At 45.3% G+C, this 287,047-nt stretch overlaps 9 protein-coding genes and 4 long non-coding RNA genes across 26 annotated transcripts; 8 read left to right on the top strand and 5 right to left on the bottom strand.

Moving 5' to 3' along the window:
* Positions 1-39,432: 39,432 nt before the first annotated feature.
* Positions 39,433-55,075, bottom strand: LOC111833809 (uncharacterized). 7 transcript variants are annotated; one of them, XR_011983367.1, is made up of 24 exons: positions 55,048-55,075; positions 54,431-54,604; positions 54,290-54,342; positions 54,057-54,149; positions 53,845-53,972; positions 53,522-53,671; positions 53,227-53,265; positions 52,095-52,271; positions 51,889-51,979; positions 51,426-51,640; positions 51,206-51,344; positions 50,897-51,099; positions 50,574-50,691; positions 50,147-50,349; positions 49,017-49,134; positions 48,536-48,705; positions 48,118-48,203; positions 47,791-47,915; positions 47,532-47,718; positions 46,758-46,905; positions 46,542-46,635; positions 45,870-46,254; positions 40,061-40,264; positions 39,433-39,820 (listed from the first exon to the last, which is right to left on the bottom strand). XR_011983367.1 is itself a non-coding variant. In XM_023792421.2 (23 exons), the coding sequence occupies exons 2-23, from the start codon at positions 54,496-54,498 to the stop codon at positions 45,760-45,762; spliced, it is 2,811 nt and encodes a 936-aa protein (XP_023648189.1). In that variant the 5' UTR covers positions 54,499-54,604; positions 55,048-55,074; the 3' UTR covers positions 45,744-45,759. The 7 variants fall into 7 exon arrangements, 5 of the variants coding, with proteins under 5 accessions (XP_023648189.1, XP_072557767.1, XP_023648190.1 ...); XM_023792421.2 differs by lacking the exons at positions 39,433-39,820; positions 40,061-40,264 and adding an exon at positions 45,744-45,869 and having other exon boundaries at positions 46,159-46,254; positions 55,048-55,074; XM_072701666.1 differs by lacking the exons at positions 39,433-39,820; positions 40,061-40,264 and adding an exon at positions 45,744-45,869 and having other exon boundaries at positions 46,159-46,254; positions 54,290-54,365; positions 54,479-54,604; positions 55,048-55,072.
* LOC140579273 (testis-expressed protein 12) lies at positions 48,609-58,658 on the top strand. Its single transcript, XM_072701667.1, has 5 exons — positions 48,609-48,746; positions 55,448-55,529; positions 55,642-55,753; positions 57,783-57,834; positions 58,184-58,658. Exons 1-5 carry the CDS (start codon positions 48,712-48,714, stop codon positions 58,326-58,328), a joined length of 426 nt encoding a protein of 141 aa, XP_072557768.1. The 5' UTR covers positions 48,609-48,711; the 3' UTR covers positions 58,329-58,658.
* A 6,099-nt stretch (positions 58,659-64,757) lies between these two features.
* On the top strand, positions 64,758-66,821 carry LOC111833906 (uncharacterized). Its single transcript, XR_011983237.1, has 3 exons — positions 64,758-65,215; positions 66,429-66,521; positions 66,810-66,821. It is a non-coding gene; the product is annotated as an uncharacterized lncRNA (long non-coding RNA).
* Positions 66,822-70,665: 3,844 nt separating this feature from the next.
* On the bottom strand, positions 70,666-73,743 carry sdhdb (succinate dehydrogenase complex, subunit D, integral membrane protein b). The gene is made up of 4 exons (XM_023792624.2): positions 73,608-73,743; positions 72,666-72,776; positions 71,850-72,000; positions 70,666-71,647 (listed from the first exon to the last, which is right to left on the bottom strand). The coding sequence occupies exons 1-4, from the start codon at positions 73,726-73,728 to the stop codon at positions 71,482-71,484; spliced, it is 549 nt and encodes a 182-aa protein (XP_023648392.1). The 5' UTR covers positions 73,729-73,743; the 3' UTR covers positions 70,666-71,481.
* A 35-nt stretch (positions 73,744-73,778) lies between these two features.
* Positions 73,779-75,135, top strand: timm8b (translocase of inner mitochondrial membrane 8 homolog B (yeast)). The gene is made up of 2 exons (XM_023792625.2): positions 73,779-74,285; positions 74,710-75,135. The coding sequence occupies exons 1-2, from the start codon at positions 74,175-74,177 to the stop codon at positions 74,875-74,877; spliced, it is 279 nt and encodes a 92-aa protein (XP_023648393.1). The 5' UTR covers positions 73,779-74,174; the 3' UTR covers positions 74,878-75,135.
* Positions 75,136-77,457: 2,322 nt separating this feature from the next.
* il4i1 (interleukin 4 induced 1) lies at positions 77,458-81,558 on the bottom strand. Its single transcript, XM_023792648.1, has 8 exons — positions 81,429-81,558; positions 81,123-81,290; positions 80,473-80,687; positions 80,171-80,283; positions 79,501-79,702; positions 79,127-79,198; positions 78,417-78,553; positions 77,458-78,267 (listed from the first exon to the last, which is right to left on the bottom strand). The coding sequence occupies exons 2-8, from the start codon at positions 81,247-81,249 to the stop codon at positions 77,508-77,510; spliced, it is 1,626 nt and encodes a 541-aa protein (XP_023648416.1). The 5' UTR covers positions 81,250-81,290; positions 81,429-81,558; the 3' UTR covers positions 77,458-77,507.
* A 10,255-nt stretch (positions 81,559-91,813) lies between these two features.
* On the top strand, positions 91,814-118,095 carry snx19b (sorting nexin 19b). Of its 3 annotated transcripts, none has more exons than XM_023792471.2 (12): positions 91,814-92,121; positions 92,255-93,902; positions 94,299-94,437; positions 94,582-94,682; positions 94,904-95,023; positions 95,376-95,497; positions 96,461-96,554; positions 96,691-96,847; positions 97,536-97,662; positions 112,539-112,723; positions 114,168-114,255; positions 115,701-118,095. In XM_023792471.2, exons 2-12 carry the CDS (start codon positions 92,271-92,273, stop codon positions 115,801-115,803), a joined length of 2,868 nt encoding a protein of 955 aa, XP_023648239.1. In that variant the 5' UTR covers positions 91,814-92,121; positions 92,255-92,270; the 3' UTR covers positions 115,804-118,095. The 3 variants fall into 3 exon arrangements, with proteins under 3 accessions (XP_023648239.1, XP_023648238.1, XP_072557160.1); XM_023792470.2 differs by having other exon boundaries at positions 97,533-97,662; XM_072701059.1 differs by having other exon boundaries at positions 91,815-92,121; positions 92,255-92,867; positions 97,533-97,662.
* A 789-nt stretch (positions 118,096-118,884) lies between these two features.
* Positions 118,885-142,759, top strand: LOC140579099 (uncharacterized). Its single transcript, XR_011983305.1, has 4 exons — positions 118,885-120,841; positions 121,132-121,206; positions 140,491-140,618; positions 142,639-142,759. It is a non-coding gene; the product is annotated as an uncharacterized lncRNA (long non-coding RNA).
* Positions 142,760-143,358: 599 nt separating this feature from the next.
* On the top strand, positions 143,359-206,820 carry LOC111833943 (A disintegrin and metalloproteinase with thrombospondin motifs 8-like). 3 transcript variants are annotated; one of them, XM_023792694.2, is made up of 10 exons: positions 143,359-143,525; positions 148,776-148,909; positions 197,992-198,231; positions 198,982-199,114; positions 199,352-199,519; positions 200,737-201,029; positions 202,058-202,244; positions 202,346-202,518; positions 202,670-202,845; positions 204,166-206,820. In XM_023792694.2, the coding sequence occupies exons 2-10, from the start codon at positions 148,850-148,852 to the stop codon at positions 204,923-204,925; spliced, it is 2,190 nt and encodes a 729-aa protein (XP_023648462.1). In that variant the 5' UTR covers positions 143,359-143,525; positions 148,776-148,849; the 3' UTR covers positions 204,926-206,820. The 3 variants fall into 3 exon arrangements, with proteins under 3 accessions (XP_023648462.1, XP_072557770.1, XP_072557769.1); XM_072701669.1 differs by lacking the exon at positions 143,359-143,525 and adding an exon at positions 145,135-145,329; XM_072701668.1 differs by lacking the exons at positions 143,359-143,525; positions 148,776-148,909 and adding an exon at positions 194,321-195,723.
* Positions 179,718-190,906, bottom strand: LOC111833941 (A disintegrin and metalloproteinase with thrombospondin motifs 15-like). Of its 2 annotated transcripts, XM_023792691.2 has the most exons (9): positions 189,652-190,903; positions 185,183-185,315; positions 184,909-185,076; positions 184,726-184,773; positions 182,435-182,718; positions 182,154-182,331; positions 181,897-182,072; positions 181,400-181,575; positions 179,718-181,314 (listed from the first exon to the last, which is right to left on the bottom strand). In XM_023792691.2, the coding sequence occupies exons 1-9, from the start codon at positions 190,609-190,611 to the stop codon at positions 180,561-180,563; spliced, it is 2,877 nt and encodes a 958-aa protein (XP_023648459.2). In that variant the 5' UTR covers positions 190,612-190,903; the 3' UTR covers positions 179,718-180,560. The 2 variants fall into 2 exon arrangements, with proteins under 2 accessions (XP_023648459.2, XP_023648460.2); XM_023792692.2 differs by lacking the exon at positions 184,726-184,773 and having other exon boundaries at positions 189,652-190,906.
* Positions 206,821-210,705: 3,885 nt separating the features above from the next.
* On the top strand, positions 210,706-225,775 carry LOC140579104 (uncharacterized). 2 transcript variants are annotated; one of them, XR_011983308.1, is made up of 4 exons: positions 210,706-210,939; positions 213,100-213,166; positions 213,558-213,672; positions 213,800-217,386. It is a non-coding gene; the product is annotated as an uncharacterized lncRNA (long non-coding RNA). The 2 variants fall into 2 exon arrangements; XR_011983307.1 differs by lacking the exons at positions 213,558-213,672; positions 213,800-217,386 and adding an exon at positions 225,135-225,775.
* A 45,766-nt stretch (positions 225,776-271,541) lies between these two features.
* Positions 271,542-281,260, bottom strand: LOC111833817 (uncharacterized). Its single transcript, XR_011983203.1, has 2 exons — positions 280,963-281,260; positions 271,542-279,665 (listed from the first exon to the last, which is right to left on the bottom strand). It is a non-coding gene; the product is annotated as an uncharacterized lncRNA (long non-coding RNA).
* Positions 279,327-284,659, top strand: linc.pou2af1 (lnc RNA pou2af1). 2 transcript variants are annotated; one of them, XM_023792432.2, is made up of 5 exons: positions 279,327-279,598; positions 281,762-281,859; positions 282,600-282,648; positions 283,400-283,635; positions 284,009-284,659. In XM_023792432.2, exons 1-5 carry the CDS (start codon positions 279,592-279,594, stop codon positions 284,324-284,326), a joined length of 708 nt encoding a protein of 235 aa, XP_023648200.1. In that variant the 5' UTR covers positions 279,327-279,591; the 3' UTR covers positions 284,327-284,659. The 2 variants fall into 2 exon arrangements, with proteins under 2 accessions (XP_023648200.1, XP_072557169.1); XM_072701068.1 differs by lacking the exon at positions 279,327-279,598 and adding an exon at positions 281,409-281,659.
* Positions 284,660-287,047: the final 2,388 nt, after the last annotated feature.

Below are 287,047 nucleotides of genomic sequence, written 5' to 3'. Positions count from 1 at the left end.
TTGTAATAAAGCAGAAGTTCAGAGCATGTCCACCATGCGGCCTGTGGGAGGGCGGCCGCCTAGGCTGGGGAAGAAGAAGCACGGGAGAGAGCACGGGGGAGAGCACGGGAGAGAGCACGGGGGAGAGCACGGGAGAGAGCACGGGAGAGAGCACGGGGGAGAGCACGGGAGAGAGCACGGGGGAGAGCACGGGAGAGAGCACGGGGGAGAGCACGGGAGAGAGCACGGGAGAGAGCACGGGGGAGAGCACGGGAGAGAGCACGGGGGAGAGCACGGGAGAGAGCACGGGGGAGAGCACGGGAGAGAGCACGGGGGAGAGCACGGGAGAGAGCACGGGAGAGAGCACGGGGGAGAGCACGGGGGAGAGCACGGGAGAGAGCACGGGGGAGAGCACGGGGGAGAGCACGGGAGAGAGCACGGGAGAGAGCACGGGGGAGAGCACGGGAGAGAGCACGGGGGAGAGCACGGGGGAGAGCACGGGAGAGAGCACGGGAGAGAGCACGGGGGAGAGCACGGGGGAGAGCACGGGAGAGAGCACGGGGGAGAGCACGGGAGAGAGCACGGGAGAGAGCACGGGGGAGAGCACGGGAGAGAGCACGGGAGAGAGCACGGGGGAGAGCACCGGGGAGAGCACGGGAGAGAGTGGTTTATCGCATTACTATCTGAAAGATCTTAGGAACACAGTTGTCGTAGTTTGTTTTGTGTTTCTTCAGAACTCATTCATCATTATGCATTCTATATTTCCTTCCTGTACCTAAGAGGTATGAATATCTCCTTAAAATCCTAGCAAACAAAACTGAGCATCAAACTGGATTTAAATACAGTCGTTTCAGGTGTTACGGATGCCGAAAAATATTAACTGTATCAAAACGTGTATGTGCAATGGCACAAAGAGGCAAGGATTTTATTGTGTCTGTCTGCAATGTATGTGTGTGTGTGTGTGTGTGTGTGTGTGTGTGTGTGTGTGTGTGTAGATATTATGAGAAAGAGTGTCTTTGGCACTGGACTTGCTTTCAATGCCGGACCAAGAAGATGGGTTGAAAGTCATTTTAGCAACCAAAGCAGCCACTGAGGCTGAACGGTCTGACAAGAGCTACCAGTGGTGCCACACTCCTTTAGACCAGCAGCTGAGCCAGAGCCCACTGCCGGTATGCTGGGATTTACATATTTTCAGGAGCTGCTTAAGTACTTGATATCTCCAGCCTTCGAAGATTTGTGTGTATGGTTCAAGCTTTCCTGATTCACTACTAGCAGTCCTGTCCCTTGTTATGGTTGTGTGTGGAAATCTTTACCATTGGTGAATTCTATTGAATTATTTAACTAATAATATTTCTTTAGAATAATTCACAATAATTTGGATTTTGTCATTCTAATATTCCATGTTGATTATACCTTAATTATACATTGATTATACGCTATTATTAAAAAACAAACCATTGTCATTTGAAACGTTAGCTTTCTAATATTAATCTTTTTAATATTTTATCAATGAGCTGTTTTAAACAGGTGATGAATACCAAAAATAAGGAAAAGGGAAAATTATCAAAAAAGTTTTTGTGAATAGTTCAATAACTGTTTTGTTATATGTAGTATTTTATCTTGATGTTTACATGACAGCCAGACGTGATTAAGGTTTTCTGTTACTGCTTAGCACACAAGGGGGAAATGCAGTGATTTAATCTGACAAGCACTTCCCAGCAGAATATGTGACTGAGGTCACATAGCAAATAGCCTAATCGGCATGCCGGTTCCTCTCTGTTCCTTTTGTTTTTCCCACAGCATTTGAAATGCTTGAAATATGCTCAAATATTGATTGATTACTGCTTAATATTGCCAGTATGCTGAACTGATGTACTATATTATTGCTTGTTATTGCTATTTTATTCTAACTGAAATATTGTGATTGTTTAAATACTATAATTTGAGCAAAACCTGTCCCTATATTAAATATAAATAAAAAAGGTCAAATTCCACCCATCCATCTATTTTCCATACTCCTTTGTCCTATCCTAAGACATTAAAAGATAAAAAATAATCATAATATATTTTCAAGGATTTGCTGATACTAACCTTCAAATGTATGTTCTACTGCTTTTCAGTAAATCACTCGAAGCAGTCGCTGTCAACTGGAAATTCTTCATAGAAATTATATGAATATAATCATTAAGACTTTATTACCAAATATCATTTATTAAATGCACATAACATTTCACGCTTGTGTCATTTTAAATAGTTTGAATGGAGAAGCAGCTCAACAGGGGCATTCACAGACGTGACTGTCAGTGCTGTATTGACAAAGGAGATTTTGCCAAATATTTCTCAGTAAAAGCTTGAGACAAACTTCATGGAGAAATAAGCTAAACACTTAAGGGAGTGTGTCAGTTAATATATTAAGTGTGTACTGAACCCAACAGAACTGAAAACTGAAGGTAAATCAGTGCTGAAATTATGACTAATGTTCACTGTGTGCTAGAATGCAATGCAACAAGCTTGTTTTTTTAAATCTGATTTCCTTATTGTTCATTTACTCGTTCTCTCTAAGTAGTAGTTGTATTTTATGTATTAGACGCCACAATAAAAAAAAAGAAAAAAAGGAGTTTTTATGTATTGTCACTGTCAACCATTTCAATTTCATCATTCTATAATAAAAGAAATCATACAAGCGAAACGGAACTGAACTATTTTCACCAAATACCTCAACAGTACAGTATTTCTAATACAATAACCATCATTTACTTTCATTTTCAGTCTCATTACCCAGCATAATATTCCTTCACTTGGTTGCTATAGTTATTAAATGACTACTGAATTGGCAGTTAGTTAAATGATTTTTATTTAACAATTTCCAAATGTAATACACATGGACTAGCAAGGAACCAAAGCTTATATTAAGCATGTTTTATTTCACAAAATATTTATACCTTTTGCCTGCCTAATCATTTTAATTATGCAAAATGAGAAAAATACGCTACATTTTTTTGCTTATTTTTATTATCTCTGGTTAGGATTTACTGGATTTAGCTAGAATTTATTAATATAACAAGCAATTGCTTTGCCATTACTGTAGAAAAAAAAGTGTATAATTGGAAATTACTCTAATTCATATTTATAAAAACATGACCGTACTACCAAAAATAAGCAATTCCATTGAATATTTTAGACTTTTCCAGATGTGCTTAGCTCAGGCTAAGGAGACTGACACATCTCCAGGTCTTTTTCGTTTTGTGCTGACCTCAATGCAGCAGCATAAAACTGGTTCCACCTCTAATGTACCTCATTTTTTATTGCAGCAATAAAAATTACGTCGCTACATAAATGCATCAAGAATTACGAATATTTATAGAGAATCATCAGAATTTTTGAATAGTACAAAATTATTTTTGAAACTAATGCATCACAGCCCATTATCCAAAATCTAATTAATGTGTTGCAGGACAGGATTGAACAGAGCTGGCAGAAAACATTACGGTTCATGCCATGTCACTGAGAAAGCATTCTGCAGGCGAAGCGGTTCTCCCCTCCGTGTCCTGCGTCTGCCTGCCCTCTCCACGCTGCTGTCCTCGTATGGCTTTTGGTCTACTTACGGCGGCAGAGCAGCCCTCCCTCTGCCCCCACCTCTGGCTGTGTGTGTCCTACGTGCCACACCTTTTGTCTCCATACACATATCCATGCTGTAGTACCATATTTAATCATGGACACTAACACACACACACACACACATGTATGCTCATGCACACATTAACACCTACACACATAAACCATCTTTCAGAGGGTTTTTGGTAGCAGAGCCACGAGCTCTGTTGTTCACAAGAATGTGGTTTGGAACTATTACTTTTGAAATAAGATATAAAATTGAGCTAAAAATGCATAAATATAATTACTGAAGACTGGAAGGAACTGAGAGGATGCCTGAAGCCTTTTAGGGTAAAGCAAACTCGGTGACCCTAAGGAAGTGAATGGAACACATGTAATGTCCTAATGAGCCCTGGGTGTAAAGGGTGAGAACAAGGGGTTCCACAAAACAGTTCCAGCTGTTTTTCGCTCCCTCTTGGCTGGGAGAAGTACTATGAAGGGACAGAACGGCCTTGGCTTTCAGACCCTCCTTTTTTCTGTGATAAGGGCTTTGTCCAACTACAAAAAAAAAAAAACTAATAGAAGTTTGTTTCCCTTTTGGCTGATTCTCTGACATTATTGCACGTGTGGTTTCTGAAGGATGTTCCGTGAGTTTGCAGAGCAGTGTATGTTTGTGGGGGAATGCAGCCCCTGCGTTATATTCCCCTGAATTCTCAAAACACATGGCGATCCATTTCAAATTTAAAAGGTTACTTCCTGCTCTGTAATCATTTCCACCTTGGATATATTTGGAGCACCCCATCCCACACAAAGGCAGAGTCCTTCAAGGCAACAGGAAAGACAATTTTGAGAAAAATTGTGAAATGCTGTGCCGAGAACAAACATTAGGAATATTCTGTTGGTTGAAGAGGATCCCCCCCCCCCCCCAGTATAAGCATTAGGTGATGGTGGGGGTCTCTTGAGGAGGCTGTAACCCGCCCACTCTTCCAGCCCACTGCTTAATGTTCTTTACCAAATAACGAAGTTTAATGAAGTGTACAGGAATCCTGTGGTCACATTTCTGATTGGATCTTAAAATGGAGGTTGGCAACTGCAAGAATATCCTTCTGGGAACTTGCTATAATGTTCAAACATTCAATGGTGTGGATTATGCAGATACCACCTGTGACGGAAAGCGGGGAACTAAAACTAAAACAAGTCAGGTATTTGATTAAGGGCAATGAGTGTAATTGTGTTAAATGCAAGATGTAAACAGGTTTTCAGCATATTTTATGAAAAATATAATTCAGCCTTTTCAACAGGGCATGCAGATGGAGTAAGAATTGTACATCTCAATACTAGGTCCTGATTTTGGATGCTTTTTAATGCTACTGATGGATCATGAATGAAACCAGGTCAGCAAAATGGATTCTCCTTTGTATACCTGATTTTCTAGGCTGAACTGGCTTAGTTTCCTACTGCACATCACAGAAATAAACTGTTGTTTGTCATTAAATGTCTGATAGCAACTGATACTGATTAACCTCCTTTGATAGAAATGGACATTTGGATAATTCTGCCTTTATGGTGAATAATGCAATGCCTACTACATTCCTGGTATGAGGACTTAGCAAAATTCAGGTTGTTCAAAGACAAGTCAGGCCCACAGTTCAGGTGTAAAACAGCAAGGAGCACTGCTTCGAATGACCTTGAGTGAGGCACTTCAATAAATAATAAAACAAATCACAGACATTTATTTTCACAGAAACATCTAATAAAACAAAGGATGAGCATGGCTTAGAAAGGGCTGTAGCCTGTTTGACTCTCTTGACTCTATGCTTCTTTGTTCAGCATGGGCTGACATCTGTCAGTCATCACACACTCATTGACTCTCTGCTTCTTTGTTCAACATGCGCTGACACCTGTCAGTCTTCACACACTTATTGACTCTCTTGATTCTCTGCTTCTTTGTTCAACATGCGCTCTCAGCTGTCAGTCATCACATACTCATTGACTCTGTTTATTGTTCAGCATGCGCTCACAGCTGTCAATCATCACACACTCACTATCTGTTTCTTTGTTCAGCATGTGCTCACAGCTCAGTCATCACACACTCACTGACTCTCTGCTTCTTTGTTCAGCATGTGCTCACAGCTCAGTCATCACACACTTACTGACTCTCTGCTTCTTTGTTCAACATGCGCTCACAGCTGTCAGTCTTCACACACTTATTGGCTCTCTTGATTCTCTGTTTCTTTGTTCAGCATGCGCTCTCAGCTGTCAGTCATCACACACTCATTGACTCTGTTTATTGTTCAGCATGCGCTCACAGCTGTCAATCATCACACACTCACTATCTGCTTCTTTGTTCAGCATGCGCTCACAGCTCAGTCATCACACACTCACTGACTCTCTGCTTCTTTGTTCCGCATGCGCTCACAGCTCAGTCATCACACACTCACTGACTCTCTGCTTCTTTGTTCAGCATGCGCTCACAGCTCAGTCATCACAAACTCATTGACTCTCTCCTTCTTTGTTCAGCATGCGCTCACAGCTCAGTCGTCACACACTCACTGACTCTCTGCTTCTTTGTTCAGCATGCGCTCACAGCTCAGTCATCACACACTCACTGACTCTCTGCTTCTTTGTTCAGCATGCGCTCACAGCTCAGTCATCACTCACTCACTGACTCTCTGCTTCTTTGTTCAGCATGCGCTCACAGCTCAGTCATCACACACTCACTGACTCTCTGCTTATTTGTTCCGCATGCGCTCACAGCTCAGTCATCACACACTCACTGACTCTCTGCTTCTTTGTTCAGCATGCGCTCACAGCTCACTCATCATGCACTCATTGACTTTGTTCAGCATGCGCTGACATCTGTCAGTCATCACACACTCATTGACTCTGCTTCTTTTTTCAGCATGTGCTCACAGCTCAGTCATCACACACTCACTGACTCTCTGCTTCTTTGTTCAGCATGCGCTCAGAGCTGTCAGTCATCACACACTCATTGACTCTCTTGACTCTCTGCTTCTTTGTTCAGCATGTGCTCACAGCTGTCAGTCATCACACACTCATTGACTCTCTGCTTCTTTGTTCAGCATGTGCTCACAGCTGTCAGTCATCACACACTCATTGACTCTCTTGACTCTCTGCTTCTTTGTTCAGCATGCACTGACACCTGTCAGTCATCACATACTCATTGCACCCCTGAGGATCTGCCTCCTTATGAGTTATATTATTTATAATGCAAATGTGCAGAGATGGGAAGAACCTGCCGTTTCCCCACATCTGTGCCTACTCTATGGCTTAAGAAATGCTCTCTCGATGGATTGTGACACTATTCCCAGTTTCTTTGAGCCATGATCCTTGTTTGCGATTGAACAAAAAATGAAAATCGCAATAAGTAAAAGCGGTTCAGGGCCATTATCACATGTCTTCATGTCCTGACTCCATACTGGAAGAATGACCCTACCCTTCTGCCTCTTTCTCTCTCCTTTTCTTTCTTTTTTGCAGGTCCTTTCATTATGAATGACAATGCACCATAATGGCCCCCCAGTTACCATAGAAACCAGACAGGAGCTCTCTGTGCGTTGCTGCAGAGAAATGACAGTGCAGTGGAGTGTGAGGTGAAACGTGGCCGTTTGCTTCTGCACTCTCTCCCCTGACAGCCCCCACCCCTTCTCCCCCTCAGGCTTAATCTCAGGAAAATCTCAGGGAAAATTTAATTCTCTGGAGGGAGCACATTGAAATAGTTGACAGTGGAGAACTTTGACAGTGAAGCGTTTTTCTTTGCATACAAAGAAATAGTATATTGTATTCAAAAGAAAAGGGGTAATCAGCTTACAATTGGACAGATTTGTATGATTTATATTATATGTGGCTATAGCATCTATATATCTTATCACATTACTCTCCAATTGTTCTTAATATGAATGTTATGCATGGGGTAGGTGTGTTAGATGTGCTTTCACAAATTATAAAATTCATTGTACTTGCAGTTCGTCTACGTTTGTTTTTTTTCCGCGCCGATCAGCATATGTAACCTCTGCGGTTTTTATTCTTCTTTTTTCTTCTTCGGTCAGAACTTATTCGTGTGGAAATATTTCAATTTCTTAATTAGCCATGACAATGTGTATGCGTTTTTGCCGTGCGCGCGCACCCGCAGCCAGTTCTCCATAATGTGAACGTCGTGTCTGAGCTACAGCTCGAGGCGCGTATGCACAGGTGTGCGCGCGTATTGTATGTAGCCTAGCTTGAACTGGCCAGGGCACGTCTGCAAACCATTATAACCTTCGGACATGTTAAAATCGTTGAGGGATGAACTCAGTCATCTAGGCTGGCATCACAATTTTGCTTTCCAGCGCTATCCTGGTGTGTATAAATACGGTGCGTTTAAGACGCACTCACAAAAATAAAACAGCTTACAGTGCTTATGTTTTCAATACACAAATGTATTATTACGTTGCCAGTTCACTAAACGAACAATTCAGAGAATGCTTATTATCAGCCGTGTATGTATATATATAAACACAAACACACATACTTTTCCATTACGAGGTGGAGCTCATCGTAAAGTATGAGACGACACTTTGGCATCAGCCAGCCCTTTTTATTGTCGTCCGGCACTTCTGACGCTGACCCTCCGCGACGAGACCTGAGCGGAGTTAGGAACCCAGTGGAATACCCCCGTGTACTGCTACCTTGAAAAGTTTCCGGGGAATTTCAGATGGGTTTTCCTCCCCTTTCAGTACTTAATGCATCATCAAAGGCGGGATTAAAATTTCGCCTTCGACTGCTCTGAGCTTTAAGCTTATTAGCTTTAAAATCAGGATGGGAGTTGGGAATGATGTATGGCATACTTCAAAGATGGTTTAATCTGTGGGCACACATACCCGAGCCGACTGTTTACACTGGCACGCCTTGTTTCATCTCCGCGGCGCTTCCCGTCCTGGGTTGTCTGGGTCAGGGTGTCTGCCTGACCCATTTAGCTACTTCCCACCTGCTCTTAGTCACCGAACCGCCGCTCTACCTCTGTTACCTCTCTATAAATGCGCTCGTTCATGGCAGCGTTTCCTAAACCTGTTCCGCGCGGTCTTGGGGCCAATTGAGCGTGTAATTAATCATACTTCATTGGGCTGCTGGTTGAATAAAACGTTTATTTTTTTGTTTTAATTAACATTACCCAAAACAGAATGTTGAAGACAATATTTTATAATTTTTTTATGCCGAATCATAGATAGGAAAATTATGAAGATGAAAAATTACTTAATGTTTCTAAATATCTTTCATTTTAATAATATGGTATTCATTAATAATTAGTATTCAGTTAATTAAGATTTACTCATTTGTGTCTAAAGAACTAAAGAAGTGATACATTTAAATAAAATTCGAATTATTTTGTATTGCCATTGTAGAAACTGATCAGCTTGGAATTGAAGTTATTGTAATTCTTATCAGAAACACGTGGTTAAAATTTAATAAAATATCAAATTCAGTGTCATATTCCGTAATGTGATTTGAATTGTGCCAGATATTTGATTAATATGTCAATCAACCATAATTAAAACCTTAGCTAACAAACACAATGCAAACAAGGAACAGGGGTATTAAATATAGATTTCTGTAATAGGCTGAACTGACAATAAGCATACATTCTAAATTCATTCTCGTCAATTTTGAATTTATTATTATTATTATTATTAATTGTTGTTGTCGTTGTTCTCTCGAAAATGATCTTGAAAATTTATACAGCTAATTCAGTTTCTGATAGAGACCTGCTCTGCTTTCATCATCATCATCATCATCATCATTATTATTCTTGTTATTGCTATTATAATACTTCTATTATTTTTTTTACTTTTGTAGTTCCGAATTTGATATTTGTCTTCCTGACACATTTGTCTTCATTTTTATTATTTGTTTAAAAAAATCTAAAATTTGGCTTGTACTTATTACAGTTTGGCTGAAGCTCAAATGCAAAAACAGTCTCAATTTCAAAAGGAAGTTGTGAATTTCACTACACAAAGTAGTGTACCTCAGCTGTAATTCTGAATAGAGCCTTCATTGGGGTGAATATGAGTCGAAATTATGACGAGTGGACAAATTTCTACATATTCAAATTAGAATTCATATTATGTTTGACTTTGTATACAGTTGACAGATGTCCATTTGGCTTATAAATGTAACATAGTACACTACTAGGGCCTCTGTGTAAGCCTACAGATTAAGATATCCAGCTCATTAGATTGTGTTACATTTCCTAACACCATTTCCTTGTATCAGTTTGTGATGTCATGAGAGGTATAGTGCGTGTGATTATCCAGAAAAAGCAGCACGCGGAATTGTCTGTTTATTATTCATCAGGTAAAAGGTGACAGCTGTCACACTGATTTAGATCACAGCAGGTACACTCTCATTAATTTAACCACCCTAGAATTGCATCCATATAGCAAAGTAACAATGGGAGATGGCTCTTATTTAATTTGAGTGTTTTTAAGCTCAGAATAGCTTTCAGCCTCACTAAAAGTTTATTTACAAAATTATGACAGTATTTTAATGCACATACTATAGGTATTAGTTATATGTGCTCAGATATGGCATCACATCCATGGTGTTACCCCAACCTTGTGCTCGGTCACCAGACCCCCCCACAACCCTGGCTAGAATAAGCAGTCTGATTATTGATCGATGGATAGATGGGTTATACTTTTATACTTTAGTTTTACTCAAATAGTGTCAGTTATTATAATAATGCATTAGTAATCTATCACAAAGGCTATAATATAATATAAATCAAATGTTTATCGAGCATAGTATATGTAACAAGTATGATAGTTTATACAGTAAAATAAAAAATAGAATTGATCAGATAATCAGTTTTATGTCATAAGTATAACTTACTTTTAGAAATTAGTTGAAATTAATATCTTTAGTACACTTTTTAAAATACTGTTTCCAGTTGATGTGCAGATACCTGAACAGTTAGTCTTATTCTGGCAGTTTCCTAGATCTTAACTCCTACAGATGGCAGGGCAGCCAGAGAAACTGTGGCACCCACATTACTACGATGCCTTTGAAGCTCTATGATTGGCTGATTGGTTAATCTTTGTAACCTGGTGACTTGGCTATTTATTTTCCTTCACTTTAAGTGTCATGTGATTTTTTTTTTTTGAAGCATGTGCGTATCCTGTACTATTTCTAATTGCACATAGCAGACATGCTTGTAGTCAGTAAGAGGCCCCTTATAAACTCACAACCTAGCAGTACTTCACATAGAGCAAGAAAAAAAACGTGCATTTAAAAACACTGATCCTACGTCTTAAGTCATCACACAAGTATGAAAAGCATAAAAATGTTACTTATGAATTTTATTTTCAGGGTGTGTTTTATATGACCGAACATCTTGACTAGGACACTGAGGATCTCAATACTGAAAGGCAGAGGTGAGGCAGAACTGGGTGGAGTGAGGTTATCGCACGGCTTTCTGGTGTGCAGAGAACCGGGTGGCCTTAGGGCATCGCGCGGCTTTCTGGTGTGCAGAGAACCAGGTGGCCTTAGGGCATCGTGCGGCTTTCTGGTGTGCAGAGAACCAGGTGGCCTTAGGGCATCGTGCGGCTTTCTGGTGTGCAGAGAACCAGGTGGCCTTAGGGCATCGTGCGGCTTTCTGGTGTGCAGAGAACCAGGTGGCCTTAGGGCATCGTGCGGCTTTCTGGTGTGCAGAGAACCAGGTGGCCTTAGGGCATCGTGCGGCTTTCTGGTGTGCAGAGAACCAGGTGGCCTTAGGGCATCGTGCGGCTTTCTGGTGTGCAGAGAACCAGGTGGCCTTAGGGCATCGTGCGGCTTTCTGGTGTGCAGAGAACCAGGTGGCCTTAGGGCATCGTGCGGCTTTCTGGTGTGCAGAGAACCAGGTGGCCTTAGGGCATCGTGCGGCTTTCTGGTGTGCAGAGAACCAGGTGGCCTTAGGGCATCGTGCGGCTTTCTGGTGTGCAGAGAACCAGGTGGCCTTAGGGCATCGTGCGGTTTTCTGATGTGCAGAGAACCAGGTGGCCTTAGGGCATCGTGCGGCTTTCTGGTGTGCACAGAACCAGGTGGCCTTAGGGCATCGTGCGGCTTTCTGGTGTGCAGAGAACCAGGTGGCCTTAGGGCATCGTGCGGTTTTCTGATGTGCAGAGAACCAGGTGGCCTTAGGGCATCGTGCGGCTTTCTGGTGTGCAGAGAACCAGGTGGCCTTAGGGCATCGTGCGGCTTTCTGGTGTGCAGAGAACCAGGTGGCCTTAGGGCATCGTGCGGCTTTCTGGTGTGCAGAGAACCAGGTGGCCTTAGGGCATCGTGCGGTTTTCTGATGTGCAGAGAACCAGGTGGCCTTAGGGCATCGTGCGACTTCCTGATGTGCAGAGAACCAGGTGGACTTAGGGCATCGTGCGGCTTTCTGGTATGCAGAGAACCAGGTCTCCTTAGGGCATTGTGCGGCTTTCTGGTGAGCAGAGAACTGGTTGGCCTGAAGGCGTGGGGCAGCTTTCTGGTGTGTAGAGAACCGGGTGGAGTGAGGGTGTTGCGTGGTTTTCATGTGTGCAGAGAACCGGGTGGAGTGAGGGTGTTGCGTGGTTTTCATGTGTGCAGAGAACCGGATGGAGTGAGGGTGTTGCGTGGTTTTCATGTGTGCAGAGAACCGGGTGGAGTGAGGGTGTTGCGTGGTTTTCATGTGTGCAGAGAACCGGGTGGAGTGAGGGTGTTGCGTGGTTTTCATGTGTGCAGAGAACCGGGTGGAGTGAGGGTGTTGCGTGGTTTTCATGTGTGCAGAGAACCGGGTGGAGTGAGGGTGTTGCGTGGTTTTCATGTGTGCAGAGAACCGGGTGGAGTGAGGGTGTTGCGTGGTTTTCATGTGTGCAGAGAACCGGGTGGAGTGAGGGTGTTGCGTGGTTTTCATGTGTGCAGAGAACCGGGTGGAGTGAGGGTGTTGCGTGGTTTTCATGTGTGCAGAGAACCGGGTGGAGTGAGGGTGTTGCGTGGTTTTCATGTGTGCAGAGAACCGGGTGGAGTGAGGGTGTTGCGTGGTTTTCATGTGTGCAGAGAACCGGGTGGAGTGAGGGTGTTGCACGGTTTTCTGGTGTGTAGGGAACCGGGTGTTCTAAGGGCATCACACGACTTTCTGGTGAGCAGAGAACCGGGTGGAATGACGGTGTTGCATGGTTTTCGGGTGTGTAGAGAACTGGGTGGAGTGAGGGTGTTGCATGGCTTTCTGGTGTGTAAAGAACCGGGTGGAGTGAGGGTGTTGCATGGCTTTCTGGTGTGTAGAGAACCAGGTGGAGTGAGGGTGTTGCACAGCTTTCTGGTGAGCAGAGAACTGGGTGGAATGAGGGCATCGTGCCTTTGTAAAAATAGACCTGACGGGGCATTACATTGGCACAGGAGTGATTGATGCGCTCCTTGAAAGAGGGGGACAGACTGTGCTGTCAGGACTTACATTAGCCTTCACACCATCAGCAATTACACTCATGCTTTCCTTTTCTCCCCCTCTCTTTTGCTTCTCTCACTTTCTTTCTCTTACCCTTATCTTTTCTTTTGATGTGTCACATGCATGAAATATCCAGTCTGAGAATCTGTACGGCATATTTGTGCTCTGAACACTGACTGGGTTCATATACATTGCTGGATGGTCCAATAGCAGTGTCTTTGTGGGGATTTTTCTTATCGCTGTTAAGGATTTAGGCTTGTAAATGTATAAAATACAATCTGTAGTTTGGGAGCTAGTGTCACTGTAAGAAATTGTAGAATGTCCTACGAATCATCCTGGGAGTTGGCTCAGAGCTTTATTGATTAATTTATTCTTTAATTTATGAAGCCATTTTTTATCCATCTTTGGTTCATGTGATATTAAGTACATTTTGGGAATGCAGTGTCAGTGGGACCCAGGGCATTGTGGGAACTGAATGATTATTATGGAAACACAGGGTGTATGTATGCAGTGCATTGAGGGATTGCAGTGAAAGAGGTCCTCAGTGCATTGTGGGAATGCACTGTGAGAGGTCCTTAGTGCATTGTGGGAATGCAGTGCGAGTGGTCCTCAGTGCAGTGTGAGAATGCAGTGTGAGTGGTCCACAGTGCATTGTGGGAATCCAGTGTGAGTAGTACCCTTTCTGAGCTATGATCAGGCCAGAGCCCTTGTCCTTTTTCAAAGGGAGGCTCCAAGCCCCAGTATGTGTGTGCAGAAGGAAGGGGACCTATTGAAGTGTTAAGCGGGTGTAACTTCCTTTGTCTCGCTTTCCCTGCACTCTCTCATTACAAGCATCTTATTATGTCCAAGGAGAGAGGCGAGGTGGGCAGCGGGGTGGTGGGGGGTGGTGAGGGGATTCTTGTTTATTAATACAGTTAGAAAGTTCCCACACACAAGACAATGCTTCACCCAAGTGAACCAGCATTGTCTGAATGGTGTTCTCAGCCAGAAACCTGACACTTTAGACCTCAGTAGAAGTCAGTGTGTGGCGAGGAAAAGTCCTGTGTGCATATGTGTACCATAAGATTGTACATATGTTTGTCTTTGTGTATGTGTTTCACGGGACACTTAGGTGCTTATATTTATTCTGTTATGTGAGGATCATAAAAAAGCAGAAATAAGGAAATTAGATGGGATGAAAGCACCTAAAACCGGAAGATAAAGCTCATGCAGCAGGAGAGAACCACAGCTGAGTCTCCAATCAAAGTGTGCGGTATAGCGGCAGGACAATGAGCCAAGTCTCTAATCAAAGTGTGCGGTATTGCGGCAGGACAATGAGCCGAGTCTCTAATCAAAGTGTGCGGTATAGCGGTAGGACAATGAGCCGAGTCTCTAATCAAAGTGTACGGTATAGCGGCTCGACAATGAGCCGAGTCTCTAATCAAAGTGTGCGGTATAGCGGTATGACAATGAGCCGAGTCTCTAATGAAAGTGTGCGGTATAGCGGCTGGACAATGAGCCGAGTCTCTAATCAAAGTGTGCGGTATAGCGGCTCGACAATGAGCCGAGTCTCTAATGAAAGTGTGCGGTATAGCGGCTCGACAATGAGCCGAGTCTCTAATCAAAGTGTGTGGTATAGCGGTATGACAATGAGCCGAGTCTCTAATCAAAGTGTGCGGTATAGCGGTATGACAATGAGCCCAGTCTCTAATCAAAGTGTGCGGTATAGCGGTAGGACAATGAGCCGAGTCTCTAATCAAAGTGTGCGGTATAGCGGCTCGACAATGAGCCGAGTCTCTAATGAAAGTGTGTGGTATAGCGGTATGACAATGAGCCGAGTCTCTAATCAAAGTGTGCGGTATAGCGGTATGACAATGAGCCGAGTCTCTAATCAAAGTGTGCGGTATAGCGGTATGACAATGAGCCGAGTCTCTAATCAAAGTGTGCGGTATAGCGGCTGGACAATGAGCCGAGTCTCTAATCAAAGTGTGCGGTATAGCGGCTGGACAATGAGCCGAGTCTCTAATCAAAGTGTGCGGTATAGCGGTAGGACAATGAGCCGAGTCTCTAATCAAAGTGTGCGGTATAGCGGCTGGACAATGAGCCGAGTCTCCAATGAAAGTGTGCGGTATAGCGGCTGGACAATGAGCCGAGTCTCCAATCAAAGTCTGCGGTATAGCGGCTGGACAATGAGCCGAGTCTCCAATCAAAGTGTGCGGTATAGCGGCTGGACAATGAGCCGAGTCTCCAATCAAAGTGTGCGGTATAGCGGCTGGACAATGAGCCGAGTCTCCAATCAAAGTGTGCGGTATAGCGGCTGGACAATGAGCCGAGTCTCTAATCAAAGTGTGCGGTATAGCGGTATGACAATGAGCCGAGTCTCTAATCAAAGTGTGCGGTATAGCGGCTCGACAATGAGGCGAGTCTCTAATCAAAGTGTGCGGTATAGCGGCTGGACAATGAGCCGAGTCTCTAATGAAAGTGTGCGGTATAGCGGCTAGACAATGAGCCGAGTCTCCAATCAAAGTCTGCGGTATAGCGGCTGGACAATGAGCCGAGTCTCTAATCAAAGTGTGCGGTATAGCGGCTGGACAATGAGCCGAGTCTCCAATCAAAGTGTGCGGTATAGCGGCTGGACAATGAGCTGAGTCTCCAATCAAAGTGTGCGGTATAGCGGTATGACAATGAGCTGAGTCTCTAATCAAAGTGTGCGGTATAGCGGTAGGACAATGAGCCGAGTCTCTAATCAAAGTGTGCGGTATAGCGGCTGGACAATGAGCCGAGTCTCCAATGAAAGTGTGCGGTATAGCGGCTGGACAATGAGCCGAGTCTCCAATCAAAGTCTGCGGTATAGCGGCTGGACAATGAGCCGAGTCTCCAATCAAAGTGTGCGGTATAGCGGCTGGACAATGAGCCGAGTCTCCAATCAAAGTGTGCGGTATAGCGGCTGGACAATGAGCCGAGTCTCCAATCAAAGTGTGCGGTATAGCGGCTGGACAATGAGCCGAGTCTCTAATCAAAGTGTGCGGTATAGCGGTATGACAATGAGCCGAGTCTCTAATCAAAGTGTGCGGTATAGCGGCTCGACAATGAGGCGAGTCTCTAATCAAAGTGTGCGGTATAGCGGCTGGACAATGAGCCGAGTCTCTAATGAAAGTGTGCGGTATAGCGGCTAGACAATGAGCCGAGTCTCCAATCAAAGTCTGCGGTATAGCGGCTGGACAATGAGCCGAGTCTCTAATCAAAGTGTGCGGTATAGCGGCTGGACAATGAGCCGAGTCTCCAATCAAAGTGTGCGGTATAGCGGCTGGACAATGAGCTGAGTCTCCAATCAAAGTGTGCGGTATAGCGGTATGACAATGAGCTGAGTCTCTAATCAAAGTGTGCGGTATAGCGGCTGGACAATGAGCCGAGTCTCTAATCAAAGTGTGCGGTATAGCGGTATGACAATGAGCCGAGTCTCTAATCAAAGTGTGCGGTATAGCGGCTCGACAATGAGCCGAGTCTCTAATCAAAGTGTGCGGTATAGCGGCTGGACAATGAGCCGAGTCTCTAATGAAAGTGTGCGGTATAGCGGCTAGACAATGAGCCGAGTCTCCAATCAAAGTCTGCGGTATAGCGGCTGGACAATGAGCCGAGTCTCTAATCAAAGTGTGCGGTATAGCGGCTGGACAATGAGCCGAGTCTCCAATCAAAGTGTGCGGTATAGCGGCTGGACAATGAGCTGAGTCTCCAATCAAAGTGTGCGGTATAGCGGTATGACAATGAGCTGAGTCTCTAATCAAAGTGTGCGGTATAGCGGCTGGACAATGAGCCGAGTCTCTAATCAAAGTGTGCGGTATAGCGGCTGGACAATGAGCCGAGTCTCTAATCAAAGTGTGCGGTATAGCGGTATGACAATGAGCCGAGTCTCTAATCAAAGTGTGCGGTATAGCGGTATGACAATGAGCCGAGTCTCTAATGAAAGTGTGCGGTATAGCGGCTGGACAATGAGCTGAGTCTCCATTCAAAGTGTGCGGTATAGCGGCTGGACAATGAGCCGAGTCTCTAATCAAAGTGTGCGGTATAGCGGCTGGACAATGAGCCGAGTCTCTAATCAAAGTGTGCGGTATAGCGGTAGGACAATGAACCTGCTGCTGCTCACTGAAGACTGCAGGTGAAGGCCTGTTGTAGCACAGTCACACTGACTGGCCAGTCCTTCCCCATAATTGCACAAAAGCCTAGGCGGGAACATAGCAGCAGCTGCCCTGTGACATGTCCTTACTGCGGATTCCTGAAGTTAAAGGAAAGCACAGATGGAATTTGCCAAGTTCAAGAGTAGGTTTCTTTTTTCTTTGTTTGGTTTTTTTTGTCCTCCCTTCCTGTGATTCTTCTCTCCCGGCCCACTGCACAAACGGCTGTGGGCGAGGATGTGGCTCTCCATTCAGTGGTCTCTGCAGGGGGTCTCACTTCAAACTCACACCTCTCTTAGGGGGCACAGGGCCCCGTGAGCAGGGCCGACAAGCGTGTCAGGGCTGGGGGGGCTTTCAAAGGGCCACTGTGCCATCACCCTTTGGCCTTGCTTGAGCCCTGCCCTCAGTGCAACCCACGCTTCACTGGGTGGTACCACAGTATTGCTGTCATTTATTACGCCTTTTGTCCAAAGCCAGTTTACTCTCCTTCTCTCTCTCTCTGGGTTCATTGCTCCAGGGTGAGAGGAAGCTTCCTCACCTGGGATTTGAATTGGCGACCTCTTGGTCACACCTCTGTGTTCTTAAACGCTAGCTCATCTGCCTCCTAGCTCATCTGCATGTGTGTGTGAAGCAGTGTAAGACTGCATGTGTGAAGTGTGAAGTGTGAAGTTCTGGGTGTATGTATATGTTCATCTTGCCTGTGAAACTTTGTTACATTGTGTGCATCTGTGAGATGCTGTTTTTGATTTGATTGCCAACAGGTGATCGCCTGCAAGCTGGGAGACCAAAGAGAAGCCCCCTCCCATTTAGACAGCACATAAAAGGCCATTATATCCATTTGGGGTGGCCTAATTGAATATTCTGTACCATGCAGGTTACAATGAAACAGCACAAAATAGAAAAATACTGAAGGGAGAAGTTCTGAATGAAAGCGATACTGCTCCCTATCTCTGATTGCTGGGCGAGATCATTCTAGGAATCATGTTCCTATTTTCATTTCAAGGCAAATATGCAACACAGGCAACTGCATTTAAGTGATTAGAGTACAACTAACCTTTTGGCATTTCTGACTCTTAAAACGCTAATAATAATAATAAAAAAAGAAACAGATACTTGAGGCAACGGAAGTGCTGTTTTTTCTCACATCTGCAGGAAGATGCTGGGAGAGAGAGCAGGACAACCCGTGCAATGAGGGCAGCATCTGTAGTTGTGACTTATGTTCTCTTCATTGCTGCGCCTTGATAACATCATATTGTGTATATGGGCCAAACTATTCCTGGCTGCTACCCACAGGGTTGTATCATAGGTTATTTGGATCAAATTAGATAGAACTACATAAAGGATTCTGCTCATGTGTGCATGTGTGTGTTTGGGGTGAGGCAGCTAGCAGCTCAAAGACAAAGCTCCTTAACAACTTTTCCCACTAGAGATAAGCATGGTAGCTGTAATTGTGTGAGCCAGGTTTGTGCCATTGTACCACAGACATGCAAACAGTGTGACCGCAAGCGGCTTGTGTAAACACAGTTCTGTATGTGCTGCACATTCGCCAAACACATGCTTTGACTGCAAGCTAAGCTGGGAAAAGCAGGGCCATACAAAACACGGTGCTGTAAGAAACATCGATGATAAGCTGAGGCTCTACGTAGGGGCAGAATGCTCTTTGGTACTCCATCAGTCAGTAAGGGATGTATTGTACATTTACAGTTTAGTCTAGGTAATTTATATGCAGTGCAGACACATTCCTCTCATTGCTGAACAGGAAACATGGTGGCAGGGCAAGTGAGCTGCCTTATTTGATGGAACAAATTCCATCTGACACCAGTCCCAGGCACAAGCTTGATGGGCCAAAGCAGCCGATTAAGGGGAGTTTTCTGCAAGAGGTTAGGTGCCTCATTCCAGCCAAAACTTCAAGTCATTATTTTTTAACAAGAACTCTTGGAGAATGTACTTCATGGGTATAGATATATGTCATGGGTGTAGATGTACTTTATGGGTGTAGATATATGTCACGGGTGTAGATGTACTTTATGGGTGTAGATATATGTCACGGGTGTAGATGTACTTTACGGGTGTAGATATACATTTTGGGTGTAGATGTATGTCACGGGTGTAGATTTAGAGGCAGTGAGGGCCGCATTTTCCCCTCTGTTTTCTGAGAAAGGTATATTTCATGTATGTGTATGTATACAGGATGGAGTTTAAACAGGTATTTTCCTGCCTCCCAATATCCACAGAGAAGCTTTTATCTTGTATTAGGTATTTACAAGATGTGTCCCTATATGTCTATGTGATCTCATATACACCAGAATGAGCTTTTTGGTCTTTTGTACTGTGCAACTAGTGCAACATAAATTTTGCCTTGTCTCATCAGATGTACCCCAAGGGCCAGGTGGACATGTAGTACACTGTAAGTTAGGTCTGTGATTTATGGGGCTTAATCTGATTGTGTGTTTTTTGATTAGATCATTTTTGCCTGCGGGGGGAACCCCGCCTCATACACTCCTGGTATAAGCTCCCCATTACTGTAGCATGACTAGCAAAAATTGGCAAGTTGGAAAATTTGTCATTTCTTAAATGTGTTCCTGCCTAATCAGAATCTTGATTTTGCTCTTTATGGACCTGTGTGATTTTACTATATACCATAGTTTTATATTGCCTACTAATAGCTTGCTTGTGTGTGTGTGTATGTGTGTGTGTGCAGAAAATGCTGTGTTTGGTATAAGCACTGCCTCCAGCCCTAAGGACTGCTGTCTGCTTTTCCAACCTTCAGTCTTCTGCATCGCCATGTCTTCAGCCTCCTTCTCATCTCCTCTCCCCTGTTTTTCGCCCCTTGCCTTTCTTCTCCATGGCATTTCTTACGCACTCCTCCCACTTTCACCCGGTTTAACTCCAGGCCCCTCTTTGCCCAGCAGCTCTAACCCCTCCCAGTCCCTTACCTCCTCCTGTCCCTCCCCTGCCCTCCTTGTTCCTTCCTCTCCCCATAATTTGTTAGGCGAAGGGGAGATGTCTTTACTCCGAGGCACACTAATATTTTTGTAGTTGAAATTGCTTTACATTCTTCAGATTAGTCAGTGCACAGTGAGTATCTGCTTCCCAATTTGCTGTGGAATTTGAACTCCTTCCTGAGCCAAAATGCCCAGAGTGTGGAGGCTGCAGAGAGGCTGCCATTTGCCAGGTGTAAGCCCCACCCCGCCCCACAAACACTGTACTCACCACATACCGCACAGGGCCTGTCCTTCACCCCGCCCCACAAACACTGTACTCGCCACTTACCGCACAGGGCCTGTCCTTCACCCCGCCCCACAAACACTGTACTCGCCACTTACCGCACAGGGCCTGTCCTTCACCCGCCCCACAAACACTGTACTCGCCACATACCGCACAGGGCCTGTCCTTCACCCGCCCCACAAACACTGTACTCGCCACATACCGCACAGGGCCTGTCCTTCACCCGCCCCACAAACACTGTACTCGCCACATACCGCACAGGGCCTGTCCTTCACCCCGCCCCACAAACACCGTACTCGCCACTTACCGCACAGGGCCTGTCCTTCAGCCCGCCCCACAAACACCGTACTCACAACATACCGCACAGGGCCTGTGCTTCACCCCGCCCCACAAACACCGTACTCACCACATACCGCACAGGGCCTGTCCTTCACCCCGCCCCACAAACACCGTACTCGCCACATACCGCACAGGGCCTGTCCTTCACCCCGCCCCACAAACACCGTACTCGCCACATACCGCACAGGGCCTGTCCTTCACCCCGCCCCACAAACACCGTACTCGCCACATACCGCACAGGGCCTGTCCTTCACCCCGCCCCACAAACACCGTACTCGCCACATACCGCACAGGGCCTGTCCTTCACCCCGCCCCACAAACACCGTACTCGCCACATACCGCACAGGGCCTGTCCTTCACCCCGCCCCACAAACACCGTACTCGCCACATACCGCACAGGGCCTGTCCTTCACCCCGCCCCACAAACACTGTACTCGCCACATACCGCACAGGGCCTGTCCTTCACCCCGCCCCACAAACACTGTACTCACCACTTACCGCACAGGGCCTGTCCTTCAGCCCGCCCCACAAACACTGTACTCACAACATACCGCACAGGGCCTGTTCTTCACCCCGCCCCACAAACACTGTACTCACCACATACCGCACAGGGCCTGTCCTTCACCCCGCCCCACAAACACTGTACTCACCACTTACCGCACAGGGCCTGTCCTTCACCTCGCCCCACAAACACTGTACTCGCTACATACCGCACAGGGCCTGTCCTTCACCCCGCCCCACAAACACTGTACTCGCTACATACCGCACAGGGCCTGTCCTTCACCCCGCCCCACAAACACTGTACTCGCCACTTGCCGCACAGGGCCTGTCCTTCACCCCGGCCCACAAACACTGTACTCTCCACATACCGCACAGGGCCTGTCCTTCACCCCGCCCCACAAACACTGTACTCGCCACATACCGCACAGGGCCTGTCCTTCACCCCGCCCCACAAACACTGTACTCACCACATACACTCTAAAAACTGCTGGGTTAAAAACAACCCAATTTGGGTTATTTTGGTAACCCAGCGCTGGGTAAAAAAGGGACTAACCCAACGCTGGGTTATTTTGACCCAACAAGTTGGGTTACACGTTTAACCCAGCATGCTGGGTTGTGATTTTTAACCCAACTATTAGTTAAAAATGACTACACTGCTGGGTTGAATGTAACCCAAAATGGGTCAGAAATTTAATCTAGAAACTTTAGTGATTAAAATTACTAAAATAAAAACAATTCTACAGCAATACATACTTCAGTAATGGAATTTTATTTATGACAAAACATGTAAAAAATGTGTCCATATGAATTTAAGACATTTTTCCCATCTCCACCTCAGCATCAAGACAATTTCTATTAAAATGTATCAAACTGTATCACAGAAACATTGTGACTGAAGTCAGTAACAATGCATCAGACTGAAGTCAGACAAATTAACTTTAGAAAAACACAATTTGAAATATGAAAACCTTTCATAACATTTACATCATGCATAAACATTAATATATCCTGAGATATACAGGAATCATCAGTAAGAATCAATTGCAATGTAATTGCAGAGTAGAGGAAAAATAAAAGTATGTAGAAGTAATAATGAAAAAGCATCTAACTGACTGAAGTCAGAAAGATTAACTTTAAAATACAAATTTGTGCATAAACATTAACATATCCTGATATACACTCACCTAAAGGATTATTAGGAACACCTGTTCAATTTCTCATTAATGCAATTATCTAATCAACCAATCACATGGCAGTTGCTTCAATGCATTTAGGGGTGTGGTCCTGGTCAAGACAATCTCCTGAACTCCAAACTGAATGTCAGAATGGGAAAGAAAGGTGATTTAAGCAATTTTGAGCGTGGCATGGTTGTTGGTGCCAGACGGGCCGGTCTGAGTATTTCACAATCTGCTCAGTTACTGGGATTTTCACACACAACCATTTCTAGGGTTTACAAAGAATGGTGTGCAAAGGGAAAAACATCCAGTATGCGGCAGTCCTGTGGGCGAAAATGCCTTGTTGATGCTAGAGGTCAGAGGAGAATGGGCCGACTGATTCAAGCTGATAGAAGAGCAACTTTGACTGAAATAACCACTCGTTACAACCGAGGTATGCAACAAAGCATTTGTGAAGCCACAACACGAACAACCTTGAGGTGGATGGGCTACAACAGCAGAAGACCCCACCGGGTACCACTCATCTCCACTACAAATAGGAAAAAGAGGCTACAATTTGCACGAGCTCACCAAAATTGGACAGTTGAAGACTGGAAAAATGTTGCCTGGTCTGATGAGTCTCAATTTCTGTTGAGACATTCAAATGGAATTTGGCGTAAACCGAATGAGAACATGGATCCATCATGCCTTGTTACCACTGTGCAGGCTGGTGGTGGTGGTGTAATGGTGTGGGGGATGTTTTCGTGGCACACTTTAGGCCCCTTAGTGCCAATTGGGCATCGTTTAAATGCCACAGCCTACCTGAGCATTGTTTCTGACCATGTCCATCCCTTTATGACCACCATGTACCCATCCTCTGATGGCTACTTCCAGCAGGATAATGCACCATGTCACAAAGCTCGAATCATTTCAAATTGGTTTCTTGAACATGGCAATGAGTTCACTGTACTAAAATGGCCCCCACAGTCACCAGATCTCAACCCAATAGAGCATCTTTGGGATGTGGTGGAACGGGAGCTTCATGCCCTGGATGTGCATCCCACAAATCTCCATAAACTGCAAAATGCTATCCTATCAATATGGGCCAACATTTCTAAAGAATGCTTTCAGCACCTTGTTGAATCAATGCCATGTAGAATTAAGTTCTGAAGGCGAAAGGGGGTCAAACACCGTATTAGTATGGTGTTCCTAATAATCCTTTAGGTGAGTGTATATAAATCATCAACTGAAAAAATATGTAGAAGTAATAATGAAACGGCATCAAACTGACTGAAAAAAACAAACGAAAAAAAAACTTAAGAAAATACAAATTTAAGATTAAGAAAAAATAGGAAAACATTTTATAACTTTCCCATTAACAATTATGTGCAAACATCAATATATCCTGAGATATAAAGTGACTGAAGTCAAATTTACTTCCAAGAAAATATGTATTTAAAATATGAAAACATTTCAAACGTCCACTGCAGCAAGTAATGTACTTTGCTCAAATGCTGTGCCATTTATTATAGCAAAGGGTTGAAAGCAGTGGTTGTCTCCAAGCATGAGAACATAAGAAAATTCAATGGACTCTTCTGAACGAAGGTACTCAGCCATATTGGTCCCAATCTGAAAAAAGGAAAAATAAATAAAAAAGAAATGGTATAGATTCATTAAGAACTCAAAAATGTGTAAAAGTTAAATATCCTTAGAGCTACCTTCAGAACACCTAAAAAACCTTTAGGAGCATTAAAGACCATAACACACCAAGCTATCAGCATTAGTTAACCACTGACCATGGCCTTAGCATTATGCTTAGAAAATGTCCGTCGAACATGCTTAGTTTCAAGCCTCCTTTAGCCTGAGCTGAGCTCAGACATTCCCGCCTGCATCAAACCATTTACAGGATTAAAGAAATTACATGTTCGTAGTAAATTAACATCGTTTGCTGTCGAATGTACAACTAAGTCAAACGAATTGAACGAAATGTACCTTACAAGCAGAGCGGGAAATTTATGTGGATGTGCTGACAAAATCAAATTAGTTAAGTAAACTCCGCTATATCAAAACCGTATCTAACACAGTAAATCATTAATAATAAACAAAGTAGATTTAACATATACAAAAGTAATATTTAAAAATTTTACGTTATCCTTTCCAAGCTCCTTCCGATGACGATGTCACGTGCGCTTTCCCGTCCACTGAGCAAGAGATCGGCCATCGCTTAGTCGTTAGGTAATCTCAGTTCAACTGACCGAAAGCCTAAAATTTGCGTGTATATATATTATACAGTAAAGCAAATGTTTTATTTATTATGAACATTGTTAAATACACACTGAATAACTTACGTTTCAGACAGAATTTCACTGGCTTCCCTCTAAAGACGGCGCAAAACTCCGTCAACTCTCGCTGATGTCCCTGGATGTTGACGTGACGTGCGTGCTCTCTTTCACGTCTGCGTTCCCAACCCAGCACTGCTGGGTTATAGATCAAGACCGATTTTCAACCCAAATTGGGTTAAATCAACCCAACTTTGTTACCCAGCAATCTCAACCCAGCATTTGGGTTGAAAAAACAACCCAGCGTTTTTTAGAGTGTACCGCACAGGGCCTGTCCTTCACCCCGCCCCACAAACACTGTACTCGCCACTTACCGCACAGGGCCTGTCCTTCACCCCGCCCCACAAACACTGTACTCGCCACATACCGCACAGGGCCTGTCCTTCACCCCGCCCCACAAACACTGTACTCGCCACATACCGCACAGGGCCTGTCCTTCACCCCGCCCCACAAACACTGTACTCGCCACATACCGCACAGGGCCTGTCCTTCACCCCGCCCCACAAACACTGTACTCGCCACATACCGCACAGGGCCTGTCCTTCACCCCGCCCCACAAACACTGTACTCGCCACATACCGCACAGGGCCTGTCCTTCACTCCGCCCCACAAACACTGTACTCGCCACATACCGCACAGGGCCTGTCCTTCACCCCGCCCCACAAACACTGTACTCGCCACATACCGCATAGGGCCTGTCCTTCACCCCGCCCCACAAACACTGTACTCGCCACACACCGCATAGAGCCTGTCCTTCACCCCGCCCCACAATCACTGTACTCACCACATACCGCACAGGGCCTGTCCTTCACCCCGCCCCACAGACACGGTACTCATACTGCACAGTACTTGATCTTTTGCTTGATTTTGGAGGGTAAGTGGGAAAAACTCTTGCAATACTCAGGAAAGATTGAATACCAAGGATCATATCACATGATTTTTTCACTCTGTGCAGGTAGCTTCTAATGAAACTGACAAAATAATTGCCTGTTGTTTATGGGAATAGGGCGTACAAGAAGATTTGTAACAAAGTGAAACGTGTATGAGGCTGAACTAAGAGTCTGTGGACAGCACCGTAAAACAGCCTTAATGTGAGCGATCTCCCAGTTCAGATGAAAAGAAGTGGGAGAGGAAGGCATGGACTGGGGTGGGCCATCGCCCAGCAGCCCTCCACTGGAGAGCAGAGAAGGAATCCCAAGGGCAATCAGCCGACACAAACCTACTGTCGCTTTGGAAGGTGTGACCGGGCTTGTTGGTTGTCATGGGAACCTTCAGAAAAGCAGTGGCCTCCTTGCAATCAAATTTTTTTGGAGGGGTGGCATGAATTACCTTTCCTCATTCTGTTTTGCGGAGCTTTTTATGCAGCCATGCGTATTAGACCTCCTGCCATCTCTGATGAATGCCACAGGAACAGTGCACTTCGAGGGCTTGAAATGCAAGTTATTTGGCGACATGATTTCCAACATTGTCCAAGAAATGTAACCAGGCTCTTTTGAATTCAATTTTAAATTAAAAGTATTGAAAAGTATGTTTTGAAAATACATTTTGAAAAACAGTTTTTATTATTGGAAATAAAAGTATTTAAAGTGTGTGTTGTGTCCCCCAGATGGGCTGTCCTTCGCTGTGGATTGTGACATTGTGTTATTGTGAAGGGAGAGATGCTGAAACACAGACAGCAGACAGTAAGATTCTGTGCATTTCACCCAAGCCTCAGATTCTAACAGGTTTGGATGCTGTTCAACCGAATAGTTACTAAAGCATTAGTTCAAATACAAGAACTCGTGACCATAGGTGGAAATTAGCAGGAGAACATTTCAAACTGGATTTAAGGAAGCACTTCTTTACACAGCGTGTAGTCAGAGTATGGAATAGTCTTCCTGATAACATGCAAGCTGAATCTTTGGGTTCCTTTAAATCAGAGCTAGATAAGATTTTAATAACTCTGAGCTATTAGTTAAGTTCTCCCCAAGCGAGCTTGATGGGCCGAATGGCCTCCTCTCGTTTGTATAGTTCTTATGTTCTTATGGTGTTGCTGTGCCAACACTGACTGGCGGCAGTCAGCTGGATACTGGAATATGTGCTTTTTGCCCAGAAGGACGTCTGGGTTAGCAGCACAGCAGCGGACGCACAGCCCAGCTCCACTTTCCTGCCGCTGCTCATTGCTCTGGTCTTTACCTGTACATTCACACACAGATCTCATTCATCTTCATTCCCAGATGGTTAATTGTTTGTGCCTTTATGCAGAAAGCTGGGTCAGAATTAAGTTTTCCCTGAAAGGAGTTTTTCTTGCTGTTAAGTTTGGTGTTAAGCTTTTTCTTATTTTTATTTTTATTGGAACATGTTTTTGAAATAATTTTGACATATATCTAAAAATCTAATTTGTTGGTTCTGACATAATACTGCATTTGCCTTGGATACAGTATGTGCATCAACCCTTGAACAATGAAGATGTCATTTTAATTTTTACCTTCTAATTAAATTCAGTTTAAAAATAAAAATAATATCAGATAAATGTTTAGTATATGTACATGGGACTTTAAATTATTCTGTAATCACACTGATAAACTGCACATGCTGTGGATAAGCTTGCAGGAACACCGATCAGCCATAACATTAAATCCGCTGAGCAGTGAAGTGAATAACATTGATTATCTTGTTACAGTGGCACCTGTCAAGGGCGCCATAACATATCAGGCAAGTCAACAGTCAGTTCTTGAAGTTGATGTGTTGGAAGCAGGAAAATGGGCAAGAATATGGATCTGAATGACTTTGACAAGGGCCAGACTGTGATGGATAGACAACTGGGTCAGAGCATCTCCAAAATGGCTAGTCTTGTGGGTTGTTCCCAGTATGCACTGGTGAGTAACTACTAAAAGAGGTCCAAGGAAGGCCAACTGGTGAACCAGTGGCAGGGTCTTGGGTGCCCAAGGCTGATTGAGGCGTGTGGTGAGTGAAGGCCAGCCCGTCTGGTCCGATCCCACAGGAGAGCTACTGTAGCACAAATTGCTGAAAAAGTTAATGCTAAGTTTGATAGAAAGGTGTCAGAAAACACAGTGCATTGCAGCTTGCAGTGTAAGGGGCTGCGTAGCTGCAGACCGGTCAGAGTGTCCATGCGGACCCCTGTGCACCGAAGAAAGCACCTACAATGGTCACGTGAGCAACAGAACTGGACCATGGAGCAATGGAAGGAGGTGGCCTGGTCTGATGAGTCACATTTTCTGTTGCATCATGTGTATGGACAGGTGCGTGTACATTGTTTACCTCGGGAAGAAATGGCACCAGGATGCATTATGGGAAGAGCACAAGCTGGCAGAGACAGTATGATCCTCTGGGCAATGATCTGCTGGGAAACCTTGGGTCCTGCCATTCATGTGGGTCTTTGACATGTACCACCTCCTTCAACATTGGTACAGACCAAGTACATCCCTTTATGGCAACGGTATTCCCCAATGGCAGTGGGCTCTTTGTGACAGATACCATAGGACACTTTCAGAGGTCTTGTGGAGTCCAGGTCTTGATGGGATAGAGTTGTTTTGTCTGCATGAGAGGGACCTACACAATATTAGGCAGGAACACATATTTTGTAAATGTAGAAAAATTAGCCAAGAATTCAAATTTTACACCATTGAGAACAAACACATTTGTCTGCTTGAAGTTCATTTGCTTTCATCCCAACTCAGTTGTCTGAAGTCCTGAACCCATTTTCTTTGAATAGCTGAAGAACTGTGCCAGTACAACAAAGGTCTCCTGAAAGGGGCAGCATTAACTCCTGCATTATAAACAGTATTTAGACAAATGACTCATCACTTCAGGGTTGCCAGAAAACTCACCCCCAGTCTAGCTGTCTTTTAAGACCACTCTCTGAGAAATCGACTCGTGTAGACGAGCTACTCTTTAATTTAGCTTTAGCTGAAAGAGACACGGGTTAATCTAGGAAATAAAGACAGTAATGGTATCACTAGTGCTCCAGTTGGATTATTAACACATTTCAATATGAATGACTGAAGATAGTAAACGTTTTAATAGGAATTGTCTCCACTTCTGCTGAATGTTTTGTTTTAAATAAACTTTAATTGTGCATTACACATTGGTATTCTGCAGATATTGTTGTAATGGTGATGGCTGCATGTTTAGTGGTTTGTTTATCTCATCATAAATAAGTCATTGGTAGCATGCATTTCAATGATTTCCTTCATGCTTTTAAATAACTATAATGATAATATGACATATTACCTAAAGCTGGATTACCAGTGACAGGTGATGCCTTTTTGATGTGCCTGTGTTTTGGGGCACGTTGCATGTGGCTAGTTGGACATGAGTTTTGGACTCCATATCCCCTGTTAGGCGCCTGAGTTCTGCAGCCGGTGCACAATGCGCCGCTGTTTGTCCACTGCCGGTGCATTTCGTCCAGCTGACCGCTCGCTGTGTTTACGTCCCAGGAGAGGCTTTTCCCAGGTCCCTCTTGGCCAGCGACCGAAGCCTTTTGGCTGGGCTCCACACGACACAAAGAAGCCTGGCATTCCAGCTGTCTGTGTCTAATCCCCTGGTGTCAGCTCGCGTTAACGTCGCTGCGCCAAATCTGAGGGTCCAGGGTGGCGCGGAATATTAACAACCCCCGTCAGGATTCTTCTCGAGGGGCGGGACCGACCCAACCAGGAGGACAGGGGGTGGGGGGGGTCATCAGTGGACACTGAGCCGGGTAGACAAAGTAGGAGGGGGTTTGGGGGAGGGGTGTTATGGCGGGAGGAGAAAAGGAAAAGGAAATCAATGGCCAGCATCAGTGAGGATTCTCTCCCAGACAGGAAAAGAAAAAAATGGAGATTGACTGACGCGAGACTAAATCAGCATTTCCGTTTTTTCCCATGGTTCTTTGGGCTGGCGGAGCAGACAATAGAGAGAGGACACGGTTGTGTGGCCAGTTAATTATTTCACTTCTCTGATCCCTTTACACCCTTTTTGTCCCCCACCCCAATCTTTCCATTATTCTCAGAAACACATCGTCTAGAATGTTAGTGTCATGTGACATTCATCTCTGGCTGGCTTCGGATGCCCCCCGCAGCCACGGAGCTCTGTAAAGCACTGCCTGCTGCTCCGTGTGTGTTCCTGCGCCTCTTCAGTCTTTGTTCTTCCTTGTGTCTGCTTCCTCGATCCCTGTCGTGGTCCAGCCACCCACGATGCATCTGCCAGTGCAAGTCCAGCCCTTTCATGTGAACCAGAGGCCGCGTCTGTCTGCACACGTCTGTCGGAGGTGGCCGCTTCGCTCGGGCTTTTGATTGAAAAGTGCGGTGCGGCTTGGTAGCTGCTTCAGAAACATGCGAAGGCTGACTTCTTGTGCTGCGGTTTGTCGAGGCCCGGCTGGGGTGTCAGGCTGCGAGCCAGGCCTGACGGGCATGTGGGGGACACCTTATAAGGGCGAGCCGTCCGATGGCAAAAGGCAGGCTGTATGTCAGTGTCCTCATTAGCACTGCACTGTCATCTTTCTCTGTTTTCCTGCAGAAGGCTGCTCATACCCCCGTGCGATGAAAAAGCCCCCACCCTCAATGCTCACACGAGCCCGTGAGACAGACAAGCCGGCTGCTCTGCTCTCTGGCTGTGCAGCATTTCTGTTTCCATGTGTTTCTTTATTTGCTGTTGTATATTGGTTACTGTATGTATTTCTGAGATCTTGTGCTTTATTTGTAAGATGAAAATACAAGCCACACACATCACTCACGGTACAGAATAAACCTAATCTGCTGTAAGACTGAGATTCTAGAAGGTGCCAACCCTTAAATGCTCCTACCTGTTGGATGATGAGATCTCCATAGCCATGTGATATGGAGCAAAGCTTATAGATTCACCCTTTCAGAAACTGAAGCAATTCAGGTGGAGTATCTTAGTCAAAGGCAAGACAGTTACACAAAGCTGCAGATTGCTGCTTGTCCCGTCCTTGAACCACTGGAACACCTGGCTGCCTGAGACAACGGGCAGGCTGTGCGGGAGATGGAGAGAGCGCAGTGATCCTCCTTCCGCCTGCCTGTGTTCCAATCAGGCCTTGGTGGGGGGGGGGGGGGTCCAGTGATCTTGAAGCGACGGACTGTGCTGCTACCAGTCAGCTATGTGTTACAGCTCAGCTGCGGCCTCAGCACGACTTTACTTCTGCCTGTGCTGGTGGGGCACAGTGAATGCAGACAGACTGGGGGCTGTGTGTCAGGGGTGGGACAGAACACAGGGGCTGTTGTGTGTGTGGGGGGGTGCCTCCTCTGTAAACTTATCTCCCCCTTACTTCCTGGTTCTAAATGGCGCTTTTGTCCCGGCATGTCACAGCGGACACCCTAGATCCCCCCCCGGTCTGCCGTAGCCCCAGAGAGCCATCCGAGAGCCTGGCTGAGGCAGGGCCACTTAACCAGGCCCCACAGAATCCACCATTCTGGGTTTTTCAGCTTGATGCCTCATTGAGCACAGAAAAATCCTGCCCTCACAGCTGCACACAAGCTCTTCCTTCTGCTGATGCCTTGTACTTGTGTGCTGTGAAATGTATATCTGCTCAAACCAGTCCTTCCCTTTTTGCTGTAACACTTTCAGCACCATGGGCCAGTTTGGCGGTTTTGGCTGACATAAAAAAAAATTGGTCCCAATCTACTTGGTTTTATACTGCTCAGCTTCTCTTCTTTAGTGACGTCACGGCACTGGCGCGCTAAACAGGCGGCTCTGTCTCTGCCTGGCCCATTGTTACTGAGTGCAGTGACTGGCAACTGTAAGCTGTTAACGAACAATACAGTAGGTAAGGAATGAGTGCTGAGGTGCCTGTACAAGTGGAAAATGATTCTCTCTCACGAATGGTGGCCTTTCAGCCACAAACTGGACCACCCTCCTTGAGGGCCAGAAGACAGAACATTAGACATCGTTGCCCTTGTAAGATGTAGATGCTTACATTTTCTCTTATGTGCTTTCATGCAAATGGAAAATGTAATTCTCCCACTTTTGAGGATAGGCAGTCTTCCATTATAATGAACATCCCTTATTGTACTGCGTAATGTATCTCACATTGTTACAGAAATGCTAGACTTTTGTCCATGAGAAGGAGGGGACGCTGCGTGACAGTATGACGATGTATGACTCAGTAAAGCATGCTACATCCCTGCTGTCACTCACAGTTCGTTACCTAGGATACTTGCACCAGGAAGCCTATATACATCGCTGGCAGGTTGCCAGATTAATGATGCTGCGTAACAGTATGACGATGTATGACTCAGTAAAGCATGCTATGTTCCTGCTGTCACTCACAGTTCGTTACCTAGGTTACTTGCACCAGGAAGCCTATATTTGGCGCTGGCAGGTTGCCAGATTAATGTCTCATAAATAATGTTGTCAGGTGTTATCAGGATCACACAGTCACATGTGGGCCAGGGTATGTTTCCTGTGTAGACATGCGCTGCTGCTGCATTATGCCTCATTGTTAACCTGCTGCAATTTCCTTTCTGGGGCTAAGAAGAAGCCAGCGTGGCCCCCTGTCCCAGCACAGAGGCCCCTCTCATTTCCCCAACATGATACTCTCCTCTCATGTTCTCCTACCCACCGCTACCAGGTAACAACCATCAACATCCTATCATGTTTTTTATATGCCGGTTAACATCCCTTTAACACCCAAGGTTACACTCCCTGAATGCATTTTCCTTCATTTGATAGCATCAACTTTCAAACGACAGGTAAGGGCAAAGCAGCCCACAGACTGAGGCTGTTCGATGCTTAAAGCAGACACACACTGGGCATTGCTCAGCTGTTGTTAGTGCTGCATCTCTGCATGGAAATCTGCCCTTGAATGAGTCATCAATGCAAGAAATTGTCAGGTGAACATCGGTCAGGCTGTTCCCTTGTTGTGCCCCCTCTGGCAGGTTCGTGCCTCTGCTTCACAGTGGCTTTCAGTATTCAGTGACCAGTTAAATTTTTTTTTTCTGCATAACGTCTCTCTCCCTTCGAAAACCAAGTGGCTGTTTGAAGTTGCTGCTTTGCCATGTCATTGTGGGGGAGTGGGGGGCCACAGTGTCACCATTTATATGCCAACCGTAATCGGCAACAGAAGGTTTGTGTCACCATCCTGAAGTGACTGCATATGTCAGCTATCTCTATTCAAATGTTGTTGCTTACCCACCCCTCCCCACCCCTCCCCTCCCCAGCCCTCCCCTCGCCCATTAACAGAGCACAGAGGGGTATTTTCTGTAATCATGACATCGGAAGCTGGCCCTGGGTCATGTGGCACGAAATGCCCTCAAAATGCCCACTGTCTTGTCTCCCCTGAGGGTATTTTGTAACCACTGCAGTGTGTGAATGAGAACAGAGAGCACTGGGGGGAACTGCGTGCTTTTACTAACCTAGGAAGCTGGCGTGGCAGATTCCAGTGAGGGATTGAAGCAATACAGGCAAGAGGGAAGGGAGGAGGACAGAGATAATGACGGTACAGAGGACTGTCTGGGGAAAAGATACAGAATCATCAATAGAGCGCACACCCCTAGTCAAAAGAGAACTGAATTATTCTACTTAATATACTTCTAGTGTGTCAATTCCTGTCCAGTGTGGGTGTTTTAGAGTTTAAGGCCTAGTATCACTTTTTATGTCATGTATATTAGGATAATTTCCTTACTTTACAGTCTTTTTCTGGTTAAGTTACTGCTCAGCAGATTTCACCATCATGGTGATTTCTGACAGACATTTTGATCAAAATGCATTTTTCACCACAGACATGGCATTTAAAACATAGCCTACACAGTGTTTTCCTCAATCCAGACATTTTGTCATAGACACAGATGAGTGTTACCATGGACACGTTTGTTCGTTTATGGAGCGGTTGCCATGGACACGTTTGTCTGTGTATGGAGCGGTTGGTGATACCAGCATACCCATCCAGGATCAGTCTGTAGCGATATGACCTGATGTGATCTTATGTTACCTTAAAACTCTGAGCTATCTACTGGTTTCCTCCGTGTTCCTCCGGTTGCTCTTACAGCCTGAAGACAGTTTGCATGGATTGGTGATCATAAATTGTTTGTAGCTGATTGTGTCCCCTGCGGTGGCTTGGCTTCCTGTTCAGTGTGTATGCCCTGTGCTTCTCAGGATGAGCTCCTTTGTCACTGAGACCATCCGGGATGGAGTATGAGTGCATCTTTTTCAAGGCTTTTCAGGAGATGAGGTCCATGCTCCCAATTTACTGTGTATTAACCGGGTGTTTTTGAACTCTAATGTCATCTGTAGATAATATAGATCATAAAAGTGTGATGTCCTTATCAGAGATCTATAGCAGAGCAGGCATTGGCCAAAGCTGCACACCGGAATCTAACCATCCATCCATCCTCCACCTGTGTATCCAGATCTGGCTTGGAGAGGAGCCTTGATCTCAGGCAGCATGGGGTACAAGGCACCAGCATTCACACTCAGTGGCCCCTTTATGGAGCACACCTAACTAGTGTTGGGGTGGACACACTTTTGACTATAGAAGCACCTCAATAGTAGACAAGTCATGCATTCAGAGGAGCCATAATTACACCACTGCTGTAATGAGCTGCTATTTTTACACTTGTGGCCTTCCTGTTAGCTTTAATGAGTGTGGCCATTCTCTGACCTCACTCATTAGAAAGATGTTTTGGCTACAGAAATGCCATTGACTAGCTGTTTTTTGTTCATCACACCAGTCTCGTTAAGCCCTTGACACTGGAATGTATGACAATCCCCAGTAGGGCGGCTGTCTCTGAGACGCTATGGGCACCACGTGTGGCCCTAACAGACTCACCACATTCAGAGTCACTTAGATCTGGCATCTTGGCCATATTGATGTTTAGCTGGCCAGTAAGGAAACCTGAGACCCCGTCTGTGTGCTGCATGCATGTAATTCAAGTTTGCAAGAACAGACTATTTGTATCAGTAGGCAGGTATACCCAAGAAACTGGGCACTGAGCGTACGGTGCAAATGCAGCCTGCAGGAATGGTGGGTGACACAGAAAGAGATGTACTGAATATACACTGAATTCAAAGAGGCACTGGTACTGAGAGAAATTGTTAAGGAACATGTGGTCTGATGTGTTCATTTCATTTTTAATACAAAACTGCACTGGAAGGCATAAGTCATAATCAGAAATATCCCACTAAACATGTCCTGATCATCCTAACTGGACTAGATCTGGCTTTTATTGATTGGGGAGAGAGGAAGTGACCTGGCTCTTATTGGTCTGGGAGAGAAGTGACCTGGCTCTTATTGGTCAGGGAGAGAGGAAGGCGGGGCTTACGTCTCCCTGAAACATGACACCAATTAATTTGTCTTCTGCACATAGACCCCATTGTTGAGAATTGCAACACGTCGGCAACTGTCGTCGTTGTCTTTTTTGTGGGCCACAATAGCCATTCCTTTGTCAGCCTGCACTGATGGAATCTGAAAACAAGCAGATTTGCAGCGGATATTTATGGCTGGTGTTGAACAATGAGAGGCCATGCTACAAGGGCTAAAACAAATGCTTCTTTTACTCTGCGAGGCTGCTGGGGAATGGATGGGGGTTTTGATCACGGAGACGGTGACAATGTCAGTACTGTGCCCCCCCGCCGCACCCCCACACCCTGCAGCACCCCCATACTCACGGCCCCCCCCCCACACCCTGCACCCGATCCGCAGTCACCCAGAGCCAGGCGCCACTGGGCTCCACTTCCTTGGTGCTGAGAGCTATGGCTGCCACAGCCCCGCCTGCCCTGCCCTCTCTGACTCAGGCATATTCTGTACCTTTCAGGTGAGTGACGGGGCTGTCAAATGCTGCATCCAGCAAATCACTCTGACACGCTTCCATTCGACAGGCAAGGCCTAAACAGGAAGTCATTTTTATCGTAATCAAATCTATGTGCCGAGGTGGTTCTTCTTCAGCTCTGGTCTATGCAAGTGAGTCCGGTCCCTTCTTCCAGGGGAGACATAACTGCACCGGCACCCCCAGTATCACCCCCCAGAAATCCAGTGTGCAGTGCCAGGTTGTCATGTATAATGCTTTTGTCACGCAGATGTATCCCAGAGACCTTAAGAAGCATGACTTCATTAAGGCTAGAGGGTAAGGGCATTGCATTCCCACACACGCTCCGCCCCAAGGACGGAGCACATTCTCAACATGCTGTACTGTAGGTGAGCTGAAGGGAGGTGCTGACGTATAACATCTGTGTCAAGTGTTTGGGAGATGGTATGACACATCCCTGAACCCTGAGCCCAAGGCCGTCAAAGACATGCAAAACACACCACAAAACACCAGCCGTCCTTGATAAATGTTTACACATAATAAAAATCACCATTAATGTCTGCAAACATGGTCAGGAAAAGGGCCCAGCACATTCAGAGAGAGAGCAGAAAGAAAGAGTATTCTGCTTTTCTGGCTAGTGAATGGTTCGGTTCAGCACAGCACAGCAAATCGGGCTTCCTCTGCCACTGCCTGAGTGAGATGTTGGTGAAGAGTCTTAAGGGCTTGGTTGGTGGACAGATTTGAAGTGGAGGTGGAACTAGTCTCCAGATCAGATTTTGAGGATCTAGTCTCTGTGATGACAGCAGTGCTGTGGTTAAAAATGCTTATAGCTCCGCTAGTTGCTGATTCAAGTCCCGGGTAGTACTTAACTTTGTCATTCGGAAACAAAGCTGGATATGTGGGTGAAATTATCAAGTTACTTTCAATGTTTTACTAAAAGTAAATAAATCCACAGTGGAAACTGGCTCTTTAAATGTATACTTAAATGAAATGTATATAACTAAAATTAAAAAAAAAGACTTACTGTACCACTCATCCATGAAAGCTGAAGTCTAGGTGATCTGAGCAGCCAGCTGACATTTTGTTACAGAAATAATCACTGTACAGTCAGATAACTGGATTAGTAGCACAACAGAAAATATTGTTGACTAAACATCAAACTATTTGGTTAGTTGCTAGCTACAGATGTACTAAATCTCTAAATATGAATCCTCTATCCCTACTCTTAGAGGGTCATAACCAACAGTGTGGTTGTGACAGGACAAATGACCATTTTCGCCAATATACCTTGTTATCATGAAGCCGTAGCCTGCAGTGAGGGTCTCACATGAGCGGTCTTCCTCACACAGTGCAGACTGTCATTTTGGGAGGTGCACATGCTGACTGTTGGTGGGTCAGGAAGGGGGAAACGCACTTCAGCTGCACAGACAGAGAGGGCAGCTTCTGTCTCGGAGACTAACTGACACACTCTCTAAACATAGCCATCTGACCGCTCATCCTATTAATAGGAGGGGGGGCTGTGCTTACCGGGGCCCCCCAAAGCCCCAGCCACAGTGAGGACAACACACACCCTACTGGTGCATGGATGGGGTGGGCAAGATGGCAAACTGCTCAAATGCATGTCCATTCAGGCGAATCGGACTCCATAAAGCCCAATATGAGGAGCTAAGATTCAGGAGCTGAATATAGGGATCTTACCATGTGTTATTATTCGCAAACTCACTTGGCAGAAGAACATGTGAAGATCCTTCTAAGAAGACATTAAAACAGTTAATGACAGTCTCTTTAACATCCTAAAATAAGAGCGCCCTGCAAAGATGCACTTTCAAAATGGAGAGGCAGTCAAGAATGAAAACCAGAAAAAGAAAAGAAAAGAAAAAAAACTCATTCATTCCCTGCCCCCCGCTACAGAGCTGTTAAGTTGCCATTATTCATGATGTAATATTCAGGGTGTCAGTTTTCCAGCAGTACTGTGCAGCAAGGGAGTCTTGTTGCTAGGAGAGGAACATTGCAGGTCTCTCTCATTGGCTACAAGGACCTTGTTGATCCTCCAATAAGATTGTACAAAGTACTAGGCCAGAGTAGGGTATCCAGACACAATTAACATGTTAGCTGTGTTTGGGGTTGCAGAAGCTTGAAAGGTAAATTTATTGGAGAGGTGTATATGGCTTGTATGGAGGTGTCAATGCAGACATATAATGAGGAGTGTAGTAGACAGAGGAATTTTATTACGTATATCATTGGCTTCAAGCCCTTTTTATTCTTCATTCATCCTCTTGCAGATATTAGTCTCCATGGATTTCCAGCTCCTGTCTGCATGCTGCCTGTGCTCTCTGTGTCTAAATGACAGCTTCAGTCCAGCACCAAGTGTAGGAACCAAATAGAAATATCTTTCCAGAAAACTTTTTTTAAAAAATGTAAAGGAATATATCAACTGTAGTCCAGCATAAATGCCTCTACCAGTGCCCCTTACAACACGAACAACGAACCCTGAGGTTGGTCTCTTCATTACCACAACCTGCCCTTGACCTCATGATTCCACCAGTCTGCTGCCCTTTTGCGGGGTCAATGGCCCCTTGACCCACTGAGTGAAGTGAGGGGGCGGGGAGACAGACCGGACCACACAGCCGCACGCACCGCCACCCCCACGCACCGCCACCCCTGCACCTCACTGAAGACTGCTGCTTCCATAATGTTTGGGCCATAATGCAGGCACATGTCCAGTGTTTGATGACCTGGTCAGCCGCTGTGGCTGTGGAGTGGCTGAATCACCTGCTTATGCCATGGTTCAGTTTTTTATCAGCCAATCCAGGAAATAAAAATCACTGAGGCAGATATATGTGAAATTATGATATTATAAAAAGTCAGAAGACAACAAACATTCTGGCACTTTCCAGGGAAGGCTGAAGACGCAGGATTTATACTGAGATTGTTTTCAAGAATCTTATAACTAGAAGAAACGGCTGCAGACTGTAGCTCTGCCACATATCTGTGTCCAGCAGACCTTCCGGGATCTTTTACAAACAAATGTTACATATTTAGGTCAAACTGGCAGAACCATAGTGCATTACAGCTGTACAGCTGCAAGGAATCAGAAAACAGCCTTCAGGATACAGAAAACGCGTATTCACTGTTTGATAACCTTTATCATCTGGATGAAATGACAGGATAATGTGAAGGCTATTTATATATATATATATATATATATATATATATATATATATATTTATTGTGTGTGTGTGTATACTGCCATGATAATGTGTGTGTGTATACTGCCATGATAATGTGTGTGTGTGTGTGTGTGTGTGTGTGTGTGTGTGTATATATATATATATATATATATATATATATATATATATATATATATATATATATATATATATATATAGATATATATATATATAGATAGAGTTAATTTTGGAAAAAGATCGCATTGAGAGAAAAAAAAAAAAGGTTATAAAAAATTCTTCAATTACATATGAAGAAAGTGCTGCCCTCTACTGGAAAATTAGGGACAACATATAAGAAAAGCTCCGTTTCTGTCCAGTCATCCTCAAGGGGATTGCAGGGGTACAGTATGAGTTAGAAGCTTTAGCTGAGTGCGGACACTCTTAATCGTCATGGTAGCACAAGCAAAAGCTGCTGCTCAATATTCATATATTTATTTCAAGAACTGAATCTCTTCTCACAGATTTTTGCTTATTTTCCAACACGCCTACCTCAGTCACCATGGCCAACCTCTCTACCTCAGTACAGGATGTTATGATGTGTTGTTACTACTACTTTACTTTCTGTAATGCAATCAAAGATTGAACAAATGAGTCCTACTGTGAGATGGACAGTGCCATGATGGGCTGAGGGATGGAGCTCGGGGGGGGGGGGGGGGGCACTGACACCTCCTGTGGTTCAGCATTAGTTCAGTGGGCTTCAGGCAGACATAGAGCTGGGCATGGTTGAGCTTTTCAGATAAACCTGAATTTGCTCCTGAAGAGAAGTTGCCGCTAGGTAGGACTACAAAATTTTGTTGCTGGTATTGTAGTTTGCTTGAGCAGTAAAACATTGTTAAAAATCTTGCACTGCCTTAATAGAAAAACATACTGAAGACATTTCCTTGTAATGGTCCAACACAGCATGTTTTACGCATGTGGTGTTACTTGTACCTTGCAGTTACTGATTGGCTGATTCTAATGGCACTTTCATAAAAGTGTGTCTCTGCCTTCTTGCTGCAAACCATCCTTTTGCGCTGCCCCTCATGCTGCGGGGGAACTAAAGGCCCCCGATGCTTTTGCACCAACGATAAGGCCCCACGTGCATCCCTGACACACTGACCGATCACCCTGGCAACAGCAGCCGCTGTCTATTAGGCATGGAAACATGCACAAGAAAAATAGTATTTGTCAAGAATGCATAGCCACACCTGTAAAACCTCAAAGCAGTTGTCACTCTCATCTTTCATGTTTATTTGTAGGTAAGTCTGGTAGTATGTCACAGGTTTATGCTCCAGTTTGAGATAAATAAGCTAGACCAGCAAGCCTTTTCATTTTAAAACACTGCATCTGTAAGCTGTAGACCAAGTATTATACATAGTATGATTTACCTTGTATGGGTAGCTCCTCTGGTGGTGTGCGTAGTGCTATCAGGTGACCGTGGTCACGTTATCTTTCGTTCCCTTTTACGCTCCACCCCTTGGTGTAACTGAGCCAGCACAGGAGGCTTAGAGGAGGAAGTGACGATCTCTCACAGAGTTCTGGGGACAGCATTACATCCCCTGGCTTCACTCAGGCCACGTCCTGCCACCAGTCTGTGACAGGATATGCTTCATTAACATTATGCCAGAAAATGTTCACCTGAGATTGCATTATAGTACGAGGAGATTCAAGCACATCTACAGAATATGCTTCTCAGAATTATGTGCATATTGGACACGTTCAAGGGCTGCCAGCCAAATCCTGACACAAAGAACTAAGATGAGTTCTTTTGCACAACAGGGACCTCTTGTGGCTGTACATGAGATTCACTAATGTATTGTATTATATGGTGAAAAGGCAAGCAATCAAACAGCTTCGGAATGTTTATTTCAGTGTAAGTGGCTCTTAAAACACTTAAACAGCACCACTTTGGAAGCCACAACTCTCATAACAGTACAATAATTTATGCTCTACATATTTTACTACATTGTTATACTTGCAGCATCACAATTAACTTTGATTTACAGAAAACTAATTGTAAAAGGGTAGTAATCAGGTGTAATGTTTAGTCTTTCATGCAGCAGCGGACCATTTTTGCAGAATAGTTATTCACACATATATACACATGGAGCTCATAGTCACTTGACCCACAAACCTTTCCTTTCTGCCATCTGTCATGGCAAAATTGTGTTTGAAAAATGCTGCCTTAGGTGATGTTTTTATACAAAGTGACTTGCAATCCAATACTGTTGGATTTTTCACCAGAGGCATTCCGATTGCGTACTGTACTGTGATCAGATGTGTTCCGATTGCGTACTGTATTATGTTCAGAGGCATTCCGATTATGTACTATAATGTGCTCAGATGTGTTCCGATTACATGAAGTACTGTGCCACTCAGAGGGGTTCCGATTACATATTGTACTGTTCTCAGAGGCATGTATCATGTAGAAACAGCTGTCAGGGTGACTGTGGGTGTGGTGTCCTTCTGCTGCCATGGTGACTGTGTGGCTGTGGTGTCCTTTTGCTGCCATGGTGACTGTGTGGCTGTGGTGTCCTTTTGCTGCCATGGTGACTGTGTGGCTGTGGTGTCCTTTTGCTGCCATGGTGACTGTGTGGCTGTGGTGTCCTTCTGCTGCCATGGTGACTGTGTGGCTGTGGTGTCCTTCTGCTGCCAAGGTGACTGTGTGGCTGTGGTGTCCTTTTGCTGCCATGGTGACTGTGTGGCTGTGGTGTCCTTCTGCTGCCATGGTGACTGTGTGGCTGTGGTGTCCTTTTGCTGCCATGGTGACTGTGTGGCTGTGGTGTCCTTTTGCTGCCATGGTGACTGTGTGGCTGTGGTGTCCTTTTGCTGCCATGGTGACTGTGTGGGTGTGGTGTCCTTCTGCTGCCAAGGTGACTGTGTGGCTGTGGTGTCCTTCTGCTGCCATGGTGACTGTGTGGCTGTGGTGTCCTTCTGCTGCCATGGTGACTGTGTGGGTGTGGTGTCCTTCTGCTGCCGCCATGGTGACTGTGTGGCTGTGGTGTCCTTCTGCTGCCATGGTGACTGTGTGGCTGTGGTGTCCTTTTGCTGCCGCCATGGTGACTGTGTGGGTGTGGTGTCCTTTTGCTGCCGCCATGGTGACTGTGTGGCTGTGGTGTCCTTTTGCTGCTGCCATGGTGACTGTGTGGGTGTGGTGTCCTTTTGCTGCTGCCATGGTGACTGTGTGGGTGTGGTGTCCTTTTGCTGCCATGGTGACTGTGTGGCTGTGGTGTCCTTTTGCTGCCGCCATGGTGACTGTGTGGTTGTGGTGTCCTTTTGCTGCTGCCATGGTGACTGTGTGGGTGTGGTGTCCTTTTGCTGCTGCCATGGTGACTGTGTGGGTGTGGTGTCCTTTTGCTGCCATGGTGACTGTGTGGCTGTGGTGTCCTTTTGCTGCCGCCATGGTGACTGTGTGGGTGTGGTGTCCTTTTGCTGCCGCCATGGTGACTGTGTGGCTGTGGTGTCCTTTTGCTGCCGCCATGGTGACTGTGTGGCTGTGGTGTCCTTCTGCTGCCATGGTGACTGTGTGGCTGTGGTGTCCTTTTGCTGCCATGGTGACTGTGTGGCTGTGGTGTCCTTCTGCTGCCAAGGTGACTGTGTGGCTGTGGTGTCCTTTTGCTGCCATGGTGACTGTGTGGCTGTGGTGTCCTTCTGCTGCCATGGTGACTGTGTGGCTGTGGTGTCCTTCTGCTGCCATGGTGACTGTGTGGCTGTGGTGTCCTTTTGCTGCCGCCATGGTGACTGTGTGGCTGTGGTGTCCTTTTGCTGCCGCCATGGTGACTGTGTGGCTGTGGTGTCCTTTTGCTGCCATGGTGACTGTGTGGCTGTGGTGTCCTTTTGCTGCCATGGTGACTGTGTGGCTGTGGTGTCCTTCTGCTGCCAAGGTGACTGTGTGGCTGTGGTGTCCTTTTGCTGCCATGGTGACTGTGTGGCTGTGGTGTCCTTCTGCTGCCAAGGTGACTGTGTGGCTGTGGTGTCCTTTTGCTGCCATGGTGACTGTGTGGCTGTGGTGTCCTTCTGCTGCCATGGTGACTGTGTGGCTGTGGTGTCCTTCTGCTGCCATGGTGACTGTGTGGCTGTGGTGTCCTTCTGCTGCCAAGGTGACTGTGTGGCTGTGGTGTCCTTCTGCTGCCAAGGTGACTGTGTGGCTGTGGTGTCCTTTTGCTGCCATGGTGACTGTGTGGCTGTGGTGTCCTTTTGCTGCCATGGTGACTGTGTGGCTGTGGTGTCCTTCTGCTGCCATGGTGACTGTGTGGCTGTGGTGTCCTTTTGCTGCCATGGTGACTGTGTGGCTGTGGTGTCCTTTTGCTGCCATGGTGACTGTGTGGCTGTGGTGTCCTTCTGCTGCCATGGTGACTGTGTGGCTGTGGTGTCCTTCTGCTGCCAAGGTGACTGTGTGGCTGTGGTGTCCTTTTGCTGCCATGGTGACTGTGTGGCTGTGGTGTCCTTCTGCTGCCATGGTGACTGTGTGGCTGTGGTGTCCTTTTGCTGCCATGGTGACTGTGTGGCTGTGGTGTCCTTTTGCTGCCATGGTGACTGTGTGGGTGTGGTGTCCTTCTGCTGCCAAGGTGACTGTGTGGCTGTGGTGTCCTTTTGCTGCCATGGTGACTGTGTGGCTGTGGTGTCCTTCTGCTGCCAAGGTGACTGTGTGGCTGTGGTGTCCTTCTGCTGCCAAGGTGACTGTGTGGCTGTGGTGTCCTTTTGCTGCCATGGTGACTGTGTGGCTGTGGTGTCCTTCTGCTGCCATGGTGACTGTGTGGCTGTGGTGTCCTTCTGCTGCCATGGTGACTGTGTGGGTGTGGTGTCCTTCTGCTGCCATGGTGACTGTGTGGCTGTGGTGTCCTTTTGCTGCCGCCATGGTGACTGTGTGGCTGTGGTGTCCTTTTGCTGCCGCCATGGTGACTGTGTGGGTGTGGTGTCCTTTTGCTGCCGCCATGGTGACTGTGTGGCTGTGGTGTCCTTCTGCTGCCATGGTGACTGTGTGGCTGTGGTGTCCTTCTGCTGCCATGGTGACTGTGTGGCTGTGGTGTCCTTTTGCTGCCATGGTGACTGTGTGGCTGTGGTGTCCTTTTGCTGCCATGGTGACTGTGTGGCTGTGGTGTCCTTCTGCTGCCATGGTGACTGTGTGGCTGTGGTGTCCTTCTGCTGCCATGGTGACTGTGTGGCTGTGGTGTCCTTTTGCTGCCATGGTGACTGTGTGGCTGTGGTGTCCTTTTGCTGCCATGGTGACTGTGTGGCTGTGGTGTCCTTTTGCTGCCATGGTGACTGTGTGGGTGTGGTGTCCTTTTACTACCATGGTGACTGTGTGGTTGTGGTGTCCTTTTGCTGCCATGGTGACTGTGTGGCTGTGGTGTCCTTTTGCTGCCATGGTGACTGTGTGGGTGTGGTGTCCTTTTGCTGCCATGGTGACTGTGTGGGTGTGGTGTCCTTTTGCTGCCATGGTGACTGTGTGGGTGTGGTGTCCTTTTGCTGCCATGGTGACTGTGTGGGTGTGGTGTCCTTTTGCTGCCATGGTGACTGTGTGGGTGTGGTGTCCTTTTGCTGCCATGGTGACTGTGTGGTTGTGGTGTCCTTTTGCTGCCATGGTTACTGTGTGGTTGTGGTGTCCTTTTGCTACCATGGTGACTGTGTGGGTGTGGTGTCCTTTTGCTACCATGGTGACTGTGTGGGTGTGGTGTCCTTTTACTACCATGATGACTGTGTGGTTGTGGTGTCCTTTTGCTGCTATGGTGACTGTGTGGGTGTGGTGTCCTTTTGCTGCCGCCATGGTGACTGTGTGGGTGTGGTGTCCTTTTGCTGCCATGGTGACTGTGTGGTTGTGGTGTCCTTTTGCTAGGCTTCATGCTCTCACTATCACAATCATGTTGTCATGGCTCCAGGCTTAATAGTGTGAGCCCTGCTGTAGTCTGAAGCCACGTCCTAAAGGTGCATAGCATAAGGCTGTTTGCTCCACACAATCAGGCACAAGTGCTGTGAGACAGAAGGGGGATCCGCAGCCTGCCCACACATGACTACAAGCAGAAATACTCCATAGTTATGAAAACTTTAAAGGGTTATAGCATAAAGGCAGGCTGATGGGGCATTTAGTCCCCCTGACTGCACCCCCACAGGAGTAAAGAGAGTTTCTCTATACCAAAGCATGCAGAGCAAACAAACAGCTGAGGGACGATTGCAGATGGTGCGGATATAACAGGGCCTAGGCGCATCATCCACTGCTCTGCACTGCCTTCGTCTGTATACTACAGCCATTGTGCGCTAATAATCTGCAATAAATCTACAACATATAATGCGTATTTAAAGACTAGAGGAATAATGATATCCTTTGCACTCGGTCACAGTGGGGCTGCCGTTTACGTCACACCCACATGCTCAGGTCTGCCCGATGGCCTGCTTTGTTCATGCACCTCCCTTCCATGGATGTGAAATACATACTAGCTTTAACCACAGCAAGTAAGTGTGTAATTATGAAGCACTTGTTCCTATTTAGTAATTCTAACAATCCTGCAGTCAGGCCTATTCTTAATTCACGTTTCCTTCCTGAGGATGTTTTTCTTTTGGTTTCCTCTCGAATCTCTGGCTGAGGACACTGGGCCGCTACCAGGCCTCCGTAAGCCCTCCACTGTCAGTCAGACTTGGTCATTAGTGTTATGTATCTACTGATGAGCCAAAGCATTATAACCACCCCAAGTAAACTGAATAATGGTGACTAACTCTGGGATACATTAGACAGTAACCTAACGTTTGGCACTCATAGCTGACGTGCTGAATGCAGAGCAAAGACTAAACACACATTCAGGACTTTATGAAATAGGTAATCTTTCAAAAGCCTAAGTGCTTTGATACGGCCGTAGCTGGCTCCATCTCAAATACAGAAGCCTCTTAGCTTATGCATTTTTGTGTGGATTTAGCACAAAGTAATGTTTTAAGCTACTTTATTAGTGTAGTTATGCCATTATGTAACTTGTTTTTCAAAGGCAATATTAAATTAGCTGATACCATCAGAAACACTGTAAATATCAGAGTAGACATGCTGTGCAACCTTTGTCAGACAGACCCAAGTATGCAAGAGTGCTCAGAACAAGTGCTTTTATTTGCACTTACGGGTCCCGCCTCTACAAGTTACAAAGATGGACAGGAAGACAAGGGAAGACAGGATGGACATTACAGACAGTAGCATCAGTACGAGTGCCTTCTCACCTGTGGAAAGAGGTTCATGTTGAACAGTCATCAGGTATATGAAGTATCTAGACAGTCCCTTAGATTATCCAGGAACCAACTGATGGCACTCCATGCGATTCACGCTCCTTCCACTCTTCAGCACCCATTTTATCCTTGGATATCTGACATCACTTTGTTTGAGGGTTTTTGAAATTAATACTTTTTGGCCTTTATTTTATTTTATTCTGCCCCCTCCCCAGTATTATACTGGCTAACCATAAGCCACTAAAAGTTGCCTGAGAACCATAGGATTTGCTGAGGTCTTTACCCAGTAGTGCAGTGGAAGCTGGGACTTCAGAAAGCAGCTGGATGGAGCCTGATGTTAACAGGAACTCTGATGGGCCCCTGGATCGGAAGCTTCGCCCTGAAATTCAAGGAATCGATGACATACACTCAGTCAAATCAGGCTTACCACACTACTTGGTTCTTAGCTTTTCCCGTTTCTGAACTCTTCCAAATTCTAGATGATTCCAGGGTGGTGGGGGGGAAGGATGAAGAGAGACTAATATAATTTAGAGCTCAGACAACTAGCCTTTAGCAGATTCAGCAAATACTGTTGTACTGGAATTTTATTTTGCAGTCAAGCTTTCTGTGTAGGATGCAAAAGTAAGAGCGGCCAACATCAAGCTAAGCACTTATTCATCTCCTAACCTCCTCTTTGCTGGTCACGCACACAACGAGCTTTGCAGCCCTTCTTATTGGCAGTCTCCAGCTCACAGATGATGACAGTGCAGTGCAGATATATCTAAGGTAAAAATGGAAGCAAGACCAGCACACACGGATCAATGAAACATATCCACTCCTCAGCATGTGACAGCCTGGCAACGTCCAGCACAAAATCCTCCAACTCCCAGTGGCCATACTCACAGGGTGTCGCAGCAACTCTTGTGAATGGGGGTTGATGAAAGCAAAAGTCTTCATTTCAAAGCGTTTGTAGTGCTGGGGAAAGCGTATCCTTTTACTGAGCCGCACTTTGTGGAAGACCGTTCGGTACTCATCTTCTTTCACATCGCAGCTGAAGAACATGAAGCCTCCATTATAGCCAGTGTATGACAACGGCAGCAGTCCTGCTAGCCTCCATACTTAGAGCAAAAAGCTTTGCAAGACTGATGTAGCAGGTTCATGCAGCCAGGGTTAAGGTGATGAGACCAGGAAAAGGCTGCAAGTGTTGAAAGCAAGTATATACAGGCAACTAATGAAACCTTACTTAGTACAAATCATCGTTTAAACTCAAGTTTAATACTCATGTACAAAGCAATTTGTAAACATAGCTGCAAGCAGTAATGAGGGGGGAAGCAGACTATCAGAGCATATTTACTATGGAAACTTCCTGTCATTTTGTCATGGGTATGGCTATATGCACTCACAGCAGATTTCATGCTGGTTCACTTCATGTTTGGTTGCTTTGCCATCCAATTTTGTTGGATGACAGTGGCCATATTGTTTACCCTGACTTTTGGTCAAAACCCTCTGTAGATGACACATATCAAATTTGGTGGTAATAGGATCAACGAACTAGGACTAATTTGCAAAAGTAGGTTTTTAAAAAAATTCTAAGTAGAGGAAAATCCAATATGGTGGACTTTAACACCAATACTGCACACATTTTTAACATGTATCATTTTTCAGTTAAGTAGGTACCCATCTTTGATGAGGAACCAGGTGTTGCGGTGTTTAGGCTCAGGGGTTGGTGTCGCCCAGCAGTCCTGCAGGTGGAGCTCCACTTGGGGGTCCACACTCTGCATGCCCACCTCCACTCGTACTGGCTGCTGTAACCACTGCAGCACTGGGTACTCGCCAGTCTGGTACGCCACTGAAAAAGCCTCATCTGTGCATGAAGGACAGGCTGGCATCACAGATCAGGGCGAGCGGGTGGTGTAGCTACAGCCAGGAGACTCACCTTTCATGATGTTCATGTGGAACTGGAAGTTCCCCTGGGCTTGGGCTAGGGGAACGCCAAGTCTATGACGTTTACTACTTTTTGACGACAACACAGGGATCCTGTAGTAGCACACTAGGGTGGACCTACACCGGTAAGATCAAGTAAAACCTTAGTCAATATTGTTTTTGGCCAGAATACCACATTCAGCTATTGTTCTTTTCACAAGGTAAAAACAAAAAACGAAAAGGTCCGAACTGAACCATGGATTTAGAGAATCGTTATACCCCATATATAGAGAAACATAAATTTTCACATGAACACTAGTTTGTGGATAGTTTTACTCACTCAAATTTGAGGTATTCTGGTGTATCTTTTGCCAGTGACTTCTCATTATGGACTTTATTTTCATACACTGCGACATCGCCCTGAACCTGTAGTGGAGATGGCTGATAAATCAAATGTCACATTGAGTAGTGGCCAGTGGGCCTGAATACGGAGTCTGGACAGCCTCTTCACTTAGTACAAGCTGGATGGGCAAAGGCTGAATGCCTGTGCTTCCAACAGGACACCATGCATTCTCTTCAAGGGACATTTACTTCAGCCATGTACAGACCCTTGGGCTCATTGCAAAGCAAATATAATGATCTACTTCAACTCACCCGTATTATGTAGTAGGTAACCTTGCTCAAAAGAAATGGAGAGGAAATAGGATATCAGCAATGTTCAGAAGCAGTATGAGCATTAAGAGACATGGCAGACTAACCCGCTTGACTGTCCCACAGGTGTCGACAGTGAAGACGAATGAGACCTTTCCATAGGAGATCTCAGATGGCTGACAAGTGGGGTCCAGCAGCGTGAGGAGCTCCAGTCTTGCCGTCGGGGAAGAAGAAACCCTCACACCTTCTACCTTCACCACACCTTCCACTGAGCATGCTGTGAATGAGGAGGAGAACAAAAAGAATGAAACTGGACAGGTAGGACCAAGTCAGACAGGCCTGGGTGGGGAGATTTGGATGCTTTTGGAGGAGAAAACATTCCACAGCAATGTGCAGCAGAATGACGACAATTAAACAAATCCCCACACACGATCTTCAATTCGAAGAATAAACACCTTAAAAGTACACGACCCACTTACAGTGTACTGCAAATAGTGAAGTAGGAGGGAACATAAGTTTGGAGAATCGTTGTTTGTTAATGGAAGAACTGAAGCGCCAATGCTTTATGGTCAAGCCGGTGTCACATACTCAGTTCATGGGCAGGTGGGAAGGAGCAGGCCTGATGCGACCACACCTTCACCTCCCCAGTGCTCCGGTCCCGGAAGGCCACAGCCAACAGTAGAATCTGCTCTTGTTCACCCACACTCTGAAAACACAGTTTTGATAGGCTGATCATGCACACATATACACTATATGGACAAAAGTATTGGAACACCTGGCCATTACATTCCATTTCAATCCAGAGTCATCAATATGGAGCTGGTCCCAGCTTTGTAGTTATAAAAGCTGCCACTCTTCTGGGAAGGCTTTCCACAAGATTTTGGAGTGTGTCTGCGTGAAATTTTGCCCATTCATCCAGAAGAGCATTTGTGAGGTCAGGCACCGATGTTGGATGTGAAGGCCAGACTCTCAATCTCGGATCAAATTCATCCTAAAGGTGTTTGATAGGGTTGAGGTCAGGGCTCTGTGTGGGCCACCCAACTTCTTCCACCCCAAACTCACCCAACCGTGTCTTTATGGACCTTGCTTTGTGCACTGAGGCACAGTCAAGATGGAAAAGGAAAGGACCTTCACTAAAAAGTTCACAAAGTTGGAAACATAGAATTAGAAAAATGTCTAGAAATGCTCACAAACAACTTGGGATGAACTAGAACAGAGTAGTTATTCTGTGGAAAACAAAAGATCAAAATGTTGGCCAGATTTAATAAGAATCAAATGTGTTGCAGGTTGTACGAGTAAAATATAAAGAAAAGGCTGTGTTGCATTTTTAATCGTGATCAATCCACCCCCCAATAACTAACATCCTCCATTGTTTTTGTATGCCGGTGTAGCTTTGTACGGAATTGTGTGAAGTTTAACCTGCAAAATGTTTAAGTCAGCCATGCTTATTTAGTATAAGGTCCCAATTCCTGGTGTGTGGTGTGAAAGCAACACACAAAACTGGCCAGGAGTCCCCAATCAAGACAACCCAGGGACCATGTTCCAGAACTTCTGTGCGAAAGAGTCTACTCTTGTGAAGCCAACTTTGGCTTTCAAAAAACTAATTTGAAAGTCACAGGTTACACTGCAAGCTATGATGGCACTTGCATTATTACTTTGTTCGTGACATTTAGGTAGATTCTTCAGACCAAAAGACAGTAATGCAGGGAATGGCCCACCTTGTGCAAAAGGTCAGGTGAGTCTTGGTTGACACAGAATTGATAGTGCCTTGCTAGACTTTGTGAGGACTGAAGATCATTACTCCTGTTGAGTGTGAAGGGGGAGTCCCAGACGTAGAAAAGCCACAAATGGTCTGCAGTACCACTGGTGACGTTGAAGCACACTGCCTGGCTGTAACAGTAACCCTCCAACCTCGGCAAAACTGACAAGCCATTAACAACGAGGCAAAAATCAGGACCACAGGCAAGTTATCACAAGAGAAACCAAAAACACTCAATGAATAGTCATTCTTGCATGTCCTTTTTGGCGTTGTTAACCAAAAAGCAAAAAGGTTTCCTTGAGAACAGAGTATACACACTGAAAGGAATGAAAGTAATCTGTGGGGGGGGGGGGGGAGCAATGACCGCCACAAAAGTAAAGACTGACCAATATCTTCATGGATATATATGTACTCCTCCCCCTCCACAATGAGCTCCTCATCATCTGGGTTCAGGAACACCAGGGTGGGTTTAATTGAGTACTGGGAGGTGAGGCCACCGAGATACTGGGAAGAAGGGAACACACATGGTCAAGGATAAATGTGCTTCAGTCAGGTATGAATCAGTTACATGTTCGATATCTTATTCTAGGTCCCCCACAATAGAAACGAAATATCAGCTTCTTAGATCTTGGCATTTTAAAAATCTAACATCAGACAGATCTTCCACGTAACAGACGTTTTAGTAGAACTGGGCCTTAAAAGTGCTCACCTTCTGTGGAATCCACTGGCTTGCAAAGTGGGTGAGAAGTGACACGTAATAGAAATTATCCTCCAAGAGCAGGTATGGCTCGAGGCCATCCTGGGCTTCATCGGGACTCTGGAAAAACACTCCATCCACTGATACAGCAAGCAGACTGTAGGTGAGTGGCACTGGGCCGTATGTGACCTTGAATGCCTTCTCCGTCACTGATACTGCAAAGAAAGTTTACGCTGGTTATAAATGCCCTACAGCACACTCTGGGTCCAAGAAGGAAGTGCAGACAGTAATGGAATGGATCAAATTGTAATACATGCTTGCCTGTGAAGGTTGGGTCCCGTTGTTGCAAACGACAGGAATGGGAAGGGATATGGATGATGGCTCGGCCAAGCTGCCCGTCCGTTTGGGTCGTCCACGTGAGGTCTAGGGCCAGGTGATGCCGATTCACACTGATGTTGGCCTTCCACACAAGGACATGAACATAAAACACACTGCATTGTCTCAAGTCATTTTCTGGCATCACAGACCCTTCTTCACTTACCATGTCTGTCAGTGGGTTAGCCACCAAAGCATAGGAAAGCTGTACATCCTGCTTCTTAAGTGAGGGGGTAAATCCCTGGGTAACCATTTCCTCCTGGGAGAGGGTCACCCCATCGAGCTGCAATCTCAGAGCCTGAAGCTGCACTTCTTTCCTGAGGGCTTGAAGGGGGAGGCTGGCCGTCGACACAACACGTCCATCCTGACACATCACCAGGACTGTAAGCACAACAGACTTCTTGTGTGGTTTATAGATGTCAAAGCCTCTTTCTGCAAAAGCTGATCTTCGAGGTAAAGTTGGTTGTTCAAACTGACAATCAGTTGTTGTTAGTCTTCTTGTAACTAAGGTAAACACTTGACCCTAGTCAGGCATTGAACATCACTAACAGACAGACTCCTGAAGTGCTTGGATCTTAAGAATCAAATCAGCACACTTGATGAGAAAGTAAATATGTAGGTAAGCTCACCAACAGGGCACTGAGCACTCATGTTATACTGAAAGGCGTCCTTTTGCTTGACCACTAGGTGGTACTCTACTGTTCGGTAGCCACGGTGACCCTGCAGAGACCACAATAACAGTCCCAATGCTTCACTTTCTCCACTGTAACATTTGGACGGATGCATGAAAACACACCATTCAAAAGTCCTACTTCCCCACAGTCTGTGAACCCACCTCTTTTTCCCTGGAGATGATCCGGCTGCTAAGTGGAACCCGTACAGTGATGCGGCTCGCTGGCTGGTCAACACGCAGCCAAATACCATGAGCTGACATCCATGCCAGATTGCGGGTCACAGTTTTACCACCTGGCACCCGAATGTCAAAGCGTTGTTGACTCTCATTGCCAAGTTCCTGCATTGCAATACATCCAGATGATGAAATTTTTAATTTTTTTTAGACCAGTTATGCAACGTTGTTAATGCCTGGATAAGTATGAATTACTTGGTAAACCCTGAAGTACAGTTTCACCACACACATTTGTTTCTGGCAAATCCACATTTTATTATTACTAGTATGCATTTACCAGAAGCAAAATTATACCCATTTATACTGCTGGTTAGAGCTGGGTGATAGATAAAATATCACCACATGATTATGACAGAAAGTCAGAGGGCGATGAAGTAACCATCCTACTTACATAATTTGTACACACACACACACCTTCATTTTAAAAAGGTCAGTTAATTGTTCCAAGGGAATTTTAAACAAAAAAGGAGCATTGATAAAGAAATTACTTGAACTATATCATGATAATTATTGATTGGTTTAAATACAGCACACACACACACAATCCCAACCCTCCATTTGTTACCCATCACAAATTATTTTGCCATATTGCTCAGCCTGTCCTTACTCACTGAAGGCACAGCGGGGAGACAAGCGCAGGAGTCCAGGAATATAGGAAACTCAGGGTTTATTAAAGGGACGACAATCAGGAGCACAGGAAACATTAGTGACGTTAAGACGTTAATGACCAGACTGGGGAAACATACTCTAACACTGACTTAAATACAAGACTAATTAGATACAGCTGGTAACACAGGGATTGCACATGAGGTAGCAAGGGGGGCATGGCACACAGGAGGACCGGCACGAGCAGGGCATGACACAGCCCTACTGCTGCAGGTTAAAAACAGTGTGTAGGCCCCATCCGGAACTTAACCAGCAGTGGTCATGATTCTGACATTTTGTTCCTGCAATTTCCTACTTGATTATAAACACAAGCAGTCATGTAAAAGCATAATATAAGGGCCTGACCCTTTCACTGGCTGAAAGCATAATGAAATGTGATGGTGAAGGTCTTTACCTTGGATTTGTCAGATGATCCTTGCAATGGCTGGGAAACCTATGGAAAGTTAATCATATCAAAATGTTTTTAAACAGCAGAAAATTACAGTCCAATGACCATGACAGTTTTAGGCCATGCAATGCATTGGTAGTAAATTTCAAGAAAAAAAAAACACTTCAGTTACTAAAAGGTAGGCTATAAACTGCTTCCTTTACCCTCATAAGACAAATATTTGTTATTTCCTTGCTAATAACTTTTTAAGAGGAGAAATATGAAATGAATGTCAAAGTTAGAACAGTGTAAAGTGACTGACCTCAATATAAGCTTCTTCACACACCACTCTGTGCTCACTGCTAGGCTTGTATGGGCAAGAGAAGTGCATGTGCTCAGTGGCTGCGGGCCAAGAAAGGTCACTGGGCACATACAGCACACTGACAGAGATTCGCAGGAGTTTGCTTGGTTTCTGCGGCAATAAACAAACATGCCACTGGTCACTTACCCACAAGTCAATTTTAGTCGGTTACCAAAAATTCAATACACTAACTCCAAGTAACAAGGCCTAGCATTGTTCAACTTTTACACAAAAAGCTTTAAATAAATAACATTATAAACCACCCTTTTTTAAAGGTATCATACCTGTAGATACATGTGACAGGCCGTAAGGGAGACCCAAAAGTCCAGACCTCCGTTATAATTAACTAGCAATTTATAGCCGCATCTAGCATTCATATGCGCAGAAAGGGCATGTGCAGTGTATTTACGATCTGCGTTTTGAAAAAAGAAAAAACAAAGTCAATGACGTAATTCAACTTGTTTACATGCCTCGCACTGTAATTAGAAAAACCCACCTCGTACAAACAACGTTACGTTGTTGACATCAGTGAAGGGCTTGAATATTTCTATTTTAAGACTTTCGGTGAGACAATACTCTCGCATGTTATCTGTAAAGACAATCCATATAAAACGTTAAATTCAATCAAAAGCATCGAGGCCAGGCCAGGGGCGGTAAAAGAAGCACACTGGCATAAACTTCACAGTTTCCCGTATGACATTTACGGAAACACATTGGCAAAAAGCCCACCTGACAGCTGCAGTACTTCTTTGGCAAAGATGCAGCTCGCCAAAAGGATGATACTAGAAGAATAAATGAAAGACCTGAGTGGGGAAAAAAGAGTGATGTGTTTAACTTTTGGATAGCAGTAAAACAGCCGCTGCAGGGTACCTGTGGAGGATCGATTCCATTTCAAAATGCTCAGAGAAAAACTTAACTTTGTAATGCAAAAAATACATTTCCTCGTCGCACGTGGCCCGAATCGCCACCTGTGTTCAACTGAGATTAATGGGCTTGCGCTATATTGGATCGAATGGCCTCTTCAATTAGTTCATAACTGTGTGTCTGTGTGTAAAAGGAAAAAATCCGTTTCGTTAAGGTAATTATTTTACATATATACAAATAATTCTTTACATGTATGATTTTATTAACGCGATGACAATTCGGACAGGACTTGTATTACTGAAAGACCCCGTGTTCGCTGAAATACCGAAGATAATTTGCTCTTGGATCTTTAATCTGTTGCTTGTAAAAAAATCCAACGCCGCCTTAAATCGGAATTCCGACTCGTGAAGTCGGAGGAACCTTTGCAGCCCCTCCCTCAGAATGCACGATGGCTGCGCCCTTTACCAACAGAAGTTAAAGCAGTAGTTTTATACTGTTTATTGTGACTTTCATCTTATTTGTGTCTCATTAAATCGGTCATACAGTATTGCCCAACTACGTATTGCTACTGTGTTTTATGCGCAAAATACTAACATAATGAGTCATCAACTGATATTACTAACAATGGCAAAAAAATTAACGTGGGTAGAACTACGGGCTGTTTCAGAAAGCAGACTTTCTTGTTTTGCCGGATCTACACTACAAAAACTATGCAGCATGGCACGTCACGTGACTGGGCACGCGAGTGTCCGTTACGCGTAATTCCGTGTGAGTACGAAAGTGGAAAACGATCCGAAGTAGCCTACCTAAATTGCCTACTTCAAAAAATAAATTATAGAAATGTAAAGTGGTGTTGTATTATTGATGAAACTGTATCAATTACAAATATGTAAATGTGGATACGTATTTTCTCTCTCTTCCGGTGTTATTTTGAAGCAGTGTCCATGCAAATTAATGCAAATTAAATGGTCGAATCAAGATTAGAAATGGTAAATAATGAATTATTTCTTTTTTCGTCTACAGGTGCCTTTTGCCTCAAATGGCAGGAAAGAGAACGACGTTCAGAGAGCAAACGATGGATACTATAAGAACCAGAATAAAAGAGGTCTGGGACTGAAACGAAATTTCTGGAAAAATCTTAGAAAGTAAAGTTGTACGCGAATGTGATGTGATGCCGGGTAAAGTGGTTTAATCTGACCGTTTGAAACAATTTACAGACTATGGAATCATCCATACATTCTGAAAATCCTCCATCAAAGAAGAATAAAGTCACATCTGATGTAGCGCCTACTTTGAACATATTTGATGGTTTTGAAGCTCTCATTCCAGGTAAGCAGTATACACATTCAACCGCACGTCAATAAGGTCCTTCCAACAGGGGCGTACTTACAGATGAAAGGATAGGGGAGCTGGGGGGTCGGGGCATGGCGAACTTATGTAAAAAGTTATTCATGATTTCAGCTAATACATACATATTTAATTGGGGGACTAAAAAAGCGCCCCCCTAAAATATACCTAACAACACCCTTACCGTCCATTATTTATGCATGTTCTTAAAACGTTCTGAGGGTTAATGACTGTCCTATGCAAATTAGGCTTCATCTGCCAAGTATCTTGGATAATTTTTCTTAATTCATATGCTCTGAATAATTTCCTGTAATTACACTTCTTATCCATGTGCTGTGGCAATATGAACTAGGCCTGCAATGTGTGACATTAATATCAACATTAGCAACGCAAAGACCACAATAATCAGCTGGATTGGGACGAGGTTTGGGTTTTTATTTTTTCATACCATCATAACTTCCAGAGATTACATCTGGGAGTTGTTGAATTGAATAATTAATTGCCAGAAGTGCTGTTTTTAATTCAGCAGTTATAATTTAGGGGTGGAGTGTAGGGCTGCCGTGATTAGTTGATGTAGGCGATGACGTGATGCTGAAAATCCGTCAACATCAATATTTTTAATCGATGCATTGTTTAAAAAATTATTTTAATTACATTACCTTTATGATTTCTAAAATGCTTCAGTTCATTATAACAAATGTTTTTCTTCAATATCACTACATAATTGTGAGAGCAGTTCTAATTATCGCAAAAAAAACCCTCAATATTTAGGCATACTACTAATCTGCTTAATTAATTATGGGCGAAAATAATGTCCGTATAGTGCAGAAAATCCGTCGTTCATTACCTAAAGTGCTGCAATGACATACAGTTTGTTGTCAAAATAAAATAACTTAAACTGTCAATTTAAATTTCTGGAGGAAAATTAATCATTTAGATTAATCGACCATTCTGTAAAATAGTCGATCGATTAATTAATAGAAAAATAGTCGTTAGTAGCAGCCCTAGTGGAGTGTGGTTCAGTAAGCTAAGCCTCTATGTCTGTGATTAGAAGGTTTCCGGTTCCAGCTAGTCTTTGGCAGAATAGTCACATATCTGAGGGCCTTTGAGCAAGGCATTTAACCCCTAGCTCCCTAGGCACCAGAAGGTGGCTGGTGGCTGGCCTTTGCTGTGACCTCGAAGTTTGCTCTGCATATGGAGATCAAAGTGGGGTGAAGTGAAAAGAAAGTTTCCCCATGGGGATTACTAAAGTATCAATATTCTGATTCATCATTTCATTTATTGGAGCACACAACTTGCATACTTTAAATACACATTATTACAACTGTTATAGAGTCATTTAACAAAACTGAAGTGAATTTAAATGGAAACTAAACAGACAGTAAAAGCACAACAAACTATGGTATGTTATATATTTACATTCCACTAGCGTTTGATGCTAACGTAAAAGTGATTCTTACAGACGTGCCAGTGAAAATTAGCACGTGCTAAATCATAATGTACACCGTGTAAAACCAAAGAGACATTTATCGTTCATATCACTGTCACTCAACAATGCCTTTACTGTGTTGTCCTGTCCTGTAAATTGCACTCGTGTAGTCCTGTGTTATTTCTGCTCTTTTTTGTGCACTATGGCTCTGAAGGAACAATGTTTTGTTTCACTATATACTGTGTATGTGGGTGAAATGACAAACAAACCTACTTGAATTGACTTGTTGGCACTGCTTAGCATCTGTTGGCAGCAGCAGTTTATTTGACCAACTCCACTGGTAGATAATGACAACTTCAGTTTGGCTCTAGGGTATTTTGGGTGAATTTTCAATTACTTTTTATGTTTATTGCAAAAAAATAAAATCACAATGTGAATTTTTGCTATACCATTCAGCCTTCATGGAAATTTTGCTCTCTTGTTTGAACCATTTCCCCCCAAAACTCTGAAGCCTAGTAAATTCCATTTATCTTTAAATTTTGTAGGATTGCGGTTCTGAAAGATCTTTTTCATGTATAACAGGTGCAAATAAGGAAGTTGGCATGTTGCTGTCAGACTTTGCAAAAGTCATGAGGTAAGTGATACATTTCTTTAATAAATTTGCCAAATGAAGTGTATGTGCTAAATCTTCATATTTCCAAATACGAAATGCACTGCCATCTTTTCAACTTGAAATTTTTCAATTCTGTCCACATACCGTAGGAACATGTTTTTAATTAGTAACGCCAACATGGTGTTATGCGACATAAGTCCACTACACAAGTGAACTATGCATACACCATGACAACACATGTTGCAAAGTCATAATTATCGATGACCAGTTATGTACAGTATACTATCATCTTCTTTTTCATTCTGTGAATTGTCAGATGAATGTGATGGTCAACACATAACATTACAGCACAGGCTTGTTTGTCCTATAGAGAAAGGTCTGAATTGGGTGCCTCTCAGGTAAGGGAATTGGAAGACATTGTAAAAGAGGCCCGAGGCATAGAATCCCATCTGAGGGAGAAGAAGGAGCAGCTGAGGCGTTCTCTGGCTGTTATCTCAGACAAGCTGCAGGGGTAGCCTCTGCTGTACTTGTCTGCATTTTTGTATTTTTTACAAAGACATTATACTGAAATATTCTGATTTTCAAGAAATGTGATATAAGGATATGTTTGTATATAATATAGCCAGGACATGTTTTTGTTCATTTCAGTCTTGTACATATGTCCCAGAAATTGTTATATTTTCATTTATCCTAAATGGGACATATTACCATGTTAACATAGATAATTTGTCTTGTAATTGATCTGGTATTGTTTTGAAATGGTGACTGAATGTCAAATGTGGAGTTTGCTTTTATAGAAAGGTGTGTATAGGTGTAATTAAAGGACATTCATGCATTGGTTATAATACATGTATTATTTTGGCTTGCATGTATCCTGTTCATAAAAAGGTTAATATAAAAAAAACGCACCATGGCTCACAGTTAAGCTGGGGGCATACTTCAAATTCATTTTAATAAAGGAGACGGCTCTTTTAAAATGGAAGTCGCTCTCTTTAGTGGCCACTATTGGTTTAATACTAGTAGCAGACCAGACAGGGAAGCAAACAATTTACTACATTCATGGTTAAGACATTTATACACAAATATAAGTAGTAATTTACCCTGTTTAAAGTGCAGTGCAGTGCAAAGCTTTAAGGGTAAATCATTGAGGTAGTTAAGAAACTCTTCAGGGGTGGATGAGATTTTCCATGAATTCTTGAAGGCTTTGGATATTGTTGGGCTGTATCGATTGACATGCATCTTCAACAGGGATGGTGTCTTTGGATTGGCAGACTGAGGTGGTGGTCCCAATCTTTAACAAAATGGACCGGAGGATGTGTTCCAACATCAGGATGATCACACTCCTCAGCCTCCCTGGGAAGGGCTATGCTGGGGTACTGGAGAGGAAGGTCCATCCGTTGGTCAATCCTTAGACTCTGGGAGCAATGTGGATTCTATCCTGGTCGTGGGATACTGGACCAGCTCTTTACCCTCACAAGCATACTGGAGGGTTGTTGCCTGACCAGTCTATATGTGTTGTGGATTTGAATATGGTATATGACCATTTCCCTCAGGGGGTCCTGTGGGGTTTTTTCAGGAGCATGGGGTGTAGGACTTACTGCTATGACCGAATAGGTCTCTGTATAACCAGAGTGAGAGTTTGCTTCGCATTGCTGACCCTTTCTCACCCATTCTGGTAATAACTTTTATGGACAGAATTTCTAGGTTCTGCTGAGAGGTGGAGGGGTTCAGTTTGGTGACTTTAGGATCACATCTTTGGTTTATGTAGATGATGTGGTCCCGTTCGTTTAATCTAGATGTAACTTCCAGTGTGCATTGGGGCAGTATGAAGCGACTGGGATGAGGACAGCACCTCCAAGTCTGAGATCACGGTTCTCAATCAGAAGAGGGTGGATTATCTCCTCTGGGTTAGGGATGACTTACTGCCTGAAGTGGATAAGTTTCAGTATCTCAGGTTCTAGTTCATGAATGAGGGAAGAATGGAGTGAGAGATCGACAGCCAGTTTGGTGCAGCATCAGCAGTTATGCGGACATTGTTCTGGTCTGTTGTGGTGAAGAGAGGGCTGAGCTGGAAGGGGAACCTATTAATTCACTGGTTGATGTGCATTCTTACCTGCATCTATAGTGACAAACTTTGGATAATGATCGAGAGAATGTGATAGTGGATAGAAGCAGCAGAAATGAGCTTCCTTCAGAGGGTATCTTGTCTTAGCCTTAGAGACAGGGTGAGGAACTTGGACTTTTGGGAGGAGCTCAAAGAAGAGCTGCTGCTCCTCCATATCAAAAGGAGCCAGCTGAGGTGGTTCGGGCATCTATTTAGGATGCTTCCTGGACGCCTCCCTGGGGAGGTGCTTCAGGTATGGCCAACCCAGAGAAGAGCCCAGGGCAGACCCAAATGCGGGAGTGATTATATCTCTTAGCTCTCCTAGGAACGGCTTGATATCCCCTTGGAGGGGCTGGAGGAGGTGGCTGGGGAGAGGGAGGTCTGGTTTTCTCTGCTCGCACTGCTCCCTCTGCAACCCAAACCTGTATGAGTGGCAGAAAATGGATAAATGGATGGACAGAATAAGCCAGTTAGTATGATTGTGCGATGCCTACGTGTTTGCAGGCAGCAACAGTACAAAAACAAAATGGACAGTACTGCAACTTAATGACTAGATCTTGAACCAAAAACTTAATTTATCTTTCTAATCAGTTATCTAACTTGGTAAAAAAAAAAATATATATGCCATTGAACTGCTAAAAATATTGCACTCATTTCATGTGGTAAATAACACATAGTCCATAGACAGATTGGCTATGCTGTCAAATAAACAATGTGCAGCAGTGCTTATGAGGAAGAACCGGTTCCTAAAAAAGGTTTTTCTAAGATTCTGTGGAAATGGTTTGATTTCGCAAAATCAAACATGTACCAAATCACTGCAGTTTGCAAACTTTGCAAAGATACTGTTTGTAAAACAGGTGGCAACACAACCACTTTCATTTATCTACTATTATTTGTTGTAAAGTGACTTCAGAAATGCCCTGTTACTGACCCAAGTGATACATGTTCATTTATACTCAGCTTTGAAACTGTATTACTAAAAAACATTAAAGCATTTTTGCTGTAATGATTAATTATTAATGAAGTTTATTATTATTATGGAACATGCACTGTTTCTGCATCAAAGTGGTTAATTGGTTAATTAACATATGTGCATTCATACACTGCAGTCTATATCGTGGGTTATGATTTTAACCAAAATTATTGTGACATGACATTTTGCCCATACCTTCCGTATTTCAAATTACTTTACACAAGAATCTTTGTAACTTTGTAAGAATAATTTTGGTCTGTGTATTAACGCTGAAGCAGCAGGGAAAGTTAGTAGCTTACCAGTTTTCCCTAATGTGTACTGTATCTACCTGTTATAATATTTACAAATGATAACAAGGAAGTTCTTGGTTTGAGACATGAGAGTTCAAACAAGCAGGCTCTTATGGAGTTTCTTTTGCTTCTGTTATTATTATTATTATCATTATTATTATTATTATTATTGTTATTGACATATTTTTTTATTATTATTTAGCACCTTTCCTACAGGAAATGTAGCTCAAAATGATTTACATAAAGGAAAAATGTAAAAAATCATCATACAGAATAAGCAACAATGTTACTGTAGATATCAAACTCATTTGACTCAATCTATTGTTGTGAATAAAAACCATATTAAGATTGTCTAGTCAAGGTCACAATTGCAATAATTGATTTTGGAGTTAAGGCTTGACAAGGTCTCAAACCAGTACAAAACCCAATCCAGGATCCAGTCCAGATCGTTGACAAAACCAGTCACCCTGCCCCAATATCCTCATTGATTTATTAATTCCAACTGTGTTCCATTTCCTGTTTGATCGGTTAAATAATAATTCTTACCAGAAATGAGGTCTAAATTGAGTTTCCTGTGTATTCAGCATTTCTCCCCGTGATTCAGCATTTCTCTCCCTGATTCAGTTCTTCACATGATTTCAGTTGTTAGTCGCCTTCTGCAGTTATTTGACTTTGTGATTTGAATTTTAATTCTGCTATTGTTCTGCAGCATTCTGTGTTTTTGATTGATTGCCCATTTATGACATGTGAGTTTTGAAACCTGTTTTAGCCTTGGTTAATAAGTGACCATGCAAATTGTCTGTGTCTGGATTTTCACCTACTTCAAGACAAGGCTTTGCTTTAACTGGAATGCATGTTTCAGAAAGACCATAGCAGATTCGATGTTAAAGAAATTTAAAATTGTTTATAATTATAGGAGACAGACTCAGAGACACATATAATCAGGAACACATCTTTCCTCCACACTGACAGTCAGTACTGACCTACCTCAGAACTGTCTGCTGAGTCACATCCTCTGCTTCCTTTCCTCATATGAGTGTATAAACCTCTGCTGCTCCAACTCAATATTAACAGTGAGACAAGCCTACAGGGAGGAAGCACAGAACCTGGCAAGCTGGTGTACAAATGACAGACTTACTCTTAATATACAAGCAAAACAAAGTAACTAACCATTGCCTTCGGATGGGGCAATATTATACATACCTCTGCATATAAATGGAGACCCAGGTTTCAGATTCCTGGGAGTCTCCATTTCAGATGACTTCATGTGCACACAGTGCTTTAGAAGCAACTGCAGTACCTTTACTTGCTGAGATCCCTCAACAAAACCAGTGTGAACACACAGCTATTGATGAGCTTTTATTGCAGCACCACTGAACATGTCATAACGCTCTGCATCACTCCCTGGAGAGCATCTACTCCAGCCATTGCCTTCTCGGAGCAGCCAGCATCGTTAGAGATCACACATACCCCATAAGCATCAGCAGATGGTACAGAACTATCCAGAATTACTTAGTTTACAAGCCGCATCGTCCACTCAGATCACAGAATGCTGGTTTCCTTGTTCCACACATATATAAAGTGAGAGTGGGTGGTAAAGCATTCTATTACAGGGCCCCTATATTTTTGAACAGTTTGCCAGCCCATGTTCAGGATGCCGATTCGACCTCAGTCTTTAAATCTTGACTGAAGCACTGTTACTTCAATTTAGCTTACCTGCAACCTAACACACCATAACCATGGATGTTGGTGCTGCGGTACATGCCATATTTTACCTACTATGCTTGTCCATTTATGTGTAAACGCATGTTCTGACCATCCATGCTCTCTGCCTTCCCACATGTCTGGGTGGTGCCTGGGGTGGGCACCATCTGAGCTGGAGTCCTGGTTCAGTCCCATGGAGGGGTGACATTGTGAATGGGACCTACGAACTGTATCATCGTGGGTGCAGCCTTCATGGCCACCTTACACAGGCCAGCGTGGAGAACAGACTCATCGATGGACTTTGTCTCGATCCTGAATCACAGCTTGCGCCTTTTAGCAAGCAAGTCCACTCTTTTCTGTTTTCAGTAATGTTAGTATGCCCGGGGCGGGGTTAGTTGGGCAGCCTGTTGACCCCTAGAGGTTTTTGTTCTCCTTACTTTGGAGTTTTTGGTTCCTCTCCTCCATTGTTGTATGGCTTTAATTTCTTTCCTTCCTTTTTCCCGTTCCGTATTACTCTCTCTAATGACGTAATGCAGGGGTGCACAATACGTCGATCGCGATCTACTGGTCGATCGCAAAGGTAGTGTGGGTAGATCGTATGGCATAAAATGGAGGGTGGATGACGCGTTCAACCGCGCCAGCTGCTGCAAATCTCTAGCAAGCTATACCGAGTCGCCTAGTTAGCCTCCAATTTATTTCTACTCAACTTAAGAAATGGCATAAAAATGAATGGGGAGCTGGACCAAGTAAGAAGCCAGAAATTTACCAGTTCCATACGGAATGGGAGGAGGGCTTTTTTCACAATGTCATATTCGAAGTGCGTTTGCCTCATCTGTCAGTCTATTGCTATTCCGAAGAAGGGAAATGTGGAGCGGCATTTTCGGACTGTTAATAAAAACTATGACATTAACTTCCCTCCGAAAAGCGAGCTGAGAAAGAGAAAGGTGAAGGAACTAAAATGCCATTTCAATTAAAAAATACTTTATTTATCCCAAACGGAAAATAATAATAATAATTAATAAAGAATACTCAATATAGCCTGTTTATAAATAAATATATGTTTTGCATTTTTATAGTAGGTAGATCATTTTGACTTGGTCATTTAAAAGTAACTCGCAAGCTGAAAAGGTGTGGGCACCCCTGATGTAATGTATCACATATTACATCTATGTAAACCGCCTTGGGACGATTCTGTTGTGAAAAGCGCCATATATGAAGATAAACTGAATTTAATATACAGCCACGTCTTTTTTGTGCCACTGTCTTCTGCACTGCTGTCACGTTCGCTCACCTGTTGCTACTGCCGACTTATTGTCGTATAACCTCATGGTCGTGCTCCCTTGCATATTTGCTTCTGTTTTTTATCCTTACTGTAAATTTCTTAATGCATATATATTTATATATATATTACATATACTTTAGATTTTTAATTATTTTTTTCTCCTGCATTGCCACTGATCGATGTGACATGCCAAATTTCGTTGTACACTATATGGTGATAATAAAAGTATTCTGTTCTATGATGATTATGGTACTGGCACTTATTAAAAAATTAGAACAAATTTTTTTTCAGCAAATGTTTTTTTCTAAAATTAAGTCTTCTGCAATTTTGGGAATTAAGAGCATTCAGATCCATTCAAGAATGTGCTAGATCATTTATATGTTTGGGGCTCCAGATTCCACCCCTGGCGCTGTATGTGGGTGGTGTTGTGGTATTTCACCAGGTATTCACACATCCTAGTCCAAAAATCATTCTATTTGCATTGGATTCTGGACAAGAAGTCGGTCTATCACAGGGCACATACAGGCAGGTGCACGGGAAGTGGTAATTACTGTGGTGTCGGGAGCTGCTAATTATTATTGGACTGAAGGAAACGTCAACCCCTGTCCCGGGGAGTACGAAGCCACTCACTGAACCGAAACACTTCCGCACTGCTAAAATGAACTAAATCATTTAGAAGTTGACGGCTGATAGGGGGTGTTTCCTGTGCTCGTGTTTACAGAGCGATCGGGTCTTCGTGATACAATATGATGTAGCCTTATGCTTTGAATGACATTTGTGTCAAATACGAAGCCAAGTCGGTTTCTTTATACTAGCAATTCAGATCAAAGTGCTTTAAAATAATCATTAGTCGTAGTGAACTACTTGCGAACTGTTCACGATTGTGAATAGGCTTGTTGATCATTAAGGAGGGAGAAACACGCAGCGTTTGCTGTGCCAGTGACGCATCATTAAGGAAGTCCGAGGACACAGAATCACGGATGCCGTGTCGTAAGTGCAAGCGAGCCGAGCTGCTGTAAGATTTGATGCCGTAACAAAACTACATTCAGGTAAAGTTTTATTGCGTTATTCTAGTTTTTACTGACTTAAGGTTTTCCGAAACCTCATCATTTTACGCTTCTTCTGTAATCTGTAGGGCTGTTGCAGGCAGTACCGTATATCGGTTTATTTCCGTTTATATCAAAATGAAGTGAACGATAGAATAAGGCTATTTTGGGCTTCCGTACGTCAATATTGATAACTTAATGTCCAGGCTGTGATGATTTTCAAAGACGTGTTTTAATACGCTATGAACATATACAGACGTAATTTAGCGCAAAATGTTGAAATTTTAAATTTTACACAAATTTGTGTAAAATCGACTCTTCCCTTGTGAGGACAGAAATGTAAAAAATAAAAAAGCTAAACATGACAGGTTTTCATCACATTAGGCGCTTCCACACTGCAGAAACTTTTTTTCAAGATCCAGAACCTTTTTCCGGACGCAGGAACTTTTGTCATATTCGCAATTCGGAATTCGGCCCGATTGTAGTTCCTTGGAGGCAGTTCCAGAACCCTTTTTTAGTATCTACACCCTTACTCGAAACACGAAATACTGGGGAGGCGCTTACAGCGATAAAATTGCTCAGATGGAAGTCATGCGGAAGACTCCGATAAATTTAAAGGCAGTTAGCTATTCGGGATTCCGTTGAATTTCTCTCTGCAGTGCAGTAAGGTGTACATAAGTAAACAGTGGCATTTTGTTATTCGTGATTGGTGAACTCAGATTACGTCATCCCCACGCCGATATTATACATCGCCTTTTTATTTTCAAACGCGAATAATAAAAAAACTTGACCCTATGAACAGGTCCAACCAGGCTCATAGCGACCAGACTGATCGTCTGGCGGTGACTGATGTGCGTGAGGCAGAAAGTGTTAAAAACATTTTCGACATTGGAACCCTATTTCCAAAACTCACTCTGTCACATTAAAATGCATTTGTGTTAGGCAAACTTTGATTTGTGAAAAAGTCACAAACATACATCTCAGCACATTAATTTGTTTATTTGTGCGTATTCCACTTCATTGAACTCTATGCCAAACTGGAATTGCAGGAGGTCAAATACCAAAACACCCAAAAAGTGACCCAGAAGCAGTAAACCAGGGTCATATTAATCAGTCTCATTTGTGAATTTTTCACAAAAAACTTGTGAAGGAAACATGAGCTCAGCCATGGAGGACTGGGGTGTGCTTTCTCTGACCTGATGCCTTTTATATTCAGAAATAGGAACTGCTGGCAGTATGACTAACAGCTGTGTGGACTCCGACTGTGTAGACTTTGCTACCATTATAAAAAATGAAATCTTCTTTGAAAGTAAGTCAACACAGAACATATTTAATGTCACTCGTCAGTTAAAGCTGTTATGAATGTCTATGCAGAATCCCCTTGGTGTACTAGATTTACCTAGATGACTACTTTTTTTTGGTACACGGCAGCTACCCCAATGCCCTGCCATGCAGTGGGAGTTTTGTACCAACAATTTGACACTAACAGACACTAAGTCAGCAGATTATGCGATTTATAGGCGTTATTTCTCACAATTAAGCTGTGTGCTTAACTGTTCCTCTTTTCATTCCATATTCCTGTGGATTCACTTGGAAGTAAAAGATCCAGGTAATATATGAACTTACCTCATTTTACTGCTAAATTTTATGCAGCCAGTAAAAGTTTCCAAATTCAAAGTATGAATTCCTCTGCACTCTTTATCTTCTGTCTACATATGTGTGCCATTTTCACATGGCTTTCCTATATGTTGATTTTTACATTAGAATTGCTAGGATCTCCATCGCTGTACAAATATTCACTTTTTTATTCGCAGCATATGAGGAAGATGCCTTTGCTGGGAGCAATAAACTCCTCACTAGTAGGATCCAGAACAAGAACGAACAATTTCTGGTGCTGGGGATAGATGGAGGTGAACGGCTTTTGGAATTTCGTCCCCTAACTGTGGAGGAGCTTAAAAGTGGTAAGACAAGGAGTTTAAAGCTCAGACTTTTTGTCCAGCTGTCTAAGGGGCTGGAAAGTGATGTTCCACATAAATTAAGCAACCTAACAATCAAACATTTCTGTGGCATTTACTTTTTATTTGCATACTTTCTTAATTTGAACATCTATGCTGATATTTTTTTCCCCTGTTCCTCAGCAAGCTGTAGATTCCTGATCCGACCCTTCAGGAACACAAACCCCTCTTCTGAGTTCCCTATTACACTGCAAATACTTTCTGAAGGAAAGACCTGGACTCTCTGGTGCCTTGATGAAGGTGGATCCAAGGTTGTTTATCCGAACCTTCAGGTCTGTTAGTCCTCATTTCCTTATTCACAAACATTTACGTTTACTTTAAAATTGCCATGGACATTAACAAGTCCTTTTCCTGGTGTCCAGGACCCTCCAGACAAGATTGAGTCCACTAAACACGAAGCACTGTTCTTTCTGATGAAAATCAAAGGGCATCGAGATTGGTACAGAGTGGCATCCTCCATGTGGCCAAGTTTCTTCTTGAGCTTTGAGTGCAAGCCACAAAAACTTGTAAAACTTGTTCTTAAGGAGAAAAAAAATGATGACGAGTCACTAAACCTTAAGGTTAGAGATATTCAGCGATGTTCTCAGTAAGCAGTGTGGTTCTGGGAACCAGTCCAGTTTTGTTTATGGAGTACGCATTAGTGGTATGGTATCTGCTGTCATCCCCTTAACATTGTGTTCTATGGTACTGTACTATATTGTACATGAACATTTAGGGGTGTGCTTGAACTTTATTTTGGGGGGGGGTGGTTCTTTTTAAGCAAGAACAAATTTAATTTGACCCAAATTAAGAACAACGGATTGATAAGATGCATGAGTGGGTGATGTGTCATTTTCAGCAGTCTGACAGTCTAATCTTACAAATGAAAATGATGTATGAAGAATTACAAGATGGCCGCTAACCAACAGAAAACTTTACCTAATTGAAGTTGGGTTAATCTGTGAAATATGTTTTGTATTTAAAGCCTGTAAGTCAATTTTATTTTCTGTAATTTTTACCCACCGTTTGCCGTTACTTTATATACAGCCCCCAGAAAAATTGAGACCACCGCTCAATTTTTGGTTTCACTCATTTCTCAGTTTATGGGTGTGTGCCTGTGAATGATTTTTGCAAACTGCAGCTTGGATCATCCCTGTTTCTCATTAATGAAGGTGTCGGGTAGGGTAGCACCGCTACACTGACGTGGGAGTTTACTGCTGGTAGAGGCGGTCAATATGGACAAGATTCCAGGCAAAGAATCAGGCTCCAGAGGGGATGACTTTAAAGGCAGAATTTATTAAATGGAACTTGTGAAGCAGGATGTCAGGGTCAGCCCATGTTGTCCCATTCTGTGTCCCTTCTCCGTTTGGCCAGCAGGCGTCGTTGGTCATCTCGTCCCGCATGTTGTCAGTCTTTCCTGTCTTCCCGTTGTCAGGTTGTAGTGTTTCCTGTTCCCTGTCAGCCACATGGCTCAACTTGTTGAGTGTATGGTTATCTGTACCCCTCTGTCGCGTGTTCAGATACAGCTTCCTCTGTTTTTGTATTTTGTTCCCTAGTGTTTCATTGTATGAGTTTTTATTGTTCCTGTGTCTTCTGATTTGTATTTGTTTTTGGTTAAATTCTTTGTGCCCGTGCTTGTGTTTCTATCTGTCTATTATTCCCCAGTGTTAGTTTCTGTTTCCCCGTTTCCTTGGTTAGTTCTTAGTTTCCCAGTTCAGTTCCCTGAGTTAATTAGTTTCACCTGTTACCCGTTCTTGTGCCTGCCCTTGTGTGTTTCCTGATTGCTCGTTGTCCTGCATCTTCCCCTATTGGTTAAATGTCTGCCTGCACTATGCCTCGTCCCCACTCCAAATCTGCCCGGATTCATGACACAGGATGTACAATGGATTATAGAAGTGAATACTAGTAATAAACCTGGTATGTAGATGGAGTGTGGTCTGTGGAAATAAAACCAATACATTCAATCACATAGGTGATGTGTAGTTATAAAGTGGCTTATACGTTACAAGCATAGCAGGAATAAAGCGCAAATAGAAATCAACCTTACTGCATTAACAAACTGATCGGTTTAAATGTTTACTGAAATAACTGGTAATTAATAATCAAAACATAAAAAAATAGATTCCCAGCTCCATAATCCCTGTAGTTAGAAATCCAAGCAACCCTAAAGTAAGCCGTTATGAGTGGGCACACATACATTACAGGCGATCATTGCGTTACCATATCAACATAGCGAACGCGCTACCATACAGCCCAAAAAGGTAAATGAACGTAGCACTGTAAATGAAAATATAAGGCAGTTGCGGTCTTACAAACAACATAAATAGAATCGCGAAGTAGCAACAGAAATTAGAATTACAGTACTTACATTACAGTATATTCACTGACGCACAACATCAAGTAAGTGAACTAGGTGCAGGCGCATTAAACATTTCGCTACCGTTGCGCCAATCCACATTGACCGGGTGGGTAAATTAAATAACTACGTTCCCACGGCAGCCTTTTTTGATGATTCATTGCTTTACGGGACTTCAGTCCTGCTTCTAGAAGCCTGATATAAACTTTCCTAGCAGTGCACTTCACACCTGCACTTAATGTTTCCCATTCCTTTTGAAGGTCACCCAGTGTTATCCTACGATTTATAAGAAACTGTCGGGTAAGTTAACGGTCACTTCTGGCATTACCTGGCTGGTTTCTGGTCGTTCACAGTGTCTCCTGCTTCACGTTGTTCTTGTGTGCTGCTGTCTTAGAAAGTTTGAACCTGGAAGCAACCTGGCGGTCTGCTAGCGGTAGCCTTTTGCCAGCAGAACCGCCGTTAAACCAGGACTTAAAAAAGCAGATTTGTTTTAAAATGTAGAGTAGTCTCTCATTTTTTTCTGTGGTTGTAGGTATTTTGTCTCAAATGAAACGCCTTTATCTGAGAGTATCATTCTAAATCCTAATCATCCTAACTGAACTGAACCATCTGCTGTCATGGTAACGGTTCAGATATATGTATGATTCTCTTGTTCTTATGATTGTAATAGTTTGGTCTGTTCTCCAAACATGCTGAAATGATTTCTGTTACGTATCAGTCATATATTATCATTAACTGACACCGATTCATTTGTATTTGTTGATGAATATCGATGGATTGCAAATAGTGCATATGGCATCATACCAATGAAGTGGACCAGTCAAAATTTTAGTGCAGATCATTTAGTGTGATGGTGTATTGTTTTATTTCTGCCCATACAGAGTTACAAAAGCAAGTTTTACTGCAATTTTTGTTCCTTAACCACAGATCCATTAGCTCCACGGTGTGCAGGATAGGTGCAGGACCATCAAATTTCTACAGCCTTTTCTCCATTTTATTTTTTTTCTTAAATTTAATTTTCAGATAAATTTTATCAATGAATCCACAGTATTTTAAGGGCATGGTTGAGTTATTGGTCCATTGGAAACAAAAACTTGAAAACATTTCGATAGTTAACATTTATTTAGCAGAATGACAGCTAATCATCATTGTGGCCTCATGCTGTTTGCACAATATGCAGCTGCAATGAATCACCGTCATTATTCCTTTAGCTCTGAAGTAGATTATAGTAACTGGGACCGTGAGAAATCCAATCTTCTTAAGTTAACCAAACATTATCCTGGGCGCAGATGAGGAGGCAGCAGAATTTCTTAAGGGATTAACAATCAGATTGTAGAAGAGATTGACAAAGATCATGGTAGCTTTGCGTAATGCACAAATGGAGAAAGCTTTCCGGAAGGGTTCACATAGCGGAGGGTTGGAGTATGTGTTCATCTAGGGTTTCCCTATAATTTTTCTTGAAAACATAAAATTGTTTTTGAACATTGAAGAGCAGTGGTAGCATTACAAAAGATATTTTTTTTAATACTGAGAGGATCACTGGATGAATCGCTGGATTCAGGCCCAGCAAACAGCCATCAGTAAAACACAAAGGAAACCCTATCATGACTCAAATGTTAATGTTCCTCAGTCACGTCCACAATGGCAGCTTTGAATTAATTTCTCAAAGGCTTTGATAGTGAGGACAAGTCAGGGTTTGGCGGAAAGAATCCCCTTCACTGTACATCACACATTAACAGGAACAGACACCAGCAACATGCAGGACTCCTGACAAAAACCTACAAATTCTGAATGAATAATCATTAAGTAAATCAAATAATTGCTTTTGTCACAAAAAGCATGTATTTATACAATTTACATACAATCCCTCAGATGTTTATAGATGTCCCAATTCACAGACATTAGTCCCCCTCCTGCATTTACATGCTCCACAGCATGGCCACAGCCTTGCAGATGCCCACGTCGTGGTAATTGAAGTAGCAGAGGCCGGCAAAGGTGACAGCTGACAAAGCCAGAAGGCCTCCGCTGGCCACCTTGACCTTGAAGTCTCCATGAACATAGTCGGTCACCACTTGTCCCAGGCCCCTGTTGAACCAGACAGCACATGGCATTTCTCATTGACTGATATCAAGTCAGACACACTGACTTGCCCTCCCCCCATATCTCGGCCCAGACTGGCACATCGCACCGATGCCCATATCTTGATTTTTTACGAATACTGGCAGTTACCAATATTAACCAATTTATCATCCTGCAAAGCTTCGGGACGTGTCTGCATGTGTCTTACCAGTGGCCATGCAAGGTGAGGGCGGCCGCCAGCGAATAATCCATAATGGGTCCAGGGAACATGTAGGCAGTTGGCAACATACCAAGCAGCATTACGCTTAAGAGTCGCTCCCCTGTCCAGTGCCTGGATGCCGCCTTAGAGCCAGCAACCGCTGTCCAGCAGAGAGACCAAGAGGTTAGCTTGTCAAGCGCTTATAAATGACGGTATCTCCAGAGCCATGGCCTAAAAAAATCAAGACAGCCCTCTAGTGGATGCAGCAGAAACACGCAAGGATGACAAATTCCAACCGCACCAATTCACAAAGGTGCGTTTGTGAGCCGGCCCTATAGAAAGGTGTGCCCGTGACCGGTACGCAAAAATCTTCAAAAGTCGTACGTGCGCAAATCGATTGTTGTGACAGCGCAGATGTCTGCTTATTTTATGTGCATTTGCTCTGATATGAGAAGAAATTATCGTGCATTTTAACCTTTATATGCCAATTCGTACTTCATTTGTGGTATAAAGGTTAAAATACACGGTTATTTCTTGTCATAGCAGCGCAAATGCACATAAGTAGGCATCGCTTTTTGAAAGGTGCAGGGTTATATGATTACCAGTTACCTGTATACCCCCTATAGATTGAGTCTTTAAAATGTTCAGCACACGTAGGAATCAACTAACAAGCAGTGATTACTTTCGAAACGGTAATGCTTTACATTTCTGGTATAAAGGTAGATTATTTGAATTTTAAGTCGAGCAAATTGTCGAAAGGTTAAGAATGAAAAAAAAATAATTTAGGAAAACCAGCTTGACTTAATTACTGTACTTTGGACTCACCATAGTGGGAAGGAGACGCGTGAATATCCGCTGTCAAAAGCGGAACATGATCCTGGACCTTCTTTTGAGCAACAACAGGTCGCAGCAACAGAGAACTTCGAAGAAAGAGAGCTAACGGGGGGTTGGGAGAAAAAACAAGCAATGCGTCTTCTAACCTCAGTTATTTTCATTACGATACAATTCCAGGTTTCATAAATGCTACCATTCTGTCTTTAATGATGTAAAGCACAACATATAATTTGGCAGACCTGATAACATTCACAAAGCTATTTTACATTAATACGGGTAGTACTAGTTCAATGCAACTTACCTATAAATAAACCTCTCAACTGAGAACAAACTCATTCGTAGTGAACCATAAGGCGTTAGGCAGGTAGAAACTATTTTTAACAAAACAAATCCCCACAATTTCCAAGCCCTCAAACACAGAAACCATGAGGAATATTTCGGGGTTTCTATATAACTGAATTTCCTAGACAACTCTGAAAAAGTCTAATCCTGTTTATGAAACAACAGTCCACTACACACCAATTACCTATAATGTATAAAACGCTTCAATTCAATAAGACCACACTGTGTATTGAAGGTGCAAGTCTGACTACGGCTGTTTTAATACCTCTGTCAAGTAAGTGTCCTACAGACAACCTTACACAATCATTTCCTCAATAAAACTAGCTACAATGAATCGGTGCTTCCATTCCCCATGTCCCCATGTAACATGCCAAGTTGAAACTAGAAACAGAATGAGAAACAACTAGACAAAATAATGTATCAAATGAGGGGAGTTGAGACGTGCCATTTTCAAAATTAAATGAGAGTTGTTGTCTAGGTTGGTCTAGGCTCTTCCAACTGTATAGCTAACAATATACAATAGGAATGACATTTTCAAGACGTGGCAGAACAAGTCAATTACTGTATATTATTACGAATGAAAATACATACGTTTGACGCCTTTGTGACAGATGGAACTTATTCTAACGAGAGTCGCCATGATGCACCTCACAACAACCAAGGTTACTAGGTTGACCCGGAAGCACTTTAACGCGCAGGCGCATTCAGACATATTGACGTAGAGATATCCTGCAACTTAAGCATCACTGATTTCTCCTAATACTGAGCTTCAGCCAAAGTGTGTTTTACATTAAAACTAAAGCATCACTGATTTCTCCTAATACTGAGCTTCAGCCAAAGTGTGTTTTACATTAAAACTATAGACGACGCAGCTGAAAAGTTAATGTAGCTGAATATTTATATAGTCCGTTTTTCTAATTTAATTTCCGTAGTCAATATTTTGGCTTCAGCATAAATGACAGAATTAACTGCAGCGAAAATTGCTGGGAAGTAGACTATCTATAGTGCCGTACCGTGTCGTCAAGCAACTTCCGGTGGACCCACGTGAGCCACGCAGACTAGCGTAAAACACAGAGACAAGGTCGTTAGTTTTGTTGTGAAATATAATTTATTCTGTGATTTATAAGGAAATAAAAATACAATACAAAATATACACAGATGTCCGATTTTAACTCCAGCTACAATATGCCTGCCTCAGAAACGGCAGAAACAGCTGAACTACAGAGGATGATTGCCATCGAGCAACAGAAAGCCCAATTTCAGGCGCAGGTACTTTACCCAGTTTGTTTCCTTAAATTGTGAGATTTTTGGAAATTTTTTATTATAACTTTTGATTTTTTTTTTCAGCATTATCAGTGACCACATATATTTCATAACTGGCTAGTTAGGCACATACATAAAGTCAGCCGTATAATTCCTGAATGAGGAGTCTGCTGTTTTAGTGTAAAACTTGTTTAGACCTTTAAATGTTATTTAAATTATATTTGTGGATTATCTACAGCATATCGCACGGACAGAATGCCAATGGAAATCTGTTTTGTTTAGTTTCTAATGAGCCATATCGTTAAAAATGTCTTAATAGACATTAATCGGATGTTGCCATGTTTAATATGATCGGCAGAAACTGAAAACACAAAATAAGCGCATGTCGGATTAAGTGGTGTATGATTAAAATACGACGATTGTACTGCAGGTACACAACTTCACAGATGTGTGCTGGGACAAATGTGTGGAAAAGCCAGGCTCCAAGCTGGATGCTCGGACCGAGACGTGTCTTGTGAACTGCGTGGAGCGCTTCATCGACACGACCCTCATCATCACCAACCGCTTCACTCAGATGGTGCAGAAGGGCGTCCATTGATGAGAGCCCCTACCGCTTCTCACGCTGATAAAACCCATGTGCACGGACTCCCTAAATAGCAGTTTTCATCACGTCATGTGATGTGAGGGGCGAACACTGATTTCGATTAATTTATTCGTCTAGTCCCTCGGTCCGTCTGATTGTGCTGGAATTTATTGAATGTTTTGTTCTATATTCCAGTTTCTCTTTTAAATGGATTTAAAAATTGTAACTTGGTATTTCGGTAGAAATAAAACAAACTTGTTGGGTCGAAAATAAGTTTTCTTACTCTTCATGATATTGTTACTTGTAAATATTTTATGTGTAAGGCAGTTTAATTCCTGACCTGTTGTGTGCACTTTCAGCTTGATCTAAATAATACTTAAATCAGGGGATTCATAACCACCTCTGGGTAGGCACTGTAACCTGCACTGTAACCTGCAGCTAAGGGAACTGACTGTTCACACTGGACATTCTGGTCCTCAGCTCCAGGATATGACCATGCAGATTGCCATGCTTAGTGGTTACAGACATCAGGCTCTGTTTCAGTACTGCTGTTCTGTTTCAGTGATGGCTTCAGTTCACCACCTCAGAACCCGCTTCTCTTGCCTCTTGCATGGGAATTGAGGCTCATTGTCATTCTCACTGGTTTGCTGCTGCTGTGGGTGATTTTCAGAAACCCTCTCACTTGCCTGTCATGCCCTGTGGTTTCCTGCCTCCTACTGTCAGCCCTCAAATGAAATAAAAAAAAAAAAACTTTATTTTCCCCGAGGGGCAATTTGAGGCATGTAGAGCAGTGTCGCACAGACACAGAACCAGACATTAAAGAAATAGAACAAATAAAAAAATAATAAAACATCAGAATAAAAGTAATAATAATAAAGAAATAGAGTAATAAAATAGTTCTCAATATATACATAAGGTGCAAAATTGCATTTGAAAGTAAGTAAATTAACAGACTAACATAAGATGCAAAAATGGGGAGGTCAGTAGGTAGTGGGGAATGAGAATGTGGTTATACCTTTATGGGAATGTGAGAATGTGTTTATACCTTTATGGGGTTTGGTGCATAAAGGCAGAGGGTAATAGTGGCTTCAAGTTCAAATGTTGAACAGCCCTTGGAACAAAAATTGCTCTTCTCCTTTGAGTCCTGCAATCCGGGCAGCGAATTCGGCGCCCAGAATGAAGCCACTCAAATGCTGGGAACAGCACATGTGAAGAGTCCTGTAGGATTCTGTGTGCTGTTCTCAGGGTTTGCAGCTCGCAGAAGGAGGACAGTTCTGACTGGGGATCCAATTATTTCAGAGCACACCTTGACTGTCCTCTGCAGGCGGGTTCTGTCATGCAGAGTGGTGGCATGGAACCAGCAGGTTATTGAGGATGTTATGACACTCAATGAAGGAGTAGTAGAACGTCCTCAAGATGTTCTTGTTGACTCCAAAGTTTCCTCAGGAGATACTGCCGCTGCTGGCATCTCCTTAGAATCTCCTCAGTGTTGGAGGCAAACCTGAGCATACTATCAAAGATAGTGCCCAGGTATCTGTACTCCTCCACAAGCTCTGCAGTCTTCCCATGGATTGTATAAGTGTCAGCCCTGTCTTGTGTACCCTCTCCTTCTGCTGCCTGTTATGTGTGCTGTAGTGTCTGATGTTGTGTTTGTACTTTAAACCCTCACTCTTCTCACTCTGGTGCAGCTAATTCTACTGCGGTCCTGCTGTCCACTCAAGCATTTAAAAAATCCCTATGAAATTGCATTTGAAATGTCGTCATAGATTTGTATGTGTCTAGATCTTTTTTCTTCTGTTTTTCTCCTGTAGTCCAGGCTAATTAGCGTTTCTAAATAGCCTAAAATGCTTGGTTTATGTGTGAATGCATGTGTTCATGTGCCCCGGGATGGGCTGGCATGCTGTCCGCGGCCTTCGCCCACCCTGTGCCCCGTGCTGCCTGTGTATGCATCCTGCAGAGTATGACTCGGGCATCGCCATCTTTTAGGCACAGGAGTTCACCGTGAGCATGCAACTGCAGCACTGCGAATTGTTTGGCCAAACAGCCGGAGTTCATGCCTAATGTGAGGATACCAGAAAAACCAGAGCCCATCTAGACATACCGGAAATGCTTCCTATTGAGCCATCAAGCCCTATGTGCTGATGCTATTTGTGATTGATATTGTACACTGCCATACGTGTTCAAATGTTTGTTTCATTTCAAATATGAGAACTAAAAATGCAGGCATCATACCTAACCCCCTCAGAGGAACTCCAAATATTTGGTTGCTACACATTTATTCAATGGATCTTTTCTCAACATCAAATAATCATAAAAACCACACACAACAAACACAAATAGCAGTTTCAGGTACAAAGGTGCTTTGAGTTTGAAACTACACAGCTTTGGAACTTGTCCTTTGCTGCAGAATTTGACTGCACAGCCCTGTGCCGACCTTGGAGAGCGCAGATGTATTGTGTGATGCGCTGCTCGCGCGGCTGATGGCTATCTGCGCAGACAGTCACGCACCATAGCTTTGGCGTGGATGAGCTGGTCGGAAGTGCGAGTGCAGAAGCGGCCAGCTCACCCCCCCCCCCCCCCCCAAGGGCGCCCCCAACTCCAGCAGCAGAATGACGTCCCTCGGGCCGCTGCAGCCGCCTGTCCGCTTACTTCCTTTTGTCATTGATGTTCTTGGCAGCCCTCAAGGCTGATTTCATGGAGGTCTCTATCCAGCCATGGGGCATTGCTGTGTGTTCTCCGGCAAAGTGGACCCTGCCTTCGTTCTGGAACAGCGCCTTTGAGTACATACTGTACTGGTAGGGTGTGAATATGGCGAAGGCACCATGGCTGAACGGGTCCTGGTTCCATTTCTTGACCACACCCCCAGTGCATAGGTGACGGATCTCCTCGCCGTGGATCTCCACCAAGTATTCCAGCATCATTTCTACGAGCTCACTCTCCTCTATTCCTTCAAATAGGTTGGAGTCGTCCGAATAGGTGTAGGAGGCCAGGAGAGCCCCACCCACACCTGTGAAATTATGGCTGGGGTAGTAGATGAAGCGAGGGGGCAGGTCGGTGATGGTCCTGCCACCTTTAATGCCCTCCTTCTCCCAAAACCTCTCCTTGAAACTCAGAATGACTTTGGTGGAGGCAGAGTAATGCACAGATCTCTGGGCCTCCATTTTCCTTGGTGACAAGGAAGGCTGGAATTTCATGAGCAGGGTGGCCCTGGCCGTGGTTGTCACCAGGACGTAGTCAGCCGTGATGTTCTCTAGGGCAGATTTGTCCGCACTCTCAAAGTAAACAGTCACGTTCCTCTTTGTGTGACTGATGGCTTTCACTTTGGAGTTCATGAACATGCTGCATTTGAGGGTGTCTTTGAGGGCTTCTATCAGCTTTTCAAAGCCACCAGTGACCTCGACATACCTAGAGACACAGGGGAGCATCACATGCTTTGTTTCATTGTTTTTCTTCAGTGTCTAACACTTCGAAAAATGTATGCGTGTATTTCCTGACCCCTAAAAATGGGTGTGCATGGGATTAATTGTGTGGAGCAATTTGTTGGTTAGACTCACGTATTGTTATCACTGATATCAGACTGGATGTACAGCGTCTCAGTCATGGAGGTGTAGAAAAAGCCGTTCTCGTCCAGGATGTCCCCAATCATGCGCAGGGCGCCGCGGCTCAGATTGCCCTTCTGCACCAAGTAGTCCTGCAACAAGCAGCAGATACCGGCCTGTTAACAAAGGTTCGCCATTGGAGGAAATCGCTTGACGTCACCTGGGTACTGTGTGAGAGACCCAGGCAGGTATTATAGCTGTACCTTTGAAATGAGTCTTATGCTTCAATCAGACAACAAAGAGTAGCTTAATTTACATAAAATCTGCAGTAAAAATGTAAGCTATTTTTCTATAGTTGAATATACATGCATACCTACGGCAGAGGATTAGGACCACCCATGAAAATATTATTAGAATTCTGAGATTAATGTCAGAATTCTGACTTTTTTTCTCAGAATTCTGACTTTGATCGCAGAATTCTGAGTTTAGAAAAAAAGTCAGAATTCTGAGAAAAAAGTCAGAATTCTGAGAAAAAAGTCAGAATTCTGACATTAATCTCAGAATTCTAATAATATTTTCATGGTGGCCCTAATCCTCTCCCGTACATACCTATATTATGCTTGTTATCAGTATTTATCTATCTGATACAGATGGAACAGCTTCAAAGCTTCAAGGGGAAAAGGTAAAAATTTCATCCACTGAAAGAACAATTCCAGGGATTATACCTGTACAGTGTAGGAATCATATTTCTTCAAAACTTGTTTGCATTTATATCCACTTTTCAAGTCATCTCTGATCTGTAAAAAATGGAGACAGTTGGCTTTGACTTAAGCTGTTACTTAAAAGATATCGTGTATCTTTTATATTATTGATTTCTACAGTCATTTTTCATTTTTCTGTGTATCGCAAAAAGGTATTTAAGAGTAATTCAGGATAACATAAGCAAGGTAAAACACACACGGTCACAAATAATGTGCGCTGTGTTTTTGAAGATGTTGGGATACTTTCGGGCAAATCGGTCTTTGACGGTTGACGTCACACTCGCAATCGCCGCACTGTATTGCGGGTGGAATCGCGCTGCCGCCCCGCCCGCACTCACCGGCTGCAGAGCGGAGCTGAAGAGCTGCGCCGCCGACTTGCCGAGCTCGTGAGGCGCCACGGGATACCTCAGTACGTCCGGGTTGTCCTTCACCACGCGCGCGAGGATCTTCTTTTGGTTTATAAAATAGTAGGTATTGGGGTTCTCCTCGATGAAAGGGTTAAATTTAACGTTGAGCTTCTTCGCTAATTCCAACAAAATCCTGGAGAAGCAAATACATTCCAGTTCAAAGGGCATCGAGGCACTGACCGATAAGAAGTAATAACTTTAAACTAACAATACACATAATATATACTTTTAAAATTAATAATAAAATACGCATATTCGATGTTGATAAATATTCACATATTCTTAAATAAAAACAATAGACCATATGCACTTGTGTGTCTTGATTCATAGTTAGATTATATTTTATATTGTATTGTTGAAAGCAAATGTAAATACAGTAAGGTAACGAGATTATGTAAATCAGCGCGTGGATGTGTAGAGTAACGGGTAGGCCAAATAAATAACCTGTCTAGAAGGAAAAGCTGTTACCGCAGGCACCGTACTGTACGTATAACAGTCTAACGGTCCGGCTATTTGCCTTAGCTACTTGCTCTGTACTCCTGAACAGGATAGGCGGGCGGATGGATGGATAGATGGATGGACGGACTTGCTCTGTACTCACTTGTGAAATTTGGGGATCCTCATTGCGCCAAATTCCGCATACCATTTTTCATCCTTATTCCTGTAAGTTCTTACCCTTCCACCAATATAGTAGTTCGCTTCTATAATTGTAACCTGGAGATCCAATATAGTTTTGAATTACCATAATTACCATTGCTTTTATTGTGTAAAGTGATTACAGTATATGGGTATTTGTCAATGTTACTATCAGACCGTGCGTGCTTTTCTAACTAAGCTACAAGTGTAGATGATTTTTTACAGTTTGGACATTAAGGAGTGGCAGACAAAGAGCATTGTACCTACCTTATGTCCCGCATCTTCCAGATATTTGGCTGCCGTGAGCCCTGCTACGCCCCCGCCGACTATGACGATATGTCGCGGTGTCTTAGCATGGGGCAGGCCGTCTCTTACAATGTCAAGAAGTTTGCCGTAGTCAGGGTCTTCCAGACATTTCAGTAAGGGGTCAACTTCATCGCCATAAGCATTGTTGGCTCCAACCATGATTGCAGCGATAAACCCTGAAAGAGTCCAGAATTAGATAATTTTGAAAATGTAGTTATGTAATAACCATAAATAGGCGAACGGTACTGTGCTGAAACGAATCAGAAACTAAAGGAAACGAAACCAGTTGCTCAATGAACTGGAATCAGCACCGGTACGTTAATTCATTGTAGACCGTATAACTAATTCGGACTGAAATGTTTTCATTTAATTTGCTTTGGTACTGTTTCGAATCCATTAAGATTTAAACTATTTAGCTATTGTACAGAAAATACGGCATGTAGCCTACAGGAAAAAAATGCATCCCTAAATTACAGCATTAGGTTTTATTTTAACATGGCCATCAGACCCTTAAATTAGTAAATTTAAAATTAGAGTACATATAAGAAGACGATTCATTTCGTAAACTTCAGTAATATTACGGCATCATGAAGTATCAATGTATCACTTACAGAGGCTCATCTGACCCATTGTCTTGGTGTCACGACGCGAGAGTCTGAAAGGCTCATTAGTCTCTGCCCGGTTATATAGACTCATAGGATCACACAATCGAAAGTAAATGTAGGTCGAAACCGACATAATACTTTCTGAAGTTCCGAGTACGCGCTCCGCTGGTCACGCTGAATGGAACAGAGAGATTTGGGCTAGTGTTAAATTTTCCCCTTTCCCCTCCGGGAATTACGCAAGAATTACGCAAAACACATTCAGGTGCTTTACATTTTACATTTACAGTAGCCATGTATAACACACCGTGTTACCTGTGCAGAGCGTCTTCTTTTTAAAGGAAGAAATTATATCATTCTAAATAAACTCCTTGCTGGAACAAATCATCAACTTTCTTTTGTTTCGTTCTTGTGACAGTGAATCATTTCAACTTCCACAAACGCTTACAATTATCTTATTACTTGGAAAATACAGGCAGTGAGCGATTAACTGTTATTAACGATATTTTCCGGTTACCATTGTGTAATTTTATCTCCATGTCAGATTTCCCATTATTTTCAGTCTGGCTTTTTAGGAAGCAAGTATTTCACACATGATGTAAAGATTCATGTACATCTAAACATCGGCATCTGGTATAAAAAGGGTCTGATTTTACAGCATCTGAGAAATGGTGCCATGATGTGTGTGATTGTACCTAATAACAGACACCTTATTTCTTATTAATAATGCGGGAACTATTCATTCATTATAAAACAAATATTTGTATCTTATTCTTTAAAGTTACTTGTATTTCTGTTTCTGTTTTAAGTAAAAGTACAGCTAACAATTTCCTAATTAACAGTATAATAATACATCAAAGTGAAACATGAAATCCAGCCTTTGATTTCGTAAATCACTCAAATCAATGCCAAAGACTGAGGAATAACCAAAGCAAAGCGCTATAAAGAGAAGTTCCGCAACAGTTCCGTGTCAAATAAAAATTCCAGTATAAATGAATCATCAACTGAATAGAAAACATTATATAACTAAAACCAGCACAATGTGAACCGATGTAAATCTAAAATCTAAACTTATGGGCTTATTGTTAATGTTGAAATCATATATAAAAGGGAACGAAAAGAGAAAAAGCATAAAAATGAAAATTAGTGATCTTTGCAAGGCTGCCACATTTCCAAGCAAAATATCCACTTCACGTAGACTCTGCTCTCAAAGACCCTAGACAAGACATTGTTTAGGGGGATGGTATCACAAGATCTCACTTATTCTTTGGAGGTGAGTTGGCTGGTTTCTCCATGGAAATTTCTGTGAACCCCATGAAGTCACACAGACCATGGTGCTCCAGGCATTTTCTGAGCTCAGCCTGCAGGGCTGGCAGGCCAGCAGTAGGAAGCAGGAGCACGAGGCCTGTCCATCCATCCATGTTCTGAATGAGGCCATGGTGGTCTGGACCCCCCTGCCCACAGGCAGCATAAGGCACTTGGCAGGACCACCCACTGGACAGGAGGTCAGTCCATCACTGGACACATACAGTGCTCAGCATAAATGACATTTAAACTTTGAACCATTTCTCAATGATTATGAGGACAATTAGCTGTATTTTTACAAACCAGTTTCATTAAACATTTATTTGTATCAACATAAGAGTATTATCACCTTCTTTACTTCATTAGGATACGAAAAATAATATTTTATTCAAATAAGGTGATGCAAAAATGATTACACCCCAATGTCATTGGAGAAAAATCTGATAAAATTGTAACTAACAGGAATTCACAAACAGATGAATCATAGCAATCATCACACGGGTGGCCACATGATAGTTGGCCACGTGATAGTTCACGGGGGGCAGTGGGCTAAGCTGGGCTGCCTGTAATCAGAAGGTCGCCTGTTCAAACTCAGCCTCAGCACGTCTGCAGGTCCTGGAGCAAGACCCTTAACCCCCAGCTCCCTGGGCGCCCCAAAAGGTGGCTGCCCTTCGCGGACAACTTACTCTACAAAGAGCAAGTTGAGGGAGGCGTAAAGACAATTTCCCCATGGGGATCAATAAAGTATCAATTATTATTATTATTAAAAGTGGTATTTAAGAGAGAAAATCAAGTTCCGCTCAATGCTGACAAAATGGCACCGCATGGAAAAGAAATGTCACAAGACCTAAGAAAATAATTTCTTTGCACGAAAAAGGTCAAGGTTATAAGAAAATTAGTTAGGCGTTGCTGATAAGTTTGAATACTGTCCCAAAAGTCATCTAAAAATCCCAAAAGGATGGACCTGTGGGAAGCTGGCAGAGACGTCGAGGACGTGGAAATAAACACCTCGTCAAGAGCAATTTGTGATGAGGGAAGTTGAAGGAATTTGTAGAAATGATACCGACAGTAAAGCGTGGGGGCGGCAGTGTCCCCGCGTGGGGCCGCGCGGTACCCACAGTAAAGCGTGGGGGCGGCTGTGTCCCCGCGTGGGGCCGCGCGGTACCCACAGTAAAGCGTGGGGGCGGCTGCGTCCCCGCGTGGGGCCGCGCGGTACCCACAGTAAAGCGTGGTGGCGGCAGTGATCTTGTGTGGGGCCGCGCGGTACCGACAGTAAAGCGTGGGGGCGGCTGTGTCCCCGCGTGGGGCCGCGCGGTACCCACAGTAAAGCGTGGGGGCGGCTGTGTCCCCGCGTGGGGCCGCGCGGTACCCACAGTAAAGCGTGGTGGCGGCAGTGATCTTGTGTGGGGCCGCGCGGTACCGACAGTAAAGCGTGGGGGCGGCAGTGATCTTGTGTGGGGCCGCGCGGTACCGACAGTAAAGCGTGGTGGCGGCAGTGATCTTGTGTGGGGCCGCGCGGTACCGACAGTAAAGCGTGGGGGCGGCAGTGATCTTGTGTGGGGCCGCGTGGTACCGACAGTAAAGCGTGGGGGCGGCAGTGATCTTGTGTGGGGTTGTATGAGCGCTGCAGGTGTCAGGGAGCTGCATTTCATAGATGGTATCATGCATTCACAGATGCACTGTGACATACTGAAAAAGAAAATGCGACCATCAGTCCATGCCCTTGGTCACAGAGCACTCTTTCAACACGACAATTACTGAAAACATACATCTTAGGTCACTGATTCATTTCAGTTCTGAAAAGAGAAGTTGCGTGTCATTCTTCATCCAGCACACATGATCTGAAAGAGCTCATCCTTCAAGAATGTGGACATATTGACCTGGCTGTATGTCATAAACTAGTTCATTCAATGTCTAGAAGAGTTGCTGCTGTTCTTATAAGTCAAGGAGGCCATACAAAATATTGGATTTAGTAGAATTTGTCTTAGGGTGTAATCATTTTTGCATCACCTTATTTGAATAAAATGTATTATTTTTCATATCCCAAAGAAGTAAAGAAGGTGATCATACTCTTATGTTAATACAAATAAATGTTTAATGAAACTGGTTTGTAAAAATACAGCTAATTCTCCTCATAATCGTAAAAGTTCTAATTTCCAAGGGGCTGCTGTGCTCATTTCTGCTGAGTACTGTACACACAATGCAGGCATATGGGAGGAATCCCAGGGAGGATGTGCAAACTGCACACAAACGCAGTGCAGGCATATGGGAGGAAACCCAGGGGGGACGTGCAAACTGCACACACACGCAGTGCAGGCATATGGGAGGAAACCCAGGGGGGACGTGCAAACTGCACACACACGCAGTGCAGGCATATGGGAGGAAACCCAGGGGGGACGTGCAAACTGCACACACACGCAGTGCAGGCATATGGGAGGAAACCCAGGGGGGACGTGCAAACTGCACACACACGCAGTGCAGGCATATGGGAGGAAACCCAGGGGGGACGTGCAAACTGCACACACACGCAGTGCAGGCATATGGGAGGAAACCCAGGGGGGACGTGCAAACTGCACACACACGCAGTGCAGGCATATGGGAGGAAACCCAGGGGGGACGTGCAAACTGCACACACACGCAGTGCAGGCATATGGGAGGAAACCCAGGGGGGACGTGCAAACTGCACACACACGCAGTGCAGGCATATGGGAGGAAACCCAGGGGGGACGTGCAAACTGCACACACACGCAGTGCAGGCATATGGGAGGAATCCCAGGGAGGACGTGCAAACTGCACACACACGCAGTGCAGGCATATGGGAGGAAACCCAGGGAGGACGTGCAAACTGCACACACACGCAATGCAGGCAGTGGAACTCCTGACCCTTGTAGAGTATCCGGTTACTCACGGAGTCATCTGACTGATTCTCATTTTTGGGGGCATTTCCAGGGATACAGCAATGCTTCCCTTTACATCGATTACTTAAGGCAATGGTTCGATTTTTTTTATACCTCAGAAATTTCCACGTTATCATATTTTATTGGGAACTGTAAACAAAATCTAGTGCAGTCAAGTCAAAATAAAAAACACATTGCATACAGATACATGTAGAATGAGGAAGATTAACATGACTGATTTCTGCGGTGAAACAAGTATGTCAGTATAATGTTCTTTGAGAGGTTTTTTTTTTAAAGGAAAATTAAATGGTCAACGTTTTCAGGAGATGTTTGCTCTGAGCGGCGTCCTATGTCACCTGCCGTACTAAACACACGCTCTGAAGGTACGCTAACTTTCCAGCTACTTATAAATGTCCAAGTCAGAATGATCTACCTACTATCAAAACGCAAAACATATATTTATGTATAAAAATATTGAGTATTCTTTAATATTATTTTTATTACTATTATTAGCCCTGCGATGGGCTGGCCCCCTGTCCAGGGTTGTTCCCTGCCTCGTGCCCATTGCTTCTGGGATAGGCTCCGGATCCCCTGCGACCCAGTAGGATAAGCGGGTTGGATAATGGATGGATGGATTATTATTATTATTATTATTATTAATAATAATAATTTCCCTTTGGGATAAATAAAGTATTTTTGAATTGAACTGGGATTTTAGTTCCTTCACCTTTCTCTTTCTCAGCTTGCTTTTCGGAGGGAAGTTAATGTCATAGTTTTTATTAACGGTCCGAAAACTTCGGACTATTAATAAAATAGCGGCGGTGGGGCGGCATGGTGATGCAGTGGTTAGCACTGGTGCCTCCCACCTCTGGGGCCAGGGTTCGAGTCTCTGCCTGGGTTACATGTGTGTGGAGTTTGCATGTTCTCCCCGTGTCGTCGTGGGGTTTCCTCCGGGTACTCCGGTTTCCCCCCACAAGACATGCTGAGGCTTATTGGGGTTCCTAAATTGCCCATAGGTGTGAGTGTGTCCTGCGATGGGCTGGTCCCCCGTCTGGGGTTGTTCTTGTGCTCATTGCTTCCGGGATAGGCTTTGGCCCCCCGTGCATTTGGAAAATGTATGGATGGATGGAATAGCAATGGTAGACTGACAGATGAGGCAAATGCACTTCGAATTTGACATGGTGAAAAAAAACAGCCCTCCTCCCATTCCGCATGGAACTGGTAAATTTCTGGCTTCTTACTTGGTCCAGCTCCCCATTCATTTTTATGCCATTTCTTAGGTTTAGTAGAAATAAATTGGAGGCTTACTAGGCGACTCGGTAGCTTGTTAGAGATTTGCAGTAGCTGCCATACGATCAACCCACAGTACCCACAGTAGCTGTCGCCAGGGGAGTAGCTAGACAGTTTGGGCCCCCTGACAACATGTCACCTTGGGGCCCCCCGCCCCTTACATTATATAATTTCATCATTTTATGCATTCGAGGGCCCCTGTAAAGTGCAGGGCATAGCTGCCACAATCCAGGCGATCATCCTTCCCTTTCCAAATAGGGATAACAAGTCCCGTTTTCCAGTCAGTTGGGATGACACCTCTCTCCCAAATGGAAGCAGAGATTGCCTGCAATGCCAGGGCACAGCCTTGCTACCAGAAGGTCACGCCGGACACCACAGATCCCTGCAGCCTTCCCCACCCTCAGCTGGTGCAGTTTAATGTCATACCCAAGAGGATTTAAAATTAAAAGTTTGGTTTTAATTTGATCCCTTTCTATTACAGTATGTGTGTCATCCACTCTCAGAGCTGCAAAGGAAGTTGTTGCCATTGTGTTCAGATTTGGGTTCTGGCTGCATTTCATCCTTCTCTTCCTTGTTCACAGCACAGCAGTGAGTGGCCCCCACCACTCCGACCCCACAATAGCTTTTGCCGAGCATGGGTGTGGGTGGGGATCCCCTGGTAAATTTTGCTGGCCCACATGCCCAGTATGGCAGATGGCCAGTCTGGTGTTGTGGTGGGTGTCCAATGTCCAAAGAGCACAATGACTGTCATAAAAGTTGTAAAGTTATTGCAAAGGCAATGCAGTGTAGTTGTTTGTCTTTGGGAGGGACGATTTATTTTTTTACTGGGTGTGGTTGGGGATTTTGTCATCTTTCAGATGAGGACACACTTCTTCAAGGATCAGCAAGAAAGCACTTTTTAAGGCGTGTTCGTTGTGTAGAGGTTTCTCTCCTTGTGTGCCAGGCTATCCATCATCATCCTGTACTGAGGTCTGGGGACACTGGACTCTATCCCAGAGAGCAGCGAGCACAAGGCCAGGTACGACCATGGCAGGGCATAGAGGGCAGGGGTGGACAATTCAGGTTCAGAAAATACAATCCAGACCAAGATTTTGTTTCAACCAACCAGGTCAGTATGAACAGTCACAGTCACAGAGTACTCAACTAGTTGGTTGAAATAAAATCTTGGTCTGGATTGTATTTTCTGAACCTGAATTGTCCACCCCTGCCCTCTATGCCCTGCCGGTCTGCCCTGGTGTGGCCGGCCGCCGGCGGGGCCTGCGTGCTCGTCGCCACGGCCCCCTGGGGCTCCTGTGATGTGGCTGCCGGATGGCCCCCCTCCGGAGCGCTCCTCTGCCCTTTTCTCGGTGGGGGCTGCAATTGTCCCTGCGTTGGTCCTCCTGGGGTTCCCGTGCCCTGGGGGGCCTCTGGATATCTGGGGCCCGGGTCTCCCCCGTGTCGACTTCATGTCCTGGGTGGGCGGGGCTGTGGCTCCCCACACACACTACTAGACAATTACTTGGAGAAACCTTAGGAACACCAGCGCGCTGACACACAGGTGTGCACACAGGTGCTCACGGACACGTGCTCACGGACACACACTGTCTTGATCGGCTGTTGTTTCTGGGCATGGGTTGTAAGGCTGGTTGTGTGTGCTGTTCAACAACATTTAACGTTTGATGGTCGTTGTGATTAGTACAGATGTTGTATGTTGTCTTTCTCTTTTCAACAGACATGGAAGCAGATTATCTGTTTTGTTTTTTTCTTGGTTTTTTTGTTTTTTTTTGTTTTTCTTTTGTTTTTTTGTTTTTTTTCTGTTTTCTTTCCATTCCTCTCTCTCCCTCTCTCTCTCTTCCCTCCTTCTCCTTTGTCCCCCCCCCCCTCCTTCTTTTGAGGAAGTAAATAAAAATATAAAATAAAATAAAAAATAAATAAATAGAAGGACTGCGTAGCAAAACATGCAGCCAAAAAATGCAGATTTTAGTTGGGGAAATTGACAAATGACTACTTGCTTAAATTAAAGGCAGTTTGACTCGACTGGGATCCGTCCAACTTCCCAGAGGACCTGTGGATCATGGACGTTGATGTACGGCCAGCAGTCAGGTTTCCAGACAATATATTTTGTATAAAGTTTCAAAATTATCTAGTTAACTGTCTGCACTTGCTTTGTGGAGAAACCCAAGACATTCCATTTCAATCTGGCTTTTACTTGAGTTTTATTGATTATGTCATGTTTGAGTCCATTATGGTAGTCCACTTTATTACATGGTATGTCCTCTTTTATTTTATTTTATTTTATTTTATGCAGTGTCATTTTAGGGTGGAGTGGTGGCTCTGAGCCTAGGAATCTGAATACCCAGTGTGATTCTAATCTGTTGGCCCCTTAATAAGGCCCTTAACCTGCCATTGCTCCATCCTGGGTATGACATTAACCTACATCCAGCCCTATAAGGAGGTCCTCCAGCTTACAGGGAATAACTTGGGGGTTGATGGCAGGACTGGCACTCCAGACACGAGAGAAAACTCACACTGGTCCATTCAGGCTAGTTTGGTGCTGAGGTATCACTCGCCACATGGCTGCACTCAGGTTCTCATCCCTGAGGTGGTTTGTCATGTGGTGGGTGTAGCAACACACTGTAATCAGTACATGCTCCTTACACACTGTAATCAGTACATGCTCCTTACACACTGTAATCAGTACATGCTCCTTACACACTGTAATCAGGGCATGCTCCTTACACACTGTAATCAGTACATGCTCCTTACACACTGTAATCAGTACATGCTCCTTACACACTGTAATCAGGGCATGCTCCTTACACACTGTAATCAGTACATGCTCCTTACACACTGTAATCAGGGCATGCTCCTTACACACTGTAATCAGTGCACACTAATTACCTACCTTTGTGATTTTCCTTTTAATACCTGACTTTTTATTTTAATCATTCCAAAATTTTTCCTCTCCTTTCCCACTAAACATTGGACGTCGGATAGGCGTGCAAATCATGTCTATATTAGGTCCGTCAGTCCATGACCAATTCTGGACATCTATACAACGTCCAAACTAGGTCCACAATTTGAACGTCCATCCATGACCCAACTTGCACGTCAATATGACATTCAACATTTGAACGTAATTTTTTTGACGTTATTTGGACGACTACGACAGGTGCAGGAAATATAGTTTTATTTACAAATATCAACATTGTTGTTATCAACATAATAAATGGAATACAGATGATTATTTCGAAACAAACATGATTTATTATGTTAATGCGTACGTATTTTATGTGCATTTGCGCTGATATGACAATAAATTATATCGTGCATTGTTTTTTATGTTCGTTCTGAAAACCATGTGAAAACTGAGTAGTGCAGAGCAGCTGTAACAGTTTTATCCACGTCCCTCGCGGACACTTTTGTGCACGTGCAGAACGCGGGATTTCAAAATCTGGCAGCAGCTTGATGCCCGGTCGAACAAATTAACATCCAGCTTGCTAAACCAGGTTAATGCTAAATTATGTTTTTTACTTTAGCTCTGTACTGCTGTGTTGCATACACTGTAGCACCGGCGGGGCTCATGTCCCAGCATGCCCCGCGTGCAGTTGTAAATAGCCATTGTTGTGTTGTTGCTGTTATTGTTAATTAATAGGTAATTCCTTATTGTTGCGCATGTGTTTACATGTGTCTTGTGTGTACCCGGTCTGATCCTCGTGTGTAATTAGCTTACATAAATGTCCCACCGTGGATGCGTCTTACAGTTCGTCGTCTGACTACTTTGTGTTTCTTACATATAATTATCTTTGGTGCTTTTTGGGTGCTTGATGTAATCCTTGTACGGATTATTAATTGAGTGGATGTTCCCCGACAGAGTAATCTCCGTGTTTCTCTGCTCGCGATACCTCCATCTGCCCGTCGCAGCAATACGTTATTTAAATTTAAGTTTTAATTGAAAGCATGGTGAAATTGTTCATTTATATATGAATTTAGTCGAGACACGACATACACAATGTCTAAAATTAGTCTGCTTTTGGTATTATAAGACGTCCACAACGACCACATTTGGACTATAAATAGCCCATACATGGAGGTCACACGGCCGTCAATACTAGACGTTCATTAGACGTCAAAAAAAGACGTCGCCTGGCGTTACAAAACAACCCCTTCAGTGGACCAAAATTGGACGTCCAAAAACGACATATTAAAGATGTCATTCCGACGTCACTATGCGCAGTGGGTTTATTCTGTTATTATTTATTATTTAACTTTGAGTCGATGGTGCTCCATGGAACTACCAGCAGGCCCTGGGATTTACCATCCTGTGTCTAGCCCAGCCATATGCTGATGTTACAGTACGCGGTTCGTTATTTCCCCTGGGAGTTTCCTGCATGCTAACAAATCCGGCCCCTCTGATCTCTCTTTGAAGTGGCAGTCAATAGGTCTGAAACAGGAACGTCATGAGGTCCAGTTCTCTAGAGCTGTGGGCTAGATGTCTCTCTGGAGCACGTTCTCACATGACTCTCATTGAAAATGAATCATTTTAATGAAAAGCAATTATTTCCTTTTCTGACTGATCTGTGAAGCTCAATATACTTGATATGAGAAATTACGCAATCAAGTGAAGAGCCGTACATGTTGTGATCTTTCCATTTCTAAACTGCTATTCAGTAATCCTGATTTAGACTTCCAGTACTCATGACTCCCTGAAAAAAAGTCCCGTTCCCCATTACACAGACCATTCTCATAAAATCTGATCCAGACCAGATCATTCTCACGAGTCCGTCTATTAAGGAAACTAGGTATGTCCACTATTATGTCAAATAGTATAACTGAATAAAGATTAGAAATTACAACGCAGGAAATAGTATAGTGCTGAGTATTATTAGGCCTATAACAATCCGACTCTTAATGAACTGAGTGGGAACTGATTGATTACTGGCCATTAGATAAGGCAAATATGCAATATAAAAGTGTCTTACTCGACGATCGGAGAGATTGAAGCGATATGGAGATGTCTGGAAGAAGTTAGGGTAAGAGAATAGAATATTATGGTGAGGTCGAAGAAAATGGTTTTTGTCTGCACCTGCGGAATGGATCAGTATTTCGGACAGGGAAGGAAAGTACATGTGGAAGCAGTCATCGTACTTTCCACTGACAATCCTATCGAAAAACCCATCTAAGCGTTTAGACATTCGTAAACATCCACACCAATAGGGGGCGCGGTTGAGTGCAAAGCGTCGTCAGACGGGAAGTAAACACACTGGTGCCATTGAAGATGGACTAAGATGTGGCGATCTGTCTGTGATCGCTCTGGTTTCGACGCTTTTCACTTCCCGAACCGGGGGTTTCCCCATGCTCGTGGTTTTACGTCTGAGGAAGTTAAGGGGAAAGAACCCAAGTCTCCAGACTTTCGTGGTATTTTCTGAGGGTGAAATGACGGTTCTTCTTCCCGGATGCCAGATGCGAAATCGCGTCTCCCGAATGCCGACGAACGCAGATACCAGGCAGCTAGAGGACAACATCAGGTTGTAGAGGTAATTATCGTCCCGAATTCTCACGGCCATTAAAATGTTAAATGACAGCGATTTGATTAAAAATATCTTAATCTGTCTAGTTCAACGATAGATACGCTGTAAATATGAATATTATTTTATCTGTCCCGTTCAGTTCCATGTGAGCAGCCATGTTCCGCCCCGAGGCTCTACGCCCGGACCCATGGTTCTTCTCCCAGTTCCCTGCACAGCGGTGGCTGCTGGGCTTCGGGGCTATCCTTGCCTGGATGCTTCTCTTCCACTTGCTAGTGAACGTGTGGCTCTTGTGTGTGTTCACCAGCATGCTGCTGGTGCTGGGTGGCTGGCTGGGCTCGCAGGCGGCGCTGGACTCGGGCAGTTTCATTCACCTGGAGCGATTCATGGCTCTGGAAAGGCTCCAGAGCTCCCCAGAGGGTGAGCAGCAGCTGGACCGCGAGATCCGGAGCATGGTGCACAAGATCGTCCGGGACTTTGTGTCCTCCTGGTACAGGACGGTGTCCTCGGAGCCCCTGTTTGAGGAGGAGGTGGAGCGGGCCATGCTTGCTATTGCGACAGAGCTAAAACAACGGGCCAGGATGGTGGACCGCAGGGCCCTGACGACGAGACTACTAGAGCTGTGTGGAGTGCATTTGCGCAGCTACCTGGCTGCCAGGGAAATGGCAGCAAAAGAAGAAGGAGCCAGTGGTCTGTGGGAGCTGTACTGCCGCAGCTGCATTCCTCACCCGGCGCTGCGGAGTGACGCTGAGCAGGTGAACTACAGCCGCGCCGTGGTGGACCTGCTTCTGCATGTGCTGGTCCCGCCTCCTCACCTGGAGACCCGGACAGGCCGCTTTGTTGTCGGGGAGCTTGTTGCATGCAATGTTCTTTTGCCCCTTCTGGCCAAACTGTCTGATCCAGACTGGCTGAACCAGCTGGTTGTCAGCGTCTTCGCTGAGGCGGGCCAATGGGCCTCAAAGGGGGCGGTGTCGGCCGCAGATCCGCCCGACGCCGGTCCCACAGCGCCACAGCCGGGGGTGTGGAAGCTGCAGGACATTGAGGTGCCCTCCAGTTTGACCCTGAGGGTCCCTCCAGAACCACCCATTGTGACAGAGCCCCCTACACCAGAAATGCTGGCTTATGATGTCATCGATGCCACCGAGCTCTTCTCTCAGAACCCAGAGGAGGAGGAAAGTGGGCCGGAAGTAGGAACCAGGCTGTTTGGGGTGGGGAGAGCAGAGGTCAGTCCAATGGATTACCTGCGGCCTGGGAAATTCAACCCATTCTATCGAGAACCGGACTCTGACCTGGATTCTCCCCTGTCTGACTTCAGACAAAACTCAGTGGAGTCGTTGGTCCTGATTGGTGAGGACACACTGTCAGACCGTTTTGCGGAATATTCCACTCCATTAGATAGCTGTGGTGCTGTGGACCCACTGGATGAATTGCAGAGCAGCGTGGGTCTGGGAGAGAGCTCCTGTCCGAGGGTGCTTGTATCAGAGGGATCAGACCGACCTGGTACACCCGCAGGCTTGGCAGATGTGAGGCTGGTCCCTGAACCGGAGCAGGCCGACGAAGGAGACACAGTACCCCCTGGTGGGGTGCAGGCCTCCCGATGTAACCCCAACGAGCTGTCAGTGGCACTGCCCCCCCCGCAGGCCTGCTCGCCCCTGTCGCCGTTCAGCTTCGAGCCTCCAAGCAGCCCCGAAGGCCCCATCATCATCCAAAACTTGCGCATTTCTGGGACCATCACAGCCAAGGAGCACAGAGGCACCGGCTCGCACCCCTACACCCTGTACACCATCAAGGTGGGCCTGGTCCGGCTGAGGGCTGCATGTCAGCGGTACCCTGATGGCTGATGTTGATCCAGTTAGCCTGTCTGGGTGGCTTGGTGTCTGGTTGCGTGTGTCTGTGTGTCTGGTTATGTTGTCTTTTCTGCCTGTATCCATATTTGTATCTGGGTGTGTGTTTGGATGTCAGTCTGTGTTTGTGTCATCATCTTTTGAGCATGTTTGAGTGTCAAAGCCTTGGTTTGGGAGCCTGGGTCTTTGTGTGTTTGGGTTTGTGGGCATGTTTGGGTGACTCAGTTTGTTGGCATGTTTGTCTGGGTGTCTGGGTGAGTTGTATAATTTTTCTGCCTGTATGTGTCAGTTTCCACATCTCCCTGCCTGCTCACCGGTTCCAACCATGTCTTACTGCTACAGTACGAGACTGCAGTGGATGCTGAGAATGTGGACCCCGCCCCGCCCGTGGCCTACCACACTGTGAACCGGCGCTACAGCGAGTTCCTCAACTTGCAGAGCCGCCTGGAGGAGAAACCAGAGCTGCGCAAGATCCTGAAGAGTGAGCCTGCCGAGCAGCCGATCCTCGGGCCGGGCACGGCTGCGCCCCTGAGGGGACAGCTGGCGGGTGGCCGCTCCTCGGGCCGGGCACGGCTGCACCCCTGAGAGGACAGCTGTTGATATGCTCTTCTTTTGTGTCTTTTAGATGTGAAAGGACCCAAGAAAATCTTCCCAGACCTCCCCTTTGGAAACATGGACACAGACAGAGTGGAGGCCCGGAAAGGCCTCCTGGAGACCTTCTTGAAGGTGCCGCTGCAATCAGCTCTGACGGGAGGAGGCGGGTGTCCAGGGTCCTGTGTGTCTGTACTGAATAAAACACTATTTCACTGCAAAATGTTAATACTAGTGTAATTTTTCAGGGTTTGAGTGTCTTTGCTTATTATCATTATTAAGCAAACCACAGCCCACACCATATTGTAACAGGGTTTGTACTGCAGTACTCAACTTTCTTGTTAATTTTATTTCAGCAACTTTGTGCTATCCCTGAAACGGCCAACAGTGAAGAGATGCAGGAATTTTTGGCCCTCAACACAGATGCAAGGATCGCCTTCGTGAAGAAGTCTTTTATCGTTTCACGGATAGACAAGGTAGCTGAACACCGTCACCTAGACCACAATCCTTAGTGTGGCATCCTGCCTTCAGTGGTCTATAAAAATGGGTTCGTAAAGTGCTGAATTTATTACCAAAGTACATACTGCCACCTGCAGTCCAGGTATGGTACTGTAAGATTCAAGTCTGACTTGCGTGTTCTAGTCAGCAGGTGCTATCAGTTAGTCTGAAATGTAGCTAATAATGTTAGCACGATTATGGTTTGGTCTGAATAGCTGATTAGGGTCTGGGTGACAGCACCATAAATCGCTTGATCAAAATCTTCAGTCAGGATCCCATCTTTCACGTGCATTTGGGAGTTTGTTGACCGTGTCAGATGTGGGTTTGCAGATTGTGGTAAACGCCATCGTGGATACCCTGAAGACTGCCTTCCCTCGGTCTGAACCGCAAAGTCCCACCGAGGATGGAGATGCTGAGCCTGACGGGAAAACACAGCTGGACAAGAAAAACAAGTATGCAATATTAAAGAAAATGAAAACTATGAAAATGATTTCATTAATTAGTACTATTAGGTGTTTGTTGTCATTAAGGTGGCTGTATATTTCAGGCTAAATTTTAGCAATATGACATATGAGCCGTTTCGTGGCACCACTTGTGCAGGGTCCCTGAGGCAAATTTCTTGTTTGGTTCTGCCCCGACCCACTGCCCTCGACTGGCTGACGTAAGAGTGACGCCGTAGGGTTGTGCAGCAGGACTAATTACACAGCTTTGCAGCACACCACACTGTAAATAGTTAATTACTATGTGAAGCATTCGTGTATTTCTGTTCATAGACATTACATACAACATTTTGTAACTGTGTAATATATGTTGTGGAATGCGTGTGTTTCATCAGCATGTAATAGTGTCGTGTAAATCGTCAGCTTCCCTGTCTGTGCTGATACTGGTATTAAACCAACAGCGGCTGTTAAAGACGGCGACATTTTAAAAGAGGCGTCTCCTTTATTAGAGTGTCACACTCTCGCTGCAAAAGGTTTATTTGCTCTCTTTACATGGGTCTGCTGCATCGAAAGCATTTTGCGCACCTTAGGGTTGTGGTGTGACATAGAATGCGGTGATGCCGTTTTAAGCATGCAACAGATTGCTCTCGTCGATATTTTCGATTTAGTTTTGTCTGGATGGCATTTTAAGTATTCGGCCACATATAGTGTTTTACACATATTACAGAGCAGAGCTCCCCCTAGTGGCTCCAACAGGTCAGCAGTTTTCCACCGAAACTGGAAGGTGACATTTTAACAGCACAGGTGGAATATAAAATGTTATTCTTTTAATGTAATGAGCAAATGAAAAATAGATGGAAAAAGGCAGAACGTCAGCTGGCTGGGCAAACAAGATTCCTGCACAACCACTGAGTTTTACTGGGCTAGAGCAGAACTTTAGCAAAGACCCTGATTGTGCCTGGTTTTCCCTGTTAGATCTCGCCTGAAGTTCTCCAGTAAGGCGACGCCTGTACTCAATGTGGCCAGCGTTCAGCCCCGGGTGCTTTACTGCTTTGAGGAGGGAGGCACCGTAAGTGTGTCGTCACTGCCCCCTAGTGGCCATTTTCTGTTATATTTGCGATACCATCTTCAGAACCTATTCCAGCATGTCTGAGCACTGATACACTCAGTGGTGACTGTCACCTCTCCCAACCCTGCCGATGCAGGTATTCGGCGGCCTCTCTCTGGACGGTCTGGAGGTCTTTGTTGCAGAGCAGGAGCGGATGGTAGGCCGTGTGTCAGCGCCGGAGGCTGTGGGGGAGCGGGCCGTCAGGCTTGGGGGCCTAGTGGGGCAGCTACAGGTTTCAGCCAGTAAGGCCACAGGTGAGGGACAGGGTCCTGCATGTATGCAGGAAGGATAAGGGTGGCGGTCCTAGGGCTTCATGGGTCATTTTTGTGCCATTATTTGAATTTTCTGTCCTGTATATTCCTCCGAATAATATCTGTCACAGGGTTTAGCGAAGAAAGAATGAACTTTAGTTTTTGCTCCCCTGGGTAAATGGGCTTATTGACCTGCATCAGAGCTGCCGCATAAAGCCGCTGTTTGTCATTGCCCAGGACCACTTCTTCCTTTATTAGGATATAATGGGCCTCACACTGAGTTCTTCATAAGGTTGTTCTGTTTCTGACTATATATTTTTATTTGCTTTGCTGCAAATATTGTGCAATGTAAGTATTTATAAATGTTCAGAATTTAGCATATGTTTCTTTTCCAGCTGTCAGACATATAAAGGAACAGACAGGAGCAAATTTTAGTAGCCGACTGGCTCCTTTTTGTTTGCAGTACTGCAATGTTGTCACTAGAGGACAGTATTGGTAAATATTTGTAGGCATGCTAACAGTTTCTTAATATCGATTTGTAGAAAACAGCCATAACCTCGAGCTGAAATAAAAGCAGTTTTTCTTATTTATTTGACATTGTATGTCATTGATATGTGTTGTGTGACTGTGTTCTCACTTGTTTGGAATTGCACAGCAGTCTATTCAGTCACTGTGTGTCTCGTCACAGCAGCCGAGACTGGCCTGGCAGACGTGGCCCAAGATGTTCTCGGGCTGCTCATGAAGGACCAGTGGGGGTGGCTTTGCACTGAGAACATGCAGAAGACCATTAGGCTGCTCTTTGGGACGCTCATTGACAGGTACACGTCTGCTATACCCTCTGCTGTCCGCTGTGGCATATCCCTTTGAAGGTCTTACGTTTTAACTTATCTTACATTTAGAGCTTTTATTCCTCTGCTTTATAAATTGAGGTGGTGTCAACAGGGCTCAATCGATGGGATCCCTATCAGAAGATAATCCAGCTTGATCCTGTTCTGAGACTATATTGAAATCACTGATAGTGTATGGCTTGTGTCGAAATATAAGAGCTCTTTCTGGAAAAATGCTCGTCTAGTAGATTTCGGTCTTGATTCGTGTCAGACTAAGAAAAGGAAGTTGTCACTTCCTGTACCAGGCACTACTCTGTAAAACTCTCGGGATCCCCTGGACACCAGAGATCAGTTAAGGTATCAGCAGTCGTGTCCAAGAAGTAACAAGGGGAAGTGTTTACAGTATATCTTGAAGCCAATCAAGGTTGAACTCCCTAGTGGTGGATTAACCCCCGCCTCACGGAACACCCTGTGCAAATTCTCAAAATCTGGATTCGGGAGCAGACGTCGGGTCTGTGAACCACGCCAAGACTGGACGAGACCGAAACGTGCCCTGAAATATGTGCCCTTTTTTCCTTCTATTTTTATGTGAAAGGTTAGAGATTTAGTGCCTAAGGATTGTGCTCCACATGATTGCAGTAAGACATTCTAATTGACTGTAAAATATAGGATTTCTGAGTTCTGTACGTGGGTTTAATTAGCCATAAACGGCACGGGGTGGTCTGTTAATTACCTGAAAAAGCCAAGAACAATATTTATTTCCATCTCTAACTGTTTTTCCACTCCTCTGATTTATAATTGTCCCACAGAAAGTTTGTTAAACCAATGGGTTACGGATGAGAAATTTGGACATTGGATATTCTGCTATGGGCTGTATTATTTGTGGAGTATAAAGGGAGGGGACTTAAAATAATTATTTACATTTTGAAATTTGAACATTTGACTGTAAACTACAACCCCAAATCATAAAAAGTTGGGACAGTGTGGAAAATGTGAATAAAAAAATAAAGCAGTAATTTACAAATTTCCCTTAACTTTTATTTCATTGCAGACAGTATGAACACAAGATAATTCATGTTTTTTTTTGTCAACATCATTTGATTTGTAAATAAATATCCATTTTTGCCATTCAGGCTTGCAACACATTCCAAAGAAAGTTGGGATGGGGGCAATTCAGGGGTAGTAATGAGGTATAATAACTAAATAATGATGTGATTTGAAACTGGTGATGTTCACAGGTGATTGCAATCGTCGTGGCCTCCTAGAGGTGATACAAATTTGCTGCAAGTGCTTGTCAGGGACAGGTAGAAAGATCATCCCTCAGTCAATTTAGTTACTATTGCATATCATAGTTATGTTTTTTTCCTTTTTATTGCTGGATAGTGGTTGTCTGACCAGAATATTATGCTGCTATGCCCTGTGGCTGTTGTATTTTTCCTCTATTTATGTAGATTTTCCTGGAAATGTATGTCAAGGCTGCTGTGAAATGGAGATGAACAATGCGGTTCTGTTGTCTTCAACAAAGATGGGGTTGTTAACTGGCACTCGCACCTTGGGTCTCATAAGCAGGGTTGTTAAAGATGGCTGGCACTCATATCTGGGTTCCCATATGCGGGATCATTAAAGATGACTGATAGTCACACCTGGGCTCTTATAAGCGGGATCTTTAGAGATGGCTGACTCTTACATCTGGGCTCCTTTAGTAGGGTCGTTAAAGACGACTGACGCTCAAACCCGGGCTTCTATAAGCAGGGCTGTTAAAGACGACTGACTCTCAAACCTGGGCTTCCATAAGCAGGGTTGTTAAAGGCGACTGACGCTCAAACCTGGGCTTCCATAAGCGAGGTCATTAAAGATGACTGACGCACAAACCTGGGCTCCTTTAAGCGGGGTCATTACAGATGACTAACGCTCACACACAGGCTCCTGTGATCAGGGTTTTTAAAGGTGACTGACACTCACACCTGGGCTTCCATAAGCGAGGTTGTTAAAGACGACTGACATGCAAAACTGGGTTCCTGTAAGCGGGGTCGTTAAAGACGACTGAGGCTCACACCTGGGCAGCACTAAGTGGCGTCGTTAATCACTTGCACCTCCCGTCTTACTGCACAGTAGTTATGTTTTGAAGCAGTGCAGCTTTTACGAGCCCATGACCTACTTTTAAGAGTGAGTAGAGAGCGGGTCGTTTGCTGTGGGTCTCCAGATCGAATCCTGTCTAACGAGCCTGGCGCCTTGACTAGTCCCCACGCGTGAGCGCCTTTTATGAGTTTTTCCAAGAGCAGAGCTGGAGTAGAGTGTCTGTCTCCTCGCGTCAGGATGGGACACACTCCAGCAAGCCTCAAATCTGTTTTCAAGTGCCATCCTGGGGAGGGGGATGTTTGTCTAGTTCAGATCAATGCTGATTCTCATAAGCCTATGGAGTTCCTGGCTCATATGCTAAATTTACTCTGTGAAGTAGGATCTTTGTGTCTTTGATGTTGTTTTCCAGTAAGCTTGGAGTTTCTAGGAAGCAGAAAAAGTTGTTTTAGCTGTAGGACTGTAACTAAAAGACAGGGTTTGGGTTCCCAGGAACATCTCAAATTGAGTCAAATGACAGAATGTGAATTGATGGGTGTTCTGTGACCGCAGCCACCTGTCAGCCAGTCAGCATGAGGAAATGCCTCCTATTTGCCCATTCCTACTGCCGTTGGCCTATCAGGTCAACCCTCTGTTTCCGAAACCCTACTGTTAGGGTCTTCTAACACTACCTCTGAGGTCTTCTGTAGGAGGAGAGTCGTACAACTGATGCTTTACCAGCAATTGTGAAAAGTCCTTCTTAAATGATGGATAAAAATTCACCCTACCCTCTTTATTTAGGTCATTGTGTTTGGATATGATCACCATGAGGACAGATGCATTTCTGGTTTTCATTGAAAGAAATCAGTAACAAAAGGGGTTTGTTTGTTAATTAGGAAGTCTGACATGGCCCTGCTTACGAACAGGACCGAAAGTTGCGTCACCACCATATGATTGGTCGAAATGCCTGGATATGTGAAAGAACCGGTAATCTGCGTTGATATGCATGAATTACCTAAAGGGAAAAACGATGCGTTCTATATACTATTCATTGTAATATTGCACATCGCTATTTATTGATGCATTCCTTACAACTCTGAAGTTAGCTTTTGAATCTTACATAACACTAAGATTTTCACAGACGTTCTAGAAAATTAGCACATAGTAAATCATGATGTATAGCTGTGTGAATCGCAAATAAGTGAGTCTTCGGTTTTGCATCACTCTTGTTCTCCAAACTTGGCGAGGCCTTTAATGAGCCGATGCTGCTATCGATTCCTGTACGCCCGTGGAAAAGAGGCATTACATTTTTCTCGTTCTGGCCCATCAGTGGAGCTTGTGTATGTGTGCTGGGCTTGGTGGTCAGGTCTGAACGCCTTTGCCTCAGTTCAGCGTGTGACCTGCTGTCTTCCATGCTGGCAGCTTATTCTGAGGAAAGTTCAAACTCCGCTTTTGTTTCCCGAGTTGATGTGGCCTTGCGGAAATTACTTTTTGCTGATTTTGCCGTTATTGAGATTTCCGAATCTCTCTTTGACATCAACGTATGGAATTTGCAGACAAGTCTGTTGTGTTATGGCAGTATTCCCCAGGAGGGGCTGCTGTGCTGCTTCTATCTCCCATGTTGATGACTTGGTGACCCCAAGCTGTGGCTCAGCAGTCTGGATTTTTGACAGTCGTGTTCAATGCATGTTCAGTCACATGTTTGTATTTGCCTGCTGGAGGACACCAAAGTCTGGGTAAACAGGTCACAAACATGGTCACTTTCAGAAAAGGTAATGTGATCTCCCGAGTGGCTTTGCATCTGTATTTATGTCAGTAACATTCGCAGGATGTTCATTGTTAAAAACACACTGCACGCCTGCCTTTTTTTACTGTGGCGAATATGCTCAGTGCCGGATAGTGGGATTAAAAGATTATTCTGCGTTACCTTGACCTCTGCCTTCCAGAAGCATACTGGGTAATTTTAGTTTAGGTTGCTGGGTTGATGGTTGACTTGGGAGGTTTGACTTAATATGGCAGCGCTCAGCTGAGACCTTCTCGGCTCAACAGGGTGTAACGGCTCCTTGGTGTGAGGAGCCGGCTGCCCAGTACCGCCCCGGCCAGCTCTGGTACCCGGGTTTATTTGCTCGTCATGGAATTTAATGTGCTTCACATCTGGGTCTGCTGGGTTTTTCCGTGTTTTATGCGTGTGCCGTGTGGCAGCTCAGTGGGAAAAGGCGTGCAGTTGCGTAACGTTAAATCTGACTCATGTTTTATGGCAGCAGGCGCCTTCGAGCAGGAGTGGAATCGATACTGAGAGGAGGAACTGGAGCCTCATTAGAAGGTGTGATGGTCTGAATTGCAGGCGTCTAGAGTGTGTGCTTCTCCACGTGCCCATCTTTGGTGCAGGGCTCCATGTTTGCTCACCGCAGATTTCAGGACAGACTGCAATGCCCCCCCACGTGGATTTCCAGCAAACCTCTGGTCCGGCTTTCCATATCGTCACCTAGCATGCCATCAGCTTGTCCCCATGTCTTTGTGAGTTCCGCCCCTTGCTTCATTACCGAGAAGTTGTGCCCCAAGAGTGGCGCTGGATTAAGTGCCCATCTCCCCCCTCCCCTCCCCGGGGGTGGCGTGCTTTTTGTGGGCTGTGTGGATTCCTGCTCCGGGAAGCTGCCAATGCCACCTGCCATGCTGTCATTTTTAACATTGTCCTGGGGGGCTATTCATGGCCCCCCTGGGCCCACCATGACGTTCGGCCTCAGTGAACAATGCGATCCAGGCTCAGGCCGTAGCCCCCAGCGCTCTGAGTCATTCTTCTCAATGCTTAATTTGCAAGTCTTTAATGAAGGTGTTGGGGTTCGTTTAACGAGCGTGTCGAACACCTGTGGAAAGCTGCTGTCTGTTCTGTTTGTGGGTTTAGCCCTGGGGGGGTTTTTGCCTGCTTTTTGTGCTGCGTAGAATTGCAGATCCTTACTGCTCGGCCTTCTCTTTTCCACAAGGGGGCAGCACTTGCTTCAGGATGTGCACATTTGGGAATTCAAATATTTAAAAATTGTACTTAAAATGGAAAATTATGCTGAAATAGGCAGTAATTCTGGTCATTCTGCATCTGCTTCTGTTTTTAAGGAATGATGGGGCATTTTTAGACAGTGGTGCAGAACATTGTACGGCAGAATGGGTTTCTGGGCCAGTTTCCGTTCGGGGTGGATCTTCTTGCACACGGACCCCGGCGCCTTTGCGTGTCCTGAGACACGTACTCAGACGGCTGCACACACACTGACCCCCAATCCCATCTTCCACGCTTTTGCTCTGCAGCGTGAGTGTGGGGTAGGGGGGCCTCGTAACCTTGTCCGGCCCACCCCCCGCCCCCGCCAGGCTAAAGCCTGCTCTCACAAAGGTTGGCCGAGCCCCCGCCGATTCGTCTCATTGTACACTGCTCTGCACCAACCCCAACCCCCCCCCCCCACGTGGGATGCCAGCTTCTGCTGGGCTTTTAATTACCTCAGGCATGGCCTGGGGGTACTGGGGGGTTCTGGCGAGTGAGAAATCGACTCCTGCTTTTTTCACACAGCCGCTGACGAGAGGGTTGGCCCATTGTGGCCTTGGATCAGACCAGGCCCCCCAGGCTTCGGGCCCCCCAGGCATGTTTGGGAATGCTTAGCGATGCTGGTGTGTGCATGGTCAGCATGCAGCAGCGTGCAGTTTTGTCAGGCCGTACATTCAGCCTGGGGGTGGGGGGGGGGGGCTTTTCCCGGAGAACATCTCCTGGTGCATTGTGGGATTGGCTGCCTTTTGGCTGTCACCCACTTCAGCATTCCAGAGTTTATGAAAGTTTAATATCCTTCCCAGTGATCCGGATTATCAGGCAGTTGTTAAAGCTCTCTGCCGTTTGACCTCTGCTTCTGAGGACGCTGCAACTTAAATGGATCAGTGCGGACCAGTGTGTCTGGGCTGGTGACCCTTCACTTCCCTCTCTCCTCTCTGCAGCCTGAACGAGGGACTCCTGTTGTTTAGGGCCTGTCGCCTGTGTCCGTGCTGCTCAGTCTGTTTCTGCTAAGCGACTCCTGGCAGGAATACCTCTGAGCTCCAGGCTCTAACGTTCCCCTTCACTTGTTGACTGTCCTTCCATTGGCTGCTGATGCCTCACATTCTCACTGCCAGTCAAACCACTGCAAAATCACGCTGCACACCAAAATGAGCTGAAGGGTCTCCCATGTCCTCACTGCCTGTTTTTTTGAGGTTTTTGGTGGCCAGAGCAAAGTCAGATCCCTGCATTTTTTATGAGTATTAATTCTGATTCTGCTGAGGGCAGCTCATGTACATTTTTTTTTTTATTTTTATTTTTTTAGAACGTTTGCCCAGGTGCGAGTGGCCTTTCTTTTTTAGCCCACACTGCAGACTCCGAGCATGTAATGGACAGATCCACGGAGCCTGGCGCTGGAACGCAGGACAGTAACTTTGTTGATGGTGGGGCAGAAATGCCAACCCAAGCAGGTTTGCTCAGGGTGGTGGCAGGAGGTGGGGCTGGAACTCAGGAAGGAGGAACAGGTGGGAAACTGGTGCACAGCCAAGCCCCTCCCCCATAGGTCCCATTGGCTGGTTTACCTTGATAGACCATGAAGGCAGAGAGGGCCAGGAGAGGGACTGGTGTCATAGATCCATAGGGTGGTCAGGTGGCTCTGGGTACAGGCATCAGCAGGGCACAGGTTTGAATCCCTCCACTTTGTAACATGCACCTCACTTTTTCATGGTGAACTTTAGCTGTACCTTGGCGCTGTGTCCCAGTCGACCGTGAGCGAGTTCCTTTGAGTGCCAGCAGACACGAAGGCCTGTGTATGACCTGGAAGGGTCACTTTAAAGCCTGTTTAGGAGACTGCCCTCGACCCCATGAGAATTCCACTCCCTTCTCTTGTGTCAGATACTGTCAGGTGGGCCGAGATCTCACACTGTCGGCTTCCAGCTGGGACTGGATGCCATTAAAGCAGTGTGTAATCTTCTGCCCCACTTTTTCTTGCGTAGAAGTAAAACAGTATTTTTATGTCTTTAATGGAACTTAGCTGGGTTTTGTTTAGGGCTGAGATGCCCCCATCCTGGGAGCAACCCCCCCCCCCCCATGCCTGGGACATAAACACCACCAGCCAGCCGGTGGCCTGATTGTTGCTAGGCAGCGCTTGTTGCCAGGCAGTACCCGTGCGTGTGCATTCGGCACTGCGTCACAGGCGCGGCCCAGACGAGCTTCAGCCCAGCAAATGCAGTGCAGACTGCAGAAGCTTCTCCTCCCTCAGATTTAACGGTGACCAAAATAAACGGCCGGGACCCAAAGTGTCAAGGCCCAGGTTGTTCTTAACTTACCGAAATGAGAGCGGATCCCTGGTTAAATAAAGGGGCCTAATGTTCATCCTTCTGTGATGCTGTTCAAACTGTGTGTGTGTGTGTGTGTGTGTGTGTGTGTGTTATAATTATCTAATAAGCCAAACACATGCCAGCATAAAATCCCGCAGATACAGGTCAGGAGCTTCAGTTAATGTTGACATCAAAATGGGGAAGAAAGGTGATGGGGATGGTAGTAATGGGAACTCTGTACCGGTCTGTCATGGCAAGGTGATGAGGATGGCAGTAATGGGAACTCTGTACTGGTCTGTCATGGCAAGGTGATGGGGATGGCAGTAATGCGAACTCTGTACTGGTCTGTCATGGCAAGGTGATGAGGATGGCAGTAATGGGAACTCTGTACTGGTCTGTCATGGCAAGGTGATGGGGATGGCAGTAATGTGAACTCTGTACTGGTCTGTCATGGCAAGGTGATGAGGATGGCAGTAATGCGAACTCTATACCGGTCTGTCATGGCAAGGTGATGGGGATGGCAGTAATGGGAACTCTGTACTGGTCTGTCATGGCAAGGTGATGGGGATGGCAGTAATGCGAACTCTATACCGGTCTGTCATGGCAAGGTGATGGGGATGGCAGTAATGGGAACTCTATACCGGTCTGTCATGGCAAGGTGATGGGGATGGCAGTAATGGGAACTCTGTACTGGTCTGTCATGGCAAGGTGATGGGGATGGCAGTAATGCGAACTCTGTACCGGTCTGTCATGGCAAGGTGATGGGGATGGTAGTAATGGGAACTCTATACCGGTCTGTCATGGCAAGGTGATGGGGATGGCAGTAATGGGAACTCTATACCGGTCTGTCATGGCAAGGTGATGGGGATGGCAGTAATGGGAACTCTGTACTGGTCTGTCATGGCAAGGTGATGGGGATGGCAGTAATGGGAACTCTGTACCGGTCTGTCATGGCAAGGTGATGGGGATGGCAGTAATGCGAACTCTATACCGGTCTGTCATGGCAAGGTGATGGGGATGGCAGTAATGGGAACTCTGTACTGGTCTGTCATGGCAAGGTGATGGGGATGGCAATAATGGGAACTCTGTACTGGTCTGTCATGGCAAGGTGATGGGGATGGCAGTAATGCGAACTCTATACCGGTCTGTCATGGCAAGGTGATGGGGATGGCAGTAATGGGAACTCTGTACTGGTCTGTCATGGCAAGGTGATGGGGATGGCAGTAATGCGAACTCTATACCGGTCTGTCATGGCAAGGTGATGGGGATGGCAGTAATGGGAACTCTGTACTGGTCTGTCATGGCAAGGTGATGGGGATGGCAATAATGGGAACTCTGTACTGGTCTGTCATGGCAAGGTGATGGGGATGGCAGTAATGCGAACTCTATACCGGTCTGTCATGGCAAGGTGATGGGGATGGCAGTAATGGGAACTCTGTACCGGTCTGTCATGGCAAGGTGATGGGGATGGCAGTAATGGGAACTCTGTACTGGTCTGTCATGGCAAGGTGATGGGGATGGCAGTAATGGGAACTCTATACCGGTCTGTCATGGCAAGGTGATGGGGATGGCAGTAATGGGAACTCTGTACCGGTCTGTCATGGCAAGGTGATGGGGATGGCAGTAATGGGAACTCTGTACCGGTCTGTCATGGCAAGGTGATGGGGATGGCAGTAATGGGAACTCTGTACTGGTCTGTCATGGCAAGGTGATGGGGATGGCAGTAATGCGAACTCTGTACCGGTCTGTCATGGCAAGGTGATGGGGATGGTAGTAATGGGAACTCTGTACCGGTCTGTCATGGCAAGGTGATGGGGATGGCAGTAATGGGAACTCTATACCGGTCTGTCATGGCAAGGTGATGGGGATGGCAGTAATGCGAACTCTATACCGGTCTGTCATGGCAAGGTGATGGGGATGGCAGTAATGGGAACTCTGTACTGGTCTGTCATGGCAAGGTGATGGGGATGGCAGTAATGCGAACTCTATACCGGTCTGTCATGGCAAGGTGATGGGGATGGCAGTAATGGGAACTCTGTACTGGTCTGTCATGGCAAGGTGATGGGGATGGCAGTAATGCGAACTCTATACCGGTCTGTCATGGCAAGGTGATGGGGATGGCAGTAATGGGAACTCTGTACCGGTCTGTCATGGCAAGGTGATGGGGATGGCAGTAATGGGAACTCTATACCGGTCTGTCATGGCAAGGTGATGGGGATGGCAGTAATGCGAACTCTGTACCGGTCTGTCATGGTAAGGTGATGGGGATGGCAGTAATGGGAACTCTATACCGGTCTGTCATGGCAAGGTGATGGGGATGGCAGTAATGGGAACTCTGTACCGGTCTGTCATGGCAAGGTGATGGGGATGGCAGTAATGGGAACTCTGTACCGGTCTGTCATGGCAAGGTGATGGGGATGGCAGTAATGGGAACTCTGTACTGGTCTGTCATGGCAAGGTGATGGGGATGGCAGTAATGCGAACTCTGTACCGGTCTGTCATGGCAAGGTGATGGGGATGGCAGTAATGGGAACTCTGTACCGGTCTGTCATGGCAAGGTGATGGGGATGGCAGTAATGGGAACTCTGTACCGGTCTGTCATGGCAAGGTGATGGGGATGGCAGTAATGCGAACTCTATACCGGTCTGTTATGGCAAGGTGATGGGGATGGCAGTAATGGGAACTCTGTACCGGTCTGTCATGGCAAGGTGATGGGGATGGCAGTAATGGGAACTCTATACCGGTCTGTCATGGCAAGGTGATGGGGATGGCAGTAATGCGAACTCTGTACCGGTCTGTCATGGTAAGGTGATGGGGATGGCAGTAATGGGAACTCTGTACTGGTCTGTCATGGCAAGGTGATGGGGATGGCAGTAATGCGAACTCTGTACCGGTCTGTCATGGCAAGGTGATGGGGATGGCAGTAATGGGAACTCTGTACCGGTCTGTCATGGCAAGGTGATGGGGATGGCAGTAATGGGAACTCTGTACCGGTCTGTCATGGCAAGGTGATGGGGATGGCAGTAATGCGAACTCTGTACCGGTCTGTCATGGCAAGGTGATGGGGATGGCAGTATTGCGAACTCTGTACCGGTCTGTCATGGCAAGGTGGTGGGGATGGCAGTAATGGGAACTCTGTACCGGTCTGTCATGGCAAGGTGATGGGGATGGCAGTAATGGGAACTCTGTACCGGTCTGTCATGGCAAGGTGATGGGGATGGCAGTAATGGGAACTCTGTACCGGTCTGTCATGGCAAGGTGATGGGGATGGCAGTAATGCGAACTCTGTACTGGTCTGTCATGGCAAGGTGATGGGGATGGCAGTATTGCGAACTCTGTACTGGTCTGTCATGGCAAGGTGATGGGGATGGCAGTAATGGGAACTCTGTACCGGTCTGTCATGGCAAGGTGATGGGGATGGCAGTAATGGGAACTCTGTACTGGTCTGTCATGGCAAGGTGATGGGGATGGCAGTAATGGGAACTCTATACCGGTCTGTCATGGCAAGGTGATGGGGATGGCAGTAATGCGAACTCTGTACCGTTCTGTCGTGGTAAACAGGGAGCTGAGCCGGAAGGCGAAGCTTTCGATTTACCGGTCGATCTACGTTCCTACCCTCACCTGTGGTCAGCGGCTTCCTGACTGAAAGAATGAGACTGTGGATGCAAGCGGCCGAAATGAGCTTCCTCTGCAGGGTGTCTGGGCTCAGCCTTTGAGGAGCTCGGACGTTCGGGAGGAGCTCAAAGTAGAGCCGCTGCTGCTCCGAGTCAAAAGGAGCCAGCTGAGGTGGTTTGGGCTTCTATCTAGGATCCCTCCTGGGCTGCTCCCTTGGAGGAGGACCGGGAGGAGGCCCTGGGGCAGACCCAGGACACGCTGGAGAGATTATATCTCTTTGGCCTGGGAACACCTCAGTGGAGCTGGAGGAGGTGGCTGGGGAGAGGGAGGTGTGGGCCTCCCTGCTTAGACTCCTGCCCCCGCGACCTGACTCTGGGTAAGCAGCAGAAGATGGATGGATGGATGGGAGATTCGCATCATGAAGTGTCAGCTGACAAATCTACTGCAACTGTGTGATGCTATCGCGTCAACAAGGACCAAAGGCTTTAAGCACCTTGTTAGATTTACGCCATGAAGGATTAAAGCAGTTCTGAAGCAGAAGGTCCAATCCGATACTAGCAAGGTGTTTCTAATAAAGTAGCAAGTTAGTGTGTTGGTTTGTTAGTATTAGTTGTGTTGTTCAGTGTTGGCTCTTTGAAATGCCAGATAACTTGCTTAGGAACTTAGATCTGTTTTCATAAACGTTGGGCTAGATGGAGAATTTTTTTTCTGGGAGACCCAAAACTGCCCTTCTAGGTTGAGATTTAGTCTGCTGGTGTAGCTGTTGTCAGAGATGTAACCTCGCCATTATGTAATGATTTGGGTTGTGTATCTCCAGAGGATCATGGGAAACTGCTGAAATCTCTCTCTCTCTCTCTCTCTCTCTCACACACACACACACACACACACACACACACACACACACACACACACACACACACACACACACACACACACACAATCACCCATTCGCACACACCATTCTCCTGCAGTTATGTCCAAGGTTTGACTAATAAAGGGCATGAAATCAAACCCAACTTGAATCACGCACTGCAGTTTTCACACATGCATCATATTAAATTGCATAGATTGGTTTGAATGCCTTGCATAACTTCACACTGGGTAGATCCTTTAAATTAAGATGCATTGGCTTAGACGGCATACATATTGTAAGCTGGTGTGGTCATTAGAGATATTTATGTGTGTAGAGTGTGGATATCAGTGGGACTGGGAGTATTTTGCAAGAACATCTGTAAGATATTATTTTAGCTCTTTTGTGTAATATTCCCTGATTCAATTGCGCTGCTGCCAAACTCTCCATGTTGTGCTTGTAAAATCTCACATTGAGCTGTTTGCGTAAGCAGGCAGAAAGCTCTAGAATGTGTCTCCCCAGTTTCTGGATTTATGGGGCTGGACTCTGCACTGGATATCTGTCTGCACAGGTCCTTGTATGTGGAGTGACAGGCTTTGACTGGGAGCAGAGGCCCGGGGAGGCCAGGGCTGCTGCTGGGCGGCTTGATTTGGCCAGTCACCTCCTTTAGCCCATGGCTGACGGGACACCAGGCTGGATTCTAACTTGTTGCCCCCTATTCAAGATTCAAGAAGTTTGTCATTCCACACGTTTGCACATTCTGTGGAGCGAAATTAAGTACTCAGGTCACGGATAAGTCACACTCATTTTTAAATATAAAGTTGAAAATTAAATATAAAGGTATAGAAGTATAAAGTATGGATTATAAATGAGCAGTATGTACAGTGTCCGATGCGCAGAAACAGACATGGATGCAACAAACAGATCCAGGTAATTTACTATATAATAGTAATAACTTAGTTACTGTGTTATAATGAGCATTGCACATATGGCCTTATTGCACATGTTAATTATCACTACGGTTGGTGGTGATAATTTAATTTAAATACTATGTAATACTATTCAGTCCTCTTTGACCCAAACACATGCAGACAAAGACTTTCGCAGTCTGAATGGCACTGGGACCAGGAGATGCGGTGGACTGGTAGGACTGGGTAACAAACACTGCCATCAGCAGCACTAAGGTGGCTGGCTCCTGGTGCTCTGTACGCAGATACCCATGTTAGCATCGCTCGTCCCTGTGTTGTGGCATTACTGCTTATCCTTCCCAGGCCTTTTCCTTCTGCAATTTTACACCATACTCTCTCACTCTCGTTGCTGGGAGTCAGCGTGTGAAGGACAGGCCTGCTGGCATTTTACACCCTGCTCGCTCACTCTTTGCTGGGTGTCAGCGTGTGAAGGACAGACCTGGTGGCATGTTACACCCCGCTCGTTCGCTTTCTTTGCTGGGTGTCAGCGTGTGAAGGACAGGCCTGCTGACATTGTACACCCTGCTCGCTCACTCTTTGCTGGGTGTCAGCGTGTGAAGGACAGACCTGGTGGCATTTTACACCTCATTCGCTCACTGTATTTGCTGGGTGTCAGCGTGTGAAGGATGGGCCTGCTGGCATTTTACACCTCACCCGCTCGCTCTCTTTGCTGGGTGTCAGCGTGTGAAGGATGGGCCTGCTGGCATTTTACACCTCACTCGCTCGCTCTCTTTGCTGGGTGTCAGCATGTGAAAGACAGGCCTGCTGGCATTTTACACCCCGCTCATTCGCTCTCTTTGCTGGGTGTCAGCATGTGAAAGACAGGCCTGCTGGCATTTTACACCCCGCTCATTCGCTCTCTTTGCTGGGTGTCAGCATGTGAAGGACAGACCTGGTGGCATTTTACACCTTATTCGCTCACTGTATTTGCTGGGTGTCAGCGTGTGAAGGACAGGCCTGCTGACATTGTACACCCTGCTCGCTCACTCTTTGCTGGGTGTCAGCGTGTGAAGGACAGACCTGGTGGCATTTTACACCTTATTCGCTCACTGTATTTGCTGGGTGTCAGCGTGTGAAGGATGGGCCTGCTGGCATTTTACACCTCACCCGCTCGCTCTCTTTGCTGGGTGTCAGCGTGTGAAGGATGGGCCTGCTGGCATTTTACACCTCACTCGCTCGCTCTCTTTGCTGGGTGTCAGCATGTGAAAGACAGGCCTGCTGGCATTTTACACCCCGCTCATTCGCTCTCTTTGCTGGGTGTCAGCATGTGAAAGACAGGCCTGCTGGCATTTTACACCCCGCTCATTCGCTCTCTTTGCTGGGTGTCAGCATGTGAAAGACAGGCCTGCTGGCATTTTGCACTCCTCTCGCTTGCTCTCTTTGCCGTGGGTCAGTGTGTGAAGGACAGGCCTTCTGGTATTTTGTACCCTGTTGCTTGGTTGGATTCTTTATCCACTAGATAAAGGAGAAAAAATTATGTAGCTGTTCACTTGTGATGTTCAGGCAGTGTAGCAACAAGACCTCCTTTCACCATCCAACGTTTTGAGGCCCCCACCTCTGTCCGCTCTCACCTGTGAGGGCCCCCACCTCTGTCCGCTCTCGCTGGTGAGGTGCCCCCGCCTCTGTCCTCTCTCACCTGTGAGGGCCCCCGCCTCTGTCCGCTCTCGCTGGTGAGGGCCCCCGCCTCTGTCCGCTCTCGCTGGTGAGGGCCCCCGCCTCTGTCCGCTCTCGCTGGTGAGGGCCCCCGCCTCTGTCCGCTCTCACCTGTGAGGGCCCCCACCTCTGTCCGCTCTCGCTGGTGAGGGCCCCCGCCTCTGTCCGCTCTCACCTGTGAGGGCCCCCGCCTCTGTCCGCTCTCGCTGGTGAGGGCCCCCGCCTCTGTCCGCTCTCGCTGGTGAGGGCCCCTGCCTCTGTCCATTTTTGTATGTGAGGCCCCCGCCTCTGTCCGCTCTCACCCGTATGGGCCCCCGCTTCTGTCCGCTCTCACCTGTGAGGGCCCCCGTTTCTGTCCGCTCTCACCTGTGAGGCCCCTTACTCTGTCCTGTCTCCCCCAGGTGGTTGGAGGTGCGTGTGGCCAACCTGACGTGCACGCAGTACTGGGTGGTTTACCTGCAGCTTCTGCAGGAGGCCATCTGGCCCGGGGGCCTGCTGCCGGCCTGGCCCTGTCCCCAGCGGACCCCTCAGCAGAAGGAGGACACCTGGAAGCTGACCCTGCTCTGCCTCATGAAGCTTCTCCCAGGTCCCAGTGCCCGCCGTCAGTTACATGCTACAAAATACCAATGGTCAGAACACTGCTCAAGGGCAAGAGGCGAGAGATATAGTATGCGTGTGGTTACTTAAAATGTCATCATGTGCATCCCATTGCATTCTTGAATATTAGATGGTGAACTTCAGTGTTGGTACAGGACTGATATTTCAGATCCTCCAGTCATTCTCAGGCAAGTGCCCCCCCCCAGGGGGCTTTGTCAGTTACATGTACATTTACATATTTAGCAGTTGTTTTTGTCCAAAGCAGCTTACAAGTGAGGCATATAGAACACTTGTAATTAGCACCTAGTAAAATCAAGTGACTCAGCAGGGGATGATGACTGAGCTACTGTAACATATAATTTCAAAGAAGTCTTGGTGTCTTTGCCCTGGAAGAATGACGGAATGTTTAGTGTGATCCGGGTCTCCGCCGATTCTGATGGGACCTAGCTGCCCAGTTGGGACCATTCCGCGCCTTTTCTATGTGTCCATCAAATCATGCCACATGTTTGGTTTTCGGGAATTTGCTTCCATGCACAGCTCAGCACTTGTGTCACAACCTGTGTTAGCAAAATGCACAACGATCGGGTTTTGATTACAAAATGCACAACGATCGGGTTTTGATTACAAAATGCACAACGATCGGGTTTTGATTACAAAATGCACAACGATCGAGCTTTAATTACAAAAAGCACACGATCGGGTTTTGATTACAAAATGCACAACGATCGGGCTTTAATTACAAAATGCACAACGATCGGACTTTAATTACAAAATGCACAACGATCGGGTTTTGATTACAAAATGCACAACGATCGAGCTTTAATTACAAAAAGCACACGATCGGGCTTTAATTACAAAATGCACAACGATCGGACTTTAATTACAAAATGCACAACGATCGGGTTTTAATTACAAAATGCATACTTTGTCTGTGGGCTTTGTCTGGTTGTGATGCTGCTGACAACATAAAAATGGTAGATTGCGGGGGCAGGAGTGAGCAGAGCCCCTGATTTTCCTAGGGAGACCTCCTTGGCCTGATTTTTAATCCGCCGTTAACGCCAAGGCTTCTTTTAAATGATGACCAGTTAACTCTGCTTAAAATTAATCTCTAATTGTGTTTTGGAATTTTTTTCCCCCCTAAGAAATGGAAAAACGGTGCCTCTGGACTGTTAGGAAAAGGTGCTGCTTTTATTCCAGTGCTGAATTTGGAGTCTTTGGCTTTATTTATTTTAATTATTGCATCATTATGAAAGCCCATGATTTCTGGAAAAAGTGCGTGTTAGGAAGATGTAAAACCAACCTTAAACGCTTCACCTTAAAATCGGGGCACGGGTGACGTCAGCAGCCGCACGTGCGGCGTCAGCGACAAACCGCCGTACGGCCTGTGCGTGAGAGAGGCCTGTCCCTAAAGATGGTGTCTCCCCTCTTCACAGATCGGATCTCCAACTTGCTGGGACCAGAGAAATATAAGCTGAGCTGGCAGGTGGTTCTGGATTCCCTGCAGGAAGCCCAGATCAACAGGTGGTGATGAAGGGCCAGTGAATGCAAACATGCGCACACACACATGCGCACACACACACAGACACGCACGCACGCGCGCGCACACACACACACGCACACATGCACACACGCACACACACATGCACGTGCGCATACACTAGAGGTGTAATGGTACACAAAAATCAGGGTTCAATATGTACCTCTGGTTTGAAATCACGGTTCAATATGTACTTTGGGTTTGAAATCACGATTTTATATGTACCTCGGGTTTGAAATCACAGTTTGATATGTACCTTGGGTTTGAAATCACGGTTCGATATGTACCTTGGGTCTGAAATCACGGTTTGATATGTACCTCGGGTTTGAAATCACGGTTCGATATGTACCTCTGGTTTGAAATCACGGTTTGGCATGTATCTCGGGATTGAAATCACGGTTCGATATGTACCTTGGGTTTGAAATCACGGTTTTGATATGTACCTCGGGTTTTAAATCACGGTTCGATATGTACCTTGGGTTTGAAATCACAGTTTGATATGTACCTCTGGTTTGAAATCACGGTTCGGCATGTATCTCGGGATTGAAATCACGGTTCGGCATGTACCTCGGGTTTGAAATCACGGTTCGGTTTGTACCTCGGGTTTGAAATCACGGTTCGGTACATTTTCGGTACTGAGGGGGTAAAAGAAACAAAACATGAATTGCTTATTTTTTTCTTTATTAAACGTTGGTTTATTGAACAAAGTATGACTCTTAAAAATTCTCTGTCAATACTGCCCCAACCTAACAAAAATAATAATATTGTAAAAGATTTACATTCTGTCAAGTAAATTAAAATTAAAATAAACTATCCATTAAGGTTCACATTTAGAAAATTAACTGCACCTAACCTGTACTGTATTTTCAAGTGTAACAAAATAAATATCCATGATGGTGCAGCATTTGACTCGAAATGCCTGCACTATACTAGTGATAGTGGAGGGCCTGCATCTGCTAGTTTATTTGTATTTGCCATAATTATACACGCATGTTTCCTGCTGCGGCTTCATGCGCCCTTTTCCAGCGTTGCTCCGGGGAAACACACGCTAAAGGTTCTGCATTTACTGCATTCGTTTGATTCATACGCATATTGAACCGAAAGACCCAAACCGAAAATGTTTGCTATGAATACGTGTACCATTACACTCCTAGCACACACACATGCACACGGACTCACACACACATGCACACATGAACACACACCCATACATACACACACAGCAGACACGCATGCAAACAGACTCCTTCAGCTACATTTCATGGTCACGATTCTAGCCAGATGAAGTGTGGCTTTCCTTGCAGACTGTGTAATGACAGTCTATTCCAGATCAAGAAAACAAACATTTTCTTCATTCCATCCACACTATTTTGAATTTTCTAATTTCTGTGGTGATGACTTCTGGAGTCTTTTCTCTGATCCTGTGCAGGCACCTTGTCTGTTCCATTTGGGACCTGCTTCTGGAGTTTCTCATTCCGGAATCTTCTAGCGAAGACTTTCAGAAGATTCTGCTGGGAAGCCTGTCTGGATAGCCAGAGTGTCATCAGAGTGAAGGGGTAGCGGAGTGCCCTCCCAATGCAGTTACCCACACAAACATCCAGCCACTGCACTCCAGACAAGCAAGGCCAGTGCCTCAGCTATCAGCCTTGGCTTTTGGAGTTGTTGCACGAAGATCCATGTCAGATTTTAGCTTGTGTATTTCTTGACCTTATGCACCATGGACACACTCGTCCGCAGAGGATTTAATCACCGGCCACCTGCTTCATGTTTGAACAGGACGTCTATTTGATTCTAGAAAACTTTTAGCACTGCTCTGGGTTTGAGGGCATGAACTGGAAGGACCCCCCACTCTTCAGAGTCTACTCTTTCTCTCGTTATGGGTATCCACAAACCACTGCCATTACAAAGTCTCCAGTCCCCAGATTTAATCCAGAATCCAAACCAGTATCAAAAGATGCCAACATACGCCCATCATTCAAGAAACAAATTTGCTGGAAAGTTAACTGTGAACACAGTTTAGTGGAGGGGGAAATGACCTGCCATTCCTGGCAGATGTTTGCTGGCTGTCTTTATGTTGTGGATCTTTGTCCTAGATGTTCCCCTCACGTTATCCTAGCTAAGCGAGAGTTTTCCCTGCTGTCTGGGAGCTGCCACAGGTATGGTTCACTGCAGTGACCTGTGTGTGTGTTGCAGCAGTGACCTGTGTGTGTGTTGCAGCAGTGACCTGTGTGCGCCTCATCGCAGGGACTTGTTTGCATTTTGCTGCAGTGACCTGTGTTTGTGTCGCCCCAATGACTTGTGTGTGTTGCAGCAGTGACCTGTGTGTGTGTTTCTCACCGCAGGCACTTGTTTGCGTTTTTCTGCAGTGACCTGTGTGTGTGTTTCTCACCGCAGGCACTTGTTTGCGTTTTTCTGCAGTGACCTGTGTGTACTGCAACAGGGACCTGTATGTGTGTCTCACTGCAGTCACTTGTTTGTGTTTCACTGCAGTAACCAGAGACCTGTGTGCGTGTCTCCTCAGTAACCTGTGTGCGTGTCATGCCGCAGTGACCTGTGTGCGTGTCTCCTCAGTAACCTGTGTGCGTGTCATGCCGCAGTGACCTGTGTGCGTGTCTCCTGAGTAACCTGTGTGCGTCATGCCGCAGTGACCTGTGTGCGTGTCTCCTCAGTAACCTGTGTGCGTGTCATGCCGCAGTGACCTGTGTGCGTGTCTCCTCAGTAACCTGTGTGCGTGTCATGCCGCAGTGACCTGTGTCCGTCTCGTCACAGCCTGAGAGCTGTGTGGAGTAAGCGACATCATCAATGCGGCATTCAATTCTAGCACCCCGCAGATGTGCTTTCCCGATCAGCTGTGTGCTTGGGGGGGGGGGGGGACAAGGTTGTCTTGTGGATTCATAGCTCTTATGCAGGATTAATAAGGGTGACATTTTTCACAGTGATGTCCATCCGCTGGTACACGTTGCTATTTTGTCCATTGCTCTAAGTTTGAGCAAGTCACACTCATTCGTGGTACCTGTGTCGCTGTGATAAGCTGTAATGCTTAAGCAGAATTGGGAACACAGAGGTCGATGTCTACAGTGTAAGGTTCTGGTTTCACAGAGGACCTGCAGGAGACCTAATGTCTTAATACAGATGTCTTTATAAATGCTGCTTTTTAGTGAGCCGGCTGTCAGTGGAGATAAAACATTATTATAAGACATGTTTATTTTTTATGCGCTACCGTGTTTTGAAGTATATGTATTTATGTGTGTGTGTATGTGTGTATATATTCTTTTGTGATCTGTATTTATGCATTAATTTATTTAATGGTTAACCTCAGGACATGGCGGTCAGAGCGGCGTGGTGTCCATCTTTTCAAGAGCCTGTCTCCGCCATATGCCGTGAACGCTGTCAATCGTTTATCTTGCTTCTAAATTTTCCCAAGCGAGCAGCTGTTTCCGTGGCTATGTGAGTATTGCCGTTGAGCTGACCCAGCCTCTTCAGCTTGATGTTTTTGTCACCATAGTTACACAGTGGAGTAAAATAAATGTATAAGGCTGAATTTCTTAGTAAAATGAATGGCTGAGTGCCGTGACCAGGACAGGCATAAATGTATCTGTGTTATAAAGGTATGGATTATGTGTATGGCTGGGAGTGAGCATTCTGGGAAATGCTGACATAACCTGTGCTACAGCAGATTTTGGAAGCCTTTTGATGTGCAAGTTGTGTAAAAACTGTGATCTGTGAAGATGGAATCTGTAATTTTGTTGTAATCTTGGGACCGAAAGGATTCTGCCTTTGACCCGTGGATCATATCTGAAAAACAATAAAAGACAGTGAAAGTCGCCAGTTGTTTGCTTTCATATTTTTCGTTTTGAAACTCTTGCACTCCTGATTTATCCCATAACAGCTTACTGCTCTGTGGATGTATTTCAGTGGTACCTTCAAAACCTTATTTAATAAAAATCAGAGCAACAGTTTCCATGTCACAGTGCCATGTTTGAAGATGTCAAAGTTAATTAAAAGCTTAAACGGAACTGACATGTTTATATTGTGGAACGAAAGACCAAATATATATTTTCCATGATTGGATGTCCTATAAGCGCTAAACCAAAACTGTTTGTACAGATGGGGCTACTCCAAACATTTGGAGAGAGTGGCGGTAATACAAGTTGCTTTTAGGCAAACGGTCTCAGATATGTTTGGTCTGTATCGTGCAAGATGCGTATTACAGAGCCAGTCAAACTGGTAATAAGAAAATGTAGCTGTCAGTCCAACACGTCTGCTTTTCTTCTTTGCCTCCTGATTCATTAAGTTACACCTGTGTCATGTTTCTAAAAAGGGGGATATCATAGTGACTTGGCTTTGTTAATTTTATTATTCCTGTGCTTGATCTTTCTGCAAAGTGAGATCTGCATCTGAACGCAGATGTCTTTCCACATGCGTCTAATTTTGCGGTTTTAATGCTAGTTTGACAGCATGTTATTGAGAATATTTGTGCATTTTTCCTAAAAGTTTTCTCTGGGGTATGTTGGAGAATTTAAAGGGATGCAAAGAGTTTAAAGCTGCCCCCCCCCCCCCCCCCCCCCGAAGCAATAAATTCCCTTTTGCATCAGCACAGAAAAACTCTGTGCTTTTAAATTTAATATTTTTTACTCTAACTTTGCTTTATTGCTTCGGATTAGAATTTGGATTCTTCAAACGCAGGCAATGAAAACGCAGTACCAGAGCCAAATAGTAAGTGAGTCAAATGGGACAGAATTAAATGAAATGCATCGCAGCTAGGAGTCGTATGATCTGGATTATGTTAAGTCATCTGTGATGTCCCTAGATCTGGGAGGCTGTAATTTAATCCATATAACAGAGAGGCGTCTTTTTCCTGTATTCGCACACAAATGTGAGTTTTCAATTTGCTTTTGTTGCACAATTCAGATGAATTGTGAGCAAAAGTAAATTTTGTCATTGAACTGCCTCTCTTTATGACCCCCCTTTTACTTGGCGATGGAACATTTGATAATCTCTAACTACCGTACATCTTTGAGTGGATAATTTGTTTGGCTTTCGACAGGATGAATCAGAAAGGTACTTTATCCAATGAGACTGAATCAGTCTGCACGATATTAGACACGATCATTTTTGTTGACTTGGTTATGTCTGGAATTAGATTGTTTTGACAATATTTAGCAGGTTAGTGATGCTCTTGGTCACATATCTGTGTGCCTGGTGCCACATGGATGAAAGGGTAAAGGTGGGGTTGAGCGGTGACATGACTACTGCATCCCTGACGCATTGCTAAGTAACTGCGGGAAAGATGACCGCTGCATCCCTGATGCATTGCTAAGTAACTGCGGGAAATGCACTGGGGCTCAGTCCACTGTCCGAGGACCTTTTTCATGGGTGAATCCTATGCAGGTTTGTTACTGTGCCCAGGGAATCAGCGCTGTCCCAGAACAGTGTGGTGGTACACTGTTCACACCCCTGCTGATTAGCTGGAGCCTTGTTTGTTAGTCATGTAATGAACGCTCCGGAGCAAAAGCGCCCCCAACACCAGATTAACTCATTTAAGCCTTACCGTATGCGGCCTGCGGCTGATGAACTTTCCATGCTGGCTGGCGCTCTGTTTAATGCAGATATTCTCACTTTCCACTCTGAAGCTTTCATGGAAAGGCTTAAAAAAAAAGTGCAGCGAAAAACCTAGCAGACTCCCAGACACAGCGGGGAGCTGCAGCTGACGGAAATGGCGATATTAACATGCAGATGTCAAAGTGCTGTCAGAGACTCCGAAAGTGAGCAGAAGATCTGTGTGAAACCATGTGCCATGATGGGATGAGGTTCGATTAAAAAGAAACTACTGGAGGTTGTTGCAAGTTTCAAAGAAAGATGAGCTCTTGTAAAAAAAATGATATGATGTGGAAGTAAAATTGGACATTAGTAGGCCCGGGAGGGGAGGCGTATTGGGTCTGTTATGTCTTAGGCCTTAGGCCAGAAGAGATTGTTTTGAATACTGTGTGACCTCGCTTTGTGATAGCTGCCTGCAGTTGGCTCCGCAGAAGCTCGGACCTTGGAGGGGCAGACAGTGGAGCAAAGGGGGGGAGAAACCACTTGCAGGAAGAGACTCGAAGCCGCCCCAACTGGTGCACAAAGAGTTATAGCTTAATAAAGTAGTTGTAGTAGTCAATATAATATGTTACACAATTGATCGCATCATGTTAATCATACTTATGTTAATCATACTAATCATATGTTAACCATGTATTTTTATTCAATGTCACATAATTAATATCTATATACATATCTCATGTAGAGTCTAGAAGCTGAGGCTGTCTCCAGTAAGTTGCGTACAATGGGTGGACTTTACCTTGCTACCAAGGTGAACCAATGGAGCAGGAGAATTGTGTTTGTTATACGTTTCAGCTTAGTTTGTTGATGTTTCATGACCAATCAGGCCTTAGAAGTCCTGGGAGTTATGTTTTATCTACTGGTTACTCTGTGTGCCGGGGGTGACTTGGTACCAAGTGCCAGAGTGTGATGGGAGCGCTTTGCTGAACTTGCTGGAATAAAAGAGATTTTCTTTACTCACCAAACTAAGAGGTCCAGACTTTTATTCTAAGTGCTTGATTTATAATTTTTCTACCACAATGAAATTTAATGATTTTGAACAATTACAAATTACAGTTCTTATAGAATTAGTAGCTTTAAAAGATTATTAATAGATACTGCATGTCAGATGTTCATTTTCAGTATTAGATGTTTAAATGTGAGTTATTTTACTGACAGCATGTTTATAACCCTGTACAGAATATCATTCTTTATTGCAGCACTTTTGAATGTTAACGTTTAGCTGAACATGCTGGGGTCACAGCCAAGTCTCCGCATTGCAGAGAACAGTGACTCCAGTGACTCCAGTGACTCCAGACAGCAGCAAGGACACGCAGGCTCAGGTTTCAAGAAAACTGGTAAACAGACTTATTTTGGTTTTAATGACTTTGTTTGCTTCTTATGTGCCCATCTTTGAGAGTGAAATGTCACTTCTTATCCTTTGCTTGTGTGTACATTGTTCATAGCTTTTCCAAAACACAGTTGTTTCTTATACTGAGGGATGCATACGTAAACTTCATTAAAACCTGTATTTTATCTCTGTTTTTAAAGCTGTGTTCACTAAAGCTTTTGCAGACGTGCAGCATGGAGCCACTTGCCTCTGCTGCTGTATGGATATGATTGCAGCCCCACTCTCTCTGTGTGTAGAGTTTATTCTGGCTCTGTGGCTTCCAGGTTTGGTGAAGTGCCATAAGCTAAGGCTTAAACTTGACTGGTGTCCCATCCAGGGAGTTCCCAACCCCCCCCCCCGTGACCCTATACTAAATGCAGTGGGTATGAAATGCATTTTGATTGTCATGTATCACCAAATGCGAATAAAGGGACAACATTGAATTTAATGGCCCTTGAGTTTAATCTGTTAGCCAGGAAAAGTCACCATGGCCATATCTGTGTGAAGGTCCTCAGATTAGAATAAGATGCTGGTTCATCTCTCAGGGGGCTTGGAATTATAAACTGTTTTGTATGTAAGTATCTGCAAGACTTAAGAAATAAGGGGTGTGATGGTTACAGGGAGTGTTGCATCATGCAGCAACAGTGGACCAGTCTTGTTCTGGCTCTCACGATCTCAGACGGTTCTATGCCCTCGAGATCTCAGCCTCTGGCCCTGTGCTCTCAGGAGCTCAGCATCCATCCCTGTGCCCTTGGGATCTCAGCATCCAAGCCTGTGCCCTCGGGTTCTCAGCCTCCGGTCCTGTTCCCTCCAGATCTCCCCCTCGGGTCCTGTGCCCTCCAGATCTCAGTACCTGGCCCTGTGCCCTACAGATCTCTCCCTACGGTCCTGTGCCCTACAGATCTCTCCCTACGGCCCTGTGCCCTACAGATCTCCCCCTCCGGCCCTGTGCCCTACAGATCTCCCCCTACGGCCCTGTGCCCTACAGATCTCCCCCTCCGGCCCTGTGCCCTACAGATCTCCCCCTCCGGCCCTGTGCCCTACAGATCTCCCCCTCCGGCCCTGTGCCCTACAGATCTCTCCCTACAGCCCTGTGCCCTACAGATATCCCCCTCCAGCCCTGTGCCCTACAGATCTCCCCCTCCAGGCCTGTGCCCTACAGATCTCCCCCTCCGGCCCGGTGCCCTACAGATCTCCCCCTCCGGCCCTGTGCCCTACAGATCTCCCCCTCCGGCCCTGTGCCCTACAGATCTCCCCCTCCGGCCCTGTGCCCTACAGATCTCAGTATCTGGCCCTGTGCCCTCTATTCTGTATTTTAAGTGATTCTTTCCAAGCACAATGTGAGGGTTATTCCAGGAATGGAATTTGGAGTGTCCCATCTTATCACTCTGCTGTAGTGAGGGGCAGCCTGCACCCAGGACCCCAGAACCTTCTGTTCGTCACCAGATTCAGCGTGCAGATGTCACGTCTGTCCCGGAGTATAAATAGTTCTTGAGATTACATAAATCAAATGGGACTTGTGGACAATTTAGAGAAAGACGTGGAGCCACAGTTTGTTTTTGATCCTTTGTCTTTTTATTGTCATATTATTTTCTGTGTCTGGGGGCTGCCTTTCATATAAACAGAATGTTGTTTAAATTTTGATTTGGTTTCTTTTAATACATAGCCTGATGCTGCATTGTAAAGTATGTATTAATCAGAGAGTGCTCCCCCTACTGGGGCATTTGAGTAAGTTCATCCATTTGTGAGGCTCTCTGTCCGACCACAGTGGGATCTGACTAATGAGGTCTTTTGTTAAAAGAATGTCCATGTCCATATATTTGGGATGAAAAGTGCTTGTCTGAAGTGGCCAAGAGCAATATCTACAGTGTCCTAGAGACTGGTGAAGCACTTGGGGTCTTAGGCAGCTCAGAGGAGGCCTGTACAGGGAGGGCATGGGCTCTGACTGCAGTCAAAAAAAACAAAAGGCCACACAGCAACACACTGCCAGGCTGAATGCAGTGTGTCACCATGGCAACCAGAGCAACCCCGGCTGATTCGGGGTCAGAGGGAGAGGCCCGGGTGGCCACTCTCTGGTGGGGTCATCCATCGGGCCACATATCGGGGGTGTGGCTGCTGGTTGCTGGGGTGAAGCGGGGCTCACCACCTTTGAGGGGTCTGGGGGTGCGGCGTCTGGGTGGCGAGGGTGATTGAGCTGGGGCCAGGTGAGAATGCGGGGCGGCCGGGGTAACGGAGCCGGGGTGGGGGTGTGCGGGGTGATGTCGGTGGGGCAGGGGGAGAACGTGGGGGGGTAGGCCGGGGCTACAGAGCACGTGGGGCGGGGTGGTGTGGCTGGGGATACAGAGCCAGGGCTGGGTGAGAATGCGGGAAGGCCCTTGCCTGAGGGACTTTTTATTCCCCCCATAGCTTTCATTAGGAAAGAAATGATAATGGGGAGGAATTGTGTGCGTCACAGTCCCTCAGTGCCTCGTGTGTTTAAAGAAAGGCCACACCCCAAAAGCAGATGTGTTTTACTTCTTTTGTGGAAATGTCATCTAGAAGGATCTCTCTAGCCCATTCTCCAACGTGCAGAGTCCTGCTGGTCAGATTGCTGATACTCGGGATTGCAGACTGTTTTAATCTGGGGAAGCATCAACAAAAACAATTATAACCGCAGAAGCTATGTGAATAAAACCGCATAATATCAAAACAGTGTCATACTTCATACAGTTCAATAGTCTGACAAGCTGCATATACTGTAGAAAACCAGTGAGGCAAAGCAAAGCACTGCACATGTTCTGATGTAAAATGCGCCCCCCCACCCCCCGGTCTGTCTGCTGTGCCATTTCACATGATGCATAGTTAGAATCCTCAGGTCGACTGCTGTATGCACAAAACAAAGTTGATGACAAATATTTTGCAGTTATGATTGAAGCATTTGCTCTTGATCGGCAGCATTCTTGGGCCATGGAGCACACGCAGTAACCCTAAACCTAACCCTAATCCTAACCCTAAACCTAACCCTAATCCTAACCCTAACACACAATACCGCGAGCCCGTCTATCAGGGTGGGCTGATGAGAAGCTTCTATCCCAGGCTAATAGCATCATTAACACCACCGATTACAAACCATAATAAGCTATAAATGCAGCCTACATCTTAAATATTTTCTCATAACCTTTATCTTAACTTATATATACTTATATATTTCTATATTTTGAATACTTATTTTGTTACTTTATGTTATTTAAGGTGTCTATCCCTCTGCTTTGTTTATTGCACAGACTGGATAATTTCATCTCACTACTGTTGTACCACTGCATTTGTGTGTCTTAAATAGTGTCTTGTTTAAACTGCACCCTCTAAATGGCCTGGGAGAGCAGTAAGGCAGGTGTGCAGCTCAGTGAGACTCTGCTAAGTGCCCCATTTGAGCAGTGATCATATTCACCCCGCCATTTTTCTCCAGGTGTTTTGAAATCAGTCCTTGTGCCTTTACCCTGGAAAACAAGTTCATATTATATGTGTTTAGTGTGTACAGGATAAATCTTGTAATGTTCTAATGTATATCTTGCACATCTGTCAATTGTGCAGCATAGATTGTTAGTCAATATATTTCATGGAACTACGCAAGCGGTTTCTGGCAAACTGGCTGCACAGATCTTTGGAGAGATGCAGGCACCAGATGGCGCTGTTGACTGTTCCACAATTCATAAGGGTGCACGTGTAGTCAGCAGAAATGGAATTAATTTTATATGCCACCACAAGGTGGCACTGTATACTGTTAAGTCCTCAGCGTCAGATCAGCAGAAGTGTAGCGTAGGCTCAAAGAGTCGTACAAGCCAGTGTGCTTCGCAGGGCCAATAGCTGGGCTTTTGGAGTTTAAGAATAAACTCGAATTAGATGAAAAGCTGCAAGTGTCTTTTCTGTGTTTGTTAGTTGCGCCAATATTAAGATAACGAAAAGTACCATTTGAGAAGGACAGTTTGGTCTATATTCTTGCTATGGACTACTTACATAAAACGCAACTTTATTAAGAGCTATCTACTGGTATATTGCATTAAAATAATGTGCTCATGTTTTATGGATATTTTTCTCAATGTAATGCTAAACCCGTGCCGAGTTTGCATTTTTCCTGCAGGGAGAACAGGCTCTTACTGTAATTTATACTTTGCGTTATCTGAGTGCCTCTAGATGGGACTTCAAGCTTATCTGTGAGTGATCAATCACTTTTTCCTTCTTTTTTTCATTTGAAGATGCTCTCCAGGTAAATATTTTAGTAAGTTTATGTGTTTTTTTATTTAAATGTACAATTATAAATTGCTTCGTGTGAGCAGCTGGTGGAGTAGTGGTTGAGATTTTTATGTTTTGGCCGAAATAGTGCAATTTCTCTGCACAAAATGGTTGATGTGATTGTTAAAATGTTTATGTTTCAAAGTTAACAGTGGGTTAAAACTTGTTAATTAGTGTATAACTGTTAAACTAGTTATGTACTAGTAAAATATAGCGGGCATTTTTGCCCAAAGTCAGAAATCAGCACCATGGGCCCCATCTTCAATATGTTCACCAATGATGTTTGATATGCAGGGTCATGGCCACAGATAAATGATGCCTGAGAAGGAAGAGAGCATAGTCTGTTCTTTGTTCTATGCTGATTCTGGCTGCAGAGCAGCCATCTTGCTCTGTGCACATTGAGGAATGTGATGCATTGGTTCATAGGTAACATCCTCCAAGGTGTGGATGGTGCTGAATGGGGGGCGGGGGTGCTATGGTATGGTGGTGTTTGCTTACTGAGCATTATGTTTCACAATTAAGTTATCCCCACACCTAAATGGCTGGAGACTTTCTGCTGTTAGTGACTGTCCAACATGTTGGCCCATCATGAAATCTTCTGTCTCTCACTCTGTGCCAGCAATGCAAGTGTAGCTCTCTGGGGTGTGAATTTGGATGATAAAAATCTAATGGGGATCTATGAAATCTTTATTTCCCTTTAAGGGAAAGTGTGTCTGTGAACACAAAAATTGGCTGAGATTGCTGTGCACTACAGTAAAACTCTGCAAAGTTTTACTGCAGGTGTGCTGTCTGTCCCATTAATGCTTAGTGGGCTAACGCCAAGCAGGCTAATGCTCAGCAAGCTAATTCCAAACAGGCTAACGCTCAGCAGACTAATGCTGTGCAAGCTAATGCTCAGCAGGCTAATGCTGTGCAAGCTAACGCTCAGCAGGCTAATGCTGTGCAAGCTAACGCTCAGCAGGCTAATGCTGTGCAAGCTAACGCTCAGCAGGCTAACGCGAAGCAGACTAACTCAGGCTAGCTTTCTCTTCACAGCAGTTGGTCTGTCAGTGGGATGTGGATTAACAGAGATGTTAAATGGCACAGTTGAATGGGTCTACTTTTGGAGACAGGAGTTTTTGGCTTTACCATTTAGAATTGTTAATTAAATGGGCTTTGATGATAATCAAAACTGCTATATCAATGTGTATTGAAAGACATTTGAATGGCTTCTTACATCCTGGATAGATTTGCCTAATGTGGTGGTGATCTCCAGACCCATAGCCAAAGGAACATTGCATGTGGTTTCAGCAAACCTACTGAACAGTCCCCCTGGCTAGATTTTGTTGACGGTGGGGTGGTTGAAACTAATGATTTTGCTACCTGTCTACCTGTCTGGTGGTTTCCCTCATACTTCCTCAGGATGTGCGGCATTTCCGATAGAATATCCATAGAAGCCTAGTGATGATGGTTACGATTAGACAGCGCACTTATGTTGTCAGGCTGCCTGAGCAGAAGGGGAAGGAGCTTGGCAAAGGTCTGGTGGCATTGCCCATTTCCTCCAGTGACAAGGCCATTTCCCATTTCCTGTTTACAGTCCCTTATTCATGGTTGGCCTATTCCTCAGCCATAGTGACTCAGGGTGGGCATTCGCTGGCCAGGGAAGCTGCTTGTGTGACGGATGGGTGGGGCATCTCGCACCCTGCCCATTGTTAGATATTTTTAAAGTAGTCAAGAATACCCAATTACTGGAAACACTGGACTTAACAATGGAGAGAAACCATGCTGGTCTCTTTGAGAACAAAGTGATGTGTGTGTTACTGTGATACAACAAGGACTGTGCCTAAGCTGTCTAGTGCACTTCACACAAACACAAGGCACATTGGTAGCTGGAGGAAAGCTCTGTTAACCATCACCTGTCCCTTTGGTGGCCAAGAATCTCCACGGTCTGATCCTACCTGTTAGTACAGTTATACACAGTGGGCAGCAGTCAGCTTATGACTTTTATTCTTGGGACAGAAGTTCTGTGGGCCTTACAGAGCTGGTGAAGATGTGCCAGCGCAAGGGTCTTGCAAAGTTTCTAGATCTTTTTGACCAAATTTCTTTCACAGGATAAAAGAGAATTCTGCCCTCACCACACACTTACACGGGAGATCACTCTAAGCCAGAGTCGTTCAAATCACGGTCCTCATCACTGCTGATTTTCCAGCCTTCCTTTACCCATGAGCCGGGAGTGAAGCCTCTGTGGCCAAACAGAATCATTAATAATTATTAAACCAACTACCCGGGTGAACTGAAAACAAGGCCTGGATTTGGAATCGAGGTCCAGACTTGAAGACCCCTGCTCTAGGCTGATTTCTTATAGTTGAATGGGGAAGAGGATGCGACAAGGTCCTGAGAGGTCACTTCCTGTTTGCGCATGCTTGGTCATGATGGGGTGGAGGCTCTTGGATTATGGGGATATCCACAATTCCCTTAAGGGAATTAATTTCTATACTGGGCTTTTTGAATATCAGATATAAATTTGAATTTACCAGACCTTAATTGTGTGTGTAATTATATTTTTTAATGTTAAAAGTATCTGTGCAAATTTTTTGGATGAGCTTTTATCAGAAGCACTGAAAGGTTCTTTATTTTTCTTCTTCTTCTTTAAAGTGGAGTGGAGCATTACAAAGCTGCAGGCATTTTCCATAGCATGGCTGTCACTACCGTTTACAAGCTGGGAAATCTGTTACAATGTAAATGTGTTAATGTGTTACTTTGATGACTGATGCAGAATAAGTAGCACTCTTATGATCTTGTCATTGTATAAAACCCTCTGCTTCAATAGCTTCACACAGTGAAAATACAGAATTAGTCATGTTGGTCCTTCTCTGTGCACAATTCCTCATATTTTGATTAGAACATCGGCAGATGATCTTCCTCGGTCCTTGGAGGAGAAAGTTGAGGGCAAGTTTTCCCTGCTCAAATCATGTGCCTGTGGAAAGATGCATCTCAACTGCCTCCTTAAATCACTCTGACCCTCAGTTCAAACAAGCAGGAGGTGTAATTTCAGGTTTTCAAGTGGATGTGAGGCCTATCTGATATGGGGCTCAGTTTCCAGGCTCACAAATCAAACCAGACTGATAATCCCCCAGTTGTGTAAGTGAAGGAGGAATCATTGAGTGAATATTGGCTCAGGATGGTCCAGCTTTTCACCGGATGTTGGTCAGAAAGCTGTGGGCTTCTGGAACAATGTCAGACAAAAATGCATCATACATCCTGTGATCAGAACACACACTGTAAATTTGTATGGAGGAGATGGTGCAGGCCAGCAACGCAGAACTTCAGAAACGGACTTTGAGAGGGTTTTGGGTTTGGTGACCCGACCCCTGGTGTGTCTGATACGGAAGCCATTGTGTTCATCGCGACTGTTGTCATGCTGCTGGTGGATACTGCCAGGAACGGAGGGGCCGTGTGCATATGTCTCCTGAAGCCGGAAGCTTTTCCCACCATATTGTCAGATTGTAAAGCATATTATTTATTGTAAGCTGCTATTAGTGTATACTTATTTACAAGCTCCGTATAAAAAAGTGCTTCTAGAGAGTTCTGGAATGAAAGGACTCAGTCAACCTCTTTGTTTATCCCCATGTTTGGCTGTATGTCAGCGGAGCTTTTAAATTGACCCTCCTGTGTTTAGTCAGAACCATAATTAAACAAAAGTGAATAGAACAGACCGAACTGCATGAAATATAAACAATACGTCTGTATATTATCAATTGGTGCAGGCAGCACACTGGCTACATGCAGTCATCTTTGAAGTTATCTGCTTATTCTCATCCCAGGCTACTGTTCTAGTGACAGGAACATGGTCCCCTTCGCTTTCTGCTCTCCCAAGTGGCCTTGAGAATGACCCACGCCAGGCCAGTTAGACAGTCAAGTACTACTCCATCGTGTTCTGCTCCCCTCACTCGGAAACTGCTTTAACACAGGCTGTGCTTTTGGTAGACAAATCAGACCCTCTCTTGTACCATTTCCAGCTCACTGATGCAAGGAGAAAGTGGGAAAGTTGAGGAAATGTGCCTTGAACTTCAGCTGTGGACAATAATTTGGTGGTCAAAGTCTTTCATTATTTGTATATGTAAGTCATATAGACACCCACTCCAGTGGGTGTATAAAGCAGGCACTGGCACAGAAAAGCAGAGGTCATTGACTTGCAACTCGACTCAGACTCAAGTCACAAATTTGATGACTTGTGACTTGACTCAGCAAGACTGATGGAAAGACTTTGACTTTAAGGGCAGATGACTCGAGACTTGGACCCGACTTGCACCCTATGATTACAGAAGACTTGAGGTTATAGTCCCCCTCTGGATACCATAACGTTTTTTGGTGAAATTTTATAATTTCAGTATATATTAATTTTCTGCTGTCTGCATTTTCATTTGGTTGAATGCAAGGTCTCCTGAGATAGTTTGTTGGAAAGATGTGTCACTCCCTGCATATATATGGACGACCGTGACAGAGTGGAGACACTCTTTTCTACCTATCTCTGCCTATGAAAGACTTTTTTTTTTTTTTACCCCTGTCGTGTCCGGTAGTTTAGCAAGCAGGATGTTAGTCTGGGTGCTTTATTGTGCCAACACTTTTATTTTGCCAAGTGGAGCTTCGGATTAAGCTCCTCTTGTTATTTGAGGTATATACTCTTTATTAACCATTTTAGATTATTGCGCCACAAAGCCAGAGCTGACAGGTGAAGTTAACTGAGGGAGAAGAGATAGAGAGAGGAAGAGAAAGACCAATGAAAGACTTAATTTACAACTTACTGTGGTGGGTTTTTGGTGAGGCAAGTTTTAATCAGTAAAGGTAAAAAGAATTAGATAGGTAGTTACATGACTCACAACTCGCCTTGAACTTGAGTCACACATTTGATAACTCGTGACTTGACAACAAAAAATATGGAAAGACTCGATTTTGACTTGAGGGCACATGACTTGAGACTTGCAATGTTTTGACTGATGACTTGATTCGGAATTGCCAACAAGTGACTTGTTCCCATCCCTGCAGAAAAGTAGGAAATACATGGAGTGGCACCTTCATCCTACACTGAGTATTTCAACAACAATGGAGGCACTAATGAACTTGCTGAGTAATTAATCACAGCTGGACTTGTCAAGAGGAAATATTGATAGTGTAAGAGAATGATCCCGGTGGGAGACTACAGCAAGGCTCTCGCCTTAATGGCCAGACTTAAGAGGCTGGGATTTGCTGGGTAAGTGCACCTGCTCTGGTCTCAGCCCCTCTGTGGTGGGAAAGTGCTCTGGTATTTAGTCAGGGCCCTCGGGGGGCAGCAGCCCCTGGCCACGGGGCAGTATTTCACTGCACCGTACATTTCATTAGAAATGGATGTGTTCCAGGCCCAAGCACGGCACGTCCTGTCGAGCAGCTTCATTCTGAGGTGATGAAGCTGGCTTGCGATCCTCACGGCCCCTTGGGCAGAGGCAGAACATTGACTTGTGCATTCAGCATGGATCATGCCGACGCGTGTGGGATTTCCGGGCTGTTCTGAGGCCCAAGCAGGGTCCTTGGAGACGGATCTCCCATGTGGCTGCAGGTAACAGTTCTGGCAGAAAGTGCGTCACACCTTTCAACGTACATGTCAGTTTTTCTGGCTCGTGGCCCTGAGGCTCGGCTGTTCTGACTGCGACGTCGGGATATTTGACGGATGAGAGCGATGGAGATTACCTGGCAATCTGAGGCACTTATCGAAGCCTTGAGCAGAACAGGGGGTGCTGTGTGCACTTATTAACAAGCAGCTCTTGGCTCAGGATATCTCCATGTTATGTCATTTGTTAAATTATTTATTTCTTTTTCCTGGGTTTCTTGCGTTTTTCTTAGAATGAGTCCTAAAGCCAGTATGAATATGAGGGATCTCATAAATGAACAAAGTATATTCCCAAAATAAAAAGAAAAATGTATAGTATGTGTGAGTAATATTGTCATAGGATAACAATGTACAAAGTACACACTTCAAGGATTAGGCTGCCAAAGTCTCACTCAACGCTGCACTCACCTTAAGAGTAGAGCAGTGCGGGGTGTGTTTGTCCATCTGGATTCGTGTGTGTCATTGGAGGGGATTTTTGGGGAGCGACAGTTGAGTGAATGTGAAACACATGATCCAGGCTGAGGTTGTTTTTGGCCGGACTGTGTGGGCAGGGTGGGGGCCGGCATGTTACATTCACACACAGCTGTATGGAGACACCTGCAGGTCTACCGAGGTTTTCTTTGTGACCTCACTCGCCATTACATCATCGCCCCAGCTGAAACGGGCACATTGGCTGCTAGCCCAGCCTGGGAAGTCGGGGACCCCCCAGTGGGGCCGCTCAAAGCTATATGGGGCTAACAGGTCCTCGGCAAACGGCACCTGTGCTCCCCTTCCCCCTCGCTGGCTTAGAGTCCTGTGTTGAAGAGGCCTTCATGCCCAATGGAGGGAACTAATGCTGCTCATCACTTTTCAATCTTCATTATTCATTCATTAAATGTAACATTCTATTTCCTTTTTGTAAAGGTTTAGAACTGTAAGGGTAACCCTTTCCCATATCCCACTGTCTAACCTTTATATTCTGTGCACTAATATTCTGTGACGTCATGATGAGACCGGGCTGCCCCTAAAGACGGGTTCCTGGCAGGTGAACGGACCCATATGTGTCCAGGCTTACTTTTGTACTGCCAGCTGTGATTGATTGTGGCTTGAAGTTACAGGTTACAAGTTTGACCTAATTTGCCCAACACAGACTGACCCCAGCTACATGTCAGTTGTCAGTCGTTCCTGGAAGGTGGAGCGTGAAGCCGTGATGATGCAGTCACCAAGACCATCTGGTGTGGGGGTTTCTCCTCTGCCTGTCCTGTTTAACCTCAGACCTCAGCTGCATGTGAGGGCGTAAGTGTCATGTTACATGGCTTGGGAGAGCATTGGGGAAGAAATGAGGGTAACTGTGTACGGCCAAGCTCAGGTCGACACGCGGTTAGAGCACAACGGGCCCAGCTGGACGAAAGGCCCAGACTGCGGAGATTATGTCTTAGGCAGTTTGGCTGAATACAGCAAGCCTACTCTCCTCAGCACTGCTGTTGATGATGGATTTAAAAATATATATATATATATACTGTATGTGTGTGTGTATATATATATGTACTTGTATATGGGTGATGTGTGGATTGAAGCATAATTATAAGCAAATTGAATAATTGAAGCAATCATAAGCAAAGATTGGTTAAGAACATGGAGAGAGTTGGCTAAACACTGAACTCCTGCATCTCCCTTTTCCAAATTTATTATATATACACACACACACACCTGCTTTGTAAAGTACATTTAAAGTCTTACCTGCCAATGTGATATCGTGCTCTGAAGCTGTGAGTATATTCTGATGGGTAGCGAAGCTTTGATGCCATATTTATGATTAAAGTAGTTTTGTGGGTCTGTGTTAGCAGGGCTCGGGTGATGCGCACTTGCGTTTGGCAGCTGTTTGCCTGCATATGCCTGTGTTATATTCTCTGTTAGGGTCTGTAAAAGCTGATGGGATGCAGGTGGATTTGAGGATGGGCGTAGTAAACAGGTGGGGTGTCATTCAAGATACCAGCCTCATACTGGTGGGTTACTGTGCTCATCCCCTGGGTTCTAGCTGCCAAGATGGATGTACTTACAGTGAATTGGGAGGCCGTACTGCTATGTGAAGTGGCACTACAGTACCCATCCCTCGGCAGGGTTTTTTGGGGGGTGAATCGTTGTTGAGTTAGGGGGATTTGTCACAGACCCTCGCCATTGCTAACAGATGAGATGCTGGCCTTCCATCTTTGCGTGTGTAAAGCAGGATGATTGGAAATGGTCTCCTGAGGTGATTTAAGATGGCTGAGCAATTGCTGAAGCTGTTGTTAATCCTCTCCCATTCACAGGATCTTCCCGGCTTTCTTCTTGAACACCTATGTTAGTCCCTGTCGCGTGTGGAGAAGAATAAGTATGGAGGTTTCATTTATGTCATGAAGCCAGTACAGTTGATCTTCCTGCATCACAACTTTCCCCATCTTGGGTTCGATATATTGCAGACTGCAAAAGCGGCAGATGCCAAATGACAGTCAGCAGATGACACACAAAAAGTTTAGTGACTCATAAAAGCATGAAGGATATGTAAGGATGTGGAGGATGCCAAGTGTGTTTACGGCGACCTCTTGCGTGATATCTCACGTGATCTTCGCATCTTGTGTTTCTGGTATCTTTTTGGTTCAGTTCGTTTTTCCAGATCGCCCCCCCCCCATGAGGAAGGGCTGACTGTATATGTAATAGAAAGTCTTGTGGAACACATCTAGCCCTGCTTGCTGTTCATCAGCATATGCTCTGCTTTAAGTATGGGTTAACACGGGATCCTCTTCCATATTATTCTGAACTCCGGATTGTCATCCTTCTAGAAGACGGTTCAGTGGCCGAGAGAGGCGACCCTCTTATGTCTGACCTTCCCCTCCTTTGTTAGCTGGTCTCTGCTGAGTGATTTTCTTTTCCCTTTATGATGCTGTTGAACAGCTGAAGATTAATTTGTCAACTAGGAGAGTGAGACCGTGGTGCTGCAGTGACTGGGGCTGAATATCCAGGGAGCTGCCTGATGGGTTTATTTGGTGGGATGAGTGTGCGGGACACCTGTCCGGCGTCTGAACTGCCAAACATGGCTAGAACTGCTCTTCTGATTGTGAGCAGAATTGACCTAACAATGACCTGGACAACAGCTTCCTGCACAATTTGCCAGATCTGGGGGCAAGTCACTGGATAACCTCTGGAGTTGGCCAGTGGACCTTCTCAGAATTGTATCTGCTGGGGATATCTGCGTTTAGCAGTGGTTAGGTGTGAGGTGTTTTTGTGACACTGGTATTTCTGTGCCAGCCAGCCCATACTTGTGCTTTGCATCCCACTAAAACATTCCCACCAGAAGCTTATCTGCAAGTCATTTCAAGGCTGCTGAGAATGCTTGGAAAAAGATGTGTCTTATGACGCAGGTGACATGTAGCGGTACCCGTGGATCTCCAGGAAACCTGTCTGCCTGCTCCTATTTTGGACGCGTTTCTGATTTGTTGCACAGGGTGTTAATCTCCCTCTTCCAGGGTCCACTTGAGTCGAAGTGTGAACAGGGCCGTCAGGAGCTACTGCTCATTCCGCAAATTCCATCCGCATCATAAATTGTCTTTATAGCCATCTGGAGAATTCAGCGTTTAGTATGATAAATTTATGCCTGTTTCTGTATTCTGACAAACCTACAGTGCTGAGGACCCACTGAGGGTGTAAAAGTCAGTGCTGCGTTTCTACCCTTAATTATTTGAAGACACTATACACCTCACATAAGATATATCAATGCCACCACTACCTTTCAGTTCCCTCCAAAGTCACTACCTGCCACATTCGTGGTCCTAATGAAATCAAGGATCCCATAAAAAAAAAAAAAAAAAACACAACTAGAGCCAGTTAAACTTTTGTGAAAAATGCCAGAGAATTGAGGTAATCCTAAAAACTGAGACACACGCAACCCAAACGGCTTTGTTCTTCATATTTTATTAAGCAAAAAATAAAAATGCAGGTATTTGACATATTAGGTCATGTGTGTTCCTTACGGCCCAGACTGCTGCACGGCAGGGCGGGGGGCGTAGGGGTGGGGAGCTGTTTAGTGACATTATAGTAACATATAAGTGTCACATAAGCCGCAGCTGAGCTAATGCTAAGGGATATTACTGAACAGCAAAAACAAAGCCAACAGGGTAAAACAAAGAGTTTAGATTTTTACACTGTCACTCTAGAGAATGAGGTCTGATGTCCTGGCTGCAGGAGAATGACTGGGCCAACGTCATTCACAAATATTTTGGGTTTCAAGGAATAGTGTGGGTGGATGAGAGCTCAAACCATCCTTGGGATAAACTGAAAGGCTGAATCAGGACAAGGTCAAGATGGACCTATTCAACAAAAGAGGTTATTGATGGTTTAGAGGAGAAAGGGAGCGGCCTCAACACAACCAACTTTGAATCACAAAGTAGTCAAAACTCTTCCATGATACACTAAGGCAGTGTAAGAAAAGCCAAACCTGGACTTGTGTTTTATCTTGATTTACCTCTTGACAAATAGGGAACTTTTAGTTAGAAAAGCAGATGACAGACCAATGCACAGACCGAGATGGATCTGCCTTCCTATGATCCGAAGCCTCGCTTTTGGGGCAGGCATTAACTGTTAGTCGGAGGCGCGGTTCCGCTGAGGTTCAGGATGTGTCTTAATCTGGTGGGGTATGTTTTTTAAGGTGAGACAATGATCTCATCCCTTTTTTTGAGATCCCCTACAAGGCTTTTGGGAAACGTCATGACAAGCTGAGCCAGAGCATAAAACATCTCCTCATGCACCAAATCTGTGGGCTTTATTGGTGTAAGACGATTAATCCCCACTGAAAGTGTGTCGTTTTGGCGAGTAGAGGCGGGTGGCGCTAGTGAGCTAAAGACGACGGACGTGTTTTTCATGTTGATCTGGGCAGCCTTGGCCTTCTGTGCTCATGCCATTATAAACCAGCCCACTGATGAATTTACTCAGTAATAAACACGCAAGCTAAAATAGCTATTATTTATTATAAAGGAAATTTCCTTTATTTGCCAAGACCAGTAGGGAGGAGCTTTCATAGAGTGACAGTCACACACCATTCAGAGGACAGACAAAGGCCTGGAGGTCGAGAGCAGAGCAGCTCCAGGGACATTTTCTTTATGGTCTTCAAACACATCAAAGAGAAACACTGATGATCAGATGAAGTTCTGTCTGTGTCAGTGTTCTTCCTTCCTGGATTTTTTTTCATGCATTCACAGAATCACACCTGCCAAATGCTGCATCAGCTGCGCTAGCTGCATTAGCCATGCTAGCCTCCCAGCCCCCTACCAGCCCTGGATATAGGTACACAGGGGTCCTGTTCGTGTTATGGAAATGTTGTCTCACAGAACATAACGGAAATAGTCCGGCAGGAATATAAACATTTAGAGGTGAGAGCGGCGCCTGCTGCTCCCTCATTCCAGTGCCAAATCAGCTTAGTGCTTCTGATGGACACTGGAGGTGCGATGTGACCTGATGCACCAGCATGACGTGTGTCGTCCAGGCAGCCCTGTGATGCACGGAGGGGGAGAGTTGAAGAGCAGCACCCTGCTCTTATGAAAGAGAAAACAAGCCATGAAGCCGTCATCAGCCCATACGTTCAGGAGGCTTTACCAGGACGCCCCTCAGCTTCTCCTGAGGGAGCTTCAGTCGCGACCTTTCGCGGGACTGCAGGCGGTTTGGGCTCTTTTCTTTCTGCTCCGTACCTTCATTGCCTCTGAGTTCCTCGTCATTGTGTTTCCCTCTCTAGGTGCTGCATCAGCATCGAATGAGCCATTGTAAGTATGGCTTTGGTCTTTATAGGACAGACTACAAAGATGTTCATATTTTAGAGGCTCTGAAATGTGTTCCACCACATCCCTGAAAACCGGTAGATATCCTGTTGATTACATATATTAAGGTTCTGGTGGTTTTTAAACTGCTGACAGCACAACAGTAAAGAAGGTCCTCAGCGCAGCCGAATGCTCGATAATCCCTATTTATCCACCATAATGTTAGCTGCTAGCTAATATGTGTTCTGGTCAACATGTCTAAGCCTGCAAAATCCTAAGACTTCAACCCCATGAAGTAGCCCTTTCATTCAGTTTGAGGTTTGATACACAACATATAGCAGAAAGAATGAAATAATGAATTTAGGCATCAAGTAGCTCAAATACATACAATCGTACATAATAATGTTGCAATGAATTCCATTAATAGAACCTATTTTTAATTTTATTTATTAATGTAATTTTGACTTTTAATTTATGAAAAAGTTCCCTTTGCTCTTCAGTGTATTATTGTAAAACTTGTAATCCCAAATTGATTATGTTACTATGACCGGCAAACATAGATCTTGAATTTTAATAGACCAAATGGCTCCTAAGTGAATTAGTTGTCTAGTCTTGTTAAATGACTAATCATTCTAGCTCATAAATAATTCTAGATTTGCATGTTTCTCTGTTGGCATTTATAGCTTTTGATTCAATTTTGTAATTCGGGGTAAACCTATCAAATACACATTGGTATGATTTTTCCAAAGATGCACTGAGACCATAAATGAAACATTTATTACCAGCCTAATAACCATTTATCTGTTGTCTCGTCCAGTAGAACATCGCTGGGTGTAACTGAGCAGATTTTAGATGGCTCCTTTGTCACCTTGGGCCTGCCCAGTCCTCATGGCAGACAGCAGTCCACTTCCATTTTTCCCATGGTTTTATGCCCCCCCACCCCACACTGTTTCCATACCCACTTTCGTCGTATTCAGGTTCTGCAGGCAGCAACACCACATGTTTGTCCTGAACATGGCTCAGTTGGACAGGGAGATTTGGTATGTATCCAAACATGCAGGTCATAAGTCTTAATATACCATAACAGGAGGGTTTACACCAGCACAGAGGGCTGGACATGGCCATCTTAAAGGTTTATTCTTGCAATTAACAAACTGAAGGTATAGAATTCCATGGCTCATGATTTATAACACTTTCCCACAGTCTTGCGATTCGATTTAGCGCCACTCTGAAGCGTCAGGCATTTTCACATGAATCAGGCTGCCGTTATGTGGTTTGGGCGTCTGGAGTTCTTCGTGCTCTGCAAGTTTAGATAAAAACAGGACTGTTTATGGACCACCAATGAGTTTGTAATGCGCTATGCGTTCCGTAAATGGGTCAGAACAGAACCTGTTTTCAGTACCAGCACAAAGGAGCTACTCTTCATAGCTGTCTGCTGATTCAGGTTAGAGCACCGGACAATCGGTACCAATCTGCTTCCTCTCCCAGTGGTCCTGCAAATTTTTCAGAAATCCCTTGTATTATATGTAAAAATATATAGAACCGCATGACATATAATGTAGTAGAAATCAAATGTCAAGAAAATTTCTGATAGAAGCCTTTAGCTTGTTTTAATTTACATTTAACAGGGTTCACACACTTTCTGACCAACAAATTTCAGCTTGAAGACACTGCTCTTTGTTCTCTGTGGAAATAACCTCTTATGACAAACATCACATTGGTTTAAAATAAGTATCTGAAAGCTGCTTTATTGTATCATCTGGTGTTGTGCTGCTGACAAGCTGCCCCCAGTTGCCAAGTGCATGATGAGGCATCATGATTTGTGGGACAATATTTCGGAGGCTCTTTACTTCTTAGAGGCCCATTACCTCTTGGAAGTCATTTACTTCTTGGAGGCCCTTTACTTGTTGGAGGCCCATTACCTCTTGGAGGCCTTTTACTTCCTGGAAGCCATTTACCTCTTTACTTCTTGGAGGCCCTTTACTTGTTGGAGGCCCATTACCTCTTGGAGGCCTTTTACTTCCTGGAAGCCCTTTACCTCTTTACTTCTTGGAGGCCCATTACATCTGGGAGGCCCATTACTTCTTGGAGGCCCTTTACCTCTTGGAGGCCCTTTACTTCTTGGAGGCCCATTACCTCTTAGAGGCCTTTTACTTACTGGAAGCCCTTTACCTCTTTACTTCTTGGAGGCCCATTACTTCTTGGAGGCCCTTTACCTCTTGGAGGCCCATTACTTCCTGGAGGCCCATTACCTCTTTGAGGCCTTTTACTTCCTGGAAGCCCTTTACCTCTTTACTTCTTGGAGGCCCATTACATCTTGGAGGCCCATTACCTCTTGGAGGCCCTTTACTTCTTGGAGGCACATTACCTCTTGGAGGCCTTTTACTTCCTGGAAGCCCTTTACTGCTTTACTTCTTGGAGGCCCATTACTTCTTGGAGGCCCGTTACTTCTTGGAGGCCTTTTACCTCTTGGAGGCCCAGTACTTCTTGGAGGCCCTTTACCTCTTGGAGGCCCATTACTTCTTAGAGGCTTATTACCTCTTGGAGGTCATTTACTTCCTGGAAGCCCTCTACCTCTTTACTTCTTGGAGGTCCATTACATCTTGGAGGTCTTTTACCTCTTGGAGGCCCATTACTTCTTGGAGGCCTATTACCTGTTGGAGGTCATTTACTTCTTGGAGGCCCATTACCTCTTCGAGGCCCTTTACTTCTTGGAGGCCCATTACCTCATGGAGGCCTTTTACTTCCTTGAAACCCTTTACTCATTTACCTCTTGGAGGCCCATTACTTCTTAGAGGCCTATTTCCTCTTGGAGGCCCTTTACTTCCTGGAAGCCCTTTACCTCTTTACTTCTTGGAGGTCCATTACCTCTTGGAGGTCATTTACTTCTTGGAGACCCTTTACTTCTTGGAGGCCCTTTACTTCTTATAGGCCCATTACTTCTTAGAGGCCTATTTCCTCTTGGAGGCCCTTTACTTCCTGGAAGCCCTTTACCTCTTTACTTCTTGGAGGCCCATTACTTCTTAGAGGCCTATTACCTCTTGGAGGCCCTTTACCTCTTGGAGGCCCTTTCCTTTTTGGAGGCCCATACACTCTTGGAGGCCCTTTACTTCTTGGAGGCCCATTACTTCTTAGAGGCCCATTACCTCTTGGAGGGCATTTACTTCTTGGAGGCCCTTTACTTCTTATAGGCCCATTACTTCTTAGAGGCCCATTACTTCTTGGAGGTCATTTACTTCTTGGAGACCCATTACTTCTTGGATGCCCTTTACCTCTTGGAGGCCCTTTACTTCATGGAGGCCCATTGATGTATGTTACGTTTTCTGTGCTACTGTGCACTTCCTTTCTGAAACATTGTGCAGGTCTTCATAATTCCTCATGAATAACTATTAGCAAATGAGAAACTTGTGAGTCTTCATGATTTTGTTGATTTTTTTGTTTAGTTGTCTCACTTTATTGCTGCAGTGACCTGTCACAAGATTTTATTTTAGCCATGAGCAGCATGATGCTTAATGAAGAATGCAGATGCGGAAGCTTCTGGAGATGTACTTCAGCCTACGGTAACACGTCTTCTTTTGTTCTCTATGTCAACACAAAGGAGCTCTGTCAGCTTCTGCGAGATCCATGCGGTGGTGGAGAGGGCCTGAGGCGAGGCTGTGTGGCGTCAGAGCTTGGAATCACCCCCTTGGCATTCAATTAAAACTTGATGGATGTAGGGGATAAATGGTAAGAGTGACCCACCCCACGTTTGACCCCCAAAGTCTAGTTTGTTCGACTAGTGTGATCGCGCCGTACCGTGCTTCGCCACAGTATACTGAACTGTGCCCGGGGCCACTGGATGAGGTATGGTGGGGCATGGTGCACATGCAGTGTGAAAACTAGCTGTGCCTGAGCACGGAACACAAACACGCCGTCAATGATGCGACTGCCACACACATGTGCACATGTACATTAACTGGGCCTGGAAGGAACAGATTGGGATTAGCTGCACAGATGAGGTAGCAACAAACATTTAACAAGAGATCACTTTGATCTATGGCAGAGGTGCAGTGTTTGCTGGAAATTTGGGAAACAAGAGTATCTAGGAACTACTGGATGTAACAGACAAACTCAGAGATATTTGGTAAAAAATGGGATCTTCTTGTATATGTAGCATGATTACATGTAAACCAGTGAGTTGCATACCTGATAAGTCTAAGAGGGCCCTGTGTCATCACACCCAAAATGACTCCAGATAAACCAGAAAATACGGACATTAATCACTAACCCCTCTGTGCTGTGTTATAGCATTTTTCTTCCTATGTTTCCTGCAACACAGATGTGGCCATTACCTACGACCCGTAAACTCCTGGGCTGCTCATTGTTAATGCCTGAGAGATCCGTCCATTGTTCCTTTCACCAACACAACAGACCACACAAGTCAGCATCAGCTATGAATGAATGCTATTGTTTTACCTACTATTCCACCACTGCAATCAGTGACCCACACAAGCAAAAGCCCATGTGATTAATCATATTTGAGAGACTATAAACCCCAATCCCTGGGCTTGACAAAGATTATTTCTATTATATATGTGATGGACTGCCCATTGGATTGGTTACTGGCTGATAAAACACATGTATATACGGTGTGTTTAAATGTGAGCATGAACAGAGAAGGACATTGTGATCTATTGGCCATATGGCCCATTTGCCAAAGCAGGCACTCTCTGGCTAATGAATAGTGTTCACTCCATTCCCACAGCGTTGCTTAAAACTTAAGTACAGCATTTAAAGAGCAGAAGTACTGAGAGAACAGGCAGAGGATTCTTTTAAGTGGGAAAATGAAAAATGGCGACCACTGCAGGAGACGTGCATTTGGATGTTTTATATTGTACACCCCGATGAGAACATTCCTGTTGCCCTGGTTTCCTCCAAAAACATGTGGTTTAGGTGAATTGATGTTGTTAATAGTGTGTGAGTATGTGTGCCCTACAATGAAATGACATCCCATCCAGGTTGTTCAATTCAATTCAATTCAGTTTTATTTGTATAGCGCATTTTCACAAAATTACATTGTGTCAAAGTACTTTGCATTATCCCTGCCTAAAGCCTCCAGTGACAAGGAAAAGTCTTTAGAAGGAAGAAACCTTGGGAGGAAACGGCCTCAAAGGGGGAGAGCGCTTCCTTCAGGGGCCGGCAGAGGAAGTCAAATGAGCAAGATGGCAAAGTCCCATTTCCCACTGTCCAAATTCTAACATTTGTGTCTTAAAGCGGGGGGGCGCAGGAAGATGATGGCAGGCAGATGCTGGTGCTGCTTCTGATGGCAGGATGAGCAGTGGTACAGCAGCGGGGCATACAGGAGAGACGTCTTTGGCAGAGGGGCGAGTAGCCCGGAAGGGCGTCACGGGCAGAGGGGCGAGCAGGCCGGAAGGGCGTCACGGGCAGAGGGGCGAGCAGGCCGGAAGGGCGTCACGGGCAGAGGGGCGAGCAGGCTGGAAAGACTATGATTTACTGTTCTTTCACTGGCAGCTAAAAAAGTCACAAATCACAGTTCATTTCCAGTGGTCATAATGATTGATGTCCAATGTCCATTGAGATAATGACTGACTGTGATTGAAACCCTCAACTTGGGTTTTGAAACCATATTTTCAAATGTTTATATGCTGAAGCTATACATGTTACATGAAGTTATGAAGTTGAGCTAATGTTCTGTCCTTCCATCTGTCTTTTCTGTCTGTCCTTCCATCTGTCTTTTCTGTGACAGGTGCAGAGGAAGAATGACGGGAGGAATGATGGGAGGAATGACATCACCATGTTCTGTAGAACAGGAGTCTTCACACAAACACACACACACACACCCCGCATCCCCCACCCTACACACACACACCCCCGCATCCCCCACCCTACACACACACGCCCCCGCATCCCCCACCCTACACACACACACACACACCCGCATCCCCCACCCTACACACACACACCCCCGCATCCCCCACCCTACACACACACACCCCCGCATCCCCCACCCTACACACACACACACACCCCCGCATCCCCCACCCTACACACACACACACACACCCCCGCATCCCCCACCCTACACACACACACACCCCCGCATCCCCCACCCTACACACACACACACACACCCCCGCATCCCCCACCCTACACACACACACACACACACCCCCGCATCCCCCACCCTACACACACACACACACACACACCCCCGCATCCCCCACCCTACACACACACACACACACACACCCCCCCGCATCCCCCACCCTACACACACACACACACACACACACCCCCGCATCCCCCACCCTACACACACACACCCCCGCATCCCCCACCCTACACACACACACCCCCGCATCCCCCACCCTACACACACACACCCCCGCATCCCCCACCCTACACACACACACACTCTCTCTGTTTTATGGAAAATAAGTTGTATGACTGTGGAGTTGCCAGCCTCTGTCTTCTCCCCTCCGGATTTCTGAAGCAGTGCATCATTTTCTTCAGTGCAGTTTCTCCGCAGCTTGTGACCCGCGGCCCAGTTCATCGGCAGTGAGGAGCCCAGCCAGGCTCGGTGGCACTAGCCAGGGAAACACACCATGGCGGACGGGATAGTTGTGCTGACATGTGAGCAATAGCCATTTTTCCTCTATCTTTAGTTTGAGAGAAACTGATTTCTTGGATTTCATGATCTTATTCTATATGTGTTACTTGGAGAACAGACTCAGATTTGTTACTGTCAATAATAATTCTCCTAAGGTAGCATTACGTGTTATTTTAGTGGTCAGGTAAGTTGCCCCCCCCCCCCCCAGCCTCATCTTGTCACATTTTACTGATGTTTTTCTTGTTTACTGGTGATCGGCATCCTCCTGGTACATGAGCAATTTGACCAGGACAGATGGTAACACCCCCCCTCCCTCCCAGTATGCTTTACAGCAGGTGTGTCAAACTCCAGTCCTGGGGGGCTGGAGCCCTGTACATTTTTGGGTTTCCCCTTATTTAACACACCTGATTCAGGTCCTTGTGCTAATTACCACACAGCTCTTGAGCTGAATCATTTATGGTGGAACAGGGAAAGAACTAAGCTGCATAGGGCTCTGGCCCCCAGCACTGGATTTTGACACCCCTGCTTTATAGAGTGAATGCTGGACTGTAAGGTTAACGTTCAGACAACAGCTGAGTACATAAATCTGAGGCACTGAATGTTTTCCTTCTCATTTTTGTCTGGCTTATGTTTCCTAATTAATTGAATGGCATTTTGTTCTTTAAAAAAAGTCCTTTCTGGTTTTAACTCTTTCATTGTGTCAGTTGTGTTGCTTCAGGCATGTAGTAAAAGACGCCTCTTTACAGAATGCAGTTTAATGCAGTTTTTCACCAGATTGCCCCCCTGTTCTTAATTGCTGTTTTTGCTATTAACTGTGGAGAGGCTTGAAAAAGTGGTTTACGCTATTTGGGGATGCGAACATCGTGGGACGCCTTCTAAAGCACGCGGCCCTTTCGCCAGACCGCCATCCCGGGACTCGTATCAGCTCTTTTTACATACTATGAAGTCTTAGTGCATACTATGAAGTCTTAGTGCATACTATGAAGTCTTAGTGCAGGGGACCCTTGCAAAATCATTAATCAAGGCTTATTTTTCAAGGTTGATTCTCCCCCAGTATCTAGTAAATATGCTTATTGTTTCCAAACGAACTTCTTGGTGGAAGCTGCATTGCAGTTTACAGCACAGGTGTCAGACTCCAGTCCTGGGGGGCCGGAGCCCTGCACTTTTTTGGGTTTCCCCTCGTTTAACACACCTGATTCAACTTCTTGTGCTAATTACCACACAGCTCTGTGGCTGAATCATTTATGGTGGAACAGGGAAAGAACTAAGCTACACGGGGCTCCGGCCCCCCAGGACTGGAGTTTGACACCCCTGGTTTACAGTAACACTAATGCATATCTAGGCCTGTATATTTATGGGTACAGATATTACCATTATCGATAGTTTTCTTTGTTTGGTTCTGATTAATAATGGAAAGACTATGAATGTGACAGCTGATTTCCATTCTGATGCTAGTGGTGCACAAAATGCACATTTCAGTCAGGCTTAATTTTCTATCATTTGCCTCCATAACAGGTGGGACTGTGAGGAGTCGCAGAGTGCAGCATGCAGAGTGCAGCATGCAGAGTGCAGCATGCAGAGTGCAGCATGCAGAGTCCAGCATGCAGAGTGCAGCATGCAAAGCTCCCTCTGCTTTTTAACTGCAGGGTGTATGAGCATGTGGACGTGTCAGAGCAGGGGGGAAGATGTCCAAGCTGCCAGCAGAGCCTTTCTGAGAGACTGAGAGTGCAGCATGTGAACCAGCGCAAAGAGCCCAAGGAAGGACGGTAATCAGAGGAACATCAGGCGGTGCCTGCAAGGGGAGAGAGAAGCCAAGCAGTGCGGCAGGTGTGCTGAGAGACAGTGTAGATGGGGGGGGGGGGTTAGCCAGTGCGCCTCTGTGCTGGCATGCGGGGGCCTCAAATCAAGTCGCCTGAAAAGACATGCAAGGATTAGCTACATCCACTGGGAAGTGAGTAAGAGGCATTTTAACACAGAAATATGCTGTCACATCACGGCTGAGGATTAGACAGAATTCATCTGGAAGCAGACTTGACTAAATAAGATTCAGCTCCTTATAGTTTTATGTGCTTTATGTGTGTTACTGATTGGATTTTGCTAACATAAGCACATTTTACTTGGTGTGTAAAGACTATATAAAGATTGTGAATATAATTATTTACATACAGGCTTCCCTCGGTATCCGAAGGTGGAGTCTTCCTATGAGACATTTTGCAAACTGGATTAGTGCAAATGTCAGTTAACAATTACCATCAATAATGTATTACAGTGTTGATTCACTTACCAGGATCAATGCAGTGATGCGTCGTTTAACGACAAGGCTGCGTTCTGAGAAATGCATCGTTTGGAAATTTTGCCATTGTGTGAACACACAGACACACACACACACACATACACACACACACGCACGCACGCAAATATTATCATTTTTAAAAACAGAAAGGCCAATTTGGAGTTTATATATAAAATCCCGAAAGAGCTTGATGTACCAGTTCTGGGTATTGTAAATGTTCTAGTTGTTCTCACTGATTGGCTCTGTTATCTTACCCTGTGGTTCACATTGCGGTGAACTTGCGTGTGTTACTTTTGATAACACGACAACATTAGCTCAGTTTGAGAAAATGCTTCCATAATACTTTGCACATCTTACAAAAGCAATATGGTGACTAAGCCTGTGGCGTTTGCTGAGTCTAGTCCCAGGTTCAGTCGCAGGGAGCCCTTAAGGCACAGAGCCTGGCTGTGGGACCATGTTCATGCCTCTCCAGCCCAACTGCTTTACTCTCTCCCTCCCAGTATAATTCTTTGCAGATCTCTTGACTATAGAGAATGGAATTTGAAGACATCACAATGTGGGAACACGCCCTCGAACATGGGTCAGCCTCCAACATGTGCAGAGGTTCTCCAGCAGGCATTAGTACCACGTACCTTTGCTAACCATAGGTTCTCCAGTACGCATTAGTACCACGTACCTTTGCTAACCATAGGTTCTCCAGCACGCATTAGTACCACTAACCTTTGCTAACCATAGGTTCTCCAGCACGCATTAGTACCACTAACCTTTGCTAACCATAGGTTCTCCAGCACGCATTAGTACCACTAACCTTTGCTAACCATAGGTTCTCCAGCACGAATTAGTACCACGTACCTTTGCTAACCATAGGTTCTCCAGCACGCATTAGTACCACTAACCTTTGCTAACCATAGGTTCTCCAGCACGCATTAGTACCACGTACCTTTGCTAACCATAGGTTCTCCAGCACGAATTAGTACCACGTACCTTTGCTAACCATAGGTTCTCCAGCACGCATTAGTACCACTAACCTTTGCTAACCATAGGTTCTCCAGCACGCATTAGTACCACGTACCTTTGATAACCATAGGTTCTCCAGCACTCATTAGTACCATGTACCTTTGCTAACCATAGGTTCTCCAGCACGCATTAGTACCACGTACCTTTGATAACCATAGGTTCTCCAGCACTCATTAGTACCATGTACCTTTGCTAACCATACTGTAGGTTCTCCAGCACGCATTAGTACCACGTACCTTTGATAACCATAGGTTCTCCAGCACTCATTAGTACCATGTACCTTTGATAACCATAGGTTCTCCAGCACGCATTAGTACCACGTACCTTTGATAACCATAGGTTCTCCAGCACTCATTAGTACCATGTACCTTTGCTAACCATACTGTAGGTTCTCCAGCACGCATTAGTACCATGTACCTTTGCTAACCATACTGTAGGTTCTCCAGCACGCATTAGTACCATGTACCTTTGCTAACCATACTGTAGGTTCTCCAGCACGCATTAGTACCACGTACCTTTGCTAACCATAGGTTCTCCAGCACTCATTAGTACCACGTACCTTTGCTAACCATACTGTAGGTTCTCCAGCACGCATTAGTACCACGTACCTTTGCTAACCATACTGTAGGTTCTCCAGCACTCATTAGTACCACGTACCTTTGCTAACCATACTGTAGGTTCTCCAGCACGCATTAGTACCACGTACCTTTGCTAACCATACTGTAGGTTCTCCAGCACGCATTAGTACCACGTACCTTTGATAACCATAGGTTCTCCAGCACTCATTAGTACCACGTACCTTTGATAACCATACTGTAGGTTCTCCAGCACGCATTAGTACCACGTACCTTTGTTAACCATAAAGTGCTCCGGCAACATTTTTAGCTGTGACTATATTTACTCTGTTATGTGTGTTTTCTGGTGTGGTGGCACTTTTGCCTCACACCTCTGGGTCCTGGGTTCGAGTCTCTTGCTCTGGCTTTGTTTGCATCTCGATCAGACTGCTGAACTCTGACCACTAACACTGGCCACCAACACTCAGCCATTTACCACACGTTGCACATTATTAACTGTACAGTCTTGTTGCACCACTGCACACACTTTTGTACATACATAGATTTGTCAAATGTTTTATATGTTATATGGTTATATTTTGATTGTTAATTCGTGTCGTACTACGGCTGCTTCGCACGGCTTTGCACACAAGCATTTCACTCACATGTATTGGTGTACAGTGTACTGGTGACAAGTGGCGTGACAATAAAAGTGATTTGATTTGATTTAGGGTTAAAATTCTAATTGTGTGTGTGTGTGTGTGTGTGTACAGCATGAACCGGGCTTTTTTGTAGTGCTGAACGTGAATGTCATTTTCGTTGGCACAAATTTGGGACCTGGGCTTTTACAGAATTCCTTTAGTTTCTTTTTCATATCTTACCAATAATATTTACATAATGATTGATTTTAAATTAAACAGATGCTGCAAAGTCTTTGTATAGTAATGCACCTCTTCAGGGCTGACTTGGGGTTGATTTAATTATAATTATGATTAATTATTTGATATATTATGATATCCACAGCACTGGAGATGGTGAATTTTTTTCATTCTTTACAAGGGATTAAATTTACAGATGTTTATTTTGGGTAAAACATGTTTTTCTTCTTTATGTGTACTTAGCAAATATTTTAAAATAAAAATATACTGTTTTTAAAGTTATGAGGCAACTTTTTTGAACAATGTTCAAGTATAATTTCTTATAGCAAGTGCCAAGAGAAGCAGTATTGTGTTACACTGCTGTTGCATCTGGTTGGAGGTTGAGGGCTTGCTGATTTTATAGATGTAGGCTCTGGATTCCCAGAAACCACAACGATCTGCCACATGAAGTATTTTCTGGCAATATACCACTTGGTTTGTGCTGCATTTTTGTGTACAATGCTAGTCCAAGTCCAAATCTTCTTATCACAGATAAGGACCAGCTCTCCACCCTGTGACCAACAGCACATGGGACCTAGAGACGATCCTTGGTTGCTACGTTCAACATGGCTTTGCAGATTGCTCCCTGCCCTTTCACTGGTGTGACGATGAGGCTGGCACTTCAGGTAAGTATCTGTCTCTTGGTCTCTAAACCTGACGAGTCCCAAATGTGCAGTAAATGCTGGCCCTTGTAGCTGTTTCATGTTCAGTGCTCCACACCTTCATGTAGACCTCCTGAGGCTGATGTTTTGGGCTCTGGGAGAGGGATTTGAGTACTGGATTTTTCCTCTTCAGAACAAGCATGCAAATTAGTTTGCAGTTTAATAAAAAAAGAATTACAAAGTGCATGAAAGCTGAATATACGTTTTAACCTTGAGCGATTGCACACATGGAGGTGTCTAGTTCCTCCATGAGATCATGGGGTTCAGAACCAGAGTTAATTGTCAATTACCCGTTGTACTTGAAGTGTCACTGTGGGTTAAACTTCCTCAGTGAAATACAGCTCCCACTTGTTCATGGACACTTTGGTACATGACTCCCAGCCTTTATCAAATCAAATCAAATCCAAGTTTATTTATAAAGCACTTTTAAACAACCAAGGTTGACCAAAGTGCTGTACAGAGTCACATCAAGCAGTCGTACTCCATAGAGCATGGGCCCGTGGGTGCTCAGAGGTACATTACTCCCGGCCTTTATCGAGCAGTACTTCATAGAGCATGGGTCCGTGGGTGCTCAGAGGTACATTACTCCCGGCCTTTATCGAGCAGTATTCCATAGAGCATGGGACCGTGGGTGCTCAGAGGTACATTACTCCTGACCTTTATCGAGCAGTACTCCATAGAGCATGGGACCGTGGGTGCTCAGAGGTACATTACTCCCGGCCTTTATCGAGCAGTACTCAATAGAGCATGGGTCCGTGGGTGCTCAGAGGTACATTACTCCCGGCCTTTATCGAGCAATACTCCATAGAGCATGGGTCCTGGTAAATAACAATAAATGTGAAAATAAATGTGAAAATTTTAGTACACTACTATATTTCCATACTTGTAATCATTAATCATAATGTAATCATGATTATGTTTCTGTCTTGCAATCACTTAAAGCCGAGACTGGAAGCATTTGTCTTTGACTGCCAATGTAGCTCACACTTGTAAACACACAAACAAACTCCCTGAAGCCAGTTTATGCCATGTGCCCTTCTGTAGCATTAGGGATGTTGCAGATTCATTCCGCGTCATGCTTCCGTAGACCCCCCACTCACAGGAAGCATGACTGCAATGTGCCGACCGGAAGTGTGCCAAAGTGCTCCGGATTTGATATCAAAGGAAATAAGTTGTTGCAAACAGCAGATGTGACTGACAGGCTTGATTGTAATCCTTAGTGTTAGTCAGTGGTTATTGTCATTATTATTTGCGTGAAAGGCTCTGGGGGTAATTAAGTATCTGATCTGGAAAACACCCAGACCGATGTGGTTTTCCTGTTTAAGCCATTGTTTTAAAATGTGGAAACTGTGACAGGCTAAGATCTGCCTCAGTGAATGAGGTCAACAGAACCATTTCTGTAAGCATCAGAGGTGCTGTGTTATCTGTGACCCAGAGATAAAGAGAACCGGGCCTCGCATGCAGTGGCCTAGCAGATCAAGGTTAAATGCCTTATGTCACATGCAGTGATTGGCTGATATGTGGGAAAGGCAGTGATTTAGCTGGTGAATGGGTGGGTATGGCATTCCTGTCGGAGGGAGAGTCAGATGACGATGATCAATGGCCATAATACAGCTCACCTGCCCCTCCTCCCAGTAGTAACTTGGTATGTTCCTTTGTAATGCCCTTCCCAGTACCACAGAGATCCTGATTCCAGCCAGGGACATTTGCAGTGAAATGCTTCTTGTGATTTCTGTTGTCCCTGGAGAAACGGCACCTTGCATGTACTACTCCACACTCCACATGTACTACTCCACACTCCACATGTACTACTCCACACTTCATAAATCCTAATACAGAGAAACCTTTCTCCTAATAAATCTGCCACTCACTGACCAAACACACTTTTTTCTGGATCTGTTTGCCATCCCAACCCAAAGTTTGACACTATATGTTGATCAGTTTTTTAAATGTGTACAGGGAATTTTTTTTCTCTGGTGATTAACACAGTCATAGATAAACATCCTTGACATCCTTGACTTACTCCTGTAAGTCCTGTGTTACACAGTGTAATTGTGCTGCTTTAACTGTCTGCTGCTTTGTAAGTGACAGGTGTTAGCAATCCAACCCGAACCCTCTGGTTCTTGCTGCCGTTTATGAGCTAGAACCGCCTGCTCAGGCACTGGAACAGTTCATTATGGATCGGGCCCCTGGCCCACTAGTCATTATGGGTACCAGGTGCTGTGGGAAACCTGCCTTTAGAACAAGGCTGCTTGTTTTATAAAATACTGGCCAGCAATAAGGGACATATTCTTCAGTGACTGGGTGTCTCTGGGGGACGTTAAAGTTTAGTGCCGCAGATGAATGCGATGCGCTGCAGAAGCGATGGAGGTGAACCAGCCCCTGATCTGGGAGCCTCTCATTACACCCTCCTTTGGAAGGGCGTAGCTTTGACTTTTAACACCATGCTGAAGTCAGTATGTATGCTGTGCACAGGCCGATTAAGCAGGATTAAGATAATCAGCTTGGAGCAAATAAGACAAATAAATGATTTTATGATTTTATGAAATGGTTTTTAGTGATTTTGAAAGTATTCCAGTAGAGATCTCTTTGAAGAATGCAGTGCGATGACTGTAGGAGGACAGAGCATACTTAGGATTCTTTGCGGCTGACATAAATTGAGGAATCACATAAACCACCCCCCAGCTGAAATTTAGATCCTCTCTTGGGATGGGGGTCCACATGTCTACTGGCGTAGCTGTGGGGTAAATCACTTTTACACAACATGACAGTGAGCTCTGAGAGCAGGTGAGGGGGAGCCAGGGCTTAATGACAGGCTCATGCGGATTCCTGCGATACAGAAGAGCAGCTCATCTTCTCTACTAAACTCACGTCTTTCTTCCTTTCCAGGCCATGAGCTCCCAATCTGCTCCTCATTCCTTAAAAACCGAAATACTCAACAGCTAAAATGTCTTCAGAAGACACTTGGCTGCAGAAGATATGAAAATATGCAAAAGGACGGTGTTTTAATATCTTTAGTAACATTTCATCTATATGTTCATCTAGGTTTTTTTTTTTGTCAGTGAGTTCTGTCAACCACCCCCCCCCACCAAACCTTGCACAGGACAAGTGGGTATAGAAAATGGGTGGATGGATGGATGGATGGAGAATTACACATATGCAACCTACAGGATTGGTGTCAAATAGCACCCCTTTCAGATATAAGGGAGGGCAGTGAACCCTTTCCTGGATATGCCTGTGCCCATGTGCTTTGAGCTGCCCTGGCCTGGCCACCATCACAAGGCGGGCTGCCTCTGTGACATTTACGCTGGGCGGGGGGGTGGGGGAGGTGCACGGAAAAGCAGCGAAGGAGAGGCGTGGCTTAGGTGCACGGAAATGCAGCGAAGGAGAGGCGTGGCTTAGGTGCACGGAAATGCAGCGAAGGAGAGGCGTGGCTTAGGTGCACGGAAAAGCAGCGAAGGAGAGGCGTGGCTTAGGTGCACGGAAATGCAGCGAAGGAGAGGCTTGGCTTAGGTGCACGGAAAAGCAGCGAAGGAGAGGCGTGGCTTAGGTGCACGGAAATGCAGCGAAGGAGAGGCGTGGCTTAGGTGCACGGAAATGCAGCGAAGGAGAGGCGTGGCTTAGGTGCACGGAAATGCAGCGAAGGAGAGGCTTGGCTTAGGTGCACGGAAATGCAGCGAAGGAGAGGCTTGGCTTAGGTGCACGGAAATGCAGCGAAGGAGAGGCTTGGCTTAGGTGCACGGAAAAGCAGCGAAGGAGAGGCGTGGCTTAGGTGCACGGAAATGCAGCGAAGGAGAGGCGTGGCTTAGGTGCACGGAAATGCAGCGAAGGAGAGGCGTGGCTTAGGTGCACGGAAATGCAGCGAAGGAGAGGCGTGGCTTAGGTGCATGGAAATGCAGCGAAGGAGAGGCGTGGCTTAGGTGCACGGAAATGCAGTGAAGGAGAGGCATGCCCCGTTTATCATCAGTTTACGCTTCATGATGCAAGAGTATCATGGTAACTCAATAAGTACAGGGAATTTGGATCTTTTGGATTTGCAGGTGTCTCTTCTCGGTTGTTTGTAATTAACACCACAATGTTAAAGTAATATAGTAGTAATAATAATAATACTCTTTTATTCTTATTCTAGAAAGCTTGCCTGACGACTGATGTCTTTGTGACCATTAAACATCTATATGTGTCCTATGGTCCCTGACTAATCACTGGTTTCTTTTGGTTTAACAGAACAAGTGCATTACTAAGATTTATTGCATTCTTGGTCTTAAAGTCTGTGAATGTTGTCTAAGGCCATGCAGTGATAGCTGCATTTCCCAGTGGTATTAGTGCTTAAACACATCTTTCACTCCTGTGTTTGAAATCCGATCTGTGAAGAGCAAGGTGGTCCTGTAATATAAAGGTCTATCTGGACTTGGGCGTGTTCCTTTTGGGAATGTTCCACATGAAACGAGGGCATGAGAGGCCGACTTACACAGGCTTCCTGTAGATTCCTGTAGATGTCAAAAGATCAGTGCCTCTGAAAGAGGTTATAATCTGTGAGAATTGAAGAGGATCCCCTGTTGGCTCTATGAATCTTTGGCTCCCAACTTGATTCTAGGATGCTGAGTATGTTATTACCCCTAATTACATCTTTCTATATACCTTGCTCCGAAACGATAAATTATCATACTCTACAGTTCCTAGGTAAAGTAAAAATTCTGGTTGGATTTCTTTAGTTGGTTCTTTAATGTACATAGTTGTTTATTTTTTGTTAATACAGTACCTGGAACCAAACATGCAAATTCTGTTTATGATTTAGCTACACAATAGGGCAAACCTCAAGCTTGCTGGCTACCCAATGATGTAATCCTCAAGCTTGCTGGCTACCCAGTGATGTAATCCTCAAGCTTGCTGGCTACCCAATGATGTAATCCTGAAGTGTGCTAGTTACACAATGAAGCAAATGTTTTGTGTTTTGGTCAGATGATGGGGCAGAAAAACAAGTGTGTTGACTCTCCAGTGGGGCAAACCGTAAGTTGTTTGGCCACAAGATGGGGCAAACCTCAAGAATGTTGTCAACCTAATGGAGCAAACCTCAAGTGTGTTGGCGACATGATGGGGCAAATCACAAGTATATTGGCTATGAGACAGGGGAAACCTCAAGCAGCTATTGATCCTGCTTGTCAGATGTTGCTCTAATGACCTGCACTGTGATGTGAAACCATCATAAACCTGAACCAGAGGTTTGGCATTAATCAAACTGACATTTTGTCCAATAGTCACCTCTGCTTGGACTTATGGTGGAGAGCATTGTGTTTGGCTGTCTGACTGACAGCCCAGGATGCAGGGATGGATCATTGCTGGAGACCCAGCTGCATGGTGTGTGGGGGAGCCTTACTGCAGCAGGGTTGGGCAGGAACACCTGCACTCATTAGAGATTGGGGGGGTCCGTCTGCACAAAAACCTGCTGGGGTATCCAGGTGATCCATCAACATCGTTACTTCAGACAGGGCTGTTTTATGTTCTCTGCAGCCGAGACGTGCTCTGCTCACAGAGCTGGGGGATGATGAGTGAAGTGTTTTGTGCCCAGAGACACAGTGGATGACTAGCAGCCCTCTGCCCCGTTCTCAGACTCTCTCCAACCCTGTCGTACTCTAAGCAGCTCATCATTCATGCCCCTGGATGAAACTTGCCTGATTTGTTCATACTTGTTCAGTGTAGCCAGTAAGGTCAATACAACCTGTAATTTCTGACTGTTTGTTACAGTACTAACATTCCCTGTTTTCTTCGGCTTTGGTTTTGCTTTTTGTTCATCTGAGAATTGACATGTAGCGCATAAGTGGCATCATTGTTAAAATGAAAATAAAGTTTTCTGTGAACCAGAGGATGGTTTTCCTTTGAGTTGCACTGAGGCTTCAAAATGTAGCTTCCTGTAGGGCCATCTTCATATAGTCCATCAGTTGACCCTAATGCCTGCTTTGATTTAAACTCAATGCAAAGGGGAGCTCATGCTAATGGGGCTTCTTTGGATAATGTAGACTAATGGTACAGTCCGTCTCACATTGTGACACATGGTTCCTACAAGAAGATTAAATGAAGTGACAACATCCCTATGAAGCATCAATTTAGCAGATGGATGGCAGGCTGGAGAGTTGCTGTGAAGCTGCAGGGATCTTAAGAGTCACCAGAACGATGAATAGAGACGCCAGTGTGTGTAAAAGATCTTTACCTTTCTGGGGGATGAGTGATGGTCACCTTTTACATAGTCAGCTGAATATGGTTCACCGTCAACAACAGACTTGCTGTCAAGCTTCGGGTGGAGACAGGACCCAGTTTGCACAAGACCTTTATTTAGAATTCTGAAACAACCAAAACCAAGACACAAAGCAAAAGACGTAGTTGGGGACAGTCCAACGGGGTCAGAAGCCGGGGTGGTCAGTCCTAGGTTGGCACACCAGACGAGGGGACGGGAAGGACGAGAGGCAGGAACAGGTGGGAGCCGGGGAGATGAGGGATCCGGGACAGGGGGACGGGGTAGGCAGGGCAGGGGGGGCAGGCGAGAGAAACGACAGACGAGAGAAACGACAGACGAGAGAGTGCTCAGTGAGGAGCATTAGAGACAATGGCAACGATACTTCGCTTCTCACACTCGACCTCTTTTATGCGAAGTGCTTACAGCTGTGTCCCGCCTAAGTGGGCGTGGTCACCTGTCTGGGCGTGACACTTGCCTGTAGTCTGTACATTTCAAATACCAACAAACATTAAGATAAAACTGATAATAATCACTGTTCTGCATCAGACTGTTACCTTCATTATGAAAAATGCTTAAATATGGAACAAAACACGTAGAGGCAACGCAGAAAATGTTTAGTGTAAGCAGGGCTCCCCTTTCTGTTTACAAGGGTGTATAAAGGCCAGAAAAACAGGCCCCACTGAATTTAAATAGAAGTTTATCAGAGGGCTATTTTGTGTAACATATGGCATCAATTCCAACAAGCTCTTCAGATTATTTTTAAATGATATCACCTGGCTTCATTTTGTTTGATACTCTTCCAAATTCTTTTCATTAAGAAAGAGGGATGAATGTATTATTTTGTTTGTTTGTTTTTTGTTTATTGTTTATAAACATATTCACATATTCACCGTCACCATATTTACATAACATATTTCCAGTCTTTTATGTTTGAAAAGGAGTAGGCTTGTCACGTCCGGCTCGTACGATCCTCGTGTGTGCCACGCCCCCCTCATTGCCTCGTGTTTATTCCTGATTGTGATTACCTGTTGCTTGTTCAGTTCAGCCTGTCTTGAGTCTCAGTCAGTATTTCCCAGATCGGTCATTGATGTTGTACGGTTCGTTGTCGTGCTTCCCCTCCTGTCCTGCCTGTTCCTGAAATAAACCCCGTGTTTTCTTCATCGACGACTCCGCTCCCTTGTTTGCTGGCTCGTATCCGGCGAAGTGTAACAAGGCTGAAGTATAAACTTATTTAGCCCCACCCCCATCCAGTTATTCACAGCTCACTTTAAATACTTTTTGTCAAATAAAGAAAAGACAACACAACAAAACAACACTATTACTGTCATATATAGACTGAACACACCAAATGACACATTTCTTTCAAAAGGTAAGTTTTGGCATTACCATTACCATTACCATTACCATTACCATCCCGAGGTAAACTGCTCTTCTTCATCCTTGTATTTATTTAGAATTTGTACTTTATATTTTATTTTAAACTGACTTATGTTTTTACTTTGTTTTAATTCTTCTGTAAAACTGTTCCATAATTTAACCCCTGCTATTGAAACACACATACTTTTTAATGTTGTTCTAACACAATGGATGTTTAAATTCGATTTACCTCTTAAATTATATCCTCCTTCTCTCTCTGAAAACAATTTAATTATTTTATTTGGAAGTAAGTTATTTCTCGCTTTAAATATTATCTGTGCTGCGATTTACTCTGTAGAATGAGGCTCACTGAAAGCATCCCAGCTCATCTTGTATTATACACTGAGAGCTATTTCCACTAGCTTCATAAATGGCATAATAGCCATAATATTTACCAGAAAAGCACTTGTTTCTGAGGCAAACCAAACAGGAAAACGCCCCAAACCTTCCACATCTCAGAGCTCTCCTGACCAATATGAGTTATGGAGTTCCTTACTGAGTTCCTTATTCCTGCTCAGTGTCAGGGGTCAAGTCCTCTGGGTTCCGGTGGGGAGGGTTCAGAAGGTCGCATGGGCCAGCTGTTCTAAGTAAACGTTCCCGTGATGTATCATTCTGGAGGAGAGGATGTTTTGGTTCTGGTTCAGACTTGACAGAGCAGTCCTGGTAGAGGCGTGGGTGGGGGTGAAATCTAAGCCTGTGTTCCTGGACTCCCCACAGTGAGAGATTCCAGACAGAAAGCCGCCCTTTATCCAATCAGCTTGGAGGCCAGGAGTCACTGAAAAAGTCATTACAGGTACTTCTCCTGCACAAAAGCCACAGTAGAACTCAATGACTTCACGTGCAGGATAGGCTACAGAATGCCGGGCAACCCGAGGGGGTCCGCCGAGGCTGCAGCAGAACTCACTGACTCCACATGCAGGTCGGGCTAGAAAACGCCCGACAACCCGAGGGGGTCCGCCGAGGCTGCAGCAGAACTCACTGACTCCACATGCAGGTCAGGCTAGGAAACTGAGATTTGAAAATGAGACTTCAGCCTTTTATGCGGAGGCAATGTGGCCTAAGTCTGAAACTACAGCAGCTGAGCCATGCCGAGCCATGCCGAGCCATACCGAGCCATGCCGAGCCATACCGAGCCATACCAAGACATGCCGAGCCATACCGAGCTATACTGAGCCATACCGAGACATGCCGAGCCATACCGAGCCATGCGAAGACTGGTCAGTACTGAGTGGCCCTGTCACGTGTTAATGTGAATTAAGCTGTTTTCAAGCCCAGGTTTAAAGATGTTGTGGGCTTAATTCAGCTTCAGCTAAGGTCTGTTCTAGCTAAGTTTTAGAGACATACCATGTTTTATTCATAAGATATAATAAACAGATTTAATAAACAAGGGAATCATTCTTCCACAGCAGAAATGTTCTATAGATACAAGCAACCAGCAAGGATGATGAACTGGCCTGACCAGGGGCAGATGAGTGGGATATGCGGTTTGACTAATGATCCTTCTTACATCTGTTCATTTTCCATGCTTTTCCAAGGATGTTTAAGCTTGTTTTAAACAGATTATTGGTCCTAATTTTTAATGTTTTAGTAATATGGTTGCAATCTTTTAATTAGATGCTTCTTGGAAGCTACTCACCACACAGTCTAAACAATAGACATTGTGTTTATATGACTGACATTTTAAAATGCTTAATGGAGAAGAGCATATGAGGTTGAGGGAACAAACATCTCTGTGAGGTGGATGTGCTGCAGACATGGTTAGATGAAGTGAGCTGCTCTTAGTGAGACCTTGGGCTTCTCCTTAAATCCCATTACCTGACTTTTTTTTGGAAGTGAGTGTATTTTATGTGTTTATGTGTAGGGAAACTGAACGGTGGATGAGATTTGTCTCGCCTCTGCAGAACCATGAAGCAATTCAGGCTTCAGCTGGGCATGGGGCTTGGGCCACTTCATGTGGGCACTTAGCCGGACCATTTTGTTAGCACTGCGCTCCAGCTGGGTCTGATCCTCTCTCGGCAGCTGCACCGCGGCCCGCGGCGCAATTTTACAGTATGAAAATGCAAAGAGACCCCAGATGGCGGCTGGGCACGGAGGCCTTTCTGTGCTGCTTGGATCTGGCAGGCAGTCTGTAGAAGCCCCAGGCTCGGGTCTATGACATCACAGGGAGGACAAATTACTCTCAGATGCCAAAGTGAAATCAGCTGCTTCCACTGTGCCTCGTTGCCTCGGCAACATAGACAGTGCGGCTCATTAGATCCCAGACAGAATTTCAACTTCTGTCTGAAGCCTTGGAATATGAAACTGTACCAGTGAGCATAAGCAACAGCTTTTGCTGTCTTGAGTTTTTTCATATCATTAGTCAGGAGTTGAAAACATTATCGTTATTCCTAGAAAAACATTTGAACAATTGGGCAGCTATGAAAGCAGTTGCGTGCCAAGAGAGGAACTGAACTTAACATCTGATGAAACAAATAGTTTTCAGAATGACAGCATTAAATCTGAGCTTTCAGAAAGTGTGCTGTGTGTGAAAGCTGGTTTATGCTGTCTGGTGTTTCTGTCTATCAGTTAGGCTATTTCCATTGACCTTGTTGTCCACATTAAAGCATTAACATTAGTATTTGCTACATCATGTAAATTATAATCATATATTGATATATGCAACATTATGTTTTATTAATTTATTCTTTTTGAAGCATTGTTTAGAATATTAACCCAATTGCATTCTTTACCACAGCATCTACCTTAGCAAAAGTTTTATATAAACATCAGTTGAGGCATTTTTTGTGTGTTTTTCTTTTATTATTACATTTAGCAATGTTTACAAACACCACATATTGCACTAAGCCTGTTAAGGCAGATTAAACACTGGCTGAATGGTTCAATAGAAATGTCCAAAATTTCACCTTCCAGTCAATACAATCTACTTCACTAAATATGAATAACATAACAGCGAACATGCATGCTTATTTTATGTGGATTTGTGCCATTATGACAAGAAATTATTGTGCATGTTAACTTTTGTACGGTGAATGTATACTTGCGGATCACGTCAGTTCCTATACATATATGTACGGTTTTCACTTGTTCAGCTTCCTCTGACCCAGTATTGCACACAGGTGTCAGTCAAACTGAAATGAAGTTGTCTGTCATAGGCAGGCGGTTCTGTGGTTCCTGTGCCCCCCCCCGGGATGGACTATAAAACACACCGCAGAGCTCGATGATGCCACCTGCTCGGGGCGATTCAAGCTGAAAGCCATTCCATACGCAGAGCCTCAGAAGGTCATCAGTTCCTGACTCCTCTTTAGTGAGCACACGCCCCAGCCCCCCTCTCTCTAGCCACAACCTCTACATCTTCACAGGCTTCATGAGAAAACACAGTCAGGCTCCAGCTCTCCGTACCTTGACCGCCATGAAGAACACTGCTGGCGTGCGTCCCCCTGGGTTAGGCTTAGGGTTAGGCTTAGGGTTAGTTTCCTGAGGCCTCGATTCCCATCAGATTTCTGGATGAATCTACCTGCTTGATTAGAATTTACACTGATGTTTACAGTGTTCTGCTGTTGTATCTTTACATAGAAAGATAAGCCATGCCAGCTAAAATATCTAGTTGTATTAATGGCCAAAATTATGAATCTCTTACTTAAAAGCATTAGCTAGAGGCTTTTAGCGGGCCCATCACACAGTTCTGGTCCAGTTCCGTCCATATCAACCTTACTGCCTGCCTGTCTGAAGCATTCCTGCCCTGTTTCTGTCTGTGTAGCATCTTCGTACACCATAGCAGCCCATTCTTTAGATCGCCACCTGTTTGCATGCAGAGTAAGTGACTTGCAATTCCACGGGATGAGCCCGCCTGGTATGCTGGGCACCCTGCCTGTCAGCTACCTAAACATTCCATGGGATGAGCCTCTTCAGTGCCTGGTATGCTGGGCACCCTGCCTCTCAGCTACCTAAACATTCCATGGGATGAGCCTCTTCAGTGCCTGGTATGCTGGGCACCCTGTCTGTCAGCTACCTAAACATTCCATGGGATGAGCCCCTTCAGTGCCTGGTATGCTGGGCACCCTGTCTGTCAGCTACCTAAGCATTCCATGGGATGAGCCCCTTCAGTGCCTGGTATGCTGGGCACCCTGTCTGTCAGCTACCTAAACATTCCATGGGATGAGCCCCTTCAGTGCCTGGTATGCTGGGCACCCTGTCTGTCAGCTACCTAAACATTCCATGGGATGAGCCCCTTCAGTGCCTGGTATGCTGGGCAACCTGCCTGTCAGCTACCTAAACATTCCATGGGATGAGCCCGTTCAGTGCCTGGTATGCTGGGCACCCTGCCTGTCAGCTACCTAAACATTCCATGGGATGAGCCCGTTCAGTGCCTGGTATGCTGGGCACCCTGCCTGTCAGCTATCTAAACATTCCATCCCATGATCAGTGTTTGACTTCACGGTTCCGGCAAAATGTTCTTGTTTTTCTTTTCTGAGTTTATAATCATTCTTCTTGGATGGCGTTGCCCCCGCTGCGAGTACACAAAGAACATCTCCCCAGAGTCATCGCATGCCGTGTCTCGTGCCTGGTGAAAGCCAGCTTGAAGCTCGCTTATTACTGTTGCTTATTAAGGGGTGACAGATCAGTTAATCTATAATCTAATTGTGTGATTGTGCCAACTGGAAAGGCAGGATCTGCTTGATGAAGTGAACAGTGCAGGTGTGCTGCCTGCTCTGTCAGTGCTCCTTATGAAGTACTTCTTTCGCCACGGTGCAGTGCTGTGGAATGTGATTGATAGTGTGTTCTTGGAGTACATGTCAAATCTGTGGACCATGCAGTTTTTCAGCTAGCTTTCAGGGAGCACAGCCCCCACAACAACATTTGAGACCTGTTATTAAGTGCAATAATACTTGTGCTTTAAAGTTGAGTTATTTGAGCTGCCTGGATTCTGCATTCTGTAATTGTGTATTCTGTATAGTTCTGTAGTGCATTTTTAGCCTGAGTTATACATGATATGTTTTCTTTCGGACTAAATCATCATCAGACATCATTAGGTAAACAAATAGTCATGCAATATGCTCTGTGTGTAAACACCAAATAACTATTTAAACCTGACTGTCTCCACAGGAGCCTCCTGGCTACTTGTATGTGAAAATTTGACAACCACTGTTCAGTTCACCATCTCTGTGTTCTCTAATAAAAAAAAAGATGGTAAAGCAAGTCAAGCAAGTACATTTGCCTTTTGTTCATCTGATAAGCCAGTCTGATGTGGGCCAGATGAACGTAAAAGTGAAAATAACCACAGGAGAAGCCAGAATAGAAGTCGTCCACTTCTGTCTGTACCGTTTACACGTCTGGACTTGTTTGCAGGCCCTGATATATTTTTAGACCATAAACTCTTCTGCAGACCATCCTGAATGAGGTATGGAAAAAGCTGCCAGAGTTAGCAGGGTCATGAAACCCAATACGACGCAATGGATCTGTGGGCTGTCACAAAATATATATGCCAAGTACTGATTAAAACTCAGAGCGACCTGTGGCTGAGTACACATGCTAATGCTCGAGTGGAATGGAGAGAATTTCCGCTAAAACTTTACCACCACAGTTCAGACGTTTGTACAGTGTATGCACATTGTAAAGGTATCACCGCTTATGGTTACCCAGGGCGTGGAACATCTCTCTTACAAGATAGATAGATAGATAGATAGATAGATAGATAGATAGATAGATAGATAGATAGATAGATAGATAGGGTCATATTTAAAAGCTACATTATCTATCTATCTATCCATCCATCCATCCATCCAGTCTGTCTGTCTGTCTGTCATCTGTCAAGTACTCACCCAATCAGTCGTCCTATCCAGGATGTTGTCCATAGTGACCCCAGTCTGCAAAAGACCTGCTGATTGTCTTCTGTCACTGGTGACATGGCACATTTCTTACCATTGGATCCGAATAAAAATTAAAATAGGTTTGAATAAATATTATTGTGAGGCCAAAAGCATAGCAGTTTACTAGACTCTCTGTCCAGCTATAATCGTACCCACAGCACATTTGTTATCATAACGCCGCTTGGTGGGAAAACAGTTTATCTGAGTTGTAATGCTGAATGGGGCATTTGGGACAGCAAAGGAAACAGGACTGAAGAGTGTATATTTCTGAAGGAAGGTAGAGGCTCAAAATGAAACACAGCTGCCACGGGTGGTTGATAGATTTTTTTTCTTTCAACATTTGGATTCAAGTTCTGAATCACTGAAGACACCAGATTTTCCATCCCACAAACCAGTTGCTCCGTTTTTGTACTGATTCTTTGATCAGGAAGCTCTCTCGGTGAAGGTCTGAGGAGTTCACATGGCTTGCTGCCTGAAGCATGGTTTGCATGGTTGTAGCTGTGACGCGTGTGAGGGCGAGGTTAACAAAATGGGGTAGTCAGCCAAGAGAGCAGAGAGCCTTTAGACCGCAGGAGTGCTGCGCCCAGAAGCCCCCTTCCTGGCTTTCGCTGGTTCGAGGTCCAGATTCGGCTTGCGGGAGCTGAGCTGGTGACACACCGCTGCTTTATCTACAGAGGGACCCTAAATCATGTGACCGCAGAGAACAGAAACTGTCCTTTCACGTCCAGCCTAAACCGCTAAATGAATCAGTACAGGGCATTTTCATTGCTTTCTTTTTCTTCCAAAGAGCTGACTTGGAAGTAATTTCTTTCCCGCTTTGAATCTTGGGTCTTGAACTTTGAGAGTCCACATTGTTGATAGGGCCACGGCGGACTGTGATTTTGTAAGAATCACGTGTTCCCAGGTGATGAAGTGAGTCCTCTCACTGAGGTACCTGTGATCTGTCCCTGAAGCAGTGCGTAACACCTCTCTGGTCAAGTCCACATTTTCAGGGCGCGTTTACTTTGGCCTGTGGTCAAAAAATGAGGTAATAATGGTCTGAATGGCTTGTTTTTACAAAATGTCACATTTCTTTATTGTTAAGCGACACCAGAATTCCCTGCCTGGGCATGTGTGTGTCATTGTGTTCAGCAATTTTCTCTTGTAGTAGCCTGAACATTCAGGTTGAATGTTTTTTGTGTGTTTTTAGTTTGATTGTTAGAGACTACAGCTGACAATGTTGAGGACTGAGAATGTTGAGGTACACAATACTGTACATTCCTTGCATTGTTTTTGTTATTCATAAAAATTGATTAGGCTAGTTAGGTTACCGAAGACAGCCAATATCTCAGTATCTCAGAGGGCCAGTGGTGCTTCAAACGGCCCCGGTGGGTACCGTGCTCATGAGGTCTGCGGTGAATCATAAATGCTTCAGCGTGTGGCGTGCATGTGCTTTGAAGAGACCTCGAGATTTATGTGGCGAGCTGCTCACGGTCCCATGTTATGTAAGGACTCTTTCATCATGTTCATGTGTGTCTACGAATGTATTTTTTTTAGGATGTGGTGGGACCACTGTTCTTGACGTGAACCAAGGAATATACTAGTCTTCATGAGTCACATGACCCTTCCAATGACACCCTGAGTCCTGAGTCCTGCGATAAAGCTTGCAGGGCTGGGCCGATACCATTGGAGCTATTTTTGGTTGGGAATGACAGGCTTACTCATTGACGGCACACCCTGGCATCTGGGCCACCCCCAGTCACATGACCTCTGAGGAGGAGCCATACCAGGAAGTTACCTTACCTAGTCAAGCAGACCCACTCCTGTAAACACCTTAGCACCCTACGGCCCTGTGAAGGAAGCATCAGACTGTTTAACCCTTGCAACTTCTGAAGTGCTATAAACCAGAAAACCAGCAACGGCACGTCCCTGGGTCAATAAAGCAGGGGCTTGCATGTCACTTCTTTAACCAATCACAGTATTTATCGTATGACATCACCACTGTGAACCAATGGACCAATGTGGTGATGTCATACGATGAAGACTGTGATTGGTTAAAGAAGTGAAATGCAAGCCTCTGCCTTGTTTACCAAGAGACATGTTGATCTCGGCAAAATCAGGATGTCCACCAGCAATTCATACGTTTTTCATAAAATCCCTTCAGCTGTTATAAAGGCCAGGAGGCAGGGTCTGTGATTTGCACTAAACCTAAAGAACTGCCCTTATGAAATGACCTTTATGTGAACAGAAAGCATATTAATGTCAAGTCAAAAAAGGTTCTAGTATGGGCATGTGTTTAAGATTTTCTCCACAGGTTATAATGCATTATTCCCTCAAAGTTGTGTTAAAAGTCAAGAACTAGGAGAAAAAGTTGAGTTTGATCATGTTACCAGGGCACAGTAAGTGAGGGAGTAAGAAATGGAAGAATGGAAATTAAGTAATTTCTGTCCCTTTCTTGTGAGCTTTTCATGTGTTGAATGAATATGGTGGTTATAAACATATATAGATCATATAAACTTATGCAGGTGAGTAGCGTGAGTGTCTGATAAACACAGTGACATATCTTAGTCAGTCAGGCCGGCTTGAAGCCTTATACCATGCTAGTCACCGTGCCACCGTGCTGCGGTGCTGTCCCTCAGCCTTATACCATGCTAGGCACCGTGCCACCGTGCTGCGGTGCTGTCCCTCAGCCTTATACCATGCTAGGCACCGTGCCACCGTGCTGCGGTGCTGTCCCTCAGGCTTATACCATGCTAGGCACCGTGCCACCGTGCTGCGGTGCTGTCCCTCAGCCTTATACCATGCTAGGCACCGTGCCACCGTGCTGCGGTGCTGTCCCTCAGCCTTATACCATGCTAGGCACCGTGCCACCGTGCTGCGGTGCTGTCCCTCAGCCTTATACCATGCTAGGCACCGTGCTGCGGTGCTGTCCCTCAGCCTTATACCATGACGTGTAAAGCAGCATCACCTTAGAGTCCACCTTCCTTGCTTTTGAGCATGACAGCATACCATGTAGAGGGCTGTAATTTCCCCCTCTGCCTCACACTATAATTAAAATGCAGATTAAAGCCAATTAACCACCTATCTATTACCTTATATAGGCCATTGGGGCTGCAATGTATGATACTGTTGACTCTCATTATAGACCGAAAGCGATGCAATAGTCCCAGATGTATTCTGACATCATCGTGGGGGGTGCCTTACATAACACACTGCACCCCTCATTCAGCTCCTAGCAATTATGTGAGTGCTTATAGGATACATGTGTGCTTTCTTGGACTTGCTTTTTTTCCTGTGTAAACAGCCCTTGTTTTTAATTAGGAATTTGTCCTGGAGTGACTGTAAAGTAAAGAAATTGTTCCAAAGTTCTCTTTGGCTCAGAGCTCCCTAGGGATAGCTAAGGTCACCCTAGATACTAGATCACGAGAACATTTCGCCACATGTTCCTACAAAGAGAGCAGTTAGCATGGGGCTGGGGGGGGTAGGTTTGTGACTGAGAGCAGCTCTTTGGATGTAGGAATGTGCCCCAGAGGCAGAGCAGCGCCATAGGCTGCTTCAGGGACACACTGAGCTCATGATTTAACTGGCTGTAAGGGGAGAAATGTGGCTCGTTTGCTAAATACAATGTTTTCTTCCGGTGTTTGTACGTGTTGTGTATAGCTTGTGGTGTTTATGTGTGTTGCATGTATCTTCTGGTGTTTATGTGTGTTGCGTGCATCTTCTGGTGTTTATGTGTGTTGCATGTATCTTCTGGTGTTTATGTGTGTTGCGTGTATCTTCTGGTGTTTATGTATGTTGCGTGTATCTTTTGGTGTTTATGTGTGTTGCATGTATCTTCTGGTGTTTATGTGTGTTGCGTGTATCTTCTGGTGTTTATGTGTGTTGCGTGTATCTTCTGGTGTTTATGTGTGTTGCGTGTTTCTTCTGGTGTTTATGTGTGTTGTGTATCTTCTGGTGTTTATGTGTGTTGCATGTATCTTCTGGTGTTTATGTATGTTGCGTGTATTTTCTGGTGTTTATGTGTGTTGCGTGTATCTTCTGGTGTTTATGTGTGTTGCGTGTATCTTCTGGTGTTTATGTGTGTTGCGTGTTTCTTCTGGTGTTTATGTGTGTTGTGTATCTTCTGGTGTTTATGTGTGTTGCATGTATCTTCTGGTGTTTATGTATGTTGCGTGTATCTTCTGGTGTTTATGTGTGTTGCGTGTATCTTCTGGTGTTTATGTGTGTTGCGTGTATCTTCTGGTGTTTATGTGTGTTGCGTGTATCTTCTGGTGTTTATGTGTGTTGCGTGTATCTTCTGGTGTTTATGTGTGTTGCGTGTATCTTCTGGTGTTTATGTGTGTTGCGTGTTTCTTCTGGTGTTTATGTGTGTTGTGTATCTTCTGGTGTTTATGTGTGTTGCGTGTATCTTCTGGTGTTTTTGTGTGTTGCGTGTATCTTCTGGTGTTTATGTGTGTTGCGTGTATCTTCTGGTGTTTATGTGTGTTGCGTGTATCTTCTGGTGTTTATGTGTGTTCAATTCAATTCAATTTTATTTATATAGCGCATTATCACAACATTACATTGTCTCAATGCGCTTTACATTTCTGCCTCATAAGGACCCCCCAGTGAGTAAGCCAAAGGCAATGGTGGCAAGGAAAAACTCCCTAAGAGGAAGAAACCTTGGGAGGAACCAGACCCAAAGGGAGAGCCCATCCTCCAGGGGCCGGCAGATGTTGCGTGTATCTTCTGGTGTTTATGCGTGCTGTGTATGTTTTCTGTTGTTCATGCGTGTTGCATGTGTCTGCTGGTGTTTATCCGTGTTGTGTATGTCTTCTGGTGTTTATGTGTGTTGCGTGTATCTTCTGGTGTTTATGCGTGCCGTGTATGTTTTCTGTTGTTCATGCGTGTTGCATGTGTCTGCTGGTGTTTATGTGTGTTGTGTGTGTTCTGGTGTTTATACGTGTTGCATTTGTCCGGGGGTGTCTGAGTGAGGTACTGTAAGGTGGGGTGTCTGGGTGTACAAGTTCAAAAAATCCAAAAAAATCTGGCTTGCTTCTTTCCTGTTTACAACAACTACAATAATAGTATATTGATATGTGCCAGTTGTATCCTACCCCCAAGGTATGCCTGCTGTGTCCAAAAATATCAAAGGCAATGTATATTTTGCTTTTTTGATTATTTCCCTTTGGCTTCCATATTGTTTAGCTAAAATGTATTTTTCCCCCACTGCTAATTTAGGAAAAACAAAAATTCTTGTTTGATGATTCGCCCTGCAGGCAGAAGCCTAAATTGTACTGCAAATTTGTATGGGAAGGTAGATGCAATGATAAGTTAACTCGAACCTGTTACTTCTGCAATTCTCATTCAAGTTAGACTCAAGTTTGCAGTTTCTCGTTCCCCAAGTGCACATTTCCTGGCTTATTTTGTTGTTTAATTTTGTACATACTGAGCGTGGTCCGTGAGGCGGCCACATGCTTAGCTGGGGTAATTATGGCCGTGTAATTCAAAGCTCTGCCTCCGGAGTTTATTGGGCATAAAACGAGATGTCTTTGCTTTGTTTAAAAATGGCCTGGAAAGGCTGAAAGGCCTTTTATTCAGGGAATGACTGCATTCCTAGCCGAACAAGAAGGAAACTCAGCTAACAGGGTCAGGTCTTCTGCCAGCTAAGGATATCGGCCAACTGCCGGAAGGATTCTAATTGGCTGTTTGGATTAATACTTCAGTCTTTTCTCCAAGCATATTGGCTGTTGTTGCCTGACTGGCTTCCCAGGGCTGAGGATGCGCTGAATTTTTACAGGTGACAGAACATAGGCCTCATTTTTACAGGTGACAGAACATAGGCCTCATTTTTACAGGTGACAGAACATAGGCCTCATTTTTACAGGTGACAGAACATAGGCCTCATTTTTACAGGTGACAGAACATAGGCCTCATTTTTACAGGTGACAGAACATAGGCCTCATTTTTACAGGTGATAGAACATAGGCCTCATTTTTACAGGTGATAGAACATAGGCCTCATTTCTATGATATTTTTGCCAATGTTATTGTTTGAGTGGTTCTTTCCTGCCTGTCTGTTGTTGCCATTTTCTGTTGTTCCAACATGCCTGTGATAGATAAAAATAATAACTGAAGTAAGAAAAACTGGCAAATATTGAATTATACCCAGTACAAGAAGAAGAGCCAACGACCCTTGTGAAACTAAGACGTGGCAAAACTTAAGGCTGGAAAAAATGAATGTAGCTGGGGAATGTTATAGTGGAGGGTAACAGGGCAGCGGGGAACCATCTCTCACACACAGCCTTCCATTTGTTAACAAGTGGTGGATAATGCAGCTGTCCACAGCTTGTTAAAAATTCATCATAATATATGTTCTGCTGTTAAATGAACACACTAATGTGACTTATGGGGCAGCACTGTGGCTCACGCCTGTAGGGCTGGCGGTTCGCTTCCCACCATTGCTCCGCGTGTGTGGGGTTTGCATGTTCTCCCCAGCTCATGTGGGTCTCCTCCTGCTCTCCAAAGACGTGGCTTCTCTAAATGTCTCTCAGAGTGTGAGTATGTGCCCTGTATTGCTTGCGATGGGCTCCAGGCCGCTTAGCATGCGTCACCAGAATCAGCAGTCAGATGATGGATAATAGAACTTTATTTGCAGGGTGTTGAGTGGAAGCTTACAATGTCATAATTTTGTTTGTTATGACTGCATGCCCCTTCTTGGTAAATGTAAGAAAATACAGCAGACAGAATGGTCAGAATTCCCTGGGGATGCCTCTTCCTGGGATTTCCCCCTTTTTGGGAAAGTGTTAGCATGAGTTTGTTTACCCAGAATACTGAGTGCTGGTTCCACTCCTCCCACGCACTCACATGTGGTGTGTGACGTGTCCTCTTGGTTCTCATCAGCTGGGGGGGCACAAAGTCACAGGAAGGGGAAGAGGACATTGATTATTCGGCAAACCTATTTCAAAGAAATTCCTCAGCATGCTGTTTTAATTACAGTTACTCAAAGGCTTACCAAAGTGGCGTTTTTCCAGCTTTATATGTGAACTTGCCCTTATACATCATCACCATGGTAACTTCATTGAGCTTCAACACTGGAAAATCATTAATTGCATCCTCATTACCTTTTTTTTAAATGAGGGCATGGGGAGGGATAATGTACCTCGACAGTTTCCATGAATAATTCTGCTTGGCTTTGGGCAGTGTTTCTCAATACAGAAACTGTTTAAAGGGAAACCAAGAACTTCCAGACTGAACGTCTACATTGTCATTTTTCACCTAAATAGGGCACTTTTTCTACAAATTACTGGATGGTGAACTTCAAAGTTCTGCCTATTTGGTCTTTTCCATGACATGAGCTTTTGTTTCCCTGCTATTCAAGCAGCATAGTTAAGTGTGTAAGCAAAAGCACAAAGTGCCAGATGAAAAAGGATGAAATTCCTTATGCAACAAAGAGAAGTGACTGTCCTCCTGTACGGAGACACCCGGTGTAACCTTTGGTCCTGCGGAGGGTCATGGAAATACCAGGCTAAGATCACAACATCATGAGCTGACAATGACGGGGTAGTTTCTCTGAGAATAAACCAGTGTGATTAGACTTGGTGGCCAAAAACCTCCCTCCCAAATATAAGTTTTGTCTTCCATCCATTTTCTGTAACCGCTTATTCTGTTCAGGGTGGCAGGAGGTCTGGAGCCTACGGGCACGAGCCAGGGATGAGTACTTCAGGTTAGGGCACTCAACAGATGCAGTGATATTTGAATGTTCTGGATTATTCTTGTGCCTGTTATGGCAGTAGGTACAGCGTTCAAACACCATTAGTGATCTGTCAGGCAAGCCGTTAATCAGCTTTTAGATTTTTCGTGTGGGGTTTCCAGACAGATTTGGCTGTTTGCTTTGCATGGCTGATAGCTTTTCCTTCTCAGGTTCCACTTGGTGATAATGATAGATGATTAGTGGTTACATTTCTGTCCTATTTCCAGGCAGCTGTCCAGTGAGCCCCTTGGATTAACTTAAGATAGCAGCATTATGGCTTTTATTTCATATGTCAAGCAAATGGTCCTTTTGTAAAAACGAATGTAAACATCAAATAATAAACATATAATGGCTGCATTTCTGCTTTAAACAGCGATATTTTGTACAAAGTTTCCTTTAATCTTTAATGTAAACATCTGTGGTCACTGAAGTATGATCATTGTGGAGAAACAGAGAGACAACACTGTCCCATGTAGGTAGGTAGGTAGGTAGGTAGATAGATAGATACTTTATTGTCATTGTCATAAAACAACAAAATTGAAGTGCCTCTTCTGTACAACATTCATCCAAAATAACTTAATAAATACGTAAATACTCATACATTCATTCTGGCCCCTCCACCTTTGCCCACACCCCCTTTTTTCGATGTGTCAGGAAATGTGAACTTTATTAGAAAAGAAAATACATAAACTGTTATTTTTATTAACATAAACACTCATCTGGATTGCACTGGCTAATCCTCTTCCTTGGAAGCATTACTGGATTGAACTATTTTGTTGTTCTGTTGGACCCAGACACTGTTATGATACAATGGGGTAGTTGGTCATCAGTACAACCTTCTTGTTGCTTGTCCTGCACGTGAATTTCAGCTGTGGGGCAAAAGTGGGCAGAATTATAATAAGCAGGATGGTCTGTCATCTCTCTGAGATATTTTTTCTTGTATAATTTTCCTATGTAATGTTTCATTGTAATGTTGACCTGTAAGGATTGGAATGCTAACAATTGCACCCAATATAAATGTGGTCCTGTGACAAGATAGATGTGATGTGCTATCTGGCCGGTCTGACTCTGGCTGAGAATAATTGTTGTGTGAATGTTGTTAATTCAGTTTGACTGTATCACAGGAGAGACTCCCGCTTGACCAATCTGTACCAAACCAAAGTGTCCTTGAGGATTGTATTTGATTGGTCATTCTTAAGTATACAGATGTGTGTTTGTCATAAAAGTGATTAAAGCACTATTCAAATTAGCCTTCCAAGGGATCACTACACTTCAGCAGAAGTGGTCTCAGTGACATAGGGCAATTTGTGCAGGCCCACCTTCTCATAGCTAAACTGATTATGCTTTAGTAATGACTTGAGGCAAATGCATTCATCAGTGTATGAGACACTTTTGAGGCGGCACTGTCAATTGGGAACAGATGCTGACAGGCCTGAGTTTTCCCATGAATTCAGAGCAGGCTGCTCAGCATGGCAAACATCAGAAGCCATGGAAGGTGTGACTGATGCATCTATAATAAATATAATGTCTTCTGCCAGCATGTGTCAGTGAAGAGCACCAATTAGTTACATTTTTAGCTTAGTTATTAGTTAAATTAATGAGTTAAATCAATGTTTCTTTATCTTCCAAAATGATAATGACACAACCTGTGAGTTGTGAATAGCTTGTTAGACCAAAGTCGTGTATGAATATAATCAATCTAGGAAACTGCAGATTTTCTACTCTGCCAGCACACCATTGATCCTGATGACTGAACAAAAGTGGCGTTACAACAGATTTATTAGATGCCTAAAGGGGGAACTAAGTGCAACAGTTACACAGATTAGTTTCTTGACTGTTCCTGCAAACAGCTGTAATCCATTGATCTTTCAGGATTTGTTTTTTTTTTACATTTTGTAATTTAACTGCATTTCAAAGACTCCTTTGCTCGACTATTGTCATCCGTCAATACTTACATAAAAAGACAGAGCAGACTATCTTGGGAGCCCGGAAACCTGCAGGACACCACAAGGGCACTTAACCGAGAGGCCTGTAGTGCATGTTGTGAAGAGGCAGGCCGTCACATCATATTAGGAGATTTACTGATTCTCCGAAGGCTGGAAGCTGGAAGTTTTTGACTCCTGACTTAGTCACAGCTCTGAGGATGGGGATTCACTGACACGGGCGCCAGCTGGACGAAATGCAGTTTCCGTTCCGTCTTTGAACCCTGTAGACCTTGTGAGCATCCATTTTGGACAGATATTGCATACTAATAAATGTGTGAATTTGATACTGTTAGTACTGTTCTTATTGTTTTTCCTGCTCCTGTAGCTAGTGCCTATAGTTTGTGCCTGTATCTGGGACCTGTAGTTGGGGCCTGTACTTTGGGCCTGTAGCTGGGGTCTGTTGGTGATCCTGTAGTTGGGGCCTGTAGTTGGGGCCTGTCAGTGAGCCTGTAGTATGGGCCTGTAGCTGGGGCCTACAGCTGGGCATGTAGTTTTTACCTATAGCTGGAGCCTGTAGTTGGGTCCTGTAGCTGAGGCCTGTAGCTGGGTCTGTAGTTTGAGCATGTAGCTGCGCATGTAGTTTGGGCCTGTAGCTGGGGCCTATAGCTGGGCATGTAGTTTGGACCTATAGTTGGAGCCTGTAGCTGGGTCCTGTAGCTGGGTCCTGTAGCTGAGGCCTGTAGCTGGGTCTGTAGTTTGAGCCTGTAGCTGGGGCCTGTACTTTGGGCCTGTCGGTAAGCCTGTAGTTCGGGCCTATAGCTGGGGCCTATAGCTGGGCATGTAGTTTGGACCTATAGTTGGAGCCTGTAGCTGGGTCCTGTAGCTGAGGCGTGTAGCTGGGTCTGTAGTTTGGGCCTGTAGCTGCGCGTGTAGTTTGGACCTATAGCTGGAGCCTGTAGCTGGGGCCTACAGTTTGGGTCTGCACTTGGGTCTGTAGCTGGGGCCTGTACTTTGGGCCTGTTGGTGAGCCTGTAGTTTGGGCCTATAGCTGGGGCCTATAGCTGGGCATGTAGTTTGGACCTATAGTTGGAGCCTGTAGCTAGGTCCTGTAGTTTGGGCCTGTAGATGGAGCCTGTAGCTGGTTCTTGTAGTTTGGTCCTGTAGCTGGGGCCTGTAGTTTGGGCTGCCACCTGTCCCGCTTTTCCAAGGGATTGTTCTCTTTTTTGAGTGACTGCCCAGAAAATTAATATTCTTTCCTAGTTTTGTGAAAATGTACTTCTAATATAAAATTTCATAATGCGGCACAGGTACCAGACTGGGTCAAATAATGAGCCAGGCACAAAGTGCAGGAAAGTCACTGCCCAGCATGTTGACCATCCCAGCTACTCACACGTACACGCACTGCCCAGCACGTTGACCATTCCAGCTACTCACACGTACACGCACTGCCCAACACGTTGACCATCCCAGCTACTCACACGTACACACACTGCCCAGCACGTTGACCATCCTAGCTACTCACACGTACACACACTGCCCAGCACGTTGACCATCCCAGCTACTCAAACGTACACACACTGCCCAGTACGTTGACCATCCCAGCTACTCACACGTACACGCACTGCCCAGCACGTTGAACATCCCAGCTACTCACACGCACACGCACTGCCCAGCACGTTGACCATCCCAGCTACTCACACGTACACGCACTGCCCAGCACGTTGACCATCCCAGCTACTCACACGTACACGCACTGCCCAGCACGTTGACCATCCCAGCTACTCACACGTACACGCACTGCCCAGCACGTTGACCATCCCAGCTACTCACACGTACACGCACTGCCCAGCACGTTGAACATCCCAGCTACTCACACGCACATGCACTGCCCAGCACGTTGACCATCCCAGCTACTCACACGTACATGCACTGCCCAGCACGTTGACCATCCCAGCTACTCACACGTACACGCACTGCCCAGCACGTTGACCATCCCAGCTACTCACACGTACACGCACTGCCCAGCACTTTGACCATCCTAGCTACTGACACGCACACACCCTAAGTGTCCTGGTTTCCCCCCAAGCACTAACCCTAACCCTAACCCTAACCCTAACCCTACACCCCTCTCTTTGGTTCGCTGCCCTCCATCCTGCACATGCGCTGATGGTCACAGGTGAAAATGAGTCTGCTGCCTTTGAGAAAGGTTAAAAGGATTGAAGGTGGCTTTCCGTTGCAATGGCAGCAGGTGGGGGGCTGGGGGGCTGAGGGGTGGGCAGAGGCAGAGGCCACCTATTCAGAGTGCTTTGGGGGCTCAGGGGGCAGGGAGGCGGCATTGTACTGGCTCGGGCCTCCCCAGGCTGAGATGCGGCTCTGGTCACGGTTGGCCTTTGAACGCTGAGGTGGTCCCCACAATGAGGTTTTGGGAATATAATGCGCCAATGAACTAGCAAAAGGAAGACGTCACCACCGCGCCCCCCCCCCCCCCCCAGGAGGCCCCACAGGAGCAGGGGGGCTTGTGCACTTATGCTTGTGTCCCAGAGCACAAATAGATTGGAAGGCCTCTTAGGGATGCCTATTTAATGTTCAGGCGGGGGCCCGTAATCCCTTTGAAAGGTGAAGTCGGCTCCTTACAGCCTATCAAAATGTAAAGGGAACAGTAAAATTTGACCCCCCCCCCCCCCCCCCCGCCTCCGCGCTCTCACCTTACATTTTAGTAAGTAACTGCTTATTAATGCCCACTGGCACAATGGCCATTGGCGTCAGTTATAGACAAAACGTCTGTCAATGTGCTCATGTTATAACGTGTTGTGTGTTAATAACATGCCTGTGCATGTGTGCATGAAATCTACATGCTCCTATTAGGGTCTGAATGACATACTCACTCTTTCATCTTCATATTTATACCAAATAAGTGTGTAGAGCTTTATAACCCCATTTATCACCATAGCAAAACCTTTGCAACAATATTATTATCGTGTTATTTCATTAAAAAATTAATTGTTTGTGTAGCTTGATATCCTGAAACTGTTTTAAAGTCTTCAGACTCCCTCTGACATGCGGCTCCTTTTTCCAGTGAAATACTAACATAAATATGTATGAAGTAGCCTGACACTCCACGTGTGACTTATTCTGATGATGTGGTGAAAGGACTGAATGGCCTGCACCTATTTATGGGAGTCCTTTTGATGCTTTCAAGAGGGGCTGGGACCCACCGGCCGCTTGCACGCTTTTCCAAAAGCATTTCATCCTGAGACGGCATGGTGGGGGGGGGAGGCTCTGAGGCGGACAGAGCCGCTCTGAGAAACAAAGCTTCTATAGGAGGGGGAGGGGGAGGGAGAGGGCAAAAATAGGCCCCCTTTGGGATCGTGTGACGGAAAGTTGCCAAGACCTCCCATGCAATTTCCCTGCAGTTCTCCGTAATGCACCGAAGCCGTTTTTTTGCCTGTTTGGTCTGTTCTTGGCAGCTTTTGGAAGCCAGTGGCTTGTTCCGCGACCCAGGAGCCAGAGGAAATCCCGCGGCACAAGAGCTCTCTGTGACTCCAGTTTCCCTTGTCAAACAGTGCCAGTTGCTATGACCTTTGTTTACCCGACTTAAAGGAAAAACAGATTAAGAACAGCCCCGTGTGAGGCAATCACTCTTAATAGCCTAGCGGATAGTTATTACAGATTCTTTTTTTTGAATCTCCACATTTATTTATTATTTCGAGTTTAAGCATTAACACAGCAATATTCACAAGCAAAGACACTGGTCTTTAAGTTTTTGAATATGTCTGAAAATAAAACCTATCATGGAATTAGCCAATCTCTTCATCACCTTAGTATACTAAATGAGTGTATAATCCACAATATTCTTCTAGCTGAAGCAGAGCTGGGAATCTGGAGGTGTGTCATCTTTGCCGGTCACCGACGTGCGGACTCAGGGATGATGAGGAAGACAAAGGTGTCTAAGTGCATGCAGAGTGCTTCTGACTTTGGGGTCATCCTGCACACCCAGGCAGCCCCATCCTTTCTGTAGGATGATGGGTAATCTGTATTCTGCTCTTGTTAACCTCCATTGAGGTTTGACTCTAATCCAGATTGGAAATGCCCCCCTTTACATTACCCCCCCATGCAGATCCTCAGATTTACTATTTTTCAGTAATTAGATGTTGCCTAATGACCTGCTTAATGACTTGGCCTTAACACCAGTAAACACTCAAGTTCAGCGGGGAGTTTTGGCGTGTTAACAAGACTGTGAGTTAGTGAAGTATGTGTTTAAGATGCCCTCAGAGAGGTAACTGTATGGCGCAGCCTGATTTCCCGCTAATACAGCCCAAAATGACTTGTTTCTCTGTCTTGTTGTGGCTGAGGTTGTTCCAAAAGCTGGAAGGGAACGAAGTTGCTTATTACAAGGGGACTGTTAGGAATGTTCCAGCCCGCCGCGATGGACGTGCACAGCTTCCTCATGCTGGTGATAGCTCCTCTGGATGTTTGAGGGCCACCTTCAGAAGTCTGCTTTTTCCTGAAGCCGCTCTGTGAGCCGTGTTTCGGCCGCCTGTGGATGACCTGTAGGGGACGGGGGCTGAAGGTGTGCCAAAGGTGTGCTGGTCTGTGTTTGTGCATTTTGTCATTTGTACCCCCAACATCTTAGCCTAGTGTGAGTTTTTTCCATAAAGTGCCCCATCGACATTCAGCTTCATTTAAGATGCGAGGACATGGGCTGTGTCTCCTTGGTAACGTGATTACAACAAAAACAGAAAAAATTCCCACTCGCTGTTCATCCTTTCCAGTGTGGCAAGTCCACTTTTTATAAATGTAGTTTTGGGATCACTGCACAAAATTCCCAGAAGGCCGTGCGTCATGCAGCGCAGGCCATGCTGAGGCCAGGGCAGCCCCCGCTGAGGGCTTTCCCAGAAGGCCGTGCGTCATGCAGCGCAGGCCGTGCTGAGGCCAGGGCAGCCCCCGCTGAGGGCTTTCCCAGAAGGCCGTGCGTCATGCAGCGCAGGCTGTGCTGAGGCCAGGGCAGCCCCCGCTGAGGGCTTTCCCAGATTAGTGTTTGCCCGGAAGAAGGTCGGGCTCAGTGTGCTTCTGGCCTGAAGCTGTGAGGGCCCGTCCTTGAGCGATGCATCAGCGACACGCCGGCTCGGGCTGAGCGGCCACGTCAGCGACACGCCGGCTCGGGCTGAGCGGCCACGTCAGCGACACGCCGGCTCGGGCTGAGCGGCCACGTCAGCGACACGCCGGCTCGGGCTGAGCGGCAAAATCAGCGACACAGTGGCTCGGGCTGAGCGGCCACGTCTGCGACACGCCGGCTCGGGCTGAGCGGCCACGTCAGCGACACGCCGGCTCGGGCTGAGCGGCCAAATCAGCGACGCAGCGGCTCGGGCTGAGCGGCAAAATCAGCGACACAGCGGCTCGGGCTGAGCGGCCAAATCAGCGACACAGCGGCTCGGGCTGAGCGGCCAAATCAGCGACACGCCGGCTCGGGCTGAGCGGCCAAATCAGCGACACAGCGGCTCGGGCTGAGCGGCCACGTCAGCGACACGCCGGCTCGGGCTGAGCGGCCACGTCAGCGACACACCGGCTCGGACCAGGCAAAGCCTGGATGTGCTGCTTCCCTTTAGGGCTCTGAGCCTCCATTCAGGCCATCTCATTATGCCAGTGATGGGGACCTGCATTCTCTGTAAAAAAAAAAAAAAAAATCCACCCCCGGGGGATTGCTGAAGTGGCTCGGTCCGTGCCTCCTCTGCCTTCAAGGACTTACCAGAGTAACATCTGTCCATTTGTCCACATTTGAGATTCAGACAAAGAGTACGACATTGTCAGCTCCTAAGCCCTACTTTACTCATTTTATATGAAACTGATTTAGAGACAAATAACACACACCTTGGTATACAGACCAAACGCCGGAGCTTAAGCAAGCCACATGTGAGCAGGAATGTAAGTGGTGCATCGCTAAGCTAGTGGTGTTCCAGATTAGGTGGAAAGAAAGTGTTCTAACATACAGACATGCCCTGTCTAGGCCCGAGACCACATACCTCCCCAGGCTGAGAGAAAATAACAAAAACAATCCCAGATTCCTATATGACGCTGTGTCACATTTGACAAGGAATCATGCTGAGCTGCTGATTGTCTTCAGTCACTGGTGACATGGCACATTTCTTACCATTGCATCCGAATAAAAATGAAAATAGGTTTGAATAAATATTATAGTGACGCCGAAGGCACAGCAGTCTATTGCTGTCCAACTGTAAATCATAACGCCGCTTCATGGAAAAATAATTTAACTGAGCTGAAATACTGATTGGGGGTGTTTGGGACAACCCTGTTTACCTACACAAAGAAAATCTATTCATCATCTGGAATATATGTGAATTTCTTATGGGGATTTATTTAAGTAAGAGCTAACTAAGTATACTTATGAAATATTTTCTTGGTGAACAAATAGATCCTATTCCTGGGTTATTACCTTGTAGGCCCTTTAAGTTAATTAGCTGGGTTGGAGGGCTGTCACTTTTGGTCACCTGACCTGGTCATTAGCCCCCTTTCTAGCCATTGCCCCTAGATGAACGGATTACTTCATCGTGTTTTTCCTCAAAAGCATCTTGCTGCACTACCCTTGACCTGGAACTATAATTGCAGCCATGTTGCTGATTTATTGACTTTCAGCAAATAGAAGCAAAACTCATATAGCCTGTACCCCAGGGCTCGTTTAGGGGTTAGAATCAGACTGCGGGATCACTCCGCACTCTGTACTGCCACCATCCAATATCCGCCCGGGGATGATTTTACTTCTTTTTTATTACCAAAAAGGAAATAATTACCTGACCATCTGGGTTAGTGGTACCTTGTAAAACAGCAAGAGCTGGCGATAAATCAAACTCCAATTTACTTTCACAGGCCATTAATACAGTTATTGTTTTGTGAAGTTTTGCTGAAAATTTTTGTGTCTGTTTTTTGCAAACTAATTTCCCCCATGAAGCTAGTTAGGGTCTCCCCAAATTCACACGACACTGACTTCACAAAGTTTAACAGCAGCAGCCGGATTAGGCCAAGGCCTGAGATTCACAGCAAGGTGACGGCAACGTCTGAACCCATTGCCATTCATGTAGTGAATTCATTTGGTATACAAGCACCCAGTGGTAACTGTAGTGGCCTCATCATGGTACAAAGAGGTTTGTTGTAGATGTACTCCAGGGTTATAGGGTCTGCTTTGCATTTGGCTGGTAATCCGTCCAGGGTGCCCCCCAGCCTTGATTTTTAAACTATATTTAATCATATATCTGAACATCTAATGTAAGGTGAACTGGGAAAGATGCTGGTGTCTTGAATTTATTTTGAAGGAAAATTTCATGCTACAAGTGCTTTCTTTCTCAAGTGATTTTTGTTTTACATAAGTGTTGATCAGCTATAAAACGTGTAGAGATATGTAGGGCTCAAGTGGGATTGGCCACCTCTCTGAAAGGTAAACAAACTGCTCCTCTGAAATTTATATATGGCCCTAAGGTTGAACAGTCCACTCCTCCACTGACACAGGAAGTCCTCAAATGATTATAGCTAAGAGCAAATCATGGTGTCATGGTAACTGCTCTTGGATAATCACACCAACTTCACATGCCGAGACCAGGAAGTCTACAATGAAATCAGTGTTAAATGACTTTATTTGGAATAAATACTCTGAGATCAAAACATGAGTAAAAAAAATGATATTTACATGATTTATTTGTGCACAGCTGAGTGGATGTATACACAGTATACAATATAGCTGAGTCAGGACTTGGCTTTTGCAGAATGTGCAAAAGAATATAAGAAACAAAATTTCACAAAGACATCTGTAATACAGCAACCATCTTTTAGATGGAAGACAACAAATAGGTCAGCGAGATACAGATGAGGAGCTGGACTGCAGGGCTTCTACAAACTGTACAGATGACAGGAAGGGTTTAGACAGCAGGATATGGGGATGACATTCCTCTCGAAGACATAGCCATAAACTCGGAAACGCAAATCCACATCATATACTGAACAGTGTGTGAATGAACATCTGCGATCCTACATGCTGCTGGAGGCTAGGTGTGTGGCAGAGTGAGAAAACTATTTTTTGCAGTACGATGGCATCGCTGGGACCAGTGTGGATGATGGCTCTTCTGACTAAGGGAGGGGTCCTCTGTAAATCCAGTGACTATTTTTTTTTCCAACAACTCATTTTAAGTTCCAACAAGCAGTTTAAGTACTTCAACTGACTCTTAGTCTGCCTGTCAACCACACAAACACCTGCATGTCTCATTATTGCCTGTGTGTTTTCATGCCTGGTCAGAGGTAGATGTCACATCGCTCCAGCACCATGAATCACGGGGGTCACCCCCCCCTCTTCTTTCTCGCCCCTGTTTCTGCCCCACGGTGCCAGCAGACACATGCACACGTATACAGGAACAGGAAGTGTGTGTCTCTGAGACAGGGGCGGAGCCTCACCAGGGAGGTGGAGCTTAGCAGCGCTGGGCGGTGCAGAAGTCCAGCTCCTGTGGCTTCTTCCTGCCGGTGCACTGTTCACGGTGCAGCAGGCGGCCAGTGTGGGAGATGCAGCGCAGCACGCGCCGTTTGAAGCCTTTGCCACAGCTTCGTGAGCAAGGCGACCACTCTCCCACGTCCCAGGCAGGGCAGGGCTGCCCGCAGGACCGCGTGGCATCAGGCTTCCAGGCCAGGTCGCAGGTGCCTGTTGGCTCAAGGCAGCGAACCAGACGCTTCTGGAGTCCGTTGCCACAGCTGGCGGAGCAGGACCCCCATGGGCCCGCAGACCACGCCTCCAGGGCCTGCTTGTGTGAGGGGGGTGGCTGGTGCCCCCTGCTGCTCAGCACACTGTTCTGTGACAAACTCCAGCCCTCCTTCCTCAGCACCTTGTCCTCCTTGCTCTCCTTGGCCAGATAGAAGGAGTAGCGGACACGGGGTGGTGTCATCTTGCGCACAGAGAGCAGTTCCACGGCCAGTGGCTCACGTAGGGGGCCGATGGCGCGTAAAGTCTCGGCCGTTGCCGCGGTGCCGCTATAGCGCAGCGGGCCCCCCCGCACGGCCACGTCACGCTCACCGGCTGACACCACAAAATTCCCGTTGAGTAGGTAGCGGCCCTGGCTGTCCCGCACTGCCAGGTAGTTGTCGTCATTCACCAGACCCCGGTATCCGCGCTGCCGGATGTCGATGTTGGAGGCACCAACAGGTAGCATCACCACGAGGTTGTACCCATGCCTGGGAAAGAGAGGTCGCATTTTAGCTCGCTGGGGGTCGGAGCTGCGGGAAACATGCTGAGACACAGGACCGATGAGAGGCTCACATGGGTTTAGTGAACAATCCTGACACCTTCCTGCAGCTGCGCCCGTCCCCTCCACACACACCACACTTGTCAAACTTCTTGTCAGAGGCCAGCTGCCCATCACAGCCGGCCTTGACACATCTGCCTTGAACGCAGACAGCCGACAAGCCGGGGGAGCAGGACGTACCGTCCACCACCTGCAATGAGGCAGTGAGGAGGACTCCTTAAGAACGTGTGCAAAGCCTCATCATCCTCTTCATTAACATCTTTATTCTTACAGCTATTGACATGATTAATGTAAAAGTAAATCAGATACATCCCACCCTGCTTCATAGCCTGTTGCTTGACACAGGCTCCAGGCTAACAGTGTGACTCTGCCCTAGATAATTGAGCATGGAAGATGTATGTATGGATATTTATGTATTTTGAGGCTCTGCTTCTATATTCTGCCATCTTTTTGCTTGCTCTGACAGACTTGACTGATGCGAAATGCTAACTGCTAATTAGCCCCAGGTCACCTTGGGTGCGAGGACGTAGAAGTAGCCTGTCCCATTGGCTCTGCAGATAAGCTTGCACTTGTCCTTGGGGGAGACCCCCGAGTACTTGGGGACCCACACCACTGAGGGAGCCAGCCGGTTGGTGTTGAGGTTAATACTGTTGAAGGCCTCACACTGCTCTTCCCGGAAGCTCCTGCCTGTAGAGGGCAGTGCTGTTAGACCCCATAGATTATACTGTCTTACTGAGCATGCCATGTGAAGGTGGTGGGTCCTCCTACCTGTCTCCGGACAGGGCTCCAGGTTGCACAACTGATATTTCACTCGGGTTCCCTGGCAATACTTGCCCCCATTGGCGGGAATAGGATTGTCGCAGTTCCTACTGGCCAACTGGACCCCCCCGCCGCACGTACGGGAACACACGCCGTACACCCCCCACTTGCCCCATTTTCCATCCACCTGTAAATAAAGCAGACCCCACCCCAACAAATGCTTACTGAAACTGAATGCACTAATTGGCTTACAGGTAAAAGGACGGGTAACCCTTCCCCGTGACTCTCACCGGGGCCCTGAAAGCCTCCCGCTCATCAGCACACCCCCCCCGCAGACAGACACCACCGTCGCCGCAGGATGTGCCGTCAGCCCAGGGGAAGTGACGCGTCTGGCAGACAAGCTGGTCTCCGGTGCGGCCAGTGCACCAGAGCCGAGCGCAGTGCTGCGTGTACGGGCAGGGCTGGGAGCCAGCGCCGAAGGCCAGCTCACACTGCCGGCTGAGGCTGTAGCTGGAGCCGGGCAGGCTATCAGGCAGAGCCAATGGCTTCATCGGCACATCCAGCAGGCAGTCGCCTAGGAAAGGGGACCAATGTCAGAGAGTCAGAGAGCAGGAGGACGTGACCCTATGGCTCCCTCTGCACTGGATAACAAGGTCAAATCCCCAAACCATCCACTCTGTTAGGGCCACAGAGATCAGGAGTGCAGGGTGAGGCAAGGCAACCACCCACATGCTGTGAATTTAAGGACCTTCATTCATCAGTCAGCACACCTGATGCTAGAGTTAGCACTCTTAGTGTGATAGTAAGGCTGCTAGATTAGTGAAGAATACCAGCTAAAGTTCATTAAAAATCACCAGTGTGCCCAAAAGTCGGACTCATTGCTGCTGGCCTATAATTAGAATCAGCTACCTGTAATTCAGGCAGGTCCAGCGACTACCCGTAACTCAGATGGGTCCATCAGTTACCCGTAACTCAGATGGGTCCAGCAGCTGCCCATAACTCAGGCAGGTCTATCAGCTACCCGCACCTCAGTTAGGTCCAGCAGGTACCCGTAACTCAGGCAGGTCCATCAGCTACCCGCACCTCAGTTAGGACCAGCAGGTACCCGTAACTCAGACAGGTCCATCAGCTACCCGTAAGTCATATGGGACCCAGCAGGTACCCGTAAATCAGACAGGTCCATCAGCTACCTGTAAGTCATATGGGACCCAGCAGGTACCCATAACTCAGACAGGTCCATCAGCTACCCACATTTCAGGTGGGACCAGCAGGTACCCGTAACTCAGGCAGGTCCATCAGCTACCTGTAACTCATATGGGTCCAGCAGCTACCCGTAACTCATATGGGTCCAGCAGGTACCCGTAACTCAGGCAGGTCCATCAGCTACCCGTAACTCATATGGGTCCAGCAGGTACCCGTAACTCAGGCAGGTCCATCAGCTACCCGTAACTCATATGGGTCCAGCAGGTACCCGCACCTCAGTTAGGTCCAGCAGGTACCCGTAACTCAGACAGGTCCATCAGCTACCCGCACCTCAGTTAGGACCAGCAGGTACCCGTAACTCAGACAGGTCCATCAGCTACCCGTAAGTCATATGTGACCAGCAGGTACCCGTAACTCAGGCAGGTCCATCAGCTACCCGTAAGTCATATGTGACCAGCAGGTACCCGTAACTCAGGCAGGTCCATCAGCTACCCGTAAGTCATATGTGACCAGCAGGTACCCGTAACTCAGGCAGGTCCATCAGCTACCCGTAACTCATATGGGTCCAGCAGCATGGCTGGACTGTTTGTTGTCACTTCCAGGCAGCCCCAGCATGTTAGTTTTTAACTGCATTAATTATAATTACCAGTAATTACTTCTTGCATTCAGTACATTATTATGTCTAAAGTAACATAGGTTAGCCGCATATAAAATACCCTGAAAGCTAAGTGGAAACTGCGCACAGACATTCCCTGAGTACTGTTTATTTTTATTATTTTTTGTAAGCAAATGAAGCTAACCACTGCCTAATGTACAGAAAGCTGATGTCGGTTTATTATCCAGACAGCCATGCTTAAGGGATCCTGATTGCTCCATCTAAATAACATCGGCTGACAGCTGGACTGCAGCAGACGAAAGCCACAGATGAAAGCCACAGATGGACACAGTGGAGGTGCTGTGGTTCTCCTTTATATGTCTTTCTGTTCCTGTTTTTATGGCAGTTGACCACCTTGCATTTCACTGCTGGTTATGGTCTGACTGTATACATTGCATCTGACAAATAAATCTTTGAATCCTTGAATCCATCTCAGCTGGTAGCTTAATATACCAGGTGGGCTGAACCTCTGTGGTGTGCAGATGATGTGAAGGCAGCCTAGCTGCTTCTTCATAGGCAGCCAGACCTCCATGCCTTTTCTGCAGCTCACTACTCTCTAGGTGCCCACAATGCTTGGCTTAACGAGTCCAAGTTGCTCTCTCAGAGGTTCCCATGAACAAAGGGGTCAGTTTAAGATGACCTGTAATATTTATGAAGACCTGTTTCAGAGTAGCGATGCTAATACTGCATTTCTAGTTGTCTTCAGTATGCCCCTGTGCTTACCTGCTGCCAGACGCTGAGTAATTTGCCTGAGTACCCAGTTGAACAGATCTGTCAAACATATGTGGCTTCAGAAAGTAACAGTCTAAATTTACTGTGGTAGAAAAATCGGAGCAAAATTTGTAGGAGAGGCACAAAGAGGACAGCAAAGAGATGAGCATGGGGGTGGGGGGGGGGCAGACAGACCATGGCCACTGTCCAGGAAGTTAGTAATGATGGTGGCGCTGCAGGTGGACCATGGCTTGTTGCGGTCAATCTTGATGAGTGTGGGAGACATCATGTGGTTCTCCTTCAGCTGGCCGAAGTTCTCCTCGCAGGCCTTTGCGTTGTCATGGGGCATGTTGAAGACATGGCCTGTGCAAGAAACCAGCCCCCAAATCCCATCACACCCTTTCTCTCAGGTAATAAACACAAACAGGCATAACAAGGGTGACCCACGGCAGCCGCCTTGTCGACCCACCCAGCTCGTGTGCTGTGGTGAAGGCCGAAGGCAGTCCATCGTCCTCGATGATGGAGCAGCTCCTTCTGGGGTCGCACATGGTGCCCACGTCCGCCATTCCCAGCGTGTCGCACGTGGTGGCACCACACAGGTTCTGTGGGGACCAAAGGAAACCCGTGGTGAGAGGTAGCACACAGATTGGGGACCTGAACTCTGGCTCTTTTCAACATGTGAATGATCTCAGAGCTGAGGTCAACAGCAAAGTCCTCTAGGAAAATAAATGATCTGGTCAGTGATTTCAGCTGGAATGAAGAGAGCCAGCCTCACAGCCATTGGCAGGAGGAAACACCACAGACATCTCCTAGGATCTGATGGGGGTGTTGACAGCATGATGTAGGCGTCCCAGGCACATAATGTAGCTGACAGATGGGTCCCACGCAAAATCTTTCCTGACCGAAAGAGGACTTTTCTAAGAAAAGAAATGTGAATTTCAAAGAAATTTGAAATTTGCTTGAATTTACTGGAAGGAAACTTGCAGCTGATATGTTGGCACCAATAACCGTCCTGAGTGTCTTCCCTCGCAAAGCCGTGTTTTTGGTGGAGTTTGCTGTGGTAAGCTGCTAAGCTAAGGGTCGTTGGCAACCTTGATCTAAAAATAAGAGCAGAAAATAACTGAGCGTATGACTCTGATTTTTTTTCACCATTTGCAGACCTTCTTCATGCCAGCAGCTTGTTTCACTTAAGCCCCCTCCCCGGCCATATCTGTGAGCTGGGGGGAGTCATCCAGTGAGACACTGAGTGTAGGACTGTCTCAGAGCCAGAGGATTCACCAGAACAAAGTCAAAATTTAAAAAATAACACTGAAGTACATGAAAATGAAAAGAGGATGCCTTGGATGAACCAGTTGTATAAAAATTGCATTCACTGTTTTTTTCGGCAAACATGAAAGACTCGCAATGCTAATTGCGTGTGTAATTCAATGAGGACCGTTTCAGCTCAGCAGAACCCGTAAAAATTGTGATGTAGAAAATTACAACGCAATGTGATTTACTTTGGCAACTGCTCCAAAGCGCTGGAAAGTGCTAGGGGTCGATGCTGGTCAAGCAATTAACATTTATTCAGGTTAAGCTCTCCTTTGACGAGGATTCACACTTATTTTTACAGCAAATAAAATGCAACCCTGAAAAGCTTGAATGTTGCAAAAGTTGTTTCTTTGAAAGGCTTTATTCCTTTGAAAATGTGCCACCCATCCTGACAGAGTACACTAACAGAAAAGGTTTGGTTTCAAATGCATAAAACTTGCCTTAATTGGAAGACAGAAATTGCAAAAAATGCTGCATGAAATCAAACAGCCCTTTGTTATATAAATGCTGTTAGAACTGTAACTACATAGAACAATGGCACTAATGATCTGGAAAATGACAGAACCATTTCATGTAGGATTTTAAAAGTCACGTAGTAGATTGTCCAACCTATTTCCCCAAGGTCCTTCATAATTACAGAAAGTGCTACATAATTACAGGAAGTGCTGTCCTTTAATCTCTCCAAGACTCTTTATCATCAGCTCCATTTCAAAACTAAGACACCCGCTCTAAAATTCCCAAGCAATTACGCTTGGTGAAAAATGTTATTAAAAATAAGTAGTTTCAAAGTAGTTTTTGAACATTAGACAAAGGGATTTATGTATGTTTCCTGTAACTATTAATTATGTTACGTAATATATAGATAAGTACATTAAATCATGTCTGAAGTTCTATCTAAACTTTGTCACGTCTCTCTGCCACGTACTGCAGGCAGGTATCTGGCAGCAGAGGGTCGCCCCTTTAAGAGCAAAGGGTCAGATCTACTATAGTGCTGGCTGCCAGGCCTGCGTTTTAGCTGTGGGCCCCAGCAGGACAGGCTTACAGTAGCAGAGGGCTGCCCCTTTAAGAGCAAAGGGTCAGATCTACTATAGTGCCGGCTGCCAGGCCTGCGTTTTAGCTGTGGGCCCCAGCAGGACAGGCTGACAGTAGCAGAGGGCCGCCCCTTTAAGAGCAAAGGGTCAGATCTACTATAGTGCCGGCTGCCAGGCCTGCGTTTTAGCTGTGGGCCCCAGCAGGACAGGCTGACAGTAGCAGAGGCGCTGGCTCATGACTGCTGCATAGTAGTGACGTCAGTCCTTAATTTCTGCAGTTCTACACCCTGCAAGCTTGTCTTTAGTCTGATTTTTTTTCAGTGTGTAAGACACAAACACACTTGAGGTCTCATGGTTATCAATGCACACCTAGGTGAGGGTTACAATCCTGTTCTGACTGCAAAGGTCAGCTCTGTTATTTTCATCTGACAGACTGATTCTCCTTCAAGCTTAGATTCAGTCCCAGCTTGGTCTTACCTGCCAGGCAGGAGGGCAGGATGGGTTTTATTTTATTTTTTTTGCAATACCATCTGCAGCAGCCAGGGGGTGACAAATCATAGCTGCCCCAGTAATCATGTGTTTTTTGGAGTGATGGCCAAAGGAAGCTTCATGATCCACTTGCTGTATCTTCTGATCCAATTAGATGGTGCTCTCTCTTCAAAAGGAGGCTCAAAGCATGCCCCAAAGCAAGCCCCATCTACTGGGGTAAAAAAAAATACAGCCAATGGTTTGTGAAGTTTCATTTGACCATCACTAGTCATTGGCTAGGGCAGCACGGTGGCGCAGTGGTTAGCTGTGCCACTTGCAGTGAGGCTGCTGCCTCACAGCAAGAAGGTCCTTGGTTCAGTCACGGGTCCTTTCTGTGTGAAGTTTGCACGCTTTCCCTGTGCTTGCGTGGGTTTTGGCTGGGGGCTCCGGTTTCCTCCCACAGTCCAAAAGTGTGCAGGACAGGCTGATTGGTGAGTCTGAATTGGCCCTGTAGTTGTGGGTGAGTGTGAGTGCAGCTGGGTGAGTGTGTGTGTGCCCTGCAGTGTGCTGGCAACTGCCCAGGGTTGGTTCCCACCTGTGCCCGTTGTTCCCGGGATAGGCTCCGCTCCCCCGTTACCCCAGAGGGGATTAAGCAGTCACAATAATGGATGGATGGATAGTTATTGTCTAGAACTTGTTTCCTTAATGGTTTTGGTTTCTGTGATTGTTTAAATGGTTTCATAGATTGCTCAGAAAAAACGGGACCAAGAATAACTGCCTCACACATTATAGATTTCAGGTTCATGCAGCGATAGGTAACTATACGGCTTCAACTAACACTGTGTTGTGCTGTCTGACCTCATATAGAGGGAGAGTCTACATCAAGGTGTCCCTACACATCACTCTTTAGTGCAGAGGAATGGAAGAATTCCACTAAGGCACTGGGAGGGAGTGTCACATGGACTGGGAGCTGACAGGTGAGCCCCAGGCCTTCGGAAACTCTCACACCAAATGGGGATTTCAGCCTCAGTAACAGGAAACAGGCTCCCTGTGAGCTATGGGTGGGATTGAGGGCTCACAACTGGAAATGGGAAAAGCATGTAGAGATGGCTTCCTTCCATTGCAGCGCTCCCACCTGAAGCAAACACAGTCCCGGGAAAACAGTGCTGTGTAACTCCTGCTGGTCTTAGAAATGTTACTGTGATACGCTCCTTAATAGTACTGATGGATGCTGCATTCATCTGTGCATGGATGACTCTTAATTTTTTATTCTTTTTATTTCATTGTTCATCATTATTATTATTAGGTGACGTCAAGCCTGTGTTGACTAAGACGTCCTGTACGTTCATATCCTTCTCTTTTCACTTTCCGTTTCTGCACACAGAGGGCGACCTGGCTTTGGGTAGCTGGTTACGGATCTTTAATTCTACGACGGTGTAACGACAGAGGATCGAGATGCCCAAAATGTCATGGTTTAAAAAAACGCCCCCCCCCCCTCCCCAGAATTAAAGGGTCATATGTGCATCCATAAGCCATATTGAATGCTTTGGCTAAAAATGAAATTGTGTAATGGTTTGGGGAGACCCCCCGCAAATTTCCGACGCTGCTTTCTATACACACACGGTTTGTCTAGCTGCTCGATTTGGAACGATTTTATTATTCTAAGCAGCAGTTCTCTGTTTCGGCTGTCTGATTATCTCCGTTAAGCCCCATAAAACACGTCACTTCTATTCTGCGTGCGTTTTATGTCTCTTAGATGTTATACTAGCAATTACTATTTCCCGGTCGATTTACTAGCAAGATAACATCGACTGATCGAGCTGATGTGCACTATGGTTCGCGAGGAAAATTAATGAGCAAAAGCAAAAAAACCAAAGCATACACAAATAACACGCTGCCCGATCTCGTACGCTATTGTGTAAACATGTATGTTCGCACCTTAATATTTAATACAATTAAAGAGAGAATTACGTTCAGCGACAACAGATGCTTTATAAAAAAATACTCTGTCGATGTACGCTCCGTTTTTACTTTACTGTTACAGCAATACTTATGTTCGTGCCAAATACATAACTGCAAATCTGGTGACTTACTGGTTTAAAATTTAAACCAAGCACCGGTCCCTTACCTGTCTGGTGAATAAGATGGCAGTGTCCCAGTATTCGTGATGCTTATCATTGTTTTTATTCAACTTTTTCTGCCACGTGCAGAAATTGCGCAACGTCAGAGCGGCGTTAGTTGTAACTTTGGGTCCTTTGTCGGCTTCATTAATGACTATAAACTTGACGATCACGATGTTGATGGCGTTGAGGATGCTGGGGTGTTTGTACAGCTGGGCGGCCACGGACATCAGAGTCAGGACGTAATGTTTGAGATTGTCACCGTGGAATTCAGCCATGGACTCGTCCACAACGACTAGGGTCTCAACATATCTGGGTATGGAGGCAAATCGTTTCGATCTGCTCAGATTTTTAAAAACACCTTTCGTCAAGTTCCCGGCTTGATGTTCTTTTGCCATTTTATATTTCCCCAAAAACTTGAAGACATCTTTGCTTATAGGAGTGTCCACTGGACATCTGGTGGTAAAGTTGCTGCTTTGATGAGATTTTTCCCGCCGGCGTATCGTATGCGCCCTTCCTGGGCTTCCAGATAGTAGATCGGTGTCATTCTGCACTGGCCTGATGAAATATTCAAACCCCTGGAATCCGAAAGCGCCCTGCACGCCTTTGCACAAACTCACAGCCGCGTACGAGTCCGGCTCGGAATTGACATCACCCGAGTAAAAGCAGCGACTAAAATCAGGATTTACAGCGGCTTTGGATGCGGAAGTGTCGCTGTATAAGGACAGGGTAGATGCAATGAAACTGCTGTCTGGTAACAGATGAAGATTAAAATCTTGGTTGAACGCGGTTAATTTAATAGCAACCGGCTCCTCACTTGCTTCCTTCGCTTGGCTAAAGAAAATATGGTTTGCAGAATACTGGCGGTCCAGTCGAATTGGATAACAAATGTCACTTTCTAACGAAAGGATCACTTTGACCCATAAAAGGGCGTCCAAGATGACAAGCTTCCTAATAAAAATGAACATTTTGCGTCAGAGACTATGCAATTATACAACAAACCTTTCACGTAATATATATATAAATATTTATCTGATCGCTGGAGAGTGCCGGTAATAGTAATATGATCTGTGCATGCAATATTATTTATCCAGGTCACTACAGCCTACTGGAATGCAGCCGTCCCTTCGCTCAGTCTAAACACCTCCAGTAAGCTATCCGTTTCCATCTTGTACCTGTCTGTTAAAACGAGCCTCCGATTCTGCAGCTTTTATCCTTTTGCGTCATGTGTAAACACTGAAGATTTGTAATCACAGTTTTTGGGGAGGTGCTGAAAGAGCTCATTGGTCATCCCTCTAGGTTTATGTTTTGGCACCCGGCCAATATTATCACTTTGTAACAAGAGGAACAGGCTGCCCCCCCCCCCCCCCCCCCTCTCCATGGGGGTGTCCACTTTGAATTGCTTGTATGAAACAATCGACTTTATTTCCGAATAACATAAATCACAAAATATCAGATACAAGTAAATTTGTAATTATACCGTTGGATTTCTGAAGCCGTATAATCGTATTTTCATAACCTCATATACCTTTACTGATATTTGCATATCAAGGGATTCAACTTCTACTATTACACAACAGCCTAATTTCCAAGTATGTCCAACTTTAACGTCAAATTTAGGTAACCATTTAGGATATCTGACAATTGAATATTCTTGACGACACATAAGATAGGGCAGTGCAAATGTAACCAATTATACGTATATATGTTTCGTTTTATTCCGTTTTTTAAAACAAATTATTATTAGTAGTAGTAATAGTGGTGGTGGTGGTGGTGGTAGTAGTATTTAATTAGCAGTAAAAAGGGAAGATATTCAGTCGTATTAAAAACTAAAGGTAGATTTCCCACTTCCCGCTATACACTATAAACCTAAACGTCACTAGTAAATATTAAAAGAACATAAGTACAGTACAGTTTTAAACTGAAGATAAGCGTTCTCTTTGCATTCAAGCTCACAGTACAGAGTTGTGGTATTATGCTGGTTTTCATTGTAAAGTGCTTCCTTCCGTCATTGTTTGCATTCTGTACTGTGCACAGGTGTGCATGCGCACGTAATAATAGGACTACAATAGTGAAATTAACCGGTTGAGACATTACCTGATTACTTCATTTTCTAGCAAGAATAACCTGTCCTTATCCTGAAAAAGAAGCTACCCAAAACGAATAAGTCGATGTAGGCCTAAACCCACGAGTAAAAGTTTTGCTCATAGTTACACAGGTCATTGTCGCCCTCTTGTGCACAAATCACGCCATGTACTTTTGAGACCAGTTCGGGCTCATGTAATGTTATTTATATGGGCCTTTATATAGTTTTCACAAGTGAAAAAGTATAATATTTTGGTGCAGTACAATTTTTTTATATTAACAGAACAACCGTAAAGTCAATTACATGGGCTACAATAGCACGTGTTGTTTTGTTTAAAAACTCAATCATAGGTGTAGCATGTTAAAATTCAGAAGCACAATTGTAAAGCCTTATCGGAGTGGCCCTTTTAAAACTAAGCAAATATAGGTATTTATGCTAAAATGATCTGAATCAGCTTTATTGGCCAATTAAACAGGACAGACATACAGCAAAAAACGAGATTTCAAAAAGCAAACAATTAGATACAGTTTGTACAGAATAGACTTAAGCCAGAGGGCCATAGTGCAAAGATGATGCTCACTAAAGACACACAAGGTACAGTGGATGTTTGGTGATAGCAGATACTGCAAAGTGTCCTTCACACTTAAGTGTCCATCAGAGTGACGGCCTGTGGAAAGGAAGGGTTCATATGCCTGGTTGTTTTGGCGTACAGTGCGCTGAAGCGCCTGCCAGAGGGGTTTAAAGACGTTGTAACCCGGGTGTGATGGGTCTGCAGTGATTCTGCCTGCCCGCTTCCTGACTCTGCACATGTATAAGTCCTGAATGGAGGGCAGGTCCACACCAATTTATTTATGAGAGACAGCACAGGGCATTAGTCTGGGATAAACCCTAGGTGGGATGCATCGCAGGACATACACACTTACATACTTTTTAAAATGTCATTTAGTCCAGTGGTTCTCAATTAGTTTAACCTCAGGATCCACATTATTCCTTGCTTAGTATGTCACGACCAAAATTCAGTTCCGCCAGCGGAGAAACACTGATTTAGACTAACGCCCTGCCTTTGGACGGAAGGAGGAAACGGTAATAAAATATTAGCACCTAGTGGCAAGCGGAATCTAATCCAACGTTCTGGTTTCCGATTTTCAACTAGAATGTTTTGGCTTTAAGACACGAGTTTAAGAGGCAATTTCTCTGTTCTTGTACCAGTCATCTTTAATAGTTGACTGACAAGTTGTATTTGTAAAAGCTGAGCAAAGCTGCAATGGTAAGGGCTAAATCAAAACTCAAAAGATTCAACAAAACCGAACCATAAATGTTAAATCTACTCCGGTTCACTTTTTCACAACATAACTTTTTTGTGTATATTTTGTAAATATATGGAAGTCTAACTTATATGGATAAATAGACTGGGCTATCCCATAATAAGAACATAAGAAATTTACAAACGAGAGGGGGCCATTCGGCCCATCAAGCTCGTTTTGAGAGAAGTTAACTAATAGCTCAGAGTTGTTAAAATCTTATCTAGCTCTGATTTAAAGGAACACAGGGTTTTAGCTTCCGCTACACTAGCAGGAAGACTATTCCATACTCTAACTACACGCTGTGTAAAGTGCTTCCTCAAATTTGTTTTATGGCCACGAGTTCTAGTATTTAAACTAATACAATTATTACATAATTGTGACATATGTGTACTATTCTGTAATCAAAAGAAGATACAGATAAACTATATCAACTAATACGTATAATTATATTATGCAGGCCTATGTCAGAACCCTTCTGTATGACATCAGGAGCTGACTGAATTTGTCATTATGTAATAGTATAGACCTGTTGCGTTTGTGGTGCAAGGTTTAAACTGAGATATCACTGCTTATATTTATAAAAAGCCAGGCTTTGCAGTTCCAACTATGAAAATGTGTATTGCCGTAAATGTGATTACTGTAATGAGACGAAAGCAACAAAATGTTTTTTTTTTCTTTCAAATAATCACTTGCATGCGGTTTTTAGGCTACAGACTCTAGCAGTAAACGTGGGTTAAATTTATAGGCCTGCCTATTTGTAAACTTACTTAGGACGTTAGCTCAGAGTCACAAAATAAAAATTCAGGAAAAAATGTAAAATGAATATTTTAATTATTATAATTATTTTTTCAAGGTTTTTCGTCCATGGTTTAATCAGTATGTAACCATTTTGTCACGGACTATTAATATGAATCCTAAGCAATTTTGTCACATAAACAGTCTTTGTCCAAAATAAGTGTCAGCGATAATATTTTAAATATGCACTTCAGTTTTATTTGATTCATAGATAACGCACTTACCGTTGAGATTACTTGATAATTTGACATCGCATTACCGAAGATATCGTGCTTAGCATCAGTGGGATATGATATTTTAAATTCTTTATTCAGCATCGATGGCTGACATGCTACAGTCAAGTATTTCTATGCAGGACTTATCCTTTAAAAAGGTTGTTTCGGCCTAATGAAAATTAAAGAACAGGCCCATATTTTTGTCGCCGACGTGTAGCCCAATATGTGTTTATGCAATAAGAGAATGGAAAATCCTTGGCTTGTGTGTGATGCAGTCGTGCGGTGCTGAAGGAATAGGCCAGCGGACTGCTGGCTATGTGTACTGCGGGCAATTCGCAGCGCAAAAGCAGGCGCTGCGCACTGGCGTAATAATAGCTGTCTGCTAGTCAAAGCGGTGCTATTTAAGAAGGGGGGAGTGTCCGCCAGCCCTCATTGGATCGCTGTGATTCAGGGGTTTCTAGTGAAGTTCGAGAGGGTGGAGAGAGCGATACGGCGAACGATATCAAAAATAAACCTCTTTAGTCTAAGAAGGGCAAGAAGGTATAAATACCACCGTTACTAGTAACCTCCGCTGGTGCCGCGGAGTAGATAGTTCAGGGTTTAGATCTTTCACCACTAGTATGCAGGGCTAACTGTAACAATAATGTTAGAAAATTCTAGACCAAGACTGGTTTTACAGTACTGATGTTAGAATGATTTAGAACAACCTCCGCAGGATTGGTTTTCTATATGTTTAATTCCTTCTATTCGAGAATCGTTACAATCGAGTTATTGTAGCTCTTATATTAAGTGAATAGCAGTTTAATATATACTTATGTATATGTGTGTAACCATTACTGGAATCAGGAGATATTTATTTAGCGCTTAAAATAGAAAGTGAATAGAAGAGAAAGCGTTTTCCATTTATTAATTTTCAAACACTGATTGTGTAAGATGCGTTCAAGATACATTATACTTTTATTAGTTCTCTATGTTACAAACTTCGCACTTTCTGAGCTGTATGAATCGGAAGAAGTTCTACCTGTTAAGTTAAAACGGAGAAGCGGCGGTCGCTTTTGGAAACGGAGTGAAGAAAAACCCAGTTTCAGAATTATGGCCTTCGGTAAAAACTTCGTTTTAAATCTGACGCCCGACAACAGCTTTTTATCTCCAAATCTAAAGATTCAGCGCATTAAAAGGAAGCAATTGTCAGCCCTGGTTCATGCTGCAGACTCACGAGATGCATCCAGTTTCAGAGTTGAAACAGATCTTCTCAAAAATATTAACTGGACAGAGGAGGCTGAAGGAAATCTCAGAAGTTGTTTCTACTCGGGGACTGTGGACTTCAACCAAGACTCTGTTGTTGCTGTCAGTCTGTGTAACGGGATCCACGGATCGTTTATAACGGAAGGAGACGAGTATTTAATTGAGCCCAAACTCGCTCACCGTGGCTCTCCCCTGCAATCCACTACACAGTTGCACGTTGTCAAAAGACGGGTTTTTGCGAACACACACGGCGACCACAGAGGCACATCCGACTTAAAAGAAGGGAACAATGAGACAACCGGAGGAGGCACCTTGTCCGAACGAAGTGTGACTGAGCAGGCGAGGAACAGGCGTTTCGTGTCGGCACCGAGATATGTGGAAACACTGGTGGTAGCGGATTCATCAATGGCACATTTCCACGGCGACGAAATAAAGGTATGCCTTTTTCTCCCGTGTTTCATAATGCTTATTATGTAGTATTTACGTTTATATATATATATATATATATATATATATATATATATATATATATATATATATATATATATATATATGTGTGTGTGTGTGTATATATATATATATACACACACACACACAAATGAGTATTTCATACAATTTCAGAGAACTTTAATTCACAGTGCACTTCCAAATCTTACATATTTATATACAGGCATGTAGTAGGCCTTTTTGTAACAACACTCGATTTCGGTGACGTTTAAGTGCACGGCCAGCACGATTTAGCCAATCCACATTATTCGTGAAATAAAACGTGCAGCATTTTATTGGTGAAGCACACGATTAATTCTTCTTTGGTTTGCCTCCAACAGGGCGATAAATAAAATAAAATATTTTTTTCAGAATGTAATATATTAAGTTCAAGTGGTAGGTAGAAGCTTCAGTAACACGTACTCAGTAACTTTTTTCACGGTCTCGATGTAATGTTCTTAACCCAAAGCAGTCGATGCTTCTTCGGGTGGGATCTGACACATCACGCGCGGGCGCTCCAGTGTCTGCGGACTACCCAGGTCGTTGTGAGACGTGTTCGCTGTAATATAAAATAGGCTTGAAGCCTTTCTAAATAGAGCACTTTTTTCCCACGCATTCGTATCCGCCTTGCCGTCACGAATGTGCTTAGTTCACTGGCACTTTTCTTCTTTTCATTCTTGAAAAGGTCATAATTACCGTGAAATAAATTCAGTCACCTTGGGGGTGGGGAGCTCTTGGTGATCTTCACATCTTGACATGCGCCGACAACGAATCCCTTCCTAAAACATTGTTCCCTGATTCAACGGGAGTTAACTGAAGGGGAAAAAATCCTTTTACGTTGAAAATGCCCAAGGCTCTATCCAAACCACCCATCAATCATCACGTACAAGAGCCTGTGAATTTTGTCCAGTGCCATTGATCCTGCTTTCTTATGGGACGATAACCGGCTTTAGGACGGTCTAACCCATCTACCAATTCCAATTATCTGAAAGGGTCCATTTAAACAATTATATGTTCACTATTTCAGTTATATGTGCATTAATTTTTAATTAGTTTTCTTTTCTTAGCCTATAGTTTATTAAAATTTAGCCTATACATTTATTAAGTGTTAAGCGTAATGTTCTGCGATTTTAATATCGCAGCCTTGCATTTATTGAAAAACGTCGTTTCTTTACATAGGAAGTCCTGCAATTGGCGAACAGAGAATTAAGGCAGCCTCTTTAACAAGCAAAGAAGAGTAAGTCCAGATTAAATAAGTAATGCATTTCCGTGCTGTTCAAGAAAGTGTTACTAGTGCACGTTTATCCTTTTTCTAGGAAAAAAAATTAAGAAAAAGAAAAAATAAATAAAACAAGTATTTTCAAACCCACACATACCTCCTAAATTTACAAATAATTTATATGAGCGAAAAAATGTTGTCCTTAAGAGGAAAGAGAGAGTGAGGGATGATCGCTTATTTGTCAGATGTATTTCCGTTATATTTACTTTTTCTGCCAAATCTGAAATTCTTTCTTAGTAACGAAATGGAACGGCTTATCAGCCACACATATCCGGAGAGCCAATATGTGAAGGGAGAGGGTCGATGACATGTGTGTCAAAGTCGTGTCCTCTTTCGGCAGAGACTAGCAGCTAGCAGGTCGCTGACTTAAAAGCGAAGCGTTTGGTTAGTGAGTGAGGCGGACCCAGCGCGTTTCCTCTCCAGGGCTTTCCGTGGTAGCGTGCCTCGCGCATTCCCGGTAGCTCGTAAAAACCATCCATACATCTAACTGCTTATCCTGATCGGGGTCACGAGGGCTCATAAAGCTGTGCTTACAGCCTGCTGCTTCTCAAACGGTGCCATACGTCAACAGAAAATTCTCTGTGGTATGTTTCATAGGAGGGGAGGACAAAAAGAGGAATGTAACACTATTAATGTTCCTGTCTCTTTCTGGATTGCTTTGGAATAAACGGTATCAGAGATTCGAGAAAAATTAGCCAGTGTATCTTTTGAAAATTTCAGATGTGGTTCAACAGGACAAACAAACCTCTGACACTGAGGGTTGAATGGTGGCCCTCGGTGAGCCTGGTTTATAGCGGCTGCTTTTGAGTTAAGAGCATAATAATCCATCATAAGTATGTGAGGTCAGGCTGGCTTCTGGGAAAGTGTGCAGCCCTGCTGTCTTGGTGTTTGTGTCAGGAAGCCCGCATGCGCCTGTGCATGCCTTCCTCTCCCTGCAGCACTACGTGCTGACGCTCATCGCCATGGTCGCCCACATCTACAAGCACCCCAGCATAAAGAATTCCATCAGCGTGGTGGTGGTGAAGATGCTGGTCGTGGAAGATGAGGACCTGGGGCCGTCTGTCTCCAGCAATGGGGGTGTGACGCTGCGCAGCTTCTGTGCCTGGCAGCAGCTGTTCAACCCCCCCAGCCAGAGACACCCGGAGCACTATGACACAGCTCTACTCTTCACCAGAGAGGTAGCAGACCCTATTTGGCTTGGACTTTGTTTACTGCCCTGACATCATCATTATGATATCATCACAGCATAATTGTGGCATCATTGATAGTTGCAGTGTTACTATGACATCATTGTGATGTGATTGTGATATCAACACGACATTGTGGTAATGTCACTATAGCATCGCTGGGCCATCAGTAGTGGGTAGTCATTTAAAACATACAGAAAAGCCATTGAGCACTAAGTTACTGCTAGATTTTTGCCACTGGCGTTATGGGTCCACTGGCTTACTGAGTATGAGGTATTTTCCAGAAACTTAATGCAGTGACAGCGCCATAATACAGTGGGAAGGTAAACACATGGCTCCTGCACATTGGCTGGCAGGGATGGAGGGCTGGGCATGCGCTGGAAGATCAGAGCCCCACTGCATCCCGTAGTATGGAGAGGCAGGGCGCTGCTCCCCCCTCAGGACACAGATGTGGTTTGAATCACATATTGCACGCCTGGTGGTCTGTCACAAGCCCAAGACTGGTGTGCACCGGTCACAAGGAATTCGACATGAGGGGGAAACTCGAGCATGTTAGTTAAAACACATGCTGGATGGCACAGACTCCCCACGCTCCCGCTTCTTCTCATCAGGGCGTTTTTCCAGGAGTATTTATTTGCTTGGGTTTACAATGGAAACACTGACAGTCATGGCGCGCTGGCGAGCCTGTGACTGGGCCTGGGATGGCATGCCTGCCCTGACACAGCCTGCCCTCACCTCTAGGACATCTGTGGGCACCAGAGCTGTGACACGCTGGGCGTTGCTGACGTGGGCACCATGTGTGACCCCAAGAGGAGCTGCTCCGTCATCGAGGACAACGGGCTGCAGGCTGCTTTCACGACCGCCCACGAGCTTGGTGAGGCTCGGGGAGACCAGAACACTGTGCGGGTTCTGCAGGTTTGGGGCTTACGCTCTTATCTGGAGAGGTTAGAGAAGCTTCTCCCAGCCCTCATCAAACCATTTTTAAGCTCAGAAAAAGGGGAATGAATCTACCATTAACATGCCTTCATTATAATACCAGTATGATTCTACCCTGGTGACCCTGTTCACAGCGACAGTAACAGCGGCCTCTGCCCCCACCCCCCACACACAGGTCACGTGCTCAGCATGCCACACGACGACTCCAAGAACTGCCAAGGCCTCTTGGGGCCCCTGGGTCAGCACCACCTAATGGCCCCCCTGTTCGTGCACCTTAACCGCAGCCTGCCCTGGTCGTCCTGCAGCGCCCTCTACATCACGGACTTCTTTGACAATGGACATGGTGAGTGGTGTGATGGGACGGGCACTGAAGCGTCTGCCACAGGGTCAGACTCTGCTGAGTGAGAGCAGCCCCCAGTCAGGTGACTTATTGACAAAGTGGGTGTCAGAAGTTACATACAGCTCATTTCAAGTAATGTCATATTCTGACATGCGTAAAGCACAATTAATGCGCCAAACCTATAACCTTTCCACCACTGTCAAATTAAAAACTCAACACTCACTGGCTTTTGCTGGCCAGAATGTGAGCCAGGCCAGATGGAGCCCAGCCACAATAAGGGGCTTGGTTTGTAGTTTGGCATTGGAAGGTGGAGAAGAAGGCCTCATAACACATGCCAGCTTCCACAGGCGAGGTTTTGCACTGCACCTTCCCTGGTTTGACTTGCTACAAAACCACAAATTACAGACTGAGAAACCACACAAACTAATTCAGCTGGGAGTGCAACAATAACGGGCTGAAGAGTCGGCTTCCCCTCTCTCCGGGTTTCCAGCTACCAAGTGCCGCTGTCACATGTGCTGGGCCTTGGTGGGAATGAGGTTTGGAAGGCCGGGGGCATCTCATAGGGAAAGGCAGAGCTTGGGGCTGATTGGCTGTAAGAATTACAGCATTTTAAGTAGTTCTTGGTTATTGAGCTTGAAATGGGAGTGACTTTGCTGATGTGTAGCCATTTGTGAGGATCTTCATCTGTCAGTTTTTCAAGTTGTCCTGCTAACCGCAGCTGTCTGTGCAGGACTTACAGCACGGCTAACTAGGGAAGTCTCAGCTTAGACCCACTATCTAACTTTAGAGTAGAGCAGAATGTTCTCCCAGTTTCAGAGAAATAACCCCAAAAACTGCAAACATGTTAATGTGACTCAAGAAGCTCCCCAGTCCAGAGCTGACCGTTAAACGGGGATTTGATGAGGTCCTGGCCGAGGCGTGAGGGCTTTCTGGCGGCGTCTGATGGACCCCCAAGAGCAGGATCTGTGCCTCCCCCCGGACTCCGCCAGATGCACATTCCTGTGACACGTTGCCGAAATGTCAGCCGCATGACTCAGATGAGCTGTGGTTGCATAAGCCCTGTTTTTTTTGAATGGAACATCCTGCCGGCCTCAGCGAAGAGAAGCAGATAGATCTGAAATGAGCCAGACCCACCTTTCTGACTGTACTCTGGCCACCTCCACCCCGCAGTTTGCCATCGGCAGGAATAACCCTGCCAGTGGTGCCTTGTCTTGTGACAGGGGACTGTCTGCTGGACGAGCCTGATGCCGCCCTGTCCCTCCCCACGCGGCTGCCGGGCCATTCCTACGGGCTGGACCGACAGTGCCAGCAGACCTTCGGCGAGGAGTTCGCTCACTGCCCCAACACGTCAGACTCAGACATCTGCAGTCAGCTCTGGTGCAGGGAGTGGGGGGAACCGCATTGCACCACCAGGAATGGCAGCCTGCCGTGGGCAGAGGGCACACCGTGTGGAGCTGGCCGAGTCTGCCAGGAGGGGCTCTGCGTGGCGGCAGACGAGGCTACACCACCCAAGGCAAGCTGCACAGTGCTGCCCGCTCTCGTACGCCCTTCCTCTTCACACGCCCGCCTGGCAGAATACACCCACAGTGCTGCCCGCTCTCGTACGCCCTTCCTCTTCACACGCCCGCCTGGCAGAATACACCCACAGTGCTGCCCGCTCTCGTACGCCCTTCCTCTTCACACGCCCGCCTGGCAGAATACACCCACAGTGCTGCCCGCTCTCGTACGCCCTTCCTCTTCACACGCCCGCCTGGCAGAATACACCCACAGTGCTGCCCGCTCTCGTACGCCCTTCCTCTTCACACACACAGCTGGCAGAGTGTGCCCACAGTGCCGTCCGCTTTCTTATGTTTTCCCTCTTCACACACTCAGCTGACAGAGTGTACCCACAGTGCCACCCGCTCTGGTACACCCTGCTTGCAATTAGTATGGTTTTGGTGAGCCTCTGGGGCTGAGGTCTGCTGGCCATAGCACCACGTGGAATTCCTTAGAAACACAAACCGTATCCCTGCCAAACACACCATGGATTTCGCAAGCAATGACACACAGGGGCAGGAATGTGTATGTGTGTGAGTGGGAGCGGCCAGACACAAGCACGCGTGGCCTTGGGATCACAGGCTGTCTGTGTGGCCCTAGAAATTAGGCTTTTCTCATGGGCCCCCATGTGGCCCCAGGGCCGCAGGCTGTCTGCATGACCTCCTACGTGGCCTCAGGGCCGCAGGCTGTCCGCTTGGCCCCCGTGTGGCCCTCTGCTTGGCCCCAGGGCCCGGCTCCTGCCTCCTATTAGGATGGCTCCCTCATGTTTGCTTTTGTCTGGTAATTTACATATTTGCACTGCAGTTGCTGTAATCCGCTGCAGTGGGCATACAGTAGCTGTTTTTTCATAGTCCCACTATTTCATAACCTAAAACTCTTAACACATAAACACATTCCTCACCAGGGCAGACTCTCCTATGTGAGCTTCCCTCCATAAGCATCCACAATTTGCTGGAGCCCTAACTGTTTGACGGGAATAACAGCAGACTGTCTCTGCTCATGCAGGTGGCTGTGGATGGCAGCTGGGGGGCTTGGTCACCATGGGGACGTTGCTCTCGGACCTGTGGCGGTGGGGTGGAGTTCTCGCACCGGCAGTGCACCAGCCCCGAGCCGCAAAACGGCGGGAGGTACTGCGAGGGCCAGAGGGTTAAGTACCGCTCCTGCCAGACGGGGGCCTGCGGGGGCGACGGTGGTGAGGCTCCTTCTGCCTTCTCCGCATATCTTAGCTGTATCTGAGAGCTCAAGCTGCGGCCAGGAACATAAATGCTTTCCTTTACCTGTATGTCCTGTTAGGGAAGAGCTTCAGGGAAGAGCAGTGTGAGAAATACAACAGCTTCAGCTACCTGGACATCCACGGAAATGTCAAGGAGTGGATCCCAAAGTACGCTGGAGTGTCGCCCCGGGACAGGTGCAAACTCTTCTGCAGGGCAAAAGGCAGCAGTGAATTCAAGGTGTTTGAAGCCAAGGTAGAGCCTGATGCCTTATACCAAGAAAACTAATTTGAAGTTTTGTTTGCTGCCTGTCCACAACCTGGCCCGGATAAGCAGCGGAAAATGAATGAGTGAATGATAAGGCAAGCTCTAGCTGACTAGATCACATGTCGGTTTGCTAACACAGGTTGTTGATGGCACCACATGCGGCCCCGACACCACCTCCATCTGCGTGCAGGGCCAGTGCGTCAAGGCGGGCTGCGACCAGGAGATCGGATCCAATGCCAAGCTGGACAAGTGCGGGGTCTGTGCCGGGAATGGATCTAGCTGCCGGAGAGTCGCCGGTGCTCTCAGCAAGGCCGTGTAAGCAGACGCCAGCGATTGTGTTGATCACCTGTATATCTCTGCAGAGCTTTACTGATCTCCTTACTACGCCACTGTTATGTTTATTTATTACTAGCTTATGGAAAGCAATTTAGCTGGAGTAATCCACGCCCCAAAGTACTGCATTAGCCCGACTATAAGACCACCCCCCATATTTTAGCAACTATTTTTAGAATAAGTTTTTGGAATACCAAATCTTACCTTTATGAAGAAATATACATTTATTTGAGAAGAACATATAGTAAGTTAACCAGCAATCGGATTACAATAAGTATACTAAACAGCAAACACTCCAAACAACAAATGTATTATTGGGGGGGGGGGGGGTGAATATTACAAACTCCACAACCTTTGAGGGCACAGAATGTTTTCGATGCAGCAGACCCACATCAAGAGGGTAAAAAACGTACTGCAGAGAAAGGTTGAGCCATATTAATAAATAATATGACATCTTATAAAATTAATGTTACTGTCTTTATAAACAGCCACTATGGGCGCTTTTCCACCGCACTAAGTACGGTACTCTCGGTACTGTACTTTCGCTTTTCCATTGAATTCTGGTCGAGTACCAGTACCGAAAGTGAAGGATCATAATAACATGTTTGAATTCAGCAAAGAAATACCGCGCCGTGCTTTGTGATGATGTCAGTCAGGGGCGGTCACTGGAAAACTGACACAAAAGAAGTACTATACTTTTGGTACTTTACGGAAGTACCGAAAGTACGGTACCTGGTGCAGTGGAAAAGCACCCTATCAGTTTAATAGTAGCAGCAAAACAGACAGGGAAGCCAATTTACGCGATACTCAGAGATACACGGTAAACTCACGTACGGCCAGGGCTGCCAGCTCTCACACTCAGGGTTGCCACCTGTCCCTTATAATATGCAATCGTCCCGTATTGGAAGGACTGCTGCGTCTCATATTATACAGGCCGATACCGTATTATGAGGGACAGGTGATAACCCCATTCACGCACTTACGCTTTTTGACTGTCACGGTAATGCAAGAAATCTTACAGCAAATCTGTATCATGGTAAGTCAAAACACTTGTTGCAAAATATCGTATTTGGCGCCATCTACTACCTTTTTTGTCTAGATCCCAAATATAAACAGCAGTTTTTCAGACGCATTATGGGGAAAATTAAAACCCGTCTCATATTTGGGTCGACACGGTATTTCCATGAGATCTGAGCCAAAAACGTTCAGCTGGATGTCCATCACTTTCACCCTGCCTGGCCCTCTGGCTGTTAGCTGAACACTCTCAAGATTTTCTTTAGTTATGTCCTTTTCTTTCCTTAGCTACGGCTACAGTGATATTGTCACCATACCAGCTGGGGCCACCAATATCGACGTGAAACAGCGCAGCCACCGCGGCGTGAAGCATGACGGTCACTACCTGGCCATCCAGGCAGAGGACGGCAGCTACATCCTGAACGGGAACTTTTCTGTGTCGATGGTGGAGCAGGACATCCCGGTGGCAGGGGCCGTGCTGCGCTACAGCGGCTCCTCCACCACACTGGAGCGCATCCAGAGCTTCCAACGGCTCCGGGAGGCCATCACCATCCAGCTGCTAGCCACTGCGGGGGAGGCCTCCCCCCCCAAGGTCAAGTACACCTTCTTCCTCCCAAAGGACGTGCCATTCAGCAAGGCCAAGGAGAAGAAAGGTTCTCCACATGTGATCCAGCCACTGGGGGTGCCCCAGTGGTCTTTGGGCGAGTGGTCAGAATGTTCCAAGACCTGCGGCTCCGGCTGGTCACGGCGTGACGTTGAGTGTCGAGACACTGGCGGTTTCCTTTCTGAATTGTGTGACCAGGACCTGAGGCCTGCAGATATTCGGGCCTGTGCAGACCTGCCCTGCCCAGTCTGGCAGATGGGCCCCTGGTCCTCCTGCTCTCGAACTTGTGGTTTGGGCGTCCGTCGTCGCAGCGTCTTTTGCACTGACTACACAGGCAAGACAGTGGACCCAGAGAGGTGCGATCCGGCCCGCCTGCCTGAGCCAGTGTCAGGGGAGTGTCTCACCCAGGAGTGCGAGGGCCTGGCAGTACAGGGCGGGCAGTGAGGGCGACCTGAGCAGCAGAGTAGTGACCTACTAACCAGCCTTGACCGTGCTTCCAAGACAAGCAGGAAAACTGTAGGTTGAAACAGAGTGGATAGTGCACTAACTGACCCGAGCAAGTTATGAGGCAATGGCCTATTTCTAAGATTAACTTAAAAAGTTTTGTTGTTGTCTTTGTGTGTTTTTTTAATGAATAACCACTATTGACATTTTTTAACCCAATAGAGATCTACCTCAGAGTATGTAAGATTGTTACAGATGTTAGGTGACGATACTGTATGCTTTTTCTAGCCACAAAGGGAAGCTGCCTTTGCATGTGTCCTACTGACAGACACCGTTGGAGTATCAGATACTTTCTCCATTCCATTGCAGAATCTGTTTTTCTACAGCTCAGGCTAAGCAAAAAAATTGACCTTGTCCAGAAACTTGACCGGTTAGACTAATTTCTAATATTAACTGTTGCTATAATCAGCCATATTTAAAGTACAGAAAACATTCATTTCCTTTTGTTTTATAATTATTTTGAAAAAAAAAATAATCAAATGTGAGGAATATTATTAAAATATGGTTCCTGATCCATTTAAAGTAACACAAAACAACAAGCCCTATTTCTACGGCGACACTGTACCTGAAAACCATTGACAATGGGCTGCCTCTTTTCATGATCAGTTCAGGCCAAGTCATGTAACAGTCTGTGCCCAATGTCTGAAGATTATACTAGAATATTATTTATTTCGGGCTTTATTTTTTGCCTTTTTACAGAACCTGGAATTTTAGGGGCTTCATGCAGGTCTCAGTAAGACGTGCTTTTAGCCTCATGTGGAAATTTGAATATATTATGGGCCAACACATCTCTGCATATTTGACAAGCATGGATTTATTGTAGCTAGTTTTACCTCTGTGCAGATAGCTCTGAAAAAACGTCATTCTTACCCATTACGCAGTTTATTTTCTCACTGCTTATTTGGCAGTTTAAGTTTCAATATTCTTGCTGCTTTTCAAGAGATGTATTACTCTAGATGTTTACAAACAAAGTTTTTTCCTGCTTAATGATGAAAAAGCCGCAGTTTGATAATGTATGACAAGCAGGGACTCACCTTGTCAAGAACCACCAACATGGGAATGTAAAAAGCCTTAGAAATGTCTCCCCTTTGTGACGGAAGTGCATCACTTAGTGACTTAGTAAATCATATATTAATTTATATACGTAGGTACGCTTATGTGAGGATATCAGATTTTTTCACTTGTAAAAGGATGAATAGCCTCAGAGTTGACCTTCTCCTTGCAAATACAGTCAGGAGTCAGATGTAGTGCAGAGCAGTGAGACAGGGTCGGTGGGCCTGCCTGCCTTTCCTTCTGTCCAGTAGAGTAAAGTAGACCTAGCTTATATGTCTTCGAGAGCGGCTCCCACTGTGGAGGAGTGTGATTAGAGACAAAGAGAGACTCGACCAAAGAAAGCACATGTGAAGCGTGGCCAAAGGTCAGGACACCTCCATGACAGGAAAATGAAGGCCGGCACATTCAAAAATCTATCGCATTGATTTCAGTGAAACTCAACTCAAAATTCAAACCGAATACAATGCTTTTAAAAATAAATCTGTGTTTTTTCTGTTGTTCTAAATATATCTTTGTGGAATTGTGTGATGTATCATTCCGGACATGTACAAAAGATTTTTAAAAAGTAAATCCAATACATAACGGCGTTGTATCCCTTCAGTGAAGGACTTAAGTCTTTTATTATTTTAGCTTCCGTTCAAAGCTATTTATTTTTGTAAATTTTGTATCTTTTGGACATCAGATTATAAAAGTTTTTGAGATGCTGCTGTCTTCCAGAATAATATGTAATTCACAAAGTTGTAAAGTAAAATATGAGAATAAAGATGTCTCTTTTAACGCCATTGATTTTCTTTTTCCTAATTTCAAAGAATATTGCCATGCTTATATCCCTGCTATCCAGGCGACGCGGTGGTGCAGTGGTGAGCACTGCTGCATCACCATGCTTATATCCCTGCTAGCTGGGTGGTGCAGTGGTGAGCACTGCTGCCTCACCATGCTTATATCCCTGCTAGCTGGGTGGTGTGGAGGTGCAGTGGTGAGCACTGCTGCCTCACCATGCTTATATCCCTGCTATCCAGGCGACGCGGTGGTGCAGTGGTGAGCACTGCTGCCTCACCATGCTTATATCCCTGCTAGCTGGGTGGTGTGGAGGTGCAGTGGTGAGCACTGCTGCCTCACCATGCTTATATCCCTGCTAGCTGGGTGGTGTGGAGGTGCAGTGGTGAGCACTGCTGCCTCACCATGCTTATATCCCTGCTATCCAGGCGACGCGGTGGTGCAGTGGTGAGCACTGCTGCCTCACCATGCTTATATCCCTGCTAGCTGGGTGGTGTGGAGGTGCAGTGGTGAGCACTGCTGCCTCACCATGCTTATATCCCTGCTATCCAGGCGACGCGGTGGTGCAGTGGTGAGCACTGCTGCCTCACCATGCTTATATCCCTGCTAGCTGGGTGGTGTGGAGGTGCAGTGGTGAGCACTGCTGCCTCACCATGCTTATATCCCTGCTATCCAGGCGACGCGGTGGTGCAGTGGTGAGCACTGCTGCCTCACCATGCTTATATCCCTGCTAGCTGGGTGGTGTGGAGGTGCAGTGGTGAGCACTGCTGCCTCACCATGCTTATATCCCTGCTAGCTGGGTGGTGTGGAGGTGCAGTGGTGAGCACTGCTGCCTCACCATGCTTATATCCCTGCTATCCAGGCGACGCGGTGGTGCAGTGGTGAGCACTGCTGCCTCACCATGCTTATATCCCTGCTAGCTGGGTGGTGTGGAGGTGCAGTGGTGAGCACTGCTGCCTCACCATGCTTATATCCCTGCTATCCAGGCGACGCGGTGGTGCAGTGGTGAGCACTGCTGCCTCACCATGCTTATATCCCTGCTATCCAGGCGACGCGGTGGTGCAGTGGTGAGCACTGCTGCCTCACCATGCTTATATCCCTGCTAGCTGGGTGGTGTGGAGGTGCAGTGGTGAGCACTGCTGCCTCACCATGCTTATATCCCTGCTATCCAGGCGACGCGGTGGTGCAGTGGTGAGCACTGCTGCCTCACCATGCTTATATCCCTGCTAGCTGGGTGGTGTGGAGGTGCAGTGGTCAGCATCAAATAAATAAATTAACTTGGAGCAAAAGAGAAGTTCTGAATTCACTTTTATAAGTCTGCCCAACATTTGCTAAAAATTATCTCCATCTCTATAGATGTGCCTACTGTCCAAGATCATAGTATGTTACTGGCAGTGTGACACAAGAGGCAGCGCATCCAAGAATGGCTATTATCATGAATGTCTATGCTCTCAAGAGCTGAAAATAACAATAAGGGTACTGTGACTTTCTGTAAAGGCCTGGTATTCATTTGGCAAAAGAATCCAGCACCAGATGGACCCTCTCCAGAACCTCTTCACGATCAAAGTACCATGCAGTAGATGGGTCCAAGACTCTGTCAGGCGCAACAATAACAAACTCAGTGAGGACCTTCAGCTGGGCTTGGAAATGTACAGGTAATTACAGTAGCTAGTGGATACTATAAGAAAAGATAATTATTAACCATTTCTGAGATGATGCATTATAAAGTGGCTTGTCATGCTGAGCATTTAACAAATACACTGTAGTAAAATAACAAGAAAACTAAAGACAAATAAAGAGGAAAATAACCGGACAGAGGGTTAGACACATAAGAACAAATATCCTTGCACTGAAGTTGTACCAGTCTTTATTGGAGCACGTCAGAATATTTTAACGAAATTTAACTAAAAAAAAAAAAGCTATTTAAATATATAGTACTCTAAGGCATAACAACAACCGATAAAACCATAATGGTGAATTACATAATAAATTAGTTGCAGTGCTCATGGTGCCTTTACTTAGTATCAGGTCTGGCTTGTTAAGGTTGCAGTGCTCATGGTGCCTTTATTTAGTATCAGGTCTGGCTTGTTAAGATTGCAGTGCTCATGGTGCCATTACTTAGCATCACGTCTAACTTGTTAAGGTTGCAGTGCTCATGGTGCCTTTATTTAGTATCAGGTCTGGCTTGTTAAGATTGCAGTGCTCATGGTGCCGTTACTTAGCATCACGTCTAACTTGTTAAGATTGCAGTGCTCATGGTGCCTTTATTTAGTATCAGGTCTGGCTTGTTAAGATTGCAGTGCTCATGGTGCCGTTACTTAGCATCACGTCTAACTTGTTAAGGTTGCAGTGCTCATGGTGCCTTTATTTAGTATCAGGTCTGGCTTGTTAAGATTGCAGTGCTCATGGTGCCGTTACTTAGCATCACGTCTAACTTGTTAAGATTGCAGTGCTCATGGTGCCTTTATTTAGTATCAGGTCTGGCTTGTTAAGATTGCAGTGCTCATGGTGCCGTTACTTAGCATCACGTCTAACTTGTTAAGGTTGCAGTGCTCATGGTGCCTTTATTTAGTATCAGGTCTGGCTTGTTAAGATTGCAGTGCTCATGGTGCCGTTACTTAGTATCAGGTCTGGCTTGTTAAGATTGCAGTGCTCATGGTGCCGTTACTTAGTATCAGGTCTGGCTTGTTAAGGTTGCAGTGCTCATGGTGCCGTTACTTAGTACCAGGTCTGGCTTGTTAAGGTTGCAGTGCTCATGGTGCCTTTACTTAGTATCAGGTCTGGCTTGTTAAGGTTGCAGTGCTCATGGTGCCGTTACTTAGTATCAGGTCTGGCTTGTTAAGATTGCAGTGCTCATGGTGCCGTTACTTAGTATCAGGTCTGGCTTGTTAAGGTTCCAGTGCTCATGGTTGGCTTGTTAAGGTTGCAGTGCTCATGGTGCCGTTACTTAGTATCAGGTCTGGCTTGTTAAGGTTGCAGTGCTCATGGTGCCGTTACTTAGTACCAGGTCTGGCTTGTTAAGTTAGTTAGATTACTTTTACATTTATTAGTTTAGCTGATGCATTTGTAAATTCTTTATAAAGCTGTACTGTTTTACATTTGGGGAGAAGTATACTGCTTAGGGAGGGTGAATTGAGGCCAGGAGAGGGACCTCTGTCTTTATGAAATATAGCCCTTAATCACTGAGGCTGGGCTACAGTATTACTGGCTAGTTATTACTTTAAGAATGATATCACATTTTTCATTTGATTTAAGGAACTTTTTGCTTGCGATTTATCTTACAACTGAAGTAGAGTTACGCATTAATTTCAGATTTTATTAGAGAGGTAAAAAATGGAAAGGCAAACAAATTGCTGCTGGTTAAGGTTTTGGGAGAGTGAGTATTGCAATCATGGAGTCAGTGAGGCTTTTGAGAACCTGGCGTCAGTATTCAGGTGATGTAATTGCTTCAGTACATGAGATGCAAAGCAGTGATATGTGAGTATCTCAGCTCAGAATGGACGGACTGACGACAAGGAAACTCCATGGGCTTATCATACCATAACATCCATAATGTCTTGCTGGGAGACAATAATGTCCTAGAAGCATTAGCCCAAAATGCCAGGAAGCAACCTGGAGACTTGCATGTACAATAGAGCAGCATTCAGAATTTTGCTGGATGGCCGACTTATCGTTGCTGGGTCATATAACAGCACGGCTTGCTTTTATATATTTTATATATATTGCTTTTATATATTTTATATATATTGTTTGCATATTTCTTGTACTGTTGCGTGAATATCAGCGCATTAAATAAAACACACTGGGTTTTTGTCAGTGACACCATTCTTGGTGTTTTAGTGTGGCCAGCCCTCCGGCGGAATGCTCTCTGGTAATGACACCCAGCTGGCTGTGCGGAAACTGGACTTGAACTGTTATAAAATCCTGCTTAGACTGAGAGACAGAGAAGAGAGGGTGAGGAGAAGGAGAGACACTCCTCCACCATCTCCCTTAATATGAAAACAGACTCTTTCAGTTAGCTGGCACTTTTAGTTTGGTGGACCAGCTGAACTTTGTAACGACTGGGATTTTTTTTTTGTTTTCACTCTTACTTTGTGTCCATATAATTTTTTTCCAGTGCCCAGGTAATGGAATAATTAATGTTGATATCAATCAAATGTCTGTGGTTTACAATAGATTATTTTTTGAGTGAATTCTCTAATATTGTCTAGTTACTGTATTTGCTACCCGGACTTGCTTTGCTTTCACAGTCTGCTCTCCAGGAGCGCTGCGAGTTTTATGACGCAATGCTTCTGTTGCAGTGATATGGCTTGCTTGAACTTGGGGACTTCAAACACCTAAGGACCTTTGAAACACATGCTTTCAGAGTGTTTTTGCATGCATTTCCAGCTGCTTAAAAGGACACTGTGGTGAGTTATTAAGTTTTGAGCAGTTGATTGGATTTTTATGAAAGCTAGGTGGCCTGAGCAGTGTCGTGGTCTGAAGAGTGCAACTGATTACTTTGGACAGTGACTGCAGTGCCCTTTTTAGAAGAATGTCCACCTGTTGTCTAAACTGAACCCTACGCATTCTTCTTGTCTATAGTAATTTTTTTGCAATGCATGTTGAAATGATAATAGTAGGGTATAATAACAAAACATTAACTTCAAGTAGTAGATTATTGCTCTCTGGTTTCAGATTATTAATCTATCTGGCAGTTGATGTCTACAGTCTTACATCGTACCTTTTGTTTCTTTACATGGGAAAAAGATTTTTTCCACCGATGCTTAGATATGGCTTTTGGCAGATTTTTGGGGAATAATTATGCAAAAAACAGGTCCCGCTTAGAGCAGTCCCCTTTATTGCATATGAGTGATATTTCTCCTAATTCATCAGACGTGTGCAGTGCAGCTGTGCGTCTGCACACAGATGTTTCTCCTCCTGATGAAAACACTGTCCGTTTGCCAAACTCATTTTAAATAGCATTGGACTACCAGGTTAACAGGCCTGAAGATTTGGAGGGTTAGGGTTATGGTTACACACGCGTCTTGGGCTACGGGCTGCAGGAGACTGACACACGCGTCTTGGGCTATGGGCTGCAGGGGACTGACACGTGTGTCTTGGGCTATGGGCTGCAGGGGACTGACACGTGTGTCTTGGGCGATGGGCTGCAGGGGACTGACACGTGTGTCTTGGGCGATGGGCTGCAGGGGACTGACACGCGTGTCGGGCTACGGGCTGCAGGGGACTGACACGCGTGTCTTGGGTGACTGGCTGCAGGGGAATGACACGCGTGTCTTGGGTGACTGGCTGCAGGGGACTGACACGCGTGTCTTGGGTAACGGGTCATCAGGAGGAATTCCAGAGCTAACAAAGACGACACTTGGCATTCCCTCCATCCAGCAGGGCTTTGTTCCAGCAGCCGTCCTCCACGGGACGTCATCTCTTCTCCATAAGCCAGCTTATCCTCCACTGTTTTATTATAAATTAGACCCACATTCAAACTGTGCCCTCTGGCTTGGATTTCTTTCCATTATACACTGTTTCATAATCATTCTGATTACGATGATTCCTGTAAGATGATTGCCACAGCCATAGATTAATAATTCTGTTCTTTGGAAAATTCATCATGTTTGCCAGTTGATTAGACTTATTGGTGACTTTGTCTTGCTGGAATACTGGTTATGCAGTGGGTGGTTGGATCAAATGGGGCCTTGGTGATGGTCCTAAGGCCGGGCCTGGAGCAAGGGGTGGCAGTGTGTCTCAGGTGCCAGAAGCAGAAGGCCGACTGGCTGCATCCAGCTGTGGTCTCCTGGGCACTCACTCACTAAAGCATGTCACCCTGCTGCCCCCCACCCCCCCAGGCCCTCCTTAGGGACGCCCTCTCAGCCGGTACACACCACTCTGGGGTTTTTTTTTTTTACCTTGAATTCTGAGTGAAATGCAGATTCCAGCTGGGAAAGTCCAGTCTCTGCTGGTCATCCTCAAGTGTGAGAAGGTTTAGGATGAGCTGCTGATCTTCCTTAAGTGTGAGAAGGTTCTGTGTGACCTACTGGTCAACCTTCTGTCCTCCACACCAGGCATATAGATGATTTCTAATTAACTAAATTAAACTGAATGGAATGCAGAGAAAAACAGGGTTCAATTTGACGTCAGTTTTGATTCCAGTTTATATTGGATTCTCTGCACAAAATACTCATAATTCTAATGTTGTGACCAAGACCTGTTTCTTACGGTCCTAAATGTCAGTCATTATAAACTACAGCTCCTTTTACTTGTTTTTTTGGTATTTGTGTGTATTGCAGTCGCTGTGGACTTGACGGCGGCTTTGTTTACGCCCCAGACCAGGAATCACGCAGAAGGCGATCACAGGTAATTTGTGAATTGTCCAAGATGTCATACAACTCGATCTAGGAGAAAGGTAACTGGACCGTCTGATGGTCCTATAGGCCTACCATCCATCCTAATGAGGGTCCGCACAGGCACTGTCCATGACTATTAACATTTAGCGATGTGGTCCCTGAAAATAGGCTAGACTTCAGGATTCCATCAGCATATTGGGTCCATTAATAATAACAGCCACGGAAGGGAAATGTGACAGCCTTTAACTGCATTGTGTATTGGGTAGTGCATGCTCTTCCAGCCAGTGCTGACCTCATTGAGTACATTTGAATGAACCCAAAGAAGCTTTGTGTCACACCCTGATTGGGATGGTTCCAGTGCACCATTGGTACTGCTCATGTCAGCTCTGCATTGTTCCCAGCTTCAGGCTGGACAACATGCCATAACCATCCCATGCTGCCCTCTGCTATGTAGCCAGGCTGACCACCAGTAGCCCTGGGCACCCGTTCTCCTCTCCTGCCTGCTATCAGATCTTAGTGGGTATATGTCACCCGACTTCACCATAGTCAATAATGGAGTGGAGGCCTCTCTGGATTCAAGATTGTTTTTTCCCCCACTTTTGCAGCTCAATAGGGTTAGAATCCTCTCTTTGTCTGTTACTAGGAACATGTCCAAGGTTAATGGAACAAATGTCAAAACGTGGAGCCTGCTAGTGTGTGGTCAGGTGAGTTCACTTCACAGGCAAACCGCTCTCTGATGTGAGCATCGTCCAAAAGGACACAAGCATTTTGGTGGATGGAAGGAAGCAGGGGTAACTCGGAGTGGCTCTGTGAGGCTGCAGACACAGGTACGAAATCGGGGCCCCTCTGGCACATCCACCTCGTCCAGCCAGCATCAGTGGGACAGAGAAGTCAGTCGTGAGGTCTTAGTGTGGGATGCTCCACACCCATGTCCTGTTTATGAGAAGATAAGATGGAAAGATCTCTGTACTCACAGGAAGTGAGGTCAGCTGACAGACCACAGTCTGGTCCAGTCACATTCAAAAAAGCACACCTAAGGTTTCCTGAAGATGAATAATGGTAGTATAAGTTCAGTTAACTCAATGTTCCTGCACTAATGATGTAGGGATTTGCTGGTCTACCTTTGTTCTTCCTGGTCACCACACTGTGCCATTAAGAATATTTAGCGCTTGCTTCTGTGGTACATGTTTTTGTTTCTGTCCTTCTCCGTGACCTTAAGAAGCTGTGCTGATCCTGGAGAGTAGCCCCTGACATGTACTGTAGTCATGGTGATGCTGAGGTGGTGCGTCACATGACCACTGAGGTCACAGGGTGGCTGCTGTTGCTCCTTTGAGTTCTGTGACTCTGTGTTATCATAGAATAGATCAAATTATTATTAATGATTTATCAGTCCTGTCAGGGTCTGTACCGCATTGCTGGCCAATCTACCTTTTCCCATCTCTGGCTTAGTTCCTAGTCTTCCTTAGTGTATTTTCCCTGGTCCTCAGACTGCCGCATAGGTCAGTGAGCCGAGTGTGTGACTCACATACTGTTCTCTTGTGTCATGGGTTTAAGGCTGGCTTGAAACCAGATTCACCCATTTTGTGGATTTTTGTTCTTTAGTCTTCATTAATTTGTGTTTTCTTATTGTATAGTTTCCCCGGGTTCATTGTGGTTATTTCTGTATATTCCTGTTTCTAGTTTCCTGGTGGTATTTTCCCCTAGTGCTTGCTGTAGATTCTTAGTCTTTAGTGTTTATTAATTCTCTTAGTTCTGTGTGTTCACCTGTTTCTGGTTGCTCCTGTGTCTTTCTTCATTGGTCCATTGATTGATTGAAGTTACACCTGTTCCTTGTTTTCCCTGGATGTCTGTGTATTTAAGGTCCTTCCCTCACTCTGTGCTTCTGTCTGCCTTTGTAATGCCGTGCTGTAATTTTGCCATGTGCTTTGGTCCCTTTTGGATCCCGGTTCTTCTCTCTGTGTTGCCCTTTTTCCTGGTTGTGTTTCCCTCATGGATTTTATAGCTTGTTTTAGTATTAAATTCTTTTATAGTTTTCTGACCCCTTGTGGTCCTTTAGTTTGTGTCATTCCCAGTGTTCCCAGTGACAGACATCATTGGTTAATGACGAACAAGCATGGGATCAGTATGTAACTAGTACTGGTTAATTAATGCATTAAATAAGCATGTACTACTACATTATGCATGTCCCCTCAAGTAAAGTGTGATTCATTGTTCTAATTATCAGAATTCATCCGTTCATCCATGCATTTTCTGTACCATCCATTTATTGAAATCAAGTTGGCTTTTTAGGTATTTCTGGTTTATGGAAAACAGTTGACAATTTGGCTAACCGTTTTTGCAACTATTTTTATTTTTTTCTATGGAAAATGCTAAACTTTCTATGGTGTAGCCAGAAACATGTGGGTAACTGATATGTCCCTGGTTCTGTGTAAATTTTTGACGTTCCGACTGCAGTTTAAGTGTTTATTGTGGAGTCCAGCAGTGGGACGAGCAGTAAACAGCAGGCGGGACGGCGAGGAGGATTTTCCATAGTTGGTCAGACGGAGGACTGCCAGGTCTGTCACGCTTCATAGTGAGAATCCCCTCAACTGAAATGTCAGCAGAACCACACGACTGGGGGATTAGAGAGGGATGTGTGTTTTGTTTTCGCATCGCAATTGTGTGATATTCATCCTGCCCTGTAATTTGGGAGCCATTTCAGCAGATGGTAAAATAAATACACACAAACTTACATGGAGGATTGGAGCACAGGCACCCAAAACGTCATGAGCCAAAACACAGCATGACTGTTTATCATCTTTCTGGGATAAGGGACAGGTGCAGCTGATCTACATGAGAACCCAGGACTCTCACTCACCTGCCGACCACAACCTCTTACTGTAGTCGTATAATTGCATATTACAAATAAAATCATGTTAATGATATCTAAAATGGCAGATGTTGATGGAGTGATTGTTGGGAGACTGTTGGCTAAGGGTTGGGTTGGTGGAATAGTAAAGATGGTGCCTATTTGGTGTTCTGGTTTGGAGCCCGTCCTTGTCTCTCCAGAAAAGCTGTGTTCAGTAGGACATCTCTATCCCCTGCCCATGCTACCTGGGCCCTCACCTTCAGTGTATTCTGTTGGAGATACCAACGATTATTTTCAATGAAATAATCTATTTAAAAATTTGGCACATATTACACGTTGATTACATGTGTGTCTGGAATTAACTGTAGAAATATTCTTTTTTTATTGAAAGGATGAAAAACTTTGCCTCTGAACTTTCCATCCTGGCACAGTTATCCTGGCCATAAATAATCCGCCCAGGCCTCTTCCCTGTATCCCCAAGAAGTGCTTTCGTGGAAATATTGCACTGAGGCAACTCGACCTCTGGGCCCTCCTCAGAGAGATCCATAATGTGGAGGCTGCACTGAGGTCTGATGGACATTCAGGATGCGCCACCAAAGCTGCCGGCCGCCTTCTGTGGAGCAGATACTCCATCGCATCCGTGGGTGTGGATTTGGATGCCAAGGGGAATCCAACTGGAGACGTCACACCAAAAAAAAATAATTCAGGTTTTCAGTAGAAAAATCATATGACTTATTGATGTCATGTGACTACATATTGCTCTGTCAGGAAGCTACATTCAGGGGCTGGATTAATTGTGCAATGAGCTGTTGATTAATGGAACTCAAATCATATGATGCAAATGAGTTTCAATTGCAGAATTCCACATTTTTTCAGAATCTGGTGGGTTGTTGGTCCTGTGTATGTGTTAAAAGCATTTGTCATTGTTCAGCGGTTATGAAACCAGTTTACAAGGGCTCGCTCCCTCAATGTGCAGCCACCGGATTGGGGAAGCGAAGCCCGAATGGGTCACACACCAGGATCAGTGAGTCTCAGTCATCAGACAGGATCAATCCCCCAACGCATAACCGCCGGAGCGGGAAGGTGAAACCCGAACGGGTCACACACCAGGATCAGTGAGTCTCAGTCATCAGACAGGATCAATCCCCCAACGCATAACCGCCGGAGCGGGAAGGTGAAACCCGAACGGGTCACACACCAGGATTAGTGAGTCTCAGTCATCAGACAGGATCAATCCCCCAACGCATAACCGCCGGAGGGGGAAGGTGAAGCCTGAACGGGTCACACACCAGGATCAGTGAGTCTCAGTCATCAGGCAGGATCAGCTGCTGATCACTAAAGCAGATGAGGACTTCACCCCAACACATGCAACATAGGTGTTAAGGTACCATTTCATCCTTGAAATACTGGGTCTCTATTGTATGGGCAAATTCCTGGTCTTTGTGTTTATAGTTTTACAATATTGCAATGTTTGGATATAAGTTTGTTCTTCCATTACTTTTCTGGCTGTTAGTGTGCCATAGATACTGTGCTGTTAAAGGGTAATTTAGGGCTGGTGCTCTAAATTAAAGCAAACAGAAAGGGTTGTACCGTATGTTCACAAATGGAAACTCTGTCTCTATGAAATGAGCTGAGAAGGTCAATGGAAAGTGTCTTAGATCCAGATTTTAAATGAAACCCAGCTAATCCCACAAGGAATATGTAATTAAAAGGCACCATCACTGCTGTTCTTTTGCTCCAGCAAGTCCAGAACAATCAAAACTTAGCTTGGCTACTATTTCATGTTGATTCAGTAAGCAACCCTGAAGAATACTTGGAACCCTTCTCAATGGAGTCATGGGTGTCTGCCTGTGCCTGTGGGTGTCACTCATCAGTCCAGGTATGGAATCTCACTGCGGGCCATTTGCTTGTACATCAGAACATGCATGGTTTGTATCGTTTAGACATTACATTTGTTGTGGGAGCCCCGGCTCCTTCGTTATGGTGTATAGAGGTCTTGTATGAATGCATGTATGTATGAATGTATATGAAAGACACTGCGTGGAATTTCAAAAAGTGGGTTTATTCAGCTAAAAGAGCTATAAACTTAGCTGGAAACTGAAAATGAATTGTGTGTTTTTATAGATTTTATTGCTGTTAATTTTTCCCTTATAATGTTTTTGAAAGTCCAGCACCTAGCTGGGTGGCTTGCGTCATTTAATGTAGCCAGACTCAGTGGCAACTAGCACGGCTTTGAACCTGTTTTGCACACCTTAAGCAGCTGAAAGGCCTGTGAAGGTAGCAGGACTGAAACGGGCTGTTAACTCTGAGATTTTTAATATGTGCTGTCTTGCGCCCCATGGTGTCCTGTGGTATGGAAACTTCTTCGGCAATCTGAAGTCCGGAGCACGGCGCAGCCTGAGGGCTGGAGAGGGTTAGAGTAGTAAATGTCATTCATTCGTGAACGGCACCTCACGGTTTTGCAGTCAAAATTATATGTTTTTTTTTTTTGTGATTCAAGAATTTTGGTAGTAAATTTGGAAAATGGGGTTTTGTGCTGGACTAGGCTCACTCCGTGCTCAAGTGTGGAATTACTTTAAATGCTGAAGCGCTCTATGTTAGTCTGTCGGGACACATTATGGTGGCTGTTATAACTCACAGGCAGACCTTTAGTCTTCTTCTGCAGCTTGCTGCCAAGTAACTTCCTCTAACGCTGTCAAAGTCACGTGTTGGGGAAGACCCTTGGACATCCGGGGGGGTTGGCCGAAAGTTGGGGTGGGGGAGGGGCCCTCATGAAGCCCTGCCATTTCCCAGTAATGCTTGGCCGCTGTGTACCAGTCTGCAATTAATGAAATTAGTGGCACGGCGATGATGCTTTTCCTCATCTGCCCTCACCCATGTTTCCAGAACTTCTGCCAACCTTTATTTCTAAGGTTTATTGTTAAAAAACTACATATAGTAATTTTTTTACTAATGATAGGTCATCAAGGGAAGGCCTTGAAGTACTGAAAATGTGTGGTGTTTGGCCAAGTGACCTTTGTATATTGTCAGAAAATGTCAAAAAAACAATTAAAAAACCCTAGTAATAAACCTTGTTGTTGTTGGAGAAAAAAATACTTTAAAAAATGTATAGTGTACATTATTCAATATTAGTGATTTCCACAGATTAAAAATCATTGGGGACTAATGAGTTGTCTTTCACCACAAGAAATGTGGAGATGGAAGCTCTATGTATTCCGAATTTATTCAAGACCGAATAGACAGATGTGGAAATGGCTCCTTTTGGAGTCTCCAGAAAGAGCCTAAATCTCCAAATACCATGGGATTAGTAGAAAAATTATCTGTGTAAAATCGGTACCAATGCCATGACAGAGTGGTAACTCAGTCCGTTATCAGATGGGGTGTTTCTCCGATGCCATGACAGAGTGGTAACTCAGTCCGTTATCAGATGGGGTGTTTCTCCGATGCCATGACAGAGTGGTAACTCAGTCCGTTATCAGATGGGGTGTTTCTCCGATGCCATGACAGAGTGGTAACTCGGTCCGTTATCAGATGGGGTGTTTCTCCGATGCCATGACAGAGTGGTAACTCGGTCCGTTATCAGATGGGCTGTTTCTCCGATGCCATGACAGAGTGGTAACTCGGTCCGTTATCAGATGGGCTGTTTCTCCGATGCCATGACAGAGTGGTAACTCGGTCCGTTATCAGATGGGCTGTTTCTCCGATGCCATGACAGAGTGGTAACTCGGTCCGTTATCAGATGGGCTGTTTCTCCGATGCCATGACAGAGTGGTAACTCGGTCCGTTATCAGATGGGCTGTTTCTCCGATGCCATGACAGAGTGGTAACTCGGTCCGTTATCAGATGGGCTGTTTCTCCGATGCCATGACAGAGTGGTAACTCGGTCCGTTATCAGATGGGCTGTTTCTCCGATGCCATGACAGAGTGGTAACTCGGTCCGTTATCAGATGGGCTGTTTCTCCGATGCCATGACAGAGTGGTAACTCGGTCCGTTATCAGATGGGCTGTTTCTCCGATGCCATGACAGAGTGGTAACTCGGTCCGTTATCAGATGGGCTGTTTCTCCGATGCCATGACAGAGTGGTAACTCGGTCCGTTATCAGATGGGCTGTTTCTCCGATGCCATGACAGAGTGGTAACTCGGTCCGTTATCAGATGGGCTGTTTCTCCGATGCCATGACAGAGTGGTAACTCGGTCCGTTATCAGATGGGGTGTTTCTCCGATGCCATGACAGAGTGGTAACTCGGTCCGTTATCAGATGGGCTGTTTCTCCGATGCCATGACAGAGTGGTAACTCGGTCCGTTATCAGATGGGCTGTTTCTCCGATGCCATGACAGAGTGGTAACTCGGTCCGTTATCAGATGGGGTGCTTCTCCGATGCCATGACAGAGTGGTAACTCGGTCCGTTATCAGATGGGGTGCTTCTCCGATGCCATGACAGAGTGGTAACTCGGTCCGTTATCAGATGGGGTGTTTCTCCGATGCCATGACAGAGTGGTAACTCGGTCCGTTATCAGATGGGCTGTTTCTCCGATGCCATGACAGAGTGGTAACTCGGTCCGTTATCAGATGGGCTGTTTCTCCGATGCCATGACAGAGTGGTAACTCGGTCCGTTATCAGATGGGCTGTTTCTCCGATGCCATGACAGAGTGGTAACTCGGTCCGTTATCAGATGGGGTGTTTCTCCGATGCCATGACAGAGTGGTAACTCAGTCCGTTATCAGATGCGGTGTTTCTCCGATGCCATGACAGAGTGGTAACTCAGTCCGTTATCAGATGCGGTGTTTCTCCGATGCCATGACAGAGTGGTAACTCAGTCCGTTATCAGATGGGGTGCTTCTCCGATGCCATGACAGAGTGGTAACTCAGTCCGTTATCAGATTATGATCGACCCTCATACACAAAAACATTTCATGTGTATCCAGCAGCAGAATCGGTCAGTGTGAAGAGCTCATACCCCCATTTAAAAGGCTTGTCCTTCATGTACTGTTCCATTTCTATACAAGACTTGGTGTCCACCATCTTTTTGTCCACTGCTAGATTTCTCTCTGGTTGAATGGTACAAGCTAAAGTGCTGACCTCATACAAGGGCTTGATCGTCCAGACCCAGTTCTCTTTTTTGCGTGTGTTCTCCTCATCCAGGTCTGGGTTGTAAAGATGAATATTCCACAGTATATCTTGGGATATCAGTGAGCTCGGAAAGAGAATCCAAGCTTGAAATGAGCACAGACATGGTCAACCAAGTTACTTCAAATAGCCTTCTTTTATATCACATTCATTCTGTCTGGCTCTGATTGGTCTACAGCTTTGGCGCCAATGAAAAGCACTGAATCTGCTTTGTAAGACACTTTGTGATGGAATAATTACTGCAGGCAGAGAGGCTTTACTGAGGGAAAGTCACTGGGGGGTCACTTTTGTGGCAGCGAACTCCTCTGACACAAATGCTTATATCTCAGGGACAGAACATTGTGAAAAAAGAACATTTCAAAACTGCTTTACTCCAAAAATTCTAAGCGCCAGTTCTAAAATTAGCATTAACCAAAACATTCTTTTTACGAAACATTAGCTGGCCATATTACAAAGCATTACTAATTAATATTTTAAATGAATTATTTACTGCATTTTGGCTGTGTTCCAATGGATCACAGCAGTATACTCTGGAGAATGGGCACCAAATTTCAATGGTTCATTGCAACACAATGTATTTGCATTACAACAATGAATTCAGAGCAGTGCAGCACTTTTAAACATTTCCATCCCGCACCCCTTTGTGAGAGCTTCTTTTTGTCATTTCAATAGTCTTTTTTTTTTGTTTTTTAAAATTTAAAAATTTGCTCTGTACTATGAATTTAGCCTGCTTTCCCCAGCTCTACTCTTCAATCAGCAATTGCTAAAATCAAACAAAACATCAAACGCTGGAAGTAACACGCAACTCTGCTGAAGTTTACAGTGCATTATAGTGCACTGTCACCCCTCCCACACAGCAACATCAAAGGTTCACAGTTTCAGAACAGTAGTTCTGTGGTGCCGGGGGAAGAACCAGTTTCTTTGGCATTGCACCAGATAATCAGCAGTGGAAAAGTGCAGAAGCACTTCCAATTTAGGCACCGGCATTAGTACCGTGTTGGTTGAAAAGGGCTCCCACATAGCGGCTGATTCTGGGCTAGATCCACCTGCATCTGCTTCAATCTGGGTACCAGTGACATTTGGGCAGGAGAGTCTGCACCTGAATCTGTCCAGGGTTATAAATGATTACAGTTGGTCTGTATACACTCTGAAGATCTGGCGCGCATTTGCCTGACCATATACGTATGATCGGTCACCAGATCCGGCACACATTCGCCTGACCGTATACGTATAATCAGTCACTTACCAGATCCAGCGCACGTTCGCCTGACCGTATACGTATGATCAGTCACTTACCAGATCCGGCACACGTTCGCATGACCATATACGTATGATCAGTCACTTACCAGATCCGGCACACATTCGCCTGACCGTATACGTATGATCAGTCACTTACCAGATCCGGCACACGTTCGCCTGACCGTATACGTATGATCAGTCACTTACCAGATCCGGCACACGTTCGCCTGACCGTATACGTATGATCAGTCACTTACCAGATCCGGCACACATTCGCCTGACCGTATACGTATGATCAGTCACTTACCAGATCCGGCACACGTTCGCCTGACCGTATACGTATGATCAGTCACTTACCAGATCCGGCACACGTTCGCCTGACCGTATACGTATGATCAGTCACTTACCAGATGCACGGCTGATGCACTAAGAATCTGAAGGGCGATCATCCCACATAGCAAGATGAGTCTGAACCGGATCTGAGCCAAATGTTAGGGGTTAGGGATGAGTTTCTGCCTCAAATGAAGGAGTAAGTAGCTAGGGGTCTTGTTTATGAGTAAGGGAAGGATGCAGAAGGATATCGACAGGCGGATCGGGGATAGTATCAGCAATCATGCAGAGGTTGTACCAGTCTGTCGTGGTGAAGACAGAGCCTAGTAAACATTGTACTGTTACTGAATATAACTGTTCTTCCTTTAACATTTATCAATTGTCCAAAACGAGGTACAAGTGAGGATCAGAGCAGCGTCAGATGGTGTCCCTGCAAGTGTCATCCTGCTAGCCAGGGGTTTGAACAAACAACCTTCTGACAACATTCAGAGAGTCCAAAATCTGAGAACCACACGCCGCCGAGTTGCACCAGATGTCAGCCTCCTGGTCCCCGCACTTCCATGGCAACGGCGTTCAGGGTAGCAGCATTCTGCTGCCCTCTGGTCTCCATAAAAACATGCGTGTTACCGTGCGATTCTGTGTTCGTCCACCGCCGGCAGTAGTCCTGCCATTTTTTAATTGTGTGCTGTGTTCTGTTAAACATGCATAATGGCATAGAATTTATTTTTACACTATTAAAAGTTAAGCAAATGTTTTAGTGAAATGAGTAATTTCAATTCCTGAACATACATATATCGTGATTTGACTGACTTCTGTTGAGTCTGAGAGAATCTGTAAAGTGACTATAAAGTTCTGCAAAGAGGCACATTGTCAGGACGTCCCGTGGTCTGCCGGGGGGCCTCAGGCTGTCCCGTGGTCTGCCGGGGGGCCTCAGGACGTCCCGTGGTCTGCCGGGTGGCCTCAGGACGTCCCGTGGTCTGCCGGGTGGCCTCAGGACGTCCCGTGGTCTGCCGGGTGGCCTCAGGACGTCCCGTGGTCTGCCGGGTGGCCTCAGGACGTCCCGTGGTCTGCCGGGGGGCCTCAGGACGTCCCGTGGTCTGCCGGGTGGCCTCAGGACGTCCCGTGGTCTGCCGGGGGGCCTCAGGCTGTCCCGTGGTCTGCCGGGGGGCCTCAGGACGTCCCGTGGTCTGCCGGGTGGCCTCAGGACGTCCCGTGGTCTGCCGGGGGGCCTCAGGACGTCCCGTGGTCTGCCGGGGGGCCTCAGGCTGTCCCGTGGTCTGCCGGGGGGCCTCAGGACGTCCCGTGGTCTGCCGGGTGGCCTCAGGACGTCCCGTGGTCTGCCGGGGGGCCTCAGGACGTCCCGTGGTCTGCCGGGGGGCCTCAGGCTGTCCCGTGGTCTGCCGGGGGGCCTCAGGACGTCCCGTGGTCTGCCGGGTGGCCTCAGGACGTCCCGTGGTCTGCCGGGTGGCCTCAGGACGTCCCGTGGTCTGCCGGGGGGCCTCAGGCTGTCCCGTGGTCTGCCGGGTGGCCTCAGGACGTCCCGTGGTCTGCCGGGTGGCCTCAGTGTTGGGCTCCCCCTTTCCCACGTATTGCTGCTTCTCTCTAGGTTTCTCTCAAAGCCCTTTTTCACAGCATTCATTACCTTTCCCAGGCTGGGCCATGGGATGGCCCATCGAGATTAATAAAGCGTAAAATGCTAGACCACCCACACACCTACCCTCCCCCTCAATCTGTCTGCTCCCCTGCCACAGACCATAGAACAGTACCTGTGTTAGGGTGCCAGTGAGGGACATGAGTGGCGGGGCTATAGAGCTGTGAATCATAGGAGAGGGAATAGATGCATAGTGTTGGGCAGACACATAGCTAAATATCATAGTGCCGGCATCTAGAAGCATAGAGCAGGCACATAGCTATGTCATAGAACAGGAATCTAGAAGCATAATGTAGGATAGGCACATAGCTATGTCATAGAACAGGAATCTAGAAGCATAATGTAGGATAGGCACATAACTATACAGTATATCATAGGACAGGAATCTAGAAGCATAGTATAGCTCAGGCACATAGGTCATAGAACAGGGATCAAGAAGCATAAGGCAGGGATATAGAACCATATTGTGGGACAGGCACATAACTACAGTATATTGCAAAAAGTATTGGGACACCGCTGGGGACAATTCAGGTGACAACCCAGAACGGCAAAGGCGGCTGTCAGAGCCGCAGTCCCCGCCCGCACAGACACCCCGGACCAAGCCTCGCTACCAGAACCGCGAGTACTTCACCACTTCACCACTATCCGGACTGCCTCACTGGTTAGTCCACTCCCCCCGCCCCCATGCAGGTGACATCACTCCTCCCTGCGTGTCAGTGAAGGGACGATCCGTCCCATCTGTCCCTCCGTCCAATCTATCCCTCTGGCCCCCGCCCCCAGGTAATGCGGCAGGAGTAGGATTTGGAGCTGCCAGAGCAGATGTCGGGATACAAGCGCGAGCCGAGGCAGCACCTGAAGCAGCTGATGGCGCTAGAGAACAAGCTGAGGGCCGAGGTGGACGAGCACCGGCTGAGGCTGGACAACGAGCTGGAGACATAGAGGAGCAGCTTCAGCGGGGAGGCCTGCTGAAGAAGCAGCAGGCCTCCCAGGAGAAGGACGTAGCGTAGCCTCTCTTATGTGTCACCATCATCATCCTCATCATTGTTGTAATCTAGGGTGACCAGATAATCCATGTCAGGGAGGACACTTTGAGCTACTTCGGGTTTTACAAACTACTTTCAAATTGAAAGGCTCCTGTGCTCGGCTAAATAGTTCAGCTCTTCTTGTGCTTTGACTGGTTTGTTTCCTTGACTGAAAGACTCATCCAGCTGTTTCACATTAGCATTAGTGACACATGCATGATTATAGGAGACTGACCAATCAGCACACAGCAAGAACTCATTGCTCAAGTGAAATTCGGGTCCTTTTAATTTAAATGGTAGTTTACAATTCCTGTCCTAGCTCAGAGTGTCCTCCCTGACATGGATTATCTGGTCACCCTATTGTAATCAGTCCCCCTAACCATACCACCCCCACCCCCACCCCCCACCCTGGTTAAGATGGTCGCTGATGAGGAGAGGAAGTTCCAGCAGCACATCCAGAGCCAGCAGAAGGAGCTCAGCAGCTTCCAGGAGCTACAGAAACGAGAGTACAAGCTACACAGGCAACAGCTCAAAGAGCTAACATGCTAACACAGCGAAACACACACACTGTGGTTACACAGCAAGGGAAACACACACCCACTGTGGTTACACAGCGAGGGAAACACACACCCCAACTGTGGTTACACAGCGAGGGAAACACACACCCACTGTGGTTACACAGCGAGGGAAACAAACACACACCCACTGTGGTTACACAGCGAGGGAAACAAACACACCCACTGTGGTTACACAGCGAGGGAAACAAACACACCCACTGTGGTTACACAGCGAGGGAAACAAACACACCCACTGTGGTTACACAGCGAGGGAAACAAACACACACCCACTGTGGTTACACAGCGAGGGAAACAAACACACCCACTGTGGTTACACAGCGAAGGAAACAAACACACACCCACTGTGGTTACACAGCAAAGGAAACAAACACACACCCACTGTGATTACACAGCGAGGGAAACACACACCCACTGTGGTTACACAGCCAGCGAAACAAACACACACCCACTGTGGTTACACAGCGAAGGAAACAAACACACACCCACTGTGGTTACACAGCCAGTGAAACAAACACACACCCACTGTGGTTACACAGCGAGGGAAACACACACCCACTGTGGTTACACAGCGAGGGAAACACACACCCACTGTGGTTACACAGCGAGGGAAACACACACGCTGCATGTGTGTTAGTGTGTCTGTGCATGAGGCAGGTGTATGCATATGCCTGCACACCCACCGTATATGCAGAGGCAGTGGCTGAACGTGCTAAGTGACTGTGACATATATACGATATACTGGGAGCACACAGGTGTGGTGAGTGGCCCAGTGGACTAAGCCTCTGTGTCTGTGATCAGAAGGTTGGTGGTTCAATCCTGCCCTCAGCAGAGTAGTTACAGGGCAGGCCCTAGAGTATACTGACTGACCCTGTAGTGTGTGTGTGTGTGTGTGTGTGTGTGTGTGTGTGTGTGTGTGTGTGTGTGTGTGTGCGTGCGTGTGTGTGTGCATGCGTGTGCAATTGCACTGTAGGATCAGGCCATGTGCTTGAGAGCCTGCCCTGTAACTATTCTGCTGAGGGCAGGCTTCAGCCACTGACCTGATCACAGGCACAAAGACTTAGGCCCTCACCACCTCTTTTTAACAAATAAATGGCAAATAAAGGATTTACACACATAGCTCCTGTCTTTGTGTGTTAAGGTTAAGGCCCTTGCTGTAGGGCCTGCCCTGTGATGATTCTGCTTAGGCTGGGCTTGAACCAATGACCTTCTGATTACTGGCACAGAGGCTTAGTCCACTGAGCCACTCACCAGTCCTGTATGGACCCTGTATATCGTGTATATGCTTTTTGGTTTGTTTCCTTGAGAAATAAAGGATTCACACACATGGCACCTGTCTCTGTGTTAAGGCCCTTGCTGTGATGACTCGGTTTAGGCTGGGCTTGAACCAGTGACCTTCTGATTACTAGCACAGAGGCTTAGCCCACTGAGCCACTCACCAGTCCTGTATGGACCCTGTATATCATGTATATGCTTTTTGGTTTGTTTCCTTGAGAAATAAAGGATTCACACACACAGCACCTGTCTCTGTGTTAGGATTAAGGCCCTTGCTGTAGGGCCTGCCCTGTGATGACTCTGCTTAGGTTGGGCTTGAACCAGTGACCTTCTGATCACTGGCACAAAAGCTTAGCCCACTGAGCCACTCGCTACTCACTACCCCTGTGTGTTTTGGTTATGTTTTGTTTTTTTTTTCTTGACAAATAAATGGCAAATGAAGGATTTATCATATATATACACTACATTGCCAAAAATACTGGGACACCCCTCCAAATCATTGAATTCAGGTGTTCCAATCACTTCCATAGCCAAAGGTGTATAAGATCAAGCACCTAGGCATGCAGACTGCTGAATGGATCATTCTCAGGAGCTCAGTGAATTCTAGTGTGGTACCGTGACAGGATGCCAGCTGTGCAATAAGTCCATTCGTGAAATTTCCTTGCTACTAAATATTCCACAGTCAACTGTAGGTTTTAGTGGTATTATAACAAAGTGGAACAACAGCAACTCAGCCATGAAGTGGTAGGCCACGTAAAATCACAGAGCGGGGACAACGCACTCTGAGGGGCACAGTGTGCAAAAGTCACCAACTGTCTGCAGAGTCAATAGCTACAGATCTCTGTATGGCCTTCAGATTACTCAAGAACAGCGCATAGAGAACTTTGTGGAATGGGATTCCATGCCTGAGCAGCTGTATCCAAGCCTTACATCACCAAGTGCAATGCAATGTGTCAGATGCAGTGATGTAAAGCACACTGCCACTGGACTCGAGAGCAGTAGAGACGTGTTCTCTGGAGTGACGATCCGATGGATGAGTCTGGGTTTGGCGGTTGCCAGGAGAACAGTACTTGCCTGACAGCATTGTACCACGTGTTTGGTGGAGGGTGGATTATGGTGTGGGGTTGTTTTTCAGGGGTTGGGCTTGGCCTCTTATAGTTCCAGTGAAATTAACTCTTAATGCAAACCTTGTGGACAGCCTTCCCAGAAGAGCTGAAGCTGTTATAGCTGCAAAGGGTGGGCCAACTCCATATTAAAGCCTATGAATTAAGAACGGGATGTCATTAAAGTTCATGTGTGTGTAAAGGCCCAATATTGGCAATATAGTGTACATCTCATAATTAAGAATGACCGTCCTTTGTGACTGTTCTCCTACCTTCGCATGGAGATGTACCACCACTGCTGCTGTTTGAAGAGCACCTGAAACTGAGAGCAGAGCCATGAAGCCCAGGCCTGAGTTGCTAGAAAGAGGACATATAAGTGGGACTGGCTTAGGGCAGCTTGGTGAGCGTCTGGCTGCCGAGGCCAGTGTCCCCTGTCCGAGGCGGAGCAGTGCACGTTATCTGAGCACTTTCTCCGGATGGATTAGCTGTTTAAGCCCAGCTGTTTCTAATATACACCATCCTCCGCTCCAATTAGACTGATGGACAAATGGAAAAATCATGTGAATTAATCCAAAATTAATGTCCCTGCAGAAATGGTGCCGAGTCTGTTGCGGCACAGACTCAGCATGATGAAGCGGTTCCATAGCAGGCAGTTCTGTGTCTATCTGCCGCCTCCCTCCGGCTCATATTAATCACTGTGACGTGAAATAGAAGGACAGGGTATGTCTTATTACTTACAGTCCTCAGGGGGAGACACCTATCACTGCCGCCCAGGCCAAGCAAGGCTGGAGAGAAATTAACATATAGAACCTGTAATCCAGGAGGACAAAGGACCGGACGCATGCACAGTTATGCTTGGCTTGAGAAAGAAACAGTCACCTAAGTGAGAGGCCTCACAAATGAAATACCAGGACATTGTCACACTGAAATGTGACTTTACCAGTCATAAAGCCAAGCCGAACCATCTCTCTCTCTCTCTCTCTCTCTCTCTCTCACACACACACACACACACACACACAGGATTAAAGCAGAACCTGCCAGTTAGTGTTGGTTAGATGTTAACCAGACTGGCAGCCTTTATTCTAAATGACAGAGCTGTGAGTGAGGAGGTCCATATGGAGAATCTGTCTGCTTCACCTGCCTCCTTGGGAGCTAACATCAGCAGCCATGCTAAAGACGCAGCATTCCCGCATTTTATCACTGCTGTTTCATTGGTTCTTCTTTCAGGAGACAAACTCCAAAATTGGAGGTGACTGGGAGCTGACTGCCCTGAATGAGGTCCTGTGTGTTTGTCACGCAGCTGTGACTGAGGTGTAGAGTTTAGATTCTCTGCCCGAGGCCGAGCCCAGACTTGACCCGACCCGACCCGTGGGCCGGGTCGGGCCGATATTTCCTGGCACTATCTTCGGGCCGGGCCGGGCCGGGCTGGGCGGGGCCATGATCAAGCATTTGTGTGTTTTTTTTTTTTTTTAAATCATTACTTAATTAGCCTAATTGGGTGGAGAGCTATGCCATAATTATAAATGTAGCTCCCTCCCGTAAGACACGAGCACAAGAGTCCTTTGCATTTAACTGAGCCGACGGTTTATTCGAAAGACAGTGGCTTCGTTATTATCACCATCATGGCAGACGTGAGAACTAAATACAGATACGGAAACACAAAATCAAGCACATTTACTTACAATATTAGCTAACAAACATTGAAATTCAAATGAAATATAAACATAAATAACAATAAAGACAGCTTAGAGAATTCATATACAGTTAACACGAACCTCAGTTAGCATTTACATGGCTAAATACAACAAACTTAACTAAAACTTAATTAACACATACCTCGTTGGCTGCTTACGGAAGGATTTAACCTTTTTCTTAACCCTTTACTTAAAGTTCGATGCCGAGCACACAAACTGGTTCCAGCAGCAAGCGAACTGGATAAGTGAAAACGTGCTTTTCTTCTAAACGTGTCTCAATAATTGCGGACATCAGAACAACAGTTCCGCTATTACCTATTTTGTTTAAAAATATTCTAAAACTTATCATATTTATTAAATATGCCATCCAAAGTTAATTACTTGTTCATTTTCTGTGTTTATCATTGTTCACGTTTTTTTTTCATTCGGATCTATTTGCGATCCATTCTGAATAAACAAACAATGCAGTTTACATGCTTCGTCCTTGTTGCATTTTTCATTAAGATAAATCTAAATTAATTTCTGTAGTTCAAACAACTTAGAATTGTAGTTGAGAACGTCTGTTACAACGGCTCACGTATTAAAAAATAGTCGGGTTTAAATCGGGCTCGGGCTCATAATTACAGTTAATGTGTCGGACCGGGTCGGGCTCGGACACAAGGTGCACGGGCTCGGGTAGGATCGGGTTTAATTTTTTGGGCCCGATCTAAGCTCTACTGAGGTGACTGCAGAGCCCGAGCAAACATCTGATTTCTGGTACTGAATAGTCTCTGGCTTGGCCCCTGCTGGACCCCCTAAACTCTGGGCAGATACAGCGTCAGACTGTCTAGGGAGTGTGGGGGGGGGGGGGGTCATGTTCAGGCACAGCACAAGGCAGATGCCTTCGGAGCCAGGATGACAGCAGCACAGGCCACCACAGGCCTAATCTAACTGGACAAGGCCGAGTGTGAGTGTGTGATAAGAAGCTGGTAATCAAGGCTGGACACATGCCCATCGACACATACAGAGAGATATCACAGCACCTACAGTGTTGTCAAGAAGGCAGTCAGCACCATTACCCACTCAGGCATTTGGGGAAGGCCAGGAGCCCATCCTCAGGGGCTGCATAATATCCTACTATCACAACTGGAGACCAGCTCCAGTTCTCTGTCCCTGGCACTTCGGGGTATGTACACCACAAGCTGCCTCTGCAAACCAGATACATTGTCACTGAATCATACTGCACAGTAATACTAATACATTGTCACTGATATATAACCACCTCCTGCTGCTGCAGTAGCTGAATCATACTGTACTGTAATACTAATACAGATACACTGTCACTGATATATAACCACCTCCTGCTGCTGCAGTAGCTGAATCATACTGCACTGTAATACTAATACAGATACACTGTCACTGATATATAACCACCTCCTGCTGCTGCAGTAGTGATGGTGGTGCAGGAGATAGTGCTACCATTCGTACCGGAGGGTTGCAGGTTCGAGCCCCCGAGTCCTCCTGACCCCATCAAAGTGTCCTTGAGCAAGACACTGAACCCCAAATTGCTCCCGGTGAGCTGGTTGGCGCCTTGCATGGCAGCCTCAGCCACTGGTGTATGAATGTGAGTGTGGATGGGTGAATATGAGGCGTACATTGTAAAGCACTTTGGTAAAAAGCGCTATATAAATGCAGTCCATTTAGCTGAATCATACTGCACTGTAATACTAATACAGATACACTGTCACCGATATATAACCACCTCCTGCTGCTGCAGTAGCTGAATCATACTGCACAGTAGTACTAATACAGATACATTGTCACTGATATATAACCTCCTCCTGCTGCTGCAGTAGCTGAATCATACTGCACTGTAATAATACTACAGATACACTGCTACTGCTATAATCTCCTGCTGCTTGAGTCGCACGTGTGCCTATCTCTCCTCATGCTATAATGCAGCATATATAACAGGATATACTTACTCTCCACTTTCTACTGCCTTATCATTTATTGTTGTTTTCTGTGCATCAGTTCTACGAAGTCTGTGTGTTAACATACAAGTGAGAATTTCACTGCACTTGGTACATGTGACAATAAGACTGTAGTTGCGAGCTCCCTGAGACTGTTCTAAGTAAGTGGTGATGAAAGGTGGATGGATGGACACCGCCTATATTATGGGTGACGATGATGTTGGTGGCAGCGTGCTTGAACCGTATACGGTTCATGTGTTATGACTTAAGTTTCATAACAGCCTGGATGCTCAAAGCTAAGAAACTGCAGATGAAAACCGTAACTGAAACTACATTGACACACTAATAAAAGTCAAATGGAGATCAAAGGCTTGATCTGTATGTAGCGTAGTCGGACATTGGTGCCCAAACTCGCACCTTCATCATTGCCAAACGGGGGCTTTATATACCAGCGGCAAAGGAACATCAAGTGGGACACAAATACATGAAAAAGCCTCGTGTTTCATCGCTTCTGTTGCATAACCATAGATACAGTTCATGAGTCAACATGCACTGTATCTATTGTGGGATTTATTTGTTAAAGTACTGGACACTAAGGGATACATAACAGTGGGGCAGGACAGGACAAGCTCATTGGCTGATCTGCTGACTACAGTCACAGCTAATAACAAAGAGAACCACGGTAAACTTCTCAGCAGTATTTGCCTGCAGTAACTGTTTACATTATTTACTTGTATATTACTTATTACTCAAGATTTTTAATTGTAACATGCATGAATAAAGTGGTACAGCAGCAGTTACCAGTCTGTGCAATAAACAAGGTAGAAGGACAACAACGCTAAATAACATAAAGTAACAAATAAGTATTACAATTACGGAAACAAATTTAAAAAGATATAAAAAGTAACAAGGAAAGTTATATGAAAATATTTGAGAAAGTGTAGGTTGCAGTTACAGCTTATTTTAATTGGTGGTTTTAATGATGTAATCACCTTGGGTATTATTATTATGATTATTATTATGATTATTATGATAATTACAGTATTATTATTATTAACAATGGCATGTAATATTCAAGAAATCCGTCACAGCGACTTTTGACAATTTTTGCAAAGGAACTGAAAAACATGAAACCTCAAAACAGCCACCAAACGGAAAATGTATCCCAAAGCCCTTAAAAGAACAAGATCCATGAGCACCTCCAGGAAAACAGAGTCTATTTAAAGAACAAATAACAAATCACACATAAACAGTGTATACAAGAGTCATGCTGATGGAAGACAGCAGTGCAAGCCGGGTGGGCGAGCACCCTCATGCCGCTGATCTCGCTGGATGCCGGGGACTACAGCCTCCGGAGCCGGGATGACACCGGCGAGCACCCTCACGCCGCTGATCTCGCTGGATGCCGGGGACTACAGCCTCCGGAGCCGGGATGACACCGGCGAGCACCCCCACGCCGCTGATCTCGCTGGATGCCGGGGGCTAAAGCCTCCGGAGCCGGGATGACACCGGCGAGCACCCCCACGCCGCTGATCTCGCTGGATGCCGGGGGCTAAAGCCTCCGGAGCCGGGATGACACCGGCGAGCACCCCCACGCCGTTGATCTCGCTGGATGCCGGGGGCTAAAGCCTCCGGAGCCGGGATGACACCGGCGAGCACCCCCACGCCGCTGATGTCGCTGGATGCCCGGGGCTAAAGCCTCCGGAGCCGGGATGACACCGGCGAGCACCCCCACGCCGCTGATCTCGCTGGATGCCGGGGGCTAAAGCCTCCGGAGCCGGGATGACACCGGCGAGCACCCCCACGCCGCTGATCTCGCTGGATGCCGGGGGCTAAAGCCTCCGGAGCCGGGATGACACCGGCGAGCACCCCCACGCCGCTGATCTCGCTGGATGCCGGGGGCTAAAGCCTCCGGAGCCGGGATGACACCGGCGAGCACCCCCACGCCGCTGATCTCGCTGGATGCCGGGGGCTAAAGCCTCCGGAGCCGGGATGACACCGGCGAGCACCCCCACGCCGCTGATCTCGCTGGATGCCGGGGGCTAAAGCCTCCGGAGCCGGGATGACACCGGCGAGCACCCCCACGCCGCTGATCTCGCTGGATGCCGGGGGCTACAGCCTCCGGAGCCGGGATGACACCGCCGAGCACCCCCACGCCGCTGATCTCGCTGGATGCCGGGGGCTAAAGCCTCCGGAGCCGGGATGACACCGCCGAGCACCCCCACGCCGCTGATCTCGCTGGATGCCGGGGGCTACAGCCTCCGGAGCCGGGATGACACCGGCGAGCACCCCCACACCGCTGATCTCGCTGGATGCCGGGGGCTAAAGCCTCCGGAGCCGGGATGACACCGGCGAGCACCCCCACGCCGCTGATCTCGCTGGATGCCCGGGGCTAAAGCCTCCGGAGCCGGGATGACACCGGCGAGCACCCCCACGCCGCTGATCTCGCTGGATGCCCGGGGCTAAAGCCTCCGGAGCCGGGATGACACCGGCGAGCACCCCCACGCCGCTGATCTCGCTGGATGCCCGGGGCTAAAGCCTCCGGAGCCGGGATGACACCGGCGAGCACCCTCACGCCGCTGATCTCGCTGGATGCCCGGGGCTAAAGCCTCCGGAGCCGGGATGACACCGGCGAACACCCCCACGCCGCTGATCTACTGATTTTTCCATTTATATTTTAGGACTTTAGGAGAATATGGACCAGGAGATCTGTATGAATATGTCGGACCACAAAATGACGTGTGAAAATGATGTGATAGCAGGCATATTGTTTTTTTCCCCGGTGTATGCAGGGTTACATTCTGATATGCGTGAGTCACAATTTAAATTTATAGCCACATTCTCACGTGCAAGAGGCTTAATTTATCTTAGCAACCACATTCTGTCATGCTGCCCTGAGACGGACTGACCCTGTGCCCTGGGCTTCCTGAGATGAGCTCCAAGTTCGGTGCAGCCCTGCACTGGAGGAGTAGTTGCACGCTGAATGGATTTCCATAATCATGAATGATCATTTTAATTTATCATTAAATATCATTAAATATCATTAAGATCATACCCAATTCATAGTTTTAATTCACAGCCGCATTCTCAGTCTGACTGGCAGTTTCAAGACATAGCTACTGTTTGTGGTTGATTACAGAGAACACGCACTCACTTTGTCAGGGAGGCCTGTCACAACAGCCAGTCTTTCAATGTCTGGAGAGATTTACATGAAATGGGTTGTGATGTAATTGAGTTCTCAGTGATCTACAAACGTGACCTGTTCTTTGGCTGGTCCCCAAACCACATGCCCAGCAGGAACCATAACATCTGTCTAGATTCAATACCAGGGAATTGAAAAATCAGTAAGTTGCAGTAATTATGAGCTCAGATTATTAGCAAATGCATTTTTTGACATGCCTGTATTCTCCATTTTGCGTTTTCAATTTCAGTCTGACATGAAGGTTGGTGTACAAACATCTCACCCTATCAATGAAGTGTGCAGCTGGAAACCAGGCAGTCTTCATTGGTAACTGTCCATGTTTCCCTGAGCATTGGCCCGGAAGGATGCTGGAAGCCAAGTGAGAGAACCCAATTTAATATAGACGCCTATAAATGTGCTCCTAATCCTATAACCCATAAAAACTAATTTATGGGCAAAGCTTACTATGTGGAAACGAAACTAGGCTGGGGTGGGGGGTGGGGGTGCTATGTCTGGGATCGTCTGGACAAAAATGCCTTTAGTTCTCCAGAGCTTGGGGAATATAAAATGGTTCAGCTTTGGAAGAAGTGCTAAGAGATGCCTGGTAGAGTAGCCAGTGCAGTGTGAGAGCACCATCAAGGAAAACAGAAGCTAGACATAAATATTAAGCCAATCTGCTTGCTTTTCCTTGTACCGGTCTTCAGCTGTCATCTTATGCCCCACAGATACGAGACATTTTCTGCAAAGGTGCTGATAGGATGCATAACAGGCAACACGAATGCAGATAAATCAACGAATCCTCGGAATGATGTGGAAGAAGATAAGGGGTGGGCACATGACGCACAGGAACAGGCAGCTGAGAGTCAATTACCAGTGGCCTGTACTATGAAGCGGGGTTACTGGCTTATCGCAGTAACCCTGCTTCGTGGTACAGGCCACTGGTGAGAGGCCCTATAAACACTCCTGTGCTGATAATGAGGAAGTGACACTGCTTCAGGCAGTAGGGTCGCCGCCAATCAGCATCTCCCAAACAGAGTAACCATGGAACGGGCATGATCTTACATCCATGATTAACTGTCTGCCCCCAGGGAAGTCGTAAAAGCAGCTTGCCTCAGTGTCTGAGTCTTCCACTGACGTCACAGCAGAGAAAGTCATTTTCTGACTTCAGTGTAAGCAGGTTTGTTTTCTTTTTTTTTAAAGGCACACCCTAGTAAAACAGCAGGGGACCTATTATTTACTGACTGCAAATGAACCCTTAAAGGGCATGTCATGGTGGAAACTGAGGAGTACAAGTGGCACTTACAAAATTCTGCAAGTTTATCCCCCTCAATATCCTCCAGTATCTAGGATATGTCATCTGATCCACAATCTGACTCTCTATAGGCTGGACCCAGAGGTCAAAGGTCAATATCAGTGTCAGTGCCTTCCCAGGCATTTTTAAACATGGACACAGACACATTGGACAACCCAGGCTCCTCCTCTCCTTCCTTGAATAATAACGTTCACTGACTGAAATGGAGCGAGGTCAATAAGAGAAAGACGTCTCTTAAAAGCTCATTCAATAAGGTTCTGCTCTCATTGTGAGCACATTGTGAGACACTCTAGTGGTCACTCGGAGGTTCAGATGTCCCCACAAAGATCTGTGAATGCAATCTAAAAAGTAAAAAAGTCTCACATTTTGTTTGGTTACTTACAGTATGGTTAAGATTAGGGCTGGGTAGGGCTTAAGATCGTCATGTGATTTGAGTTTTCCCCATAGAAATGAGAGTCCCCACAAAGTTACAATTACAATCCTGTATATGTGTGTGTAGCTTGCATGTTGACTCCATGTGTTTTCTCCAGGTACTCAGCCTTCCTCCTATAGTCTAAACATGCGCAGTTTAGGTGAAATGGTGTTTCTGGTGTCCTGTGCTTACTGGGAAATGAATCTGTTTCCTTAAGACTCATGCGAAGATTTGCTGGAAGAGCTGTGGAAATTGTTTGAGCTCCTGTGAAGGCTAACTAGCTGGGTCACTCGCCTGTAAAACAGGCCCCCAACATTTTTAGCAAATGGCTCTACTGAAATTGAGAAAAAAATCTAGCGGAGTGAGGGATGGCAGAGACCAACGGCCTTGAGCGCCTGCCTGTCTGTCGGGAGGCTGCCGCAGCAGGAAGCCAGATCACATGCTCTTATTTTGCTCTGTGAATGTGTCTTGGTTACTGTTCAGGTCCTGGTTGTCATCAGTGGTAATACACCTCTCAGGATGGGATTTGCAGAAATCCAGGATTTTTACAGCGAACAGATCTGACCTTATCAACAAGAAGCCTCTTTCCCCAATTACAGTGGTCCTGTGCTTATATTTAAATAAGGCAAATTGTCTCCAACTGCAATGTGCACTTCATCAAAATTTTATAACCCTTAGTCATGCCTTCAAAAATTTACTTTTCCTCAAGTCACCCGACCGCTGTTCTCCAGAGACCTTATTCCCGCTCTTGCTGTTGTGGTGGAGTGTCTGGATGTACCCTGCAGTGTCCCCTGTGTGCACACTGTCACACTGTCTGTAAACATGCTGTCTGGGTCTATACGGTGATCAGAAACTGGAGCGCTCGCAGCCGGCCAGAATAAGCAAGAGTATCTCAGGAACGCACTTCCACCTAACTGAGCTAAGGCCAGCCGGATTCCACGGATACCCACGGCTCCACGCCGGCCGCTCCGGGAGATGACAAACACATGGCGGCCATATGAAAGTGCTGGGCTGCCATTTTACTGCAGACATTTAAAAGTGTTGCAAGACACAAGCTACAAACTATGGAAAAGTTACTTTCTTTACATGCAGTGGAATTTTACTAGATGATTATGGATGTCAAGGTGAAGTCCATGACAGCCAAATTATCAGGGAATGCCACCTCTGATGTAAAATCCATGTCTAATCTCCTAACTCCAAAATTTAATTTCATAAAGGTACACTGATAAAACTTTAGTGGAAGATAATGATAATCTCTAACATTTATTACATTAATTTAGCTTCGGTTTAGTTCTTTGTTCTGAAAACCTTAAAAACATACTTAGAGAGAGATTACCAGGGGATATTTAGGACTTATCCAGTTGGGCATCGTTGGATTCTGTAGAGTCTCCGGAATAAAAATGCGAAGAAATTTTCTTTCTCTGATATTCCCTTTGTGAGATTAAGCACTTTTGTCAGAGAAGCCTTATTTTGCAACTGGCTGTAACAGATGGAGGCATCTGACTGACACGTGCTGGCAAGGCCCAAGGAAGGCAGCTAAAGTAGTAGTCAAAGAGCTGAGTATCTGATAACGTTGGAAAGGAAAACACTGTAAGGTTCTCCATCCCACATGCCACACAAGACGAAGGAGTCAGCCAAGCACATCAATAATAAAAGGAAAGTAGCTAAATGAAGTCTCACAAAGTATCTGATTTGCTCCCAAAAGTTTCCAGAGATGAACTATGACCAAAATCAAAACAACTTTGGATACCTTTCACACTGCTACTAGTGCGGAGAAAAAACATCTTGTAAAATAAATTGTTTCTGTTGGTGTGGGAAATCAGGCACCTTTCGATGTCCTGTCACATTATGTGATTGATCAGATTAGGTCAGGTGACAAGTGTACTACTTAGTGCACAGCATCTGCAGAACTGGATTACTGGAGCATATGAATGTGTGTATTTACAGACATTCAGTCATGAAGAGTCCCAATAGAATCTGGAAACAGGAACAATGTCTTTTTACAAAAAAAAAGCCCACAAAAGGAGCAAAAGGCAGGAACCAATGTGGTCTTCACAGCTCTCTTCAGGAATCTTTAATTCCCACAGCAATGTGGGATTCCAGTGCTTAGGAAGTTCCTCAACTCTAAGAGTTTTACTCACACAATAGCCGACTGTTTACTGGCATTTCTATGGAAACTGTCAGCACAGTTTGGCTACTAATGACTGCTGTTATTTTATTATACAGACAGGTGTAAAAGTGAAGACAAGAAGGTTACCACTATGCTGAAATCAATTCATATAAGGTCAATTATAAAATCCACCTTAAGCTGCTTGCCTTAACTAGTACTACATATAATACATATCTTTCATTAGAATAATATTATACTGTTATTATAAGCAGAATTTCAAACTGTGAACACAAGAGGCATTGAGTCTGCAGGCAGCCTAGAATCCAGGTATAACTCAATCTGTGACCCGAGAGGTCTGAACATCACAATGTAGTTTGGAAACAGGTTTGGCTTGGGCTCTTACTTTTAGGTCAAGTCACTTGATTCTCATTTCGGACAGTGAAACAAAACTGCATAAAAATCGTTTTCTGATTATAAATACACTTGGCCAGTTTGGCTTTCAAAATGTTTCAACAATGATTTAAAATAGGTAAGCAAAACATAATTAGTATTTTTTTTTTTGCCGTAGAAGCCTCTGTGTCTACAGGCACCACCATCTTCAGAGTGAATTCGGATTCAGAGTGAATTCGGATTCAGAGTGAATTCGGATTCAGAGTGAATCGAGCAGATGGGGAGTTTGCTCAGGAGGCTTCCCTGTGCGAGTTCGCTCCACGGTGTCTGAAAACAGTGCCATTTGACGCTACTGTTCTTCGGGCACTTATCCCGAACAAGTCCGGGAAAAGGCTCGCTAAATAACAGAATGTGGTGGGGCTTATCCCTGGACCACCGTAAGCCCGTCAGGCTTCCCAGTTACCTTTCAAACCAGTCGCAAATAAACGGAACACCAGGTGAGCCTGTGACCGGGCCAGAGCGGTGACTCGATGAACAGGCAAAAAGGAAAACAGCACATCTAGCGGTCCGCAGAAGATCCCCGCCTCTGCCGCAAAGAGCATGTAGCATTTCGCTGTCCTTAGAGCTTAAAGCTGCCAGCGTGCAGCCAGAGTTATTGGCACCGTCACAGCAGCCACACCTGCGTCAACTGTCTGAGCTCTGAGTGCATCTCATGGCAGATGGATTGGAGTCTGCTGGATGAATAAAGTGCAAGTATAAAATGTATGAAGGAATAAGAGTTAGGGAAAGTGCGTCTCCCCAACCAGATCCAGATGTAAACTAGCAGGGTCCCGACCTCCTTGGCACAGTCGGCGCTGGCCTCTGTCAATAGCATCACAGCAGCAGGAGGACAGACGCATTCGGTGCGGGTTCTCGGTGATGTCCGGGCCAGCGGCTCAGGTCAGCGGCTCATTCCAGATCCTCCGGGAATGTTTTTTTTTGTTAGCAGTAACTGAGTACAGGGATAACCTTTTGTGACCTTCCAGAGGAGGCGCGGCCTTGGTCAATTACTCAGGGCAAACAGCAAAAGAACTTCTAATGAAATGCTTTCTGTGCTAAATTTGGATTTAAAATATTCAAAGTAGCTAAAGCCCTGTGGCGTCCACAGCTCTCCTCAGGATCACCCGCGAGACATTTCCATATTGTTTTTACAACAACAATATGGGACTCAAGCTTTTAGTTACGTCCTTGACTGTGCGGGTTTTGTTCACATAATAGTCTTCTGTTTGTTGCTGTTGCTATGGAGACTGCCCACGCAGTTTGGCTGAGAATCAAATATAAAATCTGGCAAGGAAGCTATCCTATTTCAAAATAATCCTGTAGATAGAAAGGGATTAAATATTCCTGAGATCCTTCACAGATCAAACTCTTTTCATCATCATAATAGAGTCTGTAGGGTATGGCTGTCAAACTTTTAACCCATTAAGACTGAAATGTTTCTCAAGAAGTTTGTGTTCTGCTGGGGTGGTTTGGAGTCCCTCCTTCCACCAAAAGGGAGGCCAACATAAGTGATGGCAAGACAGATGGATGCTAAGGCAGACAGGCTAAACTGCAGGCTCTGAAGTGGGAAACGCAGATGGGTGACACATCAGTGGGGACATGAGAGGGTTATCTGAAAATTTAGTCTGGAATAGCTGAGGTCTGAGAAATGTGTTACAGTAAGAGGCAAACAGCACCTACTGAAAAATGGCCATCACCAGTGGGAAGCTCAACAAGTGTATCGAGTCATCTACCAGGCATGTGATTTATTATGTATGTGCATGAATATGTGTGTGTGTGTTTGTGTGTCAATACTAGCAAAAGACACCCAGAGCACGGTACAGGGAACAAAATGTTTTTTTCAACATGAATAATACTGGGAATAAGAATACGGAAAATATGAATCTCTTCAGGAAGTACACAAGACTTTAAAAAAAAAGGCACTGACTTTTTGATTATCAGAATTGTTAAAGTATTGTCTTGGCAAAGTGACGAATGCAAGACTCGGCAGCAGAAGCAGACTTTGAATTCCAGAAGTCTGAGCGGACTTTCCATTCTTTCACTGCAGACGTCTTTCCATCGCATTTTTTTGGGGAGTAGTGGAAAACTCAACCTGACACCAATGACAGAAAAAAAAGCCCAAGTGACCTCTGTGACATTTTCCAGTGGTCCTGATGTCAGCCAGGAGTTGTGGCCAATTTGTCTCGGCGACAGACCACTTTAAGGCCGTTTGATTTACAGGAGCTGTGACCAGAAGATCTTTTATTCTTCTTCTTCTTAAGAAACTATTGAGAAGGTTCTAGCTCCTGCCAAGTATGAGCACAGCACGGAGATGATGTGAGATCGTTCATAAACTGCACCTCTGTCACCAGAGACGTTTTGCTCATAAATAACTCATTTCATTCCACTTACAGTTTACTCTCTCTGATAGATGTGACAATGATTAAGAGTTTTGAAAGGACATTTCTTTGGTCTAGAATTCCTTCAGACAAATACGGAATAAACTGAAGCAAAGGACAAAGTTTTTCTAGTGAGACTTTTTAATTGTATTAATTCCAAAAGAGTTATTTCCTGTGCTTCATAATATGAAATTATCTTTGTAAGGGAAGCGTAAAAATGTAATTAAATCAAGTTATACTGCAATGTTAATTTACCGACTATAAAGTATTTTACAACTATGAAGTATTTTACAGATGTTCCACAAACCAAACACCAAGAAAATACTATGTCATTACACTGCACTTCACTGTAAACATGCCCAGTACTGTCCCAGTGATAAAGCATGCCGGTGATTTTGCTAACACAGCAAGAATCAAAAGGGATCTTACTGTAAGAAGTAACACGGGCCCCATTTTGGCAATAGAGAGCCAAACAAATCAAGTCTTAGGGGTAACTTTAAACACGTTATCCCAAATGTTTACACCCAGTCTGTTCGGCCAAATGTTCGTCCTGCTTCTAGGAACGACGTAACCAAACACAGCTGGCATTGACTTGCCCCTCCAAAACACATCTTATAGATTAGATCACTGGCAGATAAATGATCAAGGAATTATAAAGCGGAATGGAAAGTGAGCTTCCCGCTTGTCACCTACGCTTCTAGGCTCCGAGCACCAAACCTGCTGATCCCTATCATTTTTGTTGCTTATTTTTGTGACCAGCACGTGCTTTTTAAATTATTTAATATGCCTCACACAGCTTGAAGAATTTGGCTTTTATCCATTTTAATAATACAATGAATTATTTTTAGATTAAACATTCTGCCAAAGTGTTTTCTGGTGCAGAATTTGCTCAAGCTATATGATCAGAGAGGCAAGGTAACACTTTATTACAGAGGGTAACACTTTACTAAATTATGTAATACACTCCTATTAATGTATTACTTAGCCAGAAGTCTTAGCTACGTGCTCACCCCATGTTCCTTCATCATTAATCAATCATAACGATTCATGCATTTCATGCAGTTACTATATTAGCTCATGATTAGTTCTTGAGTAGTAATTGAGTTACTAAGTTACTGTTGCCCCCTCAAGCAATGTGTTCGTGGAAGTTGCACTCCCTACCCCAGACACACAGTATGTTCAGCCATTGTTACCTCGGAGGCAACCTTAGCACAGGCACTCGAAAGTCTATCTGGGGGGGGCTCTCGTTACCGGAATCGGCAGCTGCCCCCAGGAAGCCGCTGGTCGCTCTAGGGGTATCATACATGCCTAGGATCTCTAACATGGAAAGGTTATCTATTGTAAAACATGTTCACTGTGCTGCTTTTTCTGCAAAGTTTGTTGCAATGTGCAGTTCTTTTGTACGCCAGACTGCACAACCAGCCTGTACCTCTCACAGTGCACCTGACAAACACTGAATATATAACAGTAATAAAAACGGCCCAAGCACGTCCTCACTCACAGGCTCTTTTGGGTCGGCGTTATGCACTGCTGAGCATGGTGGTCTATGGGAATAGAAAATATCTCCAGGATGATTTACTGGTCTTGTAATGCATGCAGTTAAATTTTATGTTCCCTAAAAGCACTGCATGACCTGATGTGTTGCATAAATTCCAATTGTTTTTTGAAAGAACCACAAATGGCTGTTAGGCTGGCTGTTGTAGTTTTCCAGTGCAGGCCAACGTATCACGGAGCCAAAAGTCTTAATGAGCTGGACAAAGACGACGGCAAAGATGGCGTGTAATGTTATGTTCGGACAATGCTGATACTTTTAAAATTACAGCACCTATTTCTAAATTTCTGCATAGGTGATGAAGGAAACAGGAACAGAAACCAGTTTCCAGAAATTAACATACTATTCACGTGTATACAATATTATATTGACTCTCTGCTGTAATTGTAGATAAAAATTATTATTACTGTATGGATTTTCCTATTTGATAAGTTGTAAGTGTATGTCTCATACCTAAGGAACTATTGTTCCAGTAACATATAAATTAAGAAATCATAGCAGCTGCTCTAATCCATTAAACTATAGTTTCGCATATTTTAAAAAACATTAGGAGATTCCATGGATCTCATGTCACACGACTACACCATTTTTCAGGCACTTTCGGTCTTCTCAATTGAAAATCCAGTGGAAACCTTGAATGGTTAAGCAGGCTTTGCTTGGTGAGCACAGGGCACATGAGAAGCAGCAGACCACATGAAATTCTTAGAGGTAGCCGAGCAGGATGTCATGGTAAGGGAATCCGTGGCCAGAGCCCCCGAAGATTAGCAAATAGTGCCAAGACTCAGCCGCGGCTTCACGGGAAGGGAGCCCTCATAGAGTAAAACGTTGTGCTGAGACCCAGCCACAGCTTCACGGGAAGGGAGCCCTCATAGAGTAACACGTTGTGCTGAGACCCAGCCACGGCTTCACGGGAAGGGAGCCCTCATAGAGTAACATATTGTGCTGAGACCCAGCCACGGCTTCACGGGAAGGGAGCCCTCATAGAGTAACACATTGTGCTGAGACCAAGTCACAGCTTCACAGGAAGGGAGCCCTCATAGAGTAACACATCGTACCGAGACTCAGCCGCGGCTTCACGGGAAGGGAGCCCTCATAGAGTAACACATCATGCTGAGTCCCAGTCACAGCTTCACGGGAAGGGAGCCCTCATAGAGTAACACATCATGCCGAGACCCAGTCACAGCTTCACGGGAAGGGAGCCCTCATAGAGTAACATATCGTACCGAGACTCAGCCGCGACTTCACGGGAAGGGAGCCCTCATAGAGTAACACATCATGCTGAGACCCAGCCACAGCTTCACGGGAAGGGAGACCTCATAGAGTAACACATCATGCCGAGACCCAGTCACAGCTTCACGGGAAGGGAGCCCTCATAGAGTAACACATCATGCCGAGACCCAGTCACAGCTTCACGGGAAGGGAGCCCTCATAGAGTAACACACCATGCCGAGACCCAGCCACAGCTTCAAGGGAAGGGAGCCCTCATAGAGTAACACAATGTGCTGAGACCCAGCCACAGCTTCACGGGAAGGGAGCCCTCATAGAGTAACACATTGTGCTGAGACCCAGCCACAGCTTCACGGAAAGGGAGCCCTCATAGAGTAACACATTGTGCTGAGACCCAGCCACAGCTTCACGGGAAGGGAGCCCTCATAGAGTAACACATCATGCTGAGACCCAGCCACAGCTTCACGGGAAAGGAGACCTCATAGAGTAACACATCATGCCGAGACCCAGTCACAGCTTCACGGGAAGGGAGCCCTCATAGAGTAACACATCATGCCGAGACCCAGTCACAGCTTCACGGGAAGGGAGCCCTCATAGAGTAACACATCATGCCGAGACCCAGCCACAGCTTCAAGGGAAGGGAGCCCTCATAGAGTAACACAATGTGCTGAGACCCAGCCACAGCTTCACGGGAAGGGAGCCCTCATAGAGTAACACATTGTGCTGAGACCCAGCCACAGCTTCACGGAAAGGGAGCCCTCATAGAGTAACATATTGTGCTGAGACCCAGCCACAGCTTCAAGGGAAGGGAGCCCTCATAGAGTAACACAATGTGCTGAGACCCAGCCACAGCTTCACGGGAAGGGAGCCCTCATAGAGTAACACATTGTGCTGAGACCCAGCCACAGCTTCACGGAAAGGGAGCCCTCATAGAGTAACACATTGTGCTGAGACCCAGCCACAGCTTCAAGGGAAGGCAGCCCTCATAGAGTAACACATCATGCAGAGACCCAGTCACAGCTTATCGGGAAGGGAGCTCTCATAGAGTAACACATCATGCCGAGACCCAGCCACGGCTTCAAGGGAAGGGAGCCCTCATAGAGTAACACATTGTGCTGAGACCCAGCCACAGCTTCACGGGAAGGGAGCCCTCATAGAGTAAGACATTGTGCTGAGACCCAGCCACAGCTTCAAGGGAAGGGAGCCCTCATAGAGTAACACATTGTGCTGAGACCCAGCCACAGCTTCACGGGAAGGGAGCTCTCATAGAGTAACACATCATGCCGAGACCCAGCCACGGCTTCAAGGGAAGGGAGCCCTCATAGAGTAACACATTGTGCTGAGACCCAGCCACAGCTTCACGGGAAGGGAGCCCTCATAGAGTAAGACATTGTGCTGAGACCCAGCCACAGCTTCAAGGGAAGGGAGCCCTCATAGAGTAACACATTGTGCTGAGACCCAGCCACAGCTTCACGGGAAGGGAGCCCTCATAGAGTAACACATCATGCCGAGACTCAGCCAGCACACTGTATTACTCAAGTATCTGCTGCCAGAGAGCTGGAAGTGAGACTCACAAAAGGTCTACCTGAAGGAGGGCAGCTGTGGTGTGGATCGCAGCCCATCCGCGTGAGATGAGGACTCAAGCCTATTTGTGCATGATGAGCCGTCTGTGCATGACGTGCCGAGGACTCAACCTCAGCCCATCTGTGCATGGCGAGGACTCAGCCCATTTGCTTGGGATGAAGACTCAGCACTGCCGACCTCAGACACAGACTGTGACAAGAAACGGCAGCCAATGGCAGTGCATGGCAGCACACAGACGCAATCTTAAGAAATATTTAGTTAATTATTTAGTAATTAGCTAAATTCCTCTGAATGGCATTCTGCCTAGAAATTAAAAAAAAATAAAAAATACAAAGAAAGTCTGATTCAAAAGATGCATTTTCAAGCTCAGGCTAAATTCTTCAGGTAACACGTCATTGCGTTTATACTTTTGAAGGTAACACCTGCATACACCATGATGACAGTACTATATCCCAGCTTTAATAACAGATTACTCATTTATTCAGAGATATTCGTCCCTCCAGTCGTCGGCGCACATTGCAGGGTGTGTTTCTTTGGAATCCACCTGAATAAGACCTTTTTACAAAGGAGGTGCTCATTACTGTATAAAGGGATTGTGTGATGGTGCTGTGTAACGAACAGCTTCTGTAAAGCACCAAGGAAACAAACACTCTACGATGTTGTGAATAAAAAAGGAAAATTCAGGTTTTTAAGTTAACAAATTCAGCACGTCTGAATATTGACTCAACCCTCTGCATGTGACGTGACTGGCATCATGGACCTGTGTGCCATAAGTCAGGTAAATATCTCCCCTCAGCCCAGGTCCAACAGCATGCTGGCTAAGTGTGTCCCCTCAGCCCAGGTCCAACAGCATGCTGGCTAAGTGTGTCCCCTCAGCCCAGGTCCAACAGCAGGCTAAATGTGTCCCCTCAACCAAGGTCCAATAGCGGTAGGTTAAGTGTGTCCCCTCAGCCCAGGTCCAACAGCATGCTGACTAAGTATGTCCCTTCAGCCCAGGTCCAACAGCATGCTGAACAAAGTGTATCCCTTCAGCCCAGGTCCAACAGCATGCTGGCTAAGTGTGTCGTCTCAGCCCAGGTCCAACAGCAGGCTAAATGTGTTCCCTCAACCAAGGTCCAATAGCGGAAGGTTAAGTGTGTCCCCTCAGCCCAGGTCCAATAGCGGTAGGTTAAGTGTGTCCCCTCAGCCCAGGTCCAATAGCGGTAGGTTAAGTGTGTCCCCTCAGCCCAGGTCCAATAGCGGTAGGTTAAGTGTGTCCTCTCAGCTCAGGTCCAATAGCGGTAGGTTAAGTGTGTCCCCTCAGCCCAGGTCCAATAGCGGTAGGTTAAGTGTGTCCCCTCAGCCCAGGTCCAATAGCGGTAGGTTAAGTGTGTCCCCTCAGCCCAGGACCAATAGCGGTAGGTTAAGTGTGTCCCCTCAGCCCAGGTCCAATAGCGGTAGGTTAAGTGTGTCCCCTCAGCCCAGGTTCAATAGCGGTAGGTTAAGTGTGTCCCCTCAGCCCAGGTCCAATAGCGGTAGGTTAAGTGTGTCCCCTCAGTTCAGGTCCAATAGCGGTAGGTTAAGTGTGTCCCCTCAGCTCAGGTCCAATAGCGGTAGGTTAAGTGTGTCCCCTCAGTTCAGGTCCAATAGCGGTAGGTTAAGTGTGTCCCCTCAGTTCAGGTCCAATAGCGGTAGGTTAAGTGTGTCCCCTCAGCCCAGGTCCAATAGCGGTAGGTTAAGTGTGTCCCCTCAGCCCAGGTTCAATAGCGGTAGGTTAAGTGTGTCCCCTCAGCCCAGGTCCAATAGCGGTAGGTTAAGTGTGTCCCCTCAGCCCAGGTCCAATAGCGGTAGGTTAAGTGTGTCCCCTCAGCTCAGGTCCAATAGCGGTAGGTTAAGTGTGTCCCCTTAGCTCAGGTCCAATAGCGGTAGGTTAAGTGTGTCCCCTCAGCCCAGGTTCAATAGCGGTAGGTTAAGTGTGTCCCCTCAGCCCAGGTCCAATAGCGGTAGGTTAAGTGTGTCCCCTCAGTTCAGGTCCAATAGCGGTAGGTTAAGTGTGTCCCCTCAGCCCAGGTCCAATAGCGGTAGGTTAAGTGTGTCCCCTCAGCTCAGGTCCAATAGCGGTAGGTTAAGTGTGTCCCCTCAGCTCAGGTCCAATAGCGGTAGGTTAAGTGTGTCCCCTCAGCTCAGGTCCAATAGCGGTAGGTTAAGTGTGTCCCCTCAGCCCAGGTCCAATAGCGGTAGGTTAAGTGTGTCCCCTCAGCCCAGGTCCAATAGCGGTAGGTTAAGTGTGTCCCCTCAGCTCAGGTCCAATAGCGGTAGGTTAAGTGTGTCCCCTTAGCTCAGGTCCAATAGCGGTAGGTTAAGTGTGTCCCCTTAGCTCAGGTCCAATAGCGGTAGGTTAAGTGTGTCCCCTCAGCCCAGGTCCAATAGCGGTAGGTTAAGTGTGTCCCCTCAGCCCAGGTCCAATAGCGGTAGGTTAAGTGTGTCCCCTCAGCTCAGGTCCAATAGCGGTAGGTTAAGTGTGTCCCCTCAGCCCAGGTCCAATAGCGGTAGGTTAAGTGTGTCCCCTCAGCCCAGGTCCAATAGCGGTAGGTTAAGTGTGTCCCCTCAGCTCAGGTCCAATAGCGGTAGGTTAAGTGTGCCCCTGGTATAAGGTGGCCTTTGCTTGCATAATTCATCTCACTGACGCACATCTGGAAAGCAACTACTTCCATATTACACTGAAGCTAGAAATCAGAGGAACAGCTGTCCTGCTGAAAACAGACAAGAATCTGGATATTCTGCCTGCTCTAAGCACAGAGGGAGCCGGGCCTGATCCATTTGCCAAATTAGCCCCTCTCAGCGTCACGATCTTGGAGCAAACAAAGGAGACAGACAATGTAACAAGGTCTGGAAAAAAGGACGGAGGATCAGGGCATGAATGGTTACTGTTGTCGGGGTCTTGACATTAGGAACGGGGTGGGGTGGAATTCCCTGCAGTCTTCATGCCCTGATTTCAACTCGAGCACCAGACAGCAAAAAGCAGTTCAGTCTACAAAGCATAAGCTTGCATGGATCAGTCCTAAAGAACTGAGAAATTGTGATGTTATATGCAATCAAAAAATAAATGGGAGCATTTTTTCCTCAAAACTAATAATGTCACTGCATAAAATTTTGGTTTCATAATGTCTGAGAGCTACAGCTGTCATCCTATGAGATTAATCTGCTAACTAGGCTAAACAGGTCATTTTCCGTTCCTGATCTATTCATAACAGAAGGTGGACACTTCAAAAACCATCCAGCCATTGTAATTTCAGCCTGCGGGCAGGGAACACAGTGCATGAAAGCAAAGTGAAGTCATGAAAGTAAAGAGCCTAAAACTGCTACCCTTTGTAGGCACAGAGGATTAGCATGATATTATCCTGGGTTTCAAAGGTAAGATTAAGTGCTGTGTCTCATAATAAACTGACAGTGTGACACCGAGCCAGAAATTTCCATACCTCCTCTGTTGTGTGTGATTTAATCCAACACATCATCCACCATCTGACATCATATATTTATCTACTAGCTTTACATGTCAGAAGTTATTCAGATAGGCCAATATTTACTGACATTCTCAAATGATAAATCACTATATTACTATATAGTTTGTACAATATACCCTATTGCGTCGTTGGCACAAGTGTGTCTGAATCAACTTTGATTTACATAGAAAAGAAAATCAAAAATTTCCCACCCATAACCCAGGATCAGAAGTTTAATGTTAATAAACTGGTTTCCAAAAATTAAATTCAACAAGGCAGTATAAATTAATCAATTGTAAAATGAAGAAACACCCAGAGGAAGCATTTAAAAAAGGATCAGTCGCATTCATTGAGCTTGGTAACCATGGGAGAAGCAAATACTTCCACTAGGGGGCAACAAAGTGCAAGCAGCATTCAGTGGGAATATATTGCTTAGCTGACATTTCAGCATGTGAAACTACAGACTGTGTGAAACCAATTTTCAAGTCAGATGCACTGGAGCTCTTTCTGCCTCATTGATAACAAGAAGCGGCATCCAGGGCTCAGTCTACTCAGGAGCTCGGCACTGTACAGTGTTGTCTGGAGAGGGATGCACTAACTATCTCAGGCCTACAGAGATAAGGCCCAGCAAGGTGAAGAGCCGCAGGCAAACTGACATCACTGTTTACCGGAATGTTATGGATACCAGGCCCATATTGAGGCAACGAGCAGGCAGCGTGTACTGACTGAGCTCCCGGGGGCAAGTCGACATCGGCAATGTGCATCCTAAGGTTCCTTTATATCATGCAGACTCTAAACTGCACCTGCTCACCAAGTGAATTTATGGACAAAACATAGAATGAAAGTACAGACCTAAGTAATCAGCACCATTTCCACAATCTGGGTTCTTTACAGAGCAGAAGGCAAAACACTTTATCAGTAGTCTGACTGAATGTCACAAGCATACATCAAAATCATACATTTAGCAGTAAGAACATTTCTGTCTGACTCCAGAAGCAGCAGAAGCCGTGTCACCCATAACTCTGACTATTTAATAGTGTGGTCCACAAACATGAAAAACAATTCTTTCCTCTCACCCTCATTTCATCAGTGGACAGCACTGGCACAATGCAGATCCACGGGGAACAGCTGTAAGAGGTGTTTAGCATTACGGGCTGTTTTAACTGTGACAATCCACACATGCTGTTTTATTAAGGATCGTGCTGTGTTGGAAAGCTGAGCACTGACACTTGCCTATGACGTAAGCTCACTGGCCTGTGAGGACACCTGACACTCACAACAAGTGCAACGCAACCAATCAGAGAGGAGAAAAATGGCCACTAACATGGCCACACATGTCCTGACTGGTCAGACGAAAGCAGGCATTGCCATGCCCTCCTAGCAGCAGGAAGCGGGCATCACCATGTCCTCCGAGCAGCAGAAAGCGGCCATCACCATGTCCTCCGTGCAGCAGAAAGCGGGCATCGCCATCCCCTCCGAGCAGCAGAAAGCGGGCATCACCATGTCCTCCGAGCAGCAGAAAGCGGCCATCACCATGCCCTCCGAGCAGCAGAAAGCGGGCATCGCCATCCCCTCCGAGCAGCAGAAAGCGGGCATCACCATGCCCTCCGAGCAGCAGAAAGCGGGCATCACCATGTCCTCCGAGCAGCAGAAAGCGGCCATCACCATGTCCTCCGAGCAGCAGAAAGCGGCCATCACCATCCCCTCCGAGCAGCAGAAAGCGGGCATCACCATGTCCTCCGTGCAGCAGAAAGCGGGCATCGCCATCCCCTCCGAGCAGCAGAAAGCGGGCATCACCATGTCCTCCGTGCAGCAGAAAGCGGGCATCGCCATGTCCTCCGTGCAGCAGAAAGCGGGCATCGCCATGCCCTCCGAGCAGCAGAAAGCGGGCATCACCATGCCCTCCGAGCAGCAGAAAGCGGGCATCACCATGCCCTCCGAGCAGCAGAAAGCGGGCATCACCATGCCCTCCGAGCAGCAGAAAGCGGGCATCACCATGCCCTCCGAGCAGCAGGAAGCGGGCATCACCATGCCCTCCGAGCAGCAGAAAGCGGGCATCACCATGTCCTCCGAGCAGCAGGAAGCGGGCATCACCATGCCCTCCGAGCAGCAGAAAGCGGGCATCACCATGCCCTCCGAGCAGCAGAAAGCGGGCATCACCATGCCCTCCGAGCAGCAGGAAGCGGGCATCACCATGCCCTCCGAGCAGCAGGAAGCGGGCATCACCATGCCCTCCGAGCAGCAGAAAGCGGGCATCACCATGTCCTCCGAGCAGCAGGAAGCGGGCATCACCATGTCCTCCGAGCAGCAGGAAGCGGGCATCACCATGTCCTCCGTGCAGCAGAAAGCGGGCATCACCATGTCCTCCGAGCAGCAGAAAGCAGGCATCACCATGCCCTCCGAGCAGCAGAAAGCGGGCATCACCATGTCCTCCGAGCAGCAGGAAGCGGGCATCACCATGCCCTCCGAGCAGCAGAAAGCGGGCATCACCATGCCCTCCGAGCAGCAGGAAGCGGGCATCACCATGCCCTCCGAGCAGCAGAAAGCGGGCATCACCATGCCCTCCGAGCAGCAGGAAGCGGGCATCACCATGCCCTCCGAGCAGCAGAAAGCGGGCATCACCATGCCCTCCGAGCAGCAGAAAGCGGGCATCACCATGCCCTCCGAGCAGCAGGAAGCGGGCATCACCATGCCCTCCGAGCAGCAGGAAGCGGGCATCACCATGCCCTCCGAGCAGCAGAAAGCGGGCATCACCATGTCCTCCGAGCAGCAGGAAGCGGGCATCACCATGTCCTCCGAGCAGCAGGAAGCGGGCATCACCATGTCCTCCGTGCAGCAGAAAGCGGGCATCACCATGTCCTCCGAGCAGCAGAAAGCAGGCATCACCATGCCCTCCGAGCAGCAGAAAGCGGGCATCACCATGTCCTCCGAGCAGCAGGAAGCGGGCATCACCATGTCCTCCGTGCAGCAGAAAGCAGGCATGGCCATGTCCTCCGAGCAGCAGAAAGCGGGCATCACCATGTCCTCCGAGCAGCAGGAAGCGGGCATCTCCATGTCCTCCGAGCAGCAGAAAGCGGGCATCGCCATGTCCTCCGTGCAGCAGAAAGCGGGCATCACCATGCCCTCCGAGCAGCAGAAAGCAGGCATCACCATGCCCTCCGAGCAGCAGAAAGCGGGCATCACCATGTCCTCCGTGCAGCAGGAAGCGGGCATCACCATGTCCTCCGTGCAGCAGAAAGCAGGCATTGCCATGTCCTCCGTGCAGCAGAAAGCGGGCATCACCATGTCCTCCGAGCAGCAGAAAGCGGGCATCGCCATCCCCTCCGAGCAGCAGAAAGCGGGCATCACCATGCCCTCCGAGCAGCAGAAAGCGGGCATCACCATGTCCTCCGTGCAGCAGAAAGCAGGCATCGCCATCCCCTCCGAGCAGCAGAAAGCGGGCATCGCCATGCCCTCCGAGCAGCAGAAAGCGGGCATCACCATGCCCTCCGAGCAGCAGGAAGCGGGCATCACCATGTCCTCCGTGCAGCAGAAAGCAGGCATCACCATGCCCTCCGAGCAGCAGAAAGCGGGCATCACCATGCCCTCCGAGCAGCAGAAAGCAGGCATCGCCATCCTCTCCAAGCAGAGAAAGCGGGCATTGCCATGTCCTCCGTGCAGCAGAAAGCGGGCATCGCCATGCCCTCCGAGCAGAAGACAGTGGGCATCGCCATCCCCTCCAAGCAGCAGGAAATGGGCATCGCTTATATATAGTCAGCTTTTTACTAGAATTTAAACTGTGACTACATCAGGAAAAGCAGCTGGAAGATGGACAGATGCATTAGACTTTTAATAACTTTTACTATTTACTATTTCCAACTTAATCTCAGATCTCAGCATCTTAATCTTACAGGATAAACGATACTCCAGACTGTCAATGGAGTTCATTGCGGTGATGCACACTAGACAAGCAACACGAGAACAGGAACCTCTGATGAATCACCTGCACTGTGATGCGATGTTACATAAGAAGAGGGTCTTCATGTCCACCCATGAGTGGAATAAACATGCAGGCCCTGCAGCCCTTATCAGATGGGCTTTAACAACAAACAAAACCTGAGCCGAAAGTGGATAGAAGCTTAAAAATAAAAAACACAAAATGAAAATGAGAATATTTATTAATAAAATTCCACCTAATGCTAATTACCTGTCCAATAAATGTCCAAAAAAATTATTAAATATGTAACCATTTTAATGGCCTCAACTGCAATGTCCATCATGGGAGACAGAAAACATTCAGTCTGACTGAAAATAAAGTGCTAAAAATACACACAACTGCCTCTGTGACACACCCTGCTGTTTTCATTTAGCCCCTCCTATGGTTCTGCATTAACAAAATATCAAAGCAATATCAGGCAGGATGTGGGGCCCAAAAGCCTTCCCAGTAATTCCATGGTTCACATAAATTAGCTGATTATCACCTGGTGGCATAAATCAAATCACTGGAGGAGATGAGGGCCAAAAATGCTTTTAGAGGTAGATATCAAAGTTGTGCCCTTTCCAGGAAGACATGTGATACATAATTACTGCTTCCCAGTAATTCCGGGGCCTGTCCGATTCTGGAGAATATGGGAGCAAAACCAGGCATACTAGCAGAAGGCAGAAGTTGGGCCCATCTCCAAGACGGTTCCTGCTATTTGTGTGGTGCATGGCACAAACCCCCATTGAAAAAAGGTGTTTTCATTCATCCCATCAGTGACGCACTGCAGCCCCCTCCCCCCGGCCCCTATGGAGAGGCTGCGCAGTTCACCAGGTCTGAAAAGGGGAGCTGTCAGTGTGAAAACAGGGAGAGAAAGACAAACAGCAGAGCTAAAAGGAGGTGTGGGCCATTTCATTACCCCCCCCCCTTTAGGCAATGGGGCTGTCACTCTCCCTTTGGATTCCTTAGTGATGACGGCAGAATCTTAAATCACAACCATCAAACATCTCTTTGCCAACAGTCAGAGTTGAATATTATTATTATTATTATTATTATTATTTAGAAGCATTGTGACAGCAAATCACTTGCAGAAAAGTCACCCACAGCAGAAAATAATTTTCCTGAGGAGCAAAAAAAATTATGCTTCTAGTCTCTATAACCAAGCAAGCCACAAGCCAGAAAAAGGGCCATCCTCAAGCCACAAGCCAGAAAAAGGGCACAGACCAAAAAAGGAGCGCCCTCGAGGCACAGAACAGAAAAGGAGCGCCCTCGAGACACAGACCAGAAAAGGAGCGCCCTCGAGGCACAGACCAGAAAAGGAGCGCCCTCGAGGCACAGACCAGAAAAGGAGCGCCCTCGAGGCACAAACCAGAAAAGGAGCGCCCTCGAGGCACAGACCAGAAAAGGAGCGCCCTCGAGGCACAGACCAGAAAAGGAGCGCCCTCGAGGCACAGACCAGAAAAGGAGCGCCCTCGAGGCACAGACCAGAAAAGGAGCGCCCTCGAGGCACAGACCAGAAAAGGAGCGCCCTCGAGGCACAGACCAGAAAAGGAGCGCCCTCGAGGCACAGACCAGAAAAGGAGCGCCCTCGAGGCACAGACCAGAAAAGGAGCGCCCTCGAGGCACAAACCAGAAAAGGAGCGCCCTCGAGGCACAGACCAGAAAAGGAGCGCCCTCGAGGCACAGACCAGAAAAGGAGCGCCCTCGAGGCACAAACCAGAAAACGACTGTCCTTGAGGCACAAACCAGAAAAAGGAGCATCTTCAAGGCACAGACCCAAAAAAAGGACCATACATAAGGCACAAACCAGAAAAAGGAGTGTCCTCAAGGCACAGACCAGAAAAGGAGCATCTTCGAGGCACAAACCAGAAACAGGACTGTACACAAGGCATTAACCAGAAAAAGGAGCACTTGCCTGTCACCCCTGGCACTTAAGACCCAGATTTATGGGCTCTTTCAATGCAAGTAGACATCCAAGACTGAAGTGTCTCTTCAGAGTTTTCCTAACGACGCGTCAGTAATCAGTGATTCACACCCAATGCCTGAGACAGATGAAAGCATCCGTCTTTACTTGTGGCCCTCAGCACAGCCTCCTCCCTCCAGCCTAAGGTCGCTTCCTGCCATCCATGGCTTTCAAAACCCTTTCGGGGGGGGAGGGGGCGGACTTTCCCACCATTCATTACAGAATGACAGCTCAGCTGTGGGGATGGCTGTGCCCCTTCCTTTCGGGCCCCGTTAATAGCGGGTACTGGGTGGCCCAGCAGTAATAAGGCGACGCCTTTTATGCAATTATCATGAATGCAGGACACTTCAAAGACCCAAGTGGATAATACAGCCAAATTGTGCCCTGTCAAGTTGCACTGGTACGGTGGGATTTAGACAGTTGCCATGGTAACTGGGACTACCTCATACTCGAAGGCAGAGCCATCAGTAGCGTCTACACATGCATACGTGTACAGACAATTTTCTTACATATAAGGACACCTCGTAGATGGTACATTACTTCATTGACTTTTATCACATGTACAGGAAGTGGCATCTCATAGCGGGGTACTCAATCTCGTTTTCTTCACAGGATGGGCATCCATCAGAGAGATTTTTCTCTCCATTACAAGGACACTTCATTGTGTTTGCTCACTTGTAAGAATACCTTAGAGAGCACTTCATGATTTTTTTTCCACCAGACAGGCATCCAAAGGGCACCTCAAATTTACCATTTACTTTTCCGTGGGAAGAGTACCCATAGGGGCCGCTTAGACCACTGTAAGGGCACCTTATAGGGCACTGCATCACATTCTCTCCACTAGAAGGGCACTTCATAAAGACACCCTTTTCCATTGGACGGGTACCCATAAGGACCACTTAGACCACTGTAAGGGCACTGCATCACATTTTGTCGACTAGAAGGGCACTCATTTAGACACTTCATCACATTTTCTTGCTCTATCGGGCACATTATCTCATGAAGGGGGCATCCTAAATGGCACTAAAATATGTGAAGGGCAGCCATTAGCTGCACTTTTGCCACTCTAAGAGGCACTTTCAGCCAGTTGCCCCCCCCCCTCATCTGCTCCCCTCTGAGTCCACCAATGACCTCACAAGACAAACACACAGAAAAACACTGACACAGCATACAGAGCAGCTTCCAAAATCACTATAGGAATCCTGTCATAGGCCAAAGGTCTGTAGGGTCAGGGTCTAAGGGGCCCGTGGTGGTGGCACGGCAATGGACACAAGGTGCTGCCTTCACACACGGCCAGCAGGAGCTGCTAAGCAGCTTGCTCTCACACCCCAGGGCAGGATCTGCCTGTGACATCAAGCCCGCTGCTGCTACAGCCCACGGTGACGCAGAGCTCTTCATCTCTGCTCGAATTCCCTCATGAAGGTAAAGAAAAAAAAGTGACTGTTTTGTCAGGGCTGTGCTGGCCATTCGGCATGCCGAGTATGGCCCATGAGTATGAGCCAGCATAATTTACCTTGTGGGATCCCAAAGTCCAGGACCTATCTTTAATCCCAGTCCAGCCCTGCTGTTCATATAGGTTCAACTTAATTCACAAAACTAATACTAAACAAATATAGAGTTTCTAGGCCTGAACAAACTGCGAATGACACAGTAACATGACAAAGCCCCTTGACCTCTAAATAACCCTACATGACCTGAAGACAGATTTATGTCAATGTGATCATGACTTCCATTTAGGGGATTTGTCCAGCAAACATTTAGTCACTTCCCTAATCCCTCATTAGGCCAGTAGGAGCTGTGAGGTCAGGAGACCAGGGACCTGAAAGAGAAGGGATCAGCAGCTTGTAGGTGCAGTTCTTCCCCAACACACCCCCGGTTGACACGTATCAGAAAAATTTAGTTCAGATTCCAAGAGGGGAATAGCTGCTTTTCCACTGTCAAAGCAAATTCTAAGTAAGTGTAAGGGGTTGTGTGGGGGTGCAGTGGTTAGCACTGAGGCCTCACACCTCTGGGACCAGGGATCAAGTGTCCCCCATTTGTGTGGAGTTTGCATGTTCTCCCTATGTTGTCATGGGGTTTCCCCTGAGTACTGCCAATCCCCCCCCATGGTCCAAAACCATACTAAGGTTGACTGGAGTTACCAAATTGCCTGTAGGTATGTATGTGTGGGTATGTGCCCTGCGATAGGTTGGCACCCCATCCTGGGTTGTTCCCTGCGATGGGTTGGCACCCCATCCTGGGTTGTTCCCTGCCTTGTGCCCTGCGATGGGTTGGCACCCCATCCTGGGTTGTTCCCTGCGATGGGTTGGCACCCCATCCTGGGTTGTTCCCTGCCTTGTGCCCTGCGATGGGTTGGCACCCCATCCTGGGTTGTTCCCTGCCTTGTGCCCTGCGATGGGTTGGCGCCCCATCCTGGGTTGTTCCCTGCCTTGTGCCCTGCGATGGGTTGGCACCCCATCCTGGGTTGTTCCCTGCCTTGCACCTGTAGGCTCTGGACCCCCTGCAACCCTGAATAGGATAAGTGGTTACAGAAAAGAGATGGATGTGTAAATTCCCTACACTTCAGTAAATGCTCATCAATAAATTCAGCCCTAACCTGCACAAGCCTTTTCCATCCTGAGTTTTTCCATCAAGCCAGGAGACATCACCAAGTTACAAACTGGTCCTTCTGAGCTCTCAATGGAAATATGTTCTGACCATTCTGTGTCCATTCACTGATTGGATGGCTCATCCTGTAACTCTACTGGCCAAACCCAAGATGCTGGCAGAGCAGAATCTCCAGAACCCAAATATGCAGATGTCATCTACGGCCTTGAGGACGGTCCTAATTGACCTAATACTTGCTGAAGAGTTAAAAAGTCTCATATAAACACAAATGTATGCTTCTAGTGATTAAATCTCTTTTTAGATTTTAAATGAAATATTCTCTAAAATATGGGTGAATATAAACTTATTCATTAAGTTAGACCAAAATACAGTTCAACAATACAGCATAAACATGAAAGCAGAGTGCATAACAATCCCTTACGAAATGGGATTTCCATTCTGCTGCAAGTAATTTGAAAAATACCACGCTGTGCTGGGCGGGATTTATGACAGTGGTCCATATATGTACAAGATACGCACAGGAAGCCGGAGCCCTAACCGGCCGTGCGCAGTCCAAACCATGTCTTACGCCAGGAGCTGGAAATTTCCACTGAAGCCGCCAGGAGAATGTGCTGCGATAACATTTCTGTCACTCCTGATCGTGACAGAAAGGACAAACAGCAGAAAATATGCTTATTGTCAAATCAAATCATAGAGAAAAATCGATCAGATGCGATTGCGATTTTCTCCAAAAAAATAAACTGACTTTGTGGGTAAATACATATTACCGCATACTACAAAACAATAACTGGTTATGGCTATATAACCTCGTTAACAATCCCTCTCTAAATGCCTGTAATTTCACAGGATGGATGTCTTTCCGGCTGGATATATGTTTTAGTTAAGAGGACACTGTATCGAAGGTGCTGACACTAGCCCGAGATGTTAACGGTGATCATCTTACTGTCCATAGTAGGCCTACTTACATGCAAAGGGTAAGACGCTGGCACCCCATTCGGTCGCTGCCAGAAAACCCAGACGACACTGCTCGTCCACCAGCAGCAACTAGTAACTTCTCATACAGCCTTTGATTAAATAAATCCGGTTTGCCGGAGGAGGAATCAGACAAACATTGGATAATGTCTGTCATACAGTGCCAAGCACTCCTTTTTCCAACCAAGCTAAATGCTAACGGGTCGTGAGCATCCAGGCGCTAAAAGGGTTAATAACATTTACAAAACCAATATAAAGCACGTTAAGTGTGACATAATATTACTACTACTAATAATAATAACAACAACATCTTCGTATGAAACTACCGGCAATAGTGGGAGGATGGGATCGCCCTTTTCGTGCCCTTTATGGCGGAAAAAACACTTGTCCGTCTAAAGTGGATATCTCTGGATATGGCTTCTCTACCTTATGTAAGAGAACAGCCCAGCCAAACTGCTTCTCCCATGCAAACGGAGAGGCGGAATGTGCACAAAGCGTTCCCGGTTGACAGATAGGAAACGGGAAGATCAGGAGCGAGTAATGGAGATGTCAGCCAGTCCCAGAGAAAAGCACCGCGTAACAGCCTTTAACCCTAGCTCCACGACAGTGGCAATATAGGCTGAAAAAAGAATTCTGACATATTGCCAGAAAAAAAATTAACTGCTAATGAATGTTGACGGACGCAAACTATTAGGTGATGTGACATAATAATAGACGTATTTAATGTCCACTTACTGCATCTCATAATTTGTTCATTTCCGTGAAAATTATACATTAATTTGACGAAGACAATTATGTTTGGTTACTGCCCTTGCAATCGTTTAGGTCTATGCATTTTCAAACCTCCTTAATTGTAGGTAGGCTTACTTATTTAGAAAAATGTATTTAGGGACTCCAGGTGCTTCATGTTTGGCTGCTCGGGCGTTGCTGCTGTCATGTGGTGTGGCCTGTGGTTTGCTGCCACCTAGTGTGCACACGATGAAACTATCACCGAAATCGAAAAGTAAACACATTTTTTGCGGAAATAATGCATTTACACTTCTTATACTGCTCTAAATCACACTTTTGCATTGTAGACTCATAACGTAACGGCTGCACGACTGAATGAACTGGAATCCTCCATAATAAGAGATGAATTAACTTAATCAGTGATCACAGCATGTTTTTGACCACAACACTTCGTCTTAATCCATTTTCGTCCTCTTCAAAGTTTTGGGTTCTTATAGGATAGTATACTATAGCCTTAGGCAACCTTTTATTTAAGGTATAGTCTTAATATTTGTCCACTAGAGGCCAGTATTGCCATTTACGTATTGTCAATATTCTCAGATTTAGATTAACTGTATAGAAGCAAAAGAGCCGTTTATCTGGTGACCAGTGCTAGACGTGGTTCTTTAAATTCTTATTTAAAGCTATGCGTCTCGTGTCCTGAACTGCCAGCTGCTCGTAACATCTATTTGAGTTTCACTCGTGACACGTCAATTCATCATTACATTATTCGATCTAGACAGAGACGTAGATTATTTAGTGCTGCATGGAGTGGAGAAATGTCAAAATTTTCAGGTAATGCTATGTAGAGAGTTTTCAAGCACCTAAAATTTTAAATTCCAGAAGGGCACCCGCCGTTATATCAACTAGTGTCTAAAGTATCTAACAATTAAACATGCTTTATTTGCACAAGTACAGGAACATTGGAATGCTTCTTCCCTGACCCCATCTTGCTCTCCATGCCTTGGGGGGCAGGGGGGGGGTTAACTAATATGCAGCACATCTGGAACTCAGGGTTAAGAGTCTTGCTCAAGGGCCTACAGATATGTGACCATTCTACCAAGACTGGGGCTCAAACCAGTGATCACAAGCACTTAACCTGCTGAGCCACTCACTGCTTAGTGCCAAAGCTTTCCGCACAATCACAAAGAGGGTGAAGTTTCTCATTCAAGATTCTAGATTGTTATTTGTTCAATGCATGAATGGACAGGCATAGCATCAATGAAATTGCCATTAATAAAAAAATAAAAGAAATACTAAAATATACATATATTGCATTATATGATATAAAAGCTATATGAAACATAAAGATAAATAGTTATAAGAAATATTTAAAGTACAGTATTTAATTTGCTGTACTTCAGCTATAGCAGTGATGACTTAAGTTGTGTACTTCCACTATATGGCAATTTTACCAAAAACATCAGTGTCACCAATATAAAGCAGTCCAGTTCTTTTATTGTTATACAACCTGCTATTTTCTCCCACCAGCTGCCGGGGTGGGGTGGGGTGGGGTGGGGTGGGGGGGGGCTGGGCTGCATAGCAGAGGAAATCTGTGTGAGACTGTGTGTGGTTATGAGCAAAGGACTCTCCCCATATCAAACCATGAGGTAAAACACCAAGGACATTTGCAAGGGAAATATCTTTCAGCAGACAGGACAAACTCTTATATGGCAAAAAATCCCATTGAATAGCAATGTTTACACTCCTCCCCCAATCATATAAAACACACGTCCATAGAAGCTTAACCATAGAGCTAAAAGGGATATTCTGAAAGAGAATAATGAATAAACTAACTATATATGCTTTGTAAAAAGTAAAATTGTGCATAATGCAGTTAAATTGCCTATTTTCTCCCTCTCAGTGTTAAATCAGTAAAGCGTCTGGATACTTATGTAAATAGGATATTTCAGTTATTTTATTTTAAATAAATTGTTGTGTAGATCAATTATTTAAAAAATTAACTGAATCCATTTCAAAATGAGTCTGAAACTTGAAATGCGGACTTAAGAGGATCTGAAAACGTTACGTATGCACTCTGATGTTTTTATGTACAGACTAGAATAAAAAAGCAACAGGTGCAACACTGTAGGATCCAGTATAAAAACAACAAACAATAAATATGCCATAATGATTTATGTTTATCCATGATCTATTGTTAATACCAAATAACTGAGTGAGCAGATCTCATTTTCAAATCCACAGGTCAGTGTTTACTCTATTAACTGTAATACGAGCAAATACTAATAAAGTACAATATAATTTGAATGCGTTCCAAAAAACGGAAATGCAGTTAAATAATAAATCTCCGCGTTTCTGGATAATTTAATAATTTTTTCGAATAAATTGGAGGAGCATGAGGAGAGGCTAATGAGTCCTAAAACATCTCGGATTTTGGCCTCAAATTATCTCCATCCAAATATAAATTTTTCCAAACCTCGGTAAAAAACCTTGGTCATGTTATTTTAGAGCACGGTATTCAACCTGACCACTTCCTGTCGTAGTGGCAGTAAGTATGTGTCCCGCTCTAAGTCTCAGTTTTTCGGTGGATGCTGGACTGAGGAGTGTCAGAAGGCATTAGAGCTTGGTATTGAGAAGCTCACAGCAGCCCCCATACTTGTTTTCACAGACTGGCGGCTGTATTCTGCACACTGATGCCAGCACCACAGATTTGGGTGCGGTGCTATTTCAGATCCAAGATGGCCAGACCAGAGTGGTGGCGTTTGCTAGTTGTGGACTTTCTAAGGCAGAAAGAAATTATCCGGCTCACAAGTTGGAATTTCTTGCACTCAAGTAGGAGGTCTGTGAAAAATTCCATGACTATTTGTATGGTGCCACCTTCAAAGTGTTGATGGATAATAATCTGTTAACTTATGTGTTGACCAGCGCCAAATTGGACGCCACCAGTCACAGATGGCTTGCTGCACTGTCTGCAAATAATTCTGATGTCCACTATAAATCGGGCACACGAAATGGGGAGGCTGATGGCCTCTCACAGTGGCCTCATGCACCATCATTGAAGGAGGAGGTGGACAAGGTAGATAAGAGAATAGCCAGCATGCTTGATCGTACTAAGCTAGCCCCTGACTAGTTTAACATATTGGATAACAATGCAGTGAGCACTGTATGTGCGAGTCACATCTTGAGGGCTCTTGTGGTGTCCGAAAGTGGAGACGAGACAATAGCGGAGAGTTTCATCCCTGCTGTAGAGACACTGCTCTGTGACACCATTGCGGTTCCGGAAGACCTGGAAGAGCTAGTCTTATGGCCCAGTCAGCCTACATTGCCTGAGTTTTCCAGTGAAGATTGGCAGAAGTTGCAGGGAGAAGACACTAGTCTGGCACATGTTGTACAGCTTTTGACTCTGGGTTCCCATACAGTGGACAAAATATGTGAGCAACCAGACGTACTTTGGTGCACAATCACCTAGGTGAAGATTCCCATCAGCTTGTTGTGCCTCAGAGCCAGAGAGAGAGCATTTAGGGGTGTGCATAATGAAGTGGGGTATGTGGGTGTTGAACGGACTGTGGAGTTGGCAAGGGCCCGATTTTATTGGCCTAAAATGATGCGGTATATAGAAGCAAAGTGTAGGGCGTGTGAACGATGTGTGAGACGCAAAAGCAAAGTGCAAAAGGCAGCTGAACTCGTGAATATCAAGGTCAGAAGTCTCCTTGAACTCCTATGTATGGATTTCTTGTCCTTGGAACCTGATTCAAAAGACACTAGGCTTATCTTTGTAATAACTGATCATTTCACCAAGTATGCCCAAACATGCCCAACCCGAGATCAAACGGCCAAAACGGTGTCTGTAGTACTATGGGAGAATTTCATTTTGCCATTATGGATTTCCACGTCGTTTACATAGTGATCAGGGTGCATGCTTTGAGGCATTGTTAAATCACGCACTACCCCTTACCATCCCAGAGGCAACCCAGTGGAAACGTTTAACCGGACTCTACTTGATTTATTAAGGACATTGGAAGAAAAGAAAAAAGAAGAATGGAGGAAGTATGTAAGGCCGTTGGTGCATGCCTATAATTGCACTAATAATGATGTTACGGGTGAGGCGCCGTTCCTTCTAATGTTCGGACGACAACCACGACTCCCAGCTGATTTATGCTTTGGGGTCATGACTCTGAAACACACTTGCACTATGTGCGTGACCTTAACAGCAGACTTAAATACGTGTATAATTTGGCCTCAAAGAATGCAGAAAAACGACATAATCTGAACAAAAAACGGTGGGATTCTAAAATAACGGCTACGCCGTTAGATGTTGGAGATAGCGTCCTTGTTAGGAACTCGGGTCTTCGGAGGAAACATAAAATTTCGGACAGGTGGGAATCTGCTGTTCATGTAGTGTTGAAACAGCCGGACCAAGACATTCCTGTATATGTGGTCAAGCCTGAGGGAGGAGAAGGTAGAGAGTGAGTTCTCCACAGAGATATGCTGCTTCCATGTGGGATTTTGCCTGTGGGTCTAGGATTGGGGGACAGTGCAGACACCGAACGGGTTCTACTTACTCTGATTTCCGCAAGAGGCAATAATGAGTCTGGGCTTGAGTTTCATGTAACGCTATGAATGTACTTTTATTTTATTTAAGCAATTTTGCTGTTTATCTAGTTATATGATTTTTTTTTCTCTTTGTAACTTTCCAGGAAATTACACTAGTTCTATGTTTTAAGTGAATGCGAGATTTTTGGTAATACAGTATCACGACAGCTCAGTGCCATCCAGGCTCTGCGTCATTACGCTCTGCGGAGACTGGCAAATTGTTTTATAAGTCGCTGTGAATGAGCAGGGAAAAAGCTGAGCAGTGCCACGGACATTAGTGGCATCTAAGTTTCTTCTTTCTTGTTACCAACATCTGCCTCCTTTGCTAAGATGAACCTACCGACCAAGCAACCACACCGCCGTTCGGACTCTCCTTTTCCCGCCAACGAGGCACGGAAAAAAACGTGCCAACTTCCATTTTTTGTCCTTGTGGTTTTTCTCAGGAGGGACAATAAGGAGGAGCTGGCCATTTTGAGCATTTGGGTACCCAGCAAATAATTATTACTTCTTTTTGCTTCATCAAATGAAGATTTTTTTTTTTTGTATGGACTTAATTATTGTCAGAATATATGATTGTGTTCTGGGTTTATGTGCTGGGGATTATATATTAAACTAATTTGGTAATTAAACTATTATAAAAGGTTGTGAAGAAAGACACATGGTGTCCATATCATATTTTCTTTCTGAACCACCGGTAACTGGACTCAATTGCATAAGAATATTGCAAGACCCTGTACCATAATGCCCCCTTTTTAAAAAATCACAAAGACCCATCACTGGGAAACATAAAATTGACCCTTATTTTCAATATTGCTTTTCCACAGACCCTGAAGATCTTCATTTAGGGAAATACTAAGTGCTGTGTCACTGTGACTTAACTGAAAACTTGGCCAAACAGCCGCCTATAAGGCAGATATGAGATTATTGACGGGGAGCACTGATACTTAAGTCTGTGTGTGTGTGTCTGTGTGAGTATCTGTGTGTGAGTGTCTGTGTCTGTCTGTCTGTCTGTGAGTGTCTGTGTGTGTGTGTGTCTGTATATGTGTGTGCGTGTATGTGTATGTGTGAGTATCTGTGTGTGAGTGTCTGTGTCTGTCTGTCTGTGAGTGTCTCTGTGTGTTTGTGTGTGTGTGAGTGTATGTGTGTGAGTGTCTGTGTCTGTCTGTCTGTCTGTGAGTGTCTGTGTGTGTGTGAGTATCTGTGTGTGAGTGTCTGTGTCTGTCTGTCTGTGAGTGTCTCTGTGTGTTTGTGTGTGTGTGAGTGTATGTGTGTGAGTGTCTGTGTCTGTCTGTCTGTCTGTGAGTGTCTGTGTGTGAGTATGTGTGTGTGAGTGTCTGTGTCTGTCTGTCTGTCTGTGAGTGTCTGTGTGTGTGTGTGTGTGTGTGTCTGTATATGTGTGTGCGTGTATGTGTATGTGTGAGTATCTGTGTGTGAGTGTCTCTGTGTGTTTGTGTGTGTGTGAGTGTATGTGTGTGAGTGTCTGTGTCTGTCTGTCTGTCTGTGAGTATCTCTGTGTGTGTGTGTGTGTGTGTGTATGTGTGAGTATCTGTGTGTGAGTGTCTGTGTCTGTCTGTCTGTGAGTGTCTTTGTGTGTTTGTGTGTGTGTGAGTGTATGTGTGTGAGTGTCTGTGTCTGTCTGTCTGTCTGTGAGTGTCTGTGTGTGTGTGTGTGTGTGTATGTGTGTGTCTATATATGTGTGTGCGTGTATGTGTGAGTATCTGTGTGTGAGTGTCTGTGTCTGTCTGTGAGTGTTTCTGTGTGTTTGTGTGTGTGTGTATGTGTGAGTATCTGTGTGTGAGTGTCTGTGTCTGTCTGTCTGTCTGTGAGTGTCTGTGTGTGTGTGTGTGTGAGTGTATGTGTGTGTCTATATACAGTATGTGTGTGCGTGTATGTGTGAGTATCTGTGTGTGAGTGTCTGTGTCTGTCTGTCTGTGAGTGTTTCTGTGTGTTTGTGTGTGTGTGTATGTGTGAGTATCTGTGTGTGAGTGTCTGTGTCTGTCTGTCTGTGAGTGTCTCTGTGTGTTTGTGTGTGTGTGAGTGTATGTGTGTGAGTGTCTGTGTCTGTCTGTCTGTGAGTGTCTCTGTGTGTTTGTGTGTGTGTGAGTGTATGTGTGTGAGTGTCTGTGTCTGTCTGTCTGTCTGTGAGTGTCTCTGTGTGTTTGTCCGTGTATGTGTGGAGCTTACACATTTTCCCTCTGTTTATTGGCATCTCTAAATTGCCTACAAAGTATAATTTCATGTGTGTGCTCTAAGATTGACTGGTAACCCATGACACACTATGATCACGATGGTGCTTCTCCGGGCGAGCTAGTGGGAGGTGTCTCTCTTTCTCACCCTGGGCGTGCTAGGGAGAGGTGTCTCTCTCACTCCGTGCATTGTGGGTGGGAGGTGTCTCTCTCACTCTATTGGTGTGCCCGGGGAAGCAGTCTTTCTTTCTCACCCCAGGTGTACCAGGGGGAAGTGTCTCTCTCACTCTGCATATGCCAAGCTGAGGTGTCTCTCTCACTCTGGACTTGCCAAGCTGAGGTGTCTTGCTCACTCTGGACATGCCAGGGAGAGATGTCTCTCTTTCTTGCACTGGGAGTGCTGGTGGGGTGTCTATCTCAATCTGTGCTTGCCAGGGGGATGTGTCACTCTTTCTCACTCCGGACATGCCGGGGGGAGGTGTCACTCTCACTCTGAGTGTGCTGGGGGGAGTCGTCTCTTTCTCACCCCAAATGTTCTGGGGGGAGGCATTGCTCTTGCTCACCCCAGACGTGCTGTGAGATATTTTCTCACTCGGCACCTATGACTGAGAAACTGTCCAGACATCTTTATTTGTGACACCACATGCAAAAATTGCTTCCTGAACAATAATTTCCATCTAAATTCATAAAATATAAAATACATTTGTGTTGTTTGAACACCACTCTTTCAATTGCTGTTAAAAAGCTTGGACACAAGCAAAATGTTTTAATTCAATTTTAAGTAATGAGATTAAATTAGATTAACTTTATTCATCCTAGAGGGAAACTACAGCATTCACAATGAAAAACTAAAATAATACACTAACATGATGGCAAGGCCCTGTCTTAACATCTACTAAATGGAGCCATTATAGTTATCTGTGTTTGGTGAATGATGATAATTATTTACACAGGTAATGGACATTATCCAATGCCTGCTAAGCAAATGGACCCACAAATAAATTTACCTTTGGATAATGAACTACAAACTAATAAAAATTAAAAGAAAACAACAGGCAGTAAAATAACAAAATAAAAGCTTTTTCTGCCCCTAATACTGCTGGCGCTGGTCTGGTGATTGATGCTACTTAATGAATCTTCCTTTGTAATATTTTGACTAACCAATTGTATTCTCCAGATTTGTAAATGAGGTTTTATTTGAAATCATTTGGTTTAACATGTCAATATGTACATACGAGAGACAGCGCTGAGCCCTCAGATGGAAATACACGCCGGATGTTACCGTCATTTTGAAGTTTTCAGTTTGTGTCATTGGGACGCTTTAGACATGCAGGAAAAAACTTAATCTGCTCCTCTAACTGTGGTAAGACTGTTGTAATGCTTTCTGTCGTGATTTTTAGGTGTAGTTTCTAACAGTAATCCACAAACATACAGCAAAGATCAGTTTAAAGATTTTCGGTGGATGGTATTGTCTCCAAATATGTAAAAGATATTTTAATTATTTTCTTTGCAGAGTTTATAGTGTAATTAGCCCAGAATAGTCTCAGCGTGTTCCTTCACTCAGGGCTCTCTTAGCTCACCTGTCACCTGTTCTTTTCCCCATTTATTTCTTTCTCTTTTTCCCCTCCTTTCATTCATTCTGCCTTTTATATTTTTTCTTTCAGAATGCAGACATGACCAGAACATCATTTGCGGTCTGTCAGTTGCAGTCTGTTGCTTCCGAACCAGGCATGTATTTACATTTTAACTTTTTATTCTAATGATTCATGAGCCACTTAATCCGAAAGCAAAAAAACAGTCCATGTGAGGTTATGCTTTCCTTTTGTGCACGTCCACGGCAGGAAATAAAGAGCCAAGGTAAACATCAGAGCACAGGTAGGGCCAGGCTAAAGCAGAGGAAAGAAGCCTGTGAATTAACTCACAGTGCAAAGGGGAACAATCGCCGTCCCCAGGAATGGCTTTGCGGTGGGCACACTCACCCGTCACCCGTCTGGTCTGGGCTATGCAAAGACAGCAGGGAGCTCACCTGCCCGGCGGCCTGCGGGGAGCCACACAAATGCACCATTGTCCGCTCAGATGTATCAGAAACCTGTTATTCAGCCCCCCTCCCCAACCTGCATAAACAAGGGCCCGATTCTGCCCACCAGCTGTCAATCCTGCGCAGACACGGGTGCCAGCGCAAGGCAGGCGGGGGGTGACACTTCCATTTGAGATTCCAGAAGTAGACATGGCAGGCAGACAGCAGTCACTGCTGGAGCGACAGGCCCGTATCTGTCCAGCACAGGTCAGCATTATATTATGTTTAAAATGCCATGAGGATTCCGTGACCCAGTGCTGGATACAGGGCTGATTGATGGATAGATGGATGGATGGATCTTATGAGGAGTGACAAGGCCAGCAAATACCTTTGAAAGAAAACGTCAAAATGACTAAAAAGCCCACCATCAAGCATTCTGATTAATATCAGGTTAAAACTCATTAAAATAATCCAAAGCCAATTACTAAAAGTGTGCTTAGACAGGGCTGGCTTTCAGTTAGCCTGTCAATCATTTTGAATAATATGTTACATTTGTGTTTGAGCTTCATGTTATCGCTCAACTTCTATGTTGTGTGCGTGTGTGTCATGGTTGAAAAGGTACTTTTTATTCCATTGAAATAATATTTAACCAATATTCATATCCACTTTTCAAAAAATATCAACGGAAAGCAAACAATGGGCTTATCGGGCCTTGAACTGTGACGGATGAATGTCACTGATACATTCGTACAGGACTGTACTTAATAGGTTCTGTGACACGGGTCACTTTTCACCTCATTTTACCTGTTCGCTCTCATGTTAACTCTGCACACAGTTAAAACACCTAATTAGTCAAAATGATGTGATCAAACTACAGGGGCATATAGGTCGGTGTCATATTAAAAACTGTCAGACCAACAGTAACATTATATCATCATCACAAAAATATAACATAAATGATATAACTATTCTGATTTTATTAATGAGCCTGGAAAGTGGAAAACCCACGGTGGATTGTATGTGGGAATGCAGATGTGCTTGTGTAAACAGTGTGGAGAACTGAGGCTGGCAGGCGTAAACCTGAATGGGACGTACACAAAGGCCATACTGGGCTCCGTCTAAATAAACAGCCCTTTACTTTAACTGGGAACCCACCCCCCCTCACAAGGAAAATGCCCTTGGTGAGGTTTCGCTGTCTTTTGTCCACCAAGAGACATGCTAAATGTAAAACCCCCCCCCGACTGCACATTCAGCCGCATCAAGCCCAGACACGGCACAGACGCTTCAGGAAACTGCCGTCAGAAATGAGAGCCTGGTCAAAGGTAACAAATAATGCTTCAGCAATCGCAAATGTTACACTTTGCACTTTTATACTGTTGCATCTCATTTATATTATCAGGTTCAAACCATTACAGAAAATATTTATTGTATATATAAAAGTATATATTGCTACCACAGGTAACGAGTCAAAACAAATTAAATTGCATACACCCTCTCCACTGAGTGTTGACACGTTCCTTTACATAACATCTATTACAGCAGCTGCTCGTGACGACGGGTTTATTTTGACATGCAATAACATGGCATACCTGAAGATAGCTGTAAGCAAAATGTGCTGCAATTGAAGAGGAATAAAATGAAACCAGAGACAACATGAAACGATAACTTGCGTTATTCCTCTAAGTCGTATATGTTACACATGATCTGCCAGAATTTAGCAACGTAATTCGATGCTATGACTAAAGGAAGATGTGTTATGTATTCGTCTATTTGCCTGGAAAACATTTCTCTTCAAAGCGGACTGATCGGTCAGTTATTGGGCTGATAATAAGTGCCAGTAGCAACAGGCAAGACGTGGCAGCGCTAGTGCACAGTGGATCAGCACCATAGGTTCTGCACCGGGCTCACACTTACCTGAGACACTGAAATATTACTCTGCGATAATGACCCACTGCCCCAAAGGTGTTTTACACTGCATGAAGCTGGATCTCTAACTGAGAAAAAAATCACCAGTCATCTAATCTGAAAAGTGTAATATATTTTCAGGCAGCAATATGATCATCATTCAGTGCTGTGCTCAACCGGGTGAACGCAGGGAGCTTATGAAGCCTCTGTGGTAGGTGTGAGGAGGTCTCACAAGTGGCAAATCACATGCAAATGCAGCCGTCAGAAACTCGGCGTCCTTTTAGCCGTCTGCTCCACCACAACCACATGCAGCTGCCCTCCACTGACAGCCCTCTACCATGTCAAAGCCACGATCCTGCCAGCCAGCAATAAACAATGAAAGAATTCCTGATAAAGATGATTTCAAAGTAACCTCACCTTCTAAGGAACACAAGCAAGATCTGCGGTAATAATGGCAGTCAAGAAAAGAAAAAAAAAAAAAAAAAAAAAAAACAGAACTGAACTTTCTAGATTATCACACCATGTGGTTTGCATGCATTGACACTATGACCAAAGAGTCACTAAGGGATTATGGGGAAATCTGTTCATTTTGTTGTATCTGTAGTCAACGTGAGAGCAAGGGGCAGCTGTGCCATTTGAATGCCCCATTTAAATGCCCTGCTGCCTCCCATGCCCCCATGGCGCTACCCCAAGGCGGTAAGTGTCCCTGCAGCTGATAATGCAGCCGCTGGGGGGAGCAGCCAGGCAGGCTGCTTTTCCCACTGTGTATTATTTGGTATCTCAGGTGCAGGTGCGTCACGTACGGTGTCATGTGCTACACAAATCTTAAGCAGGAAGCCGGTGAGGCACTCCTTAAAATAGCAATTAATAATTTGATATTAGCGCATTTAGCCAGGCACTTCCATTCCTGTATCCTTAAGCATAAACTACTCCTGTTGCTGACATGTCTACTCAGAAATTATACACAAATTCCATCTTAGTTGTTTATTTGATTTTGTCATTTTTTTTTTTATAAATTCTTGTCCATTTGATTGCTTTTCATAAAAATTAAGATTGTAACAGCAAGCTACAAGGTGGACATGCGTCCCAGGCCCGAGAGCCGACGTTTGCCTGGACCCAAGCCAGACCTGGCCCAAGGTCTGTTGCCAAGACCGTTGCCAGGAAACACCCAGTAATCATTTGAACCCAGCTGCCGTGCGCAGGGCAGCAATGCACAGACATCTCCACAGCCCCATGCCAGGTGCAGCTCCCAAGAGACCTCCTAAGGTTATACTCATCAACAAACAGAGTGCAGGGATTAGCAAACACTGGGGGGGCAGCTGGGATTTAAAACTCAACTTTCTCTTCTGCTACAATAGTGCCACAGATACCACAGACTATGGACCTGAAAAGGGATCAAATGAAAAAATGATTTGGTGGTCCAAAAACGGCAGTGTCAGCGACGTCATGCAGGTGGGGGAGGTGCGGGTTTGTTTAAGGTGTTTGCTCTGCAGGCCACCAAGGAAAGGGGCAGGTGCCGGCTTGAAGAGCAGAGCTACAGTATCTGGAGGACCCGCCGCCAAGTCTTCATCCAGCTGATCGGTCGCTGCTGCCTCATCGTGCATTCCGTCCTGAACATACAACTCGCTTGCAGACGAGAAAATGGGGAAAGAAATAGCAGTAATGTTTTTCAGTTCTTTACTGAGCCGTCCTGGGTGTGTTTCGGAGTTTAGGTTAGGGTTAGAGCACATGACAGATCCTGCTGTCTCCCAGATGCTGAGAAAGACCTTAAATGTCCTGCGGTCTCCCAGATGCTGAGAAAGACCTTAAATGTCCTGCGGTCTCCCAGATGCTGAGAAAGACCTTAAATGTCCTGCGGTCTCCCAGATGCTGAGAAAGACCTTAAATGTCCTGTGGTCTCCCAGATGCTGAGAATGACCTTAAATGTCCTGCGGTCTCCCAGATGCTGAGAATGACCATAAATGACCTGCTGTATCCCAGATGCTGAGAATGACCTTAAATGTCCTGCGGTCTCCCAGATGCTGAGAATGACCATAAATGACCTGCTGTATCCCAGATGCTGAGAATGATCTTAACATGCTTTCATTGCTGCTCTACGGAGGACTACCATTGACTCCTGGGTGCACCCTGCCCACAGTTATTGACATGGAATAGATGGACAATTCACCAATTCACGTACATATCGTCAACCCCCCACCCCACCCCCACAGAACCTGCCAAGACCTGCTCTTCTCTGCAGGGGTTCATATCCTCACATTGCAGTTCCACCATCTCCCCTGGGTTTTGTAGCTAATGGTAACCCACATAAGTTCCCTCAAAACTGTACTGATGAGCCAAAAAATTAAGGCCACCCCCACATGAAGTGAATAATGTTGTCTGGCTTGTAAAAATGGCACCTTGTCAACATCTTGGATATATTAGCTGGTACTCAGTATATATGGCACTTGGATATATTAGCTGGTACTCAGTATATATGGCACTTGGATATATTAGCTGGCATTCGGTACTCTTAGTCGACTTTGTGAACGCGCGCAGAAACGGGCAGCGGAAAAGTGCGGAGTGACTTTCGGGGGAGGGGGGGGATGGCCAAGACTCCTCAGTGCGGGACGGGAATGAAGGCTGCCCCCTTTGGTATCAACCAGTTTAAGGGCACAAATGGCAGATAATTTCAAAGATGGATGTGGCTGTAATGTGCCATCAAGCCCTGCTCTGTAAGGGGCTGCGTAGCTGCAGACCGGTCAGAGTGTCCATGCGGACCCCTGTGCACCGAAGAAAGCACCTACAATGGTCACGTGAGCAACAGAACTGGACCATGGAGCAATGGAAGGAGGTGGCCTGGTCTAATGAGTCACATTTTCTGTTGCATCATGTGTATGGACAGGTGTGTGTCGAGCATCTGTGGGATCTGCTGGACCGATCTACAGCTACTTAGCCTTGTACACAACAGGGCTCCATGGACTGTGTGCTGTGACACATCAATCCCGTAACCATCCTTAAAATTACCTACGATTCACGCCTTAGTAGCCTTTCTGTTGGTTTGTACCACATGGCATAGCCTTTGTCTGATCTCACAGAGAAGTCTTTGACCAAACCCCCTGTTGCAGATTTGTTTTTCCCTCCTCGGACCACACTGAGCAGGTACTCAGCACAGCAGACCATGAGAACCCCACAAGCCTTGCCGTTTCAGACACAGTCATCTGCCATAACAATCTGACCCTTAAAGTCATTCAAGTCTTTACCCTGGCTGATTTCTTCACATTCAACATGGTGACTGTGAATGCAGAATGTTAGCTTACATTTATTATACCTTAGACACATGAGCTGTTTTTACAAGTCAGTTTTACTCACATGACTTGGGGATGGTCATAATGTTCTGGCTCATTAATCTGTATTGCAATAATCCAAAAAGCATCCCATTCAGTAGTAGTAGTAGAAGCTTTGTCATTGCAAAAAATGGTATCAAACAACAAAATTTAGAGTTGCCACTCTTAGTCAGTGCTTCTAAACTAATATAGTTGAAAAATAAATATGTATATAAAAAGTTACCCGCCCCTGGCCCAGTCTGAGAACACTAGTTAAACACAGAATAGGCAATAAGGATACCGGAAAGAGTAATGCAAGCAATATAGGAAAAGCTTTAGCAAGTAATCATTTTCAACCTCTTATTGCATCTGATCCTGTTTTGCGCACACACACACACACACACACACACACACACACACACGGTCTCGCCCCCTCGGCAGCAGCCACAGATGATGCTCACGGGGTGGCGCCCTAACAACCTGGCCCATGTCAACCTTGCAGACCAGCCCAAAACCACTGTCAATGCCATAACACAGGTTAAATCCCTCTGTTGCAGTAAAGCAGACTCCCCTCTGCCTAACATAGAATAATGCTATGCATTTTGGTACTTCAATGCATTATGTGGATCCAATGTGACTTCAAGGCTCCTAGTGGATTTGGTTTAAATATTTCAGTCTCGGGTTAGTGTGTTTTATTTAAATCTGTTTTAAATGCAATGCCATGAAAGACTATTCCTCAGTACACATGTAATTCATTGCATGCAAAAAATTTCATGCCTGTACATGATTTTTCTCCTGACAATGGAAACATCGGTGTGGGAAAAAGCTTCAGAAAACTTGGTGTTACACAAGGCAAATATATTTCATCACACAGTGTGCTGGGCAAAGATTAGTGTAAACGTTTTGTTTAGATCTGATAGCAACACAATAAAACAATAAAGCAATTAAAAGAATGAAAAAGTTAAAGTAAGAATCTTACAACAAACCTCCAGGGCATCCGATCGCAAAAGATACTGCATGTAAACGGCAGAGCTTGAGGCGACAGGTCTGTCACTGCTGGCCGTAACTGAAGAAACAGCACTTTGCTTCTTGCGGAGGGCGCAGGAAACCTTGTGCTGCACCAGCCATCTTAAAAGACCATAAACAGTAGCTAGGGCAGATGAAAAGCAAGTGATCATGCAAATTATAAAGCACGTAATATGTCCACAGGATCCAATGTTTAAAAAGCCTGTTGTCTGCCTTTAATATATACATATCATTCTTACAAAGTTTCAGATCCAAGATGAGAGTTTCTCATAACAGTGTAAAGTTGACCATAATTATGACAAAACAGGACAGAGAGGAGTCAAAAGCAAACAGGGAAAACTACCAAAAAGTGACAACTGAGAAGCAGGACAACAGAATTAGGATCACTAGCTTAGCCACACACAGTAACATCACACAAACTCTCATACAATGACCAACCGGGGAAATGAACTAAAGCAGGAACTTAAATACACAAACAAACCTGAGCTAACGAGGACGCAGGCCAGAAGCATTAACCAGACAACCAATCACAGGGAACACTAGGTAACAGGCAATAGATGGAACTAATGAAGAGGTAATCACAGGAGTAGGGAACTTAACAGACAACTAAAAAACAATATTCTAACACTAGTGACCTGTGGCCTGTACTATGAAGCGGGTTACTGGCTTATCGGGGTAGCTTGTCGGATTTAAGGTACCACAGTTTAAATGGACTTCATATTCGTTCACTTACATTTTGCCCAGACTACCTTAAATCCGACAAGTTACCCCGATAAGCCAGTAACCCCGCTTCGTAGTACAGGCCACCGGCCACTGGAATACAAGGCTAATACAGAGTACAAGAAGTGCAAAACAAAACCAGAACCTAACAAAGGAGTGTGGGCTATGGATGGGAGGACTATGACAGAAAATAAACACTAGGAAAACCAAAAACCAAAGTATAACAAACCAAAACACACAAGGGTAAAGGATACAACTACAGAGGGGGAAGGCAGAATGGTCGTGTACCTTGTGTCCCGTAAAAACATGGTTTGCATGGTTTAAACAGTACTTTCAGTCCACGAAATGATTCATAAGAACATAAGAACATAAGAACTATACAAACGAGAGGAGGCCATTTGGCCCATCGAGCTCGCTTGGGGAGAACTTAACTAATAGCTCAGAGTTGCTAAAATCTTATCTAGCTCTGATTTAAAGGAACCCAAGGATTCAGCTTGCACTACATTATCAGGAAGACTATTCCATACTCTGACTACACGCTGTGTAAAGAAGTGCTTCCTTAAATCCAGTTTGTAATGTTCTCCCGCTAATTTCCACCTATGGCCACGAGTTCTTGTATTTGAACTAATGCTGAAGTAACTATTCGGTTGAACAGCATCCAAACCTGTTAGAATCTTATAGACCTGGATCATGTCCCCCCTCAGTCTCCTTTGCTTGAGGCTGAACAGATTTAGCTCAAATAACCTTTCCTCGTATGACATTCCTCTAAGACCAGGAATCATTCTTGTGGCCCTACGCTGCACCTTTTCTAAGGCCGCAATGTCCTTTTTAAGATATGGTGACCAAACCTGCACACAATATTCTAGGTGAGGTCTCACCAAGGAATTGTATAATCTTAGCATTACCTCCCTTGACTTAAACTCCACACACCTGGAGATATACCCTAACATCCTATTGGCCTTTTTTATTGCTTCCCCGCACTGGCGAGAATGAGACATGGAAGCATCAACATACACACCAAGGTCTTTCTCATAATCAGCTACCTTTATTTCAGTAGGACCCATAAAATATTCACTGTGAAATATTAGATCTTTTAGGTTTAGGCTATATGAATAATAAAGATTAGCCATTTTTATGTAATTCAACCTGTTTTCGTTAATCAGTTATCTTCCTTCTTTGCAATAAGTAAACTGGGCACCCAGTTTACACTTGGTGGTACACTCAGAGACGGGTCCAGCCCTGGCCATGGCAGAACCGCACGACTCGTGAGCTGGGCTCCTGACCCACCAAGTGCCCCAGGGATATGACGTAACTTAGTGTTCGGACCCCAAAGTTCACTTTCTGTGTGTGTGTGTGTGTCTGTGTTTTGTATGAATTACATTGTGGGGACACAATGTCCCCATAATATAATAAAACCTGATGCATTTTACCGTGTGGGAATTTTTTTCTTGTCCCGACATGGGAAGACTCAATTTTATAAAAATCCTTGAATACAATCAAAAAACTAAAAATGCCAGAATTCTTGTATTTTGTGTGGTTACTTTTGGTTACGGATCCGATTCAAGTCGAGAGCTGTACACTAGATGGCGCAGCAATTCAAGTACAACACGGGTCGCGACTCTGGATAAAGTATTACACTCTGACCAATAAATTATAGTATAATGTAATAATATCATAAAACGGCAGACACGTGGACGTCGATGGTCGGTCAGCATGAGGTACTGATGGGATCAACAGTTTTCAAGTCAGCCTCGCACATTTTCTCTATAATTCACCAATGATAGATACACAGCTGCGTCAAAAGTGAAATTTCAGGTGGCCAAACAGTAGCACACGATTGCTAACGGTCGAATCAGAGAAAACATTGTGAAACACAGAAATATTAACTTTTCTAGTTCATTATCACCGTGCTCTTTCCAAAGACAGTTAACTGTTTTAGTGAAAATAGAGTCTATTTTCGTATAAATACTGTCTAATGCAAGAGCCTGCTTCTGGTGAATAATTGTACTTAACCATATTTTGACTTAATAGGCCTATAAAAACATTACTTGTATCATGTCCAATCTTTATATTTACGAACTGAGTTTATCTGCAAAGTACTTGTTTACATAAATGGTTAAATATATCACACATGAATGCATTAACAGTTATTCTAACCATAGATTTTAGGATATTGCAATAATAACATTAATCATTGGTAACTTCGGTTTTGTTTAAAAACGAATATACGTATGCGTAAACCAAATACGCATGCAAAATTACTTATTATTACGTTCCATTATCCTGTTCTGCTCATTATTTTAACTATTTACACAATCATTAACTAATTTTAATAGAATAATACTGCAACTCTGTCTTTACAACATTAATTACAAAAATGTATATGGCATTGTATAATTAATATCGATGTATGATATGAAAACGACGTTAGGTGTGGCAATGTGGAATCACTGTGATTGGTTATAAATTATTTAAACAAAAGAATAACGAGTGGAAAACTTTATGAAACATGATTTGGAGATGGATCACAAAACAGGAATTGGGTACCATTAGTACCGTCATTTACTATAGCCTAAAATGTTTATATAAAATAAGTGTAAGGACTTAGAAGACCAATTACAAATATGATTTCGTCGTTTTCAGAGTATCTATGTGTGTAGGCATGAGTGCTTGAAGGAAGACAAAGAGATTGGGTGTTTTATCAGATAAAGGTTGATTGCATCCGCATGTAACATCATTAAATTATACAATAATAATAATAATGTGGTTTCGTGTTCAATTTCGTTTACACGTGCGTAAGTTCAAAACACAGTGCAAACTGAAACAGGGTACTTCGGCTATAAATGTAAAAGCCAAAATGCTCTGAACTTAAGCAAGTACAATTATATCTTTCGGGTGACGAAAGATACTTGTTTATTTTAAAAGTTTTACCGATCACCAGCATTTTGTTTTTGGGGAAAGTAAATTAAAGCCATTTTGAAGATTATGACGATGTTTCTCGTACTGAATCATACTGAAATAAAGTACAATATTGCATCAAAGCGCTTAATTTGTGTCTGATTACCATCTATCATTTCCATTCTTGATTTAGGCCTCTCTTAAGTGGATTTTAATTGGCTAAATTCAGTGGCCTTGCAGTTAATTGATATACTTCTACCGGAATTACCAATGTCCTTATTTATATTCAGACATCCTACTGGTACATTACCCATTAACTTTAACCACAAATCACAACAATGACAAGTTCTAATTGTCATATTTATATGGCGTAAGTGCAGGTAGATAATGTTGGATACATCCAGGAATGGTCTCGTGCCACAGCCAGTGATGACATGGCTGCTGCCATATGCCACGCCCACAACCTCAGTGTTGTATTAAATATTGTCAAAAATGGTGGCAAACATCTATGAAAATAATTATTTGCTATAACTGCCAGTTGTAAAACATGTTGAAGACGTCATGCGTCATGTTTTGAGCTATTAAGATGCAGCTTTTGATTCTGACAGCGAAATAGTGCTTTGTCTTGGGGGCTAACCACATCGATATTAAAAGGTATATAAAATGTTTAAAATGTCCGTTTATTTTGAGTCTGGGAGCAAAATATCACCATATTCTATTAAAAGGGGTCTTATTTAAAGCATTAATATAGTATATATCACTAAAAGAACACTCTTTTTGTGAAGCCTTTGAATATTCAAATTGAAAGTATCGCGCAATCATTGATTGTCAAATCATTGAGTTCTAGAGGTTTTAAATAGTAGGCATGGAGAGAGAAATACTCAAACTAATATATCCCTAGCTATAATTCAATATTATTGTATGTCCTCGACCAGGTCTAAGACTTTTGTGTTGAGAGTTAGTGCAACTTTTGTAATTATTTCATTCTAGCCCATATAATTGAGCCAGAGCTGACTGACTGAAGAGGCTCACAGCAACACTTGTTCCAGAGATTTTCACTTCTTTCAGCCAACATGTCTGGTGAGTTTATAACCATTTTAATTCCTTGAGATTCTTCGTCTTTTCAGTCTTTTAATTTGAAATATACCTGAAAAATATAAAGGAGAAAAATGCAAGTCACTATTAAAAGTATATCAAGAACAAAAGCACTGCAATTATAAATAGTAAGATAAACAGCTGGAAACAAAACTATTACCTCCATGTAAAGGGGAAATCTAACGTTGATTATGCTGGCGAACTCCCGATTATCATCGATAAACTAGCCTTACATGTAAGTACAGAGATTTCAGACATGTTCGATGCATTCAATGGATGCAAGTACCATATCACGTGCATTACTTTTACGAGTAAAGTGTGTAACAAAAAAACCTGGCTAAAACTATTGGCCATATTGTAACTTTGCAACTTGCAGATGTTACTGTTCATTTTTATTTGCTTATTTCAAATTCAAAAGCAGAGTAGTGACTGCTACCATTAATTTTCGCTATACGTAGCCTATATATAGTAATGAGTTTACAGTTTATTGGTGTTATTACTGTTTTATGCAGCATCGGATATTGGTAAAGTTAATGTACAATCGTTATTTTAAAACATAAGAAAGAAAAGTAAAGCATGCACGCATGTAGGCAATTTTTAAAGCGGCAGTTCGAATGGGGCGTATCGTATTTCTTTCCTGTAGCTTTACTATTTGCCACATTTAAGGGCAAAAATACACCGGAATCTTAATATATGAATATTTATCAAGGACGGGTCTAGAAGTTTTCGCTTAATCAGTACACCTCGGAAGCTTTTGTTGGCAACGTATCGCCTTTAAAACCACTTTGCCGGTAGTGTAACAGTCTAAGGGGCACGTAGGTGTCTTAATCGGTTTAACCATTGTGTGGCGTGGTTTCGGGAGAACCTTTATTTACATGATGGCGAATCGCCGTGTTTATGCCTGATGACATGGGGGATGAATTTTAAAACAAAAATTGCGTCATTCTTTATTCACTCGGCCAATATTGACCGTATTTAAAATGTCAATTTTTATGATTTTTATCGTTGTTTTATTAGCCTACCTTTGTATCTCATTTTCGTGCATATACATATTTATAGGCTACATACCACACAGAATTATACGTAGAAGTAGCCTACGGGTTGTAGACAAAAAGTTTGTTTTATTTTTCGTAATTTTTAAAAATCGGGATTTCGGGTAGGCTAATGTGAGATCTGTGGTTCATTGATAGCGTTTGCGCCCGTATTCAGTTCAAAGGAGACTAACTTTCCTCGAAATGCGCTTTGCTGGAGCATGCAGAATAAACACAACTAGCTAGAAGAGCGCAAACCTCTGTCTGCATTCAGTTATTCTTTACATGTATATTGGTTCTACACAAAACTTTACTTACTTGAGAGCACAGAAGAATGTCGCACGATCGATGATCTACAACGCAACTTTTCATATTCCGTCTACAAGTCTTTTAGCTGTTCGTCCTTCGGGTGTCTTTGTCAAAGTATTCAAAATCCTATTCTTTTGTTACTTTACGGTCTGTTTTGGGAATTTGGATGTATGATAAAAACGTAGGCTTATGATTACGTTCCTCTTTTTTAATTCTCAAGATTCATGTTTACAAATTTAAAACGCGTATGAGTGTATTTTACGCGGCTTAACCTGCATTTAAAATGGCCGATAACTCGTTTCCCCAGTTCCAGCAGTAATGCGCTATTCACATCTGTAATTCGAAACGCTAACCCGTTCGTTGCCGTACGCCGGAGAACGATTACGATGCAGTAAGCAAGCTCAAATTACAGTCCTTTGGAGTCCATACAACCACCGTTTTGGGGGCTATTTGTAATACACTTGAAAATAAACCATTCTTTTAAGTTCGTGTGATTTATACTGTAGGGTTGAAAACCACTCCGTGCTCATTACACACGCCGGATTAACCTTTATATCCATAGAGGTTACGTGGCTATACTTACCTGCACATATGGTTAGGCTACTGAAACCGCCTAGCGGTTTAACTTTAATTGACAGCTCTTTCAGACTTCCACCGTGGACTCCAAAATGTTTAGCACAAGCAGGCTACAGGAACCAAACGGGAGGTTACATCACTTTTATATTGCAGTTATGAGAAGGCGTGGGTGTTGCCGCGTGGATGGGCTTATACAGGCTTTGGTAACATCTGATTAACTCTCCCGGCACAGATAAACCAAAGGTGTACCAGGGTGTGCGAGTGAAGGCCACCGTGAGAGAGCTGCTGCAGAAGCAGAGAGCCCGACAGGCTGCCGTTAAAAGCACGACGGTAAGAAGGCTTTGCCTAAGTATTGGGAGCGGTAGGACTGATGTTATACAAATACCACTGACAAAATATTTCCTTTATCTGGCTTTTACACTGCCCAATAAAATAAAAATAAAAAATCCCAGGCAAATCAATAAAAATAACAAAAAAACGTATCTTCCTCAGTGACACCTTCATCGCATAAGTCGCTCTATATCTCTTTATTGTTGTAAAACATAGCAGCTGTCGACCTGTTTCCGTAGCACATGTTCAATGGAATTTATGGGTCTCCATACAAGGAGAGTCTGCACAGTTAAGCCCTATCCCCATATAAAAGAGAAATGTAAATTGATTAATTATGCTGTTGAGTCTACGGGCTAACCATCAACCAGTTACCTGAAACACGGATAACAAATCTCATCATACTGACTATAAAAAAACTCCAGAAAATATTTAACATAATAATAATAGGGGGCGTGGTGAGTGACAGGCAAAAAGTTCGTCGTTACACACTTTTAGTACATGCAGGCCTTATCGACGTGACGTTAATAAATGCAGAGGTTAATAAATGGTGTGTACCCTACATCAAAAAATAATATATTACAAAGTGCTTCGTCGAGAGTAACGATCAGTTCTTGGCGAAAAGAACATATAGGCCTAATTTGAGGGGGGAAAACTTAATGGTCAGGTTTAATAATTCGTACTCTCTCTCTCTCCTGTTATGCCTCATTCCTTTCCGTTTTTCTCTCTCCCTCATTCCTTAGATATCCCAGAACTTCACGGTCCAGGATGGCTGCGCCACACCTATTCCTGGTAAGATTTAAATAATCTGACAACGTTATTTTATATTACTCAAGAACAAGCCAAAACGTTTAAGCTCAAAAGAAGCCAAACATGCCAGCATGGCGTCACCTTATCTTTGCAAGGCGTTTGTAAAGACTTCAGATTGAATAAAATGTTCAATTGAACGCCTGTGTTCTCAGTCATTACCTTCAAATCATTTCTTACTTGTTGTAAACAAAGTTACACTGCGCATATAGGATACACGAGAAGAAATCCCTTCAAAAACTTATTGCTGTAACCATTCAACTGTACAAACGCTGAAAGCATATCAGTGTGTGAGAAGGTATACAGTACGTCGTATTACAAAACTGTACTATCTTAGGTTAGCCAATCTGGCTACTACTAAAGTCCCCCAAAGGGCGGAGTGCAAAACACTATCTATGCAAATCGCCTAACAATGCCACACTAACATAACAGTAGGCTTAAACAAATAAACACAGATAGATTTAGACCGTTATAAAATCGGTTTCATAGAAGTTATGTCCAAACTAAAACTTACATTGAGTGCCAACGACCTTCACGCAGAATACTCGGATTACAGAAACAATTGAAATACTCGGGTCCCCATTCGCGCAGTGTATTCTGCCCCTTTTTATAAACTTGCATTTAAATGTGATTTAACTGTTGGCTAGGGCTCCCATGACATCACTTCTGAAGCATTTACTAATTTAAATGTCTTCTGCTTATTCACCCACTTCATATACCTTATTCACTTTCCCAGCCCATCATTTTGACGTGTGTTCGGGGAACTCTATTCCGGATGCCAGTTACCAGACGTCCCCTTACATCGACAACTTTTGCGACAGCCCTATGGAGACTTCAGCATTTGACAATCAGTATCCTAACGTCATGTTTCCGCAAGACAATTTCAGCAGCATTCTGCCTGCAGACTCTTCCGTGCAGCACTGGGCTCATGGACATTTTTTGTCGACTTCTGACTATCACATCAATGGAATGGTACGCTGCTGCAGTACAGCTTTTCTCTCTATGTGATCTGTCATCTTTAAATAGCCTACTAATTACTGCAAAGAGATCGTAGGAGAAAGCTCGGATTTTGTATGCTTGAACACAATCTCGCGTGCTGACCTGCTTGTGTTATTTGTATGTTTTTGTCGTAACGTACAGTGCGATCTCTTTGCTAGTTAATCGGCAGTTTGACATGTGAGAAGCAGATTTGTGAAATGCACATAAAAAAGAAATGTGATGCAGTTAGCTTTCTTCTTGACGTATTGTACTCAGTTACAGTGAGCAAACTGCACTGCACGAATATGTATCTGTACTCTTTAATGCTTTATTTTTGTTGTGACCCACTTTCATTTTACTCTTCTAGGTTCCAAGCGCTTTAACCGACTCACTGTCGCTCAATCTTCCCAGCCCAGATTACAACAGTTTCTCACCCCCCGATTCCTACTCCTCCTCTTCCTCGTGCTACAGCTCTCCTTCTCGGATGGACTCGAATTATGGTTTCGTTGCAGAGAATTACCATTACCAACACTGCAGCTTCCAGCGCGGCTATTGCCTGTCTCATTGGTCGGGTCCCCAAGACAGCCCGATGAACGCGGAGTACGTCTCGGACTGCTTGTACACACCAATGGATCAGAGCTACTTCAGAAGGGATGTGTGCAGCTCAGAAATGTGTTATCTTTAAAATGCAATCTCCAGTTAAATTTCAGAGCAAGCTGGTTTTATGCAACCAGCTCGCTGCAACTTACTGTCTGTTACCAGCATCACGTGTGTCTTTAAATTGGCTATTTTCAGTCTAATTTCAGTCTAATTTCAGGCCCTAATGTTCCAAACCACTTCCACGCTTTTAACCTGTCACTAAACTGAACCAGCGAATGGACGTGCGATTGAAGCGCATGTGTGTTGTGTTGTATTGGTGCGTGTTGCTGAGCAGTAACGGGAAAAAAATCAATTCCTATGCTTCCAGTTACGAACAAATTACAGTTACGTAAACAATAAAGATGTATATATTTCTTAATGATGTAGTGTTTTCTTAAATTTTCACTAATATGTTTTGGCTTTTAAAAGTAAGCTACTGATTCCCAAATGACATATAGTCAAAAACACTTAGTTGAAGCGTTTTAAATTAAAGAAATGAACATCTAAAGTCCACTTAAAAAGTGATAAGCGCTCTTTTCTAAATGCGCGCGAAATTTCCTGCAGTTATTGCATTGATGGAATAGTAGGCGACATTCCACCAAACACTTTAGTCACACACGTAGATATAAGTTAAAAAAATATACCAGCCTTCTGTTAAAGGATTTTCCACGTGCAAGAACATGGTGCAAGAAAGCTGATCAACTGAAAATAAACTAAAATCGCCTTCAGTAGACAATAAACAAGTTTGTTATGCTACGAAAGTCATTCGGTGACAAAGTTTTATTGATGCAGGAAAAATAGCCTAGAATATTAATTCCCTGTGTTTTTGTTAGTCTATAAGGCATAAAAAACAACAATACATTCATTGGTATTTCTGTACTTAATACGATATAGATGAAAAGAGCTGTTTAAATCTTGTATAGAATTTAAAAACTTGCTATTTCTCGTTTCTATTTTCGTAATCCGAACTACAAGCAGTAAGTGACCCCCAATCATTCTTTCTAAGTTTCAAGCGATCTGATCACGGGCAGATCAATGTGCTTGTTGATCCTTATCTTAGCTCTTTGTCCCTAGTTGGGCCCAGGGCATAATATGTTGCAGCTAGTTGCGCATCAAAGTTCTGTTAACGCAGCTCATTCTGCCTTTGGCCAGACAATCGGAGAGCAGCGACCGTCTTCATTAGTTAAAATGTAATAGCAACCCGGGGTGCAAATAACTGTCGTTTAGTTAAGTTAAAGCAGAAAACGTCAACTAAGGACTGAAGTCATGACATTGTTTGTCCTTTTACCTTAATAGGAAGTCATTTGCGTGACCTGCCGTTATGCTTTCAGAGAACATTACAGTTCCATTTTTTAAAACTTTACTTGGAGTTCCTCACTTTCATCAGAAAAGAATTTATTGTTATTTCCTTGGAATTCTGACTCACTTGTTACATCCTGTACCTCCAGTGTCCTTCCTTGGGTTTCTATAATATTTTAATTCTCTTTGGATAATGTTTAAGGGCTCCACATTGTGTTTGCTGGAACATATGACTTATGGGTCAAAGAGGACCTGTCAGAACACATTTTATACCCAGTTTATAATGTACATGGCTGATACTGTATTCACAACAAGTCATCATTTTTCCCCTTTTCAGCTGAGGCTGGGTAATATTCACATGCCTCTGCTCAACAGCCGTCCACCTGTAACAGGCAGTAACAGTAACATTATCCACCTCTGGCAGGTACACAGATAAATTAGGCTTAACATCTCAGTACCTTTGCTTGATCTTAGTGGGAGCACAAGGTTTCCTACAATGACAAAACGTAAAATGACCAAAACATCTAGAACAGCTAAGGAAGAAGCTATACTTTCTCACCCTCAAAACCCAGGGGACCAGGGGTGAATCTCAATATGTGTAACTGACCATACTTGTATCCTCGTGTACTCATTTACGTCATCTTCCATTGCTTAAGACCAGTTACAATTCAAATAAAGACAAGTACACCAGGACAGTAAAAATCTTGGGATGTTGCAAATATCAAGGATACATCAGTTGCATCTCATGATTAATTGCAACCCAAGTTCATCCTTGGAAGGCAAGTTCGCAAGACCACAAGTATGGTCTTTGCATTGATAGTATTGAGATTCACCCGGGTGTATTGGCTGGTTGTTGTCATGGTTACGGCAGCAGGGGGTAATGAGCTCCTGGTGGCTGATGTCGGGGTGCAGCACTGCAGCCATGTGCAGCTATGTTAAGGTAATGATTTACAAAGTTTTACGATAGAGTTACAATTGTCTGTCCTGAAACACTGTACAGTAGCAGCAGTAAGGGACATTTTTTATTTTATTATTATTTTATTTATGTACATTACTCTGGCTGCCAAGTATAAGTGGGAGGTCAATCAATGGATAGATGGATTTATTTTACCATCAATGGCTGAATGGATTTTTATTATTATTATTATTTTATTTTTTAATTTCAGCTAGTTCTATAACAGGAGCATGTCTGAGGCAGTACAGCCTCTTAACTCAACCACATACTCCTTCATGAGATGAGATGGTTTGCACCCTTATACACAATTAAGTTAATGGCTAACTGCTGTTTTACTTATAATGATTATAGTCACTGAAGCAACCGCCTGACAAAATGTGCATTGTACTGAGGCAACAGAGCATTAAACTTTTTATTTTGCAGTTTTAATTACTGCACCTTAAGCTACCTTTTAAAATGTCACATAAAGTTTAATATTGCTGGAATTTTAGAGAATGCACTGCCTGTCTATGC

The sequence above is a fragment of the Paramormyrops kingsleyae genome, chromosome 17 (assembly GCF_048594095.1).
Source record: "Paramormyrops kingsleyae isolate MSU_618 chromosome 17, PKINGS_0.4, whole genome shotgun sequence".
NCBI classification, from domain to species: Eukaryota; Metazoa; Chordata; class Actinopteri; order Osteoglossiformes; family Mormyridae; genus Paramormyrops; species Paramormyrops kingsleyae.
Note: the sequence above shows the minus strand (reverse complement) of the source record. Positions and strands in the feature narration are given on the sequence as shown.

Coding starts and splice junctions, on each gene's coding strand:
- LOC140579273 (XM_072701667.1), top strand. CDS start 48,712: ATGAGGAGGAGAACAAAAAGAATGAAACTGGACAG. Junction 48,747..55,447: donor AAAAGAATGAAACTGGACAG/GTAGGACCAAGT, acceptor TTTCGTCTACAG/GTGCCTTTTGCCTCAAATGG. Junction 57,835..58,183: donor GACTTTGCAAAAGTCATGAG/GTAAGTGATACA, acceptor TTTGTCCTATAG/AGAAAGGTCTGAATTGGGTG.
- il4i1 (XM_023792648.1), bottom strand. CDS start 81,249: ATGTCGGTTTCGACCTACATTTACTTTCGATTGTGTGATCCTATGAGT. Junction 80,284..80,472: donor TGGAAGATGCGGGACATAAG/GTAGGTACAATG, acceptor TTGGATCTCCAG/GTTACAATTATAGAAGCGAA. Junction 78,268..78,416: donor GATATCAGTGATAACAATAC/GTGAGTCTAACC, acceptor CTGTGTCTCTAG/GTATGTCGAGGTCACTGGTG.
- LOC111833943 (XM_072701668.1), top strand. CDS start 194,977: ATGCGTTCAAGATACATTATACTTTTATTAGTTCTCTATGTTACAAAC. Junction 202,245..202,345: donor GGCCTGCGGGGGCGACGGTG/GTGAGGCTCCTT, acceptor ATGTCCTGTTAG/GGAAGAGCTTCAGGGAAGAG. Junction 202,846..204,165: donor GGTGCTCTCAGCAAGGCCGT/GTAAGCAGACGC, acceptor TTCTTTCCTTAG/CTACGGCTACAGTGATATTG.
- snx19b (XM_023792470.2), top strand. CDS start 92,271: ATGTTCCGCCCCGAGGCTCTACGCCCGGACCCATGGTTCTTCTCCCAG. Junction 112,724..114,167: donor CCTCATGAAGCTTCTCCCAG/GTCCCAGTGCCC, acceptor CCCTCTTCACAG/ATCGGATCTCCAACTTGCTG. Junction 114,256..115,700: donor CAGGAAGCCCAGATCAACAG/GTGGTGATGAAG, acceptor GATCCTGTGCAG/GCACCTTGTCTGTTCCATTT.
- LOC111833941 (XM_023792691.2), bottom strand. CDS start 190,611: ATGTTCATTTTTATTAGGAAGCTTGTCATCTTGGACGCCCTTTTATGG. Junction 182,332..182,434: donor GGGAGGCTTTCAGGGCCCCG/GTGAGAGTCACG, acceptor CTTTATTTACAG/GTGGATGGAAAATGGGGCAA. Junction 181,315..181,399: donor GGATTGTTCACTAAACCCAT/GTGAGCCTCTCA, acceptor TCTCTTTCCCAG/GCATGGGTACAACCTCGTGG.
- LOC111833809 (XM_023792421.2), bottom strand. CDS start 54,498: ATGTATTTTTTGCATTACAAAGTTAAGTTTTTCTCTGAGCATTTTGAA. Junction 52,272..53,226: donor GATCATCTGACAAATCCAAG/GTAAAGACCTTC, acceptor ATTGCAATGCAG/GAACTTGGCAATGAGAGTCA. Junction 49,135..50,146: donor CACCTGACCTTTTGCACAAG/GTGGGCCATTCC, acceptor CTGTGTTTTCAG/AGTGTGGGTGAACAAGAGCA.
- sdhdb (XM_023792624.2), bottom strand. CDS start 73,728: ATGTCTGAATGCGCCTGCGCGTTAAAGTGCTTCCGGGTCAACCTAGTA. Junction 72,777..73,607: donor CTGTCACAAAGGCGTCAAAC/GTATGTATTTTC, acceptor ACCCCCCGTTAG/CTCTCTTTCTTCGAAGTTCT. Junction 71,648..71,849: donor CTCACCTTGCATGGCCACTG/GTAAGACACATG, acceptor CTGGTTCAACAG/GGGCCTGGGACAAGTGGTGA.
- timm8b (XM_023792625.2), top strand. CDS start 74,175: ATGTCCGATTTTAACTCCAGCTACAATATGCCTGCCTCAGAAACGGCA. Junction 74,286..74,709: donor AAGCCCAATTTCAGGCGCAG/GTACTTTACCCA, acceptor ATTGTACTGCAG/GTACACAACTTCACAGATGT.
- linc.pou2af1 (XM_072701068.1), top strand. CDS start 281,545: ATGGTTAGGCTACTGAAACCGCCTAGCGGTTTAACTTTAATTGACAGC. Junction 281,660..281,761: donor CTACAGGAACCAAACGGGAG/GTTACATCACTT, acceptor CTCCCGGCACAG/ATAAACCAAAGGTGTACCAG. Junction 281,860..282,599: donor CTGCCGTTAAAAGCACGACG/GTAAGAAGGCTT, acceptor CTCATTCCTTAG/ATATCCCAGAACTTCACGGT.